The 271,561-nt window shown below is 48.1% G+C and overlaps 12 protein-coding genes, 1 long non-coding RNA gene and 5 pseudogenes across 18 annotated transcripts; 5 read left to right on the forward strand and 13 right to left on the reverse strand.

Moving 5' to 3' along the window:
* Positions 1–6,316: 6,316 nt before the first annotated feature.
* On the forward strand, positions 6,317–10,902 carry LOC136535792 (phospholipase D beta 1-like). 2 transcript variants are annotated; one of them, XM_066528198.1, is made up of 10 exons: positions 6,317–7,321; positions 7,542–7,658; positions 7,787–7,981; positions 8,162–8,419; positions 8,508–8,579; positions 8,667–8,814; positions 9,016–9,164; positions 9,397–9,567; positions 9,706–9,903; positions 10,336–10,902. In XM_066528198.1, exons 1-10 carry the CDS (start codon positions 6,434–6,436, stop codon positions 10,627–10,629), a joined length of 2,490 nt encoding a protein of 829 aa, XP_066384295.1. In that variant the 5' UTR covers positions 6,317–6,433; the 3' UTR covers positions 10,630–10,902. The 2 variants fall into 2 exon arrangements, with proteins under 2 accessions (XP_066384295.1, XP_066384296.1); XM_066528199.1 differs by having other exon boundaries at positions 8,511–8,579.
* Positions 10,479–18,357, reverse strand: LOC136535797 (uncharacterized). 2 transcript variants are annotated; one of them, XR_010779047.1, is made up of 3 exons: positions 18,232–18,357; positions 11,241–11,406; positions 10,479–10,599 (listed from the first exon to the last, which is right to left on the reverse strand). It is a non-coding gene; the product is annotated as an uncharacterized lncRNA (long non-coding RNA). The 2 variants fall into 2 exon arrangements; XR_010779046.1 differs by lacking the exon at positions 10,479–10,599 and adding an exon at positions 10,629–10,751.
* On the forward strand, positions 18,256–22,045 carry LOC136535796 (uncharacterized; annotated as a pseudogene).
* Positions 22,046–22,172: 127 nt separating this feature from the next.
* LOC136535795 (uncharacterized) lies at positions 22,173–24,970 on the reverse strand. Its single transcript, XM_066528203.1, has 3 exons — positions 24,220–24,970; positions 23,017–23,867; positions 22,173–22,500 (listed from the first exon to the last, which is right to left on the reverse strand). The coding sequence occupies exons 1-3, from the start codon at positions 24,743–24,745 to the stop codon at positions 22,495–22,497; spliced, it is 1,383 nt and encodes a 460-aa protein (XP_066384300.1). The 5' UTR covers positions 24,746–24,970; the 3' UTR covers positions 22,173–22,494.
* A 5,716-nt stretch (positions 24,971–30,686) lies between these two features.
* On the reverse strand, positions 30,687–46,750 carry LOC136535793 (hydroxymethylglutaryl-CoA synthase-like). Of its 3 annotated transcripts, none has more exons than XM_066528201.1 (13): positions 46,540–46,750; positions 46,276–46,381; positions 38,892–38,998; positions 33,192–33,324; positions 32,852–32,995; positions 32,550–32,708; positions 32,381–32,454; positions 32,224–32,299; positions 32,003–32,058; positions 31,813–31,900; positions 31,591–31,731; positions 31,333–31,482; positions 30,687–31,239 (listed from the first exon to the last, which is right to left on the reverse strand). In XM_066528201.1, exons 2-13 carry the CDS (start codon positions 46,345–46,347, stop codon positions 31,045–31,047), a joined length of 1,395 nt encoding a protein of 464 aa, XP_066384298.1. In that variant the 5' UTR covers positions 46,348–46,381; positions 46,540–46,750; the 3' UTR covers positions 30,687–31,044. The 3 variants fall into 3 exon arrangements, with proteins under 3 accessions (XP_066384298.1, XP_066384297.1, XP_066384299.1); XM_066528200.1 differs by having other exon boundaries at positions 46,502–46,749; XM_066528202.1 differs by lacking the exons at positions 46,276–46,381; positions 46,540–46,750 and adding an exon at positions 45,940–46,057.
* Positions 46,751–50,966: 4,216 nt separating this feature from the next.
* LOC136537492 (protein HOTHEAD-like) lies at positions 50,967–53,215 on the reverse strand. Its single transcript, XM_066529447.1, has 5 exons — positions 53,122–53,215; positions 52,383–53,030; positions 51,894–52,312; positions 51,219–51,796; positions 50,967–51,092 (listed from the first exon to the last, which is right to left on the reverse strand). Exons 1-5 carry the CDS (start codon positions 53,213–53,215, stop codon positions 51,029–51,031), a joined length of 1,803 nt encoding a protein of 600 aa, XP_066385544.1. The 3' UTR covers positions 50,967–51,028.
* Positions 53,216–55,014: 1,799 nt separating this feature from the next.
* Positions 55,015–55,678, reverse strand: LOC136540773 (uncharacterized). The gene has a single exon (XM_066532794.1). The coding sequence runs from the start codon at positions 55,566–55,568 to the stop codon at positions 55,221–55,223; it is 348 nt and encodes a 115-aa protein (XP_066388891.1). The 5' UTR covers positions 55,569–55,678; the 3' UTR covers positions 55,015–55,220.
* A 10,743-nt stretch (positions 55,679–66,421) lies between these two features.
* LOC136537493 (protein CHROMATIN REMODELING 35-like) lies at positions 66,422–80,270 on the reverse strand (annotated as a pseudogene).
* A 6,818-nt stretch (positions 80,271–87,088) lies between these two features.
* Positions 87,089–99,275, forward strand: LOC136535798 (uncharacterized; annotated as a pseudogene).
* Positions 99,276–99,402: 127 nt separating this feature from the next.
* Positions 99,403–169,344, reverse strand: LOC136535800 (cell division control protein 2 homolog). 2 transcript variants are annotated; one of them, XM_066528207.1, is made up of 8 exons: positions 169,023–169,344; positions 168,739–168,923; positions 168,287–168,407; positions 166,844–167,017; positions 166,500–166,663; positions 166,321–166,408; positions 99,834–99,887; positions 99,403–99,744 (listed from the first exon to the last, which is right to left on the reverse strand). In XM_066528207.1, the coding sequence occupies exons 1-8, from the start codon at positions 169,029–169,031 to the stop codon at positions 99,655–99,657; spliced, it is 885 nt and encodes a 294-aa protein (XP_066384304.1). In that variant the 5' UTR covers positions 169,032–169,344; the 3' UTR covers positions 99,403–99,654. The 2 variants fall into 2 exon arrangements, with proteins under 2 accessions (XP_066384304.1, XP_066384303.1); XM_066528206.1 differs by lacking the exons at positions 166,321–166,408; positions 166,500–166,663; positions 166,844–167,017; ... (1 more) ...; positions 168,739–168,923; positions 169,023–169,344 and adding exons at positions 100,677–100,764; positions 100,856–101,019; positions 101,200–101,373; ... (1 more) ...; positions 103,100–103,284; positions 103,384–103,702.
* LOC136513683 (uncharacterized) lies at positions 119,812–122,350 on the forward strand (annotated as a pseudogene).
* On the reverse strand, positions 122,628–126,209 carry LOC136540774 (UDP-galactose/UDP-glucose transporter 2-like). The gene is made up of 7 exons (XM_066532795.1): positions 125,868–126,209; positions 125,388–125,416; positions 125,048–125,249; positions 123,989–124,231; positions 123,803–123,904; positions 123,200–123,307; positions 122,628–123,100 (listed from the first exon to the last, which is right to left on the reverse strand). Exons 1-7 carry the CDS (start codon positions 125,997–125,999, stop codon positions 122,861–122,863), a joined length of 1,056 nt encoding a protein of 351 aa, XP_066388892.1. The 5' UTR covers positions 126,000–126,209; the 3' UTR covers positions 122,628–122,860.
* On the reverse strand, positions 156,530–161,499 carry LOC136540775 (T-complex protein 1 subunit delta-like). Its single transcript, XM_066532796.1, has 2 exons — positions 160,229–161,499; positions 156,530–157,254 (listed from the first exon to the last, which is right to left on the reverse strand). The coding sequence occupies exons 1-2, from the start codon at positions 161,452–161,454 to the stop codon at positions 156,873–156,875; spliced, it is 1,608 nt and encodes a 535-aa protein (XP_066388893.1). The 5' UTR covers positions 161,455–161,499; the 3' UTR covers positions 156,530–156,872.
* Positions 162,503–164,885, reverse strand: LOC136535799 (uncharacterized). The gene is made up of 2 exons (XM_066528205.1): positions 164,449–164,885; positions 162,503–163,391 (listed from the first exon to the last, which is right to left on the reverse strand). The coding sequence occupies exons 1-2, from the start codon at positions 164,612–164,614 to the stop codon at positions 162,649–162,651; spliced, it is 909 nt and encodes a 302-aa protein (XP_066384302.1). The 5' UTR covers positions 164,615–164,885; the 3' UTR covers positions 162,503–162,648.
* Positions 169,345–194,097: 24,753 nt separating the features above from the next.
* Positions 194,098–201,316, forward strand: LOC136537494 (uncharacterized; annotated as a pseudogene).
* Positions 201,317–201,701: 385 nt separating this feature from the next.
* On the reverse strand, positions 201,702–205,156 carry LOC136540776 (UDP-galactose/UDP-glucose transporter 2-like). The gene is made up of 7 exons (XM_066532797.1): positions 204,841–205,156; positions 204,360–204,388; positions 204,020–204,221; positions 202,961–203,203; positions 202,775–202,876; positions 202,172–202,279; positions 201,702–202,072 (listed from the first exon to the last, which is right to left on the reverse strand). Exons 1-7 carry the CDS (start codon positions 204,970–204,972, stop codon positions 201,833–201,835), a joined length of 1,056 nt encoding a protein of 351 aa, XP_066388894.1. The 5' UTR covers positions 204,973–205,156; the 3' UTR covers positions 201,702–201,832.
* A 36,512-nt stretch (positions 205,157–241,668) lies between these two features.
* LOC136535801 (T-complex protein 1 subunit delta-like) lies at positions 241,669–246,643 on the reverse strand. Its single transcript, XM_066528208.1, has 2 exons — positions 245,313–246,643; positions 241,669–242,371 (listed from the first exon to the last, which is right to left on the reverse strand). The coding sequence occupies exons 1-2, from the start codon at positions 246,536–246,538 to the stop codon at positions 241,990–241,992; spliced, it is 1,608 nt and encodes a 535-aa protein (XP_066384305.1). The 5' UTR covers positions 246,539–246,643; the 3' UTR covers positions 241,669–241,989.
* A 775-nt stretch (positions 246,644–247,418) lies between these two features.
* LOC136540777 (uncharacterized) lies at positions 247,419–253,153 on the reverse strand. Its single transcript, XM_066532799.1, has 3 exons — positions 252,244–253,153; positions 249,532–249,739; positions 247,419–248,474 (listed from the first exon to the last, which is right to left on the reverse strand). Exons 1-3 carry the CDS (start codon positions 252,832–252,834, stop codon positions 247,732–247,734), a joined length of 1,542 nt encoding a protein of 513 aa, XP_066388896.1. The 5' UTR covers positions 252,835–253,153; the 3' UTR covers positions 247,419–247,731.
* Between the last annotated feature and the right edge of the window lie 18,408 nt (positions 253,154–271,561).

The raw sequence follows: 271,561 nt of genomic DNA on the forward strand, positions 1-271,561 counted from the left end.
GCATTGCAAGAGATCAACATCTCAAGCAACCCACGCTGCTCCACGTAGAGACCTGGGACTAGCTCCATCTCTCGCCCTGCTTGTAAACCCCTACTACAAGCACCTCGGTGTAAGAAATACAAGATCGCTCTCTCAGACTGGACGTAGGACACCTATTGCCTGAACTAGTATAAATCTTGTGTCTCCTTGCATCACCATCCGGAATTAGGGGCACGCAGTATACTTTCATTAGCCGGTTGAGGGCCCGCCGGTCCAAAACACCGACAAATACAGAAATGCTATACAACTCTATTTTAGGAAGAAAAAACACATGATTTTTTTGCACAAAGAAACACACGGCGAGCGCACACGGTAGCGCAGCACCATCAGCGCGCTTTCGCTTTCTGCGCCTCGACTGTCGTGTTGGCAGGTGTCCTGAGCGACTTCTGCGCCTCGACTTGTCATGTGGGTAGGTGTCTTGAGCGGCAGCACCAAGTGGACTGTCCAGGGGCCCATGGCTCGACGACCCATTGGAACCAACCGCTGTGTAATTTGTCCTTTCGTAGAAAAAAAATTATTTTCTGTGATATATGATCTATAATTTGTGGATGTGTGATCATGTGATTGTCTACAGGTAGAAGATGGCTAAAGGTAGAAGAAGGGTAAAGATGGTTGGATCTTAATCTTATGGTAAAAAAAAATTCATATATTAAAATTACATAAAACATATAGTTATGCCGTAGACATACTCAAATAATAAATAGGGACGCTGTGGTGGGTGCTACACTGCTACTGCTACCGGGTGTAGTGGTAATGGTAGTAGTACTGAGATCTAGCTTTCTCTCCCTTCATCACCGCTTCACCGGCTTGACCGTAAAGTTGGTTAACGCCATCATAACATAACATGAGCTAGCTGCAATGCTGCATGCACATTAGCCCAACGCGTTCAGGCACGCATTAAGCTCCATCGGCCTTGCATTGCAGGAATATAAACAAGGTTCGCACACACACAAAAATGCTCAACTCTCTGCAGCAGCGCCAAAGACGCACACACTGATCGGTGATCACAAGTCTTCAGCTCGAAGGCAGGAAAGAGGATGAGATCAGTAAGAAAGCAACGGCGATTCAGCAGCAAGAGTTGTTCGGCCTATTCGGCTGGGCTGAAACGATCGTGGATTATTACTGCTAACTGATTCGGTGTGAAAGAAAAATATTATTCTGGCTAGAAATTTATGATCATTTACGACTAAACGAATAGGCTGATTATCTTATTCTTCTCATACATTACCCTAATAAAAACTAAAAGGGGCGCAGCATGCCCAGTGCCATGCCACTCCCTAGTGCCGCATTGCACTCGATCATCCGGCGTGGCCGTGACTGTGGGCTACATTGCTGTTCCATGATCACGAGCCAAAGCCAGAAGGGCGGCAAGGACAAGATGAACAGGAGAAGCAGATGAGGTTAGATACACAGTCGCGTTGTGCTCGTTGCGCTGATGAACTGGCCGATTTGCGCGCACGCATTGCGATTTATATATATTTATACTAGCATAGCATAGCAAACATGTTTGGTACCTCACACCGTCCCAAATTATAAATCGTTTTTATTATTTTTTACATAAATTTTGATATGTATATAAATATACCATATGTCTAGATACATAACCAAATCTATGTACAAAAAAATCAAAATGACTGGTAATTTGGAACGGAGGAAGTATGTTGCAACATAACATACAAATAGTTGTGTACAAATAGTTGTGTGATATTTGAATGACCTGGAGCTTGAAGGTTTATGCGATGATCGTGTCATCTGTTACAAACATAATCCAGTATTGAATTTGAGTTATTCTGGCTTTAGATTGAAAACACCTATAGATATTTCCTCTGTATCCAAAAAAATAAGAATAGAAATCTCGTCCTGAGAAATAAAATAATTTCAAATTTAATAAAGTTTATAGAAAATATATCAGTATTTATATCTATCTTATAAAGAAAAATATATTTCATGATAATTTAATGACATTTAGGTCTTATTTGGATCTAAAAAATGAAATTGAGGTTGAAAAATGAGGATGGGATACTAACACGTTGGATTCTAGAATGAGACTTTAGAATTCAACTATCTACCCCATAGCTACTATTTGAAAATTTTAAAATACAAAGACAATAATCACTATGAGAATAAGATCTAAACATTGCTTGTTTTTTACTATGAGAATAAGATCTAAACATTCCTTGTTTTTTTATCTGGGATCTAAATTTTACATTCATTATCTAAAATCTAAAATCTTACTATGAGAATAAGATACAAAAAGCTCGTATATCATAAATGTTAATACTTTCTATTATTTAATACTAAAATTTAAAATGACTTGACTCATCATAGCATTGGAAGGTAAGGGGGTGTTTAGTTACCCAAAATGCAAACTTTAGTACTATGCAAAAAGAAGATTTCCTGTCACATTAAATTTGCGGTACATGCATGGAGTAATAAATGTTGACGAAATCAAAAACTAATTGCACAGTTTGGTTGTACTTTACGAGACGAACGTTTTGAGCCTAATTAATCAACGATGGGACAATTATTACCAAATACAAACAAATACTACAGTGCGATACAGTGTTAGCACAATAAATTTGCCACACCGAATCCGGCGACTAAACGAGGGCTAAGTTTTGGGTTCTTTTTAGAACAGAGGTATTATATAGTATATACAAAAAAAGGCTCTGGATCTGGGAAAAAGGGCTCCGTAGCTTTCTTTCACGGAAAGGTCACATCCCGATCCTTTGCTGACGGCATCTACCACCACGCATGGAAACGGGGCGTGGAGCCCGTGAGTCACGCTGCTCGAATGTACATGCTTAACACGTTCTATCTTAGTAGTTGAATATTAATCCAAACAAGTCAAAATACTGTTTTAGTTGATTTTTGGTGTAAGAGAAAAATACTATTCTGGTCGAAAAAAATAAACTGAAAAATACGGATAAGAAGCGAACATGACCATTGCTTTGAGATTCATGCTGCTCACTCTTCTCAATGTTTCACACTACTCTCTCCAATGCTTCACACCGCTGGCTCAATGTGGTGTTTGGATGGTCAGGATAGCACGTGCTCAACGTGTATAAAACAATTGCTTTCCACGCTGCTCGGTGCTTGCGTCAACTGCCATTTCGTGCTCGGACATGTCGCTTTGAGCGTGCACGATCATGTCGGACACCTCACACCTCGCCACCCTATCATAGTCCCCGGAAGCACAAGCACTGCACTAGCCACTGGATACACAGGGCGTGCTTAGTGGCTTTTTGAACACCAGATGAGTGATGACAATGGGTGTTGTTTAGAGAGAGAGAGAGAAAAAAAAACAGCAAAGGCTGCTGGGCCTGGGCTTGCATGGTCGGCCTTCGGCCAGGTGCACAGCGAGGTCAACGAGTCAGCGAGATCGCGAGGTGTACACTGCACAGCTCACGCGCACCAGCAGGAGGGTGTGAGTGAGGCCTTGTTTACCTCAGTCCCTAAAGTTTACTTCATATCTTATTAAATAATTAGACATATATATAAAGTATTAAATATAGGTTAAAAATAATTAATTGCATAATTTACGACTAATTTACAAGACGAATCTTTTAAGTCTAATTAATCTATGATTTTACAATATGGTGCTACAATAACATCTATGCTAATGAGGGATTAATTAAGCTTAATAAATTCGTCTCATGGATTACTGATGAATTCTATAATTTATTTTTTTATTAGTATCCGAACACCCTTCGTATGACACCCAATGTGATTTAAACAAGCCCTGAATGAGCGATAGATGAACGAAACGGACCTCGAGCGCCTTTTGAGCAGACAGCAGAGGCCGCCGGGCACTGGATGCCATCAACAGCCGAACAGACTGAGGCAAAGGCAGTGCAATGCAATCAAGTAGCGAGTACTACACACGAGGACGTCCGACTGTTGTGTGTGTATGCATACTTCATGCTTGGCTTTGGCGGTTTGGCCTTGTCCTCCTCCCGCAGAATCTCCACACGCTTGGGACATGGGGGCTGGCCGGCTGGGGCGATGGCTGATCTGGCGAGGTTGAGAGGCGGGGGCGGCTCCCCGTCTCCGTCACCGTCTCCACAGGCTGCAGTGCAGGCGGCCTGGACTGGGGCTGGACCACGGAGGCACAGCAACAGCGACGCACGCTCCCGGACCGTACCCGGCCGCACAATCGCATATTCGCATTTGCGGGAGGAGCAGCGGCCTGCGAAAAGGCACCACGGCGTCAGCCGTCAGGGGAGAGGATCGAGGTTTCAAGGATCAAGGGCCAAGCCCTTGTTTAGGGCCAGTTTGGATGTTAAAATTTTTAGCAAAATGTTACGGTAGTATTTTCGTTGTTATTTGATAATTAGTGTCCAATTATAGTCTAATTAGGCTTAAAAGATTCGTCTCGTGGATTTCGTCTAAACTATGTAATTAGTTTTATTTTTTATTTATATTTAATGCTTCATGCATGCGTCCAAAGATTCGATGTAACAGAGAATCTTGAAAAATTTGGCATTTTTGGGTGCAACTAAACACGGCCTTAGTTGCCGAAGTTGGACAACCAAAATCACTGTAGCACACTGTAGCACAATGTCGCGTTTCGTTTGTGCTTGTTAATAATTGTCCAATCATTGACTAATTAGGCTTAAAACGTTCGTCTCGTAAAGTACGATCAAACTGTGCAATTAGTTATTGATTTTATCAACATTTAGTACTCCATGCATATACCGCAAATTTAATGTGACGAGAAATCTTCTCATTGTACAGTGCTAAAGTTTGATTCGGTGGGAGCTAAACGGCCCCCCCCCCCAGATCGAATGCACACGCAGGGTGTGTCTCGTACGGGCTCTCGTGCGCGCGTGTTCCTCCGTGGTGTCGCGCCAGGGCCAGGACACCACAGCTGTGGCGTGCACTGTATGTGTACCGGATTGTACCTGTCTGAGCTGTTTGAATTGAAAAATCATCGGTACACCAATGAATATTTTTTTCAGCTTACATATAGGTTTTTCTCTAACACACTGTAGTAAGGGTATGTTTGGATCGCTGAACTAAAATTTAGTTTGTTGTTGAATAGTAGGGTAAATGTACACTAATTAAAATTTCCTTTTTTGTGATAAGTTCTACCTAGCAATTAGCCTCTATTAGTTTTTGTTAGACCATGATTAGTTCATGTTTAGGCCTTTTATTTGACATCCAAAACATGGACTTTCATCTAAACACCCCCTAGGTAGTATGTTCTTGCCACAACTTGTATTTGAAGGTTGAGGCAATAAAAAAAGCATGACCCATTTCTTTCTCCTCCCTTAAGGGTTTATTTTCTTTGAAGAGGCTTACTACGACTTCGCTTTTGCAATGTGGTGCACTATAGTGGTATTATAGTGAAGCCTCTCTAACGTGGCTTCACTGGCTTATCTTTCTTGGTAGTTCATGTTGGAGGTGCAGAGAAAGAAAAAAAGACTCTTGCTACAGTACAACACAGTGTGCTACAGGATTTTGCAGCAGAAGGTGAAGCATGTGTGAGCCGCACCAAAGAGAGCCTTAGTGTGGCTCCCACTCTGTAGTCACCATCATCAGAGTCGGAGACACGAGCCCTAAATCGTAGCTCCATCTCTATATGCAAAAAAATGACTCTAGCTCCTCTGCCATAAGTCCAAAATAACTCATCTTCTAGATGTTCAGTGTGGCTCCATTCGCTTCGATGTCGATACTGCGACCGAAGCGATACCAAATAAGCTTTGAATACTCTACTCCCTCTCTCTCAGAATAAAAGCACGCCTAGATTTTTTGGGGGGGGGGGGGGGTACTGTAGATAGGAAATTACGTTGTTGCCTCTACAAAAGGGCCTAACACTTGTGGCAGGCGGGTAAACTTGTGGCGGGTACTCCGACTGCGATGGATAGTGTTGTATGTCTTTTTCTTGAGCATTTATTTTGGGATAATATTTGAACTCTAGAGGTGCAAATTATTTGGGATGTTGGGAGTAGGAGCTGGTGAAACCACTTTTATCTAATTTCACCAGCAGACCAGCTCCTTAGCAACGAGCCAGAGCTGTAGGAAACCCTGCCAAATGAGTCCTAGTTTGCAAAGCAGGTTGGGCCTTGAGAGCCCATATAGGATAGGCCCAGTCATGACGGAGGCCTTGAGGGCTTTGGAGCCCATGGATCGAACTGAACGGAGCGTCATTTGCCCAGTTCGCGGCCACTCTTCGGCTCAACCGCTCCCAGTCCCAGGCTCCCCTCCAATTCAGGGGAAGCGGCCGATCCGCGCGACGACGAACCGGGTAACCGGGAGCGGGACGAGAGGAGAGGAGGCATGCACATGCACGCCCGCTCGCGCGGGAGGGAAGGAGGGTGACGACTGACGAGGCCACCACCACACAGCAGGAGCGGAACCGTGCCATCGGATCGAGGCAGGCGCGCGGACGATGCCCCAGGACGACGACGAGAGCATCGCCTGGGTGCTGCATGGCGCCGCCGGGGACGACGCGCCGGCGGTGCTGCTGCACGGCAGCCTGGACATCTGGATCCACGAGGCGCGGAACCTGCCCAACAAGGACATCCTGTCCAAGAGGATGCGGGACCTGCTGTGCAAGCCGTCGGAGGGTATGACCAGCGACCCCTACGTGACGGTGCAGGTCGCCTCCGCCGTGGTGGCGCGCACCTTCGTCATCCCCGACGACGAGAACCCCGTGTGGGCGCAGCAGTTCCTGGTGCCCGTCGCGCACGAGGCCGCTGCCGTCAACTTCGTCGTCAAGGACAGCGACGTCGTGGGCGCGGAGCTCATCGGCGTCGTCGCCGTCCGCGCCGACCGGCTGCAGGCCGGGGACAGGGTCGAGGGCGCGTACCCGGTCCTCGAGAGCAACGGCAAGGAGTGCGCGCCGGGGGCCGTGCTCCGGCTGTCGGTGCAGTACGTGCCCGTGGCGAGGCTCACCATGTACCACCACGGCGTCACCCCGGGCCCGGACTTCGCCGGCGTGCCCAGGACCTACTTCCCGCTGCGCCGGGGCGGGAAGGTCACGCTGTACCAGGACGCGCACGTGCCCGACGGCACGCTGCCGGAGGTCAGGCTAGGGAACGGCGCCTGCTACCAGCACGGCCAGTGCTGGCGCGACGTCTACGACGCCATATCCCAGGCACGGAGGCTCATCTACATCACTGGATGGTCCGTGTTCCACACCATCCACCTGGTGCGCGACGGCCACGGGGACATGGCGCTCGGCGACCTGCTCAGGAGGAAGTCGCAGGAGGGGGTGCGGGTGCTGCTGCTCGTGTGGGACGATCCCACGTCCCGGAGCGTCCTCGGCATCAAGATGGTACGCCGTACGCGTGGTTCACCGGGCGGCTCCAAACGCTTGACAAGAATTTGTTTCTTCAAATTTGATCTCTGTCCCAGATTTCATTCGGGATCTCATAGAGGGAAAAAAAATTACGGACAAGACATACAGTCGATGTAAAATGTGGCAATATGCCATGCTGACATGCTGTTGTATAAAACGAACAGAGCCTGTTTGCTTATTGGATTCTTACCTGTAGGAAGGTTACATGGGCACGAGGGATGAGGAGACTCGGAGATTCTTCAAGCACTCTTCGGTTCAGATACTGCTTTGCCCACGATCTGCTGGGAAAAGGCACAGCTGGGTGAAGCAACAGGTCTTATACTAGAGCATAGCTATACTTTCTGATGACCACATAAAATTAAGGATATCTCCCTCTCCATCCTATGTTTACCTGCAGCCATATCATCTGGGGTGTGCACTGATGGTAACCATTGGTTCCAGGAAACAGGCACTATCTTTACTCATCATCAGAAAACAGTGATCTTGGATGCTGATGCTGGGAATCATAAAAGGAAGATTGTTGCTTTCGTAGGAGGCCTTGATTTATGCGGAGGGCGGTATGATACACCAAGACACACTCTATTTCGGACTCTTCAGACATTTCACAAGGAAGATTATTACAACCCGAATTTTGCGGTGGGTCTAATTTTGCACATGTATTGTATCAAACTGATTTAGTTGAGAACCTTATGCAGTGATCAGAAAAAGAATTCCTTCCTTGTTGTCTTGGAACTTTCCTCCATTTTTTTTCCTTTTAGGAGACAGGAAACCTGTCGCAATTTGTTAGATCCTCATGTGCCAACCATTTACTCGCAGGTTGAAGATGCTCGTGGCCCAAGAGAGCCATGGCATGACTTGCATTCCAAGATCGATGGTCCAGCAGCATATGATGTCCTGAAAAACTTTGAGGAGCGTTGGTTAAAGGCATCAAAGCGCAGTGGCGCTAAGAAACTGTCAAAATTGTCGAGATCGCATAATGATACGCTGCTCTGGATTGAAAAGATACCTGATATTATAGCTGTTGACGACGAAATGTATTCAAATGACAATGATCCAGAGAGATGGGATGTGCAGGTAAGTCCGGCAAAGTGCTCCATAAATCACTGCAAATAAAAAATTATGTCATTCATGGTGGAACCCTGAGAAAATTTTACTTGGAAAGCAGATTTTTCGATCAATTGATTCGAATTCTGTCAAGGGGTTTCCAAAAGATCCACGGGAGGCCACTAGTAAGGTAAATGTACTAGATTATTCCTATGTTGACCACATATGCAGTGCTTCACTGCTTGTACTTCATACAAACTTTTGCTTTGATTAACAGAATCTTGTTTGTGGGAAAAATGTACTGATTGATATGAGCGTGCATACAGCATATGTGAATGCCATCCGAGGTGCTCAACATTTCATCTACATTGAGAACCAGTACTTCCTTGGCTCTTCATTTAATTGGGATTCACATAAAGATGTTGGTGAGCATAAAAATCCACTTTTCCCTTCTGAATATCTGAAGTTTCAAGCATGTATTTGGATCCCTCACACCCCAATGGCACTCTCTTGCATTCAGTGGTCCAAATTGTGTTGATCCCCTCATTTTCCCAAATAACACCAGAAACAAAGTAATTAATTAAAGTACTACAAAATTCAGGACTCTGAAGTACAGTACATTGCAGGTGCTAATAATCTGATACCCATTGAGATAGCACTCAAAATTGCAAACAAGATTTATTCGAATGAGAGATTTTCAGCTTATATAGTAGTTCCAATGTGGCCTGAGGGTAATCCTACTGGTACTCCTACGCAAAGGATTCTCTATTGGCAGGTTAGGTCTTACAACCCTTCTATTGTCTGTGTTAGAATATGACTTGTATTAGGATTAGGATTGTTTCCTTGTTTAGGAGCAGTGAATTATCTATTGTGTAAACCTTTAGTCGTGCGCCTCCCTCTGCAGTGAGAAAATTGGAAAATTTACCATTTTCCATATATAAACTCCTTTTGAAACAGCATAGGAACTTATCTCATGTAACTCATTTTTCTTCCTTTTACAATTGTAGAAAAAGACAATGCAAATGATGTATGATATAATCTATAAGGCCTTGAAAGAAGTAGGACTAGATGGTACATATGAGCCGCAGGATTACCTGAATTTTTTCTGCCTTGGTAACCGCGAAGCTGAGGACACTACTTGCACTTCTGGTGGACCATTCTCAGCCAGTAACCCTCAGGTTAGACTCCAGACTGTTGTTCTGTTTTCTGCAGCTGATTGCGGCACACTTTAGAAAATGCCCAAAACTGAAGGATGTACTGATTTCCAAAAAAAAAAAAAAAAATACAATTATGCTGCAACTTGGATATCCAATCAGGACCAAGCTCGGAAGAATAGGAGATTCATGGTGTATGTGCACTCGAAAGGCATGATTGTGGATGATGAATATGTGATCATTGGGTCTGCTAACATCAACCAGAGATCCATGGAAGGAACTAGAGATACAGAGATTGCAATGGCTGCATACCAACCCCAGCACACATGGGCAAATACGCTTTCTGCTCCTCGTGGACAGGTAATATTCAGTTCTGATAAGTTGGTAACTTGGTATTGCAGTACTGCCGTAGTTATCTTGTGTACTATATTTTCTGTGGCAAAATGACAAAAAAAGAAGTTCATATCACAATTCGAGTTGTGTTATTTTCCTTTCAAGAACACTTAGGAGATTTTTTTTCGGTAATACATAGCAGAGCTACGTATGTTTTCATTAAGAAGAAAATGGAGTTTACAATGCGGGCCAAGCGAGTAGCACACACATTTCCCGCTTACAGAAATGGGACTATACATTAAACTAGCAATACCCAGAAAGAGATCCTAGCGCAAAATGCTAAACAAAACTAAATCACCAGCCAACACCGTACGTTCCTATGGAGGCAACGCAGGAGACTAGTGTATTTTCATATAGAGACAAATGGGTTTTGCTAATCTGGTGTGCTTTCACCTGCAGATTTTCGGTTACAGGATGTCTCTATGGGCAGAGCACATCGGATCCATCGAGGAGAGCTTCGCCAGGCCGGAGAGTCTAGAGTGCATGAGGCAGGTGCGGCACATCGGAGAGCAGAACTGGGAGAAATTCATCTCCAGTCATGTGACTGAGATGAAGGGCCACCTGCTCAAGTACCCCGTCAGCATCGATTCCAGGGGCAAGGTGAATCCTCTGTCTGGTTGTGCCACATTCCCAGATCTTGGTGGGAACATCTGCGGCTCATTCCTGAACATCCAAGAAAACCTCACAATATGAGCAGAGCTTATAGGTTACCCAAGTCACTGCGGGTGACATTGACCCACTCCTTCAGCATTGTGTCAGCAGAAAAGAAAATTACATGCCTCCTTCTAGATTGATTCAAGAGATCACCTAGCTTTCTGTAGGAAGGTCAACACCAGAGATTAATAGGTTAGTACTTTGTAACCAACAGCAGTGTCACCAAATGGTTCGTCAGTTCAGTTCCATAAATTGTACATGAACACATTATTGGACTTTTTTGAAAGGTAAACAATAGCGGATCTGGCTCTATACTTTTCTCTGTAACATAAAAAAGAATTGTAGCTCACCTCCAGGTGTGCTACTACTTACAATTGTCTTGACATATATATAATGGAAAGAAATATCCAGCTTCGTCCTCTGGAACGAGGAATCAGACCACCTTATCATAAAAATAACGCAACAATGACCCAATCGAGTTTGCCAAAGAAATTTGAGATTTTCAGAATTGCCTAAGCGCATTTCGAAGGAGTAGCTCAAATATGTTAGTGATCAGTTAAATAACCAATCTGCTGAATTTCGCAAGCACCGTAGTAGCAGCAGGAATTCAAAATAGGGGGAAGCGGTAGTCGATAGAGCGAGATAATCACCTGCAGACGCCCACCGGGCCAAGTTTTTCTTTAACCCGTCTTTGGCACCGCAATCGGCCATCTCCAGCCACGCTCACCGGGCGAACCTCTGACTTCCGCCACTACCAGGAACCGGGAACAAGCACCGATTTCCCCACTGATCCAGTCATCCGCTGCGGAGCAACGCCTCTTAGATTGATCTCTCAACCAATAAGCCCAACGGCCTATTGAGCCTTGGTTACACGTTCTGATAGGAGGCGCCCAACCCTATGATTGGTGGGCTCCCGTCGCACTGCGCTATATATAGAGGTGGGGGCCGGCGACTCGAGGTACGAGGTTCGCCGTGAGCCGCAAACCCCACCGACAAACCCTAGACCGATCTAAGAGGGCGCGCAGCCAGTGATGGGAAGCTCCGCTGACTTCGCCGTCGTCACTGCTACGCCATCCGTCTGCACTGCATCGACGTCCGTGCAACCTCTACTCCACCCGTCGCTGCCCGTGTGCTGCCTCCATCAACGAACCAGCGATTGCCAGCTCAACCGCGACTTTCTCCGAAGGATCAGGTTCATCACCAGCACCCCTCTCCTTTCTCCCAATCTCTCCATTGTTCTAGTTCATCATGTTCAACAGCAAACCGGCCTAGATCTACCCTAATCGATCCACAGAAACAAACATTGGTACCGGAGCCTTTTTTCTAGCGGTAGATCTGGATCGAGGAAAGAAAGAAATCGAACCCTAACCCTAGATCGGGTTCGGGAAAAGAAAGAAAAGTTACCCGAGAAGAAATCAAATCGGAGAAAAGCTATCCAAACCCTAACCCTAATCCAGGAAGGGGAAGAAAGGGAAAAGGGTAGCCTACCTCGCGTTTGCGTGGCACCGCAGTCACGCCGGCGCGTGGGGAAAAGATAGGTCGACCGGGGGCATAGCTCGCCGGGATCCGGCGCCCGCTCGGTGACTGACTGAGAAAGGAAAAGAACCGATTTCAAATCGGAAAAGCAAACCCTAACCCTAAAAAGGAAGCCTACCTGGGCTTTTACCCACTGCCGGCGGCATTGCCACCGCGCGGATAGGAGACCGCGACGTCGCTCCCGAACGACGCGCGGGACAGAGCCGGGATCCGGCCACAGGGGCGCCGCGGCCAGGCCGCTCGACGGCGGCGCGCTCACCCGCTGGGGAGCGCGCACGCCGACGAGGGGGCCGGCGACGGCGCCGGGACCTCGTTGCTTCGCCGTTGTCGCTCGCTCGGTGTTTGACTGAGGAGAGAAGGGGAGAGCAGTGAGGCGAAGAGAGAGAGTGTGCGAATGAAAAATGGAGCTAGGGTTAAGGGAGGCGCGGCCGGCCGGGGTTTTTGATGCCCCGAGCTATGCGCTCCACCGTTCGATCTGGATGGACGGACGGAGATGATCGGGCCAGCGCCGCAGCCTAGGCGGGAAAGGTCGCAAGGCTGAATTCCTGGCCCAGGCCCAGGTTGCGGCCTGGGCGCGGGGGAGCGCTGGCACGAGCGGCTAGGCCGCGGGCAGCTGGGCCGGGAGCGCTGGCGCGCGCGGCTGGGCCATGGCAGCTGGGCCGGGAGCGCTGGCGCGCGCGCGTCAACCAGGCCATGGGCCGCATTTCGCTGGGCCGCGCACACTGTTTGCTGGATCGGACCGAAATGGCCAAATAAATAGTAAAGTCACAGTTTTTTATTTTCTTATTTTTCAGAAAACAATTTGATCAATTTGAATTGAATTTTTGTGATAATTTTCTGTACAAAATTTATCCAATGATAATTTTTGTTCAGTAAATAGTAAAGTTGCTTCTGGAAAATAGGAAAATGATTATTGAATATTAATGTTTCCGCTGCGTATTTAAAGTAATTATGGACTTTTAATTAAATTCGAACCAACGGGGGAATTTGATTTTAAGAGCTAAGAGATAAATATGAGTTGATTATGATATTATTATTTTCTGACCAACGTTGTTAATAGCAATATTATAATTCTAATGATTATGCGTTATTTCTATTTCTGCCAAACGGTGATATAGATTTAATGTATAAAATAATTATATGTTTTAATTTTGACCAACGTTAAACTAAGGCATGCAATTATTATTGTTATTATTTGTGTTCTCACACTATTTAAATTGTATTTTCAGGAGGATATAACTTGATGAGTTGTATCAAAAAGATCCCCACTCTAAAAGGTGATAACTATATTGAGTGGAAGAAAAAGATAGACCTGGTTTTTATCCTCGCTGAGGTGGACTGGGTTGTCACCACACCGTGCCCCAAAGAACCTGTGGCACCGGTGAGGGAGACATAAGACTGATGCTGCATGGCAGAACAGAGAGCGGGATTTTACTCCCGTAAAGATGTCCTATGACCTTGAGCATAGAAAATGGGTCACTGTCAACAAGAAGTGTTTGGCAGTGATAAAGAACACGATTGAGCCTGCTATTGTGGGCTCAATTCCAGACTGTGACACGGTCACAGAGTACCTAGAAAGAATAAAGAGTTAAAGAATAAAGAGTTAGTTCACTGGCTCTTCAAAGATATATGCAACCCAGCTAATCAAGCAGCTGGTAACAGAAAGGTACTCTGGTGACGGTAGTAGCATTAGAGAGCACATGCTAAGAATGAGCAATCTGGCATCTAAGCTCAAACCAATAGATTTGGCACTTAAGGATGAGTTTCTTATTCATTTAATTTTTGCTTCTTTGCCCAAAGAATTTGACACCTTTGTTGTTAATTACAACATACAGCCTAAAAATGGAATTTAGAAAAGCTCATAGCCATGTGTGTGCAGGAGGAGGAAAGAATAAAAGTTTCATAAGGTGGTATTATCAACTACCTAAAAGATAAGAAAAAGAACTATAATAACAGTTCTTCCTCCAAGTCATCTAGAAAAAGTCCCATGCAATAGTCTCAGAACAAACAATTCCTAGTGGATAAAGATCAGTGTCTCTACTATAAGAAGACGGGACTTTATAAGAAGAATTGTCCTGATTTCCTAAAGATGATAATGAAAAATAAAGGTGAGAACATTATTACGTTCGTAAATGAATTCTTGTATGTAAAGTTTTTAAAATCTACTTGGTGGATTGATTCAGGTGCAACTATTCATGTTGCTAATTCATTACAGTGATTCCGTTCAATGAGAACTTTGCAAAGAAGCGAAAGTTTCATTAAAGTCGTAAATGGAGTACAAGCAGATGTTGAGGCTGTTGGCGATCTTCCACTAGAGCTTGATGATGGCTTCATACTTATTCTTAGAGATATTCTTTATGTACCTTCTTTACAAAGAAATTTGATTAGTGTATCAAAGTTGGACCATGATGGTTATGATTGTTATTTTGAAAATGGCAAATATCAGATATTATGTAATAATAAATGTGTTGGTCTTGCCTTCCGACAAGACAAGCTATATTTATTATCACTTCGTGAAAATGTGAATTCCGTATGTGATGTGAATGAAAATGTATCCTCATCGAATAATGAAAACAGAAAACGAAAGAGAGCTCACGATACGTTGTCGAAATTATGGCACTGTCGTTTAGGCCATATTTCGAGGGGGGGAATAGAAAGACTTGTTAAGAATGATATTCTTCCTCCATTAGAGCTCTCAGATTTAGAATAATGTAGAGATTGCATAAAAGAAAAGTATGTAAAGAAAATTAAGAAAGATGCCAAACGAAGCACAGGAATTCTACAAATTATTCACATAGACATATGTGGTCCTTTTCCTGTGAAAAGTGTGGATGATTATGATTCATTCATAACATTCACAGACGATTACTCTCGGTTTGGCTACATTTATCAATTAAAGAAAGAACAGAAGCATTGGATAAATTCAAAATATTTAAAGCAGAAATTGAAAATCAGCATGATTTAAAGATTAAGATAGTCAGGTCTGACCATGGGGGAGAGTACTACGGTCGGCATACCCCATATGGACAAGTTCCTGGACCTTTTGCAAGGTTCTTACATGAGAATGGTATAGTCGCCCAGTATTCAACACCGGGCGAACCTTAGTAGAATGGAGTAGCTGAAAGGCGTAACCGTACCCTGATGGATATGGTGCGTAGTATGATAAGTTACTCCACTTTACCGATGAGTCTGTGGATGGAGGCGTTAAAAACCGTCATTCATATTCTCAATAGAGTACCAAGTAAGTTGATGCCCAAAACACCCTATGAGTTGTGGACAGGAAGAGTACCCTCACTTAACCACTTGCGTGTGTGTGGGAGCCCTGCTGAGGCTAAAGTTTTTAACCTAAATATTGGGAAGCTAGATCCCAAAACAGTGAGTTACCATTTCATTGGCTATTCAAAAAAGTCAAAAGGTTTCCGTTTCTACTGTCCTAATAGACATATAAAGTTTATGGAAATAAGACACGCTGTCTTCCTAGAGGATGAAATGATTAGGGGGAGCATGGTAGCTCGAGAAATTGACCTTGAAGAGAAGCGGGTGTATGCACCCACTCCGATCATTCATGAGCCATTTTTCTCACTACTTGCTGTTGCTGCACCGACAGTGCAAGACATTATAGTGCCAGCACTTGTTGTTATCCTGTCTGTGGTAATAATGAATGAAGATAAAGAACCTGTGCCTTAGGATCCTATAGAACCTATTGCCACACATGAGGGGGAGCAACAATAACCTCAAACAGAAAATGTGCCAATTGAGGAGGCTCCTAGAAGGTCTCAAAGAGTTAGAAAATCAGCTATTCCTGCTGATTATGAAGTGTACAACACTAAAGAATTTCAAATGGAGGATGATCCCACCTCATTTGAAGAAGCGATGAAAAGTGATCATTCATCAAAGTGGCTTGAGGCCATGGAAGATGAGATAAGATCAATGAATGCAAATAAAGTTTAGAATTTGAAGATAATTCCTAAAGGAGCCAAAACAGTAGGCTGTAAATGGGTCTATAAAATAAAACTTGACTCTCAAGGGAATATAGAAAGATATAAAGCCTGACTTATGGCAAAAGGCTTTACACAAAGAGAAGGGATTGATTACAATGAGACCTTTTCTCCAGTCTTGTGTAAGGATTCCTTCAGAATCATAATGGCATTAGTGGCACATTACGATTTGGAATTACATCAGATGGATGTAAAGACGGCATTTCTCAACGGAGACTTAGAGAAAAATGCTTACATGGCACAACCGAAAGGTTTTGTCATAGAAGGAAAAGAACGTTTGGGATGCTGCCTAAAGAAATCCATTTATGGATTAAAATAAGCTTCAAGACAGTGGTACTTAAAGTTTGATCAAACAATAAAGAATTTTGGGTTTAAAGATAACGTTGAGGACAATTGTGTCTACGCAAAGTTTAAGAATGGGAAGTTTATCTCTCTTATCCTGTATGTGGATGATATCTTACTTGCTAGTAGTGATGTCAGTCTACTACTAAAAACAAAGAAGTTTTTGTCCTCAAAATTTGATATGAAAGATCTTGATGAAGATTCGTTCGTTCTAGAGATCGAGATTCACCGAGATAGAAGTAAAGAGGTATTAGAACTATCACAAAAGGCATACATAGAAAAAGTCTTAAAGAAATTCAGTATGCACAAATGTAGTCCCTCACCTGCTCCTATAGTCAAGGGCGACAGATATGGGGATTTTCAATGCCCCAGGAACAAATATGAGATCGATCAAATGAAAGTGGTTTCATATACTTCAGTTGTCGGAAGCTTACAATATGCTCAAGTGTGTACGCGCCCTAACTTGGCATTTGTTACCGGGTTACTTGGCAGATTCCAGAGCAATCCTAGAATAGAACACTGAAAATTGGTAAAGAAAGTCTTACGTTATTTGCAAGGAACGAAAGGCCTCATGATGACGTATAGAAGATCTGATTCACTCCATATAGTGGGATATTCAGATTCTGATTATGCGGAAGATAATAGAAAATCCACGTCTGGATATGTGTTCACTCTCGTAGGGAGAGCTACTTCATGGAAAAGCTCAAAACAAACCGTCACTACATCGTCCACAATGTATGCCGAGTTTGTAGCGTGTTATGAGACAACGGGGCAGGTGAACTGGCTAAAGAAGTTTATACCCGGTTTGAAGGTGGTTGACGACATCAATAGACCACTGAAGTTATACTGTGATAATAATCCAGCAGTACAGTATGCTCACAACAATAGGTCAAGTGGTGTTGCCAAACACATTGACATAAAGTATTATGTTGTGAAGGGTAAAGTCCGGGATCAAATGATAAGTCTTGAGCATATAGGTACCGAAAAGATGCTCGTGGATCCGCTTATAAAAGGCTTACCACCCAACATATTCAGAGAACATGTAGCCGGCATGGGTTTAAGAGAAAGCCTATGATTCCTGGACTATAAAGGGCCCAAAAGTTAAAGTAACTATTTCAGATCAGAGACGTGCATTGTAGCTGTTAAATCTATCGGCGATTGACCGTGACGATGAGACATGCTCTATGCATCATCTGTGAAGAAATGAGTAAGGATAAAAGGATTGAAGTTTAAAGTTTAAAGATAAAAGTAATAGTGAGATCAAGGGGGAGAATGTTAGATTGATCTCTCAACCAATAAGCCCAATGGTCTATTGGGCCTTGGTCACGCGCCCTGATCGGGGGCGCCCAACCCTACATGGTTGGTGGGCCCCCGTCGCACTGCGCTATATATAGAGGTGGGGGCCGGCGGCTCGAGGTACGAGGTTCGCCGTGAGCCGTAAACCCCACCGACAAACCCTAGACCGATCTAAGAGGGCGCGTAGCCAGCGACGGGAAGCTCCGCTGACTTCGCCGTCGTCACTGCTACGCCATCCGTCTGCACTTCATCGACGTCCGTGCAACCTCTACTCCACCCGTCGCTGCCCGTGTGCTGCCTTCATCAACGAACCAGCGATGGCTAGCTCAACCGCGACTTCCTCCGAAGGATCAGGTTCATCACCAGCACCCTTCTCCTTTCTCCTAATCTCTCCATTGTTCTAGTTCATCATGTTCAACAGCAAACCGACCTAGATCTACCCTAGTCGATCCATAGAAACAAACAACGCCACGTAGCCAACCCCAACCTCCGTTTCTTCACCATGAGTTGCGCACTGGTGCATCGAGATTGGGGAACGAAGCTGCCGCATTGGCGCAGCGCGTGAGGAGGACGGCGAGGAGGAGGGACACGGCGGCGGCGGAGCCCGGAGTAATAGGGCGTCGCGACAAGTGATATCCAATAGGGAAGGTGGGAGGCGAGGCCGCGAAAGGAGGAGAGGCCCATCGACGGCGGCGGGGCGGCGGACGACAGCCGCCACCCTCGCCGTCAAGCCTCGGGAGTTGGGAGCGCGAGCGCGAGGTGCTGTTCCTTATTTAATCGCGACCCGATTTATTCCGAGGGCTCTATTTGCAAAATCCATTGAACCCAGTGGCCCAGGCCCAGTCAGCCTTCTCCGTCTCTGATGCCACCGAACCGCAAGAGACGAGCAGCAGCCATGGATCCCGCGGCAGGAGGCGCCGGCCAACAGCGCCAGAGCAAAGCTTCGGCGGGCAAGAAGGCAAAGAAGGGCGGCGGCAGCGGCAGCGGCAGCGGTGGGAGATGGCCCGCGGTCAAGCCCAAGAAGGATCTCCAGATCAATCGCCTCAAGGGCACACACCTCCTCACCGTAAGCCCTCCCTCCCGGCTCCTGGGAATCCCTATCCACTTTCCATAATAAGCAGTTGCTAGGATTGAAGCCGCAAAGAAGCAGCCATGATTACACGGCCATCCTTGATTTTGGTGGCGTCTCTTTTATCTGGGATTAGAGAATCTTGATTTGAGCTAGCTAGACAAGCAGGTATGTTTTCTGCAAAGTTGTTCTCGGTATGGAAACGCCAATCATGGTAGACCACTATGGCCTCCTGAATTCCTGATAAGAATGACTTTTGGAAGTAGACGCCATCTCTGATGGCATGCTATTCGATTGAAAAGAATTTCTGCCAAAGAGTATCATAGGCTTTGTTAAAAAGAAGAGTTGTTAATTGTCACGGCAACTGATTAGGTTTAACTTAACCTGATCCAGTCTCTTCTGAGCAATTGTCAACTTGTTATAGATTCCGGACTTCACTTCCGCCGAGGCTAAGGCTTTCATTGATGTTGCTGAGTCCATGGGCTTCACGCACCAGGGCAGTTTGGGGCCACTAAAGCCTAAAGGGGGAGGCTTACAGAGACAACGATCGGATATCTGTAACAGATCCATTGCTTGCTCAAGCCATTTGGGAATCAGGAATAAACAGAACTTTTACAGACATCAGCATCTCTGGCTAAGTAGCAACAGGATTGAATCCAAATATCAGGTTCTACAGGTATGTACTGTTAGAAGTTGAGCAGTGATCTGCTGCTCGGCTACGCGACAACCATATTGTTACAAAGCTTGAGTCGTGAATGGTATCAAATACTGATTTTTGTTTCGTACAGGTACACTGAAGGTCAGCGCTTTGGTCGGCATATCGATGAGAGTGTTGACCTTGGGGATGGTTCTAAAACATATTATACAACAACAACAACAACAAATCCTTTTAAGTCCCAAATAAATTGGGGTAGGCTAGAGTTGAAACCCAGAAGAAGCAATCAAGGTTCAGGCATGTGGATAACTGTCTTCCAAGCACTACTATGTAAGGCTAAGTCTTTGGGTATATTCCATCCTTTCAAGTCTCTTTTTATTGCCTCTACCCAAGTCAACTTCGGTCTTCCTCTGCCTCTCTTCACGTTACTATCATGACTTAGGATTCCACTACGCACCGGTGCTTCTGGAGGTCTCCGTTGGACATGTCCGAACCATCTCAACCGGTGTTGGACAAACTTTTCTTCAATTGGTGCTACCCCTAATCTATCACATATATCATCGTTCCGAACTCGATCCCTTCTTGACCGCAAATCCAACGCAACATACGCATTTCTGCGACACTTATCTGTTGAACATGTCGTCTTTTCGTAGGCCAACATTCTGCACCATACAACATAGCAGGTCTAATCGCCGTCCTATAAAACTTGCCTTTTAGCTTCTGTGGTACCCTTTTATCACATAGGACACCAAATGCTTGCCGCCATTTCATCCACCCTGCTTTGATTCTATGGCTAATATCTTCATCAATATCCCCGTCTCTCTGTAACATTGATCATAAATATCGAAAGGTATCCTTCCTAGACACTACTTGACCTTCCAAACTAATATCTTCCTCCTCCCGAGTAGTAGTGCTGAAGTCACATCTCATATACTCAGTTTTAGTTCTACTAAGTCTAAAACATTTGGACTCCAAAGTCTCCCGCCATAACTCCAGTTTCTGATTCACTCTTATCCGGCTTTCATCAACTAGCACTACATCGTCCGCGAAAAGCATACACCCAGGGATGCCCCCTTGTACGTGCCTTATGATCTCATCCATCACTAAGGCAAACAAATAAGGGCTCAAAGCTGACCCTTGATGTAGTCCTATCCTAATCGGGAAGTCATCCGTGTCTCCATCACTTGTTCAAACTCTAGTCACAACATTGTTGTACATGTCCTTAATGAGCCCAACGTACTTCGTTGGGACTTTATGCTAAAACATATTATACGCTTTTAATATACCTTTCTGGCAAAGGAAGTGCAAAGGATTCATCTGGACAAGCTCTTGTTCGAGGGGAGACTGTCTTTTATGATCAAAGAGGTGGAGTTGTTGCTGAGGTACTTCCTGGTTCCGAAATCCTCATCTCTTTAGAATCATATCGAGTTTCTCTGATTGTTATATCCAAAGAAAATCTTTTGTGGAGAACTTGTACTAAAAAAGGGCGTACCCAGTGCAGAGAGCTCCCACTCTGTGCGGGGTCTGGGGAAGAGTGTCAGTGGCAAGCCTTACCCTCGCCTGTGCAATGTGAGGAGACCGCGACTCGAACCCGGCTGTTGGTAATTAAATGAATTTTATCTTGTGTCTGGTTTCTCACTCATGCCTTTGGAGGCAAAGTGGATTATATGCACTGCCATCCAGTTTGTGGTCTGGATTGGGGCAATTATGCCCTAGAGAAAGTATCAGCTAAGGAATCTGTCATGCACATGACAGCTATATGAGTCTTTCTTGCACTTCAGAACTTCATGTAGATTATAGACTAGTCACCAGTCATCCATAATCATGTGATTTCCCACTGTAAAAGTTTGGAAAGGTGCCTGGTGGTGAAACAACATTGCATGACCCTATCCTATATATATATATGACCGGTTGGTATAGTGCCACACGTTAGAATGATCCTAATCTGAGGCTACTGCGTGATAGGTTGCTCCGGTGCAAGGAATGGCACTCATCCACCTACATGGCGCCAAATGTATGCTGCATGAAGCCCGGGTTGTGAAAAAGAATGCCAAGTATGTACTCCGTTCAGATGTTGTATTTTCTTAGCTGAAGAAATGCCTCAACTTGTTTCAGATCAACCCGCCGTTAGGGCATAATGGATCTGGGGCTGGGAAGTACTTCTAGTTACTTTCCCATTTTGTAAGTTGTGATACAAGGGTCCTGTAACCTTTCCACTGTTGGAAGTGATTCTTTTGACATCAGAATCCTTTTCTATTATCTGTTGATGCATTTGTTGTTGCTCAAGTGCAAAAGAAGTCATTCTATTGTAGTCTTGGTAACTGCAAACGATGGCTACAGCTGGTACTGTTCGCTGCAGTTTCAGTCCCTCGTCGTGCTATCTGTGACGTCTTGAAGCCAAACAAATTGCTTGCAGTTTTGGTAGCCCGCACAATCAGAACAAATTATGAGCAAAACTTCAACCATTTTTCATGACGTCTCTAGTAATAATAAGCAAAGTACAATCTTATATTAACCAAAAAACTAAAAAGCTTTAGAACTTGCATCGTACAGGACAACAAATTCCAGGTTTCAACGTAACCAAATAAAAATTTGTGAAACGCTGCGTAGTGGTAGACTAGCGATGGCACCATGTTTGCCTAGACTAATTGATATATACATAATGGAAATTCTGGAAGCTGTAATCTATTGAAGGCATAAAACTAAATTTTCCACACAGGAAAGACCAAATGTTTACCGCCCATCCACGTTTTCTACAAATTTTAGTTTTACAAGACCACCAACCACATACTTTCCTATAACTGCTTTGCTTACAACGAATTACTTCTCTCAAAATTCAAATAACTCTTGTGGCGAAATTCTGGTTTCTCAATCATAACGACCATATGTACATATGACCTCTTCATCATTGGAGTACATTGCAGACTTTTTCAACCAAAAGGTAGCACATGTATTCTTAGCCACAGCATCAACATAACTTTGATTCTGGCAGTGCCTGTAGTCAGAGTTCAAATCTGCAAAACGAATTATGCACTCAGTCAATCAGTCAGATAACATTGCTGCTGTCACATTGCAATGCAGCAGTATAACCAATTTAATGACAAAATGCAGCAGGTTATACTCAAAATTACAAATACTGAGATTTGTTAACACAGTTATATGCAACCACAGTCCAAGACATCGGTATGTTTTTGGTCAAATTATCAATTTATGAGTCATAGGGAAGGCAGAAAGAAAAGCTCATCTACAACTCAACTATATGTCTATATTCGCGCGAAATGATGAGCAAAGAGCTTACAACTAGATAGTAGATAACAATTAAGAATAAACACAACTCGATGCAACTGCAGTGTAACCTAGATTTCAAATACTATAATACAATGCTCTTGATAAACAATTAAACAAATCGCACAATGAACCAGTTATTTAGTTTAACAAGCATTTAGGATAATAAGACGTGGATATTACAAATGCAGTTATTTATAAATATCCAATCCAAACTTATTTTATTTAGATCAGGTAATACTTACATCAGAAGTATTGACCAGTTTTGGACGACCTGTTTCCTTGTCTATCTCCACCTTTAGACCTATGTTAGCAATCTCTGGAGTTATAACAGGTTCCTGCATCTCAAGTTCAGAAACCTCCTTCTGATTTTCTTCATTTTCTTCAAGCAAGTTCTTAACAGCCAGCAGACCCCACTCCCTCAAGTATGGATTGTCTTCATCGATGACACACTGCTGCAGCAGCAACATGATCCCACCTAACTGCCTAATCTCATCCTGCACCTTCTTCCTTCCGTGTAAGCAATTAGCAATGACCGCAACCAAATCTCTCCTGTAACCAATGTATGGGCAGACCTTTGCATTTTCAAGAGCTGGATGGTTATCTCCTTGTCCTCCTGCCATCGATTTTCTGATTGTACTTGGTGGCTCAAGCTCACCTAGGTATCTCAGAAGGCGCTTTACAAAGCCAGTCTGCAATAGTGAGTCAACAGGGCGTTGAGTATCTGATGAGGTGGATTCCCAGGCACAGATGTCCCTCAGGAGCTGCAGTGTATATCCAAGGACATCGATTGCAGGATTGCCAGTTGGAAGAGGGGAGGTACCTCGGTGAACAAAATTCACAGTTTCGGCAGCATGCTTGTGTAGATTGAAAACATCATGTGCAAAACTGTCCGAGACAGTAACTTCTTTGGGATGGCTGTTCAAACACCTTGCCAGCATACCCAGAAGAAAAACATGCTTAGCATTATACTCGCCACTGTCTGTGCGCTCAACATCATTAGTGGAGCATAAGGCATAGAACAAGCTCTCAAACTTCTGCTCCTCAACAGAGACTTTGAACAGAAGCCACTCTAACCACTCTTCCTTGTGCCCCACTGCAATACATAATTCTGGTTAGGGTCATATACAGCTCTGAACTTGTACAGACAAAACAACAGAGGAACTTGTATAACAGCCTAATAAATCCCAGTGGTGAAGACTACTGCACATTGCAACAAAATAACCAGAAGATTTTTCTTGTCATTAGATATACATATAAGCAAAAAGTATGCATCCCAATTCCCAACTACGGTAGCAGGCTCACACATCTTGCCATGCAACAATCTGATACTAGTAGAATGCCAAATTACAGACTGACCTAATAACCTAGCACTTGAAAACAAATCATCAATGTCCATAGCACGTACAGGACACTTGAACAACACTGCGAGGGCGAACTCATCTCACCTTGCGAGGCCGTAGTGACAACTTGGACGAGGATGGGAAGGCCCAGCTCCTGGTGGCACAGCTCCTCGAGCCTCCCGCGACCGCCTTCCCCGCCGCAGCACGTGTCGAGGACCATGCACAGGGGATCCAGGACTCCCTGGTCCCTGAGCCCCGCGAACTCCCGCAGCGCCTCGGGGAAGAGCGCCTCCCAGACGGCGTCGCGGTGGAACTCCCCGGCGAGCGCGGCGTTCCCGAGCGCCTGGAGCGCGGCGCGCGCCACGTCGGGGGCGAGCGAGGGGATGGAGAGCACGGAGGCGGCGACGGCGGCGGGGCCGCAGCGCTCGATGAAGGCGTACTGGTTGAGCTCGTGGCCCGCGAGGAGGTTGCGGAGGAGGCGGAGGCGCAGGAGCAGGAGGCGCGACGGGGAGGCCGGGAGGAGGAAGAGGGTGTCGGCGAGCACGTCGGAGAGGCCCTCCCGGCCCTCAGGGGTCCTGGAGGCTTGTATCAACGCGGCGAGGGTCTCCTCGCCGTCGTCGGATGGACACATGCCTGTGGGGGTTTAGCGTGTCCTGCGCTCCACGATTCCTTTTGTTCACGGCCACCAGGAAGCAAATGGAGCACGGCGCGCTGCGGCATCTTATGGTCGTTTGATGAAGCATAGAGGGTTGTGATCAAGATCAAGTGACTATTGCTAGGCTTGGCCAAATTACACATTAGGCTGTGTTTAGTTTTTAAAAAGTGCTACCTCTCGTACGTGTCACAAAGTCCTATGATAACCACTTGTCCACGATCATGGCCCAGCACTCGGGATACGATCGACACTACCAGAGAATCACCTACAAGTCATCGAGTATTTGACATATAGGAAGATGAAATTGAATCTACTTAATATCAAAACGAATCATTATGAATGTTATTTGCCTACCTCAAGGTACTGGTCCCGGGTCAGCGTAATCAGTCTTGCTTGAGGCTTGGGGAGGGACTGCTTAAGTACCGACCTGTAGTAGTCTACGTGGGCTTGGACACGCCCATGGTGGTGCATCTCGGTGACGTACTTCCTACAAGCTACTACAGCCGCCCGATCCGCCTGGGCCTCAAGTCCTTCTTCGGCCTTGAAAATTTTCTGCATACAAAACCGATGTATCCATTCATTATTTTAATAAAATATTTAATCAATGAATGAGATGTATTAAGCAATGTTGTGCGAGAGAAACTTACCCAAAACTCCGCCAATACCCGCTCCTGCTTGTTGCGGTAAATGTCATCCGTGACCAGCGCGTACCTATCCCAGTTGGAGGCCGGCTCCCGCACCACCGGCTCTTCGGATAGTTGCACAATGCCGAGGTACCATTTCCTGCACAAAACACCAAGGATGTTCGCGGGGGTGCGTGTTGGAGTACCTGACAAAACCAACCAGGCCCTGCACAAGCGATTAAGAAAATTTATCAGTTTCTCTTATGATTTCCAACATATCTTATGAAGTAATTGTGATAACATCTATAGTTACTTACCTCTTTGCCATAGGCCGAATCACTGGGCGGTTGTGAGGAAGCGGGACCGTAGGGAGGCTCGCAGGACCTCGCTCGTAGGGAGTCTGGGTAGCGGTACCCCCTCCCTCGTCCTCGAGCCCCTCACCTCCCTCACCCTCGAGCGCCTCGCCTCCCTCGTCCTCGAGCGCCTTGCCTTCCTCGCCCATCTGCTGACCCCTCTCGTCCTTCGACGAGGACGTGGCCATGGCCGTCACGTGCTCCTCCTCCAGCACCTCGTCACGTGGCGAGGGAGGAGACCACTGCCTCCTACGGCTGCTGCCCCTGGTCCTCCTCTCGTCACCTCCTACAGACGCTGCCCCAGACGATGACCCCTCACCTCGAAGGAGAGGGCGGTCTCTCTCGTAAACCGAGGGCGTGTCACGGCGTGGACGTCTGCTCGCCATCTTTGTTCAATTACCTGCAATCACAAAGAATTAACAAGACTAATTAGTACATATATTAGAAATAGATTCAAAATATATAAACAAAACACAAATTAAAAAACATAGTATTACATGTATCAGGAATAATCTTCATGATTGGGATCATAGGTCTCGTCATTATTGTCAAAATTGTCCAAATGGGCAACACTATCCGAAGGTTCTATATTGTCATCGTAGTCATTGCCTAGAAGTAATCGCTCAAGCATTGCTATGTCCTTGACATTTACCACCACATCTCCATTGACCTCGCCATCAACCATTTCGTTGTCTACTTCCATTTCGATTGTTTCGGGTAAGACTATCTCAAACGTGCCCGGTAGCCCATCTTCTTGATAGAACTGTCCATCATATGTGTTTGCGTTGAAGTTGTAATCATCATCGTTTGGGGCAGATAGTTTACCATGTGGAGATACCTGGTGCACAATAGCCCAACCCTTAAGATCCTCTATCTTGGTTGGCGTATCGAGTATAATACACCGGCACGCCCTGTTGAGCCACAATGTAGACATCTTTTCTAGGATAGATGGAATCTTCTCGAATCTCGACTAGCCCAAGATGAGGGGTTCGTCTCGTTGATCAAGGATTAAACCAGTGGCATTTGAACATGATAGGTTTAAGAGGTTTGTCTCCATGAAATGAGAGTTCATAGATTTCCTCAACTCTACCATGATAGTCGAGGCCATCAGTGCCGGACGTACAAACTCCGCTATTTGTGGTTTTTCATTTGGGCCGAATCTGCTCGTAACTTGTTGTGTGGAAGTGATATCTATTCATGTCATAGCCGGTAAATGACTTCACCCTAACGTCACAGCCGTTTGCAACCTGTTTCAACTCGTCACTCATGGACGAACCGGTCTAGGCCTGCAAGGTGAAGCGTGATAGATCGTTATATTAATCAAACGTACGATCACCTTGGACAATCGAACGTACGAGCTAAATTGGACATTACCTTTTGTTTGAACCAAGAAATGAAATCAGGCCTCCCTGCTCTCGCACCCCACGAAACAAGGGTGTCTTGTTCATGCGAGGTAGGATCCCTTGATTGATGCCATAATTCACGAACAAATTCCCTACCTGAATGAGAATCAATGGCGTATTGAAACAAGTTCGTTGCGAACTTACTTGATGAACGGCTGCACCTCGGTAAGGTTATTCAACACATATAGCATAATACTGTGCCACTCTTCATTTCTTAATAGCTTCGGGGTTGATTCATTTACACTGCTGAGTTGGCCTTGGAAAAGGCTGAGGGTCGATTCATTTTCGCCAGCATTGTAACGAGGGAGTGGATTATGATTGCTAGAAAGGTTCGGCTTGTAGTATTGCATTGTGAAGTTTGCCACCTCCTCCCGAAGGCATGCCTCTGCAATGGAAGCCTCAATTCTGACTTTATTTGTACATTTTTTGCGAAGAGTCTTTAGACATCTCTCGATTGGATAGCACCAACAGGCCTGCACGCCCCCCCCCCCCAAACGTGCCTCGGACAGGAGGTGCACAATCAGATGCTGCATCGGCAAGAAGAAGCCAGGTGGAAAGATCTTCTCTAGCTTACAGAGCAACACAGGTGCCGCTTTTTCCAAGTCCTGAGCGACGGTCCGAGATATCTCCTTGGCACAAAGCTGGCGGAAGAAAAAGCTCAACTCCTTCTCACGTCGTTCAGCGAAGTGAGCTTGGTGGGTGTCATCTAGCATGTCTGCTACCCCAGCATCATCATCAAAAGCCTCGAGGCATGCTCTCACCACCTCTGCTCTTATACGATCTGCTTCACCATGGTAGATCCACTGCTGGTAGCCAGGCATATAACCATTGAACACAAGATGTCTACCCATGGTCTTCTCGTCTACCTTTCTTCTGTTGTCACATTTGCTGCAGGGACACCAAACTAGAGAATGTCCTCCTGCTCCTGGGCCAAATGCATGTTTCAAGAAACGATATGTCACCTTCACCCATTCATAGTCGTAGTCACTCCTGCTTCTTCAGTCCGTGTACATCCACTGACGGTCCTCCATCCTTTAACATTACATCACAGAGTATTGTGACCATCAATTGCATCTACGCGGCGTTCCTAATGTCTAATAGGTGAGGATAGGTCCTAATCCTACCCGCGGATGCGTAGATGAGGTCAGTTTCCAGGCTCCGCTCCTCTCCGAGATAGAATTTCGGCAGCACCTCCCCGCTGTTCTCCCGATACACGTCCTGCAAGGGAGAGTGTGTATCCAGAGAACAACAGGGAGGTGATGCTGAAACTCCGTCTCGGACCGAAGCGGACCATGGAAACTAACCTATCTACGCATCCGCGAGCTGTCCAAAGAACGTGGACAATCCAAAACAGATACGGTCGCAGATATGCAAAGATCCGCATACCTACGACCGTATCTCTTTCGGACGGGAGACGCATAATTGGGTTACGCGCGGGCTACGACAGACATGGGGAAAAAGAGGTTATTTATACCTAGGGTGTCGGTGAAGTCAGGCTAGCGGGGCTGTGGCGAGTCGACGCAGTGGCGAGGCAACGTAGTGCAGACAGAACCGCGACGCCGACGAAGACGATCGGGGTCCTCCGGGTCCCCTCCGACGTGCTCTTCTCCTGCATAAAAAGGCAATAGATTATTGTTTGTTCAAAATTTTGGCAGCACCTCCCCTGCACGGGGAGGTTTCTAAAACTTGCAAAAAAATGACAGGATGACCGACATTCACAACAGTACGAAGGCCGACAACCACAACGACACGAAGGCCCTCATATCAATTTACGGCACGAAGGCCCACACAACCACATACGGCACGAAGGCCGACAACAAGAGTTTTACCTAGGGTTGCGGTGGAGTCGGGCGTCACGGTGCGGGGGTCACTTTCTTCTCCAGCAAGGTCGAGCGGCGTCGGAGTACTCCTCTCCCCCTCTTCCCTTCTCTCTTCTCCGCTTCTCCTCTTCCCTTCTTCTCTTTCTCCTCCTCCTCCTCTCCTTCTTCCCCTTCTTCTTCTTCTTCTTCTTCTCTCCTTTTCCTCTTCTTCTCCTTCTCTTCCCCTTCCTCCTCCTCTTCTTCTCCTTCTCTTCCCCTTCCTCCTTCTCCACATATGTCTGGGTTTTAGGCATCCGACATCACAACTTGCTCGAAACCTTCTCAATTTTTACCACAGCCTACACATGCGATAACATGACACCTCGACAAGTTTCGTGATTTTCGGACTTCGTATGGATTTTATATAATTTAAAAACACTTTTTCGACAAGTTCCTTGTCATGTTACGTGAAGAAGATGCCCGAAATTTGATGCGAGTTCGTGGATAGGGACTCAACATACACCAAATACCATGAATAACATTTTTCGAATCACTAAATTGCATTATTCCATCCACCTGCAGTTCAAATTTGAAATATTCGAAAAAAATCAACGAAAAGAAATAAATTAGGGAAATATATAAAAATATCAAAATTGGCCCAAATTTTAAAATTGAGTTTTAAATAATGTATTATAGCACCACAAAAAAAACTGGGTTCAAAAAACAAAACAAAAAATCTTTACCGAGGGCCTGACCAATGGCCCTCGGCAAAGAAAATTAAAAAATCTTTGCCGAGGGCCTAGCCTGGCTCTCGGTAAAGGGGATCTTTGCCGAGGGCTTGGCCAATGGCCCTCGGCAAAGAAAATTTAAAAATAAAATAAAAATCTTTGTCGAGTGCCTGACGGCGGGCACTCGGCAAAGACTGACGCCAGTGGCCGCCGTGACCCATCCGGCCATATTTGTCGAGGGCCAATTTGCCGAGGGCCGTTTCTTTGTCGAGGGCCAGGCCCTCGGCAAAGGCCTCTTTGCCGAGAGCCTATCTTTGTCGAGGGCTCCTGGGGCTGGCCCTCGGCAAATAGAGCCTTTGCCAAGTGCCCGAGATCTAGCCCTCGGCAAACCCAGAAGCCCTCGGCAAAGGATGGGTTTCCAGTAGTGAGGCCTCCGTTTGCCCGGAAAGTCTGTATACGGATGAAATGGGGCGTGTTATTTGATTGAATTTGAATGCAGATTTGCGGGAATATAAAACCAAAAGTACGTACCCAGTGTAGAGAGCTCCCGATCTGTGGGGTCTGGGGAAGGGTGTCAGTGGCAGCCTTACCCTCGCCTAAGCAATGCGAGGAGACCCTGACTTGAATCCAGGACTTTTCGGTCACAGACGGTAACACTCTACCGCTTACACCAGGCCTGCCCTTCGGGAATATAAAACCAAATGCCACAAATAAATTGGCTGGTCACACGTACCGCTGGACATTGTTTGTCGAATTCAACTATGAACGGAAGACAATCCAGATGCCTAAATTCTATCCATACATCGATATTTCCTGGGTATTGAAACTAGCATACGAATACTAGAGAATTTTTTACTAGACCGACAAAATGTATAGTCTAAACTATATGCGTACCTCATAGGGCAAGAAACATTTCTATAGCACAAAAAGAAAAAAGAAAAAAGAAAAACATGCTATTCAGCTCCCTCCAGTCAGCTCATCCATCAAGACACGACACGACTGCTCCAACAATACAACTGAATCCAGATGCATTAATCGTGTTAAACATGAAATCGTGCATTCAACAGCATAACTTGGATGTAACCAGTGATTCTGCAGATTATTCAGAATTCTTATAACCCAGCAGCGTGCTTGATTTGAATTTTGCAAGCACTGCAATCCACACTAAAGAACTGAAGAGCACCAGAATTTTTACTAAGCAAGCATTACAACAACGGCGCAGCTCTAACTAACTTTACAACCTTACAACTGGGCAGATATTAATCTAAGCTCCAGCTTCCCCTCCTAATAGATGATCTAAGAACACTCAGAATGCTTAGGACACCTGCCTCTGTTATTTGACTTATTGCAGCTTCGGGCTGAAGACAGATCAGTGGCCGTTGGACATTGCAGTGGTGACAGCGTCACCTTTCACGTCGTAGAACCTTCGGTACATGGAGTCAACGTGCGTGAGATAATATGTGCCTGCAGATAGCAAACTTGTGTCTTGACTGGTCACGAAATCTTTCGCCCCATAGCGGTGCTCCATCAGTTTCAGTGCCTCGACAAAATTCTTTGGGGGAACCTGCATGGAACATACACTCACTTTATGTTAATCATAGTGGGCCTCAGTGATAATTGAAGATTTTTTTCTTGAAAGAATATCGCTAATACTCACCACATGTCTTGCCATCAATTTCTTGGAAACATCCATTATGTTTGCAATGTTTAATAGACTGAAAGGGTGCTGGCCTTCATTAATCTTGAAAGAGAACATTGTTGATGTCAACCCACTGCCATATGAAAACATAACAATCCTCTGGCCTGCCTGGACATATCAAAAGTACAGGAAGAAAAGAAATTACTTCAACATCGACCGGCCAGTCTTGTAAAAGCAGAGGGAAACACACATTGTAAATACTAAATAGTATTATACCAGAGTTTCATGTCTATTATGAATAATCGATGCAAGAGCGGCATAGAGTGATGCTGTATACATATTCCCAACTTGTTTTGGGATCAATGTTGTTGGCTGGACCTTGGACTCGTACAGGTTCTTTGCAACTTGCTGAGATGCCTGTGTAGCACAGCTTAAATGATCAGTGCCAGATAGTTTGACCATGTGGAGATACTTCTAGTAATCTAACCTTTTATATACCTTTTCAAGGTCGCGACTCTGGTAGCTTTCTTCAGATGACAAGCCTGCATAGGGTGCCAATTTTTCCCTTGACTCTTCATCAACCGTGCTGCTTGATATGGGCGGGAAATCTTTTAGTTGAGCCAGTTGTCAATTTTGTCAAGTGAATTGTTTGATGCACGCAAAGATGCTAATATAGCAAATGACGAACCTGCAGTTTCTCAAGAAATCATTGTAGTACAAACGAGCGAAGCTTTTCTGTACAAGCTGAACAAAGCAAAAACTTATAATTAGGAAGCAGATAATAAAAAATATTTTTCCGAGAGCAACAAATATTAAGTTGCCTTTGCAAGACCATCACTGAGATGCCACCTGTCATGTGCACTTTGCTACTGAAATCTTAAAATCATAGAGTATGTGTGTTTCAGGTACCTTGTTGTATGGAGAATGGAACACAACATAATCTGCATCGAAAGTTGAAAACTGCTTTCCCTCATGCTTTTCGTACCTGAAATATGGGATAGTGGATTCGGATTCAGTCAGCTCACTCAACTTGGCTAATGTTCTGAAATAAAGGGGTATAACTTACTTTTTGCAAAATACATTGTAGCATGAGTCCAATGCCATGAGGTAGCATGTCTGTGATAGCTTCCCATCAACCACCTACACACATTGCACGGCATAAATCCCTTTCCATTAAATTTCAAGTTTATTGCATCTGTTTTGGTGTTCAAGACACATGTAGACTAGAGACAGACCGGATATTCACTTGCGAGATCGGGCTTGTAAAAGTCGTATACATGGGCCATATGAGATCCCCTATATCTGCTCTCAAAAGAAATAGGAGCATTTGGTCCAATCAGCATTGCAATAGCAGCCGCACCACCAGTAGGACGAGCCGGACCTTCAGCATAAACCTGAAAGAAAGGGTATCAAAGTGGATCGAAAATGTCAGGACGAGAAACAGCAAGTGCTTCAAAAGATCAAGAAAAATAATTATGTTTTGGCTAATTAATATCATCTTTACTCGTCACAAATTGAATAATAACATGTCACCTACCGCACTGTCTGTGCAAACAACAAGTCCATAACGCCCATCCCATGAGTTGCTCTCAACCCAGTTAACACAATTAAACAATGCAGCTGTTCCACCATAGCATGCATTGGACGAGTCAACTCCTTCAATATCAGTATTGCCAGATTCCTGAATTCAAATGAAGCTGTCAGAAAACGTAACCAAAGCAAGCTCAATTTGAAAATTTCAAGACAGCTATTGAAAATAAAATGAATTATTTTCACTTTTTAGCTTATCAACAAGGATCACTGGATCATGCCTGAAAACTTCAACCAACCAAGTTTAAAAAAAATTGAAAAGATTTTTTGTAATGAAAGAAACAAACCTCAAATATTTGCATCAGCCATGTCTTTATAGACTTGCTCTTGTCTATTACTGTTTCACTGCCAACTTCCAAACGTCCAATGCACTTTGGGTCAATGTTATAATTTTTCAGGAGGGACTTCACCACTGTCAAGCTGAGCCAATATCTTAATAAGTTAGATTTATAACAATAGGACTAAATGAGAAACAAATATTGTCTGGGTATTGAAAATGAAATAACATTGTTTCAAATTGTGTTTCACAAATGACAGGATAAAGGTAAGGGACCAAGGACAATTATATCACAAATACAGGAACTAATATTCTGGTGTTGAAGGCAGAATCAATTTGTCATGTGCGGGCGGGTGTACGCCCGGCGCAAGCGCGCCCGCGACATACGCAGGGCGGCCGAGCGCGCGTCCCAGGCGCGGAACGCGCCCAGCGAGGCCGATCAGGCACGCCGTGGCTAGGAGGCCTCAGTTGGAAAGTTATCAGGATTAGTTCCCTTATTATTATTAGCATCTATTTGTTACCTTAAGATTAGGAGTTTGTTTTCCTTTTGTTGGCAGCCGCAAGGCTATATATATATTATTGTAACCGGACTTGAGGGGAATTAAGCAAGATTATTATCCTATCTCCCATCTAATCTCAAGCCTGCGGTAGAGGGGCATAACCTCACCGGAGAAGACGGCCGAAGGCTACGAGCTTCGCAGCCGAGGCCCTGCGCGTCGAGGGTTCGACGCCCTTGACAGCCTGGTATCAGTGGTCAGCCGCTCATCCTCTTCGCGTTCACAGTCCGCCGCGCCAGCACCCTCCCGCAACCAGCCGCCGCCCACCCACAACCCACCCACCGCGCCCAGTCAGTCGCCGCCCATGGCCGAGCCTACCCTGACCGATCTCTTCAACGAGATGAAGAAGGTGTCCGCCAAGATCTCCACCCTGGAGGCCGATGTCACCTCACTCAAGGAGAAGGCGCCCACGGCTGAGAGCTCCGACAACCGTCGCGCCAACAATCAGCGCGATCTCGAGTTCCATCCGAAGCACAAGAAGTGGGATTTTCCCCACTATGATGGCACGTCCGACCCCATGCCGTTCCTCCACAAGTGCGAGGCGTACTTCCGGCAACATCTCACCATGCCGGAGGAGCGCGTGCGCATGGCGGCCTACCACTTGGACGACGCCGCACAGCTGTGGTTCATCCAACTGCAGGAGGACGAAGGCACGCCGTCCTGGGGGAATTTCAAGGATCTCCTGGACCTGCGCTTCGGTCCCCCCCTGCGCTCGGCCCCCATGTTCGAGTTGGCGCAGTGCCGCCGCTCCGGCGCCGTGGAGGAGTATGCCAACCGGTTCCAGGCCCTGATCCCTCGCGCTGGCCGGCTCGACGAGGCGCAGCGAGTCCAACTCTTCACCGGCGGCCTCGGACCTCCGCTCAGCAACGCCGTCCGCATCCACCATCCGGACACCCTCGTCGCCGCTATCAGCCTCGCCCGCCAGGTCGAGTTGATGGAGCTGGACCGACCGGCGCTTCCTCCCCCGAGAGCAGGCACGTGCGGGCCACCACCGCCTCCACCGGCCGCGGCCAGAGCCGTCCTGCCGGGCCCGCCGCCCCTCCTGGCTCTCCCTGCACCGCCGGCGGCTGCGCAGCCGGGCCGACCCGAGGGCTCCCAGCGCCGTCTTACGCAGGAGGAGATGGCCGACCGCCGTCGCCTCGGTTTGTGCTTCAACTGCAATGAGAGGTACACCCGTGGCCATAACCGCTTCTGCAGGCGCATCTTCTTCGTCGAAGGGGTCGAACTGGAGGCCGAGGGCGAGGACGCCGCCGTCGTGGACAACGCCGAGGCGCCCTGTTTCTCCCTGCAGGCGCTGGCCGGGGTGCCGATGGCGGGCACCATGCAGATCACGGTGGGCCTGGGGCCCCTGAGGCTCGTGGCTCTCCTCGACTCGGGCAGCACGCACAACTACATCGCGGAAGACGTAGCAAGGCGCTCCGGCCTGCCCCTCCACCAGCGCCCCCGCCTTACGGCGCTGGTCGCCAACGGGGAGCGCGTCGCGTGCGCGGGCGTCCTCCGCGCCGCGCCCCTGCTCGTCGACGGCGAGTCATTCCCGGCCGACCTCTTCGTCATGCCGTTGGCAGGGTACGACATCGTCCTCGGCACACACTGGCTCGGCGCGCTCGGGGCCGTCGTCTGGGACCTCAGCCGCCAGCGCCTGACGTTTCAGCGCCGCGGCCGCACCTTCTCCTGGACCAGCGTCGCCCCACCGTCGTCTCCGGCACTGCGTGCGACACTCGACACCGACTCCCTCCTCGAGGCGCTGCTGCTCGCGTACGGGGGGGTCTTCGCCGACCCGACCGGTCTGCCCCCTGTGCGCGCGCACGACCATCGCATCATGCTCAAGCCGGACGCGCAGCCGGTGGCCGTCCGACCCTACCGGTACCCGGCGGCCCACAAGGATGAACTGGAACGCCAGTGCGCCGCCATGATGGAGCAGGGCATCGTCCGCCGGAGCGACTCCCCGTTCTCGTCGCCCGTCCTCCTCGTCAAGAAACCGGACGGGTCGTGGCGTTTCTACGTCGACTACAGGGCGCTGAACGCGCGGACAGTCAAGGATGCCTTTCCCATCCCGGTGGTCGACGAGCTCCTCGACGAGCTCCACGGGGCTCAGTTCTTCACCAAGCTGGACCTGCGCTCGGGCTATCACCAAGTCCGCATGCGCCCAGAGGACATCCACAAGACGGCGTTCCGCACCCATGACGGCTTGTACGAGTTCCTGGTCATGGCGTTCGGCCTGTGCAACGCCCCGGCGACCTTTCAAGCCCTGATGAATGATGTGCTCCGGCCGTTCCTCCGCCGCTTCGTTCTGGTATTTTTTGACGATATTTTGATCTACAGCACGACGTGGGCGGACCATCTGCGACACCTCCGGACCGTCCTCGATACACTCCGCCGCCACCAGTTGTTCGTCAAGCGGTCCAAGTGCTCCTTCGGGGCGCCCAGCGTTGCCTACCTAGGCCACATCATCTCGGCGGCTGGGGTGGCCATGGACCCGGCGAAGGTCCAGGCAATCGTCGACTGGCCCACGCCTCGCTCCCCCCGGGCGGTGCGCGGCTTCCTCGGCCTCGCCGGATACTACCGCAAGTTCGTCCACAATTATGGGACGATTGCGGCACCGCTGACGGGCCTGCTCAAGAAGGATGGCTTCTCGTGGGACGACTCCACCGCAGCGGTGTTCGCGGCTCTCAAGGCCGCTGTGACGACGGCGCCCGTGCTCGCCATGCCCGACTTCGACAAGCTCTTCATCGTCGAGTGTGACGCCTCTACGTCCGGGTTCGGCGCCGTGCTGGTCCAGGAGGGCCACCCCGTCGCGTTCTTCAGCCGGCCGGTGGCGCCCCGCCACTCCTCGCTCGCCGCGTACGAGCGCGAACTGATCGGGCTGGTCCAGGCGGTCCGGCACTGGCGGCCGTACCTTTGGGGGCGGCGCTTCATAGTCAAGACAGATCACTACAGCCTCAAGTACCTCCTCGACCAGCGCCTCGCTACGATCCCCCAGCATCATTGGGTCGGCAAGCTCCTCGGGTTCGATTTCTCGGTGGAGTACCGGTCGGGCGCCACCAACGTCGTCGCCGACGCTCTCTCGCGGCGCGATCAGGAGGACGGGTCGCTGCTGGCCATCTCCGCTCCTCGCTTTGACTTCGTCGACCGCCTCCGTCACGCCCAGGCCACGGATCCGGCCTTGGTCGCCATGCACGACGAGCTGCGGTCGGGCGCCCGTTCTGCGCCGTGAGCGCTGGTGGATGGCATGGTCGCCCACGCAGGGCGCCTGTACATCCCGCCGGCGTCGCCGCTGCTGCAGGAGATTGTGGCCGCCGTCCACAATGACGGTCACGAGGGGATCCACCGCACCCTCCATCGGCTCCGACGCGACTTTCATTTTCCCAACATGCGTGCTTTGGTGCAGGAATTCATCAAGGCCTGCGTCACCTGCCAGCAGTACAAGGCTGACCACCTGCAGCCGGCCGGCCTGCTGCAGCCGCTGCCGGTGCCATCGGCGGTCTGGGCCGACCTTGGCATCGACTTCATCGAGGCGCTTCCCAAGGTCCAGGGCAAGACGGTCATCCTCTTCGTGGTGGACCGCTTCAGCAAGTACTGCCATTTTATTCCTTTGGCACATCCCTACACTGCCGAGTCCGTCGCCAACGCCTTCTTCGCCGACATCGTCCGCCTCCACGGAGTGCCGCAGTCCATCACGTCGGACCGCGACCCAGTCTTCACATCGGCGTTCTGGCAGGAGCTCATGCGGCTCACCGGGACAAAGCTATACATGTCCTCCGCCTTCCACCCACAGACGGACGGCCAGACGGAGGCCGCCAATCGGGTCATCGTCATGTACCTGCGATGTTTCACCGGCGATCGCCCCCGCCAGTGGATCCGGTGGCTGCCGTGGGCGGAGTACACCTACAACACCGCCTTTCAGTCGTCCCTGCGTGAGACCCCATTCCGTGTGGTTTACGGCAGAGACCCGCCGACCATTCGGTCCTACGAGCAGGGCGAAGCTCGGGTCGTGGCCGTCGCTCAAGAGATGGAGGAGAGGGCCGCCTTCCTGGACGACATTCGTGTCCGTCTGGAGCAGGCCCAGGCGGTCCAGAAGCGCGTCTACGATCAGCATCATCGTCGCGTCGTCTTCACCGTTGGGGACTGGGCGCTGCTGCGTCTCCGGCAGCGTCCTGCCGCGTCCATGCCCCGTGCGGTGCGTGGCAAGCTGAAGCCGCGCTTCGTTGGCCCGTATAAGGTCACCGAGGTCATCAATGAGGCGGCCGTGCGCCTGGAGCTACCCCCGGATGCCCGTCTCCACGATGTGTTCCACGTGGGCGTCCTCAAGAAGTTTGTGGGGTCACCGCCAGCTGCTCCACCGGCGTTGCCGCCCATCTCCAACGGTGCCGTCGTGCCTGCGCCATCGCGGGTGACACAGGGCCGCCTGGCTCGTGGAGTTCGCCAAGTCCTCGTCGAATGGGAGGGTCACGACCCCGCTGCAGCCTCCTGGGAAGACCTCGACGATTTCCGCACTCGGTTTCCTTCGTTTCAGCTCGAGGACGAGCTGGACTTCGAGGCGGGGAGAGATGTCATGTGCGGGCGGGTGTACGCCCGGCGCAGGCGCGCCCGTGACATACGCAGGGCGGCCGAGCGCGCGTCCCAGGCGCGGAACGCGCCCAGCGAGGCCGATCAGGCACGCCGTGGCTAGGAGGCCTCAGTTGGAAAGTTATCAGGATTAGCTCCCTTATTATTATTAGCATCTATTTGTTACCTTAAGATTAGGAGTTTGTTTTCCTTTTGTTGGCAGCCGCAAGGCTATATATATATTATTGTAACCGGACTTGAGGGGAATTAAGCAAGATTATTATCCTATCTCCCATCTAATCTCAAGCCTGCGGTAGAGGGGCATAACCTCACCGGAGAAGACGGCCGAAGGCTACGAGCTTCGCAGCCGAGGCCCTGCGCGTCGAGGGTTCGACGCCCTTGACACAATTGCTTAAAATCAAGCATGGCAAAGTGCTATGTTTTGGTTTAGCAATGGCTCTCCCTTGCTTAATTTTGTGCATGATGACCATGCATATAACTCCGAAACAAAAGAACGATCAAGATAATAGAAAAGAAAGATATCAAGAAAAGAGAAAACAAAGAAAATTGGAGCATTAACCAGTATGTACTCCGAAAAAATAATATACCTCATCGAAATAACATCCTCAATTTCAGTGCAAAATGCCATACTTTCCTGCCCAAGCCCAATGGTATACTTTCCTTTGCTCACGCCATCATGTGTTTCCAACTCTTCCTGTAACAAATATCATGTAAATTTGCAGTATACCACAGCAACTACTGTTATGACCGGCACTCATTATACAAGGCGTAGACCCATGACTGGCTAGGGGCTGCCGGCCAGGGGGGTCTAGGGGCCTAAAAGCCCATAGTTATTTTTTATTCCAATTATTATTAGAGAGAAGTATAAATACTTGTAAAGACTTTGAGATTGGATTAAGCAGAAACAGAGTTGTTTCCGGCTTCCTGAAGGGAGCCGGGATCTCCTAACCCTAGCCGCCTCCTGCTATTGTCGTGCATGAACAGTACCACCGCTACTGTAGCACCACGAGAGTTCTAGGGTTGCAGCAGCAGTCGCCACGGCTCCTCGCCGGCATTGAGAGTACAGACCACGTCCTCCCCTCTTCCACCCTTATAACCTACGCGGTAACGCTGGTAGGGCATCAAGTCCTATCAACCTGGTATCAGAGACCTTGCCGATCATGGCCTTCCCCGCTGCCTCAACGTCCTCGCCTTCGCCGGCAATCTCCGCCGCGCCGCTCTCCACCACAGCGCCTCCCGCAACTTCAGGCGTGGTGGTGACCCCGTCGCTGCCGCTGGGATCGGTGGCTGTGCCGGCCCCGGTATTCTCACCGGACCAGACGACGGTGGCAATCGTGGACCTCAGCCACTGCATGCGGGAGGTCCAGGAAACACTGCGGGCGCTCCTCCAGGGACAGCTGACCATCACGCTGCCGCTGCCCACACAGCCACCACCACCCCCTTCGCCGCCGTCATCAGCCGCATCCTACCCGGCCATCTCGTACCCCTATGGGATGCCCAGCGCGGCACTGCCCTCGCCGCCGGCCTCCCTATCGCTGCCGTCGACATATGTTCCGATTCAACAGATCCGTTTTCCTCCGTCGCCGTCGCAGATTCTAGCATGGGCTCAGTTCAGACAATCTACTCCACGACGACACCGCGGGCGTCCATACCGCCGTCGCTGACGACGGCCGCTGGTCGTCGCTCACGGTGGGCCGTTCGCAGCAGGCACCCTCTATGGAGGTGTCGATGGCACGCTCCTCCATGGCAGCAGCCTCCTGCCGCACTCCATCGCCTCTCCAACCATCGACAGCTTCTCTGCGGGCTGCTAATCCAGGCAGCGAGCCGGGAGGTGATCATGGGCGCCACCCCCCGAAGTTCTACAAGCTGGAGTTCTCGACGTACGATGGCTCCGAGGACCCCCTGAACTGGTTCAATCACTGTGAGCAGTTTTTCAGGGGCCAGCGCACACCGGCCTCCGATCCGCACCTGGCTGGCTTCCTACCATCTCAAGGGGACGGCGCAGACATGGTACTACGCCCTCGAGCAAGACGAGGGCATGCCTCCTTGGGATCGCTTCGTGGAGTTGTGCCGTCTCCGCTTCGGGCCACCGGTCCGCGGTACCAGATTGGCCGAGCTGGGGCGCCTACCTTTCCACTCCACCGTCCAGGAGTTCTCTGACCGCTTCCAGGCGATGTTGTGCCATGCGCGCGACATCTCCACAAAGCAGAAGGCCGAACTCTACATGGGCGGCCTCCCGGAGCACATTCGGGTGGATGTGGAGATGCGGGATCCACCCGACCTTCAGACCGCCATGTATTTTGCTCGGGCATTCGAGCGTCGCGCGGCGGCCATGCCTCCAGCGCCTCTCCAGCGGGGCGCCCGACCTCCTCAGCGGCCTGCTTTTCCCCCGCGCGTGCTAGGAGAAAGTGCTCCTCCACCTAGAGCCCCTGTCCCCCCAGTGGGCGGACCAGCAGCGGCGAACGGGGCGCCCCCGGTGCGCCAGTTCCGCCGCCTCACGCCGGCCGAGCAACTGGAGCGGCGTCGACAAGGGCTTTGCTTCAACTGTGATGAGCCCTACGCCCGCGGCCACGTGTGCCCACGGCTCTTCTACCTCGAGTCGGACGACTACATCGACGATGGGCTGGGGGATGCCGCGGCGATGGATAATGTCGCCAACCATGAGGCTCCGGACGTCGAGGAGCCTGCGGCCGCTAATGCTCTCGTGGTCTCTCTACACGCACTTGCAGGGATCCGCACGGACAATACGATGCTACTTCCAGTGATGGTTAAAGGGGAGCGGCTGTTGGCGCTACTCGACACTGGCTTCACGCACAACTTCCTCCATGGCGCGACGATGCGCCGCCTAGGGCTCGCCCCGATGGACGGTGAGCAGCTCCGTGTCACCGTGGCCAACGACGACCAGCTACCTTGCGAGGGCATTGCTCGCCACATGCCCATCCGCATCGGCTCGGAGTCTTTTTCCATCACGTGCGTCGGATTGGACTTGGGTTGCTTCGACTTCATCCTCGGCATCGACTACCTACGGACCTTGGGTCCCATCTTGTGGGATTTCGAGGCCATGACATTGTCCTTCTGGCGCGAGGGCAGATGCGTCCTTTGGCAGGGCGTGCGCAGCCACGACGCGGCGGTCCCACAGCAGCACCCCGCTGCACTCTTCGCCGACGCCGAGCATCCGCTGATGGACTTGCTGCTGCAGCAACAGAGCGCCGTCTTCGACGAGCCCACAGGGCTCCCACCGGTGTGCCCGTACGACCACCGCATCCACCTGCTGCCCGGCACCGCCCCGGCCACGGTGCGCCCGTACCGCTACCCCAAGCTGCAGAAGGATGAGCTGGAACGACAGTGTGTGGCCATGCTCGCCCAGGGCATCATCCGCCCGAGCACCTCTCCGTTCTCCGCACCCGTCTTGCTGGTACGAAAGGCGGACAAGTCTTGGCGCTTCTGCATCGACTACCGCGCCCTCAACGCCAAGACTTCCAAGGACAAGTTCCTGATTCCGGTGGTGGATGAGCTGCTTGACGAGCTCCATGGCACTCACTTCTTCACCAAGCTCGATCTGCGCTCTGGGTATCATCAGGTGCGGATGCATTCCGACGACATCGACAAGACTGCCTTCCACACGCATCACGGCCACTATGAGTTCCTGGTGATGCCGTTTGGGTTCTCCAACGCCCCAGCACCTTTCCAGGCCTTGATAAACGATGTGCTCCGACCCTACCTACGGAGGTTCGTGCTGGTATTTTTCGACGATATTTTGACCTACAGCTCTTCGTGGGCTGAGCACCTGCAGCATGTCAACATCGTCCTCAATGCGCTGCGGGCACATCATCTTCACCTGAAGCGCTCCAAGTGCTCATTTGGGGCGACATCGGTGGCCTATCTAGGCCATGTGATCTCTGAGGGCGGCGTCGCCATGGACGCCGACAAGGTCGCCGCCGTTGCGGCATGGCCGACGCCACGCTCCGCCCGGGGCCTCCGCGGCTTCTTAGGCCTCGCGGGCTACTACCGGAAGTTCATCCGGGACTTCGGCCTCATCGCAGCACCGCTCACGCGTCTCTTACGACGAGACGCGTTTGCATGGGACGACGCAGCAGCAGCAGCATTCGAGGCGCTCAAGAGCGCCTTGACCATAGGGCCCGTTCTCCAGATGTCGGACTTCGCCACGACCTTTGTCGTCGACTGCGACGCGTCGGGTGCGGAGTTCGGCGCTGTCCTACATCAGGGCGCGGGACCCCTCGCCTACTTTAGCAGGCCCTTTGCTGCCCGGCACTTGAAGCTTGCAGCGTATGAGCGGGAGCTGATCGGCCTGGTGCAGGTAGTGCACCATTGGCTTCCATACTTGTGGGGGCGTCATTTTATGGTTCGTACTGACCACTACAGTCTTAAATTTTTGCTTGATCAGCGCATATCCACTGTTCCGCAGCACCAATGGATCAGCAAGCTCTTCGGCTTCGACTTCTCTGTGGAGTACCGCCTGGGGCGTCTGAACACCGTGGCGGACGCTCTGTCTCGCCGGGATGTAGAGGAGGGGGCCACGGCCACCATGGAGGGGGCGACTGTGGCTGTTCATGCCCTGTCCGGGCCGACCTTCGCCCTCCTAGATGACATCAGGCGGGCAACAGCGACCGCGCCCGATGGCCAGCAGCTCCTCCAGCAGCTCCGGGCCGGCGAGCTCTTGGAGTCGTGGCACCTCGACGACGGGCTCCTTCTCCATGGGTCCTGCATCTTTGTACCGGACCATGGGGACCTGCGCCACCAGGTGCTCCTCCTGGCACACTCTGCTGGCCACGAGGGAGTCCAGAAGACCCTCCATCGCCTCCGCGCCGATTTCTACATTCCACGGGATCGCGTGTTGGTTCAAGATTGGGTGCGTTCTTGCACCACCTGCCAGAAGAACAAGACGGAGACGTTGCAACCGGCGGGGCTGCTGCAGCCCCTCAAGGTGCCGTCCCAAGTGTGGGCCGACATCTCCATGGACTTCATCGAGGGGCTGCCCAAGGTCGGTGGCAAGTCCGTCATTCTCACCGTGGTGGATCGCTTCTCCAAGTACGGCCACTTCATCGCGCTCGGCCACCCCTACACCGCCACGACCATCGCCCGGGCCTTCTTCGACGGCATTGTCCACCTTCATGGGTTCCCGCTGTCCATTGTCAGTGACCGGGACCCCGTGTTTACCGGGCACGTGTGGCGGGATCTCTTCCGGATGGCCGGCGTTAAACTCCGCATGAGTACGACGTTCCACCCGCAGACGGATGGCTAATCTGAGGTGGTCAACAAGGTCATCGCCATGTACTTGCGCTGTGTGACGGGCGATCGCCCGCGTGCATGGGTGGACTAGCTCTCGTGGGCGGAGTATTGCTATAATACCTCCTTCCACACCGCCCTGCGCGCCACTCCATTCGAGGTCGTCTACGGTCGGCCTCCTCCGCCAATGTTGCCCTACACGCCAGGGACGGCGCGTACGGAGGCTGCAGATGCTCTTCTACGATTCCGGGATGAGGTCCTGGCAGAGGTTCGCCAACGTCTTTTGCAGGCCCAGCAGCTGTCCAAGAGGTATTATGATGCAGGGCATCGCGATGTGGAGTTCCAAGTGGGTGATTGGGTCTGGCTGCAGTTGCTGCACCGCACGGCGCAGTCCCTCGAGCCGGGTGCTAAAGGCAAGCTCGGTCCCCGCTACGCAGGGCCCTTCCGCGTCCTGGAACGCATCGGCGGGTGGCGTACCGTCTGCAGTTGCCGGAGGGTGCTCGTTTACATGATGTCTTCCACGTGGGCTTGCTCAAGCGCCACAAAGGGGACTCGCCAGCAGCGCTGGGCGTCCTTGAGCCGACCCTGGACGGTCGGTTGCTGCCAGCTCCTGCCAAGGCGCTCCGGGCTCAGCAACGGCGGGGTGCCTAGCACGTACTCATCCAGTGGCGTGGCTTCTCCGAGGAGGAGGCAACATGGGAGTCCATCGACGAGTTCCGCACCCTCTACCCCGACTTCCAGCTCGAGGACGAGCTGTTTGCGCAGGCGAGGAGAGATGTTATGACCGGCACCTATTATACAAGGCGTAGGCCCATGACTGGCTAGGGGCTGCCGGCCAGGGGGGCCTAGGGGCCTAAAAGCCCATAGTTATTTTATTTATTCCTATTATTATTAGAGAGAAGTATAAATACTTATAAAGACTTTGAGATTAGATTAAGTAGAAATAGATTTGTTTCCGGCTTCCTGAAGGGAGCCGAGATTTCCTAACCCTAGCCGCCTCCTGCTGTTGTCGCGTGTGAACAGTGCCGCCGCTCCTGTAGCACCACGAGAGTTCTAGGGTTGCAGCAACAGCAGCCGCACTCTCGCCGCCACGGCCCCTCGCCGGCGTCGAGAGTACAGACCACGTCCTCCCCTCTTCCACCCCTATAACCTACGCAGTAACGCCAGTAGGGCATCAAGTCCTATCAACTACCAAATAGAATGATACTATGCTAATAAGCTGAAGACAAACTGAGGCGTTACGAGTGATTCAACTATCTCACAATAGAAAACTGAATGTGTCCTAAAAAACACCAGTTGTTTTGAATGGGATGAAGCCCTCGTTTAATTTACAATCTTGTTTTCCCCTCCTGTCGTATTCAAGTTTACAGATATTTTCTAAGAGGTCTGACATGTTGACCTATTATTCTACTCAGACAAATTAATTGTAGAAATAGCAGCATGCACTTGAGGACTGAAATTACTATGCACACGACTGAGGTGAAAGCTTTACTGATTTTCTGTAAACATGGTGAAACAACAAAGCAATACGTGATGGATTCTCCATGACCGTATGTGCCTGTATACTGTACTTTGGCTGTGGTAGGTAGCATTGCTGGTGAGCCTGTTGTGAACTGTGTAGCGTGTGCTAAGAAGAGTTTTGACAGATATTTCGTCACTCATCAGCACAAGGTGCTTAAATGGCGCCACCAGCCCTGCACCTTGAACAGGCCACAGGGGGCCTAATACTACTAGAGAGTTCGTTTCAGTCGGCATCAACTAGCTATGCAGTGTTCGGCTGGCATTTTTTTTTTTTGGCTGGCTGGTTGGCTACAGTTTCCAGCCAGAGCAGTGTTTTTCTCTCACAACATTTCAATATAAACAGTATTTTCCTATATGAACAGTAAAAAACAAGTCCAGCTGGAGTTCGCATGTCAGCAACTACGTCTTGTTCCTTTTGTAAAATCTGGGAAGGACCAAATTTCTTTTCACGAAAAGAATAGAAAAGGACCGTTGCTCCTTAGCCGGCTCATCAATGGCCAACACAGCTAGTACTTCATCTACAGTTCCCTTCGGCTCAATCGACGCATGGTTTAAGTACAGCTGGAAGTACTGATCAGGAATTATTAAGGTTGATTGGTGTATTTAGTGTACAACAGTTAAAGGGATGAGTGTTAGAGGGACTTGAGTCAGGTGGGCGTAATTGTACTCAAGTCCCCCGATAATAGCCAGCTAAACACGGGACACGATATTTTGAAACGACCCAGCTCAACTTGCCAACGACACAACTCATACGAGGTATGGGATTGAAACAGCTGTCTCGGCAGCAGGGCAGCTCTCTGAGCAGGGAGCCCACCTCCCACCAGCTCTGCTCCGTGCCGCACACAACTGCCACGGCGAACGGCTAACCTCGTGTCGCCCAGGAGACGGACGGGGCCGGACCGCTGGGCTGCTGGAGGAGTGGAGGTCCTTCCTAGTTCCTCCCTCCCCCGCAAGGCGCAACCCGGCGCGAAGAACGGCGGGTGACTTCAAACTCCTACCGGAACCAAACAGCCTTGGACAGGCTAAAAGGCTAAACCCGCGGCAACCGTAAAGAGGTCGCGCAGGCGCAGGGGAACCACGCAAAGCGTGTGGTGGTGCTGTGTTGGTGTCCACGCCGCCTGCCCGCGCGCCTTGGAATCGAACAGCGGAGGGGAATGCGAATCTGGCGCGCGGGGAAACAGAGATGGCGACTGGCGATGGTACCTGGAGCACGCAGTTGGGCGGGAAGTAGATGTCCATGGCGAGGATGCCCACGTCCTTGGCCTCCGACGCCATCTCTCCTCCTTCGACGCCGCCGCTGCACGCAAAACTGCAGACAGCCCAGGGGCATGCATGCAAACCGTGTAAGAGAACAGAGCAAGTGAACTGCAATCTGGAAACTGCCAATCTCCGGCCACGGATTGGGAGATAGAGAGACAGAGGCCAGTACCAGTGGGAGGGGAGAAACGGATTGGGGAGGGAGCCTACAAGAGCGGATCGCAGTTGGCAGGAAGGGTGCGGGCGAGGCCTCCCCCTCCTCGGCGCCGTATATATAAGGATACACCCCGCCGGCAGCAGCGCGCAGCGCCGCTTTTTCGAAATCCTTTTCGTGTTTTCTTTTCACTCCACCTCCGGGCTCCGGTCCTCGTCCTCGCGTCAGGACTTCAGGACTTTGGGGCCTGGCAGTGGCAGTGGCAGTGGGAGCTGCCGCGGTTGGTGGTGGGAACCGGCCGCTAGGCGCGGGACGGCTGGAGGCTCCTGTCCGGGCTTGTCCTTCCCCTCGCCCTCGGGCCTCGGTCGTATCGCCTTACATATTTACTGTTATCTGAGTTATTGCCTTGGTATTTTTTATATCATTCACATAATAATGATGGTAAATATGTAAATAATCCGGTGTCTTTTGACAAACTTCTTGAGAGCCATTGGACGGATTAATTAGACCTAATAAATTCGTGTCGCTGATTATTAATAGATTCTATAATTTGCTTTTTATTAGTATCCGAATTATTTAGTGATACTCGATGTGACACCTGAGAACTTAGATATTAGATTTAAACAAGGCCGAGTATGTATTGTAACTTGTAAGTGCTAAATTTATTTCCTCACTTCTCGCCTCTTTTGTTAATTTATTTCAGAAGGTCGACCACGCCAAGTCCTATTCATCGCACGTCTCATTCTATTGCTCCTTTTCGGTTTTCATTCATTCGCATGGGAAACAAACCCAGCCCGGGTAAAGTGATTGCTCACCAATCACAGCCGGTGAACCCTCGCGTCGCAACAAGCTCCTGTAAAATGGTGTGGGTACAAGCGAAGCGAGCGAACACAACACAGTAGTCGATCCATCATTCCTTCCACTGCAACTTGTACCTGTGAATGAAATAAAAAAAAGAGTGTGTCTATCCAACAACTATGTGTTTTATGCAGTTTCAACACATGATTTTTTTTACATCATAAAATTAAGATCCAACAGCCTCCATCCTCCTTTTACCTTCAGTCTTCTTCTACCTCCAGCCTTCTTCTGGCCTTCTTCTACCTCCAGACAATCACAAATCATAAGTTCATAAATCCACATATCATAAGAAACATTTTTTTTTCTATGCAAGGACAAAAAGACAAATTGACCCTCATTAATCGAGCTCTGCCGCATTAATCAGGGAGGGGAGAAAAACTTGCGTTGGCTAGCTGCTGATGACCGGCACCTCTCACTGGACGGGACGGCCGGCTCGCCACGGTCCTTCCGTGGCCACGATCCGTGCGTACGTGCCGTCGATGACATCTATTAATTTGCAACCTTTGTTGCGACTCCGGTGTCACCATTGATCCGGCGCGCACCCGCTAATCGATGACGCCGCGAAAACAACCGCACGGCGTGCGTATGTGCCGTCAGATCACGAGATCGGACAGCAGCAGCAGGACAGCCCGGTGGAAAAAAACGAGAGAGAGGGAGAGAGACAGAAAAAATTCATGTATTTTTTTTTTTTTGCTAAAACACACGTGTGTTGTATAGCATTTCTAAAAAAAAAAAATCAAATATCATGTTAATCATCACTTGTACCGGAATACCTGATAACTTACCGGATGCTTCACCAGAGCATTTCTCACGGTCACACGGAGCATTCAATACAGACCGCACTAATCCGCGAATGCTCAGTGGATGTGAATCTAGGGTACGATATTCTCACAAGCAGTTTTCTTTTCTGGCAAAAAATAATTTCCACCCCTTTCCTATTAAACAGTACTGCGCTCAGCCGAGTAACCCGTGCTCACCCGTCATTTTCAACTGGTGTCTGACGTCACCGCTGAGGCAAGTAAAAAAAAGTAAAATATTTATTTAAAATTATTATAACTTCTGAACGGTGTATCTATTTTTAATTCTGTCTGTATTGGTGTGTTTTACGTGATGAGACGAACAAAACTAGACCCTACTTATATATGTTCTGAAGAATTTTATTTTTAGCGGTAATTTTTTGTACTAACTTATAACATACTTATAACTTATGCCAAAAACTTTGAGCAAAAAAGTTATGAAGCACAACTTATGTACAAAAATTATGAAAAACAACCTATATACAGAAGTTATTAAACACAACTTATGTACAAAAGTTATTAAACATAAATGAACAAAATACCTTAGAACTTATGCCAAAACTTAGAAATACAAAAGTTATTAAACACAAAGAATGAATTAACTTATAACTTATAGCAAAACTTAAAAATATAAAAGTTATGAAATACAACTTATGTATAAAAAGTTGTCAAACACAACTTGTGTATATACGTTATTCTATACAACTTATAGATAATTTATTCTATATAACTTGTGTACATAAGTTATTCTGTACAACTTAGATGTACAAATTAACATCATAACATATTAACAAATATGTTGGTAACGTACATAAAAACAAATTGATTGACTACTATAAAATGCAAAAAGAGAAAAAAAGGAAAATAAAATAAAATAACAATGTAGTACATTATTAATTAATTAATACAAGAAACGTTCACGTCTAATCTCTACTATAATAAAGTAATCAAAATTATACTAGGTTCTTTAAAGAAAACATCTCCACTAAAAACTTCAACTATTATATACTCAAAAAAATGTAAAAAAATTTATCTCTACTAAAATCATGAGCTAATAAAACACTCAGACAAATCCGATCGGAAGTTTTGATAAAAGTGGCTCCTAGTCCTGCCATCGTGCCCTAGAGCTCGTGTCGTGTCGTGCGAACGGAATGGACCCCGGCACGCACGGATGGGCACGAGTAGTACGAGAATTGGTTGGGCGTTGGGCCGCGCGGCGCAGGTTCAGTGCTCGTTTAGTTTCTCAAAAGTTTTCCAAAATGTGTTACAATAGTCATCACATCAAATCTTACGATACGTACATGGAGCATTAAATATAGACGAAAAAAACTAATTACACAGTTTGATTGAAAATCGAACTAATTAGTCCATAATTAAACACTAATTACCAAATAAAAACGAGAATACTACAGTAGCCAAATTCTTAAATTTCACGGACTAAAGACAGCATCAGTGGCCTGGTCTGCTCGGGATGTTAAACACGGTCGCCCAGTGTTGGTGGGGGAGACGCCGGCAGATACTCGTCAGTACACAGAAGGGCGGCGCTGGGTCCAAGCTGTGATGGATCCGGCGCGCGACCACGTCGCGTCAGCCGTCAGCTTCTTTGTCTTGTCCCTTTTGCCGTGTACCGCCATATCGACCGGTCGCCTTCACCTGTTCTGACGGAAATATAAGTGAGGTTCACCAGGACAGAAAACGAACACACTCGACAGCGAACGGGGTCCAAGTTTCGTAGCTGGGGCTGAAAACGTCGCATGTATTTTGTTTGTTTTGGACGCATCTGTAAGATTGTTTATTTTATTTTATTTTTTTAGGGAAATCTGTAAGATTGTTGATGTGCACGGCACGGCTGTAGCTGAGCCCGTTACTTGAGAATATGTTATGAACTGGCTATCCTAGATTGGTAGCTGGAATCTGAATTTAGACCGGAAACAGCAAGCACGGGAATGGGAGGGGAAGAACACGGTCGGAGTTCGTGGGATGTCCGGATTCTGTTTGAGGAACGGTTATAGTTCACGTATCTCCCCCAAGAAGACGCACGGCTCCAGCTTATATTCACGCTGGTCCTACAACACTGGGCTCGCGGCCTGCTATGCTCATACACACACCTACGGCCCAGCACTGGGAAGGCCCAACCGCTGGTCATAACAGAATCCAAGAATCGGTCCAGGTGAATATTCTCAGCTCCGATCGATCAATCAACTGCTGAAACGAATGAATGGTTTACTTTCCAAAAAAAAAAAGAGAGAATGGTCAGCTGCGTTCAAAATGGGCTAATGGGCCTGCTCTCCCTGTGTATCGCAACCACTGGGCCGTGCGCACACGGCTCCTCCAGCTAGAGAGGGAGAGAGGTGATCAGCTGGTTAGCTGAGCGTGACTGCGCGTCTGCGCTTGTGCTGAGCTTAGTACCGCCTCGGCAGTCTGCAAAGAGGAAACACAACAGGATCTCTATCGTGTCGTACCGCTGCTTCCTTACCAGTTACCACTTACGAGTCGGTCTCTGACCTCTGGGCCAGTCAGGGTGGCTCAGTGGTTGGTCTGAGAAACCCTTATTTTTTTCCAACATACAATGCTAGCTACTAATGGAACATCAACGGTACATGTAACAATGAATCTTCTATTACCGAACTATTGTTTCTCGCATTAGTACGTTGCATCACGCACGCGGCACGCATCGTATCAACAAAGGCAATTTTTGTAATAAAACCTAGTATATAAATTACACAAAACGCATCACGCATGCGGCACCTGAAGCTGAAATCCTTATGCTGAAATATTGTGAGGAAAAAATATTTTTTTTATAGCTAAAAAATAGTTCTAAATAAGCAGTTGTGAGGGCGAATATCCTCCTGAAGAACTAATGCTATCCACTATCCTGGATAAAGACGGACTAATGCTTGTCCTCAGCTCCCTTCCTGATCCACCTCTCCTTCAGAATTCGCAGTCCCATATACCTGTTCATCATTCAGTTCAAATTCAGCCAAACCAAAGCGATTTCAGTTCAGCTCAGCTCAGTATCAAAACACTAGTAGCGACGAGGAGGGACGGACGTGAGGTTTTATTCCATCATTATTACGTACCTGCCGAGCATCATGACGGTGGCCTGCGGGTTGGTGCCGGGCGAGTACCTGAACGTGGAGCTGTCGACGACGCGGAGCCCCTGGACGCCGACGACCCGGTAGTCCCTGTCGACGACGCCCCCGACGTGGCAGCCGCCGTGGTAGTGCCAGATGGTCATCACCGTGTCCCTGCAGTACTGCTGCAGCGTCCGCGTGTCCCTGGGGTGCCGCGGCAGCAGGTTCACCGGGAAGTAGGCCGTCCCGGCGGCGCGGCGGAAGGCGGCGTCCATGGCGGTGTGGTTGGCGTAGGTGAAGCGCGAGAAGGCCCGCGACCGCACCACCCGCTCGATGGCCTCGATGCCCCGCGCGCACCGCTCCACGTCCCGCGGGTCCCGGAAGTAGTTGAACGTCACCGCCGGGTTGGCGTGCGCGTCCGCCGACCGCAGCTCGATGTGCCCCGTCGACAGCGGGCCCAGCACCTTCTCCAGGATGAAGCCGCCCCGGAACGCGCGCCTGTCCAGCCGCCGCATCACCTCCGCCGCGCGCCGCATCGCCTCCGGCGTCCGCTCCTTGGGCGGCACCGTGCCCAGCTGCCCCGTCTGTTTGCATTCGATTGGATGCATGCCGAATGTTTCGTTATGATGAAGGTGGGGCTGCAGGTGAACTCGAACACTCGATCGCCCGCACCGCACGTACCATGGGGGAGAACATGCCGAAGTTGCGGGCGGCGTGGTGGGCGGCGCCGCGGCCGTGCAGCGGGATGCCGAACTGCGAGCCGCTGACGCCCTCGATGAAGCTGCCGAAGCGAGTGACGCCGACGACCTGGACGAGGGAGAGCGCGACGGGGACGGGGGACGGCACGAACACCGAGTTCATGGGGTTGTCCGCCACGCCTTGCCCGACGCCCGGCTGGTCGTGGACGGTGCGGATGCCGTGCTTCTCCAGGTGCGCGCGCGGGCCGACGCCGCTCAGCATCAGCAGCTGCGGGCTCCCCAGCGTGCCCGCCGCGAGGATCACCTCGTTCTTGGCGCCTCCTCGCCGCAGGTACACGTGGTGCTGCACGCCCAACGTGTCCGTGAACACCACCCCGTACGCCACGGGTTTTGCCGTCCCCTCTGCACACACCGACAATGCAGCAGATTGCAGATGCATGCATGGCGGCTTACGCACGCGAGGTCGTCGTACCGGCACGTCTGAAGAGGATCCGCGAGACGGTGGCGTGCAGGAACACGGTGAGCCGCCTGGGGTGGGCTCTCCGGAGAAAGTCGGCGGCGGTGTGGCGGCGGCCCCTGCGGTCAAAGATGGTGCCCCCGATCTTGGTGCCTTGGACGTGCTCCAGCGTGTAGCCATTGTCCGGCGTGACGCCGGCCTGCAGGAGGCCCTCGCGCAGCGCGCGCTGCCACTGCGGCACCGCCGGGCGGAACACCAGCGCGCGCTCCACCCAGCGGTAAGACGCATTGACGAGGCGGTGGTCCCAGCCGGCGGCGCGCACGTAGCCGCCGCTGGCGCGGGTGTAGAAGCCGGCGTTGAGGCAGCTGCCACCGCCGAGCACGCGCGCGCGGGCGTTGACGACGCCGTCCTCGGACACGAACCGCTGCGCGGGGGACAGCGGCGACGCGTCCGACAGCGCGTCCGCGAAGTGGTACTCGCTCGACACGTTGCGGCTGGCGTAGGGCAGCCCGCCGCGCTCCAGGAGGAGCACGCGCGAGCGCTCCGACAGCGTCGCCGCCAGCGGGCAGCCCGCCGTGCCGCCGCCCACCACGATGTAGTTGTAGTAGGACACCAGCGGCGCGTCCCGCGCGTGCCGCACGAACCTGAAATTGTACCTCTGCGCTGCAGCGAACAACATGCATTGCCCGTGTCGGTGCGAAGTGAATCGAATGGGCGACAAACCTATTGCTCACCACCGGCATTCGCAGCTTACCTTCCGGCGAGGCGGTGACGACGGTGATGCAGAAGGAGCCCAGAACGGTGGCCAACACAATGGCGACTCCGCACAGCATGTGACCAGCCGACATGGTCACGGATTCAGCTTGGGCTTTTGCTGACAAAACGTGGTGACTTTGTGTTATATATATGCAAGATGCCGTGGCTCGATTAGATAAGGAGTAGATGCCAGTTAGGTTATCATCATCAGGGCAAAGGGATAATGTCTCTGTAGTGCAAAGATGGTCTCCGAGTGATGCGGTCATCAGAAAGACAAGGCGCGGGCGTCATTAGAATCTTTGTGTGTCAGTGTATGGTAAGCTCCAGGACTCTTGGGGACAAATATTTCAATGGCGGGAACCATGCATATCAGTGTGTCATCCATGATGATGCAGCAGGTGAGCAGGAAGATGAGAAAAGAATCTAGAGACAAGTGATGATGGTGGGGCTGCTAGAAATGAAGGCCCAAAAGAGCCTACAGTATTAGCATTCTTTTGCTAATTGGGCTAGGCCTTTTTGTTTGGTCTGATAGTGGACTGGAGATGTGAAATTGTGTCACCGGATTGATGATCTCAGATTCTCAGTATCTCGTTCACTCTTGTCAGCAGAGAGGCCTCTTTACGTGTGATTGGTTTCCTTAGATGCCCCTAGACAGCCATGAGTCATCCCATGGAGGTGTTTGAGACTGCTCCGCTCCTGTTTTTTCAGCTCTGCTCTAGCTCTACGTTGTTAAACACCTATAGCTCCAAAAACTCCGCTTGAAGAAAAAGATGGAGTTGGGAGACCAACTCTACGTTTTTTCTAGAGCACCTCAAAGGGTGTGACTGGTATTATGCTTGTGTAGCAAAACGACGACGAGTGTTTCTTAACTGGCGTTGAACCTCAAGCTTTTTCTTCTCCTTCTTCTCTTTCATCTCTGGACGCTTGTTCTCAATTATAATTGCTCTGTCAACCAACGTCTAATAGTCGGCATACACCATGGTCATCAGCTGTAGTTGCAAACCATTGTTTAGTCCTTTCAAAAAACGTTTTTGCTTTTTTCAGCAGATCCAATGAATCTTATCCACCAATATCTCTCATTCATGCTATTTATCATCACATAAATGTTATATTCTAGGCTGTATAGTATTCTTAACAACAGGCCGTTTGAGCCTCCGCGCGTGTTTAGATTCATTGCTCAAGCTTGCCACGCCTCGTCTCACCGGATAGAGACTAGAACAGGTAGGGCCGTTTCTGTTCTTATGTTTGTCTGTCTTTGAGCCTTGGATAGCCAACTTTGGCTTGTTTACTGCTAACGGGGGCGAGGAAATAAGCTAAGAACCACCTCATGACCTAAACCATACCCAAGACTCCAACGGTCCGATGCTCACCACCACGGCACCACCGACGACTGTAGAATCTTCCCATGCCAGTGAGCACATGCTCAAATATCCTACAGCAAGTGGCAAGTGGCAAGTGGCAAGGGCCCCTCTGCTCCGAGTCCCTTCCCCACAGATCGCTTTGGGAGGAGCCCCGGAAGCAGACGAACGGCCGAGGCCGAGGACCGTTGGGCTTGCGTGGCATCAGTTCGTCGGCCGGCCCGTGCTACGTGTCGCCGCCCGGCGAGATGGGCGGTGCACCCGTCGATCAGCCTGTTTGCTCTGGTTTGTTTCGAGAGAAAAACAGTGTTGACTGACTATTAGTCATGTCCTAGCTATAATCAACGAAGGAACAAGGTGAACCAAAGCAGAGGAAGACGTACTTCCACATCGCAGCAGTACACCAACGGTACCGAACTAGCAAACCCACTCACCGTCCAACCAAGTGCATGTGCTAGCACACGAAGTTGAGCCATTGAAGTTTTTCCTTAAAAAAACAGAGCAAGCAACAATAAAAGGAAAGAAGACGACGATCGGCGAACAGCAGCAGCAGAAATTTGTTCATCTCATGAACTTCTCTGTTTACAAAGCTAGTGATGTCCCTTACAAGTTACACGCAGGCATTCAAGTTAGCCACAGACGCACGCCTCGTTCAGAGCAACGAGCTTGTTTGACTTGCTGGATCGGTCGAGTCGATCCAACACCAGCGCTTCCGACGGCCGATGGATGATCGCTGTTTCTACCTGGGCTTGGACGGCGTGATCCGGATGACGAGGCCGGGGAAGACGTCGTCGGGGTCGTGCACGTGCGGGTTCCGCTCCAGGATGAAGGGGTCGCCGCACTTGTCGCTGATGCTGTGCAGCGTCTCGCCCTCCGCCACCACGTAGATCTCCTCGCACGGCCGCGCCGACAGCGCCGCGCCCCGAACGACCACCACGCCGCCTTCCCCGGCACCGGCACCGCCATTGCCGGCGCCCAGCGTGCACACCACCAGCAGCATCGCCACCAGCGACAACGCCACGCACCACGACGTCGTGTCCGCCGCCGCCGACACCCACTCCTTCAGCTGCCGCCTCGCCATGGCCATGGCAAGATCACAGCACACAACTATACTGTATATATGCGAGTCAGCCGAGCTTTGGTGGCTTGCAAATTTGCAATGCGTTGCTTTGCCGGTAGTGTCAAGTGTGAGTTGGGGAGCTGTTCTTTTCTTGGGCAGTTGGTGGATGCTTTATATAGAGCCAGAGGTCAGAGTGGAGCGGTAGCACAGGGAGTCAGGGACAGGAAGGCTGCTGGGAGCATGGGGCCAGGGCGCCACGTAGTGGGATGCAGCTTTGGGCAAGTATCCGTTGGAAAAGCTCAGCAGCGGCAGGCGGGCAGCGCTCTCGGTGTCGGGGGGTGTCAGTGGCAAGTGATCTCGCAGGGATTGCCGGATTGGCATGTGCAAAAATAGCAAGATTAGCATCATGCTTCGTTTCCTGGAGGACTGGCTATTGGTTCATCCTTTTTCTTTTTCTGGTATACGTACTGTTCAATGCAGCTCAGTAGATAGATTAATGTGGCTCGTTATCTAAAGAAGATAGATTAATGTGGATTGCATTACGCTTTTATAGAAAAAGTGGCTTAAATTGGTATCATGCTGCAACAGGGACAAGGAACCAGAAATAAAGAAAAAATATGTTGATAAATTTCAAATCAAAGGCTAAAAAATTAATTAGATTTTAAGCATGTGTTCGGCTGCTTATTTTTCGCAGCGCTGCGGCTGCAGGTTCCCACAGCTGATACAGTATTTTGTGTGTATAAACTCAACAGCTGCAGCCGCTGCTGCTGTTGCAAATAATTTCAGCCGAACATTTGTAGCTTGATGAGCGTGATAACTACAGCTATTTTTCTATGTATGTCCGGCTTAGATCTAATGGTGCAGCACCGGTCCTACCTCCGGCCCTTAGGTATACGTTTTTTTTTCTAGAGATGCTGCAACCCGAGCGTCTGGCCCTCTCAACCGCTCATTCTCTACCTTAATTCTTGTACACTCATTTTCTCAGCCTTCCACCGACGTCACCTCTTGCTCTGCCTCTTCTTCAGACTCGCATCCGTTTGTGGCTCGCCCCACTCCATCCTGCCGCGCCCCCTTCTCCCACAGCGCCCGTCCCTCGCCACACCGTGCGCTTGCTCCCACCGCACCGCGTGCCCATCCCCTTCCGCACCCCACTCCAGCCTCGTCGATCGCGGTCATGGCGTCACCTGGCCACCACCAACCAAACGCCACCAGCAGGAGGTCATCGCCGGCCTTTACATCGTCTCATGCGGCTAGCCAAAGACACCACGACATGAAGGGAAGTTCGGCAGCGGAGGTTTATGCTGGGCCGTTGTTCTTGATGTCCTCCTGATCCGTGCTCGCTGACCACTACAACCCCCTACCAGGTAGGCCATGGCTACCGACGAGGCCGTGTTTAAGTGTTTCAGGCATTTTCAAATATGTTGCAAGTCTATATTTCAAATGTTTCAGATGTATATGTTTCAAGTGTTTCATATGGATATTGCAGGAGTTGATCGGAATGTTGCATATGTTGCTGTAGTTGCAAACGAATGTTGCAAGCGTGTTTATCTGGATGTTGCATCTATTTGTAATGATTTTCAAGTGTTTTTATGTGGCAGAACCGCCCCAAATAACACGTTTTCGAAGGCGCTCGTATTCCACTATACACTAAGCACCTCGAAAGTGAGCTACATCGGACAGTTCCGTCGAGCACACCCCAAGGGAGAACTCGAAATAATCCACGTTTTACATCCAGAATCCAATAATGAGTACGAACTTACAATACTTAGTCCATTTCATTCAACAAGAGTTCTTGAAAATTATTTATTACAATACCAGAGTTCAAAGTACAATAATTAAACAGCGGAATAAAAATAAACATCTAGCGAAAACGATACACGGATTTGTCTGTGCCTATCAGAAGAATCCTCCACACAAGAGCTACTCCTCGAGTTGCACCTGCAACAGGGGTAAATAAACCCTGAGTACACAATGTACTTGCAAGACTTACCCGACTAGTGGGAATAGTTTCCCGACTCTCAAGGATATGATAGGCAATATGGGTTTATTGTTTTCTTTTTGTTTGCGAAAAACATTACTAATAGTTCATCCTTGCAGTCAAGTTTTATTAGCAGTCATGATTACTTCATTAGCTAACCATTCTAGGTAAGCATCTGTTCTACTTTCAAGCAAGGGTTGAGCAATCAAAACCATTTCACCATCTTTCATCTTTTAGTTCTTATTACGGTGCTAGACCATAGCTAAGTCGTACTGTCTCATGAAAACAACGATTCACGAACCAATATATCCCAGCTGGGTACCCCGAAACGCATGCCCCGTTTGTACCCTAGGCACAAACAAGACCAACCCATTCCACTCCTGTCATGGGGTCTAGATCCCCGTCCAAACTTAGACTCCAAGCCTCCACACTTGAGACCCGGTCTCAATATGGTGCTTAGACCTCCACCTTTTCTCGCATCTAATCGGTCGGTCCGAAAAGAGCCAGAACCCACGATAAGAGCGTAACGCGCCTTCCCGCTCCCATAAGCAAGTATGTGCTCAGAATAATAAGTCTGTGACCTGACTACCATCCACAACAACGGGATGGTCCTTAATCGACACGAACAGGGAAAACAGTATAACCAAGCTAAGCCTCATTGGCCACGGGACACAACTTGTTACACCCACCAATATTCATACCATATCCCTGCCCTGTCTCTATTTTTCCTTTCATCATTTTATTATGAGAGTAATAATAATCACCTATTGTGAGTAACGACAGGTTACACACGCTACCAAAACCTAAGCATAGCAGCTACTCGAACATGCACTAGTAAGACTTTTGGGACAGGTACATCTATGCATGTGGTTTTCATAAAATTCTTGTAACGTAAATGCACATCACATATATATATATTCAGTGATTATCAAAAGTAAGGGTTATGCACCGGGGCTTGCCTTAGACAGGCGCGGTATCGGCTGAGTCAGTCAGTGGTGGATCCGGGACCTCCTCCTACACGAGAATCTTCTCCTCGTACTCCTCGACGATCTCCTCAAACTCGTGATCGCTGGTGGTCACGATCTCCGCCAACTCATTCTCTACACGCATGCGATGATGATGCAACACTTAGCATTTAAGCAATAGCAACTTCTAAACTAAGAATACGCATACTAAGCTACTAAGCTAGCTCTAATGACTAAGGTACTAAGCTAACTATCATCTTTACCAAGCAAAGTGTTGGGTTCAACTAACAAACACCTAGCTTTACAAATGAAGGATATATCTTTATTTCTACTAATGATTTAATGCATATTTGAAACAAAGAGCATTCAACTACCCTAATGCTTAGTCTATTTGTCGAAGACCAATACTAGGGTGCCCGAAGATGAGGAGTTAATACCTATCAACATTGATTCGTCCTAGCATTAGGAGCACGACTGCACCTCTTGTTGGGCATCGCCTCATCCAACCACCAAGGCCGCAGGCTCCGCCTCGTTCAGCCCCAAGGGTCAGCTTGACCTTGGCTGACTCCTGAGGGCTGGCTCCGCCTCATCTGACCCTCAAGGGCTGGCTCTGTCTCGCCCGACGTCTAAGAGTTGTTTCCACCTCGCCCGACGTCTGAGGGCTAACTCCGCCTCGCTCGACGTCTGAGGGCCGGCTCTGCCTCACCCGACGTCTAAGGGCTGGCTCTGCCTCGCCCGACGTCTGAGGGCTATTTCCACCTCGCTCGACGTCCGGGGGCTGGCTACGCCTCGCTCAACATCTAGGAGCTGGCTACGCCTCGCTCGACGTCTGCGCGCTGCTCCTTCATAACTATACGCGCAGATAAGGCAGGGCACTCAAGTCAACCGTAATACCGAGGACCATATCCTGCACGCCTATAGGAAAGTACCATCATGATATGACAAGACGGGCACTTTAAGCCCTTCCAAGCATGTCAGAGCCTGAACAGTGTTGTAGGCGCCGACATTTGTCTTATAGTGTTGTGGACGTCGCCATTTGCCCTCGGACGTGGATCCTGATGGAAGCATACAACAACCACTACGGTCCAAGAGAAAACTCGTATCATCTATAGTAACGGGCGAACGGTCACTGCACCGTCTACTCCCCGTAGGGTCATGGATCAGCACCCTGATCCGTCGCGCCGCCCGCTGGGGCGGGATGGGACGTGTCCACTTGCTGACAAAACAAGAACATGGCATCATCAGTGGATAGACGCCTAGCGTGGCCCTATCAGGATCAGTGGATATGCACCCAGCATGGAGCTATCTCTGGCACCGTCTACCATGTCAGCAGGGCTCGCTCAGAGGAAAAGGAAAACCCGACATCTTTGAATGACCTCCTTGGCCTCTAGTTTTTCTTCTCTCTCTTATCTGTAATCTCTGCTTCCCCTTGGTCTATTAAAGAAAAGGTAGGGCACCCCACTAAGGGGACGGATCAACTGAATACACCACGCATCACATCATATATAGTTGAGCATCGACCAAGCTCTCAGCACCTATTCGACCTTTTCATCACAGACTTATGATCTTTCCCTCTCTCATCCATTTATAACTCCTACTACGAACTTTTCAGTACAAATAACATGAGCAACAGCCATGAACTGAATGTAGGGACATTCTGCCCGAACCAGTATAAACCTTGTGTCTTTTTAGCACACCATTCGGGCCAGAGGTGCAATAACACAAATTTACTCGTTGGTGTTTACTCGAAACATCGACACTATTCTAAAGCTACAAAATTACAGTGAGCACATAATAATACAATGAAGCTACCATAAAAATTTTAGGACTAAAGCTATCACCAATTTACCATAAAAATTTCTACAATATTTAACCTAATAATATTAAGCACTCTCAAATGATTTAATAGCTCCTAGTATCCACATGTATATATATGAACTAAATACACTAACAGATAGAGCACAATTTTAGAAATCTAACAAAATTTATTTTATAGTTTTTGGACACCTACATGATTTTATATGATTTACTAAAGACCAGCTCAAAAATTAAATTAGAAAACTATTTCTAATTCCTTAGGAAAAGAAAAATAAAATCTAACGCGCGGCCCACGCGACACAGCGCACGCGCAGCGGCCCGCGCTGGGGAATCCCACGCGCATTGATGACTTTGCAAGAGAGACCTCGAACTCCTCCCAATTTACAATTAAGTACTAACACAATTTTCCCATATCTCAAACCTTTTCACTTAACCCCCTAGCCTTTCCCTAGTTCACCCGCGTGCACCCCTCGGTGGCTTAGTGCACGGTGGCGCGGCGGGCGATGACTTGGCGCGGTTGCGTCGGCCACCTAGGACCTACGATAGACCACCTAACGGGCCAGTCACCATCTTCGACCCAAGCGACTACGCTAAGCGGCGATGCGGGGTGACATGACTTGTTGGGGAAAGCTACAGCGGCGTGTGGCCGTCCGTGACGGCGGCACCACTGTTCCAACGAGCTGGGGTAGCTATAGGCCTAACTGGTTAGCGTGTGAGCATCAGGAGGCTACCCTGGACCTGGCCGAGGTGACTGTGAGACCCCGCTAAATGGGCCAAGTTGGGCTGGTCTGGTGGGCTGGGCTGAATGACTGAGTATTGTAGTTCCGGTACACTGTAGCTATGGGACTTTAGTCCCATACCGGAACCTAAGGGGAAATTGAACCAACTTAAAAGCCTGAGCTTGGGAGAGAATAAACTCCAGCTCGAGCCTTTTGCGCGAAGCGAGGATGAAAGTGCAAAAAAGTTAATTAGCAGGTATGGTTCATTCAATATGTAGAGTGGATCTTAGCCGTCTTCCCGGGCTAGGGTGTTACAATGACGGTTGGGGTGGAGGATGATAGAGAAAGGCTGGCCACGTGTGGCAGAGCCGTGCGACGGTGCACCGCGGCGACACGGTCGCGTCAGCAACGATGGAGAGGCGATAGCGGTTCTGCTGACCTATGCAAGGTGGAGAGGGAGGCAAGGCAAAGCTAGTGGTGTAAGTGAATTGGTTCAGGAGGGACGGTAGGAGGGCGGCCCTCGTCCACGGCCAAACGCGGCCTTATCGGCACGACGGTGGGGAAAACTCCAAATTGGAGCTTGGCCTTGCACGGTAAGGCTGGGTGGGGTCGGGCAACGAAAGCACCTGATGGAGAAGACGTGGATGCGCTGAATTGAATGGAAGTGATCGCTCGGTGGCCAATTGATGGCGCGGCTCGACGGCGGCAACAGAGGTAGAAAGAAAGAAAGAGAGAGACGAGGCACGGTAGGTGGGCTCGGCACGGCCTCGTCTTGGCGGGATACGGTCAGCATGATCATGGAGGCCCACACGCATGCGCTAGTAGACAGCGCGAGCACGTTCGTGACCGGCGTGGCCCACGCACCATAGTGCCATGAATGACAAGGCGACGGTGAGCCTGACCATGTGCGCGCAGCAGAGGCAGCATCGCACTGGGCTGGCAGCGGCGCAGAGACGTAGAGGGAGGCACGGACATCACGGCTAGGCGACGGCACCGGTAGCGGCTGCGTCGCGGCGTGGGGCGGTTCGACAGTGCGGCAGCGCGGCGGGGCCGGCGGTAGCACCGCGTGGCTACACAAGCAGTGCAGCAGCGGCTCCGCACGCCAGGAGCCAGCGACAGCCAGGCCAGAGCAGCCGTGGCCGGCCACGCGCGGCAGCGTGCGTGCGCACGGAACAGCCAATGTGGCGACGCCAAGCGTCCGAGAGTGGTGACCGCGGCCAACCAGCCCGAGACCATGTCGTGCACGAATTTTAAAACGCCTATAAAAACTAAACGGATGTTTCTGGACCTAAACCATCTTCACCATACTCAAAATGGCATATGAGACTACCAAATCGATCTATAACACTACACCATTCCTTAACCTAATTTCACAAAATAAATTGTCAAACATGACATTGTCTAGCTGTCTATATACTTAAAAATCTTCTAAGTCTATGAGCTGAATTTGATTCCAAGTTGCATTTCTAGGCTATTAGAATGTTGGCTAGCAATATTATTTTTCTACAGCAAGTATTTCATTATCATCTACAAAGTTCATATTCCAAACTTTATTTAAGCCCCAAATATATGTTCTATAGCATTTTTGTTTAATAAAAATTAGTTTTAAACCCTACTTGATATACATGAACTATTGGATCAACTTTCGTTTAACATTTTTATTAGTCATTTTAGGTTACAAGAAATTAATCTACACACTTTATCACATGCACTAACACATAAACCTGGTGCTCATGACATGTTTTAGTAAATGATTTAGGATGTAACACCGAGGGTGTTATATTTTACAAGTGTTTCAGACGTATGTTACAAATATTTTAGCTATTTCTGATGTATGTTGCTTGTGTTTCATCTAGATGTTGCAAAAGTAGATCGGGGATGTTGCACATGTTACGAGCAGCGCGAGGAAAGCGGACGCAGACGGAGCGGTCCCACAGTCGTAGCATGGTCCCCACGTGTTTGCGGGAAGCGAGGCGGGCGAGGACGGTCCCCACGGAGCGGCGCGAGTGAGCAGGCGGGCAGGCAGACGAGTGAGCAGGTGGGCTGGCAGTGGAGCAGGCCAGCAGCCTCGAGCGTCTAGACGTGGATGTCCATCCTAACGTCCGGGCATTAGCAATTCCTTTTTTTTTGCGTTGTCTTAAAAAGGGAACAATGTTGCTGTAGGATTCATGAGCAATAAGCTCCGTTTAGAAAGATAGAACAAAGGAAAATTGATAAATTCTAGAGGATTAGAATCATATATTAGAAAATTCTTTCAAATCCTGTGAAATCGTTACCAAAGCTATGGCTTTTACCATACTCATGGCTCGCCTGTCATAGACCCATTACTCTACCAAGCTATGTCTAAGGTAACAAATTGTTAGCCACACATTTGACAAAGCTTAGCTATACGATTATGGATTATGTGGATATGCAAATGCAAACTTCTATGGCAATCCAAGGTCTGCCATTCGACATGCCAGATTTTTACCAAGAATGGACGGGTTTGTGTACATAGCTACATGGATCAACAAATTTGCACTTAAAAATTCCAACGCAAACTCGTTTTTTTTTTTTTTTTTTTTTTTTTTTGTCTCGGTCATCCAAACACACCCAGATGGGTTTCTCTGAGCTCGTCAAAAACTTTCCTATATGTGTGGTTCCTAAAGGCCCGCCCAGTAGTGGTGGGGGAAGGAAAAACCTGCCACGTACTCTGAGCTAGTGGCTGGCCGGCTGGCCGGGCGCCTGAGATGGGGCGCACGCACAGGCGCAGCAGTGGAGCCAATCAATCACACACCAAGTGGCGTCCCGGTGGTGTCCACGAGAAAGGTTCCTTTCGGTGCGGTGCCGTCGGCAGCGCGGTCCAGCCAAGTCTCAAGTGCGGTGGCGCACTGCCACCCGCACGCACCGGCACCGCCCCAGCAGCGCCGGAACTGACGTAAAACGACCGCCACAACCGGCGGGGAACGCAGAGACGGACCGACTCCTCCTCCTCCTCTGACCACGCACGCACACAGGTAGCCCGCTGTTTCCGCCCGAGAAGACACGTGTGCTCGCTGCCGTCTAGACGCAAAAGGCGCGAGGAAATCCGTGGTAAGCGTGGTGCCGCAGGCACTCCGCGCTTGCATCGCGCAGGAAGGGAGTCCGCTAGTGCTCGTGGTGTGGTGGAATCCTTGGAATCTCACGCCGCACGCTTCGGCTTTGGAGGAGAACTAGAGCCTGCTATCGATGGCTGCAGCCTTTGGCCTTTTCGTTCGGGTAGTGGGATCCCCTGTGGGAGCTCACCATAGTCGGTGTCCAGACTCCGGAGCGAGACGGCAGGCAACAGGGGGTCGTTGCGAGTGCGTGCGCAGGCAGCTGGGACCTGGGATGGGATTTCGCAAACGCAGAGGGAGCATGGCGCCTGATGCATAGTTTCCCGTGGAGATAGCGAGTGTGCGAGTCCAACACCAGGGGTACAGCGACGGGTTTGGCCAGGCGCGCAGAATAAAAATAATGCCCTAGTTTATGTTATCTCGCTGCTGCACTCCGAGTGCTCCTGCACTGTACTGCCTGGTGTTTCCTCTCACTGCGTCAGACCACAGATCCACTTGCCGGGCTGGCACCACCAACGTGCCGCGCTTTTGTGCGGGCTGAAAGGAACAGAGCCCATGGCCCAGCGGTGAGGCCCGTATGCTATTCGCGAATCTTTCTCAGCCCATGGTTAATTCAGAGGTTGTTGGCCCGCGACTGAGCGTAGCGTAGCTACAACAATTTGGCCACAAAGAATGCATCCCGATTCTGAAGCTATTGTGTTGTGTGGAACGTGAGATTTTCTTTTCTATTCTTGTTTTTTTTTCTTTCGTATAAAATCGAGTCGATTCCTCCAAAATTGTTGAAGTTTCTATACGTTCTATAATCGACCTTTATCGATAAAGACGATAACCACACATGCATGGACATAGATTGCAACCGGTCACATCACATGCCTCTGTTTTTTTTCTCCCCCCTTTTATCTTCCTAGATATTTTATTTTTGATACATTGCGTACTTGTTTATATAATAATACTCCGAAAAGTATTCCTCCGCAATAAAATCGTGCTCAGAAAACAAAATGCTCCACCTAGTTAATAAAAGGACCTAAATATTCTTTTTATTTCTTTTGAGCGACGGATAACGCCACTCAAACCGTGTCTCCACTCTCTTCCGCTGAAAGAACACCACCACTAATGTAATCAGCCACGTCTCTATGGCTCCCAAAGCAACTGATTTCCTTCAGATGACGTTGTTTACGATATGTCCAGGCCATCGATGTTGACACCTGGATCATCTATTCTAGTTTATTTATCTTTTCCTAACATGACCCTAAACCAATCATCACTGGCTACGGCTGAAGTAGTAAAGCTATGTCAACGCCGTGCCAATCCGCGAACGCACCCTTTTTCCCAACCAGGCGCAGGAACAGTGGACGGCAGGGCCCACGGGTAAGATCGGACGCCGCCGCACAGACCATGTAGAATCTATAAGAGCAAGTATAATAGCAGGCTGTAAGCCGACTAAATGCTGAGGTGGAGGAGAGAGGGAAGGAGAGAGAGAAGAAGCGGGCTGTAAGCTTACAGCCGGCTTGGGCACAAGAACCAAGAAAGTCTGTGAGAGAGACAAGTGGGCCATGTATTAACTGTAAAGAGCTAACTACTATATGAGTGGGCTGAGAGAAGGCTGCAAGGAACCTTACAGCCAGTAAACCGGCTGTATTATTAATCTTGCTCTAAAGCGAGCCCCAGATCCAAAGGTTCGTTGGCAACAATGACAACTCAATAAACCTCGACTCGTTTATTGAGTTGTAATTGTTGCGAACAAAGTATTTAGTTAAGGCTAAACATCATAGCAGGTAATCCTCAGAAACTCTACCCCAAGAGTCAAGAAATGAGTCGAGGATCAGCTGACTGCTGTCCCAACTCCCAAGTTGCCACATACTACAAAGAAGCCATTCCACAAATTTAGTTTAGAGCAAACTTAGTTCTGTCACTGCAATGTAGGCACTGTAAACACCCTATAGTGAAAACAGTATCTGTTATAGAAAACACATAGCCTGTTCGCTTGCTCGTAAACGATCGTAAATTTCCAGCCGGGAACAGTGTTTTTCTCTCACACCAAACCAGCCAGCAGTAAATAATCCACGATACGATACGGCCTCCCGAACAGGCTGCATAAAATGGAATAGAACGGGGAGCATTGTTTTCATGATGTAATGTAAAGCACAGTTGTACAGGATAAACCCTCTTACTTCATGCCAAGGATCAGCTCAACGATCAGCACTGCGATATTATTTTATATATACATGGTGTCCAGTGGCCACACCGCTTTGTTACCTACCTACAAAGACAGTAGATTAGGCTATTAGCGTGTAAAACAATATTGAGATTGAGAGAGAGAGGGGGTTCACCTTCTATGCAGCACTTTGATATCATGGCGGATTGCTTTAGTATCCAATAGTTCGTCCCCAGAGTCATCAGTATCAACTTGACCAAGCTTGAAGCCTTCTGTAGTACAGTGCTCACTCCATTCAAACCACAGTTTCGGTATGACTTCTTTCTTGAATGCGGCCTCATGGACCTTTTCCTCCTCAGAATTGGCAGCTACAAGCCTGTATACAAGCACTTTCTTCTGCTGTCCGGGCCTGAATGCCACCCCCAATTGCCTGACGGGTGACAGATGGGTTCAGACGAACATCTAGAATGACAACTCTCGAAGCGCCCACCAGGGAGATGCCCTCTCCACATGCCTTGATAGAACCAAACAGAAGTTTTGCATCAGCAGAGCTGTTAAATTGTTCCACTGCCAACTCTCTGTCTTCTTGATTGGTATGGTATCACCAGAGATCGTAAAAAATTCTTTCCCCATATGCCAGCCCTTCTTCTTAACCAGCAGCTGTTCAAAAAATTCATGGGAAGTATATACTGACTAAAAGCAAGTACTTTCTCTCCTGCAGAATTAGCAAGTGACAGGATATTCATGAAAAAACTGGCCTTCGCACCGACTCTCACAGTGATAGAATCCAACAAACTATCAATTAAATCATCTCTCAAGGTATTAGCCCTGTTCTCAGCATTAACCTCTGAAAGTTCTGAAAGCTCTGAAAGACAAGGATGAATGTACAGTGCACTCCCTACTGCACTTCTTTTGAACCTAACATGTGTATCCAACTTGTGAAAAATGTCTTTCTGCTTGGGAGTGAGTTTCAAGAACACGCTGAAGTCTACTAAGCCAGGTAGTTCATCTAAGATATCACCCTTATAGTAGTGAAGCACGTGCCAAAGGGCGCCTAGTTCAATCGGTTAGGTGGCCCGACTGCACTCCTTAGGTCCTGAGTTTGACTTCCCGTGGGAGCGAATTTCAGGCTGAGGTTAAAAAAATCCCCTCGCCCGTCCCACGTGCCAAAGCACAGTAATGGTCCGGCCTGTGGTCCGTGTGTGTGCGCCTTGAGTGTCGCACGCCCAGGTCCAGCAAACACCATCTCACTGGCCAAGGATACCGTTGCGTCAGGATGTGGATGAGAATTCGGGATTTTCTCGATCTATGTGAGAAGATCTTCTTCTTAAAAGAAAAACCCGGGGGCCGTCATAACATACCCTCCGCGGGTGAGTTTTTTTTTTAGTAGTGAAGCACGTCCTTTGTTAGTTCTCCAAGACCTCTAATAACATGGGCCTTTCTCCTGAAGTTTTCATCATTTAACAAGGTTCCTTCAACTGCCTCAGTGAACGCGCCATCACCAAACCCTTTTGAACTTCTACCTAATATTGCAACTTGACTCATTATATGTCTGGCAGTAGGACGGGATGATTCTATCCTGAGAAACTTTGGGCGAACAAGATTCAAGATATTAAACACTTCCTCGACATGATTCTGGAAAAGTGTACCCAAAAGAACCACTTTGAGTGGTGTTTCCACTCTATTTAGCGATTGTAGTACATCAGTCTCCCGGTTTCTAGGTGTATGACCCTCATCAAGTATAAGAAGGTTGGGAACCTTAAGCAGCCTGTCCCGACATGCAGCTGTGACGTTGCTGCCCCCATCATCAGTGACGATTGTGGAGAACTGCTTGTATCCAAGAAACAATATACCCATCTTGTCTTCCCAAGATTTGAGGATTTGCAACTGTTCTGCTCTTTTGCCAGCCTTAACAGAGTAGAAATCGTACAATCGTATATCCTGCACTTGCCATCGTTGAATTTCTTTCTTCCAATGTACCTAATATCCTTTTGGGCAGCACAACAAGGGACCTTGCAGATGGATACCTCACCAAGAAGCTTTGAATGAAGCTTATAAGCATAAATGTTTTCCCTGAACCTGGGGCATGAGCAAGAATGCAACCTCCAGGCTTGTCTCCAATCAAATTTTTAACCAAAGAGTTGAAACCTTCCAACTGATGCGGTCTCATTGTCTTAGCATGTCTGGGATGAATAGCAATATCTGCAACCATGGAATCTTCAGACAATTTAACAGTACCACAGTCTATCTCATCAGCATCCTATGAATGTCCTCCATAGCAATTCGTTCTTCTCCTTGAAGCCTGAAAAAAAAGTCATGAAAATCACTCGCATTCTCCAATCCTATTCTCTTCTATTAAAATTTTACACGTTTGAACTACATGATTATAATATAAAATTGAAGTTACTTTATGAAGTTGCCAAACATTTGCTCCTGAGCCCATACTAGCATGTTGTATATGGCATAACTCATGTACATCTTGATAGTAAAGCCATAACATTGACGAAAGGACAGCCACTATATCACACACAACAACAGCAATTACCCAAAAAAGAGACATAGGGCAAAATATCCCCAATTGCTAAATAGTACACCGTAATAACCAAAACAAAGGGATAATAGCAAAACACATCCCCTCAAGTTAGCAAGTTATTCAGGGGAGCAAAATAAAAAACACAAGCCCTCTGTAATCTCAAGCTTTCAGCAAAATGCCCTAGTTTCAAGGTTAATCTTCAAGCAAACATTTATTTAAAAAAACAATGAAAAACATATCTGTGAGAGTTAAATCCCAATAATTTTCTATTGTTTGATATTAGTTGGCATTGTGGACAAGATAACGGTTTTGATATTCTCAATAGTTTATATTTCACAAGATTTCCATGTGCATACAAGGCGAGGATGACGAAATTATCGAGGCAGAGTATAGAACTTGTGTATACCAAGTAGAACAGGAAGATAAGCTAAAGTGTTCAAAAGTTAAAACTGTAAGGAGTATGTGGCAGGACTAATGTGAACGAGTATGGAACTAGTGCATATCACGTGAAATGAGCAGATAGGCTAACAGCACAAGGTGTTCAAAACTTGACACTATAAGGTACATGTAGAAGTGAAGAATTAAAATTGACAACCAGGCCTTCTGCCAAAAAAAGAACACCCAACTTGGTGCTTGTGCTTAGAATTTTCACATGACAAAACTACATGCATGCATAAAAAACTTCATTGCAAAATGAACTAGAGCTGCAAAAGCCTCATATATCTTAAACAAATTACGAACCTTTTTCCATTCACAATCAATTATTGAATCAGCTCTTCTCACAATCATACCAAACACACGGCATACATGGCCCAAATCTTCATGAATCCGAATGTCATGATTGCAGTCGATGTCCCCCATCATCCCATTACCCTCTTCCTTTTCATTTGCCGCCTCGTCGACTTCGTCAAGCTAGACCAATAAAAATAACTAAATCAAGAAACTGGTTACCAACAATTGAACTGAACAGTAATGAATGGATTTTTTTAACACTTTAGCTAATGAATCTCAGTGCATTATGTAAACACTTGGCTCCTGTAAAATGAGATACCCCTTTTCTTGATCATTTCACAATACAAGTATTCATTGTAATCAAGGTGTAGTTGGTGCTATGGTTGTGCATAGAAATAACCACAGTACCAAAAGACACAAAGTTCTTGGGATCTTTTGTTTACTTGCAGTTTCACATGGTTGACTGACCTTAAATTGCAAATTGAGTATTTCTTGCCAGAAAGCAGGCAAAATATAATATACTAGCATGAAAATGCTCCATAGAGTGTGTTCAATCTAAAAAAAAGGTGATACATGTACTCACAAGCTGAACTAGCAGTCAACTGGAAAAAAATAAAGATTTTCAAGTGGTTGCTGCAATATAAATTAAATTCTGTGGTTGACACTCATACCTTTGTGCTTTCAACAGCCAATGCAAAATCTTTCCAATAATCCTCAAGACCATCACTTTCACTTTTTTTATTCTCTTCTTTCTCTATAGCCATGTCAGGTTCTGATGATGTATCAGTTTGTTGTAAATCCAATGACAAATTAGCTGCTGCTAGATCTGTGGCACCTTTTCTACTTCTTTGTTTAGGGACAGTAGTAGTATCTTCACTGACATGCAAACTGAGGTCTGATCTCCTTCGTTTTTTCTCCATAGGAAGTGAAAGGAACACTTGTGTTTATGCTCTCTTCTCCGCTAAGCTAGCAGCCTAGAATGAGAAACAAGAATTAAGAGTTGGAATGCAGAGTCTTTCATCATGGTACACATATAGTGGAATAAGCACAAAAAAATGTCATGTGGGACCGACAGTACCAGCATCGGCCCATGGCTCGAGATGCAGCTGCAGTCCTGCCGTGAAGGCTTGGAAGCGCTGCGCCTCCGAGAGGGTGCCCGCGCGTGGGAGCAGAGCTTCGAACCGGTCCTGGTATTCAACGACAGAGCCGGTCCGCTTGCAGGCCATAAGCTCTCCGAGCGGGTTGGAGCAGATTGGCAGGCCCCAACCTGAGGTTCAAGAGCTCGGAGAAGCGGGGCCATGAAGGTGTGCCCTCGTCCTACTGGACTTGGATGAACCGCATCTGGGCGCCTGCTTCCAGATTGCAGGAGGCCATGCACACTTGCTCTTCCGCGGCAATGCGCTGCTAATGGAAGTAGGACTCGCAGCGGTTGAGGAAGGCCAGCGGATCCGATTTGCCATCGAACTTGGGAAAATCGAACTTCTGGAAATGGGGAGGGCGATCACCATGTTGGTCGCCGTGGCCCGATCCCCTGGAACTAGAGAAGGAGGCCGCCGCTAGGCACTCGTGCTGCAGAGCGGCAACCTGCCCTTGCAAGTCACTGATGGATGCCGAGAGGGTTTGGATGAGTTTGGTCAAATCGGCTGTGGTGGATTCTGCCATGGGCGATGATATGGAGGCGGCGGAGGGCGTTGGTGAGGCTGGGGTGGAAGGCGTGGTGGCTGCTGGTTTTGGTGATGGTGCAGAGGTGGAAGAGGAGCGCCTGGAAGCCGGTACTAGGTTGTCAAGGGCGTTGGTGCTCAAGGTAGCTGGCCCTCGACTACGAAGCTCATAGCTTGGGTTGATAATGGCGCGGGGTTGATCTCCTGGGCGCCCAATTGTGAAAGGGATGATATTAAGATGAAGGGTTGATCCCCATGGGCTGGTCTTCCAGTACAAGTCCCCCGCAAGGCTCAGGCCCTCTTCAATATTGCAGTAGATGCCATAGTAGGGAATGGTGAGAAAACTCGGTTCTGGATAGATAGATGGTTAAACGGTCACACCTTGGCTGAGTTGGCCCCCAACCTGTTTAATGTTGTCCCCAAACGTACAGCCAAGAGACGTACTCTTGCTCAGGCACTCCAGAACAGAAAATGGGTAGATGACATCAGGGGAGCTCGCACAGTACCAGTCCTCATCGAGTACTTGCAGCTCTAGGACTTGGTGGATGGAATGGTTCTGCAGCAACAGGTTCTAGATCAATTTACTTGGAAGCTAGCCTAATCTGGTTTATACACAAGTAAATCAGCTTATGCCGCCTTCTTTGTGGGAACCATCAGGTTTGGTCCTTGGAGAAGAATTTGGAAAAGTCAGGGCGCCTCCTTGTTGCAAATTTTTTATCTGGTTGGTTTTCCACAATCGGTGTTGGACGGCCGATCGCCTTGTGAGGAGAGGATTGCCCGATCCTAAGGCTTGTCCTTTGTGTGATCAAGCTGAGGAGACTATTCATCATATCCTGGTTGGTTGTGTATTCACTCGTTAAATATGGGCTCGAATCTTCCAATACTTGGGTCTCGGTTCTCTATAGCCAGAACCTACAACATCTCGTTTCTCTAAATGGTGGTGGAAGGCAATATTGTCAGTGCCCAAGGCTGAACGGAAGGGTCTCAACTCCCTAATAATTTTGGTAGCCTGGGAGATGTGGAAGCACCGTAACTCATGTGTGTTTGAAAATGCCACGCCAAGCACCCAGGAGGTTCTTAGGGCTGTCAGCGCTGAGGGCAATCTTTGGTGCAGTGCTGGAGCAAGAAAGCTCCAGGAACTCTTGGTCAGGGAGCCGGCCTTGGGGGTATAAGGCAGACTGCTTTGTCTGGTCAACATCAATATAGTTTGTGGCGTGCCTGTTTTAGTTAAGTGAGTGGGTGTGTGTTGGTGGTGTTTTTCTACTCGAGTAGGGTCTAACCAGACTCGTGTATTTCGCAGCTCTCCTGGGTAGTTCGAGAAAAAAAAATAAGATGAAGGGGATGAGATTAAGAGAGAACAGGGAGATTAGGAATATGTTTCTTCTCGCTTGATTCAATCTCAGCACGTTACATCATATAAATAGGAGTATGGCTCCTTGATAACTGCCCAGCCATAACTACTAATCCCCAACCAACTCCTTGTAAGTGCAATCAAGCCCTAATTGTAGGTTTTGGTGATAATGACCACACGATTAGAGGACTAATGAGTTTCATCGAGATGACAAGCAGGTAAAATAAGAATGATGCTAATACATGTGATGGTGGAGCCTCATATTACAAAAAGACGCGGTGATGAACTCAAAGGCATTTAAATTTTTTGATATTTGATCTTGAGTTTAGGATATGCCGCACTATAAAAAGGGATGCAAATCTAGGTGGTCTGAGGAAGATAGAGTGCTCAAGAATCTAACTAAAATAAACCAAAAAGGGGCACACAAGCACTACACTACTCACAATAGAACCCTGTGAAAATTAGAAGTTCTGGACCCTATCAGAAGTTCTGATGTTGGGCGCAACCCTGCGAAAATTAGAAGTTCTGGTCCCCTATCAGAAGTTCTGATGTTGGGCGCAACCCTGCGAAACTAAGTTCTGGTCCCCTATCAGAAGTTCTGATTTTTGTAGTAACGGTAAGATTTGTGCTGGACCTATATATACTCATCCCCTCTCAATCTAACCATTACCCACTCACTCCCTCACGCCCTAACTTCAGAAAACACCTCTCAAGCTCTCAAGGCCCTCTCCTCTTCTCCCCTCTTGCTCCTAGCTTCAAATCTTGGAAGAGATCAAGTTGAGAGAAGGGATTTGGTGAGAGAAACATCAATTTAAAGCTTGAGCACTTGATTTCTTCGTCAAGCCGGTTCAATTTGCGTTTGTAACTCTTGGGGCTTTGCTCCTAGTCGGCTAGGCGTCGCCCAAGAGCTCTCGATCTGTGGGAGAACCTTGGGAAGTTTGTATTACCCTTGATTTTCTAGTGAAGAACTCAAGTTTACCTTTGTGGTTGCTTGAGAGAGGCAAGAAGGTGAAAGAGACTCCGACCTTCGTGGTCACCTCAACAACGAAGAAGACGTAGGCAAGCCTTAGTGGGATCTAAACCTCGGGATAAATCCTTGTGTCCCGTATGATTGTTGTTGTGATTACTTGAGATTACTTGTTCTTCGTTATCTCTCTCTTCCTCAAGCTATTTCTTAGGTTTTGGTCCCGATCTACAAATTGGTGGCGCTCCAAGGTCAAGGGAGTACTTGGACAGCTTCATCTATCCATGAGGAAGTGGGGTAATTCGTAGGTCTGAATTTCATATTGTTTTAGGCACTAATTTCGTAGGTTCCCCGTTGGTCAGAAGTTCTGATAGTCTGCGTGTTCTGACCTCAGTCAGAACTTCTGACCCTGAGACTGGTCCGCTGTTTTAGTTTGTGTTAAGTTTTTAGATACGCCTATTCACCCCCCTCTAGGCTTAGCAGGGATCCTTACACTCCTAAATGCCATTGATCATAGCCGCCTGGCCTTCTCAGGCTCCTGCTTTGCAGCTGGCTGCGCATGCACCTCCTTGGGTTTTAACCCCTAACTTAACTGCCATCGTCTAAGCCTGCTCCTCCTTGGGTGCGTCCCTGGCAGCATCTCGAGCCCTAGGCCGATGCTGGTACGGTCGGTCCCACATGAAAAAATATTTATAGAAGTTAATATTAATTTAACAAACTGGAATTTGAAGGTCATACCACAACATCTTGCATTCTTTGCTCCTCATGCCTTTTTTGTAACACAACTCTCTCAAACTGAATAGATGGTTGCCAGCTGCTTTGCAAAGGTAACTGATTCACTAAAGCAGAACATTGACCATGTCGAACAATCTGTGTGTTCTTGTCTCCATCAGCATGCATGGTTCCAAATGCTTGGCTCCTATTAGATGTCACCCCCTCTGTGATATTACAAGCCAATTCAGATGTTGTGAGTTCTTTGCCAATCTCAAATGCCAACTTATTGTATCCTGACCTATTTCCATCCTCATCATCTGAATCAAGAATTATTATGTCAGCCTTTTCTTTTTGTTCTGTTGGCATAGAAAGGAAGTTGATCAATTGGACCTTGCGCAGACGAATTCCATCCCAATCCTTGCAAAAACTGCCAAATCCCAAACTGTGGATCCTATTTGCATCAGGAAGTGCATGACCACTGGAACACACTGCAGCACTGGGTGAAATACACTGCTATTGCGCTCAAAAGGTTTCCTCTGCCTGCTGTAATATATGCCTACAAACACAGAAAGTTGATTACATATCACAGGAGAGGAATTTGTATTTATATATAACACATACACACACAGTAGGGGATAGGCCCTCAGGTTTCCTCAGAGAAAAAAACACAGCACATCATAGGGGATAAAGCTCAAGAAAATTTATTGACTATGCAGGTAGTGATTGTGGTGATCATGTATATCTGACATAAGCGGATAATGCATAGCATCTGCTAATTTATTGACTATGCAGGTAGTGATTGTGGCGATTGTGTTTTCTAATCTTGTTGCGTTTTCTGGTCTGCTAATTTATTGACTATGCTAGAACGCAGAATTTTTTTTATTGTTGACTATGCATAGCATCTTGTTGATGTATGTGTATCAGGAAGTTCACACACGGCATATGAATTAACAGATTTCTTCAACCCAACAACATGGAATATGAAAGGCTAAGGAAAAAGAATTCAACCTTGCCCTACATTCAGAAAGCGATAAGATCATAAACTCTGCACCCACACTGGCATATTTGCATGGATGAACAACTTCTAGATGAAACAGATATGAGAAACGAATTTTCGATTGCGCGATTCAGTGGCAGAGCCAGGGTTTTTTCAACAGAAATACTAGGTATCCTCATGACAAAGACCTCTAATCAACATATTTATGCTTCTGCTTTTGTCAATGCTCTACGATCTAGACAAAAATCAAACACATATTGATACTGATCAACATCGTGCTAAACATACCGGTGGATTGAGACATCGTGAGTTCGAGACTTCAGAACTCCCACTCTCCCAGTGATGGGGGCGACAGTCGAGCCAGGTCCGGCGACGCCGTGACAAGGGCTGCTTCCGGGGGGGCTCAGAAGTCAAAAGTCGCGCAGGCGCACCGGCAGCGGGCATGCCGCCTAGGGTTTAATCGATTTGAGGATTGGGGTTTTGAAGGGAAATGACAAGGAAAAACAGGAGAAGTGAGTGCATAGAGGAATGGAGGAACGGCCGAACAAAGATAAGACCGAGCATACGCCGGGTGGGATATGCACCGACCACCAGGTGAAGGGAGCGGCGTTTCTTCCGAGCGGATGGAGTGGTTGGCGCCGCTTGCCGGACGGCGGATGGAGTCATCGCAGCGTCACTGCTGGAGTGCTGGTACGAGGGGGGCTGGCTGTTGGGGATGGGCCCACCCGTGAGGACACGTGGCTATTGGTTGTCGCTTCAACTTCAAAATTAGCCTTGAGGCAACGTGGCCGGGTCGGCCCGCTCACATTCCAGCAACCAGTGGCACTTCAGTTTGGTGGTGGCGCAGGGCCGCTGGCACTTCCCTTGCATCGCGCGACGCAGGCAGCATGCAAGGAAGGAACAATGGAGGGAGGCAGCGCGTCCGCGAGTGCGCATGCGCGAGTGGAATCCTTGGAATCTCATGCACCACTGATTTGGCAACAATATTTTTCTTTCACAATAAATCAGCATAAATAGCCATATAAGCCAAATTTCAGCGAAATAGGGCCGACGTCGCAGTGCCCTCAGCGAGACGCCTGCGCCGGAAAGCCGGTAGTAATATTGCATTACATGAAGGGTTATGCAGTGTATTTTTAGTTTGAGGAGTCTGTCTATCTAACAACTATTTGTTTTAGCACATTTCAACAACCAGATTTTTATACATGCACTTACACTGTCTTATAGTTATATTTACACCATCTTATTACTATATTTACACTGATTTCTTCAGTGTAATTTATTGAATAGAGTGATGTAATTTGAGAATAATTATAGATCTCGGATAAATATAAGCCAAATTTATAGATTATTTTTATGAATCGCATATATCAAATAAATACATGTCAAATTCTTCACAAATTTCAAAATAAAAAAAAACATGCTTGCGCGGTGCATGTAGTGCCGCTGCAGGATAAAGCCGATGCGGTGCTCGATCGTAACGGCGCGAGTCCGCGTTGCACCTACGACCACCGTCGTCGGTGCACCAAGGCCATCTGCCAAGCATGCCGTCTGACTTCTCAGTCCCTCGCACGCCCCACCCGAGGCATCATTGCTATCTAAAGTCTAAAGGCATCAAAAAGTCTAATTTATCTTCCTCAACTGCTGTAGTTATCTGTTTTTTTTCGTTGAACTACAAAACCAGATTTTTGACCTCCCGTAGCTCTTAAATCGTTTATTTTTGCACCTCAGGTGGTTTTACTGATGTGGCACCATGTCAGAGGGGGATAACCAAACTAAGCTGAAAATTCAGGGAGGTAACTCGGACAAGAATATTTTTAAAATATCCAAAAAAAACTTCAAATACATCTTCAAAAGTTACCAAATATTTTTTACATAAAAAAATAATGCAATTAAAACACTAAAATTTGGTTTGATCTTAGAAATTTCATAGAAAATTTGTTTTGCCTCAGAAAATTCTGAAATGTGTGATCAAACTAGTTACATAATTTTTGGAGATAAAATATTTTTTCTATGATTTTTTAAAGGCCAAACCAAATTCTAGTATTTTTATTCGCATTATTTTTCCATGTGATAGTATTTGGATATTTTCTTGAATTTTTTTTGTGATTTTTTGGATAATATTTTAATAATTCTAGTCCATTTTACACTTTTACCTCCCTGGACTTTTGGTTTAGTCTAATTTACCTCCTATGACGTTGCGCCACATCCAAAAGGATCCACCGAGCAAGAAGGACAAAATATTTTTAAAGGGAGAGACTAGCTACGGACGTTTGGATGTCCGCGCCTGTTGCCCGCCAGCACGCTGCTTGAATCAATCAGGGAGATCTGCTTGTGTGATCAGGGAGATCAAAGGACAAGACATCTTCTGCTCGGTCGCCCGCCCGCACGCTGGTTATACTTGGCCATCGGGCCGCCCCAGCTCGGCACGACCCGGGCACGGGCCAGGCACGGCCCAGAGGATGTCGGGCCGGCACGGCACGCCGTGTCTCTCGTGCTGTGCCGCTGCGGGCCTCATGCCTTGCCATCAGCCCGAGCACGGGCCTATGGGCCTAAATCCGTGTCGTGCCGGCCTGCTAGGCACGGCCAAATCATCAGGTCGTGCCAGCCCGAGTCCCATAGGGTTCAAAACACATCAAAAAATTCATCTCAACAAGAAGTATTCAAATTTGAAGTATTTTTTCCCAGAAGAGCTTCAAATCAAAACCAAAACCATACACACAGAGAACAAGAGGAAATTAAAAGGATAACTGAGTTGTGTGCAATGCTGTCTCATTAAAAATCTTTCTGGGTAAAACTCATCCTTGTGAGAAATCTTAAAAAGGGAAAAAGAGTACAGCACAGCTCTAGTTATAAGTCTTAAACATGTTCAGAGGTTGATATGATACATCACAGATACAGATTATAATCAAGTCTCAGGCTCTCGGCTCACCTCTCAAGTCTCACACTCTCACTGTCTCAGTCTTAACTCTCAACTCAAGAACCACCAGATGTAGAAGCCACAGATGCAGATGTGCTAGCAGAAGGAGCCCCAGAAGTAGATGCATCTTCATCAAGATAGAGATGCTCGAAGGAGTCTACCAGTTCTTGGTTGTCAATATCATGCTGTAGTCTTATTTCGCCTAGCTCCCAATCTTTTATGCAAGCAAGCATCTCTACATGTTCAGGCAATAGTCAACGGCGCCGCTCCTCGAGTATTCTTTCTGTCAAGCTGAAACAAGATTCTGAAGACACTGTTGAAACATGAACTAACATAATGTCTCTAGCCATGATAGAAAGCACTAGATATGATAGCTTATGGTCACGCCACCAGAGAAAGTAGATCAAAGTCATCTTCATATGCAATGACATTGTCATTGTCTAGATAAGCAGATAGCTCACAAGCAGCAGCAGAAGTAGATAAAGAAGGACTATGAGCAGAGGCAGGGGAAGGTCCAACAACATCAGATGCTTCAGGGCCTCCAAAAATTCACAATACCATAATAAGAACTGTAGTCAAAACCAGTTTTTTGTTGCATTATGGTAAAAACATTAAATAAACCTCTCATTTTACCTCTAGGATCAAGAATGAATGCAAATGAATACAACTGAGGTATGTCCTTCCAGTATTTTAGGTATTTAAGCTTCATAGGATAGACAATAGAAAATAGATTTTGATCCTTTGAACTTTTATGCAAATGAGTTATAATATCTAGCAAATGGTGCAGAATAAGTGGACTAGTTGGATAGTAAACACCAAAAAGAGTGACTGTGGAGTCATAAAAAACTTCCAGAAATACAAGTATTTTATCAGCAATATACCAATGACTTGCAGTTAACAACGTTGAGCCATAATTGGAATTAATGAACACAGAAAAAACATCCTTATATGGAAGCAGGTGTTTAAGCATAAGATATGTAGCATTCCATCTAACATCCATATCCAAACCAAACTTTCTAGGTCTAACACCCTTAACAATGCAAAAGTTCTTGAACAAAGCAATCCTTTGATTAGATGAATTCAAAAAGTTAATAGCAGTTCTAAAATCCTCAGTGTAAGGTTTGAACCTTTTAAACCAGATTAAACTATCAGATTAATAATATGGTAAGCACAACATTGATGCACAAGATGATACTTAACCTTATTAGGATCTGAAGGTGTAGGTGCAGGTTCAGAACCCAGATAACTAGCAAACATAGGTGTTAATATTTCCATAGCCTTAGCATTGGAAGAAGCATTGTCAAGAGTAACAGAGAACACCTTGTCAAGCAAACCAAATTCTTCAATCACATAAGCAACTTTTTCTATAATATTCTCACCAGTATGTTTTACCTCAATCAAGCGGAGACCAATTACCTTTTTCTGCAACTCCTAGTCAGCAGTCACATAATGAGCAACAACACTGATATAGTCTTCCTTTGCATTACCAGACAAAATGTCTGATGTCAGACCAACAGAAGAAGCACCAGACAACACACAGTTCTTAATTATATTACGTCCTTCATTAAAAAGTTTGCCAAGATCTCTAGTGGTGGTATGTCTAGAGACCTTAACAAACCTAGGATTATGAGCTCTAACAATGTATTCTTCCTAAGCATCAGTCTCACTAATTCCTAAAGGTAGATCAAGCTTAGCAATCAAATAACATAATTCAGATCTAGCAACTTTAGGTTTACAATCCCAGTTATAAACAGAACCATCAGGATTGTATGAAAGCCTAGATTGAACCCTAACACATTGATCAGTTTTAATCCTACATAATTTTTGGTGCCTTTTTAAGTGACTAGTGCCAGCAGCAGATCTAACAGACAAGGTAGATTTACACATCTTACAAACAGCCTTGGTGCAAATTCTAGAACCATTAATAACCTCATAGATCTCCTCAAAATTAGCCCACATGGGCGATTTGCGCTTACTAGTGTTACCTGTACCAGCAACCAAAGAAGCAGAGCCATTGGAGTTCGCAGTCGCCGTTGCCCCTTCGCCACCGTCCGCGTCCACATCGATCGGAGCAGCAGAGCCATCCCCAAGATCGATACCAAACAACGTAGTAGCGTCGGCTCGAGTGTCGTCGTCGTCCTCGTCGGCCATGGCCGCCTCTCCAGCCCCGTTCCTCGACGGTGCGGGTGGCCGCCTTGCTCGCTCTAAGCCATAGCTAGAAGACGATGCATCGGCTATCGACCTGTGAAACAATGAAAGAAGAAGAAATAAGAAGCATACATTGAAAGAAAAGAAGAAATTAGAACATGGTTAGGGTGTACCTGCGCAGCTAGAGCCCAGTGCCGGAGAAGACAACGAGCACCCATAGTCCAGAGAAGACGACACTCAGTCAGCAACGACGGCGGACGGCGGAGGAGGGACAAACAGAGACAACCAACTCACAGAATCAATGAGATCTAAAGGGGAGATAGGAGAGGGAGAAGGGAGAGGCAGGGACGGAGGGGAGGACGTCGGCGGGAGGTAGATCGTGGTCATCGGAGTCGGTGTCGGAGACGGCGAGGCGTCACTGGCCACTACGTTTGAGAGCGACGCGGCGGCTGGTGGTGGTGGGATATGAATGGGCGAATGGGGAATTGGGGATTAGGGTTAGGTTACGAGCAGGAGTACGGGATTGAGCTACTAAGGGGAGGCCCGGAGCGGGGCGCCGCATTGGCCGCCTTTTATAGGTGGGGTCTAGGGTGGCGGCGTGGGGGGAGCCATTGGCGAGCTAGGCCGCCTCCCTCACGGGCTGCTACCGAGCCTCCTCCAAAACCCTGTGTCGGGCCATGCCAGCCCGTGGGCTCAACTACCGGCCCAGGCACGGCCTGGCGCTGCGTGCCGGGCCAGCCTAAGCCCGGTGGCCTACGGGCCAGGGCGTGCTCGTGTCGGGCCAAAAGGCCGGGCTTCGGGCCGGGCTGCGGGGCCTCGGGCTGCATGGCCAGGTATAACGTTGGTACAACACCTGCCCATGTGTTGTTGCTGCTATTGTCGCCGTGTCGTGCTGCTGCTGTGCATGCTGGCCTGGCACCGCCTGCTGCTGCTCCAGCTGCGCATGCACGTGGGGGGCCACCACTCACGCGGGGACTGCTGCACCCGACGAGACCACCTTTGATACTTCCACTTCCCGCGCATGTTCATGGATCACTTGCAACATAAAAAGTATTTGTTCTAACATCGAAAATAGATGAAACATTTACAACATACTCTTGCAATATGTGTATGATCATCGCAACATATGCAACGTCCACATAAAACACTCGCAACATATGTTTGTAACAACTAAAACATTTGAAATATACACTTACAACATGCGTGTATAGCCAATGCAATATATGCAACATCCAGATAAAACACTTGCAATATACGCTTCAAACAGCCGAAACATTTGAAACATATACTTTGAACATACATGTATAGCCATTGAAACATATGTAACACAAGATCTACTTTTACAACATTCAGATGAAACATATACAACATACATATGAAACGTATGAAACATACGATTGCAACATGCGCTCGTATACTTGTTGCCCCTCAATGGAGGCTCGTTGACGCGTAGCTGGACGTCGACGCAAAGCTCGAGGCCACCCATGGTCGATAGGCGGATGAATCACGGCGGCGCCGCGAGGCGTGGGGGAGCACAGCGCGAGGGGAGAGGCGCGGGGCACGGGGCACGTGGCGCAAGGCGCGGGGCACAGGCGAGGGCGTGCGACGCGAGCCGTAGGGGTAGGTGGGTCGGTCGCGTCGAAAAGGACATATGCCCGTATCACTGTCGATTTTTTATTTGTTTCAGGTACGTATAATAACCATTCTAACAGTACCCATGTCTCCTCTCTCTTCCACTAAAAGATGAAGAATACTAATGTAACCAGCTGCGTCTCTATCGCTCTCAAAGTAACCGATTTTCTTCGGATGACGATGTTTACCATTTGTTTGGGCCATCGACGTTGACACCTGGATCTTCTATCCTAGTTTATTTATCTTTTTCATAACATGACCCTAATCCAATCATCAGTGGCTACTACGGCTAAAGTAGTAAAGCCTATGTCAACGCCTAACGTGCGTGTCCGTGATCGCGCCCTCTTTCCCTTCCCGTTTAGAAAAAACCGGGCGCCGGAATAGTGGCGGCGCAGGGCCCACGGGTACGATCGGACGGCGCTGCCCAGTTTGCCGGTGCCCAGGAACCCAATCAGGTCCGTCCGTGATTTTCTTTTGCCCAGCAGTCTCGATCACCTAGCACGGCTGCACATGCGACTGAGGGCAGTGAGAGACCCCGCGGAGTATGTGGGGCCCACCAGCCCAGCGACTGGTGCGGTGCGGTGCGGAGCAGCATAAATTATCGCTTTTGGTTTAGTTTCATCGACAGGAAATGTCGTTGTTGTGTCGTGGCCCAGCAGCTGCCGTAGACCTTTCGAAGGATTTAAAAAACTTGTCCTAGAAACCTAAGATTTTTTCATGGCCCCATATATCAGACGTTCGGCGCGAGCGCGTTCGGACCACCTCGGGGGGCGCTTAGCGTAACGATTGGATTCTTTAAAAAAAAATGCTACAGTAACCATCACATCGAGTCTACGATACGTGTATGGAGCATTAAATATAGACGGAAAAAAACTAATTGCACAGTTTGGTTGGAAATTACGAGACGAACGTTTTAAGCCTAATTAGTCCATGATTGAACAATAATTGCAAAAAAAAAAGTGCAACAACAGCCAAATTCCTAAAATTCGCGAACTAAACACAGCCTCAATTTGGACAGGATACGAGCGAACCAAATCTGGACAGGAGCGTCTGCCTCGCGACGGCCCATCCTAGGCCACTCGTGTGCGGCCCGTCCCCTGATACGCCGCCATCTGCGCTGCACCCTGTCCCGCACCACGTCCCGTTCCTCCACCGCGGCCCTGTCCCAAGAGCATGAAACACTTTCAAATGCAATATCGCAAATTATGTAAATTATGTAGTGTAACATCGAAACATAAAATATTGCAACAACGTAAAACTATGTAGTACAACATCGAAAATATGTATTGCAACATCGAAATTTATGTATTTCAACATTGAAAAATATGTATTGCAGCACCTCAAACATCAGTACTGCAACATCGCAACATCAACCATGAAACATGGAAAATGAAAACATCTCAAATCACCTTGCAGTGATGCAACATTTGAAAAAGGTAATTTCAACAATTAAAATCATCTGTTGCAACATTAGGGAAAAATACAAATCCTAACATTAGAACTCCCTTTCTTCAACACATGAATCACCCTATTACAACATTCAAAAAATCATCATGTTGCAACATAAAAAAATCCCCTTGCAACAAGGAGAAAAGGGCAAAGGACGTATAAAAACAACAAGGAGATGGGTTTGAGGTGCAGGCTGCTCCAGCCCCTAGCCCATGACCTTCGAGCTCGCCGAAGGGAGGAGGGTAAAGGACCCTAAAGTTCGTCAGAACCCTAGCCACCGCTGCGTCCCTTAGATCCAGTGGAGGAGAAGGAGGGCTCAGATCCAGAGGAGGACCGACCTACCTCGTCGGAGCTACCGTCGTCGTCCTCGTCTCCGGTTGAGGGGAGTGGGAGCCGGTCGCTAGGGGCGCGGGGTAGCAATGGAGGTCGCGGAGGGGGAGGGAGGGAGCGCCGTTGGGCGGGCGGGCGGGCGGGGCGGCAGCGAATTGGCGCGCGGCGTCCGTCCCGGCGGGTTGGCGGGGCCACTGTAAAAATGGGAGGGCGTGAGCGCTGCGGGAGTGAGCGGTCGAGGAATGGATAAGGAGGAGTGATGGTGGCGGTGTGCGGCACGGGTGGGTCGGGTTCAGCGCGGGTCAGGTGCGTCCGTCCTTGTCTAGACTGTCCCGCTGTATTATCATTATCGTACTTGTACATATATTTTTCTAAAAAAATACCTAAAAAAGGTTAGGACCCATTTGGTAGAGGTCCAATCCCTGATTTTTAACTGTGACTCCTTGACACTTTGATGATGTAATTCTTAATAGTTCATTATGCAAACAGGTGACTAGTCGAGTTGGTTAGATGACTCTAGTAGCAATCTTCTGGTCCTTGAGTTTTGATCCCCCCATGGAGCGAAGGCTACAATTGAAGTAAAAAATGAGAGGTTTAAAAATCCTCTAATATCTCATAGTAGAAATACTTTTTTTTAGATGTATTACTTTTGTTATGTATTTAGCTATACATTTAGACATAGTGTGTCTGTTATCCAAAATCAAGGAGCGAAGGCTACAAGGAGTGATGCTTGTAGAGAAGCTGCTTCAGAACGCTGTCAAACGGCTCCTTAATGAATTCTAGAAACGGGCGTGTTTGGTTTTGTCTACCCATGCGTGCCAAAGGATACCAAGCTAAATATTGGTTATTTTGACCAAAATTGAACGTAATTTTTTGTGGGTGCCATGTTTTTGGCTTGGCGACCGTCTTAGACATTCTAGTTCATTTGGCGGCCACAATTGGCCAAAACACATAACACACCAATTTTATGACCAAAATCAAGTACCAAAATTCGGTTTGGCTAGTGGTTGGCACGTTTGGGAAAAACACAAACAAACATGCCCATTGGACGAACTGTGGAACGAGAGCAGAAAACGAGTAGTACATCTGATCATGGCTTGCTGGGAAGAAGGAAAAAAAAGTTCTAGAACAAATCTCAAAGTAGCTGTCAGATAGATGCCAGGTCGAGCCCGACAGGAATCAAAATTCTGCACGAGGACCAAGGTGGACAATGGACCACGGGAGCCATGGCCGAAGAAGCCAGCAGGAACCGCGTGGTTCGAGTGCCCTCGGCAGAAGGAATGAGTTGCCATTGACCGGCGCCGCCCAATGCAACCAAGGCGGCAAACAAGACGCTGCAGAAAGAAAAGCTTTTGTTGGCAGCAAGATCCCGAGGAAGATCGAGGCCTTGGCGGACGCGTGTACTCCGTATCCGCCTAGCCATCCACTCGGCCTTCGCACCCCGCTCCGCCTCTCCGCAGCCATTTACTTTCGCGCGCCAAATCCACACTCACCCGTCGCGTCCACGATGTGCACCGCCACCCCCCGCGCCACCAGGAGAAGGTCGTCACGTCCAGAACATCGTCTCCCGTGGTTGGCCGAAGACACCACGGCAGGCGGGATCCCATATGTTATAAATGTATGTTTAAGTGTTTCAGACGTTTCAGAAGTATGTTGTAATTGTTTCATTTTGATGTTGCAAAAGTAGATCGGGAGATGTTGAACATGTTGCAAGTGTTTCAGAGGTATGTTAGAAGCATTTGTTCAAAATGTTTCACTTGTTTGTAGACGTATGTTGCAATCGTTTTTGATCTAGTATGTTTCATATGCTTCACACAAATATTGTAATAATATGTTCCAAATGTTTTCAACTATTTTAGCAAGTTGCAAGTGTTTTATTTGAATGTTTTACATTGTTCGGCCAGGGGGCGAGCCGGGGGCGCATAATGCGGTTTGTGTGTGTGTGTGTGGGGGGGGGGGGGGGGGCGTGCTCGTGGGGCGGTGCGAAGGCGGACACGGCGGGCTGCGGGGCGAGCTAGGGGCGCACGGTGCGCTGGAGAGCTAGCGGACTAGGGCGCTGGGGGCCGGCGGACGAGGTGCTGCGTTCGAGGGGGGGGGGGGGGGCGCTAGGGCGTGCTCGTTCGCGCGTGCGGCAGGGGCAAAGGCGGATGTGGGCGGGTTGAGCGAGCCGTCTGGACACGCGCGGCACGCTGGGCGTCTAAGGATGGCAACAGATCGGGTTTGGAGCGGATATCCACGGATTTCGGGTTCTGCGGGTTCGGGTTTGGGGATGGTTTTTCACCTACGGTTTTCGGGTTCGGGTCCCCGAAACCAATCGTGTTCGGTTTCAGGTTTGGTTTTCCACCCGTGGATATCCGAAATAAATCATTTGGAATTAAAACTCATGTTTTATAATATACTAATAATAATTTATTTACTTAGATTATTAAATTTATTTAAAGTTGACTCATGAAAATATTTATTATTTGTTGCCTCTTGTTTATACATGTGAATATGCGTATATATATCCGCGGGTTTCCGGTATCCATTCGGGTTTCGGGTATCCGTTCGGGTTTCGGGTATCCGCGGGTTTGGTTTTGGTGATGGATTTCCACCCGAATCGGTTTTCGGGGCGGATTCGGGTTTCGATTTCGGGTTTCGGTTTTGGATGCACGGAGACTCCACCCGATCCGAACCCGACCCGTTGCCATCCTTACGGGCGTCCAGGTCCGGGCTCTGGTCATTCCCATTTTCTTTTGCACGGAGGAAGTACTCTAGTACAATTATAGATTTAGTCTAAGTCAAATAATTTCAATTCCCTTTAGGAATCAAATCAAACTATTTTTAAGCTCATAGAAAATAATATCATTATTTACATTTCGGAAAAAATACTGTAAAAACATACTAGCGATAAATATCACTGTCGTTTTGTACAAATTTCATTTCAATTAAGAGACTTTGTCTAGACACTGTTTTAGGAGGGTATTTTTTATATGCCGTCGAGAAAACTCATAATATGCAATCATTATGTGCATGAAACGTGGGACCCCACAATTAATTAGTCGGTGACACAGAAGGAATAACAAAATCAAGATGCAAATTTTTTATGGCGCTCTTCAGAGAGCGGATCTGTTTGTTTTTTAGCAGATGCGCCGTGGTGCGCAGTTGTGCAGTTTATGCGCGCGCACCGGTCTCGTGGGGGCGTTGCCCTAAAAGCCCAAGCGGAAGCGGAGCAGAGCACACGCAAGGCAACACACATCGGGACCAACCAAGGGACGCCAGGCAAAAGAACACGCCGCGCACGCACACCCAGACGCGAGTCCCGTCCCTCCCAGGCTCCCAGGCTCCAGGCCTCCCCCGCCCCGCGTGTCGATCTGCTGCCCCCAAACAACACGGACGCACACGCACGCACGCAGGAATCAATCGTGCGCGCGCGCGCACACACACACAGGACGTGCACGCACCACCCCCTCCCGTCCTCCCCGTCCCTGCGTCCCGGAGAGAGAAAAATCTGCTCCCCTCCCCTCTCCGCCCCGGCCCCCTCTCAAACATCCCCCGCGCCGATGGATCTCCGCCTCGCCCACTAGGCCGCCAGCGCGAGCGCGTGTGGGTAGCGGGATGGGGCTCCTCGGGCGGAGGCCGTGGCTGCTGCTCCTCGCCCTCGTTTCTGCGGCCGTCGCCGTCGTCGTGGAAGCCTCCGAGGGCGACGCTGATCCGCTCTACAGGTTCGAGATCCTCCCTCCCTCCTCCGCTGTTTGTTTTTGCACGCTGCTTGGTCTCGCAGTCTAGCTCCCGCTCCCGCTCCCGCTCCCACGGGTGGCTGCTGCTGCGTTGCGTCGTCGTCCGGTCTGTCTGTGGTGGGGGCACTACGAGTATGACCCTGTACACGCCTTTCCCTTCTCTCCCTATATGCTCTCTAATCTGCCGCCGGCGCGAGTGACGCGAGGCGCGGAGCTGGTTGAGATTTAGCGCGCGTTTTCTGCTGCTGTTATCCGCGATCAGTTTTACTACGTTGCTCGCTACTGACGACTCACCTAAAGTCTGATGAAACTTAGCAGATTACGTTCGTCTATTTATGCGCAAGCCTTCGGAGTTTGCTCAGCTTTTTAGTTGCACGGTGCCAAGCAGAGCCTGGCTGGAGCAGGGTAAACCATGGCTCTTCCAGTGCTGTCTGTCTTGGTCCTTCTGGTGGTTTCTGCCGGTCAAGCCCTCTCTGGCTAAAGTGGTCAAGCCCTCTCTGGCTAAAGTTTCTTTTCTATTCTGTCTGTAATTTCACTTAAAAAATCTCTCTGTAATTTTACTTAAAAAATCTCTTGTATGGCCCTGTTTGTTTCCGCTTATAAGCGGCTTATCGGTGGAAATAAGCGAGAATCCTGCCAAACGCTTTGCTTATTTCCACCGATTCTCGCTTATGTGGTAAGCCGCTTCAGAGATTTGAACTACGAGAAGCGAAAAGCGAGAAGCGAGAAAATCTTCACTTAGATTATAATCCAAGCGTGTCTGGGAGAAGCGGAAACAAACAGGGCCTATGTCAATACATGCTGTGCAGAGTCCTGCCAGCGGTTTAGGAAAAAACAAAGGCGTGGTCTGTCTTCACCTCTCGGGTACACTATTGTAACGTCCCGGCCCGGGAATACGGCTAGGATCCACTCTACACGTTGAATAGACTACACCTGCTAATTAACTCTCTTGCGTTTTTATCCTCGCTTCGCGTAAAAAGTTCAAACCAGAGTTAACTCCCTCGCAGGCTCAACCTTTTAAGTTGGTTCGGCACCCCTTCGCTTCTGGTGTGCTACAGTGCCCGATGCTACAGTACTCGCATCACCTGTTGCTACAGTACTCGGCCGTTCGGCCCAGCCCATCAGACCTGTCCAGCTTGGCCCATTTAGTGGGGTTTCACATACACCTGTCCTTTAAGGACTCGACGTCCTCGTCGAGGGCCGAACCAACCTACCTTTTTACATTAGAACACACCCCAATCCTGACTTAGAGGCATAGAGTGACGGGAGCTCCTACATGCGCTAAGTATTGGAACGTATGCTCTGTGTAGCTTTAGAATTCTAAAGCAGTGAAGTTGTTCGAGTGCTCAGAATGTCTAAAGCCTAGCAGAGAGAGAGTCAGGAATGAACCGTCTTGGTTGGGTCGGTGGGGTCGATTCCCCACCGCCTTAGTTTCCTCGAGTGGGCGGAAGGCAGTCGAGGAAGGTTGGCTTGTTGCAGTCTGGGACTGCTGGCAGAGGGTCTCGCTCCCTTGCATCCGGGGGCGCAGGCGACGGAGCCACCCTCCTCCGTTGGCACCTCGGGCGCAGCGCAGATCCGCCCGCCCCGGCTGGCTCTTGGGGCACGGCGACGGAGCCACCCTCCTCCGCTGGCGCCTCGGGCGCAACGGCAGATCCACCCACCCCTGCTGGTTCTTGGGGCAGGCCGACGGTCCGGCTCGTCTCCGTCGGCCTCACGGACGTGATTTCCCCTCCATGAAACGGGAAGGGTCCCGACCCCTGCAAGGATGAGCGGGTACCTGTTAGCACATTCTCGCTATCTAGGCCATCACGCTCGGTGTCGTCGACTACCTCATCGTCATCACTGTCAGTCTCCTCTCCTCGCTCCCGCGCCAGCAGTTTTCGCTGCCTCTTCTTCCTCTCGTCCTCTTTCGCCTTCCACTGCCGCTTGGCCTCGGCGCAATTCGCCGCCCTCCCGGACGGATCCCTCGGCAACGGAGCCGGGTGATCCCTGAGGATGAGATCCCTCGGTTAGTCCCCCAATCTCAATGTCAGTATCAAGGGGTCGAGAGTTCAATTGAAGAGAAGGCGTGAGGAAGGGAAAACTTACAAGGACAATGTATCTTGGTTCCGGCCGCATCCGGGGATGCCCCGGCACCGGGTACACAAAATCAAGGCGGGCGCCCGCGCTGTCCTGAGAAGGCTCCATTGCCTCCTTGATGCGCTGTGCCACTTCAGGGGGGAGAGCGTCCCCTCGGCGAGCGCCGTCCCATCAAATCACGCCCTGGGCGCCATCGCGTACAGGGGAAGCGCGCACCTCATCAGTGGCGCCACCCTCCTCGCGTGGTAGGCGCCGATGATGCCCGACCCCTTCAGGCCCCTCTCCTTCAGGATTCGGATGGCGATGAGGTGGTCCCGGATCTTCGTCTTGTCCTTCTCCGGGACACCCCACTTCCTCCACGAGTCCGAGACCTCTTCGACTAGGCGCCCGGTGAACTCAGGCAGGAGGGCGGCTGCGTCGTTCTTGAGATAGAACCAATGCGAATGTCACCCCTTGTTGGAGGTTGACAAACGCATTGGCGGGTATTCGCCGACCCGGTTGTTCCGGAGTTGGATGCCGGCGCATCCCATTGGCGTGCTCAGCTCCTGCTGCTTCTCCCGCTTCTTCTGTAGGGTGACGGCGAAGAAGTACCGCCACAGATCAAAGTGGGGACTAAACCCCAGAAATCCCTCACACAGGGCAACGAACGTCGCTATGTGCTGGATTCCATTGGGATTGAGGTGCTGCAACTCGATTTGGTAGTAGTGCAGCAAACCCCGGAGAAATTTGTGAGCAAGGGTAGCAAACCCCCGCTCATGGAAGTGCACGAACGAGACGATGTAGCCATCGGGCGACGACGACACGTCCTCCTCGCCGGGCAGCCGCCACTCCTCGACGACGGTCCGCGCGCAGAGAAGACCGCGGCGGACAAGGCCCTCCATCCGCTGGGGGTGATATCAGAGCGGCACCACGGCTCCATTGGAAGATGGGGGTGGGCAGATGCGAACTCGACGGAAGCTGAGACGCGGATGGGGGGAGCTTAGACGATTGGTGACGGAGGTTGCAGATGTGAAGGCAAGGAGGCAAAGTATGAAACCCTGGGGTGAACCCTTTGGTTTTATGGGGGCGACGGATGCGAGGAAACCAACCATCCGCCTAGATCTCCGCGCCTGCCACGATCCGCCATAATGTCATGCCACGGGATATGCACACGCAATCCCTATCCTTTCCTTCGGGAAACTCGCCGGACGTTTCGCCTCCCCGGACGGACCGGGACTCGTTACGAGTAAAGAGAAATACGGATCAAAAAACGCATCTACGGTCCGTCTGGGCCTAGGGGTTCGACGGTTGGCCCATCAACGGGTCCAACAGACGCTCCAAACATCCCTATAATAAGGGATGAAAAGAGCTGGGCCCCGCAAGCGGCCAGTGCCCAGGCGCACGAGCGTCACGGGCATCTCGGCCCACGGTTGAGTCTCAGCCAGGCTTACCCTGACCGGATCCCCGCGAACGGGATACCGGACCCCAATCAAACTATCCAGCTAAACAACCACGGAATCTCACGACCATACCCGCAAAGGGTCCGACCTTGGCGAAAAGGAATCATCGTCTTTAGGACACGCTGTGGGCAACAATAGAGGGCCAGGGCCCTCAGAGTCCCCTCTTTCGAGAAAGCCTCCGAAGGAGTATCCTACTCCTCCGCAGGCTCGGGGGCTACACCCACCAGGTGCGCTCGTGCGCACCCGCTGGCAAGTCAGAAAATCCCCCAGGCGATTCTACTCGAATCGTCTAGGGGCTACTGTCGGGGACCAATACTAGGGTACCCGAAGAGGAGGAGCTAAATGACAATCAACGTTAATTCGGACGCATGATCAAGAGCGCGACTACACCGCTTGCCGGGCCCCGCATCGTCCGGCCACCGAGGCGGTGTGTCCTGCCTCGTCTGACCCCCGAGGGTTGGCTCCGGCTCAGTGGGCGCTGCGGCCGTGGGCCCCGTCTCGCCCGACCCCCGAGGGTTGGCTCTGCCTCGACGGACTCCTGAGGGATGGCTCCGTCTCGCCCGACCCCCGAGGGCTGGCTCTGCTTCGCCCGACGTCCTAGGGCTGGCTCCGCCTCGCTCGACGTCCAAGGGCTGCTCTTCGCCTCGTTCGACGTCCAAAGGGCTGGCTCCGCCTCGCCCGACATCTGAGGGCTGGGTCCGCCTCGCCCGACGACTAAGGGCTGCCTCCGCCTCGCCCGACGGTCGACGTCTGAGGGTTGGCTCCGCCACGCCCCTGCGCGACACCTTTATAACGACGCGCGCAGATAAGGCGGGGCATTCAAGTCAACCGCAATACTGAGGACCGTACCCTGCACGTCTGCAGGAAAGTACCGTCAGGCCATGCCAGAAGGGTGCTTTGCGACCTTCTAGGCATGTCAGAGCCCAAACAGTGTTGTAGGCGTCGACATTTGCCTTACACTGTTGTGGGCGCCGTCATTTGCCCTCAAACGCGGATCCTTACGGAAGCTCACGACAATCACTACGGTCCAGAAGGAGACTCGCATCATCCACAGTAACGGACGTACGGTCACTGTGCTGCCTGCTCCCTGTATGGCCATTGATCAGCACCTTGGTCCGCCGCGTCGCCCGCCGCGGCGGGATGGGACGTGACAACTTGCTGACAATGCCAGGGCATTGAATCGTCAGCGAGTTGACACCCATCGCGGCCCTGTCAGGGTCAGCGGACATGCGCTCGGCGTGGGGCTATCCCTGCCACCGCCTGCCATGTCAGCGGGGCCCGCACAGAGGAAAAGAAATACCCGACATCCTTGAAGGACTTCCTTTGCCTCTGGTTTTCTTCTTTTCTACCATCTATAATCACTGCTCTCTCTTGGTCTATAAAAGGGAAAGCAGGACACCCCACTAAGGTGATCGATTTCACCACATCACAACAGAACCACTAGCATTGAACCTCGAACATATAGCTGAGCAGCAACCAAGCTCTTAGCACCCATTCGACCTTTCCATCAGAGACTTGGGACCTGTCCCTCTCTCGTTCGTTTGTAACACCTACTATAAATTTTTCAGTGCTAATAACACGAGCAGCAGTCATGAACTGGACGTAGGGACATTCTGTCCAAACCAGTATAAACCTTCTGTTTTTTTAGCACACCATCCGGGCCAAACGCGCCATAACACAAATTTACTCATTGATGTTTACTCGAAACACCGGTAGTTGAGTAAACACCAACGAGTAAATTTGTGCTATTGCGCGTCTGGCCCGGATGGTGTCCTAAAAAGACACAATGTTTATACTGGTTCGGGCAGAATGTCCCTACGTCCAGTTCGTGGCTGCTGCTCGTGTTATTAACACTGAAATGTTCGTAGTAGGGGTTACAAACGGGCGAGAGAGGGATAGGTCCCAAGTCTCTGATGGAAAGGTCGAATGGGTGCTAAGAGCTTGGTTGCTGCTCAGCTATATGTTCGAGGTTCGATGATAGTGGTTCTGCTGTGATGTGATAAAGCCCCAGCCCAGGAAGACGGCTAAGATCCACTCTACACGTTGAATGGACCACACCTGCTAATTAACTCTCTTGCACTTTCGTCCTCGCTTCGCGCAAAAGGTTCAAACCAGAGTTAATTCCCTCCCAGGCTCAGGCTTTTTAAGCTGGTTCGGCACCTCTGGTTTCCGATGTAGGACTTTGATGTTGGACTAAAGTCTCGTAGCTATAGTACCTTTTGTTGCTACAGTAACCGGTAACCCGAGCTACAATAGCTCGGCCATTCGGCCCAGCCCACCAGACCGGCCCAACTTGGCCCATTTAGCGGGTCTCACATACACCCACCCTTGAGGACTCGACGTCCTCAGTCGAGGGCCGAACCAACCTACCAAAACCGGATAAATGTCCAGGATCGACTCTCTTGGCCTACGTCCATATTCCCAGCTTCCCGGCTCAAGTGCCATGCTCTTGCAGAGCCATGCGCAGCCTGTCCGAGCTCTCGAGCCATACGTCCGTGAAACCGCGAGAGTTGGCTCTGAATACCATTTTTAAAGCCCCAGCCCGGGAAGACGGCTAAGATCCACTTGACACGTTGAATGGACCACACCTGCTAATTAACTCTCTTACACTTTCGTCCTCGCTTCGCGCAAAAGGTTCGAACCGGAGTTAATTCCCTCCCAGGCTCAGGCTTTTTAAGCTGGTTCGGCACCTCCTCTGGTTCCGACGTGGGACTTTGATGTTGGACTAAAGTCCTGTAGCTATAGCACCTTTTCGTTGCTACAGTACGGTAACCTGAGCTACAGTAGCTCGGCCATTCGGCCCAGCCCACCAGACCGCCCCAACTTGGCCCATTTAGCGGGGTCTCACAACTATGCCATTGTGGGTGTAAGTCGTGGTTACGTTACATGATTCACAGTTCTATCAGGATTTCATGGTACGGTCCCAAAGGTTGAGCTAGCAAAACTGCGTGTTGTAGTCCTATTCTCAATCAAATCTGTTCCAAATCTCCCGCGGAGGGAGGAACATAGGTAACTTTGCTGCCATCTCAATTCTAATCCTGACTTTGAAATCAGATTCAGTACCGTTTTGCTGAATCCAGCAGACAATAGCAATGGTGGGCTTTAAAAGAGAACCAGGTCACCATCTCTCTGTACCAATGGTTAAGCCCTTCTTTTTTAGATCTAGTAACAGTTAAGCCCTATTATGACTCGCTAGTTATTGTTCCAGCACTTAATTTGGTCCTACTTGATGACAAAATGAGCACCACTGATTACTCATGTTCCCATTGTTTTACTAGAGCTTGTGTGGCAGGATGCCAAAAGACAGGCGCCCTGAAGGAAACTTCAATCAAACACTGTATGGTGCCAGCCGATGGCCAACCTGCTGACAAATCATGGTACACGCACGAGCCACTGTACTTGCAATGGAAGGACTGGAACTGCAAGAGTGAATGCAGATACCACTGTATGATGGAAAGGGAGAATGAAAGGGCAAAGCTTGGCCTTCAGCCTGTTAAGTATCATGGAAAGTGGCCTCTGAAGCGTGCCTCTGTGTTTCAGGTAGTCCATTACAGCTTTGAACTGGTATTCTCAATTTTTGTTTCCTTTTCACTTCCTAACTATATGCCTCTGCTTTCATTCCCAGGAACCTTTATCTGCATCTCTCTCTGCTCTCACTCTTGTTGTGCAATTTAATGGGTGGCTATCGTTTTTCCTCTTGCTTTATTATAAGCTTCCTCTACGGCCAGAAACTCACAAGACATACTATGAATACACTGGCTTGTGGCACATTTATGGGCTGCTTGCCATGAATTCATGGTTCTGGAGTGCCATATATCACAGTTGGTAGGCTCTATCACAATGGATACATCTTTTCAGATGAATTGTCTGTTGCTAACTCATTGACCAAGATGTGGTATCTATTGCAGTGACACAACTTGGACAGAAAAGCTATATTTTTCATCAGCTGCTGCCTTTCTGGGGTATTCTCTCATTTTGGCAATCCTGCGGACTTTAAATTTAAGAGACGAAGCTTCTAGAGTTATGGTTGCCGCTCCTATTCTGGCTTTTGTGACAACCCACATTCTATACCTCAACTTCTACGAACTTGACAAAGGTAATATTGAGCTTAACAGCTGACAACTACACTCCTGATATATTATGAAAATAGCGGTATTGTTTCTGTGCACTTTGTTTTTTCCCAGCACTAAGTATGTAGCTCAGATTATGATATCTACAATGCCATCAGTATGCTAGTTACAAGTTAATTCAGGGTATAGATTGGAATCTCAGTACCTGAATGTTTGGTTACTGAGTTTTATGAACAAAAAAAAATTAGAACCTCTTTGAAACACGGGATTCTAGAAACGCAGGAATAGGAAAAACATATATAGGAATATAATACCCCAACATCTTGAATCCTATGGATTGAAAATACTTAGGTCCTGTTTGGAACACATGAATTTTTTCCTGTTCATATGTTATAAAATTCATGCGTCCAAACAGGCCCTTAGGAAATTGCAAGATTGAACGTTTGGATGGAGCACAGAAAAAACACAGGAATTCAATGAGATTGACACAAAGGAACCTTTCTGTCGGTGTTTCGAGTAAACACCAACGAGTAAATTTGTATTATTACGCGTCTGGCTCGGATGGTGTGCTAAGAGGACATGAGGTTTATACTGGTTCGGGCAGAATATCCCTTTGTCTAGTTTGTTGCTGCTGCTCGTGTTACTAGCACTGAAAAGTTCGTAGTAGGGGTTACAAACGGGCGAGAGAAGGACAGGTCTCAAGTCTCTGATGGAAAGAATGAATGGATGCCTAGAGCTTTGTCGCTGCTCGGCTGTGTGTTAGGAAACTCGTTAGGCAGCTCGTTGCACTGCCGGAAGAAGCGTCGGATGTACCCACGGAGGGTCTCTCCAGCCTTCTGCCGACAGTTCTTGAGATCCCATGGGTTCCCAGAACGCTTGTACGTGCCCAGAAAGTTTCCCACGAAGATCTCTTTCAGGTCCGCCAAACTTTGGATTCTGTTGGGCGGAAGGTGTTCCAACCATGTCCGCGCCGAATCGGCTAGGAACAATGGAAGGTTGCGGATAATGAAAACGTCATTATCCGCCCCACCGGCTTGGCTAGCAGGCCGATAATCCTCGAGCCATAGTCCGGGGTTCGTTTCCCCAGAGTATTTCGGGATGTTAGTTGGTGGTCGGTACCTTGGCGGGAAGGTGGCGTTGAGGATGTGTCGCCCGAAGGCCTGAGGTCCTGGCAGGCCGGGGCTCGGGCTTCGGTCCTCGCCGCTGTCGTAGCATCCGCCACGTCGTGGGTGGTAGCCGCGGCTAGCCCCCTCCCCTGCATCGCCGCGGGTACGCCTACGGGCGTCAAGGGTGTCGCGCGCGTCACGGTTACAGCCGAGGCGCTCATGCACTGGAACCGTGATGCGTGGCCTATCGCTTTGTGGCGTCTGGTGGACTGATGCGTCCTTGTCTGGTCGCTCTGAGGGCGTGCGCTGTGCCGCCGCGTGCTTGAGCATCGTGCGAATCTCGTGATGGGCCCGACGCTCATTGGTCGTCGCGGCCCCCGGAAGCCCACGGAACAAGGCTGCCGCAGCAGCGATGTTCTGGCACGCCCAGACGAAGTGTGGGAGGGCTTCATCATCCTCGATGATCCTCCGGTTCACGTCGCGGGCCATGGCGTGTGCGCGCCCACCGTCCCCGTGGCGCTCGATCTCGCGATCGAGCTCCACGCGTTCCTGCTCGAGCTGGAGTCGCGCCTCCTCGCCCTCTTGGTGCCTGGGCCTTCAGCTGCTCCACCCGCAGGAGGGGTGGGGGCCCCTGCATCACCCTCGACCTCATCGTTAAGGTCGTTCGTCGGGGTAGCCTCCTCTTCGCGGATGCTTTCAACATGTCCTTCGGAGGTACCTGCCATGAAGCATTCACGAGAGGGTTGATGGCTACCCCTGCTGGAGTCAGAGCCGGAGGGCGACTCCGACTCCTCTGCGAGGAGGTTGTGGAAAGACTTCTCCCGGGGGCGTGGGCCTCCGATGCGTGCAGCCGTAGCTCCTCAAGCGCCTCGGAGATTGCGTCGAGGCCTGGGGAGTGTAGAGGCTGAATGACGACTGGTGCCCGCGCCAGCTCTCCCTCCGTTGTGATGATGAAGTCCATGGTCCCTGAAGCGCACGTGCTGTGTCCAGGACCCAGGTGATGTTGTGACTAGCCATCCGAGGCATGGTGTTGATGTGGAGACACGCAAAAGGCCCCTACCTAGCCCGCCAACTGTCGGTGTTTCGAGTAAACACCAACGAGTAAATTTGTATTATTGTGCGTCTGGCTCGGATGGTGTGCTAAGAGGACACGGGGTTTATACTGGTTCGGGCAGAATATTCCAACATCCAATTTGTTGCTGCTGCTTGTGTTACTAGCACTGAAAACTTCATAGTAGGGTTACAAACGGGCGAAAGAGGGACATGTCCCAAGTCTTTGATGGAAAGAACGAATGGATGTCCAGAGCCTCGTCGCTGCTTCGGCTGTGTGTTTCGAGGTTCGATGCTAGTGGTTCTGATCTGATGCGGTACGATCAGTTCTTGTGCGATGCGATCGATGCGATGTCCCTTAGTGGGGTGCCCTGCTTTCCCTTTTATAGGCCAATGGAAAGCACGGGTTACAATGGGAGAATAGAGAAGAACGAGAGGGAGAGTAAGTCCTTCAGGGTCGTCGGACCTTTCATTTCCTTTGTGCGGGCCTCGCTGACACGACCGGTGGTGACAGGGACAGCCCCACGTCGGGCGTTTGTCCGCCTGATGATGCCATGCCCTGGCGTTGTCAGCGGGTCGTGACGTCCCATCCCGCCATGGCGGGCGGCGCGGCGACCCAGCGTGCTGATCAGCGACCATGCAGGGAGTAGGCATCACAGTGACCACGCGTTCATCACTGTGGGCGATGTGAGTCCCCTGGAATGACATGTCGCGGGGACGGGTCATGTTGAGACGTGACCGCTCCCTGCACGATGCTAGAAGTTTGACCTTGGGTTGTACTTTCTGGCCCGTAGTGGTTGGCGACGACGTGAGCTTCCATCAGGAGCCGTGCCCGAGGGATCGGGCGAGGCGGAGCCAGCCTACAGACGTCGGGCGAGGCGAAGCCTGCCCTCATACGTCGGGCGAGGCGAAGCCTGCCCTCATACGTCGGGCGAGGCGGAGCAATCCCTCAGACGTCGGGCGAGGCGGAGCCCTCCCTCGGGGATTGGGCGAGGCGGAGCCTGCCCTCAGAGCGGCCTCGGTATCGGTTGGAGCTGTAGTCGCACCCTTTACTGCCTGGATGGATTAACGTATGACGACCATTAGCCCATCCTCTTAGGGTACCCTAGTATTGGTTCCCGACACTTTCCAATTTCCATGAGGTTCAGCCTCTTGGTAGAATTCCTCCAAAATTCCTATGAAACAAGCCATTCCATTGGAATTTTCGTAGGATTTGTAGGAACCCAATGCTAATGCTCAAAGGGCTTCATAGGAAATTTACCTTTAGGATTCCAATCCTCTAGAATTCTTCCATTTTTTTCCTTTGTTCCAAAGGGGGCCTTAAATCGAATTTTAGTTCCTTGAGAGATTAAGCTCGCCACTTGATGGGATCAAGAATTTGTTTGTTGTTCCATTGTGGGCAGGTAGTATGGTGCTTTATTTTGAACTTGTTAGTTGTTACCTTATGACTACGAATTTTATTTCCTATTTCATGGGATATGGAGATTCAGCAGCGAACAAATGTAGCACTATTGAATTTAACGTGCCAGTGGCTTACACGCTTGTAAACTCTGCAGGTCTGAACATGAAGGTTTGTACTGTGATAAGCATTGCTCAAGTGTCTCCTATGGGCACTGTGGGCTGTCATGACTCGGCATCCTTCACGGCTGAAGATCATATTTGTTGCCATGGGAGGTGCGGCTGCAGTACTTCTGGAAGCTTATGACATTCCTCCGCGATGGGGATATGTAGATGGCCGTGCTATCTGCCTTGCTGTGGCTATCCCCCTGTCGTTCCTTTGGTGGAGCTTTGCCAAGGAAGATGCTGAGATGCGAACATCAGCTATCCTGAAGAAGACACGATAACGAGGGACATGTCGCCTGTGTGATAATTTTATGTCTGCACCCAGCCATTGTAAAGATAAAAAGTTTCACTTGTAATCTTAGGTAACTTAGTATGTGAATTATCGCCTTATTTTTGTTCCACGATGTTTCTTGTCTCAGTTCAGAAGGCCATATTGTTTAAGGGGCCACTTCTATTCTTTAATTTATACAGCAACTGAACACTTGGTAGGCTCGAGCTCATCAACTATACTCTCAGAATATTGTTACCATGCGTTAGTGAATGGCTATCATAATAATGTCTTTTGTGTGTGCGTGCTACTGTTTGCTATTCCTTGTGAGATCCTGAGCAAAGTTGGTGTGCAGTTATTATATAACATGGGAAAAGATGAAATTTAAAACGCATCGCACGCTTATATCGACATTACATGACGCATAGAAAGAAAAGGAAACCATAGATGCTTGGGGGGAAAATAAACATATGAAGGATATTTACATTCAATAAATAGAGACAACGGCGGTAATCTACTTGACATTCCTTAATACATCTCAAAACACACCAGATTCAAAATATCCTGTAGAATGACAAAAATGCAGAGAGAGAACGAGAGTACAGGCGTTCATAAAAGGAACGAGCGACAGAGCGACTCAGCTCATACAAATGCCAATGCAACTTCAGGCACATTTAGCATTTCACTGTACCATCTCAAGGTCCCTGAAGTACTCATGCTCAAGTGCTTGCCTAGCTGTGATTCTTTTGCTTGGCTCGTATCGAAGCATTTTCTGTCGGCAAACAGAAATAGGTGAATTCAATACAGTGAGGATATATGATGCAGCATTCATGATCATCAACAGAACTCCATTTGACTTACCGAGAGAAGGTCCAAACCAGCAGGTTCAAGATTTGGGACAATTGTTGCCAGGTCCTGGAATGAATGCACAAACAGGGGATTTCAGTGGCATTGGATATATATATATATATATATATATATATATATATATAGAACTACTATCCTGTAGCTGGCTACAGAATAACTTATTCTGTAGCCACTTTAAGTTATGATAATTACTATGTTAATTTACGAGATTATAGTAACTCCTTACTAAGTGGTTTAATATAACGTTATGGTAAATATCCCCATGTGTTATAGTAACCCAACTATCGTAAATATGTATTGACATTATAGTAAATTAGTATATAAAATTATAGTAAATGGAGGTGGCTACAGAATAACTTATTTTGTAGCCGGCTACTGAATAGCCTCTCCCTATATATATATATATATATATATATATATATATATATATATATATAGAACTACTATCCTGTAGCTGGCTACAGAATAACTTATTCTGTAGCCACTTTGAGTTACGATAATTACTATGTTATTTTACGTGATTATAGTAACTCCTTACTAAGTGGTTTAATATAACGTTATGGTAAATATCCCCATGTGTTATAGTAACACAACTATCGTAAATATGTATTTATATTATGGTAAATTAGTATATAAAATTATAGTAAATGAAGGTGGCTACAGAATAACTTATTTTGTAGCCGGCTACTGAATAGCCTCTCCCTATATATATATATATATATATATATATATATATATATATATGACAAACACAAATAGTAAGCTATGGCCTAAGGATGAGGATACACAATGCACTTGCCACATGTGCCCAGCAAAATGCTTATGCTGTTGTCTTACCTGAGCCTGCCACCTGGGGAAAGCAGTCTTGAAGTCAGGCAAATAATTGACTCCCGGCCAACTTTGTCCATTTGGTGTACCTAATACCCTTCAACAGTGACCATGATACAAACAAAATCAGATAGTCTAAAATATGCTAATACAAAATAAGAAACTTAATGCCAGCACAATCATAGAACCTGAATATCTTAAACAGTTCGTCGATCTCAGAATCACCAGGGAATAGTGGCTTTTGGTTCACCATTTCCGCAAAGATACAGCCCACAGACCATACATCAACTGGTGTCGAATACTGTTTCGCTCCAAGCAGAATTTCTGGAGCTCTGTACCATAATGTCACTACCTGAAAAATACTTCCATAGATATGTATTGTGAGTTAATGTGACTAGAATAGACAACAAAAAGTTACGTTATATATGGGTATAAAATCACAGGGATCCATAATTTGGCATCCCTCACAATATTTTTTCCCTAACAGGACAATTCAAACTCCCTTTCTCGAGTTAGAGCATAACAAATGTACCTCATGAGTGAATGTACGGACAGGAATTCCAAATGCCCTGGATAAACCAAAGTCTGCAAGCTTCAGTGTATTAGTACGCCGATCTATCAATAAGTTCTGAGGTTTCAAATCTCGATGAAGAAATCTATGAGAATGGCAGTAAGCAACACCACGGAGTATCTGGTAGAGGTATGACTGCAGAAAGAAGACAATAGTCACATTTCAAAATGCATCCACAAGCATCTCATTCATTTTCTGCTTACGCGATAAAATGAAAATGAGGAAAGGGAAATAAATAAATAGGATGAAAAAACTTCTAGTTACGTTAGTCTTGTTCACTATATAACACACTCCAACCAAGTAAGTAGTAATCTGTTGTGCCACATTGAATACAGTGCAATGTATAATGGGATCAGCTAACTCCTAAAAACATGTTAGAGAACTAGTGGAAGCACATGCAGTACCAGTACTGAGTTAATAGTACACAAAAATAGCGGGCATTGGAGCAGAGGCACGGTGGCACCCACACGAGAATCCCACAGTTCTGGTATGGTCACGCTACATTACCAGTCACTTTACAGCAAAGAATCGACAATAGCAGTGAACACATCTGGCATTCACAGGAGTTACTGTGGAGAAAAAGTTGATCTAAAGTCACTAGGATAGTGTGTCTGTTTACTTGAGGAGATAAAACCATGTGCTATGTAGAGCCCAAGATAACCTTATAAGGAAATATGCAGTGCATGGGGTCACAAATAAACAGGTCCTACCATGTTACTGAGAGGCATTAGAGGCTATGTGAATGAAAACTCCAAACTCACTGCAATAATGTAAGTTGAAGGTATTTCCAAAGTTAGGAATATAAATACGTCCAAACAGCAGGTGCGAGTCTCTCCCCCCTCCCCAGGATAAAAACAATGTTTACAGTGCCACAAGTTCTATACCAAAGAGGTACATGAGGAAATGTAAACATGGATCCTTCTTCCTAAGTCAAACATCCTGGTTTACGTTACTACAAAGACAAGCCTAGTAAGTAGAAAAAGTCAAAATAAGCACTTTTCTCCTACCGTATCAAGACACAGTAACGCTCGACGAGAGAAGACAACAGGCAAATACGGCATATATCGAGCTCAACTGATGATGTGGGACCCATCTCTGTCTTCTATCTAAATTCTAGCGCATCAGACTGGGGACAGAAAAGGATTTTACATGCAACTAGGAAGACACTAGATCGGCCTCTACTCTACAACCTTGAGCTGTTCTTTAGTTAGATTACTTTTCAGTTCCACATTGCCATTGTTCCGTTGCAAGTTCAATTCCAAGAATAGCATAACAAGTTGTGCTAGCATATACCAAATCAGTAATCAATAAATGCATGAGCCAACTTCGAGTTTATCTATATGCTGGAACTGAACAGAATGCAAGGTGTAGACTCGCAATTAGAAACTATCATATTCTGCGCTTCTCACCTTAATCAAAGTGGGATTCTTAGCAAACTCCGGGCAATTGTCCATGAACTTCTTCAGGTCCAGATCCAGGAACTCGAAGACAAGATATATGCGCTTCTCGCTGTGGATAACATCATGTAACCTGCACGCAGAAGAGTAAAGCTTCTCAGCGTACCAACACTACAGGCCATCACACCATCAAATGCTACCGCTTTACTTCACTGGACACACACCAACACCATCATTTCCACCGATGAACGAACCCCATCCTAAAACGACACCTACCCACTGTTGCATAAAACCACCAAAGCTAAACTGGAGGCACTGCCCACTTGGACCGACCAACGAATCGATCGATCACGGATGCGTTGGTCGATCGATCGATCCTGAATCCGTCGTAGTAACAACTAGAACAGGGCAATGCAAAATGGGAAATTTAATGGAGGAGGGAGGACAGCGCAGGCGCAGCGGACCTGACGATGTTGTCGTGGTTCATCTCCTTGAGGAGAGAGATCTCGCGGATGGCGGTGGACGGGACGCCCTCGTCCTCCTGCTCGAGGCGGATCTTCTTGAGCGCGATCGTCTCGTTGGTGGCCTTGTCCAGCCCCTTGTACACCACCCCGTACGTGCCCTCCCCGATCTTCTCCTGCTTCTCGTACTGCAGCCAGCACGCACGCACGCGAACAGCCGAACACGCTCAATCAGAGAAACCAAATCAAAACCCTCGAGTCCGAATCGGGCCAGATCGCTCGCTTACCTGCTCCATTGCGTCCCCCAATGCGGCGACGGCGACGGCGACGGCTGCGGGTGCGGAACGAACCAACTGGCGAGGAAGCGGGAGGGGGTTGGGGGAGAAATGGAAGGGGATTAGGAGGAGAGGGAGAGGAGGTGGGGAAAGGCGGCGGCGGGCGAAGCTGCAGCTGCCATAGGGGACGCCTCTCCGCCGGGGCTGCTGGGTGCTGGCCTGGTCGTCGTCCTCGTCCTCCACCCCTCGCCCCCGCCGCTCGCTCGCTCGCTCGCTCGCTTCTATTGCTGCTGCCCTGGTGGCTTTGGCTTTTATGTGCTGTTTGACTGCGGCAGCTTTCCTCGCTGCTGCCCAAGCCTAGTGATGGTGATGACCTGGGTGGTTTAGGGTTGGCCTGTTTGGCAGGTTACGCCTAGCTGAGTCGAGTCTTTTGTTGAACCTCCCCAGCAGTAAAAGTTCGGTGGTGATGACCTGGGTGGTTTAGGGTTGGCCTGTTTGGCAGGTTACGCCTAGCTGAGTCGAGTCTTTTGTTGAACCTCCCCAGCAGTAAAAGTTCGGCGTTATATTAGTAGTTTGTTACGTGGTTTGTTGTTGTAGTATATGGTATGAAAATGTAGTCACTTCCAAAATTTACATGTACTGGCCGATATGGTAGTACGTTTTAACGAAAGTCGAAACCCACGTTTAGAAATCAAACTATGCATCATTCAGCCTGTTCGCTTGTTGGTTTCAGCCAGCCCAACTCAGCCAGATAATAGTGTTTTCCTCTCACAATAAACCAGCACCAGCCAACCCAAACCAGTCTAAAAACCAACCGACAAACAGGCCGATTGGTAGATGTACCAAGTTATTCTAATGAGCCTGAGCACGGATCATAAGTACATATCAAATACGAAATACATAAGCAAAGGTCATTAAATGTCATGATGAACGATGAATTTATTCGGGCAGGACTCACCGATAAATTGCGGAGTTACCATTGCTTTGATACTCCCTCCGTCCCTAAAATATCTGTCGCTTTCGTTTCCCGAGAAATAATTTTAACAAAATATATATTAAAAAATATTAATATTTATGATACATAATTGGTATCATCGAAAGATCTTTGAATCTAGTTTTTTAATAAATTTATTTGGAGATACAAATGTTGATAGCATTTTCTATAAATCGAGTCAAACATTGTAACACGAAAACCGAAAACGACAAATAAACTGGGACAGAGGGAGTAGCTAATAATTGGGTGGGTGTGGGGGTGGGGGGGGGGGGGGGGGGGGAGCATGAAATTTGACGTAAGTCGACATAGCAACCACCATGCTTTTGAGCTTTTCATCATAAGCGGTGAATTTTGCTGTTAAGGACGTGTTTGTTCTTTTCCTTCTCTTGGCACTGTGTCACCTTGAGAATTCAGAGCAGCATGTGTGATTTTCAGTTCTCGTGTGGGAGAGACAGAACAGATCTCCTGTAGCGCACAGGAGCTGGAGCCGGAGGAGAAAAAAAAAATGAGCTTCTCCGGCTCCGGCGTTGTCAGTGAGAGAGGAAAGAATGAGAGAGAAAAACGGCTCCGGTGAACAGTGTCGCTACAGGGGATGAACAGGGGAGGAGTCAGAGGAGCCGGAGCCGGAAGCCGGAGCCGTTCGAAGCCCGGCCAAACGGGCTCTTTTATTCACACGCCAACAAGTTCGGTAGGTAAGCCCTTGTTTTCGTAGCGTCTTGGAATTGGAAGCAGTGTTAGGGAGGGAGGGTCAACAATGCAAATTTTATTAAAAATTGGTTCAATTTTAAAATTTCATGAAAATTATACTAACATTGTGTGGGTGGGTGAGGTGGGCTACCTCGAAGTTGAAATCGACTTAGTTTTGAAATGACACTAACAAGAAGATGAGGTCTCGTGGCAATGACGCGAAGATTGTTGAGATTATATTCAGGCCCTCTTTGGAACATGCATTTGAAAAAAAAAACGAAATTAGAATATAACTGCATATGCAAGACAGAAGAGTGGCAAACATAAGAATTTTATGAGAATAGGAGTTTAGATGAATTGTATGAAAAAACAGAAAACAAGAAACAATGAGATTTGTGTATATGTTTTTTCTCGTAATTTTCCTATGAAATTGAATATAAAGAAAAGTTCTCTTTGTTTTTCCTAAAAAAGAATCCTACAAAATCAAATAATACTCCCTCCGTCCACGAAGGAATACAAATATAATATCATGACCCATCAAAGTAGTTCAAGTTTCGGTGAATAGAATTCATATTTATGTCTCCAAACCAATTTATTATGAAAATATACTTCATCATTAATCTAATAATATTTACTTTGTATCATAAATATTTTTTTATAATTTTGGTCAAATTTAAAAGTATTTGGTTTCTCAAGAAGCAAAAATTATATTTCTTTTGTGGGCGGAGGGTTCTTAAAGTAAGTCAATCCATACAAATAGAAATCCTAAATTTCTTCCTACGAGTCCAAAGAGAGGGTCATGGTTGCTGTGGGCTCAAATGGGGTTTCGAGCCAGCCCCTGTGAGCTTTACACGCGTGGAGCAGCAGCCAAGGCAACAAAAAAAAAGAGTGAGAGAGTGTGTGTGTGTGTGAGAGAGAGAGAGAGCCAGAGAGGCCGGGGTGACGGACGTGGAGACAGACAGAGAGAAAAGACGAGGCCCCGCTTTGCCGACGGCGACGGCACCAAGAACAGAATCGGGCACTGGAGCGCTGAGCCACCGCTTTCGATGCATGCCAACGCCATGCCACTCACGATGTCGCCTTGTCTGCCCGCTTGGTTCTCTTCTGCCTGCTGCGCGCGAGGGGCAGGGCCAGGCCAGGGCGCCGTGCCGGGCGACGAGGAGCCGGGGAAATGATCAAACGAATGCATCCGGCGTCCCGTCCCGGGCTCCCGCGTGCTTGCATGGTGGGCTGGTGGTGGCACAGCGGCTGCACGAACACGATGCTCGGCTGCTGCGCGCGGCACCACTGACACGGTTGCCCCTGTGTTGTTGGATGGATGGATTGCATCAAAAGCAGCGACTGCGGCGTGTGACGGCCATAAAAGCGGCACGGCGCAGCAGCAGAGGGCCGCGGCAGCGTAAAGCCTCCCCTTCCCTCTCGTTGTGCCGTGGATCCGTAGATCCGCGATGTGATGAGGCAACAACCAAGGCGCAGCGCATGCATGCAGATGGCAGCCTTGGAACCTGGCCTGGGCGCCTGGCATGAGTGCCGACTGCACGCACGTACTTGTACGTTGCGTACGCGGTGGACGTAGCACGTAGGACAAATCACAAATGCACGGGCCGGCCGTCAGGCCGCGTCGTCGTCGCGCCGTGTCGTTCCGGCTCCAGCTCCATCCATCGGCAGCGCCAGGTCACCCATCACACGTACTAGCTATTATAATATATTAATATGTAATAGTTACGTATCCCGATGCATTACCCAAGCAAGAATTGGTAAAATATCCTGTCTTCCGTTCCAATTGAAAGATCACATAAAAGTAGAATGACACTATAGACAAAGTATTTGTGGAACCAGTCTTCTCTTATTTTTCTCATCTCGAATAGTGAATACATAGGTTCCTTACATAGATAGAAGATGACCATTTAACTTCTTCAGTTATAACTCTTGAGCTCTTGAGCTTCAAGAGTTAATTTGATATAAGCCCACTAGCATAATTAGTTTCATAACACTCTCCTTTGGGCTAATACCACGACAAACTCATGCCTCCTCAAAAACTCTGTCTAAAAACCCTGTGGAAAAAAAAGAACAGAGACGAGGGTACATTCTTGCCGCACAAATGTATGCAACGTATATATCTTATGATCTTCAAGACCACGGGTTTCAATATCTTCCGGATGTTAAGAATATGAACTAATAATTAGGGATTTACTCCCTCCTAAGCTCTGCAAGTCACTCAAGAATTTATGTCAATCTCCTGGACATATCTTCTAAATGTTGTGTCCTGGAAGAGATTTTATAAATAAATCTGCGAGATTGTCATATGATCTGACTTGCAGTATATTCACTTCCACCCATGCTTCTAGAGTTCGGGAGGATAAAAGAATTTTGGTGAAATATGCTTAGTTAAGTTATTCTTTATATAGCCCGTTTGCATTTGTGCAACACATGCTGCATTATCTTCATATATAATTGTGGGGGTATCCATAGTATTAAGGCCACATGACTTCTGGATGTGGCTAATCATCCGTCTTAGCCAAACACATTCACAGTGAGCTTCATACAGTGCTATTATCTCTGAGTGGTTTGTAGATGTTGTTACTAAAGTTTGCTTATAAGACCTCCATGAAATGGCTAGTACCACCACAAAAGAAATACAAAACCAGTTTGTGACTTTGCATTATGAGGATCTGATCGGTATCCAGCATCTGCATAGCCGATCATAGTCAAATCATGATTCTTTGGAAAAAGTAGGCCAAAATCTATTGTGCCTTGGAGGTATCTAAAGTATTGTTTTAACTCCTACCCAGTGCCTTCTGGTTGGGGCCGCACTATATCGAGCTAGCAAATTTACCGCAAAAGCAATATCAGGTCTGCAAGATACATTAGTGCTCCTATGGCACTTAGATATGGAACTTCAGGTCCTAAGACTTTCTCATCTTCACTCCTGGGCTCTAAATGGATCTTTATCCTCATCAAGTGATCTCACCATCATAGGGGTTTTAGGGGATGAGCCTTAGACATATTAAATCTCTCGAGAACTTTCTTTGTGTAAGCCATCTGATGTACAAGAATTCCTTTAGGGAGATGCTCAATTTGTAGGTCTAAGCAAAATATAGTTTTACCAAGGTTTTTTCATTTCAAATTCCGCTTTAAGGTAGATACACGCCAACTCTATGTCCTCTGTGTATCCTATGATATTCAAATCATCAACATATACTGAAATGATGCAAAATTCATTATGGGACCTTTTAATAAATACACATGGGCAATCATCATTATTTACATAACATTTCTTCAGGAGGAAATCACTCAACCGATTATACCACATCCATCCAGATTGTTTAAGCCCATACAATGATCTCTGCAATTTGACACTGTATAATTTGCGATTGCCTTTAGAATCCAGAATTTTTAATCCATCAGGGACTTTTATGTATATATCTGTTTCTAGTGACCCGTAAAGATACACAATCACAACATCCATTAACTGCATTTTAAGATTCATACCAGCTGCCATTGATATTAAATATCGGAACGTTATGCCACTCATAATAGGAGAGTATGTTTCATCGTAATCAATTCCGGGTCTATACAAAAACCCTTGCGCAATAAGTCTCGCTTTATATCTCACCACCACATTATTCTCATTCCTTTTTCGAACAAATACCCATTTATATCCTATAGAAAATACTTTGGGGCGTATGGGCTACAGGCCCAAATACTTGCCTCTTATTAAGCGAGTGCAATTCAGTCTCTAGAGCTTCTTTCCATTGGACCCAATCTGAACGCTCCCTGGCACTCTGCCATGGACTTTGGTTCGGAGTCATCGTCAATGATTTCAGCAATTTTAAAGACAAAATTTATATCAACGACTATAGTCTTTCTATTGTATAACTCTCTTGACTTTGCATAGTCGGTGGATAATTTCTTCATTTAGCTCATCCAGCTCATCTTTATTTCCCATATTATGGCTGGTTGTTCCGACGCCCTTGTGCCATTACTTATAGTTGTGCGCGCTAGTGCACTAGGGCCTTATCTAATGCTTGTTCTCTATCATCTCAGCCTTGTGGACGTCTCCGTTGTGCCTGTATAGAGTCATCCAGTTCTCTCCCCCTTTTCCTAGGATTGGGGATTTGAGAAGAGTTTATCCCTTCCAAGGGTATCTGTACTCTCTTCGGTGCATTAGCCGCAAGAATATGTAATTTTGATACTCCTCTTATATTAGTGAAAGCATCTGGTAAGTTATTTGCCAACTGTTGTAGGCTAATTATTCTTTGAACTTCAAGTTCAATGTCTTTAGTGCGTGGATCAAGTGAATAAATACCACTAGCATTCCATTTCAATTTCTCGCATTCCTTTATTTTTAGATATAATCCTCCCCCTAATGCCGGGAACCAATCTTCATCAAATATACTATCGACGTATCTAGCCATGAACAAGTCACCAGTTTTGGGATCCAAATATTTGATTATTGATGGACTTTTCATAGCCAACATAAATCCCCATCTTCCGGATGAGGGACCTATAACGGTTCGTTGGGGCGGTGATATCGACACGTACACAGCGCAACCGAACTTTCGCAGATGGAAAATCTTAGGTTGTTGTCCATGCACTAATTCAAGAGGGAAAGTAGAATGATAGGCAGATGGTCAATATTGAATTAAAGCAGCAGCATACAGTACCTGCAGTGACCCCAACAACTGGTGAGGAGTTTGTTATCTTGCAAAAGAGGTCTAGCAATGACTTTAATTCTTTTTATTTTTTATTAAAGACTCGGCAAGTCCATTTTGAGTATGAACATGGGGAACATAATGTTGCACATCTATCCCCAATTGCTAGGACAGTAATCATTAAATGCCTTTGAGGTGAATTCACCTGCATTGTCCATTCGAATTGACTTAATGCTGTTCTCTGGGCAAGCCTAGCACGTAACGAATGATTGGGCAATTAATTTTGTAAAGGCACGGTTTCCATGTTGATAATAGGCACACATGGCTCCACCTCGTAGAAGCATCTATGAGCACATGAAGTATCGAAATGGTCCTAATAATGGGTGGATCGTGCCACAAATATCACCTTGGATTCTTTCTAAGAATCTTAAGAACTCGTCCTTTATCTTCTGGTAAGAGGGCCTAATTATTAACTTTCCTGTTGCACAAGAAGTGCATAAAAAGTCTTTTGGTTTAGGAAAGTGTGATGTGTTAATGGCATGTCCAGCAGAAGTAGTAATGATTTTTCACATCATTGTTAATCCAGGATGGACAAGTCTTTCATGCCAAATCTTAAAATATTTTGGATTTTTAAATATGGTTGGCATTGCAATATATTCTGAGGGGGCTCAATCTGTGTGTAGTACAGTCCAGATGAGGTTCCAAGCGTTTGTTCTACCACATACATTTGATCTCCTTTTGACTCCGTAATATAGAGGTATTCGGTACCACTATCAGTTGCAGTAGTGATATGATAACCACTACGACGGATGTCTTTAAAGGTAAGAAGGTTACGTTGAGCTTTTGATATAGGAAAGCTTCATCAATAGTGATTCTAGTATTGTTAGGGAGTACCACGATGGCTCAACCATAACCTATAATGCGGTCATTGCTTTCGGCAACTGTTAATATATTTTTAGTTCTTTTTCTGAAGTGTCTGAAGATATTTTGTCTCTCTAAGGATTGAGTTTGTGGCAGCGCTATCAACCAAGCAAGGTTCTTCCGCTCCAGCCTTCATCTGGCCGCATAGATATGATACATATCAAATATTTAATTAAAGCAAGTCATCGTATAGAAATAAAATAAAAAATAGAACAACCAAGAGCCAAAAAAAATAAATAACTCAAGTAATATATATTAGAACCAAGTTTTCAGCCAAGGCAAAGCTCGAGTAGTGCTCATGCAAGAGCATTTATTACATGACCATAGAATACCGACATGTATGATTTATTTAGAGGGAATATAGCTGATAGTGACAAGAGCTACTCCAGGACCCCATACATGTCCAGTTCATCGTCATCAAGTTATCCACGTCAAGATTGATATCATCATCACCACCATTGGCCGGGGTGCCAAACACAAAAGTAGGATCAACGTCCACGGCACGCGAACTTTAGAGTAGGATCAACGTCGCTTTGGGCAGTTCTAGTAGGGCACTCCCACATCGGTATCAACATGTACCTGAACGAAGTGAACCTCGGCGTCCTTGCGCTTCTTCCAGTCCTGATAAACTTGTATCAGATGGGGTTCAGCCCTACATGTGCGAGACCAGTGTGTCATGGAACCACAACACCTGCAACCTTGGTTTGGATGTTTGGGTTGTTCCGCATCATGCTTGGAGCCATTCTGGGCCTTCCCTTTTCCATGATACTTCGAGCCTTTGGGTGCATATTTCTTGAAGTTCTTCCCCCTTTATGCTGCCATGGGGCCTTCTGGCCTTGGCCCTTATCCTTACAAAAATTCTTACAAAAACTAGCACGGGCTTCAGGTCCAGCTTGTGCACCAACAGGGCGCATGTGATAGTTTTTCATAAGATTGTCTCCAACGGATCCAACCCAAAAACAAGACGCATTCCCCGGTTTAGATTGTGCACAGTGAAAATGTCTGTGACCCATAAACTCTCTTCTCCAACCGTCGGGAGCAACAGAGCGTCCTCTTCCCTTCCTCCTCCTCTCGCGAGCCCCGCCGCCTCTTCCCTTCCTCCTCTCGCAGGACCGCCGATGGGAGTGCCTCCCTCCCCGCCGAGCCGCCGAGCGTCGAGGTCGCCGGCAACTCCGTCCGCAGGCCCACCTGGCCAAGCACCCCCGTCCGCGGTGCCGCCTGGCCGAGCGCCCCCGTCCACGGGCCCACCGACGCCGCGGTCCCGCCTCGCCGTCGTCGTCCGTGGGCTGCTCTGAGCTCTGGCCCTGGCGTCGCTGTGCCCGACGAGATCTGGACCCGCCGCCACTGTGCGGGCGAGCTCCGGCCCTAGCCTCAACCGCGTCCGCGCCGGCGGCGCTGTTCTCCGCGGGCGGCGAGCGCCCCTTGCCGGCGGCGCTGCTCCACCGCAGGCGGACCTCACCGGCGGGATCCTCCCTCCCCTGCCCGACGCCGCCTGTCCCTGCTCCCACTGACCTCCATCGGCGACCACAGCCCCTCCCCTGCCCGATGCCGCCTACCCCTGCTCCCTCCGATGGCGGCCGGGCGGATCCAGACTCCACGACGGTAGCCGCGCCTCCACCGACCTCCATCGGCCCCCGCCCCTGTGCCGGGCCCGGCGGTCGCTCCTCCCTCTCTCTCTGTTTTGCGTCGTTGAGAACGACGACGCTTTTTTTGCCTTCCGACACCGCTGCTACGCAAAATGGTTGGCTTGAATGTGTCCTCCGTTGGATCGTAAGTTTGGGACGTACAAACACTGTACACGATGCATTTTGTGTTTGGGACACTTTTTGTGTGTGCCGTTGGAGACAGTCTAAGGAGCTCATTTTAAGTCTCTGCAACAAGCCAGACATTTATTAACTCAGAGTACTTCTTGTAGTTGTTGTTGCGGTACTGCTGCCGGAACACCATATTTGAGGGGTGAAAAGTTTCAAGTGTTTTTCAATCATTTCTAATTCAGTGACCCTCTGGCCACAAAACCTGAGCTGTCCCACGATGCGGTAGGCCGCCACAGATTTAAAGTCAAGAAGCCGGAGCTGAGCCCAATCGCGCCTAGCCTGAGGATGGATCACCGTCTTTTGTTTACCAAAATGTTCCTGGAGTGCAGTCCACAACGTGAGAGGATCTTTCACTTCAAGATATTCTTGCTTCAAGTCATTGTGTATGTGGTGCCTCAGGAATATTGCAGCCTGTGCTTGTTCATGCGGCGGCGGTGCCGCATCGTCATTCGGGTGTGCGGTGATAGTGTGCGATAATTGCATGCCCTGCAAGTGCAACTCACAGTCCAAAGCCCATGTTTGGTAGTTCTTGCCGTTCAGCGCAAGAACTGGCACCTGCCTCGTGATGAAGTCAGACATGACCTATTCATTTATGTAAAAAAGGCCCCATTCGCTGGCCTGAAACTTGGCTGAAACTAGCTGAAAAACGTTGTTCTGGTTGAATTGTTGTGAGAGAAAAATATTGTTCCGGGTAAAAAAAACAAGCCGAACAAACCGAATATGAGGTAAGCCGAACAAGGGCAAAATCTTTAGGTAAATAAGCATAAAAATGAATATGTATGTCGATTAATAAAGATGAACATTAAAGAAAACACATCTAAACTATAGCAATATGATAGGGAAAAAAATATATTGATGTGCCAACATAAAAGAATTCCACGGCCATTGGAATTTATTATCCACTTTCATTGAACTAGCAATAGAAATCATGCGGACATAGTACTTGCAATTAGCATTAGTTGTAATGAAGGAAAATATTTACACACCAACATAAAGGATGCCACTTCTACTCGAATTTAATATCCATGGAAGCAACGAGGATCCAGAAAAATAACAATTTAATCTAGTTGCAAGGTGACTCGTCAACAGGATGAAAATATTTACACACCAACATAAAGGATGTCACTTCTACTCGAATTTAATATCCATGGAAGCAACGAGGATCCAGAAAAATAACAATTTAATCTAGCTACAGGCTTACGATACTAGATTATAAAAAACTAATTATAATAGAATAGAAATCATGGAGAAAAATTTAGAGATCATGAAGATCGTACCTTAACTCAGAGGAGAGCTGCTGATAACATATTATAATATGTAATAGTTACGTATCCCCGATCCGTTACCTAAACAATAAGAAACGTGAGAATTAGTAGAATATCCCGTCTCCCATTCCAATTGCAAGATCACAGAAAGTAGAATGACACCATAGACAAAGTATTCGTGGAGTCAGTCTTCCCTTATTTTTTTCCATCTCAAATAGTGAATACATATGTGATAGAAGATGACCCTTTAACTTTTTCAGTTATAACTCTCGAGCTCTTGAGCTTCAAGAGTTAATTCGATATAAGCCCACTAGCATGATTAGTTTCATAACACTAGCAATACCAAGGAGCCAAGGAGTACGTTGCGTCCGGCCAGCGTGTACCACAACCGCAGGAGTTCCGGTCCAGCGAGCGGCCACAACCAGTGCATCGATCCTTACGAGTCTGGTGTGGTGGGCACTTGAGCGTATTTAGCACATGTTTCTTATCTCCGACAGAGGCCTAATTGAAGTGTGGGCTCAATGATGCAGACGGAACACCAGCACACCAGGTCTGAACCTAAACCAGGCGAGTAGGTATTTACAGAGGACTATATAATTTTGCGTCCGGACGCGCGCCTGACGAACATAGCTCCCTTTACCCCACGGCCATCCCACTCTGTTGGCAGCGTCCGTCCGTCCCGGAGCTCCCGCACCTGCGCCCCGACGGACGCAGCTCCCTCGTCAGCATCCCATCTAGCTCCCCATCCCACCTGATGCGTCACGCCCATCCCGCTCCCCATCCCAGCGAATCCGCCACGCCATCCCGTCCCCGCCGCTACTGTGTCCGCGGCCTTCTTCTTCGCCACACCAGGGAGCCATAGCAGCTGGACCACCGAGGGCTTAGGCTTCCTCTACACGTACATTCAGGTCTACTTTTGCAACACTTCATATGAAACAATTGCAACATACGCCTGAAACAGATGAAACATTCAGAACATACACTTTTAACATAGCTTTTTGCAACATATGCAACATTCAGATAAAACGCTTGCAACATATGTTCTGAAACAGATAAAACACTTGAAACATGTGTGTATAACCAAAACAACATATGCAACATTCAGATCTACTTTTACAGCATCTAGACAAAACACTTACAACATAAGTCTAAAAACATCTGAAACATGTATATAGCCATAGCAACATATGCAACATCAAAGATGAAACAACTGAAACACTTGAAACATAGACTTGCAATATGTCTGAAAACGTCTAAAACACTTGAAACACAACGTCGTCGGCGGCCACAACCTACCTGGTGGGGAACTACGGCGGCGTTGGCCTCCCCTTTCTGTCGACGGCGCGAGGTGGATGAGGGCGTAGGCGCAGGCCTCCCCTACCTCCCCTTCCGCGACGGTTGAGGTGGATGAGGGCGCCGCGCGAGACGGTGGCGCGGCGTTGGGCGCGGAGTATCACAGGATGGGGTCGGATACGGCGCCACTGCACTGGAGAAGGCCGCAGTGGGCGGGGGCACTGCCCGCGGCGAGTAGCCCCTGCGATGGAGAAGATGAGCGGCACTGGTTGTTTTTTTGTAGGAGCCATGAAGGACTGAAGCGAAAGGTGGAGCGGAGTGGGACGTTGTGAGCAGGAGCGAGCTGCAGCGAAAGACAGCAGTGAGGCGGATGTGTGGGCGTGTGACGTCCAGATAAGGACGAAAGCCCATGTCAAAGTATTATCGTATAATTTAGCGACCTTTTGCGGTACGAGTGTACAACCAATGTAGGACTCCCGAGAGATCCATTAATTTTCTTTTTTTTCGTGTAACTAATGGCCTACTTTTTTGGTTTATTACATGTTTTAGTTTTGAAATTCTTACGGCAAGCTTTATTCATTCGACAAAATGGTTACATCATTTATAAGCAGTTGAAGAATTGAGTTCATCTATCAAAACAGAAGAGTCTTTGCCTACCAAAGCTTGCCTAGCTAACTCATGAGCCACAGAATTACGTTCCCTGATACAATGACTAATAGAGATAAAATGAAAGTCCTTCAAATACTGGTAGCGTTCATCATAGATCGTCCCAGCCGTCGTAGCCGAAAAACCTCTCCGTTGCATTGTTATGACAACTTCCATGCAATATGATTGGAACTTCACACAACTGCAACCGATCTATAGTGCCAACAATAGTCATGTTTCTTACTGCATTATTAGTAAGAAGTAAGAACATAGACCACTGATAAAAAAAAGTATATCAACACAACTGCAACCGATCTATTGTGCCAACAATAGTCATGTTTCTTACTGCATTATTAATCGGAAGTAAGAACATAGACCACTGATCAAAAAGTATATCATGTGTAGCAGAAAACAAATAAATAACAACGCATGGTTCCATCTTGGGTAAAAATCTAATACTACCATGGAGTGCAAGGGAGCATGCCGCTCTGTCTCGATCAAGATAGAGGGAGAAGGATGCCACTGGTCTCGGTCAACATTGAGGGAGGATGATATAACTTGTTATGAACATGTATCCATGGGTTTTAAATTTATTTTAGAAATAATTCTTTGTTGATATATTTTTTGTTCTGAACCTATATATTTCTGGTTTCGGCCCACAACTTAAGTTTCTCTACATTAGTTCTTCTTATTTTATAGCCATCTGATATATCCAAATGGATGGCTCTAGTTTTTTTCTTCCAAGCACCATAAAATTTCTACTAATATTATATTGAGTTCCATACACCAACTGATGACTAGTTTATCCAAAAGCTTAAGATGACAGAAAAGGTGTACAGTTCACTTTATATTTCAACACTCCGCCTCAAGTGAAGGTTCCATTATGACTTAGACATGAAATAAAGCAATTAACGAATATTTTATTTAGAAAAAAAAATTGTACATACCATGCAACAACTCTGGCCTGTTTGGTTGGCTTCTTTACAGTGCTGCTACTGAATTCTACTGTTCCTACAGTGTTTTGCGTATTTAGGTGCTGTTTGGTTCCTACAGGAACTCCTAGAATTCATGTCACATCGAATGTTTGTAACACATGCATGGAGTATTAAATATAGACTAATTACGAAACTAATTGCATAACTTACGACTAATTTACGAGACGAATCTTTTAAGCCTAATTAGTCCATGATTTAACAACGTGGTGCTACAGTAAATATGTGCTAATAACAGATTAATTAGGCTTAAAAATTTGTCTCAGAAATTAGCCTCTATCTATGTAATTGGTTTTGTAATTAATCTATATTTAATGCTCCTTATTAGTATCTAAACATTCGATGTGACATGAATTTTAGGAGCGACTAAAGAACAAACACCCCCTAGATGGTAGCAGCAGCTGCCCAAACGGCGGGCTTTACTTTCAAACGAACAGGCTTAGTTGGTTGCACAACGATCCAACATCTTATAATCTATCCGATTTGATGCACGTATTTGGTTGTTTGGTGCCTATATAGTTCAAACATGTCACGAATGGTGTATCGTGAGGACGATACAGGGGCTCACATTCATAGTAGCCCCTAAAACAGGGCTCCTACTTTTTATTTGGGTGCTCCCTCTACTTTTGGGGTCTCTGTTTTCTATACTGAACTCCAACGGTGGCCCTCAAAATAGAGCCCCCAAATCTATTCTCTAAGGGAATGACATATGTGACCCACTCGTCATAGACTTACTCGGCCAATAGAAAGAAACCGACTTGCCGCCAGTGGGGAAGCGGACGATGCCTTGGCGGATGCGGAAAGAAAATCGACTGCTGGTGGAGAAGCGGACGACGTCGATGAGGGAAGGGAGAAGAGCGGGACAGACATGGCCACGAGCGCGCGAGAGGGTAGGAAACCGGCCGCGAGCGAAGGAGCACCTACGAGAGGAGTGGCTACCTGGCTGCCAGCGCGACACGAGAAGCGAGGACCCGACCGTGACCTCTACCTCGCCACCGGCCACAAGCGTGACCAGAGGAGCTGGACGCGACCTCTACCTCGTCGTGCCAGGCCAACCGATGAGGAGGAAGGTGACCGACGTGGGGGTAGGGGCTGCGGGTGGGCCAATCCGAGCGGTGGTCGCGTGCGCGGAGGGAGCCTGAGCAACTCCTCGCTCGTCTGAGCGGCGGCCACGGAGAAGAATAGCCTCGACCGCGGGCGAGGAAGGAGGAGCCATCCGTGGGGAGTTCGTCGCTCGTTTGAGCGACAGTCGGATATCGTCGGAGATCCACACCTCCGCGCCTCCGGTGGCCGCAAGGCCCTGCGCCCAGGTCCGTCGCATCCGCCACTGCTGGAGAGGGGCGCGCCGAGCACAACCATCTGGGAGGGGTTCCCCGGAGAGGAGCGCTCGTGCAGCTGAGGCCACTGTTTCGTGTGGGCGCGGGGAGGAAACGTCTGCAACAAGATGGGGTCGAGTGGTGAGCCCCATTCTCCTCCAGGAATGTGGTCTAGAGGGTGGATTTTGGTGCCCATCCTAAATTGGGGGCTCTAGTAGGGGCTCTGCTGGAGCTACGTTTTTTGTTTGGACACCTATTTAGCTATGGGGTTTAAATAGGGATCCTGCTGAAGTTGCTCTTAGCTTGAGGACGGCAAGTCACACTCAGCTTGGTCTCATTAGCTACAATGTCATAAAGCCCATGAGTTAATTGTGCTATGGCATATTTCCTACTGATAGTAATTCCTCCTAACCGAGTGATAGCCAATTATGCTATGGCACAACTCCTGGTGAGAATAATCCCTTAATAGGCCGTCACGCCGAATTGACAAATACACGGTGTGGTAGGCCCTGTTTGGCTTGTTGAATCTCGGCTGAAAACACTGTTCTGGCTGAATGGTTGTGAGAGAAAAATACTGTTCCGACTGAAAAAACAAGCCAAACAAGCTGAATATGGAGTAAGCCGAACGGGGCCGTAGTGTTTGGAATGTATTTGCAGTGTTTGGAATGTATTTGCACTTAGGGCCTATTTGGCTTATAGTCACACAATACACCACGCCTTAGCCACGACAGGAAGTGAGCCTAGCTTAACTAGTTGGGCGAGAGGTACATATAGCAGGAACCAAACAGATTCAAGTAAGCTAAGTTTTCACACCAAATTGAACATATTACACGATGTTGGACCACCGGCAGCGTTAAGGGTATGCCTGGGTATTCCTTGGAATACCCAAGATTTTGGTACAAAAAATAAATACATGTATACTTATATATATATATATATATATATATATATATATATATATATATATATATATATATATATATATATATAGGGAGAGGCTATTCAGTAGCCGGCTACAAAATAAGTTATTCTGTAGCCACCTCCATTTACTATAATTTATATACTAATTTACCATAATATAAATACATATTTACGATAGTTGGGTTACTATAACACATGGGGATATTTACCATAACGTTATATTAAACCACTTAGTAAGGAGTTACTATAATCTCGTAAAATAACATAGTAATTATCGTAACTCAAAGTGGCTACAGAATAAGTTATTCTGTAGCCAGCTACAGGATAGTAGTTCTATATATATATATATATATATATATATATATATATATTCTATTTTCTAATGGACCAAAAGCCCACAAACAAAGTAGCAGCGAGCAGGCCAATTTGGCCAAAGCCCAAGCGGCCAGAATCCCTCCCGTAGTCCCGTCGGCATCCCGTTCACAAGTTGCGACTCCCGTAGTCCCGTTCTTCACAACAACTCTCATCCCAAGCGGCGGCGGCGCATCTTGAATTCTCGATCTGCTCACTGCTGCGGCAGCGGGCGGCCGGCGGCATATCCACACATCTTGATCTGCTTCCTCTGCGCCTCTGCGGGCGGTCGGTGAGGCGGTGACCAGTAGCAACAGGCAGCAGCACAGCGTCACCGCAATTGCAGCGGGCGGCCGCACGGCACATCTCGATCCGCTTTCTCTGCGCCGCGGGTGGCCGGTGACTGGTGAGGCGGTGACAAGCAGCAACACATCATCAGACGTCAGTTCGTCACCACAATTGCAGCAGGCAGCTAGGTAAAGATTTCATTTTCTCCTCTAATTTATTTGTTCTTGCTAGTGCTATGCTGAGTGCTACTTTGTTTAGTAATTTTCTAACATTTAGTTCTTTGTGAATTGTAGTCAAGATGAAGAAGAAGGGTAGTAGCAGCATATTTGCATTATGGGAGAAAGCTGCCAAGGCAAAAAAAAACAGAACCCACATCTACACCAAATCCTTCTCTTGTTCAGACTGAGAACAATCTGCAGGTAGCACTTGTGCAAGCACAGGATGATGATGAAGCACTGGCAGTGGCACAGTCCACTGTTGAAGCAAATGATGAAGCTCCCCAATCGGACAGAGGCTCCCCAACTCCAATTGTACAAGATGATGCAGCAACTGATGAAGAGGGTGAAGTTGGAGCAGATTTGGAAGCACTTGAGCATGATCCTGGGAAGCGAATACCCATCTCAAGGTATGATGTCAATGACCAGGATAGAGTTAGAAGGAGATATATTGAGTTGGGTCCTTGTCAGCCAAAGAATCATGATTTTCAATATAGAAATATAAGTGGTCATCCACGTCGCTTTTGCCCAGCTTGGTTTAAGCAATATAAGTGGCTTGAGTACAGTGTAGAAAGAGATGCCGCTTTCTGTTTTGTTTGCTATTTGTTCAAGGATAAAACAAAATGCCCAGGTGGAGATACATTTGTGAAGGATGGGTGGCAAAATTGGCACCTGAAATCAAGATTGAAAAAACACATGGGTACTGTCAGTAGTGTTCATGCTGAAGCTCAAGAGAAATATGATAGGTTTACTACACCAACAACATCAATTCGGGAGTCTATTGCTTCAAACACCACACAATACAAAGCTTTATATAAGCTTCGTTTGACATGGACACTCAAGTGTTTAAGGTTTCTATTGCGCCAAGGCTTGGCATTTAGAGGGCATGATGAAAGTGAAGACTCGCTAAACAAAGGAAATTTCCTTGAGCTTTTAAATTGGCTAGCAGGAAATTTTGAAGAGGTTGACAAGGTGGTTCTAAAGAATGCTCCACAGAACTGTAAGATGACATGCCATGATATACAACATGAGCTCATCAAATGTTGTGCACAAGAGACTACTAAGCTACTAATTGAGGAACTTGGTGGTAAAAACTTTGCAACACTTGCTGATGAGTCTGCTGATGTGTAACAGAATGAACAGCTAGTTGTGTGCTTGCGTTACGTTGATAAGAAAGGAAGGGCAGTTGAAAGATTTCTTGGTATTGCACATGTTGAAGATACTAGTGCTATGACACTTAAGGCTGCAGTGGAGCACATGCTTATGAAGTATAATTTGACCTTTGCAATGGTTCGTGGACAAGGATATGATGGAGCTAGCAATATGAAAGATAATGCTAATGGGCTAAAGAAACTAATTATGGACGAGTCTCCATATGCTTATTATGTTCATTGCTTTGCTCATCAGCTACAATTAACTCTTGTTGCTGTTGCTAAGGAGAGTGGGGATTGCACATGGTTTTTTGGACAGCTTGCTATCTTGTTAAATGTTCTTGGCAATTCTTGTAAAAAGATGAGAATGCTTCGAATGGCTCAGGCTGAGGAACTAATTGATGCATTAGAGTTGGAGGAAGTAGAAACCGGAAGTGGTTTGAATCAAGAAATGGGTTTGGAAAGGCCATGTGATACTCGATGGGGCTCTCACTACAAAACTGTGATGCATGTTATCCTTATGTATCCTGCAATCAGGCGTGTTCTGGTGAAGATTGGAAAAGAGTACACCACAACGGAGGCCCAATCAGCTATGACTATGTTGACATCATTTCGATCATTCGAGTTTGTATTCATGGCACACTTGATGCAAGAAATATTTGGTTATACCGAGGACTTGAGTAGGGCTTTGCAAAAGAAAGATCAAGATATTGTGAATGCCATGGTTCTTGTTGATCTTACAAAGTTTCATTTGCAGTGCTTGCGGGAAGAGAAAGGATGGAACGATTTTCTTCAGAGGGTCACTTCTTTTTGTGTGAAGTACAAGATTAAAGTTATTGACATGGAGGGTCCTTATTATCCTGTTGGGAGACCTAAAAGAGGGTTCTATAATGGCGCAATGAACTATCATCGCTTCCATGTTGACATGTTTGTGAGCGTCATTGATAGGCAACTTTGAGAACTGAATGACAGATTTGATGAGGTAAACACAGAACTACTTTCTTGTATGGCAGCATTTAGCCCACTTGATTCGTTTGCTGCTTATAATCAAGCCAAGTTGGTTACACTTGCTACAAAGTTTTATCCTAAGGATTTCACAACTGAGGAATTAGGGAAACTTCCATGGCAGCTTAATATGTACATTTCTCATGTTCGTAGAGATGAAAGGTTTAAAATTTTGAAGAACCTATGTGAGATTTCAGTTAAGCTTGTGGACACACAAAAAGATGAACAATATTATGTTGTTTACAAGCTTCTTAAGTTGGTGCTAATTCTTTCCGTAGCCACTGCTAGTGTTGAAAGAGTGTTTTCCACAGTGAATTATGTGAAGAACAAGCAAAGGAATAAAATGGGTGATGATTATTTGAATAATTGCTTGGTTACATTTAATGAGAAGGAATTCTTCAGTCAAGTGAAAGATGAGGATATCATCAATCTCTTCCAACAAGGGGATCGTAGAGTTATATTGTAGTAGTCGTTACTGTTTTGTAATATTTCTTAATATTTATGTTTCGAACTTCTACTTTGGTTATTATTATGGATTTGCTAAATGTTATGACCATTATAAATTATCGTCCATTGTATTGCTTATTTGCTTCGAAATTTTATGCATTTGGCATACCCAGCCACCAATTCCTGGCTCCGCCACTGTTGGACAGTTGTTATATGGTAGGTGTAATTTACTCTCTTTGTTTACTTGCGCTAATTAGAATTCAGACCTCTGGCCTTTATATGAAAAGCTTAAGATGTTAGAGCAAAGTGCACAATTTACCTGTACTTCAACGGTTTAACATAATAACATTAACCACGGCACATGAGAAAAGCGAGGAGAGGAAGAAAGAGGGTTATTGATTCCTGTAGTGCTCTATCCTCTATGTGTATCCTATCCTCCTTTTGGGACTGTTGTTTTGGAGGACTAAATTTCATTTGGGACTGCTGATCGAGCTGGCGTCTGTTTTGCTTTGCTCGGTTCACTGTCACACTATACCAAACTTGCCTTTTCCTCCGCTTCTCTGCTCTCCCGGGGCTTGTCGTCATCGTCGCCAGAGCTCTCCGTCTTCTTCGGCAGCCGGCGCGGACGTCCCTCCTTGTTCTCCGGCAGGAGCTTGATGACGATGCCCATGGTTATCAGGAGGAGCCCCGTCGCGTGCTGCTCCGTCAGAGGCTTGGTGAATATCAGGTAGGACAGCAGCAGCGTCACCGCCTTCCTCGCCGTCGTCACCTGAAGAATAGTCCAACATGGTTACCAGCTGCAGATGCATGTATCGGTCGTCGAGGTGGAGTGGAGAGGAGTCCAATTGTCCAAACAACGATGGCTGACCATAGCTGTGGTTGCGGCACCGAAAAGCGCGATGAGGGAGAGAACGGAGACCTGGCCGACGAACGTGGCCATCGCCTCGAACACCAGCACCGCGTACACGTACAGATGCTGCAAGCAATGCATTCGTGCGTTTCAGTAAACAAGACGTCAGCTCAGCTTGGTCAATCTAATCCTTTTTCAGTAACAAGCTATGTAGCTAGCAAGTAGCAACAGTTTTTGAGTGGATCTGATCCTTTTCCTGACAATCAGGTCTGGTCATCTGGATGAGTGCAGTGTTCAGAACTTGAGATTGTTTCTCTATAAAAGATTTGAAAGAGGGATTCCTTGAAGGATATATACCAATAAAAGAGCATGGAGTATTTGATTCTTTTCCCACTGCTTGGGTTATGCACATTCTGAAACTACTATCAGTGATGTGCTAAAGTGAGCTACTAAGATTCTTATCACTGCTAGATAACTCTGACAAATTCATGTATATACTTCATTGTCCCCTTATAATGGCAAGGCAGAGAATCTGACTTTTTTACTCAAATAAGAACTTGTAGCATAATTAGTGAATACTACTGTAGAGAAAAATGAAAAAGGGAAGACTTGTTCATTCACCTGGGAGCATGAAGTCCATGCCGTCATGAGCTCTCCTGTTAACACCATCGGCACTGCTAGGAACGGAAGGCCAACAACAGTGGAGCAGAACAACATCTCCATCTAATTTCACAGAATGCTTGACTGTCAGCACTGTAAAAATTCTGTCAGGAACAAAAATTAATTACCAGACTGTAACTGGAGTACCTGAGTCGTGTCTGGGTTCATCTTGAAGATAGCCTCTTGCAGGTTGCCAAGAAAAGCATCCATGACAAGTGCCCCGGACACCATGGCCACGCCGATCATGCTGAAGTTAGGTGACGTTTGCGCATCCGCGAGCGTAAAGAGTATGAGGCCAATGACGAGCATCACGGCTGATACGTATTCTTGGAATGGGTACTTGCGCCTTAAACCAGGGATAAAGGCTCCCATTACCATCACCGGTAGAACCTGATGAGTGATGATGACAAAAGAGAAACAGATCAATGCCTCTCTACTTATTATGTAAAAACAGTAAGGTATGTACTAATCGCGGGAAAGAAGCATATACAGTTTGGTATATTAAATTTCTGCGCAGAATGTTTCTTTGCAATTATATATCATTATGAACATTAACATGAGTTTGTGTTTTATCGCATATGACTATAAATTAAAAGGTGCTATTATTACTATACTAATATACATCGTTTTTTCTTGAAATTCAGTCACTTAGATACAGAAATCAAATCAAACCGTAGCTGCCAAGAATATTTAAAATAGACACATGCCAAGTAAAGAAGAGTCCAAAACGTGCTAATCATATCTATCAACAATGTTATCCTGCCTGCCCAGTTATTTTGATTCTAGCCAGAGAAGTAGTATTCGTGCCTCTGAAGTAGAAAGATACATGACACAGCTGGCTAGTTTGGCACCTAACCAAAACATCAAATCTGATGCTGGACTCATATTTGGACATTTCTAGGTACACCAGTGCACCCTTTCTTTAAAAGTTGTGTGCATTGTAATATCACAAGAACTGTTTCTTTTTCTTTTCCTCGCAGAAAGGAACTTTATTTCTGCTAAAACAAAAACAAAAAGGCCCTGTATAAAAGGTACAGGTGAAAAAGAAACCATGAACCCAGGAACGTTTGGTGCTACAATGCTACCCAAATTGGCAGCTGAAGACATTGGCATTGTTCTTCCAACATTTTTTAGAGCAGTATACATTTTCCAGCGTATGGGGAACAATAAAAAAAGAACCAAAAAAGAAAGGGGTCAATTTTTTACCTTGGTTGACTTGAACATGATTTGCGCAGGGTAATTGAGGAAGGCGAGGGAGCCCTTGGTGAGGCCGTTGGAGCCCATGAGCACGGCCGAGAGCCGCACGTAGGTCCGCCACGGGTTCACCATCTGCTTCACCGTGAACCCCTGCAGCCGTATCAGCGCCAGGTACACGAACCCCTGCACGAACGTGAAGTACCAGCCGTAGCTGCAGGCACACGGCAAAAATAATTCAGATTTCAGAAACGCGTAGCAGCAAGTGACCAGTTGCACTTCTTTCAGGTGGTACGGATGGAGGCATCAGGCAGGCAGGCATGCATTGTAGCTAGTGCAGTCACAAGGTCACCTGAACTGAAGCCTGTTGTACACGTATTCCTGGAGCAAGACAAGAGCAGGAATTAGCTAGCCACCAAAGATGGTAACTGGGAGAACAATTGTGAGCTGAAGTTTCGCTGTCAAGAAAATTTGTGCAGGCAGTGAAACTAAAGCAAAGGTTCAGAAAACCATGCTGACCAAACAAGCGTATGGAAGTCCACGGCGAGGGAAACAAGGAGGGAAGAAACAAAATGCAGTTTTGTGTGTCACGAAATTGCACCTGTTTTCTGCCTATAAGCAACCGTATAATCCCAAGCAATTTCCATGGGAGTACTGGCATTATCAGCAGGAAAAAATGGCACTAATACGGGTATACCACGTCATGGCCACGAATTCGCGATTCTCGTTACAGAACCTCTCACCGTACCAGAGAATTGACTGCATTTCTTCATCGATACTGTACGCCGAAGGAGGATCGTAGGAGAAGGGAGAAGAGGAAGAGCTGACGTACCTCGCAGATGCCATTGACGAGGTAGCCGAAGAAGAAGCCCAAGGAGCAGATCAAGAATTGCTGCCACCTGGGCCGGTCCGTCAGAGACACGCCGAACAGCGACCTCCCCTGCTCCTCCCCTCCTCCGGTCATGGCGGCGCTTCCTCCTCCTCTCTTTGGGTCCTTCCCTTCCCAAAAACAAGAATGAAGGATCGAGTCGTCAATGGCCGCCCGGCCGCCGGGGCGAGAAGAAGTGTAATGGTGTAAGGGGACGACGAACGAAGCAGAGCGGCCGAAGAAGGAAGGAATAGATGTGGACGAGTCCTGGGCTCGCAAGTCTGCAACGACTCGCCAAGATACGGTAACCGCCTTATATATAATAATAAATAAAATAAAATTAAAAGATATGCCAACTGCATGCAGACCAAGGGATTCTAGGAGGGGAGGAGGCGAGGAGCGTCGTCGTCCTCACTCCGCAGTCAACACTCATGGAGAGCTGCAGCTGCCTGGTTTCTCAAAGATTCACAGCTACAGCTACAACTGCATCACCCATGCATCTTTTGCTCGTCGTCACGTCCAGTCAGCGACGGCAGGCGTGTTTCTGCAGGTGGCTGAAGCTGTTAGCTAATAAGCCGGCCGATAAGTTCAAGCCGACTGTTTTATTGTGAAAGAAAAATACTGTGCGCCATCTATGAATGCTGAGATCTCGTATTGTTCAGCAAAGGATATCACTTTAATCAATGTCCGTTTTCGACAGGTGTTAAACTTTGCTCGCAATTTTTTAGCAGAAGATCAGAGCAAAGGAAGTGGTTTAATAACAACGCACACACTAATCTGTCAGGGACCATCATGCATATGCACGCTCATGACCATGCAAACACATGTTCAACATCGCCATGGTGAATTAATTACTACTCATTTCGTTCCAAATGATAAATCGCACGGTGAATTAATTACTATTCCTTCCATTCCAAATTAATTTACTACTCCTTTCGTTCATGCAACTTATAAGTTACACCATATCTCGCACAAGAGCATGCATCCTCAACGACACAGACGACACATGCAATCACCCTGTTCGCTGATGCTGAAATTTGGCTTATGCTGAAATATTGTGAGAAGAAAACATCGTTCCATGGCTGAAAAGTAGTTATGAATAAACTCAAGCGAACAAGACGAATATCATCAACACTATCTTCACTAGGCTAGCTAGACTTGCTAAAACACAGCATCGACACCGCCATGGGCAACAACAATCGCATCTCATGTTGTGGAGCATCCTTCAAAGTTTTTGAGGTCAAGCTAGGGGGATCAAACGATCCCCACCTAATTTTCATTCCATTGATGCCGGTGAAACCAGGGGTGGATAGGGCATGGCCTTCCAAGTTCACAATTGTACAAGGTTTGGGATGGGGGAGAGATTCACATAGCAAAGGTGTTCCTCGAGTTACATGCAATTGAGTCATTCTCCTTCGGGAGTCTACAGCTCCACGACTTGACGAACTCCATGCAGGCTGATACCAACCAGTCGATGCTTGGCTCCAATTGTCTAAACACGACGTCGTTTCGGTGTCTCCAAATCCCCCAGCAGCAGAGAAGGATTAGGGGATGAGCCACGCTTTTGTGTACCTATGGCAGTACCTGTGTTCTCCAAAGCTCAGTGACCTTGGCGATCCCTATCGGTCTCCGTCTGATCCTTTCCCAGAAGCTACGCACAAAGGAGCAACTTGAGAATATGTGGTATGTGGTTTCGTCCTCTTCTCCGCAGACTTCACATCTAGCTTCCTGCAAGATGTTTTTGTGAACGAGTGACATTCGGCAGTGTATTATTTCTTGGGTGAGGAGCCATTCAAAGGATTTTACTCGAGGCGGGGCGAAGCTTATCCATACGAGCATGGTCACCGCGCGTCGAGGACTGATAGACGATCCCAGACATCAGTCGGTGTGAATCATCCTCGAAGAAGCCGGTGCGTAGATCGGAGCTCGCATTGAAGCTGACATCGAGAGAAAAAACAGTTGTGCCATGGCACTCATAGGAGTTCACAATAGGCCAACACTGTGATCTGTCTTAGCTTGGTCCTGCCAGCACCAGCACCCACTCTTCCTCAATAAAATTAGGCGCACCTAGTGCCCCCGCCACTTACATGCCACAAGACCCGCTTTGTATTTCATCACCAACACCATCAACAGAAGGAAGGCCGCATGAGTTTGGTGCAAGGATGACAGGGTCATCTTTGACAAGCACCGCTACCTTCGCATGTCGCAACCAACCTACAACTTCAATGACATCCTCTTCGGCAACCTCATCAACACCTCAATAACTCAAGCAAACACGGTAAACCAATACAACTCTAGTCAAACGGGTTACAATATCTCCGCCGACAAGAGGAACGACAAATAAAGTTGTCATAGCATCGCTTGCAAGCTGCTCTCAACATCAGCACGGTCTACAACGTCTATGCCACCACTGGAAATACCATTTATGATGTCGTTATTACCCCGCTACAACTAAACAACAGCCTTGCCAATAGCCTTCTTGACACCAGCAACACCGTCTTCTATGACGGTATCATCACAGCCCTACTACTACAAGCAAGATAAAGCATCCAACACTATCCCATTCATCATTAGGGGGCTACCTCATGCGACAACCATGGCCACCACCCCTATGTGGCAGAACCGCCTAATCTAATGCCTCCTAGGAGTGCTTATCTTCCATTAGACACTAAGCACTGAAGGGAGAACACCAAATTACGCGGTCCCATCGGGCACACCCCAGGGGAGAACCCGAAAATCCACATTTTTTCACCAGGATCACAAATGAGAGAATAAAGCTTACATCATTCTTAACCATTTCTTACATCACTTTTAATACAATATCAGAGTATAATATTTATTATTATAACAACAGAATATAATCATATTATCAGAGTTATGAACAAGTTAATGTAACAGCGGAGTATAAACATGTGATCAGAATTACAGCGAAAATAATTATCTATTCATGGCATAATGAAGCATTGATATGTAAACTCATTTACATTACAGCGAAAAACTATGATCGCAGCGTAAAGGAAATCCTCTCTGAGCCCACCAGGAGGAATCCACTCACAAGGGTCAGCTCTAGCATCCACCTGTCACCTGCAACAGGGGAAAATAAAATCCTGAGTACTCAATTATACTCAGCAAGACTTACCCGATAGGAGGAAAGACAAGACTCCAAGGATATGCAAGGCTATCTGGCTTGTGGGATTATTGCATCTGCAGGAAGCATTACTAAGCGTGCGTCCTTATATTTGATTTTTATTAGCAGTGCATTAGTTCATTAACTAATCATTCTATGTAAGAACATGTGCTACTTTCAAGCAGGTGGTAAGCAGTCAGATTTCTATTTCTTCACCTTTCATCTTTCAGTTCTTACTACGGTGCTAGAGTTTAGACAAGTCGTACCGGAACGTTGGCGATTCGCCAATCAATGCCCCCAGCTGGGTATCCTAAAAACACACGTCCCGCTTGTACCCCAGGCACAAGCAGGACCAACCCACTACCCTTCTGTCATGGGGTTCAGGTCCCCATCCAAACTGGGACTCTAAACCCTCGCCCCTGAGTCCCGGACTAAGTGCGGTGCAAGGACCTCATAACCCAAAAATCACCCTGACAGTCGGTCCGGAGAGAGCCAGAACCCATGACAAGAGAGTAACAAGTCTTCCAAACGCTCATACCCAAGTATGTGCTCGGGATAATAAGTCTGTGACTTGCCTAGCGTCCATTGCAATGGTCGGTCCTTAACCGACACAGACAAGGAAATAGTGTAACCAAGCTATGTCCCGTTAGCCGCGGGACACAACCTCTTACACCCACCAATACCCAAACCATATCCCTGTCTGGTCACCATTTTCCTTTCCACCATTTATATATTCCAAGTGATAATAATACAATAATATATTTCCTATCAGAGTTGTAACAACATTCTTAACCATTTCTTACATCACTTTTAATACAACATCATAGTATAATATTTATTAATATAACAGCGGAAAGAAATCATATTATCAGAGTTATAACAATTTAATTTAACAACGGAATATAAATATGTGATCAGAATTACAGTGGAAATAAATACCTATTCATTACATAATGAAGTATTGATATATATAAACTACGACAACAGATGATAAAACTTTCATTTATAAAAGCTTCTGGTGAGAGTTATAAATAACAACTACGATCGTAGCCTAAAGGAACCCTCGCTGAGCCCACCAGGAGGTATCCACACATAAAGGTCAGCTCTAGCATCCACCTGTCACCTACAATAGGGGGAATAAAACTCTGAGTACTCAATTGTACTCAGCAAGACTTACACGACAGGAGAAAAGAAAAGACTCCAAGCATATGCAAGGCTATCTGGCTTATGGGATTATTGCAGTTGCAGAAAACATTACTAAGCGTGCGTCCTTATATTTGATTTTTATTAATAGCCATATTGGTTTATTAACTAACCATTCTACGTAAGCACCTGTGCTACTTTTAAGCAGGTGGTTAGCAATCAGATTTCCTTTTTCCATCTTCTATCTTTCATCTTTAGTTCTTACTACGATGCTAAACCGTAGACAAGCCGTACCGGATTTCCTAGCGATTCGCGAATCAATGCCCCTAGCTGGGTACCTCAAAAACACACGCCCCGCTTGTACCCCCAGGCACAAGCAGAACCAACCCATCACTCTCCTGTCCTGGGTGTCTAGGTCCCCATCCAAACTGGGACTCCAAGCCCCCGCCCCTGAGTCACGGACTCAGTGCGGTGCAAGGACCTCCTCCACCAAAAAGAAACCCTGACAGTCGGTCCGGAAATAGTCAGATCCGCAACAAGAGAGCAACAAGTCTTCCAAACACCCATACACAAGTATATGCTCGGGATAATAAGTCTGTGACCCGCCTAGAGTCTTATGCAACGATCGGTCCTAAACTGACACAGACAGGGAAAGCAGTGTAACCAAGCCATGCCCCGTGTCCACGTCGACACAACCTCTTACACCCACTAATACCCAAACCATATCTCTGCCCGGTCACCATTTTTCCTTTTCACCATTTATATTTCCAAGTGATAATAATACAATAATATATTTCCTATCCCTCGTGAGTGACAAGCAATCACTCGACTTCTACCGGAGTCCTGTAGCATAGCAATCTACACGATCCTATCATACTAGTAAGACTCATAGGATAAAGATATATATGCAAGTGGGTTTCATTCAACTCCTTAAAACTTAATACACAAATATAATTTAAACTGCAGAAAAGTAGGGGTTATGTACCGGGGTTGCCTGGGTAAGATATATATTAAAAAGTTAGTATCTACATCGTCAGAGCATCCACCATCAACTGTATAGAAAGCCTATTGCATCATCTCCAGGAGAGAATACCATTACACCATCTTCGGATTCCCAACCATCCTTCAATCGATCCATTGATTCATCATCGCACCTATATGATATGCATGCGATGCAATGCAAAGATGTAATTAATCAACGGCAATCGTGACTCATAAAGTACGACGTACGCCTCTCAAGTTAACGGCTAGTTCTAACAACGACTATACTTAGGCTACATATACACGTTGTCGGATAAGACGTTATTTCCCAACAATTATTTTAGCTATATAAACCCATGTTATTTCTTTATTCCGTTCTATCAATTTAATCTTTATTTGAAATAGGGCATCATTATCTACCTAGCAAACTAATTATTATTGAGCTACAAAAATTACAGTGAGTACCTAATATTGATAGGAGCCTACTGTACAAATTTTAGATTCAACAATATTACCAATTTATCATGGAAACTCCTACAAGTTTATATTTTTATTATATTAAGTACCTTAAACTAATTATGTAGATTCCAAAAATATTATCAAACTATGCGAACAAAATATGCTAACAGAAGATCATGATTTTAGGAGACTAACAAAACTGGTTTCACCATTTTTGGACTCCTATACCATTTTATATTGATTTTACAATTTAAACTTAGAAACCGTTTTTTAGAAAAAGCATTTCAAAACTGGAAAGGCCGGCGGCCACTAACAGGCCCAGCAAGGCACGACGCGTGAGCGGCCCAATAAGCCAAACGAGGGCGCGCGGCCCAGAAGGCACCAGGCCGGCCCAGGCGCAGGCAATCGATCGGCCCAGCGCACGGTGAGCACGGCCCAACGCGGGGCGGGGCGCGAGCGGCCCAAGGCGGGCCCATGACCCAGCGCACAGCGCACGACCCAAGTGCTAGCAGCGGCCCAGCCAAGCGACATGAGGCCAGCCCAGGCGGGCATACATGGCCCAACGTGAAGTGGTGGCGGTTCATTTTGCGAGAAAACCCCTGTATTTTCCTTAAATTACTCTGCGGTACTAATGTACTATTCATGTGAGTCTAGTATTTTGCAATAGGGACCCTATATAAACTTTTGGCTTGGATCCTTACCCTTCATGTCATCCACAAAGGCAGAGCACCACCCCAACGCCGGGAAGGCACAACGGCGGCGGTCCACTCGCCGGAGAGCTGCACAGGGAGCCCGCATGACCACGCCTGGCTACGGCAAGGCCCGAGCCGTCCCCAGGCAGCCTGCCTACGAGAGCCGTAGAGGCAGGCACGCTGATAGTAGCAGCGGAGGAGGCGTGGGGCTATGGTGGTGCAGCACTTCGGCGGGAGACGTGCGCGGACCGAGAGCACGCGCACGCTATGGTGCTGTGGTCCCGAGCGGCCATGGGGCTCTAGCGTGCTCATGCAGAGAGGACCAACGACGGGTGGGTGAGGGCGCAGCAACGACGGCGAACGGAAGGCACAGCTCATGACAGCGCCGGCATGGGCGGCTGCAGGCACAACCATAGTGGGGCGCTGTGACTGCGGAGCTGCGGGGAAGGCGCGAGGAGGTGCGTAGATCCGTGGAGCTCTGGGTATGGGCGGCTGCGGGCGCCCGAGAGGAGCAGCGCCTAGGCTCTGGTCCAACGCGGCAAAGGGGCGCGGGTGCGCTCGCACGCGGGGATGGCCAGCACCAGCGGGGAAACGGAAGGAGGGCGGCGCTGTAGACACGGGGCAGCATAGTGGGGAAATGCAAGCAGGAGCTGATGACCCAGCGCGGGGAAGATGCAAGCCCAGCGCGGTCGAATAGCTCGCGCGCGGTGGCCGGACTGGAGCTGAGATGCCACCTTATGGTTGTAGAAAAAGGGAGGGAGGGAAAAACAGCGCGAGGTTTGGCCTCCATGAGTTGACACGATGCGGAATTGACAGCACAGCACAGGCACTGACACAGCATGGCCAGACGGTGCTTGACTCAGCTCTACGTGCGACACAGCGTACGAGGCAACAACAGTAGCAGGCCACGCCTTGGAAAATCAATCGGAGACAGAGGCAGACAGAGCAGAGAAGGACGGGGAGGATTTGGCCTGGCCCAAGGTGGTCGACAGAGCATGTTGGTTGGCACAGATAGCTCCAAAGAGGTGCGCCTACGCGTGGTCAACTGCAACAGCGACGCGGCCGGCAATGCGACGATGTCGAGAACAGGCGAGGTAGGCGGGTCGAGTAGCAAGGATGAGTTCCACGGTGGCCAAGGTGACAAGATGGCCAAGGCGTCGACCTCTGCCGATATGTAAAAGCAGCGCCACTTGGGTTTGTCACTCGAGCACCATTTCGCGAGGTCAGAACACGGGTTCTAGTACGTTACGAAGGGACTTTGGGATATTTTTGAGATAACCCCACCACGTCAAACCAATCTACGAACTACACCAAGCCAAGGTACTCACCGGGAATCATCAAGCTATACAAAAACATGGATAATTTGTTTTATCATTATATGTGAGTTTAAAACTTTAAAACACGAGAGCTTGGTTAATTAATTTCTTTTAGGCCTTAATCAAGGTGCTAAGCGGGATCGTAACACCAGGGGTGTTACAACCAACCCCCCCTTAAAAAGAATCTCATCCCAAGATTCGAAGCAAGAACCAGAAAAAGGGGGAAACAAGATTATATTTCATAGATCAGGGATTACATGTAAGGTTACACGACTTTGAATACTACACCACACAGGGCTTTAGAGATACATGGCTACGAGCAACCTAATACAACCGAGACTTACTCCAGAAGTCGAGATAGACGAGGGCAATGGAGACACAGCAGGAAGATGATTATCCAAAACATGGCGTAGCACCAACAGATCCAGAAACAGTCGATTGAGAAGTAAAACATCGTGAACCCTAAGATTGACTACCCAAAATGGGAACTTGAACTTCTTTGACAAACAAGATCCTTTCTTCTCCTTAGATTACACCATCACCTAAGACTGACGAACCTAGCTTCATAATGTCGACTGGATTTCGTAGCTCTATTCTGAATGCGAGGGGAATGGGGATGAAGATAAGAGCAAGGACCATGGGTATTTTATAGAGGCAAATGGAGATGGGGCACAGCACACTGGGAGCAGATGCGGCGGGGATGGGATACATAGGTGGTGCATGCTGTGGAGATAAGGTCAGAGACATGGTGCGCTTCCTGCGCGAGCGGCGGAGGGGAAAATAAAGGAGAGTAGAGGGGGTCCGCTCGATGAGACAAGCGTGCGGCGGTCGTGTCACCAAAATAAGAAAGAAAGGAGAGGGAAGGGGGACCGGCACAGGGACAAGGCACGAGAGTCAAGAGCTGACTGTATGCTGGGAAAAGGAGAAATGCACAGTGCACAAAGATGACGAGTGTGGCACGATGCCGTGGCCACGTGAAAATGGGGTGCTAAAGGCCCGATACAGACAACGTTCGTAGGGCACGCAGCGAAATGAACCAGCATGCATAGCGCAGTCAACTAAGCACAGGGCTTGGGACATGACATCCACTTAGACTTTTCTATTACTCCCGACTACCCGAGGCTAACTTTCCTTACTACTATTCTTTTTCTTTCTTTTACTCGACCACATCCGTCTTTCATGTAGACCGAGACCATGTCATACTTTCGTCCTCCAAAACCACCTCCTCTTGTTTACTTCGAAAGAACACTATGTCATCAACCTGTTGTGGAATTCCCATTTGAACACCTAAATTTTACCAAGGAGAATTTTTTTTAAAACAAACGGTATGGCGGTGTAACTTGGTAAAGGTACTTGGTTAACAACCTTGATACTAGCGCATGCCGAGCAGCGTCACATGTGGTAGCTGTTCCACAGAGAGCCCTCGGTTTCATCATGGCACCATATGCTATTAACCAGGCAACTACTACCAATTCACATGCCATGAAGGCGGTGGGGTCATAGACCACAGAATAAGAGTATTGCAAGGGAAAAATTCAAACAACAAGGGACAAGGAATTCAAATCCAACGGCGGATTTGTTTCAAAAAGAATCAAGTGTTCTGCTAGGACATCCACAATTAGTCGATACAGTATCCTATGTTCTCCAATCACAATTGGTTTACTGATATCTGCATGGCAACTTCTCTTGTAATCCACCTAACATCGCCCTCGAAAGCTTTAAGCATATCTAACGAAACTTAAGGTAGATGAATGCAATAAACACAACAAAATAAACAAAATGCATATTCCGAATGGTCTTATACGGGTATAATGTACCAGCATTCAGGCTCCCATTCATGACACAGCATTCACCTATGGTCAGATGAGCTCAACAACTATGGACGACAACAATGACAAGAATACAATACTAGAGGACAGCAATGAAAAACACTATTACTATGGGTATAGCATCTAAGGCAACTAATCTACATCCTATCATGGCAATGGCTGAGTGAGAGGAATCAAGGGCTCGACTTCTGACACTTCTGAGGGTGGAGGTGCTGGCGGTGCTGCAACACCGGTTCTTCTTCTTTCTGGTGGGTGGATAGGGATCCCTTCCAAGATCGGGGCATCCTACCTTTCAGCAGCCAACATCCTCCGCTCGGCCCTGGTGACAAGATAGGCCACCCATAGCTGATGGACATGCCGATCTTTAGCCTCCTTTAGGGCTTCCGACATGGCAGTCTCCCGGCTCTCAGCAGGTGCGGCACTGGCATGCGCTTCGGTGAGCTGCACCTAGAGCATCCGGTTGAAGATCTTGGCTTCCCCGGGGTGCTGAAGGCACGCCCCTAGCTCCAAGGCTTGCTGGTCATACTGCTCATCCAGAGCGAGCAGGTATATGGTCAAGTGCACCATGGTTGGACTATCCTCTTGTGCATCCCGCCCTTGTAAAGCCTCCATGCAAGCCCTCCATGCCCGCCGATTCTTATCCAAAGGAGGAAAGAACCGCATGGGGGATGGGCAATGGGCTCCTCAAAGATCTGACAAAGGTACCACAAGGCTTTGTGGGCCACAACCTGGTAGGTGTCGACAAAGCAAAACCCGGTTGTGGTCACACTCCAGGCTTCAGTGAGGTCAGGGAACTCTTCACTCTTCTCGATGTAGATGGTAACCTCACACCGCTCAGTGCCATGCTATGCTCCTCATACTCACAGCCCTCATACTTAGGGCGATCTTTGACTCTGAGCTTTTGTAGGGTGGCATACATGATTCTAGGAAAACCCTCAACGTTCAGGCAGTAGGTACTAACCCAGGCTCCTGCCATCTCTAGCGGTGGTTGCAAGGAAGGCTGAGCGAAAAGTTGGCTCAAGGAAAAGATAAGCGAGCTAAAGTGCACCGAGTGGTGATACCAATAGCTAAGTCAGGCTCTGCTTATAAAGGCGGAGCGCTCAGTGGTCCTGGCACGGTTCACCAGGGTTCCCACGCGAGATCACTATGACGAATCGACCAAATTTCGCGTGTTCGAGGCGAGCGACGTGCGATGCCATTACTGACTAGTACGACTGTAGGGCAAGGGTCCAACAAGAGCATAGAAAAGGGGTATGGGGAGACGTAGGTCACGACCGGCGTGAACCACGGGCGAACGCGGAGCAAGAAGCCATAATGCAGACCTAACTCCAGAACAGGAACGAGTCAGTCATGCATAATACGACACGCGTGACACCTATAGAGGATGTATCTACAAGCATCACGAATGCTACAATGCACAAACAGGATATGCATGAATGCATGTCCTATACGTTCTTCCACTGTTGCCAACGTATAGGGCAACCGTTCTCAGATTTTTAGCACATCGTTCTCTCCCTATAACTAGTCGATACTATCAGACTATGCTCGAGTCAGTATACCTATAGGAACTTGATTAACCCTGTCTAAGTCAGCAAAGTGCCATCTATCCTAGATACATAACCATAGTAATAGGGCTTACTTATATAACTTCGCATAAAAACGTCCTAACTTTTTGCAAAAAGAGGTTGTCAAATTTTAGTTTAGAAAAGGTTTTAGAAGCCTTATTTCCTCATTTGCGGCTCTGATACCACCTATGGCAGAACCACCTAATCTAATGCCTCACAAGAGTGTTTGTCTTCCATTAGACACTAAGCACTCGAGGGAGAATACTAAATTACTCGGTTCCGTCAGGCACACCCTAGGGGAGAACCCAAAAATCCACATTTTTGCCATCAGGATCACAAATGAGATAATAAAGCTTGCATCATTCTTAACCATTTCTTACATCACTTTTAATACAACATCAGAGTATAATATTTATTAATATAACAGCGGAAAGAAATTATATTATCAGAATTATAACAATTTAATTTAACAGCAGAATATAAACATGTGATCAGAATTATAGCGGAAATAAATATACCTATTCATTACATGATGAAGTATTGATATATATAAACTACGACAACAAATGATAAAACTTTCATTTATAAAAGCTTCTAGCGAGAGTTATAAATAACAACTACGATCGTAGCCTAAAGGAACCCTCGCTGAGCCCACCAGGAGGTATCCACACACAAGGGTCAGCTCTAGCATCCACCTGTCACCTGCAATAGGGGGAATAAAATCCTGAGTACTCAATTGTACTTAGCAAGACTTACCCAATAGGAGAAAAGAAAAGACTCCAAGGATATGCAAGGCTATCTGGCTTATGGGATTATTGCAGTTGCATGAAGCATTACAAAGCGTGCGTCCTTATATTTGATTTTTATTAATAGCCGCATTGGTTCATTAACTAACCATTCTACGTAAGCACATGTGCTACTTTCAAGCAGGTGGTAAGCAATCAGATTTCCTTTTTTCATCTTCCATCTTTCATCTTTAGTTCTTACTACGATGCTAAACCGTAGACAAGCCATACCGGATTTCCCAGCGATTCGCGAATCAATGCCCCAGCTGGGTACCCCAAAAACACACGCTCTGCTTGTACCCTAGGCACAAGCAGGACTAACCCATCACTCTCCTGTCCCGGGTGTCTAGGTCCCATCCAAACTGGGACTCCAAGCCCACGCCCCTGAGTCCCAGACTCAGTGCGGTGCAAGGACCTCCTTCACCAAAAAGAAACCCTGACAGTCAGTCCGGACAGAGCCGGATCCATGACAAGAGAGCAACAAGTCTTCCAAGCGCCCATACATAAGTATATACTCAGGATAATAAGTCTATGACCTACCTAGAGTCTTATGCAACGATCGATCCTTAACTGACATAGACAGGGAAAGCAGTGTAACCAAGCCATGCCCTGTGTCCATGGCGACACAACCTCTTACACCCACCAATACCCAAACCATATCCCTGCCCGGTCACCATTTTTTCCTTTCCACCATTTATATTTCCAAGTGATAATAATATAGTAATATATTTCCTGTCCCTCAAGAGTGACAGGCAATCACTCGACTTCTATCGAAGTCCTGTAGCATAGCAATCTACATGATCCTATCATACTAGTAAGACTCATAGGATAAAGATATATATGCAAGTGGGTTTCATTCAACTCCTTAAAACTTAATGCACAAATATAATTTAAACTGTAGAAAAGTAGGGGTTATGTACCAGGGCTTGGTATCTGCATCGTCAGAGCATCCACCATCAACTAAATAGAAAGCCCATTGCATCATCTCTAGGAGAGAATACCATTACACCATCTTTGGATTCCCAATCATCCTTCAATCGATCTATTGATTCATCATCGCACCTATATGATATGCATGCGATGCAATGCAAAGATGTAATTAATCAACGGCAATCGTGACTCATAAAGTACGACGTACGTCTCTCAAGTTAATGGCTAGTTCTAACGACGACCATACTTAGGCTACATATACACGTTGTCGGATATGACGTTATTTCCCAACAATTATTTTAACTATATAAACCTAAGTTATTTCTTTATTCCGTTCTATCAATTTAATCTTTATTTGAAATAGGGCATCATTATCTACCTAGCAAACTAATTATTATTGAGCTACAAAAATTATAGTGAATATCTAATATTGCTAGAAGCCTACTATACAAATTTTAGATTCAACAATATTACCAATTTATCATGGAAACTCCTACAAGTTTATATTTTTGTAATATTAAGTACCTTAAACTAATTATGTAGCTTCCAAGAATATTATCAAACTATACGAACAAAATATGCTAACAGGTAGATCATGATTTTAGGAGACTAACAAAACTGGTTTCACTATTTTTGGACTCCTATACCATTTTATATTGATTTTACAATTTAAACTTAGAAACCGTTTTTTAGAAAAAGCATTTCAAAACTAGAATGGCCGACGACCACTAATTGGCCTAGCAAGGCATGGCGCATGAGCGGCCCAATAAGCCAAACAAGGTCGCGCGGCCCAGAAGGCACCAGGCTGGCCCAGGCGTAGGCAATCGGTCGACGCAGCGCGCGGTGCGCATGGCCCAACGCAGGGCGGGGCACGAGCGGCCAAGCGCATAGCGCGCGGCCCAAGTGCCAGCAGCGGCCCAGCCAGGCGGCATGAGGCCGGCCTAGGCGGGCGTACATGGCCCAATGTGAAGTGGTGGCGGTTCATTTTGCGAGAAAACCCTATATTTTCCTTAAATTAATCCGCGGTACTAACATACTATTCATGTGAGTCTAGTATTTTGCAATAGGGACCCTGTATAAACTTTTGGCTTGGATCCTTACCCTTCACGTCATCCACAAAGGCAGAGCACCACCCCAAGATGCCGGTCGACGGCGGTGGCAACAACACGGTGGGGCCGGGAAGGCACGACAGCGGTGGTCCACTCATCGATGAGCTGCATAGGGAGCCCATGCGACCATGCCTGGCCGCGGCAAGGCTCGAGCCGTCCCCAGGCAGCCTACCCGTGAGAGCCGCAGAGGCGGGCACGCCGGCAGCAACAGCGGAGGAGGCGTGGGGCTACGGTGGTGCGACACTTAGGTGGGAGACGCGTGCGGATCGAGAGCATGCACGCGCTATGGTGTTGTGGTCCTGAGCGGCCATGGGGCTTCAGCGCGCTCACACGGAGAGGACCCGTCACGGGTGGGCGAGGGCGCAGCGATGACGGGGAACGAAAGGCATGGCTCACGACAGCGCCGGCACGGGCGGCTACAGGCACAGGCATGGCGGGGTGCTACGACTATGGAGTTGCGGGGAAGGCACAAGGAGGTGCGCGGACTAGCGGAGCTCTAGGTATGGGTGGCTGTGGGTGCCCGAGAGGAGCAGCGCCTAGGCTCTGGTCCAGCGCGACAAAGGGGCGCGGGTGCACTCGCTCGTGGGGACGGCTAGCACCGATGGGGAAACGGAAGGAGGGAGGCACTGTAGACATGCGCCAGCGCAGCGGGGAAATGCAAGCAGGAGCTGATGACCCAGCGCGGGGAAGATGCAAGTCCAGCGCGGTCGAACAGCTCATGCGCGGTGGCCGGACTGGAGCTGAGATGCCACCTTATGGTTGTAGAAAAAGGGAGGGAGGGAAAAATAGCGCGAGGTTCGGCCTCCATGAGTTGACGCGATGCGGAATCGATAGTGCAGCATAGGCACCAACACGGCATGGCCAGACGGTGCTTGGCTCGGCTCTACGCACGGCACAGCGTATGAGGCAACAACGGCAGGAGGCCATGGCTTGGAAAATCAATCGGAGACAGAGACAGATAGAGCAGAGAAGGACGAGGAGGATTTGGCCTAGCCCAAGGTGGCTAGCAGAGCATGTTGGTTGGCATGAATAGCTCCAAAGAGGTGCGCCTGTGCATGGTCAACTGCAACAGCGACGCGGCCGACAACGCGACGACGTCGAGAACAGGCGAGGTAGGCGGGTCAAGTAGAAAGGACAAGTTCCACAGCGGCCAAGGTGACAAGATGGCCAGGGCGCCGACCTCTGCCAATACGCAAAAGCAGCGCCACTTGGGTTCGTCACTCGAGCACCATTTTGCGAGGTCAGAACACGGGTTCTAGTACGTTACGAAGGGACTTTGGGATATTTTTGAGATAACCCCGCCATGTCAAACCAACCTATGAACTACACCAAGCCAAGGTACTCGCCGAGAATCATCAAGCTATACAAAAACATGGATAATTTGTTTTATCATTATATGTGAGTTTAAAACTTTAAAACACGAGAGTTTGGTTAATTAATTTCTTTTAGGCCTTAATCAAGGTGCTAAGCGGGATCGTAACACCAGGGGTGTTACAACCAACCCCCCCTTAAAAAGAATCTCATCCCAAGATTCGAAGCAAGAACCAGAAAAGGGGGGAAACACGATTATATTTCATAGATCAAGGATTACACGTAAGGTTACATGACTTTGAATACTACACCACACAGGGCTTTAGAGATACATCATGTTGGCTTCAACACATCGACAAAAATAAAAGACATTCTCTATGACATCAAATCCATCCATGACATTACAAGGAGAATGAGGACTCTACAAGGAGCATGCAACAAATTGTAGCACATGGACATGTTGTCTTGAAAAGGTGGGAATGATGTCATGGTTCTAAATGGGCCTTCAAGGTGTTGGTCCCAAGACGGGATAATAGGGCCCAATAGCACATACTATACTGCCGTGTGGAGCCCATCTAGCTCTAGAATTAAGAAGAGTCCAGAAGATAGGAAATCATGTCAGGTTGGGTCCTCTCTATTAATATAACGGGAGATATAACTATTGGACTATTAGAATTATGTAAGAATAGTCTAGGGAAAAAAGGCTCTCTGGCCTCTTCACAATCAAGCCCTCGGTGGTAGGCCACCCACCATTCAGTCGGATCGTTGCAACCTCCTGCTACCGCCCCACACCCTCTCTCCCTCTCTCTCTAAGTTGCACCTAATCCTAGGGCAATTGTTCCCCTCCTCTAATCACCCCTAATTTTCTACCCTCCAATCTCTCTCTCACGTACCTACCACAACACTCCTTTAATCGCTCCTAATTTCCACGATTCTACCCTCCAATCCCTCTCTCACGCGCCTGCCAATTAACAATTACATAAGCACTGTCCCAACATAGTCCAAAAGGCCAAAAAGGCACAAAATGTACCCTACATAGTCCAAAAGGCCAAAAAGACACAAAATGTAAAGATGAAGTCACTAGTTGTGGATGTTTTCTCTCTACCAAACCACAACCTAATCAATAGAATCCATAGAATAGGCAAAAGTCAACAAAATGAGATTTCCTCACCACCAAGTACTAATCCAACAAATACATTTGCACCGCCAAATACTAATCCAACAAACACATAGCAACATCTATTCATAGTACATTGCAAAATTAGAAATACGAACTAACCCAATTAGCAGCAAATGTTTTCCTAGAATCAAACAACATTTTAAAGTCTGGACACCTTACTCCGCCTTGCGTTAATGTGTCTCGCATCTCTCGAGCAAAAAAAATGTGTATATCAAAACAAAAATTAGAATCTTCTTTAAGTTTTGCATACAAGGATAATTAAACAATAAATTACCAAAATGTAAATAGAAGAGAACATATATCATAACTTCTGTTAATAGAGTAATTGATTAACTATGATGTGTGCAACTCCTAATTGTACCATTTACAAGTCAATATCTCATTTGTTATGCAAAATAGTACATATATGTGTTGTATATTAAAATTGGAGTTGTTTGGGAGAGAGAGGTAGGGTTATGGAGAATGGGAGATTGAGGATAGGTTATGATCTATCAAATCGACCGCAAAAGAGAGACTTCCATACTTGTTGACTCCCACGTTTTGTATTTGTTTTACATCAAAGTGGAATTGCCTCGTCGTCACTTGTGGTTTCCCCCACAAGGGGTTTCCACGTAAATGTTAGTGTCCTCTTTTGATTATGTATTTTCTTTACCATATCTGTTAGATTAAGTCATCATCTTGTTGTCGGTGTCTGATGACTGGCAACACGTTACGGGGCTACCCAAAACGATGATTGGCCATCGTATACGTCCGCCTATAGGTGGGCCACAGGTCGTAGCAACCGTACAAAATGGCATCAATCACGTTTCATAGGAATTATAATGGTAAGTTTACAATATCACAAATTGTAATGGTATATTTCCAAACTTGCATAATTGTAATGGTAGCATTTGAATTAACCCTAGAAAATCTCCATGGGAGCCTTATCCACCTCACAGCGCACACAAGCTTCTCGCAGTCATAGCAATGGCATGGGCGAGTACTTCTCGCCTTCCCCAGCAACTCCCATAGAACGGCCGCCCGCCCTCTCTGCCTAGGTACAACCATGCCTGCCCTCCTGCACTCTGACCCCTCGGAGCTCATCGTGCCGCCATTCTTAGAGCTCACATCTGCAAGCCACCGTCCTCAGACACTCAAATCAAATCAAGCAGGAGTTTGACCTCTGGCATTGTTGGTGTTTTCGGACCACCAATGAGTAAATTTGTATTTGCGCATCTGGCTCGGATGGTGTGCTCGAAGGACATAAGGGTTTATACTGGTTCATGCAGAATGTCCCTACGTCTAGTTTGCTGCTGCTCGTGTTACCGGCATTTGGTTTGCAGTAGGAGTTACAAATAGGTGAGAGAGGGAGAGGATCTCAAGTCTCTGGTAGAAGGAGTGAACGGGTGCTGAGAGCTCGCTTGCCGCTCAGCCATGTGCTCTTGTCATGCTCTTATCTCCTAATCTCAATCTCCTCTTTCATGAGGCATCCTGCTTCCCTCTTTATAGGTGAAGAGAAAGCGTGGGTTACAGAGGAGGAAAAGGAGAAGAACGAGGGAGAGAAGAAGGCTTCTAGGGTCGCCAGATCCTTCTTCTCCTTCATGTGGGTCCCACTGATCCTGTAGATGTCAACAGGGATGGCTCCATATCATGGCCCTATTCATCATTGGCGCCATGCGTAGGCATCATCTATCGGTCATGGCGTTCCACTCCGTCCCGACGGACGTCTTGCTGAATTGATGCGCCTGTCAACGTCCATACGAGGATTAGGCAGAACAGCACCGGCACACCCGACACTGTTCTTGATGTGAATCCTTAGGTATGTCCTGTCATGGCCATAGGTTACATCGAGGCATGCCAGCCTCTTCCCTGGTATCAGAGTTTTGACCCAGGCCCATACGCTTGGACCTAGGAGTGGTTGGTGGCGGTATGGGTCCCTGTCGAACGAGATAGAACCCGCGTCCTCAAGGTCGAACAAGACAGAGCCCGCAACCTTGAGCGAGACAAAAACCATGTCCTTGGGGTTGGGTGAGACAGAGCCCGCACCCAAGGGATCGGGCAAGACAGAGCCTGTGGCCTCGATGTCAGGCAAGACGGAGCCCGTGGCTTTGAGGTCGGGCGAGATGGACCCCGCAGCCTTAGGCGAGATGGAACCTGAGTCCTTGGGGTTGGGCGAGACGAAGCCCGTGGCTTTGAGGTCGGGTGAGGTGGACCCTGCGGCTTTGGGCGAGATGGAACCTCTGTCCTTGGGGTCGAGCAAGATAGAGCCCACAGCCTTGGGCGAGATAGAACCCGCATCCTTGGGGTCGGGCGAGATGGAGCCCGCACCCAAGGGGTCAGGCGAGATAGAGCCCGCGGCCTTGGAGTCGGGCGAGACCTTTTAATATGTCTCGAGTCATCCGGGAAAGTCAGTGCAGACACTAACTTCCTTGCTTTAGGTATCCCTAATATAGATACCGATAGTAGCCCCCGAGCCTGTGGAGGAGTAGAATACTCCTTTGGAGGCTTTTCTATATGGGAGGACTCTAAGGGCCTTGGCCTTCTTTTTGTAGCCCACGGCGTGTCCTGGTAGGATGGTGATTCCCTTTTGTTTCGATCGGTCTTCTTAGAGGCATGTAACCATAGGATTCGGGAGGTCAGAAAGATTTTTCTTGATTTCGGTCCCCTAGGATCCGATCGGTCCGCCATCGTACAGTGACCGTGCATTCAGTCTCCTTGCGAGTCCAACTTCCCTCAAGCCCCCACACATAGTAGGGGTTCGGTCGAGGGTCGGCTTGTCTTTGTGATCGTCATCCCTTAAGCGCTTTTTCGATAAAACGTAGGGGCTGAGCCATGCCATGTTTTCCTCGATGGACAAAACATGGTGCTCGGTGAGCTGTTAATGGGCTAGTCCAAGTGGGGCCTTAGCTTCTCATTCATGGGGGTCTAGCATGGGTCAGCTGGTGACCGACTCTAGGCTCTTGGTGGCCAATCCATATAGTTCTTTGGTCCATTCGGCCGGTCCCAAGGGCTTGTTGCCTTTCTTTGAGGAAAAACCATGGACTGGGAACCGACCAAGACTCGAACATGGGCTGGGATGCCAACGGCGCCCGTCCACCTAGGTACTAGCCACTAGTGGGCCCATCCCTTTCCACCCCTCGCTCTAAGGGTGCCCCGGAGCGGCTGTGAACCCATCGGTGGGCTAGCCTTTGAACTCCTGGTCCTGAATGGATTGTAATGGCATTTTCAACTCTGTATCCCTCCTTACCTACGATAGTTCTTGACCCATCAACCGGGCAAACCATCATCCAGCATGTCCTTTGAGGGTGCATCCAGAGATAGCGTGTGCATGATCTTTGGAGGAAGGTGACATGACGTGGTGTAGCAGGCGCATGAACCTAGGTGGATGGTTCACCTTCTCGCCCTGCTATGTCCTATAAATAGCGGCCTCCCCCTTCACATTTCTACACACCAAAACCATAGCCTTACCTTCTCTATTTTTCTACTACCGCCGTTTAGATCTGTCGTGCTTGATAATCCTCCGCCGGAGCCCTAGATCTATAGCTTCTGCTTCTCTGCCACCGCCTTTGCTTCTCTACAGCCGCCTCTGTCCTCCATGGATTCGTGGTAACGCTCCGATGTTACCCATGCGTGCATGGAGGGCCTTGTCAAGCGTGGTGTTCTCCATAGGAGGACTGATGAGGCGGAGTGTCCTATGCCTGGCCATGAGGATGTGCTAGCACCACCCGATGGCTACATTGTCTCCTTCACGCCCTTCCACAAGCGCAGAGTCGTGGTTCCTCCCCACCCATTCTTCTGGGGTCTACTGCACCACTATCCGATCAAGCTACAACCCTTGAACCCTAATGAGATCTAGCACATCGTGGCCTTCATCATGATGTACGAGGGGTACCTAGGGATCGAGCCCTACTTCGAGCTATGGAGATATTTATTCTCCATCTCCTTGATCAAGAAGAAGGAGAGAGGCCGAGAGACCCCAGTGCCGATGGGATGTGCGGGCATCCACCTTCGAGGGTAGCGGGTGGCCAAGTACATGCCCTGCCAGCTCTCCAGATCCAACAAAAGGTGGCACTCGCATTGGTTCTACCTAAAAAATGACCCTGTCGCTCCCTTGCCGGTCTTCTCTGGGCGCCTAGTAGAAGAGGTACCGCCATCATGGCTGTGGGGGCCACCTATCATGGAGAAGAAGAGGATGAGCGACCTCCTCGAGGCCATCGCATTCCTAAAGACCCAAGGCCTCTGCGGGGTTGGTGTCATGGGGGGTATCACGCGAGGAGGGTGGCACCACTGATGGCGCGCGTCCTCCCACTGTACGGGATGATGCCCGGTGCATAGCTCGTCAGGATGACGCTCGCCTAGGGGCTACTCTATGATAGGGAGGTCATGTAGTGCATCAAGGAGGCCATGGGGGAGGCCGACATCGTGTTCCCGATCCTAGGGCATCCCAAGATGCGACCGAACATGGGCTTCATTGAGGTGCCTGCAGGGTTAGTCTTTCAGGAATCTATCACGCTGCTGCTAGAGCCCACAGCCATGAGGGCAATGAACCATGCCGTGGATGAACAAAGGAAGAAGGAGAACGATGAGGAGAAGAAACGGTGGTCGAAGCATCGAACAAAGCTGCAGCGAGGGAAGAGGCATCAAGGTTCGTTGGGAGAAGACGAGGGAGAAGAAGAAGAGGAGGAGGAAGATGACGGCTCTAGGTCGCCTGTCCTGTGGGATGATCTGGCCGCCGGGGATGAGGACCCGCCTTCGCCATAGGCAGGGCCCTTCCTATGGCATGCCATGGGGCAGGAGGGGGAGGACGCGCCCTCAGACATGATGGAATTAAACTGCCCCGCCCCATCCGGACCTTCGACGGTGGCCTCGAAACCAACGGAATCATGCCACCTCATCTTGTCTGGGCCTTTGACGGCGGCCCTAGAGCCGGTAGAATCAGACCATCCTGCTCCATCCGGGCCATCTATGGTGGCCCCGAAGCTGGCCGAAATAGGTCACCCCGCTCCGTCCGAGCCCTCGGCAGCGCCTCTAGAGTCAGCGGGAGGTGGCCTTTCTGATTCGTTTGAGCCCTCTGAGCCGAGGGAGGGCTCGAAGCAGCAATGTGCCAACAAGGAGTAGCCAGGGTCGAGCAAGCTGGCCCCAAAACATCCTTGCACGATGGCGTTAGGGTGAGTCAAGAGTTTTTTCATCCTTTTGTCTTAATGAATTTTTGCCTCGAACTGACCGCCATGTCCCTTACAGCATCGGAGGATGTGGGACTCTCCTATGGCTCTCTCCAAAAAAAGATCTACCTTCGGCAAACTCGCCAAGAGCCGGCTAGCACCGCGCTAGTGGTGAGCGTGAATGGCGTTGGGGCGGCCACAGCATCGACTTGGGAGGCATAGCCAATGGCTGCATCCATGGGAGAGCAGGCGAAGGAGGGCGCGTCTGGGGCGCCCATGGTGGGCGTGGCGCGGCTAGTCATGTCCTCGACATCGTAGGCGGAGGTGGCACGGCTGGAGCCATCGTCCAAGCAAGTGGCCATGTCCATGGCAGGCAGACAGAAGGGGGCGCACCCGAGGAATCCTTCGTGGATGTGGCAATAGGGTAGGCCTTCATGTCCCTATCACCCACCCCCTCTATCGCTAGAGGAGCCACTCTAGAGGAGCTACCACCGCAAGAGAGGTCGGCGCTGCTTGAGGTTGGCGTAGGGATGTTCTGGTCTCTGGTCCGGGTGGCTGTCCTCAATGATGTAGCAAAGGAGAGGGAATGGGGGAGCATCCACATAGAGGTTGGGCCATGGTTCGCGCCCTAACCACCATGCTGAGCTCGATGCATGACATTTTCACCCTGTTTGGTCAGGTATGATATGACCATGCTTCCGACCCTCATGTTCTCTTTCCACGCCTCTAAGTCTTGTCTTCTTTGTAGATCCTTATGGTTCGTAGCCAGGAGAAGTCCTAGTTCCTTACCAAGGAGATGCGGCGGAGTGAGGGGCTGGCCGCATAGCTCGTTGTTGCCCATCAGGAGGTGGCTAAGCTTGCCCCTACCGCCCAGGAGGTGGCCGACCTCCGAGTCAGGGAGAAGGACACTCGCGACAACGCCTGCAAGGCCGAGGAGAAGCTCGTGGCCCTGATCGAGAGGGTGCACATGGACACCATGGAGGCCGAGCAGCTACGGAAGGAGCGGGATGAATTGCTCTAGGGCATAGAGGAGCTCCACATGAGGATTGACTTGGCTCGCCAGGAGCACACCGATGCTCAATAGTGGATCGACCACCTCGAGGATGAGCTTCAGGGGGAGAGAGACCTGAAGGTTGTAGCCAAGGGCATGTCCACCGTGCTCGCCATCAAGGTCGATTAGCGCCAAGAAGAGGTCCGGCGTGTGGAGGCCGAGGTGACCCAACAATGCGATGAGGTGCATAGACTTTAGGTAGATGTGAATGGTAAGTCTCTGGTTTCCCTTGTTGTCTTTCTCCCTAGAATCCATGGTAAGCCTTTTGATACAGTCGGTACATGACTTAGGCCGGTCTCGACGACAAGCTTGGGGCGGAGGTGGTGAAGAGCCATGGCCTAGAGAAGGAGCTCAGCGAGGTGAAGGACACCCTCCAGAAGGAGAGCGACGATCACAACAACCAACACGTCGCCATCTAGCTGGTTTGCGATGAGCTTGAGCTGGCCCTAGAGCAGGAGACAAGCTCGCTCACGGTTTGTGCCACCCGGATATGTGATGTGGCAAGGGGCGTGCTCTGCTTTGGTGTTCATCGATCGTTCGTGATCGCCCGTTCTCATTACAAGAACATCAATCTAGCGATGATGACCAAGGCTTTGCGCCCATCTATACCGACGCCGAACTAGATGACATCGAGAAGGAGGTGGCCCCCTGGTGCATGACCTTCCCTCCCTAGGATCTGAGTCATTGTCCTGTGACCGCACATTTGGCCTCCTTGCGAGTCTAACTTCCCTCGAGCCCCCGCGCATTGCAGGGGTCCTGTCGAGGGGTCAACTCATCTTTATGATCATCATCCCTCAAGCGTTTTTTTGATAAAACAGAGGGGCTGAGCCGTGCCACGTTTTTCTCGATGGATGAAACATTATGCTCGGTGAGCTATTAACGGGCTAGTCCGAGTGGGGCCCCGGCTTCCCGTTCATGGGGGTTCGGAATGGTTCAACTGGTGACTGACTCCAGATTCTCAATGACCAATCCATATAGTTCTTGGGTCCGTTCGACCGGTCCTAAGGGCTCATTGTCTTTCTTCGAGGAAAAACCATGGATTGGGAACCAAGACTCGAACATGGGCCGGGATGCCCGTGGCACTCGTGCACCCTGGTACTGGCTGCTAGTGGGCCCATCCCTTTCCATCCCTCACTTTAAGGGTGCCCTGGAGCGGCTGTGAACCCGTTGGAGGGCCAGCCTTCGAACTCCTAGGCTTGAATGGGCCGTAGGAGCGTTTTCAGCTCTATATCCCTCCTTACCCATGATGGTTCTCTCGCCTATCTACATCGATGCCGAGCTGGACGACATCGAGAAGGAGGTGTCCCCTTATGGCACAGGACTTACCTATCGAGATAGAGGATGAGATCATCCCCCCAAGAAATTAGTTAGGTAGATAAGCCACATGGCGAACTTATAATAAGTGGACAAGCTCTTAAATTTCTTTATGGCCAAATAGATTTTTATCTCTTCTCCCCTTTTTGTATAAAAAGGTTAATGCGTTCTGACCCTTTCCGTTGTTAAGGCTGTAAAGCTCAGGGTGTAGGTGAAAAATCTCTGATCACGTTAGTGAGCAAAAACGCCGTAGCCACTGGTGCGTAGGTTTCTTGCAGTCCGACCAGTTTTACTCGACGTTTGTTTCTGCAACCCTTGCTTTTAGATCTTAACTAGAGAAAGGGTCGGGGATAAAGAATGTCTACCGAATAGATATACTCTTTAATGTGTTCTGACTCTTTCCATAGTTAAGGCTAAAAAGCTTAAGGTGTGGGCAAAAAACTCTGATCACGCTAGTGAGCAAAAACACCGTAGCTGCTAGGGCGTAGGTTTCTTGCGGTCCGACCAGTTTTACTCAGCGTTCGTTTCCGCAACCCTTGGTTCTAGATCTTAACGTGAGAAAAGGTCAGACATAGAGAATGTCTATCGGATAGATATACTCTTTAATGTGTTCCGACTCTTTACGTAGTTAAGGCTAAAAAGATCGGGGTGCGGGCAAAAAACTCTGATCACGCTGGTGAGAAAAAATGTCGCAGCCGTTGGGGCGTAGGTTTCTTGTGGTCCGACTAGTTTTACTCAACGTTTGTTTTCGCAACCCTTGATTCTAGATCTTAACATGAGAAAGGGTCAGGCATAGAGAATGTCTACCAAATAGATATGCTCTTATTAGCCCCTGAGTGAGGCCCGACCCCTTGCCATTGCTGGAGTCAGGTGTCACTAAAGATCGAGGAGTCGATAGCGAAACCGATAAGAGAAAGCGTGCGTAGATTAAGGGTAAAAGCGACGTAGCTGTTCGATGTTCCATGCGTTGACGAAGACTTCGCCATTGATGGTCTTGACCTTATAGGTGCCTGGTCGGAGCACCTCCGTGATGATGTACGGTCCCTCCCATGGTGGAGAGAGCTTGTGGTAGTTCTTGTTGCTCTGGACGAGGCAGAGCACTAGGTCCCCGGTGTTGAAGGCCCGACCCCACACTCGACGGTTGTGGTACCAGCACAACGCTTGCTGGTACTTGGCCAAGCAGAGGAGGGCAACGTCACGTGCTTCATCTAGCTAGTCCATGGCATCCTCGAGGGACGCCTCGACTCCCTACTCATCGTACGCCCTGACCCTTGGTGCTCCATAATCGAGGTCGACCGAGAGGATAGCCTCGGAATCATAGACCATGAAGAATGGCATGTAGCTGGTGGCCCAGCTGGGGTCATCCTCAAGCTCTATAGCACCATGGGAAGCTCCACGACCCATCATCTACTAAACTTATTCAACCGGTTGAAGATCCTAGGCTTGAGGCCATGTAGGACCATGTCGTTCATGCGCTCGACCTGCCCATTCATGCGGGGGTGCACCACGGCGGCCCAATCAACATGGATGTGGTATTCATCACAGAATTGGAGGAACTTTTTCCTAGTGAACTACGTGCCGTTGTTCGTGATAATGGAGTTTAGGACTCCAAAGCGATGGATGATGTCAAGGAAGAATTGCATGGCTTGCTCGGACTTGATCGCGGAGATTGGTCGAGCCTCTATCCACTTTGTAAACTTGTCTACAGCGACAAGCAAGTGCGTATAGCCCCCGGACACCCTCTTGAGAGGTCCAAATAGATCGAGCCCCTAGACCGCGAACGGCCACATGATAGGGATCGTTTGGAGTGCTTGGGCTGACAGGTGGGTCTGCCGAGCATAGTATTGACACCTTCATAGGTGCGCACAATCTGTTCGACGTCGGCTACTATGGTTGACTAGTAGAAGCCTTATCGGAATGTGTTTCCAACTAGGGTCCTAGGTGCAGCATGGTGCCCATAGACCCCACCATGGATATCACTCAGGAACTGCTTCCCTTGTTCAATGGGGATGCAGTGTTGTAGGACTTGGTGCGATGCGCGAGCCGCAGAGCCTCTGTTTTGTCCGTCGGTAGCACCTCATGGAGAAGGTAGTCGAGGTAAGGCATCCTCTAGTTGGCTAGAGGGTTGAGCTCTATCGCTGGATCCTCGTCAAGCTCCATGATTTTAGGGTCAGATGGAGCCACCAGCTAGTTAGCCCCGAGCCTATGGCAGGCAGCCCATCACCGGTCTGTTCCGGCTCCTCGTAGCAGATCGAGGGCTTGTACTAATCGCTGGCAAAGACGCCTGTCGGCACTGGCTCTCAGCCGGATGCTGTTTTCGCTAGTGTGTCGTCCGCCTCATTGAGACGCCTCAGGATGTGATTGAGCTCGAGACCATCGAACTTGTCCTCCAGCTAGTGGACTTCTCGGCAATATGCAATGATCTTGGCATTATGGCAGCTTGATTCCTTCATGACTTGGTCGATGACCAGCTGGGAGTTGCCCCGGACATCAAGCTGTCGGATACCCAATTCGATGGCGATGCGCAGGACGTTGATGAGTGCCTTATACTCGGCCACATTGTTGGAGGAGGGGAAATGGATGCGAACCATGTACCTCATGTGTACCTCGAGGGGCGAAACAAAGACTAGCCCCACCCTGGCACCTTTCTTCATCAGCGATCCATCGAAGTACATCGTCCAGTACTCTTGGTCGACGACTGCTGGCAGCATTTGGATCTCGGTCCACTCTGTAATGAAATCAGCCAGCACTTGGGACTTGATGGCCGTCCAAGAAGCATAAAAAATGCCTTGACCCATCAGCTCGAGTGCCCACTTTGTGATTCTTCCTATGGCATCTTGGTTTGGATGACCTCACCGAGAGGAAAGGACGTCACGACCGTCACCGGATGCGACTCAAAGTAGTGATGCAACTTCCTCTTAGCGATAAGGATGGCGTACAGGAGTTTCTGGATTTAGGGGTAGCGAGTTTTGAAATCGGACAAGACCTCGCTAACGAAGTACACGGGACATTGTACTTTGAGGGCGTGTCCCTCTTCTTCCCGCTCTACCACTAGGGCGGCGCTGACCACTTGCGTGGTGGCCGCAATGTAGAGCAGGAGCGGTTCCCTATAGGTTGGGGGAACCAGGATCGGGGCCTTCGTCATGAGCTACTTGACCTTGTCAAGTGCCTCCTGGGTCTCGGGCGTCCATTCAAAATGGTCGGCTTTCTTTAGAAGCCGATAGAGGGGGAGACCTCGTTCACTGAGGTGCGAGATAAAGCGGCTGATTGTGGCGAGGCACCCTATAACTCGTTGTACCCCCTTTATGTTATGAAACGGGGCCATCCTCATGATGGTCGAGATGTTCTCTGGGTTGGCTTCGATGCCACGCTTGGAGATGATAAAACCCAGCAGCATACCCCTCAGGACCCCTAAAATGCATTTCTCGGGGTTGAGTTTGATGTTGTTTGCTTAGAGTTTCGCTAAGGTCTGCTCTAGGTCGGCTATGAGCTGGTCAGCCCGTTTGGATTTGACCATGATGTCATCTATGTAGGCCTCAATGGTTTGCCCAATGAGGTCCCCGAAACACTTGAACATACAATGCTAGTATGTAGCCCCCACGTTTTTCAGACCAAACGGCATTGTGATGTAGCAGAATGATCCGAACTGGGTGATGAAAGATGTCGCGAGCTGGTCGGACTCTTTCATCGTGATTTGATGGTACCCTGAGTACGCATCAAGGAAGCAAAGGGTTTCGCACCCTGAGGTCGAGTCGACTACTTGGTCTATGCGCGACAAAGGAAACGGATCCTTTGGACACGCTTTGTTGAGACCCATGTAGTCAACACACATTCTCTATTTCCCACTCTTTTTTCTTATACCTCCTTGATGAATCTAGCCACCAAAAGCTTCGCAATCTCCTCACCGATGGCCCTATGTTTCTCCTCGTCGAAACGATGTAGGCGTTGCTTCACTGGCTTGGAGCCTGGCCTGATCTTCAGCCTAATCTTCAAGGCGTGCTTGACAACTTCTCTCGGAATGCCTGGCATGTTCGAGGGTCTCCACGTAAAGATGTCTCTGTTGGCACAGAGGAAGTCGATGAGCGTGCTTTCCTATTTAGCGAAAAGTGTGGTGCCGATGCGCACCACTTTGCCCTCGGAGCACTTAGATTCTCTCCCAATCTTATAAAGATGTTCAATCAATGATGGAGATGAGTGGGAGGGCTTTGGCTAGGCTCATAAGGTTGTTATGTCAATGTAAATGGCCAAGAGGGTGAGCTTGAGCAGGCCATGGGTCTTAAATAGAAGCCCCCACGAAATAGAGTCGTTGTACCCCTTCACTGGGTACAGCGCGGGGTGACCGGACGCTCTGGTCGGATCGACTGGACGCTGGCCCTCAGTGTCTGGTCACGTGATACATGCCACGTGTCCCCTGCTTCAAATACTGTTCATCAGATTTCAACGGTCATCTGTTGACCAGACGCTGTGCACAAACTGATTGGACTCTGAGCCTCCAGTGTTCGGTCGTTTCTAGTAAGGTTCCAGAAATGATATTTCACGACCGGACGCGTCCGGTCGTGCTCGACCGGACACAGCCAGCGTCCTGTCACTTGTTGACTTCATTCTGCGTTGTTGGTCAACACGACCGGACACTGGACCTCAGCGTCCGGTCAGTCCAAGACCCAGCGTCCGGTCGATGACCGACGCTAGCGTCTACGCTGCCACACTTGACCAGACGCGCTGGTCCCTCTGAGACCAGCGTCCAGTCACTCAGTGATCAGCAAGACTAACTCCTCTTCACCTCTAACTTCTTTACCCTTGCTCAAATGTGCCAACCACCAAGTGTATCACCTTGTGCACATGTGTTAGCATATTTTCATAAATATTTTCAAGGGTGTTAGCAATCCACTAGATCCTAAATGCATATGCAATGAGTTAGAGCATCTAGTGGCACTTTGATAACCGCATTTCGATACGAGTTTCACCCCTCTTAATAGTACGGCTATCAAACCTAAATGTGATCACACTCTCTAAGTGTCTTGATCACCAAAACAAAATAGCTCCTACAGATTATATATTTGCCTTGAGCTTTTTATTTTTCTCTTTCTTCTTTCCAAGTTGAAGCACTTGATCATCATCATGCCATCATCATCATCATGCCATCATCATCATCATGCTATGATCTTCATTTGCTTCACCACTTGAAGTGTGCTACCTATCTCATGATCACTTGATAAACTAGGTTAACACTTAGGGTTTCATCAATTCACCAAAACCAAACTAGAGCTTTCATCTTCCCTACCTGGCCCGGCGCCCCAGCTCGGCTGCTCCTTGCGTTCCTAGAGCGGTGGTGCCCGACGCCCTTACTTCTTCCCCATCTGGCCATCTAGAGCGGCGGCAGTGCGGCACCGTGACCCAGTCCTAGCAAGCGACACGAAGGCAAGGCGGCGCGGAGGTGCGGAGGCGACGCGAGGTGGCCGACAGCACAGAGGCGAGGTGGCCGGCGGGCGGCGGCATGGAGGCGAGGCGGCGAGATGGGAAGACACCGCGGGGCCTCTGACTGGAGCCCTCCGCTGTGTTTTTTTTTTTCATTTTTCTCTCTTTCTTCTGTTTCGCTGCTGTGCAATGAGTTTAGAACCGAACTAACCGACACCGAAATTCATCGGGTCCGAGTTTTCTAACTAACCAAGCGGTTCTGAGTTTGCTACTAACCGAATTTTATAAAGAACAGAGAAACCGTACCGATCGGATTTGGTTAACCGAATGCCCAGGCTGAGCAAGCGTTCGGCCACCGGGACCTGCAGCGGCTGCAACAGGCCCGTCGTCTTTGACCCCGCAACAGGTTGGGTTCTGTGGCGTGGTACGCTAGGCCCGTGCAGCCTGTGGCCACCGCGAGCGGGCTCATGGTGAGAGGGGCAGGCGGGGATGGTAGGGTGGCCGCGGAGTTGGCAGCAGGGTCTGTGGCGGAACCTGGCAGACTGTGGTGGGCAAACCGTGGCAAGCCAAACATTAGGCGTCGCAGACCGTGGCGGGCAACCGTGGCGAACACCTATCAAAGCAACCGTGGCAAGCCTAACATTAGGTGTGGCAGACCGTGGCGGGCAACCTACACGTTTCAGAAACTAGTACAACTAATATTATTGTGATAACAGCAATTTCTACGGGACCAGGACTAGCTACTTCATAGATTGATTTGAATAAAGTGCATGAAGCAGCACATGTACTGGCAAGTACAGAAATACCTGGATAACAAATTGAGAACTGTGCAATTCAGGTGGCCTCAATTCATATGAGCAGATATTTTTCCGTTAAGCCTAAGAAAGTGTAATACTCTAGCAGGTACTACAATTTCATATGTAACACCTATAAAAAAAATCATATGTAACATCAATACATCAGCTAGCTGAAATGTGTGTGTGTGTGTGTGTGTGTGGTGGTGTGTGTGTGTGTGTGTGGGGGGGGGGGGGGGGGGGGGGGGGGGGGGCTAAAGCATCACAGGCAGTATTGACATGCAGCATAACGTGTCTCCATGATGCCCTGTGTCCTAAGGTACAATTTATCTCATCCAATGCTATATTCATAAATCATAATTGCTTCTGAATTCCGGACATTAGGCCTTGCAAAACTTCAATTTGGAGATTTTTCACCCAATCGTTGTACTTTGCTTATAATGAATGAAATCCTTTCCCAATTTCACAAAAAAAAACATATATAAGTTCATAAAGCCAAGAACAGGTTGAAACACAACATGCACAAAATTTCAAGAAAAAGTATGCCTTACATGTAAGGAAACAAAGGCATACACGGCCAATTAAAAGAAAATGGAGATCGCAGGCGCAACCCTCCCTGGTAGTTTCATGGAAGGATAGTACATTACTGTCCTCTCCGTACTAACATCACACCACGTGTATAAAACATCCAAGTGTACAAACACGCCCATGAATAAAGTTCTACATTAAGTAGAAACCTAACTACTATCAATCCAGACAGAACAGAGCAGGCTGACATGACCACCAACTTCATCAATCTTCAAGATCATTCTGACACTCGCAGGCTCTTACCTAACAGTGACAATGTCATCAATCTTCAAGATCATTCTGACACACTCGCAGGCTAGCGTAATGGCACTTGTGCTCACCAGCAAAGGCTGCACAACATTCTCCTCCAGGATGTTTGTGATCTGCCCTTTCCTCACATTGATGCCAGCGTTCTTCTCACCTCTGGCATGGCGATTCCTGAGTTCAGTGACGATGGAGATTGGGTTGAGCCCAGCATTCTCAGCCAGTGTGTAAGGGATGACCTCAAGTGCCTCAGCAAACTCCTTGATGCAGTAACTCTCCATCCCTCGAAGCTCCTTAGCCCAAGCAGCCAGCTGCATTGACATCTCTATTTCTGGAGCACCGCCACCAGCAATCAAAAACCTCTTGTTCACCAAGCACCTGAAGCATCAAAAGAGGTATAAAATAAAAACTCCTTTTTACTTGGTTTAAAATATAGACACCATACTAATGCAATGTTTAAGTCGGGTACCAGGGGGGGGGGGGGGGGGGGGGGGGGGGGAGTTTAAAAGGAATACAATGTGTGTTTAAGCACAGCTACATTGTTATGAAATTTATAACTAGCATTATAGCCACCATATCATGAAAATATCCTTACTAATGAGTTAGGTATGCCACCAATGATCTTAACAATTTTCTCAGCTTCGACATCTTCAACATATACTAAATCCAAGTCAAGAACTGAGCAGACAAACCCAAAGCATTCAAGCAAGGACAACAATCAAAACACTGTACAGACTCCAGAACGACAGTGTACAATGATCACACACTTCCAAGCCTACTTTGCCATGAACTAGGTAAAGGAGGTCCATAAATTGTTTGGTAGCATAAAAGGACAATGCAAAAAAAAAATGTAATCATTTTGCTAATGCAAATCAAGTCCTGGGAGCCCTCTAACAGCTGGTGTGAATTGAACAATAAACCTAAGTTGGGTTATAAACTACATAGGAGTCTCAACATATGTATAGAGCTAGGGCTCAATCAGGCCCAAAAATATACAGTGTTTAACCAAGGATCCAGCTTCGTAGACCATGGACTAGAAAGCACCAACCATTTTGTCATTAGATCAAATTGTGATCATGCTAGACCAATGAAAATTAATAATCAACACACCATGCACGATCTTGTGCTAACAAGCACTGCTGACCCCAGACAGGCATCACACAATTTATTCTCCAGAAACTGCCAGGAGCCCACCATTGATACATGGCTCTCTCACGTAAAATACAAAACATGAATTCCTCCAGAGCACACAATCTCTCTACTTAAAAAGAATGTAATTTTCCTCCATCCCGCTTTCTTCTGCCCCTGTTTCTTCCATGCATGCCCTACCATTTTTTTCCCTAACCTCACCCCACCACTAAAAGAAGGAAACAATTACAGCACCACTTCATTAAGGCTACAATCACAGCATCACTTTGATGACGCCAGATCTCACCTGTCGCACATGAGTGCTCACTGTCCTGCCACCATCCACCTTGTGGTGCCATCCAATGTGCACCATACCGTCATTGTGAATGGATGTCACACCAAGCCCTTACTACTCCCCCCCCCCCCCCCCCCCCCCCCCCCCTTCCACCCTACCCACCCATCGGAAGGTACACCTGACCTTTGTTCCATGGTTTCATACAGTCAGTACTTCAGACGAGCATCGCACAAGGTCTCGCACGGTCGCAACATCAACGCCAAGGACAGCATCCCTGCCATCTTCGTCGCGGCTTCACCAACGCCGATGAACCACCTCAAACAGACCTTCAAAACGTCAAGCAGACTGCCAGGCATCCACCCCATTCCCTCCACATGCCAGGTCTGTTTTTTCCACACATACCTATGATCTACCATATTGTCTGCACATTAGTCTGTTTGTCCAAAGACCACTTTTGCTTCAATTTAGAATATACTAGTTTTTTTCATACCCACATGGACATGTAACTGGAAACCAAACTTCGATACCTAACTGTTCAGATGAAAATATCCTTTGGTTTGTATATAAATCCATTGTCCTTATTCTTGGTGATGCAACCACGGTTCTCATTGCTGCCGAATTCAAATTCATTGTTGTAAAGTTGAATGATTTTTTTTTTGGTTGAGAAGATTGTTGATATCACCACCTAAAAATTATCCCTCCTCCGCACATCAGGTCTGTTCTTTCCATTCACCTATCATCTACCATATTGTCTGTACATTAGTCTGTTTGTGTAGAGACCTCTTTTGCTTCAATCTAGATACTTTTTTTCATAACCCACATGGACATGCAGCTAGAAACCAATCTTCAATACCTAACTGTTAATATGAAAATACCCTTTGGTTTGTACAAATAAATCCATTGTACTAATTGGTGCTGATATAGGCATGGTTCTGATGGCTGCTGAAATTCAAGTTCATTTGAATTAATTGTTTTTAGTTGACAAGATTCTTGATAACATCATCTAAATATTATCATCCACGTATGGATGAATGTTCCCCCATTGCAACACACAGTCACATTTGCTAGTTAATAATCAAAACATGCTAACTATTCATCAAGTTCTCCAGACATTCGCTAGTTAACAATTAAAAGATGCTGAATGTGCCTCTGGCAGAAAATAGAGGATGAAGGAAAATGGCTCACTATTACTAACAAGTTATTATGCCAGTATCTCCAGGTAAAATGGCAAGCCCAAAACAAGAACCAATGATGAGGTTTTCCAAATAATTTTGCTATAAAAAAGCTATTGCATTTAAAACCACCAACTTACTCTGTATAGAGAAGAGAAAGCTACAAGACTACGAAAATCTAACTTAATGAAATGCTTTTTTATAATAAATGTATACATATCCCTAACAAAAGATGATTATAATACAAGTGAAGAGAATGCCTTTATAAATTTCAAATGTTCTAAGGAAATAGCAGTAGCAATGGTGAGGCGAGGCGCCCTACCCCCCTCACAACACCTAGGCATTTATGGTGGACGCCTACGCGACACCATACGTATATTCCACCATTCCGGGCCGGCATGAAAGGCTGGGTAAGAATCAAATTGCCACTAACAATTGAGCACAAAGATTATACTAATCAGAAGTTCACGACAGCAACCATCCAAGACCATATACATTTAATACCCATCAGTCATTAATTTGTGCATTGTGTTATGCAAAAGTGTAAACAAAGAGCCAAGCGGACATTAGTCCATATGACAGGCCAGTCCATGAAGCAGAGAGCACCACACACCAGACTCTCAGAACATATACAATATACTACATAGCAGAGTGCCGTGGAACACAAAGCAACACAAACCACCTATATCAGACTAGAATTCAGAAGCAATTATGAATATAGCATTGGATTATTATCTCAACATAAGAAAAATTGTACCTTATGACACAGAGGGCATCATGGAGACTGCGTTCAGCTTCATCAATAACCAACTGGTTCGACCCCCTGACAAGTACAGTCGCGGTCCTACCCATGTCCCTGATACCAGTGATCTTCACAACCTTACCCTCCCCAACAGAGATTTCCTCAACAACATCTGCATACCCAAGCTTATCCGTGCGGAAGTGCTCAATGTTGGCAATGGGAAGGCAGTTTAGGGTCTTGGTGATGAACTCAATCTCATCCCTCTCCACATCCTTCACCACCAAAATCTTTGCCTTAGCAAGATAGTGCAGAGACAAGTCAGTGACAGCGTCGCGCAAGATGCTCTTCTGAATGAGCAAGACATTGCATCCAGCCACCTTGATCTTCTTGACCATCCCGAGGATGTAATTGCGCTCCTCGCGTAGGATGCGGTCCATCTGTGCATAGTCCGATACAATGACGCTCTGCTCAATGTCAGTCTTGGGTGGTGAGATTTGGAACTGTATGACGGCGATCTTGGCATTCTCAACCCGAGTTGGGCCCCCAGCAGCATGGCTAGCCTTCTTGTCAAAGATGAGGCCACGGACGAGCTCAGTATCGTCCACGGTGCCACCAAGCTTCTTGACGATGCGGATGCCGCGGAGGTCGAGAAGGTCAGGGTGAGCGGGATCCACCACGGAGAGGGCGGCGTCGACGGCGAGGGGCGAGAGAAGGGTGGAGTACTGGGAGACGACCTTAGAGTTGAGAGCAGTGGACGCGGACTTGACGAGGGACTCCCGGTCGGATAGCTCAATGGGGATGGCCATGGTGTGGAGGATCTCAACAGCGCGCGTGGCGAGGCGGTGGAGAGCGTCGGCGGCGGCGGTGGGGTGGGCCCCGGCGGAGAGGAGCGACGGGGCGCGGCGGAGGAGGGATCCAGCGAGGACGACGACAGTCGTGGTGCCGTCCCCAGCGGCGGCGTCCTGGGAGCGGGATAGCTCGGCGAGCATGCGCGCGGCGGGCTGGAGGAGCGCCATGCGGGAGAGGATGGTGGCACCGTCGTTGGTGATGATGACCTCCTGTGCCTGGTCGCCCGAGGAGATCATCTTGTCCATGCCACGGGGGCCCAGCGAGGTACGCACGGCGTCGGCGACGGCGCGCGCAGCGGCGATGTTGGCGCCGCGCACGTCGTCGCGGCGCTTGGTGTCAGTGTAGGTCTCCGTCTTGCGGGATGGGGCGGTGGCGGCGGCGGCGGCGGCCATGGATCGAGGGGAAAGGAGATGGTGTTTAGGGCTTGGTCAGATCAGGTTGGGGTGTAGGAAGGAAAATGAGTGCTAGGCGGCGGCGCGAGGGTTCGGAAAGGAAGAAGAGGTACTACGCCTACGCTCGCCCAGCAGCAGTGGCCTCTGAGTTAACGATGGGCCGAGGGATTCGCGAATAACGTATGGGCCTCACTGCTGCTGGGCCATGGTGCCAACCCAGCGAGTGGATATGTGGGCTGAGGCTCTAATGGGATAGGTGTTGAGAATGAAACAGAGATAATCAAGTAATTAAGATTGTATTTTCTTTCGCCTCTAATTTGATTTTGAATAGTAGATTCCAGTATCCGACCAGCTATTCTAAATGAATTAGATCTGTTCTCTTTCTGATGACGTTGTTGAACAAATTGTGGATCAGGTACTGCACATCCAGATGAAATGTTACTTTCTATTTATTTCCTTGACCTATTCACTTGCCAGATTCGTTTTCCTGTTCCTGATACCAAGAAATAGGAGTATAGAAGTTATAGATAGATCATGTTTCTCTTTTTCAATTCTCAAGAACAACATATAAGAACACACAAAAGATAAATATGTGAGGTCGAGATTTTGCAGATTTTGGTGGCCGAATGAGATGCAAGGTTCTAAAACAATCTAGCTAACAAGTATCCTGTCTTCTCAAGAAGCAGCCATAGGTGATGTCGCTGCCAGGGACGCCGGGCCATGAGAGAGCAATGGCCAATGGCCATGACGAAGACATCGAAAATCCTCATTCTCGCACTCTCATAGTATAGTTGATGCTCCCTAGACTGTCTGATCGGCCTGTGTCTTTGAGGATTAGAAAACTTAAACTGTAGATATAGAATGAGCTCCACCGGATTCAAGATACTGGTTTAACTCCTACCCACGTTAAATCTGAGGACCAACATCAACAATTGATGGAGGTCAACCCGAACGCTGATAGTCGATCATCAAAACACGTTGGCATATACCAAATTCATCATAGTGGAAAAGAAAGATCAACCTTGAGCTTGCCACACCCTAAAAAAACTCCAAAATTTGAGTACCTAGCTAGTAACTCGGAACCTCGGACATGTACACGCTCTATGGACTGCCTCCACCGAGTACTGGGCCGGGACCTCGCCGGCGAAATCCTTGTGACGTGACGTCAACACTCAGTTAACGAACGAGCACGTCCTAGCTCCGACGCATCGACGACCATATCACCGCGCGGCCACCAAGGCAGAGCACGGCCAGCTCCCTGACGAGCTCGTCCAGCAGCGCGTCGACCACGACGCCCTCCACGTCCGCGCCGACGTCGCGCTCCTCCTCGCTCACGCACATCCACCGCCGGCTCCGCTCCAAGTCGTCCAGCGCCGCCTTCCCCGAGAGCACCACGTCCCCGATGCCCCACCGCGGCCCCGCGCCACGCAGCCACTCCGCGGCCGCGCCCACCAGCGCCTCCGCCGCCGCTTCGCTTCGGTCGTCGTCCAGCGGCCTGCCGCCGGCCGCCGAACGGACGAGACGGTCGGCGCCCTCCGCGAAGAAGTCGAGGACGAGCACGCGGGAGACCTCGTCGTCCAGGCACGCCGCCGCCGCCGCGTCGTGCTCCAGCAGCCGCGCGAGCAAGCGGTACTCGTCGTCGGGCTCTTCTTGCTCCTGGTGGTGATCGGGCAAGGACGAGTGGTCGGCGCTCTGGTGCTCCACCTCGTCGTCGTCGTGCCGTGTCGCCGTCGCCGTCGCCTCCGCGCTGCTGCTGCTATTCGTGCTCGAGCCGCTGGTGGTGGTTGTGAGACGCGTGCTGGCGTCGGCGGAGTCCCCGGACTCCGAGGTGGCTGCCGTGAACCGTACGTCGAGGTCCACAGGGTCGATTCCCTGCACGACGCCGCCTCCGTCGTACCGTCCGATCTTGTGCAGCAACTGCACCTGCTGCTTCGTCCCTGCGTGCAGTACGTCCGATGATGACATCCAAGCTCGCTCATTAAAAAAAATGACATGCATGCAGATAATTAAATTAAAGTATGAATACTGTGCTCCTCAACCGTCACAACGATTATAAAAATATTTATTGAAAAATGATATATATATATTTTTTAAAAAAAAGTATATTTCAAGATAAATCTACTCATATGGTTTTCATATTTCCAAGCTCAATAATTTAAAAGTTATTCATGATTTACATTTCCAAAATATTTGATCTAAGCCTTGTCCAAAATGACATATTTTAGGAAACTAGAGGGGTAGCTGATACGGGGAGGAGTTTGTTTAACACGGACGACGATGCATCACAATTACTAACCTAGTTGACCTAGGTGCGTAGTGAATCGTGATGCGTTGCGATGACAATCGTCGCCATCGTCACGTGCCATTAATCACACGGTCAGCGATTATGGCCATTGAGCACCATATGTTAATGTGTGATCGAGGACAATTATAGTTATAGCATTGATTGACAGTTACTTCCTTTTTGTGCAACAACCAGAGAGAAAGAGACCGGCGCAGCTAGTAGCGTTGTTTTCCTCCGGTTGCCTGATCGAGGAGGCCTCCCGTACCTGTTCGGCTGATATTAAAGTCGGCTAATAAGCTGGCCTAATTGATTTATTATGAGAGAAAAATACTGTAGACTCTAGCTGATAAGCCGGCTGATAAGTTTAAACGAACGGGCTCTGCTCAAGAATCGGCGTAGCATTAATGGTGTTCGGACAGTGCACGATTCTTCTTCTTCGGTGGCATTGGCCATGGCACACTGACCAAGCAGGGTGTTACTCGAACACGGTGGCCATCCTGTCCTAGATCAGCGGGGCCGGACTAGAAACAATTTGCAAGCCTAGCATCCTCTAGAATCCTCTAGCCATCTAGTTGTAACAGTCATCGAATCAAACTGAAAGTGCTGGCTGTTATGTATGCATACAGTTTAGTAAATAAATCTGGTAAAAATGAGGAAGAAGATGGAATTTGGGATCGATGGGTGTGCAGGGATGGCAAGAAGCAGCTTACTCTGGAGGTCCGCCGGCGGCGTGCAGCGCTGGAACTGGAAAGCGGGGGAGGAGCAGGTGCCGGCATCGCTCCCTTCCTCGCCGTCGTCGTCATCGAAGTGGAAATCCAGAACCGACACGGGGCTCAGCTGTTGCTTGTCCTCCACCACCACCATGCTGGCCCCCATCAGCTTCTTGCGCCCCACCGCGGAGTCGCCGTCCGCTACCGCCTGCACCAGCCATCATCCACCATTAACAACCGTTAACACAATACCGCATATGGATCTCTGCGCGCATGCAGTAAGTACACGTCTACTGCTACAAATACAGCAAGTCAAGAACACAAGAGACTGTTGGTTGCAGAAGAAGGTGCGGATCCAGAGCATGCAGAGGACACGTCCAAGATGGTAAGTATGGCTCGTGGAGTGCAGAAAGTGCAGCACACATGACACCACACATGATAGAGCAGTGGCCAATTGCTTGTCTTTTTGGATGCAGTTTTTCTCAAAAAGACAAGAACAGATGAAACAAAAAGCCTCAAGTGGAGAAAAAAAAACATTGCAAGCCTCACGGGGAGGAAATAAATCGTTGCAGCCTGCAGGATAAAAGAATGGGGCCCGGCGTTTCCAGAAGAGCAGATCAGGAATCGGGATTCAGGATCAGGGTGGTAGTTGGTGAGTGGCGGCATACTGAGGCCTTGTTTATTTCTAAAAAAAAATTTCAAAAAGTGCTACAGTAGCTATTACATCGAATCTTGCGATATGTACATGGAGCATTAAATGTAGACAAAAAAAAATTAATTGCATAGTTTGGTTGAAAATTACGAGACGAATATTTTGAGTCTAATTAGTCTATGATTGAATACTAATTGTCAAATAAAAACGAAAGTACTACGGTAACCAAAATCCTAAACTTCACCCAGCCCTGACATGCACGGTGCTTGTGCAGTCCGTTTCTCTCTCTCTCTCTAGATAATCAGATCCAATCATGCATGTGATATGGTTGTGCCAGTAGATATGCCTTGTTTTATTCAGGCATTAATTACAATGATTAAATTGGAGAGGAGATACAGATACTGCCCGTAGCTTGAACAAATTGCTGCAGTGCATGTATCATTAAAACCCTAAGGAGTAAAGAGGAGTAATTAAGAGCAAGTATAATGGCCCCATTTGACAGGCAGAATTTTGGCTAAAACTGACTGAAAACGTTGTTCTGGTTGAATTGTTGCGAGAGAAAAACACTGTTCCGGCTGAAAAAAGAAGCCGAACAAACCGAATATGGGGTAAACCGAACGGGCCAATAAGAGGCTGCAAGCAGGCTAAATGCTGAGATGGAGGAGAGAGGGAATGAGAGAGAGGAGAAGCGGGTTGTAAGCTTATAACCGACTTAGACACAAGAATCAAGAAACTCTGTGAGACATAAAAAGTGAGCCATGTATTAATAGTGAAGACTATAACTACTGTATGAGTGGGCTGATATAGTAGGTCCTATTTGATGATAGCTAGCAACTAAAATTTTAGCAGGTTCAAATCAAAACAAGCCATCAACTAATAGATGTGCTACCCACTAGCCAAAATTAGCAAGGTTTCATTAGTGTACTAAACCTTAGTCATCTAACTAAAGTTTAGTTCTAAGTCACCCAAATACGTGGACTAATTTGTAGCCAAACTAGTTGTTAGCCCTTTTTATATATATATATATATATATATATATATATATATATATATGACAAACACAATTAGTAAGCTATGGCCTAAGGATGAGGATACACAATGCACTTGCCACATGTGCCCAGCAAAATGACAAACACAATTAGTAAGCTATGGCCTAAGGATGAGGATACACAATGCACTTGCCACATGTGCCCAGCAAAATGCTTATGCTGTTGTCTTACCTGAGCCTGCCACCTGGGGAAAGCAGTCTTGAAGTCAGGCAAATAATTGACTCCTGGCCAGCTTTGTCCATTTGGTGTACCTAATACCCTTCAACAGTGACCATGATACAAACAAAATCAGATAGTCTAAAATATGCTAATACAAAATAAGAAACTTAATGCCAGCACAATCATAGAACCTGAATATCTTAAACAGTTCGTCGATCTCAGAATCACCAGGGAATAGTGGCTTTTGGTTCACCATTTCCGCAAAGATACAGCCCACAGACCATACATCAACTGGTGTCGAATACTGTTTCGCTCCAAGCAGAATTTCTGGAGCTCTGTACCATAATGTCACTACCTGAAAAATACTTCCATAGATATGTATTGTGAGTTAATGTGACTAGAATAGACAACAAAAAGTTACGTTATATATGGGTATAAAATCACAGGGATCCATAATTTGGCATCCCTCACAATATTTTTTCCCTAACAGGACAATTCAAACTCCCTTTCTCGAGTTAGAGCATAACAAATGTACCTCATGAGTGAATGTACGGACAGGAATTCCAAATGCCCTGGATAAACCAAAGTCTGCAAGCTTCAGTGTATTAGTACGCCGATCTATCAATAAGTTCTGAGGTTTCAAATCTCGATGAAGAAATCTATGAGAATGGCAGTAAGCAACACCACGGAGTATCTGGTAGAGGTATGACTGCAGAAAGAAGACAATAGTCACATTTCAAAATGCATCCACAAGCATCTCATTCATTTTCTGCTTACGCGATAAAATGAAAATGAGGAAAGGGAAATAAATAAATAGGATGAAAAAACTTCTAGTTACGTTAGTCTTGTTCACTATATAACACACTCCAACCAAGTAAGTAGTAATCTGTTGTGCCACATTGAATACAGTGCAATGTATAATGGGATCAGCTAACTCCTAAAAACATGTTAGAGAACTAGTGGAAGCACATGCAGTACCAGTACTGAGTTAATAGTACACAAAAATAGCGGGCATTGGAGCAGAGGCACGGTGGCACCCACACGAGAATCCCACAGTTCTGGTATGGTCACGCTACATTACCAGTCACTTTACAGCAAAGAATCGACAATAGCAGTGAACACATCTGGCATTCACAGGAGTTACTGTGGAGAAAAAGTTGATCTAAAGTCACTAGGATAGTGTGTCTGTTTACTTGAGGAGATAAAACCATGTGCTATGTAGAGCCCAAGATAACCTTATAAGGAAATATGCAGTGCATGGGGTCACAAATAAACAGGTCCTACCATGTTACTGAGAGGCATTAGAGGCTATGTGAATGAAAACTCCAAACTCACTGCAATAATGTAAGTTGAAGGTATTTCCAAAGTTAGGAATATAAATACGTCCAAACAGCAGGTGCGAGTCTCTCCCCCCTCCCCAGGATAAAAACAATGTTTACAGTGCCACAAGTTCTATACCAAAGAGGTACATGAGGAAATGTAAACATGGATCCTTCTTCCTAAGTCAAACATCCTGGTTTACGTTACTACAAAGACAAGCCTAGTAAGTAGAAAAAGTCAAAATAAGCACTTTTCTCCTACCGTATCAAGACACAGTAACGCTCGACGAGAGAAGACAACAGGCAAATACGGCATATATCGAGCTCAACTGATGATGTGGGACCCATCTCTGTCTTCTATCTAAATTCTAGCGCATCAGACGGGGACAGAAAAGGTTTTACATGCAACAGGAAGACACTAGATCGGCCTCTACTCTACAACCTTGAGCTGTTCTTTAGTTAGATTACTTTTCAGTTCCACATTGCCATTGTTCCGTTGCAAGTTCAATTCCAAGAATAGCATAACAAGTTGTGCTAGCATATACCAAATCAGTAATCAATAAATGCATGAGCCAACTTCGAGTTTATCTATATGCGGAACTGAACAGAAGCAAGGTGTAGACTCGCAATTAGAAACTATCATATTCTGCGCTTCTCACCTTAATCAAAGTGGGATTCTTAGCAAACTCCGGGCAATTGTCCATGAACTTCTTCAGGTCCAGATCCAGGAACTCGAAGACAAGATATATGCGCTTCTCGCTGTGGATAACATCATGTAACCTGCACGCAGAAGAGTAAAGCTTCTCAGCGTACCAACACTACAGGCCATCACACCATCAAATGCTACCGCTTTACTTCACTGGACACACACCAACACCATCATTTCCACCGATGAACGAACCCCATCCTAAAACGACACCTACCCACTGTTGCATAAAACCACCAAAGCTAAACTGGAGGCACTGCCCACTTGGACCGACCAACGAATCGATCGATCACGGATGCGTTGGTCGATCGATCGATCCTGAATCCGTCGTAGTAACAACTAGAACAGGGCAATGCAAAATGGGAAATTTAATGGAGGAGGGAGGACAGCGCAGGCGCAGCGGACCTGACGATGTTGTCGTGGTTCATCTCCTTGAGGAGAGAGATCTCGCGGATGGCGGTGGACGGGACGCCCTCGTCCTCCTGCTCGAGGCGGATCTTCTTGAGCGCGATCGTCTCGTTGGTGGCCTTGTCCAGCCCCTTGTACACCACCCCGTACGTGCCCTCCCCGATCTTCTCCTGCTTCTCGTACTGCAGCCAGCACGCACGCACGCGAACAGCCGAACACGCTCAATCAGAGAAACCAAATCAAAACCCTCGAGTCCGAATCGGGCCAGATCGCTCGCTTACCTGCTCCATTGCGTCCCCCAATGCGGCGACGGCGACGGCGACGGCTGCGGGTGCGGAACGAACCAACTGGCGAGGAAGCGGGAGGGGGTTGGGGGAGAAATGGAAGGGGATTAGGAGGAGAGGGAGAGGAGGTGGGGAAAGGCGGCGGCGGGCGAAGCTGCAGCTGCCATAGGGGACGCCTCTCCGCCGGGGCTGCTGGGTGCTGGCCTGGTCGTCGTCCTCGTCCTCCACCCCTCGCCCCCGCCGCTCGCTCGCTCGCTCGCTCGCTTCTATTGCTGCTGCCCTGGTGGCTTTGGCTTTTATGTGCTGTTTGACTGCGGCAGCTTTCCTCGCTGCTGCCCAAGCCTAGTGATGGTGATGACCTGGGTGGTTTAGGGTTGGCCTGTTTGGCAGGTTACGCCTAGCTGAGTCGAGTCTTTTGTTGAACCTCCCCAGCAGTAAAAGTTCGGTGGTGATGACCTGGGTGGTTTAGGGTTGGCCTGTTTGGCAGGTTACGCCTAGCTGAGTCGAGTCTTTTGTTGAACCTCCCCAGCAGTAAAAGTTCGGCGTTATATTAGTAGTTTGTTACGTGGTTTGTTGTTGTAGTATATGGTATGAAAATGTAGTCACTTCCAAAATTTACATGTACTGGCCGATATGGTAGTACGTTTTAACGAAAGTCGAAACCCACGTTTAGAAATCAAACTATGCATCATTCAGCCTGTTCGCTTGTTGGTTTCAGCCAGCCCAACTCAGCCAGATAATAGTGTTTTCCTCTCACAATAAACCAGCACCAGCCAACCCAAACCAGTCTAAAAACCAACCGACAAACAGGCCGATTGGTAGATGTACCAAGTTATTCTAATGAGCCTGAGCACGGATCATAAGTACATATCAAATACGAAATACATAAGCAAAGGTCATTAAATGTCATGATGAACGATGAATTTATTCGGGCGGACTCACGATAAATTGCGGAGTTACCATTGCTTTGATACTCCCTCCGTCCCAAAATATCTGTCGCTTTCGTTTCCCGAGAAATAATTTTAACAAAATATATATTAAAAAATATTAATATTTATGATACATAATTGGTATCATCGAAAAGATCTTTGAATCTAGTTTTTTAATAAATTTATTTGGAGATACAAATGTTGATAGCATTTTCTATAAATCGAGTCAAACTTGTAACACGAAAACCGAAAACGACAAATAAACTGGGACAGAGGGAGTAGCTAATAATTGGGTGGGTGGGGGGGGGGGGGGGGGGGGGGGGGAGCATGAAATTTGACGTAAGTCGACATAGCAACCACCATGCTTTTGAGCTTTTCATCATAAGCGGTGAATTTTGCTGTTAAGGACGTGTTTGTTCTTTTCCTTCTCTTGGCACTGTGTCACCTTGAGAATTCAGAGCAGCATGTGTGATTTTCAGTTCTCGTGTGGGAGAGACAGAACAGATCTCCTGTAGCACACAGGAGCTGGAGCCGGAGGAGAAAAAAAAAATGAGCTTCTCCGGCTCCGGCGTTGTCAGTGAGAGAGAAAGAATGAGAGAGAAAAACGGCTCCGGTGAACAGTGTCGCTACAGGGGATGAACAGGGGAGGAGTCAGAGGAGCCGGAGCCGGAGCCGGAGCCGTTCGAAGCCCGGCCAAACGGGCTCTTTTATTCACACGCCAACAAGTTCGGTAGGTAAGCCCTTGTTTTCGTAGCGTCTTGGAATTGGAAGCAGTGTTAGGGAGGGAGGGTCAACAATGCAAATTTTATTAAAAATTGGTTCAATTTTAAAATTTCATGAAAATTATACTAACATTGTGTGGGTGGGTGAGGTGGGCTACCTCGAAGTTGAAATCGACTTAGTTTTGAAATGACACTAACAAGAAGATGAGGTCTCGTGGCAATGACGCGAAGATAGGCCCTCTTTGGAACATGCATTTGAAAAAAAAAACGAAATTAGAATATAACTGCATATGCAAGACAGAAGAGTGGCAAACATAAGAATTTTATGAGAATAGGAGTTTAGATGAATTGTATGAAAAAACAGAAAACAAGAAACAATGAGATTTGTGTATATGTTTTTTCTCGTAATTTTCCTGTGAAATTGAATATAAAGAAAAGTTCTCTTTGTTTTTCCTAAAAAAGAATCCTACAAAATCAAATAATACTCCCTCCGTCCACGAAGGAATACAAATATAATATCATGACCCATCAAAGTAGTTCAAGTTTCGGTGAATAGAATTCATATTTATGTCTCCAAACCAATTTATTATGAAAATATACTTCATCATTAACCTAATGATATTTACTTTGTATCATAAATAATTTTTTTTATAGTTTTGGTCAAATTTAAAAGTATTTGGTTTCTCAAGAAGCAAAAATTATATTTCTTTTGTGGACGGAGGGTTCTTAAAGTAAGTCAATCCATACAAATAGAAATCCTAAATTTCTTCCTACGAGTCCAAAGAGAGGGTCATGGTTGCTGTGGGCTCAAATGGGGTTTCGAGCCAGCCCCTGTGAGCTTTACACGCGTGGAGCAGCAGCCAAGGCAACAAAAAAAAAGAGTGAGAGAGTGTGTGTGTGTGTGTGTGAGAGAGAGAGAGCCAGAGAGGCCGGGGTGACGGACGTGGAGACAGACAGAGAGAAAAGACGAGGCCCCGCTTTGCCGACGGCGACGGCACCAAGAACAGAACGGGCACGGAGCGCTGAGCCACCGCTTTCGATGCATGCCAACGCCATGCCACTCACGATGTCGCCTTGTCTGCCCGCTTGGTTCTCTTCTGCCTGCTGCGCGCGAGGGGCAGGGCCAGGCCAGGGCGCCGTGCCGGGCGACGAGGAGCCGGGGAAATGATCAAACGAATGCATCCGGCGTCCCGTCCCGGGCTCCCGCGTGCTTGCATGGTGGGCTGGTGGTGGCACAGCGGCTGCACGAACACGATGCTCGGCTGCTGCGCGCGGCACCACTGACACGGTTGCCCCTGTGTTGTTGGATGGATGGATTGCATCAAAAGCAGCGACTGCGGCGTGTGACGGCCATAAAAGCGGCACGGCGCAGCAGCAGAGGGCCGCGGCAGCGTAAAGCCTCCCCTTCCCTCTCGTTGTGCCGTGGATCCGTAGATCCGCGATGTGATGAGGCAACAACCAAGGCGCAGCGCATGCATGCAGATGGCAGCCTTGGAACCTGGCCTGGGCGCCTGGCATGAGTGCCGACTGCACGCACGTACTTGTACGTTGCGTACGCGGTGGACGTAGCACGTAGGACAAATCACAAATGCACGGGCCGGCCGTCAGGCCGCGTCGTCGTCGCGCCGTGTCGTTCCGGCTCCAGCTCCATCCATCGGCAGCGCCAGGTCACCCATCACACGTACTAGCTATTATAATATGTAATAGCTACGTATCAGCAAGAATTAGTAGAATATCGTCTTCCGTTCCAGTTGAATGACATCATAGACAAAGTATTTATGAAACTAGTCTTCTCTTATTTTTTCCATCTCGAATAGTGAATACATAGGTTCCTTATATAGATAGAAGATGACCCTTTAACTTCTTCAGTTATAACTCTTGAGCTCTTGAGATTCAAGAGTTAATTCGATATAAGCCCACTAGCATAATTAGTTTCATAACACTCCCCTTTGGGCTAATACAACGACAAACTCATACCTCGTCAAAAACTCTGTCTAAAAACTCTGTGGAAACAAAAAGAACAGAGACGAGAGTACATTCTTGCCGCACATATGTATGCAACATATATATCTTATGATCTTCAAGACCACGGGTTTCAATATCTTCCGGATGTTAAGAATATGAACTAATAATTAGGGATTTACTCCCCCTGAGCTCTGCAAGTCACTCAAGAATTTCATGTCAATCTTCCGGACATATCTTTTAAATGTTGTGTCTGGAAGAGATTTTATAAACAAATCTGCGAGATTGTCATATGATCTGACTTGCAGTATATTCACTTCACCCAGCTTCTAGAGTTCGGGAGGATAAAAGAATTTTGGTGAAATATGCTTAGTTAAGTTATTCTTTATATAGCCCGTTTGCATTTGTGCAACACATGCTGCATTATCTTCATATATAATTGTGGGGGTATCCATAGTATTAAGGCCACATGACTTCTGGATGTGGCTAATCATCCGTCTTAGCCAAACACATTCACATGGAGCTTCATACAGTGCTATTATCTCTGAGTGGTTTGTAAATGTTGTTACTAAAGTTTGCTTATAAGACCTCCATGAAATGGCTGTACCACCACAAAAGAAATACAAAACCAGTTTGTGACTTTGCATTATGAGGATCTGATCGGTATCCAGCATCTGCATAGCCGATCATAGTCAAATCATGATTCTTTGGGAAAAGTAGGCCAAAATCTATTGTGCCTTGAAGGTATCTAAGTATTGTTTTAACTCCTACCCAGTGCCTTCTGGTTGGGGCCGCACTATATCGAGCTAGCAAATTTACCGCAAAAGCAATATCGAGTCTGCAAGATACATTAGTGCTCCTATGGCACTTAGATATGGAACTTCAGGTCCTAAGACTTTCTCATCTTCACTCCTGGGTCTAAATGGATCTTTATCCTCATCAAGTGAACTCACCATCATAGGGGTTTTAGGGGATGAGCCTTAGACATATTAAATCTCTCAAGAACTTTTTTTGTGTAAGCCATCTGATGTACAAGAATTCTTTTAGGGAGATGCTCAATTTGTAGGCCTAAGCAAAATATAGTTTTACCAAGGTTTTTTTATTTCAAATTCCGCTTTAAGGTAGATACACGCCACCTCTATGTCCTCCGTGTGTCCTATGATATTCAAATCATCAACATATACTGAAATGATGCAAAATCCATTCTGGGACCTTTTAATAAATACACATGGACAATCATCATTATTTACATAACCTTTCTTTAGGAGGAAATCACTCAACCGATTATACCACATCCATCCAGATTGTTTAAGCCCATACAATGATCTCTGTAATTTGACACTGTATAATTTGCGATTGTCTTTAGAATCCAGAATTTTTTATCCATCAAGGACTTTCATGTATATATCTGTATCTAGTGACCCGTAAAGATACACAGTCACAACATCCATTAACTGCATTTTAAGATTCATACCAGCTGCCATTGATATTAAATATCGAAACGTTATGCCACTCATAACAGGAGAGTATGTTTCATCGAAACCAATTCCGGGTCTATATGAAAACCCTTGCGCAATAAGTCTTGCTTTATATCTCACCACCACATTATTCTCATTCCTTTTTTGAACAAATACCCATTGTATCCTACCGAAAATACTTTGGGGGCGTATGGACTACAGGCCCAAATACTTTCCTCTTATTAAGCGAGCGCAATTCAGTTTCTAGAGCTTCTTTCCATTGGACCCAATCTGAGCGCTCCTGGCACTCTACCATGGACTTTGGTTCGGAGTCCTTGTCAATGATTTCAGCAATTTTAAAGACAAAATTTATATCAACGACTATAGTCTTTCTATTGTATAACTCTCTTGACTTTACATAGTCGGTGGCAATTTCTTCATTTAGCTCATCTAGCTCATCTTTATTTCCCATATTTGATATGGCTGGTTGTTCCGACGCCCTTGTGCCATTACTTATAGTTGTGCGCGCTAGTGCACTAGGGCCTTCATCTAATGCTTGTTCTCTATCATCTCAGCCTTGTGGACGTCTCCGCTGTGCCTGTATAGAGTCATCCGGTTCTCTCTCATTTTCCTAGGATTAGGGATTTGAGAAGAGTTTATCCCTTCCAAGGGTATCTGTACTCTCTTCGGTGCATTAGCCGCAAGAATATATAATTTTGATACTCCTCTTGTATTAGTGAAAGCATCTGGTAAGTTATTTGCCAACTGTTGTAGGCTAATTATTCTTTGAACTTCAAGTTCAATGTCTTTAGTGCGTGGATCAAGTGAATAAATACCACTAGCATTCCATTCAATTTTCCGATATTCCTTTATTTTTAGATATAATCCTCCCCCTAATGCCGGGAACCAATCTTCATCAAATATACTATTGACGTATCTAGCCATGAACAAGTCACCAGTTTTGGGATCCAAATATTTGATTATTGATGGACTTTTATAGCCAACATAAATCCCCATCTTCCGATGAGGGACCATAACGGTTCGTTGGGGCGGTGATATCGACACGTACACAGCGCAACCGAACTTTCGCAGATGGAAAATCTTAGGTTGTTGTCCATGCACTAATTCAAGAGGGAAAGTAGAATGATAGGCAGATGGTCAATATTGAATTAAAGCAGCAGCATACAGTACCGCATGACCCCAACAACTGGTGAGGAGTTTGTTATCTTGCAAAAGAGGTCTAGCAATGACTTTAATTCTTTTTATTTTTTATTAAAGACTCGGCAAGTCCATTTTGAGTATGAACATGGGGAACATAATGTTGCACATCTATCCCCAATGCTAGGCAGTAATCATTAAATGCCTTTGAGGTGAATTAACCTGCATTGTCCATTCGAATTGACTTAATGCTGTTCTCCGGGAAGCTAGCACGTAAACGAATGATTTGGGCAATTAATTTTGTAAAGGCACGGTTTTGTGTTGATAATAGGCACACATGGCTCCACCTCGTAGAAGCATCTATGAGCACCATGAAGTATCGAAATGGTCCTAATAATGGGTGGATCGTGCCACAAATATCACCTTGGATTCTTTCTAAGAATCTTAAGAACTCGTCCTTTATCTTCTGGAAAGAGGGCCTAATTATTAACTTTCCTGTTGCACAAGAAGTGCATAAAAAGTCTTTTGGTTTAGGAAAGTGTGATGTGTTAATGCCATGTCTAGCAGAAGTAGTAATTATTTTTCACATCATTGTTAATCCAGGATGGACAAGTCTTTCATGCCAAATCTTAAAAGATTCTAGATTTTTAAATATGGTTGGCATTGCAATATATTCTGAGGGGGCTCAATCTATGAGTAGTACAGTCCAGATGAGGTTCCAAGCGCTTTTTCTACCACACGCATTTGATCTCCTTTTGACTCCGTAATATAGAGGTATTCGGTACCACTATCAGTTGCAGTAGTGATACGATAACCACTACGACGGATGTCTTTAAAGGTAAGAAGGTTACGTTGAGCTTTTGATATAGGAAAGCTTCATCAATAGTGATTCTAGTATTGTTAGGGATACCACGATGGCTCGACCATAACCTATAATGCGGCCATTGCTTTCGGCAATTATTAATATATTTTCAGTTCTTTTTCTGAAGTGTCTGAAAATATTTTGTCTCTCTAAGGATTGAGTTTGTGGCAGTGCTATCAACCAAGCAAGGTTCTTCCCCTCCAGCCTTCATCTGGCCGCATAGATATGATACATATCAAATATTTAATTAAAGCAAGTCATCGTATAGAAATAAAATAAAAAATAGAACAACCAAGAGCCAAAAAAAAAATAACTCAAGTAATATATATTAGAACCAAGTTTTCTGCCAAGGCAAAGCTCGAGTAGTGCTCATTCAAGAGCATTTATTACACTAGTAGAGAAACGACCTTTGATCCACTTCAAAATTTGGCTATAGTCCCGATATTTTTCGCGCCCGGGACTAGAGAAACCTTTAGTCTCGGTTGGTAGCTCCAACCGGGACTGAACATCCTTGCCCAACGGCTACTGCGCCAGGCTTTTGCTAGAGGGGACCTTTAGTCCCGGTTGGAGCTACCAACCGGGACTAAAGGTTCACTTTTACTCCCGGTTTGTACCTCCAACCGGGAGTAAAAGTCTACTCCCAGCTGGAGGCTCCGTCCGAGACTAGAAAGGGACATTTAGTCCTGGTTTCTGTATACAACCGGGACTAAAGGCCCTCTCCTATATACCCCTTGTTCCTCCCTGAGCCCGAGCCACTTCGAGCTCAGTGTTCTTGCTTCATCGCCGATCTCTCTTCTTCCTCATCACCGGTGATCACAAGATTTCTTTCATTCCTCCATCGATTTTTCGATTCTAAAGGTTACTAACTTTATACTCTCATGTTTCATCAGTAGCTTATTTCATTTTGTGGACTAGATATATGTGATTTTTTTATGGTAGATTTTTTTTTATTTGTAAGCCATTTAAGCTCAAAATCATTTTAAAGTTTGCATATTTGGATGAAGGAAGGTTAAAGTAGTTATTCAAAACTAGTATTGAGCTTTAATTTCTAGCATGCATAGCCCACTTCATGCTTTAGAGATATAGAGAATTTTAGAGTTTTTTTAATTTTATTTGTTTATAAAATGAGAAATTTATATTATATTAAAAATGAGTATAGAGAGTAGATGGCAACTGCTTGCGGATCCTCGGCCTCTCATCAGGTTATAAAGCGACTGAGGCCAGACCTCCCTCTCATTGCATGCGGCAAGTGTGAGGAGAAGATTGTGATGGAGTACCGGGTGAGGAAGGAGTGTCCCAACAAGGGCCGTATCTTCTACAAGTGTCCAAATCGCAATGTGAGTTATTTTGTCGCATTTGATGATTATGGTTAATTTATACTTATTTTCATGATGATTGTGATTAAAGTTCTAATTTTTTGTTTTAATTTCAGTGGGATGGCACTGGATGTTTAGGCTGGTACTAGGAGGAAGAGTATGTTGAACACGTGCAAAACTCTCTTGCACAGGCAGTTACGGCGGCTGATGAGGCAGTGATCCTGCGGAAGAAGCCCATAGATGTTGAACAAACGCATAATCTGTCTGTTTTAGTTGGGATTGGTCGCGAAATCCTTATGCTGCTGAAGTGTATTTTAGCTTTAGTTTTTTAGTGATAGTTGGGATTGTCTACATTGTAGGGAGACTTTCATAAATTAATACCTTATGTGGTGGCATGCATGTCGTATAATTAACTAATTATGTTTTAGGTTTTAATATGGTATGTATGTCATGTAATGCAGATGAGACGGTATTGGATGTACAATGCTGATCGCCGCTCCCAAGAGTTCATTGAGGGCGTGCATTCTTTCTTACGTGTGGCCGAGGCAAACAAACGTGATGGTTTCATGTGCTGCCCATGTGCCATATGTAAGAATTTGAAGGAATATGCTAGCTCAAAGAGTCTTCATTCACACTTGTTGAAGTCGGGTTTAATGCCAAACTATATTTGTTGGACGAAGCATGGAGAAACTGGGGTTGTAATGGAAGAAGGTGAAGAAGAACAATGGGACGATGATGACATTATTGCTGAATATAGGGCCTTCAATGATACTGCAATGGGGGGAGCTGAAGAAGAGGTAGGGGCAGAAGATGAGCCCACTGATGATCTTGGTCAGGCCATTCGTGACGCACAAAGAGAATGTGAAAGTGAAAAGGAGAAGATCAAGTTCGAGCGCATGCTAGAGGATCACAAGAAATTGCTATACCCAACTTGTGATGTGGGGCAGAAAAAGTTGGGTACCACACTAGAATTGCTGTAATGGAAGGCAAAGAATGGTGTATTTGATAAGGGATTTGGGGAGTTACTAAAAATCCAAAAGAAGATGCTTTCGAAGGATAACGAATTACCCGCCACTACGTACGAAGCAAAATAGGTAGTCTGCCCTTTGAAATTAGAAATCCAGAAGATACATGCATGTCCTAATGACTGCATCCTCTACCATGGTGAGGAGTATGAGAAGTTAGATGCATGCCCGGTATGTCATGCATCGCGGTATAAGATCAGGCGAGATGACCCTGGTGATGTTGAAGGCGAACGTCCCACGAAGAAAATCCCTGCCAAGATTATGTGGTATGCTCCTATAATACCATGCTTGAAACGTCTATTCAGAAATAAAGACCATACAAAGTTGTTGTGATGGCACAAAGAAGACCGTAAGGTAGATAATATGTTGAGACACCCTGCGGATGGGTCCCAGTGGAGAGCAATCGATAGAGAATTCCCGGAGTTTGCAAATAATGCAAGAAACTTAAGATTTGCTTTAAGTACAGATGGTATGAATCCTTTCGGGGAGCAGAGCAGTAGTCATAGCACTTGGCCTATTACTCTATGTATCTACAACCTTCCTCTCTGGTTATGTATGAAGCGTAAGTTTATTTTGATGCCAGTGCTCATCCAAGGCCCAAGGCAACTTGGCAACGACATCGATATGTACCCGAGGCCACTAGTTGAAGAACTTCTACTTTTGTGGAACAGACCAGGTGTACATGTGTGGGATGAGCACAAACAGGAGCACTTTGACCTACGAGCATTGTTGTTTGTAACAATCAATGATTAGTCTGCTCTAAGTAATCTTTCAGGACAATCAAACAAGGGATATAATGTGTGCACGCACTGTTTCGATGACATTAAAGGTATATTCTTGAAAAAATGTTGAAAGGTCGTGTACCTTGGCCATTGTTGATTTCTTCCTGCGAATCATCCCCTAAGAAAGAAAGGCAAGCATTTTAAAGGTAAGGCAGACCACCAGACCAAGCTAGGCAACCAAACTGGTTAGGATGTACTCAATATGGTCAAGGATGTGAAAGTGGTATTTGGAAAGGCACATGGCAGTGAACCTATTCCAAATGACGCCGATGATCACGCACCCATATGGAAGAAGAAGTCCATATTTTGGGAGCTACCCTATTGGTAAGTCCTAGAGGTCCGTAGCGTGATCGACATGATGCACCTGACGAAGAATCTTTGTGTGAACCTACTAGGCTTCGTGGGTGTGTATGGGAATCCTAAGGACACACTTGAAGCACGATAGGATCAGCGGTGTTTGAAAGAACGAGACAACCTACATCTAGAGAAGACAGATGATGGACGCTATTACTTAAGTCCTGCCAGCTATAGTCTTAACAAAGAACAGAAGGAAAGCATGTTTGAATGCCTAGCAAGCATCAAGGTACCATCTGGATTCTCCTCGAATATAATGGGTATAATAAATGTGCTAGAGAAGAAATTCCTAAACTTAAAGTCCCATGACTGCCACGTGCTCATGACACAATTGCTTCTCGTTGCATTAAGAGGAATTCTACCTCCAAATGTACGTCTAGCCACCGTGAAGCTATGTGCATTCCTAAATGCAATTTCTTAGAAGGCAATCGATCCAATGAATCTAGCTAAACTACAGAATGATGTGGTTCAATGTCTTGTCAGCTTTGAGTTGGTGTTCCCTCATTCCTTCTTTAATATCATGACACACCTCCTAGTTCACCTGGTCAAGAAGATTAGCATTCTCAGTCCTGTGTTCCTACACAACATATTCCCTTTTGAGAGGTTCATGGGAGTCCTAAAGAAATATGTTCACAATCGTGCTCGACCAGAAGGAAGCATCGCCAAGGGCTATGGAACAAAGGAGGTCATTGAGTTTTGTGTTGACTTTATTCCCAACCTTGACCCGATTGGTGTTCCTAAATCACGACACGAGGGGAGACTAAGTGGAAAGAGGACACTAGGGAAGAAATCATATATTAGTATGCATGACAATTATTTTAATAAAGCACACTACACGGTTCTGCAAAACTCCTCTTTGGTGGATCCGTATATCAAGACACATAAAGAGTTGCTCTGATCCAAGTTTCAAGGGAAGTCTAAAGCTTGGATTACACGTCAGCACATGGAAACTTTCAGCGACTGGTTGCGAAAAGAATGTCAGGGTGATGAGAGTATTGATGAGCAACTTTATTTGTTGGCTAGGTAGCCATCGTGGCATATCCTCATATACAAAGGGTACGAGATAAATGGGAATACATTTTACACAGTAGCCCAAGATAAAAGGAGCACCAACCAAAACAATGGTGTCCGTATAGATGCCACCGACCCTAATGGAAATAAGCAAACATATTATGGCCGCATAGAGGAGATATGGGAACTAAACTATGCACCTACTTTTAAGGTACCTTTGTTCAAGTGCCAATGGGTAAAGGCGACTGGAGGCAGGGTAGCAGTCGACAACCAGTATGGAATGACAACCGTGGACCTCAACAATATTGGATACAAAGATGAACCGTTCATCCTTGCCAAGAATGTGAATCGGGTGTTCTATGTCAAGGACATGGCTACAAAACCAAAGAGAGGGAAAAATAACAATGACCCAATCAATGAGCCAAAGCGCCACATAGTTCTTTCAGGAAGAAGAAACATCGTCAGAATTGAACACAAGTCAGACATATCAAAAGATTATGAAAAGGATGACCGAATTCCACCCTTCACAGTGAACAAAGACCCAAGCATCCAGCTAAATGATGATGACACTCCATGGTTACGGCGCGATCATAACCAAGGGATATATGTTAAGAAGAAGTTCACTACTGTGCCCGCTTGATATATATAGTGATGTATTAGACCTATTATGTAATAATTGTGACTTCAGATTTTATTGTCGTGTTTTCATATTTTCTACGGTTTAAATGAATTTTCTGCTAGACGGTGGATTTCTCATGGAGAATGTGTGATGAAAAACCAAATGATGAACGTTAATAAGATGTGAAAACTAATTTCTTGTCAAAAAACAATAGTTTTAATGATTTTAATTAAGTAGTATATTTTTGAATGGTGTAAATTGTAATTATTATTTACACTATGTCAAATATTTATACAGTAAAACAAAAGAGTTTAGTTTATAAATTTTTGTTGCATATAATAATGCAAAACCAAGTCCAAAAATTTTTTATAATTTTTTTGGATAATATTTTATTTATTAGGCAATTAATAACTCTCTGCATATTTATATAAAAGAAATATATAAAAAGAAAAAACTTATAGTAATTGGAGAAAACCAACTGTAGCTCCCCTTTACTCCCGGGTGGATCAACCACCCGGGACTAAAGGTGGAGCTTTAGTCGTAGGTGTAGCCACTAGCCAGGACAGATCCCCCTTTACTCTCGGGTGGATCAACCACCTGGGACTAAAGGTAGAGCTGCAGTTTTTGCGGCTCGCCCAAATACCCTTTACTCTCGGGTCGTGGGTACACCCGGGACTAAAGCTTAGACCTTTAGTCCCGGTTCTAATAATAGCTCGGGACTAAAGATTCTTTAGTCCCGGTTGGTATCTTCAACCAGGACTAAAGGTATCCCTTTATAAACCACACCCTAGTTCTCTTCCTCTCTGTTTCCGCCATGCCGTCGCCTTATCTTCTCCACCAGATCGATCCAGCAGTGCCGCCGCTCCCAGGCGACCACCCTAGCCTTGCCTCGTCAACGCGCTTCTTCTCTGGCCAGCCAGCGCGCCTCACTCATCCTCGCTGGAGCGCGCGCCATCCTCGTCCCCGGCCCCCACCTCGCTCGTGCTCACCGGAGCACGCCGAGCCTTCACCGTGCTGCCTCACCAGAGCTCGCCCGAGCCTTCTCCGCGCGCGCTGCCTCACCGGAGGGCGGCGGAGCCTTCCCCACGCTGCCTCACCGGAGCTCGCCTGAGCCTTCCCCGCGCGCGCTGCCTCACCGGAGCGTGGCCGAGCCTTGTAATTAGTTTCTCTTGTATGTGCCTGTCAGTAGCATTGTATGTTTGAGCGTGTTTGAGTTTCTGTAAAACGTGACGTGCGGGACGGCGGAGAACTCGTGCTGCCGACTCCATGTGGCTGCGGTGCCCAGCGGGCAGCTCGTTTCTATCGGGAGCGCCAGGCATGCGTCAGTCGTCGTTTAGCTCTGCCGGTCATGGTTTTCCGGTTGCGTTGTTGTCTTGTGCATTTCGTTCGTTGAATCAGAGCCCGAACAGTTGCATTCTTAGTTCGTGTTGTTTTTTAAAGAACGATATAAATGCAAACAGCTATATGTATGTAACTACATACGTCCGATGAATAAGTACATAGAAACCATATCTTAGTACCTCCAGGGTGCTAAGCTAACATATCTTAAAATTAACGAAAGAACCAAAGTTATCTCGTTGTTGGGTATGTTGTTTACCATTAAAAAATAATTAACCACAAATACTAGCATTCATGCTGAGACTCAAACTATATGGACATGTCTCACCACAAAGATTCTGACCAATTGAACTATGACCTAGTATTTTTGAGCCTGCATGATAGGTTGTTCATTTTGTTAACAACCTAAACTCCTAAAGCCTAATATTTGGCTTGTATAACATCATACAGTTCTAATTTATAATATGTAGCAAATATAGAACACATATTTGAGCATGATTTCATAAATTCATAGAATTTATGCATAAATTGAAATTGTTTAACAATTAACATAAATAAGTGCCAATAATTCAACATATCAAAGTGGCAACATCCATATTAGTTGAATTTGCGGACCGTGTTTATCTCGGCAAGCATGTTCTCTGTCGAGCGGTAACGGATGTCAAGGAGGAGCTTTGATTGTATGAGGGAGAGCGACAACGGTCGTGGAAGACCGTGTTCCCTTCCTCATAGAATCGGAGCTCTTCCTTGGCCAAGTACGGTGCCGTTCGGTGGAGAAATGCTCACCGAGATGATCACATAAGCAAGGTCAACTAGTACGGATGGTTATTTATTGAAACATGTTTTATTTTTTATAGATATATCTAGTGGAGTAAAAGCTAGATGGCTGCCCCGAGAGACAACATGGATGAAGAAATGATGAATATTATCAACACCGGCACTCAATTTGCCGATAGTGACCAGCAGGATGTAGATGACGAGAGTCAATACCTATCTCTTGAAGAAAACCAAGAAAATATTGTGCAAGAAAATACTGGCGAGGTATATATGTTTTTATATATATATTTGAATATTGTAAATATATATTTGAATATCTATCATCTATTATGTGTACACATGATATTTATTTATTCTTTTTTTTATACGTAGCCCTCTGGATCGAAGACCACAACGGCGAAAAGTAAAAATATTTGAGGCCCAAAAAAGCCATTGGAGGGGTGCTACATAATATCAGAATTCAATATCGAGATAGGCAAACCACTTGGTCCACATGCAAGAAAATTCATACAACACTGTGGGTACCTTGTAAGGGATAGACTTCCGATCAGTGCCCGTGAATGGAAGCAAAAGATCAACGAGCCTCATGTTAGTTTTGTCTCAGATCTTGATAAGAATTTAATTTGGGATGATATCCTTCAACATTTCATGTTGCAAGCAGATGATTATGATGATATCCACGATAATGAATTAAAGGAGCTAGTTCAAATGTGGGCTATGAAGAAGATGGCCACATAATTCCAGACTTGGAAGAAATCCCTATACATGAAATACGTCAAGAAGAACCTAATGCCGAATTTCTAGTGGCCTGCTCACGAAGTTGAGGCCCTACTGGAATGATTTTGTATAATACAAGACATCAGAAGAGGGCGAGGAACGGGTGAGAAGGAACCAATAGAATGCCCGATAGAAGGTATACCACCATGGCATGGGATCAGGTGGCTACGTGACTGCCATTCCCAAGTGGGAAAAAATAGAAGCGGACATTCTTGCCAAGGGTATCACACCAGAATCACTCAATTGGCCCAAACACGCAAAGAATTAGTTTTTCGCTCATGGGGAAAGACTGGACCTAGAGATCGGGAAGCTGGTTTATGGCCCAAAACTTAAAAGAGCAACACACAGATTATCTTATGCTCTACAAGCTAAAGCTATTAGTGCATTCAAGTCCAATTGAGAGAAGGATGAACTGACGTATGCCATCAGGACTGCTGAACACAGTGGCCGAACAAGAGATTTAGGATGGAACATTTCTTGGAAGCATGGTTTCCCTAACGACTGAGATACCTACGGAAGCTGACAGAGAAGGAAGGATGAGAAAGCAGCACGGATCAGCAGGTTGGAGAAATATGTTCGTGAGTCACGGGAGGCGTTGCTTCATGCACAAGAGCGCGAAAAAACATGCAAGCTAGAATGCAAAACGAAATCATAAAGCAAGTGCAAATAGCAATGAGTGCCCAAAGGCAGATATCAGATGCAGGAATCAACATTAATATTAGCCCCCTGATTAGTTGAAAAGCAGCTACGCTTTCACGGAGTTGCCAAATCAAGATGACACAATGCTACGTTTCCCTGTGGATGACATCACTGCACCGTTTACATCATGTGAGCTACATATTCCAAAAGAGAATGCCATAATTATGGTGGCTCTCGGTGTTTTTTCTCCTCTAGATCCTACCAAGACACCAAGAATCCATGGAGCAATAATACCACCTGGATATGTTAGCGTCTCAGTGGATAGAGTTAACAAAGGTTTTAGTGATCTGGCTCTTGACATTCTAAGAGGTGATGGGGAGAAGACTCTAGGAAAAGCAGAGAAGATATTCATACTATGGCGTAAGCGCTACATCATTATTCCCGAGGTCTCTAGTGCACCGCCGCTTCCTCAATTGCCAGACAATAGGTGCAGACAAAAGTGAACAAAAAATTTTTCACTAATTTTCTATTGACATTCATGATTAAAAATAACAATTTCTTATACCTAATTATTCTTTTTTATACTCACACAGTAGGGTCTCTGCCAACCTAAATCCAATTATCCAATCTCCAGATCATCATAGTGCTCTGGGAAATCAGGTGGCAACGCCGCCACCTCCAAGGAGGTCTCCAACGTCTCCAAGGAGGTCTCCAATGCCTCCAAAGAGGTCTTCAATGCCTTCAAAGAGGTCTCCAACGCCTTCCCCGCCTCCCTTGATGACTAAGAAGAAGCCAGCCCTTAAGAGGTCTGCCCCACAAATGAAGCCGTTGGCCCACCATCCGGTAAAGAAGAAAGCCACATCTAATCCAGTTATTCCTCAAAAACTGTCTTATGAGAAAAGTGAAAAGGAATTAAATGCTGTAGTACAAAAAGATGTGGACAGTTTCTTTGAAAAAGTGAAAAAGCAACGAGAAGCGAGGGAGAACCCAGAGAAACCGTACTTCTACCTACCTCCAGATCTTCTAAGAAAGAAGGTGGACCAGAAAAAGCGGGAATCTCAAAAGACCCTGTCAAAATCAGACTACGACCGCTCTCACCAAGTCATTTGAGGCAGCGTAGAAAAAGACTAGACCAGGAAAAGGTGTTGCACAACTCGGACAACAATCGCAACAATCAGTCCCCCCTCTTGTCGTTCGTAATGAATATGGTTCAAACTTAGAGTTAGACGTCGATTTTGAGGAGCTGACTCGGTTTTATGAGGAAACTGGTTTGGACCTTGCCCAAGTGCTCGCTGAAGGACCATCTGCTCCGAAAGTGGATCCTTGAAAGAAATTTGAATATGGAAAGAGTCTATACAACCCTGAGGCCTTAGGTGAACTGGGTACACAAATGTACCTACTAAATAAGTGGTATATGGCGGCGTGTGAACGGGGAGAGGCCTTTGTTCCTATCAGAGTTAGAAACCAATATTACTTCCGTGACGATGACATTATATATGTCGAGTTTGTAGAATTATATCAACTATGCCACCTGGACTCTCTCGACAGAAGTCTCATTAGCTGCTATTGTCTGTAAGTGTGAGTATTTTCTACTATTAAAGTGCATATATATAAAACTACATGTATATATATAAATTATATATCCTCACACTATATTTTTATATATACAGATATGAGATGACAGAACTCAGAAAGAGAAATGATAATGATGTTGGTTTCATTTATCCAAATGTCGTATTCAAACACCCTACCCCCGCCTCAATAGAAAGCTGAACTCAAGAAAAATCTCATGAGGTTCTTAGTAAACCAACAAAACAAGAACATACTTTTCCCCTACAACTTCAAGTGAGTGTTAAATAATTAATATCGATCATATGGACATTTGTTCAATTATTTGCTTACTAGCTAAACTATCTCCCATATATATATATGTTGACTCTAGTTAATGTTGATCATATTTGTGTATAAAAACATATGCAGCAATCACTAGATATTGATGGTCATCGATATGGCCAATAGTCGGTTGAGCATCTTAGACTCGTTAAGAAAAGAGCAAACAGAGTACTAATACATGATATATATTATCCCAGGGTAATTTGGTCTCTCTAGCAACTATATATACTATGATCTCTTAACTGCAACAATTATTAAAGGCCAAATTAATTTTTTATTTTATTGGGCGCAGTGTTTGGAAAAGTTTCATTGAGAAACACCATATGAAACATTGCAAAGCACCACTAAATGTAATCACACACAAAGTAAGTACTATATATATATATATATATATATATATATATATATATATATATATATATATATATATATATACAGTAATACTTTTTCCTTTAACTTTTATTGAAGACTCTATGGTTGAAGGAAAAAGTCATACGACTTGACCAACTGAAAGCAATTCAAGAGACCATAGCAGGATTTCTTAATGACCAGGTCCTCAACCCCGCCGACGAGTTCTACAATGACGTCAACGAAATATGGAAGCCAAACCAGATGGAGTGAATTTGTTATCCCAAGAATATGATAGAATATACAATGCAAGCTTTATTTGTAATATATATATATATATATATATATATATATATATATATATATATATATATATATATATATATATATATATATATATATATATATATATTATAGGGAGAGACTATTCAGCAGCCGGCTACAAAATAAGTTATTCTGTAGCCACCTCTATTTACCATAATTTATATACTAATTTACCATAATGTCAATACATATTTACGATAGTTGGGTTACTATAACACATGGGAATATTTACCATAACGTTATAGTAAACCACTTAGTAAGGAGTTACTGTAAATCTCGTAAATTAACATAGTAATTATCGTAACTCAAAGTGGCTACAGAATAAGTTATTCTATGGCCAGCTACAGAATAGTAGTTCTATATATATTATGTACATAAAATAACGTACAATATATGTATATGCATGTAATATATACGTTAGTTTCATACTTTAGTTTGTACAAAATGTTCGAACATTATAAACGTGTAGAATACGTATATTACTAGCAGCGTAGAATGCGTATTCGAAAACCTGTTCGAAAACCAAAACGAATCATCAATTGAAAATAGAAACAAAAAAAAGAAAAAAAGGAAAACATTTAGTTCCGGTTGGTAATACCAACCGGGACTAAAGGGTCACCCCACGTGGCCAGGCCGGGAGCACCTTTAGTCCCGGGCGAGAAACCGGGACTAAAGGAGGGGCCCTTTAGTCCCGGATTCGTGCTCCCGGTTGAAAAACCGGGACTGAAGGGGTTTCCCAAACAGGAGTAAAGCCCATTTCTATACTAGTGTTACGTGACCATAGAATACCGACGTGTATGATTTATTTAGAGGGAATATAGCTGATAGTGACAAGAGCTACTCCAGGACCCCATACATGTCCAGTTCATCGTCATCTAGTTATCCACGTCAAGTTTGATATCATCATCACCACCATTGGCCGGGGTGCCAGACACAAAAGTAGGATCAACGTCCATGGCATGCGAACTTTCGAATGCTTCAGTCGCTTTGGGCAGTTCTAACAATCAGCAAAACTCACATGCCATGATAGAATCATGTTTCAAACTTTCAGTTAGCTAGAAAACTCACAAGTCACAGCATATGATGGACTAATGACCGGATGCCAATTATTGGTCTGTTGCGCGCTGTTGAATGAACTCATGAACTAGAATAAAAAAATCACTCATACATAAATAATTAAAACTATTTAAGTACACAACCAAGAAGGAGAATAGAAGATTAATCTAAAACCTGTCGACGCTGCTGTGCAGACGTGCAGTATCTCGCCGAGATGACAAGTTGTAGGCCCTCGGGCGTCGCCGCACCTCCAAGTCGACTCTCCGCTCCTGGCTTCCGGCGACCGGCGTCGGCGTGGGCGCGTGGCGGCGTTCTCCGTGACCCGCGCAGATGCAATTGCGACTTGCCGCTTGCGAGTTGCGAACTTGCGATGACCAGTCAATGTGTGGGACCGGTGGGGTATGGCGGACAGGTGGAGTTACTGCACCGTCTGCTCATGTTCGCGTGCGCAAAAAAGCCGAACGGCTGGGCTGGGCAGCGTCAGGCGTGTGTACCAGGAAAGTTTTTTCTTTTTTTCAAAAAAAAATTATACTATGGTTCACTTACACCGGGACCTCAGCCGCCCCTGTTTGTTTGGTTTTTAGCCCAAGCCAACCATCTAATTTTACCTAGGGTTCAGATGGCTGCCTGGTTGGAAGTTGCCTGGCAGGCTTCCAACCAAACAACCTATTTGGTTCCCTCTTAAGCAGAGCTGTCTGGCCCAGGCAACGCTCATAGGCGTCTGATTTCGGTCGCCTATGGCAGGATCACATGCCTTGCAGGCAGCTGCTTGGGAGGCCGCGAACCAAACAGGCCCCAAATCTTCCTTTCTTGGACGCATATTAAAATTTCACTGGTTATCGCCACTATATAACCTATTTTATGTGGCTAGCGTAACTGAGCCACTAGTATAGTAGTATGTATAAATGCATTTACATTGACAATTGATATAAGGATAGCACAGGTGAAGATGTGTTTGTACCGGCGTTTCTTCTAGTAGGGCACTCCCACATCGGTATCAACAGGTACCTGAACGAAGTGAGCCTCGGCGTCCTTGCGCTTCTTCCACTCCTGATATAGGCCCCCTTTGGTGTAGCTCTGGGCGGCTCCAGCTCCTCCTCACATTTCTTGTAGCATCACTGTTTACCATTGTAGCAAGGAACTATTTCACTTCCCGAGAAGAAAAATAAACTACAAAGAGGAGGAGCCGGAGAAGTCACGATTTACAGCTTCACCAGCTCCATGCTACAGTGTCACTACAATGTTGTACAGTGGAGGAGCCGGAGCTACAAGAAGCTGTGTCAAACAGGCCCATACTTTTATCAGATGGGGTTCAGCCCTACATGTGCGAGACCGGTGTGTCATGGAACCACAACGCCTGCAACGTTGGTTTGGATGTTTGGGTTGTTCCGCATCATGCTTGGAGCCATTCTGGGCCTTCCCTTTTTCGGGATACTTCGAGCCTTTGGGTGCATATTTCTTGAAGTTCTTCCCCCTTTAGGCCATGTTCGTTTGAAGGGGAACGACTGCAGGAATTATTCCCGGTGAACCATCGCTATATAAATCACTGAAGCAATCCTGGCCGGAATGATTCCAGGCCACCAAACCCCAGGAACCGAACAGGCCCTTATGCTGTCGTGGGGCCTTCTTGCCTTGGCCCTTATCCTTACAAAAATTCTTATAAAAACTAGTATGGGCTTCAGGTGAGAAAATTGCTATTATAGGACGCGAAACAATAGGCTTCGCTATTATAGGACTTCAATCGTCGACTTCGCTAAAACGACATTTGAAACGTTGGTACTTTGTTTTATATGACATTTGGTCCTTTTAATCACTTTTCTCATTTCAAATACATGTATTTTGCCATGGCAGGACCGTATTGCCCTTGTGCGTGGGCTGCCTGGCTGCCGCTGCCGCCGCCGCCTGGCCTGGGCGGGCTGGCTGGCTGCTGCCCAGTGCGCGAGAGCGCAACGAGCGCCTGTGGCGGCCTGCGCGCTAGCGGGGTGGCGCCGAGCGCGCCATGCCGAAGAGCGCAACGAGCACCCGCGGCGGTACGCGCTCGTTGCCGCTCTTCCTCCTCGCCGTGGCCACAAGCTCGTCTCGCTTGACTCCGACGACGATGCTTTCGATGGTGACTCCGACGAGGAGGAGGTGGCGGTGCAGCTCGCCGCACAGCGCCGGCAAGCTCTAGCTGAGAGCCTGAGCGCGGCTGAGCCGAAGCCACTGCGTGCTCCGTGCCCTGCCCTACTGTTAGCTTGATGACGGCATCATGACATCGTGCCTATGTCATATACTTCCTTTTTTCTCTTGAAATATAAAACCAAAAATACATAAATACCTTTACTCATCATCGTCACCACAGCGAATGCTCATCACCACGTTTCTTGAATGGCATATTATCATGACCTAGAACAGTTTGTGCACGCTAAAGGTATTTATGTATTTTTGGTTTTATATTTCAAGAGGAAAAAGGAAGTATATGACATAGGCACGATGTCATGATGCCGTCATCAAGCTAACAGCAGGACAGGGCACGGAGCACGCGGCGGCTTCAGCTCAGCCGCGCTCAGGCTCTCAGCCAGAGCTTGCCGGCGTTGTGCGGCGAGCTGCACCGCCACCTCCTCCTCGTCGGAGTCACACCACCACCTCCTCCTCGTCGGAGTCAACATCGAAAGCATCATTGTCGGAGTCAAGCGAGACGAGCTTGTGGCCACGGCGAGGAGGAAGAGCGGCAGCGAGCGCGTACCGTCGCGGGTGCTCGTCGCGCTCTCCGGCATGGCGCGCTCGGTGCCACCCCGCTAGCGCGCAGGCCGGCGCAGGTGCTCGTTGCGCTCTCGCACGCTGGGCAGCAGCCAGCCTGCCCAGGCCAGGCGGCTGCGGCAGCAGCAGCCAGCCAGCCCACGCACAAGGGCAGTACGGTCCTCCCATGGCAAAATACATGTATTTGAAATGAGAAAAGTGATTAAAATGACAAAATGTCATGTGAAACAAAGTGCCAACGTTTCAAATGTCGTTTTAGCGAAGTCGACGATTAAAGTCCTACAATAGCGAAGCCCATTATTTCGCGCCCTATAATAACAATTTTCTCGCTTCAGGTCCGGCTTGTGCACCAACAGGGCGCGTGTGATAGTTTTTCATAAGGAGCTCATTTTAAGTCTCTGCAACAAGCCAGGCATTTATTAACTCAGAGTACTTTGGTTGTTGCGGTACTGCTGCTGGAACACCATATTTGAGGGGTGAAAAGTTTCAAGTGTTTTTTCAATCATTTCAAATTCAGTGACCCTCTGGCCACAAAACCTGAACTGTCCCACGGTGCGGTAGGCCGCCACAGATTTAAAGTCAAGAAAGCCGGAGCTGAGCCCAATCGCGCCTAGCCTGAGGATGGATCACCGTCTTTTGTTTACCAAAATGTTCCTGGAGTGCAGTCCGCAACGCGAGAGGATCTTTCACTTCAAGATATTCTTGCTTCAAGTCATTGTGTATGTGGTGCCTCAGGAATATTGCAGCCTGTGCTTGTTCATGCGGCGGCGGTGCCGCATCGTCATTCGGGTGTGCGGTGATAGTGTGCGATAATTGCATGCGCTGCAAGTGCAACTCACAGTCCAAAGCCCATGTTTGGTAGTTCTTGCCGTTCAGCGCAAGAACCGGCACCTGCCTCTTGATGATGTCAGACATGACCTATTCATTTATGCAAAAAAGGTCCCGTTCGTTGGTCTGAAACTTGACTGAAATTAGCTGAAAAACACGGTTCTGGTTGAATCGTTGTGAGAGAAAAACACGGTTCCGGCTAAAAAAAAAACAAGCCGAACAAGTCGAATATGGGGTAAGCCGAACAAAGCCAAAATCTTTAGGTAAATAAGCATAAAAACGAATATGTATGTCGATTAATAAAGATGAACAGTAAAGAAAACACATCTAAACTATAGCAATATGATAGGGAAAAAATATATTGATGTGCCAACATAAAAGAATTCCACGGCCATTGGAATTTATTATCCACTTTCATTGAACTAGCAATAGAAATCATACGGACATAGTACTTGCAATTAGCATTACTTGTAATGAAGGAAAATATTTACACACCAACATAAAGGATGCCGCTTCTACTAGAATTTAATATCCATGGAAGCAACGAGGATCCAGAAAAATAACAATTTAATCTAGTTGCAAGGTGACTCGTCAACAGGATGAACCATGTAAGCTACAGGCTTACGATACTAGATTATAAAAAACTAATTATAATAGAATAGAAATCAGGGAGAAAAATTTAGAGATCATGAAGATCATACCTTAACTCAGAGGAGAGCTGCTGATAACATATTATAATATGTAATAGTTACGTATCCTCGATCCGTTACCTAAACAATAAGAGACTTGAGAATTAGTAGAATATCTCGTCTCTCGTTCCAATTGCAAGATCACAGAAAGTAGAATGACACCATAGACAAAGTATTCGTGGAATCAGTCTTCTCTTATTTTTCCCATCTCAAATAGTGAATACATATGTAATAGAAGATGACCCTTTAACCTTTTCTGTTATAACTATTGAGCTCTTGAGCTTCAAGAGTTAATTCGATATAAGCCCACTTTAACACTAGCAATAGCAAGGAGCCAAGGAGTACGTTGCGTCCGGCCACCGTGTACCACAACCGCAGGAGCTCCGGTCCAGCGAGCGGCCACAACCAGTGCATCGATCCTTACGAGTCTGGTGTGGTGGGCACTTGAGCGTATTTAGCACATGTTTCTTATCTCCGACAGAGGCCTAATTGAAGTGTGGGCTCAATGATGCAGACGGAACACCAGCACACCAGGTCTGAACCTAAACCAGGCGAGTAGGTATTTACAGAGGACTATATAATTTTGCGTCCGGACGCGCGCCTGACGAACATAGCTCCCTTTACCCCACGGCCATCCCACTCTGTTGGCAGCGTCCGTCCGTCCCGGAGCTCCCGCACCTGCGCCCCGACGGACGCAGCTCCCTCGTCAGCATCCCATCTAGCTCCCCATCCCACCTGATGCGTCACGCCCATCCCGCTCCCCATCCCAGCGAATCCGCCACGCCATCCCGTCCCCGCCGCTACTGTGTCCGCGGCCTTCTTCTTCGCCACACCAGGGAGCCATAGCAGCTGGACCACCGAGGGCTTAGGCTTCCTCTACACGTACATTCAGGTCTACTTTTGCAACACTTCATATGAAACAATTGCAACATACGCCTGAAACAGATGAAACATTCAGAACATACACTTTTAACATAGCTATTTGCAACATATGCAACATTCAGATAAAACACTTGCAACATACGTTCTGAAACAGATAAAACACTTGAAACATATGTGTATAACCAAAACAACATATGCAACATCCAGATCTACTTTTACAACATCCAGACAAAACACTCACAACATAAGTCTAAAAAACATCTGAAACATGTATATAGCCATAGCAACATATGCACCATCAAAGATGAAACACTTGAAACATATATCTGAAATAACTGAAACACTTGAAACATAGGCTTGCAATATGTCTGAAAACGTCTAAAACACTTGAAACACAACGTCGGTGGCGGCCACAACCTACCTAGTGAAGAACTACGGTGGCGTTGGCCTCCCCTTCCTGCCGACACCGCGAGGTGGATGAGGGCGTAGGCGCATGCCTCCCCTACCTCCCCTTCCACGACGGTTGAGGTGCATGAGGGCGCCGCGCGAGACGGTGGCGCGGCGCTGGGCGCGGAGTATCACGGGATGGGGCCGGATACGGCGCCACTGCACTGGGGAAGGCCGCTGTGGGCGGGGCGCTGCCCGCAGCGAGTAGCCCCTGCGATGGAGAAGATGAGCGACACTGGTTGTTTTTTTGTAGGAGCCATGAAGGACTGAAGCGAAACGTGGAGCGGAGTGGGACGTTGCGAGCAGGAGCGAGCTGCAGCGAAAGACAGCAGTGAGGCGGATGTGTGGGCGTGTGGCGTCCAGATAAGGACGAAAGCCTGTGTCAAAGTATTATCGTATAATTTAGCGACCTTTTGCGGTACGAGTGTACAACCAATGCAGGAGGACCCTGAGGGATCCATTAATTTTCTTTTTTTTTCGTGTAACTAATGGCCTACTTTTTTTGGTTTATTACATGTTTTAGTTTTGAAATTCTTACGGCAAGCTTTATTCATTCGACAAAATGGTTACATCATTTATAAGCAGTTGAAGAATTGAGTTCATCTATCAAAACAGAAGAGTCTTTGCCTACCAAAGTTTGCCTAGCTGACTCATGAGCCATAGAATTACATTCCCTGATACAATGACTAATAGAGATAAAATGAAAGTCCTTCAAATACTGGTAGCGTTCATCATAGATCGTCCCAGCCGTCGTAGCCGAAAAACCTCCCCGTTGCATTGTTACGACAACTTCCATGCAATATGATTGGAACTTCACACAACTGCAACCGATCTATAGTGCCAACAATAGTCATGTTTCTTACTGCATTATTAGTCAGAAGTAAGAACATAGACCACTGATAAAAAAAAGTATATCAACACAACTGCAACCGATCTATTGTGCCAACAATAGTCATGTTTCTTACTGCATTATTAATCGGAAGTAAGAACATAGACCACTGATCAAAAAGTATATCATGTGTAGCAGAAAACAAATAAATAACAACGCATGGTTCCATCTTGGGTAAAAATCTAATACTACCATGGAGTGCAAGGGAGCATGCCGCTCGTGTCTCGATCAAGATAGAGGGAGAAGGATGCCACTGGTCTCGGTCAACATTGAGGGAGGATGATATAACTTGTTATGAACATGTATCCATGGGTTTTAAATTTATTTTAGAAATAATTCTTTGTTGATATATTTTTTTGTTCCGGAACCTATATATTTCTGGTTCCGGCCCACAACTTAAGTTTCCTCTACATTAGTTCTTCTTATTTTATAGCCATCTGATCTATCCAAATGGATGGCTCTAGTTTTTTTCCAAGCACCAGTAAAATTTCTACTGATATTATATTGAGTTCCATACACCAGCTGATGACTAGTTTATCCAAAAGCTTAAGATGATAGAAAAGGTGTACAATTCACTTTATATTTCAACACTCCGCCTCGAGTGAAGGTTCCATTATGACTTAGACTTGAAATAAAGCAATCAACGAATATTTTATTTAGAAAAAAAATTGTACATACCATGTAACAACTATGGCCTGTTGGGTTGGCTTCTTTACAGTGCTGCTACTGAGTTCTACTGTTCCTACAGTGTTTTGCTGTATTTAGGTGCTGTTTGGTTCATGCAAGGAACTCCTAGAATTCCTATGTCACATCGAATAGTTTGTAACATATGCATGGAGTATTAAATATAGACTAATTACGAAACTAATTGCATAACTTACGACTAATTTACGAGACGAATCTTTTAAGCCTAATTAGTCCATGATTTAACAACGTGGTGCTACAGTAAATATGTGCTAATGAACAGATTAATTAGGCTTAAAAATTTGTCTCAGAAATTAGCCTCTATCTATGTAATTGGTTTTGTAATTAATCTATATTTAATGCTCCTTATTAGTATCTAAACATTCGAACGTGACTATGAATTTTAGGAGCGACTAAAGAACCAAACACCCCCTAGATGGTAGCTAGCAGCTGCCCAAACGGCTGGCTTTACTTTCAAACGAACAGGCTTAGTTGGTTGCACAACGATCCAACATCTTATAATCTATCCGATTTGATGCACGTATTTGGTTGTTTGGTGCCTATATAGTTCAAACATGTCACGAATGGTGTATCAGTGAGGACGATACAGGGGCTCACATTCATAGTAGCCCCTAAAATAGGGCTCCTAGTTTTTATTTGGATACTCCCTCTACTTTTGGGGTCTCTGTTTTTCTACACGGAACTCCAACGGTGGCCCTCAAAATAGAGCCACCAAATCTATTCTCTAAGGGAATGACATATGTGACCCACTCGTCATAGACTTACTCGGCCAATAGAAAGAAACCGACTATTGCCGGTGGGGAAGCGGACGACTGCCTTGGCGGATGCGGAAAGAAAATCGACTGCCGGTGGAGAAGCGGACAACGTCGACGAGGGAAGGGAGAAGAGCGGGGACGGACCTGGCCACGAGCGCATGAGAGGGCAAGGAAACCGGCCGCGAGCGAAGGAGCACCTACGAGAGGAGTGGCTACCTGGCTGCCAGCGCGACACGAGAAGCGAGGACCCGACCGTGACCGTCTACCTCGCTGCCAGCCACAAGCGCGACCAGAGGAGCCAGGACGCGACCTCTACCTCGTCGTGCCAGGCCAACCGATGAGGAGGAAGGTGACCGACGTGGGGGTAGGGGCTGCGGGTGGGCCAAGTCCGAGCGGTGGTCGCGTGCGCGGAGGGAGCCTGAGCAACTCCTCGCTCGTCCGAGCGGCGGCCACGGGAGAGAGAATAGCCTCGACCGCGGGCGAGGAAGGAGGAGCCATCCGTGGGGAGTTCGTCGCTCGTCTGAGCGGCAGTCGGATATCGTCGGAGATCCACACCTCCGCGCCTCCGGTGGCCGCAAGGTCCTACGCCCAGGTCCGTCGCATCCGTCAGCTGCTGGAGAGGGGCGCGCCGAGCACAACCATCTGGGAGGGGTTCCCCGGAGAGGAGCGCTCGTGCAGCTGAGGCCACTGTTTCGTAGTGGGCGCGGGGAGGAAACGTCTGCAACAACAAGATGGGGTTCGAGTTGTGAGCCCCATTCTCCTCCAGGAATGGGGTCTAGAGGGTGGATTTTGGTGCCCATCCTAAATTAGGGGGCTCTAGTAAGGGCTCTGCTGGAGCTACGTTTTTTGTTTGGACACCTATTTAGCTATGGGGTTTAAATAGGGATCCTGCTGAAGTTGCTCTTAGCTTGAGGACGGCAAGTCACACTCAGCTTGGTCTCATTAGCTACAATGTCATAAAGCCCATGAGTTAATTGTGCTATGGCATATTTCCTACTGATAGTAATTCCTCCTAACCGAGTGATAGCCAATTATGCTATGGCACAACTCCTGGTGAGAATAATCCCTTAATAGGCCGTCACGCCGAATTGACAAATACACGGTGTGGTAGGCCCTGTTTGGCTTGTTGAATCTCGGCTGAAAACACTGTTCTGGCTGAATGGTTGTGAGAGAAAAATACTGTTCCGACTGAAAAAACAAGCCAAACAAGCTGAATATGGAGTAAGCCGAACGGGGCCGTAGTGTTTGGAATGTATTTGCAGTGTTTGGAATGTATTTGCACTTAGGGCCTATTTGGCTTATAGTCACACAATACACCACGCCTTAGCCACGACAGGAAGTGAGCCTAGCTTAACTAGTTGGGCGAGAGGTACATATAGCAGGAACCAAACAGATTCAAGTAAGCTAAGTTTTCACACCAAATTGAACATATTACACGATGTTGGACCACCGGCAGCGTTAAGGGTATGCCTGGGTATTCCTTGGAATACCCAAGATTTTGGTACAAAAAATAAATACATGTATACTTATATATATATATATATATATATATATATATATATATATATATATATATATATATATATATATATATATATAGGGAGAGGCTATTCAGTAGCCGGCTACAAAATAAGTTATTCTGTAGCCACCTCCATTTACTATAATTTTATATACTAATTTACCATAATATAAATACATATTTACGATAGTTGGGTTACTATAACACATGGGGATATTTACCATAACGTTATATTAAACCACTTAGTAAGGAGTTACTATAATCTCGTAAAATAACATAGTAATTATCGTAACTCAAAGTGGCTACAGAATAAGTTATTCTGTAGCCAGCTACAGGATAGTAGTTCTATAATATATATATATATATATATATATATATATATATTCTATTTTCTAATGGACCAAAAGCCCACAAACAAAGTAGCAGCGAGCAGGCCAATTTGGCCAAAGCCCAAGCGGCCAGAATCCCTCCCGTAGTCCCGTCGGCATCCCGTTCACAAGTTGCGACTCCCGTAGTCCCGTTCTTCACAACAACTCTCATCCCAAGCGGCGGCGGCGCATCTTGAATTCTCGATCTGCTCACTGCTGCGGCAGCGGGCGGCCGGCGGCATATCCACACATCTTGATCTGCTTCCTCTGCGCCTCTGCGGGCGGTCGGTGAGGCGGTGACCAGTAGCAACAGGCAGCAGCACAGCGTCACCGCAATTGCAGCGGGCGGCCGCACGGCACATCTCGATCCGCTTTCTCTGCGCCGCGGGTGGCCGGTGACTGGTGAGGCGGTGACAAGCAGCAACACATCATCAGACGTCAGTTCGTCACCACAATTGCAGCAGGCAGCTAGGTAAAGATTTCATTTTCTCCTCTAATTTATTTGTTCTTGCTAGTGCTATGCTGAGTGCTACTTTGTTTAGTAATTTTCTAACATTTAGTTCTTTGTGAATTGTAGTCAAGATGAAGAAGAAGGGTAGTAGCAGCATATTTGCATTATGGGAGAAAGCTGCCAAGGCAAAAAAAAACAGAACCCACATCTACACCAAATCCTTCTCTTGTTCAGACTGAGAACAATCTGCAGGTAGCACTTGTGCAAGCACAGGATGATGATGAAGCACTGGCAGTGGCACAGTCCACTGTTGAAGCAAATGATGAAGCTCCCCAATCGGACAGAGGCTCCCCAACTCCAATTGTACAAGATGATGCAGCAACTGATGAAGAGGGTGAAGTTGGAGCAGATTTGGAAGCACTTGAGCATGATCCTGGGAAGCGAATACCCATCTCAAGGTATGATGTCAATGACCAGGATAGAGTTAGAAGGAGATATATTGAGTTGGGTCCTTGTCAGCCAAAGAATCATGATTTTCAATATAGAAATATAAGTGGTCATCCACGTCGCTTTTGCCCAGCTTGGTTTAAGCAATATAAGTGGCTTGAGTACAGTGTAGAAAGAGATGCCGCTTTCTGTTTTGTTTGCTATTTGTTCAAGGATAAAACAAAATGCCCAGGTGGAGATACATTTGTGAAGGATGGGTGGCAAAATTGGCACCTGAAATCAAGATTGAAAAAACACATGGGTACTGTCAGTAGTGTTCATGCTGAAGCTCAAGAGAAATATGATAGGTTTACTACACCAACAACATCAATTCGGGAGTCTATTGCTTCAAACACCACACAATACAAAGCTTTATATAAGCTTCGTTTGACATGGACACTCAAGTGTTTAAGGTTTCTATTGCGCCAAGGCTTGGCATTTAGAGGGCATGATGAAAGTGAAGACTCGCTAAACAAAGGAAATTTCCTTGAGCTTTTAAATTGGCTAGCAGGAAATTTTGAAGAGGTTGACAAGGTGGTTCTAAAGAATGCTCCACAGAACTGTAAGATGACATGCCATGATATACAACATGAGCTCATCAAATGTTGTGCACAAGAGACTACTAAGCTACTAATTGAGGAACTTGGTGGTAAAAACTTTGCAACACTTGCTGATGAGTCTGCTGATGTGTAACAGAATGAACAGCTAGTTGTGTGCTTGCGTTACGTTGATAAGAAAGGAAGGGCAGTTGAAAGATTTCTTGGTATTGCACATGTTGAAGATACTAGTGCTATGACACTTAAGGCTGCAGTGGAGCACATGCTTATGAAGTATAATTTGACCTTTGCAATGGTTCGTGGACAAGGATATGATGGAGCTAGCAATATGAAAGATAATGCTAATGGGCTAAAGAAACTAATTATGGACGAGTCTCCATATGCTTATTATGTTCATTGCTTTGCTCATCAGCTACAATTAACTCTTGTTGCTGTTGCTAAGGAGAGTGGGGATTGCACATGGTTTTTTGGACAGCTTGCTATCTTGTTAAATGTTCTTGGCAATTCTTGTAAAAAGATGAGAATGCTTCGAATGGCTCAGGCTGAGGAACTAATTGATGCATTAGAGTTGGAGGAAGTAGAAACCGGAAGTGGTTTGAATCAAGAAATGGGTTTGGAAAGGCCATGTGATACTCGATGGGGCTCTCACTACAAAACTGTGATGCATGTTATCCTTATGTATCCTGCAATCAGGCGTGTTCTGGTGAAGATTGGAAAAGAGTACACCACAACGGAGGCCCAATCAGCTATGACTATGTTGACATCATTTCGATCATTCGAGTTTGTATTCATGGCACACTTGATGCAAGAAATATTTGGTTATACCGAGGACTTGAGTAGGGCTTTGCAAAAGAAAGATCAAGATATTGTGAATGCCATGGTTCTTGTTGATCTTACAAAGTTTCATTTGCAGTGCTTGCGGGAAGAGAAAGGATGGAACGATTTTCTTCAGAGGGTCACTTCTTTTTGTGTGAAGTACAAGATTAAAGTTATTGACATGGAGGGTCCTTATTATCCTGTTGGGAGACCTAAAAGAGGGTTCTATAATGGCGCAATGAACTATCATCGCTTCCATGTTGACATGTTTGTGAGCGTCATTGATAGGCAACTTTGAGAACTGAATGACAGATTTGATGAGGTAAACACAGAACTACTTTCTTGTATGGCAGCATTTAGCCCACTTGATTCGTTTGCTGCTTATAATCAAGCCAAGTTGGTTACACTTGCTACAAAGTTTTATCCTAAGGATTTCACAACTGAGGAATTAGGGAAACTTCCATGGCAGCTTAATATGTACATTTCTCATGTTCGTAGAGATGAAAGGTTTAAAATTTTGAAGAACCTATGTGAGATTTCAGTTAAGCTTGTGGACACACAAAAAGATGAACAATATTATGTTGTTTACAAGCTTCTTAAGTTGGTGCTAATTCTTTCCGTAGCCACTGCTAGTGTTGAAAGAGTGTTTTCCACAGTGAATTATGTGAAGAACAAGCAAAGGAATAAAATGGGTGATGATTATTTGAATAATTGCTTGGTTACATTTAATGAGAAGGAATTCTTCAGTCAAGTGAAAGATGAGGATATCATCAATCTCTTCCAACAAGGGGATCGTAGAGTTATATTGTAGTAGTCGTTACTGTTTTGTAATATTTCTTAATATTTATGTTTCGAACTTCTACTTTGGTTATTATTATGGATTTGCTAAATGTTATGACCATTATAAATTATCGTCCATTGTATTGCTTATTTGCTTCGAAATTTTATGCATTTGGCATACCCAGCCACCAATTCCTGGCTCCGCCACTGTTGGACAGTTGTTATATGGTAGGTGTAATTTACTCTCTTTGTTTACTTGCGCTAATTAGAATTCAGACCTCTGGCCTTTATATGAAAAGCTTAAGATGTTAGAGCAAAGTGCACAATTTACCTGTACTTCAACGGTTTAACATAATAACATTAACCACGGCACATGAGAAAAGCGAGGAGAGGAAGAAAGAGGGTTATTGATTCCTGTAGTGCTCTATCCTCTATGTGTATCCTATCCTATCCTCCTTTTGGGACTGTTGTTTTGGAGGACTAAATTTCATTTGGGACTGCTGATCGAGCTGGCGTCTGTTTTGCTTTGCTCGGTTCACTTGTCACACTATACCAAACTTGCCTTTTCCTCCGCTTCTCTGCTCTCCCGGGGCTTGTCGTCATCGTCGCCAGAGCTCTCCGTCTTCTTCGGCAGCCGGCGCGGACGTCCCTCCTTGTTCTCCGGCAGGAGCTTGATGACGATGCCCATGGTTATCAGGAGGAGCCCCGTCGCGTGCTGCTCCGTCAGAGGCTTGGTGAATATCAGGTAGGACAGCAGCAGCGTCACCGCCTTCCTCGCCGTCGTCACCTGAAGAATAGTCCAACATGGTTACCAGCTGCAGATGCATGTATCGGTCGTCGAGGTGGAGTGGAGAGGAGTCCAATTGTCCAAACAACGATGGCTGACCATAGCTGTGGTTGCGGCACCGAAAAGCGCGATGAGGGAGAGAACGGAGACCTGGCCGACGAACGTGGCCATCGCCTCGAACACCAGCACCGCGTACACGTACAGATGCTGCAAGCAATGCATTCGTGCGTTTCAGTAAACAAGACGTCAGCTCAGCTTGGTCAATCTAATCCTTTTTCAGTAACAAGCTATGTAGCTAGCAAGTAGCAACAGTTTTTGAGTGGATCTGATCCTTTTCCTGACAATCAGGTCTGGTCATCTGGATGAGTGCAGTGTTCAGAACTTGAGATTGTTTCTCTATAAAAGATTTGAAAGAGGGATTCCTTGAAGGATATATACCAATAAAAGAGCATGGAGTATTTGATTCTTTTCCCACTGCTTGGGTTATGCACATTCTGAAACTACTATCAGTGATGTGCTAAAGTGAGCTACTAAGATTCTTATCACTGCTAGATAACTCTGACAAATTCATGTATATACTTCATTGTCCCCTTATAATGGCAAGGCAGAGAATCTGACTTTTTTACTCAAATAAGAACTTGTAGCATAATTAGTGAATACTACTGTAGAGAAAAATGAAAAAGGGAAGACTTGTTCATTCACCTGGGAGCATGAAGTCCATGCCGTCATGAGCTCTCCTGTTAACACCATCGGCACTGCTAGGAACGGAAGGCCAACAACAGTGGAGCAGAACAACATCTCCATCTAATTTCACAGAATGCTTGACTGTCAGCACTGTAAAAATTCTGTCAGGAACAAAAATTAATTACCAGACTGTAACTGGAGTACCTGAGTCGTGTCTGGGTTCATCTTGAAGATAGCCTCTTGCAGGTTGCCAAGAAAAGCATCCATGACAAGTGCCCCGGACACCATGGCCACGCCGATCATGCTGAAGTTAGGTGACGTTTGCGCATCCGCGAGCGTAAAGAGTATGAGGCCAATGACGAGCATCACGGCTGATACGTATTCTTGGAATGGGTACTTGCGCCTTAAACCAGGGATAAAGGCTCCCATTACCATCACCGGTAGAACCTGATGAGTGATGATGACAAAAGAGAAACAGATCAATGCCTCTCTACTTATTATGTAAAAACAGTAAGGTATGTACTAATCGCGGGAAAGAAGCATATACAGTTTGGTATATTAAATTTCTGCGCAGAATGTTTCTTTGCAATTATATATCATTATGAACATTAACATGAGTTTGTGTTTTATCGCATATGACTATAAATTAAAAGGTGCTATTATTACTATACTAATATACATCGTTTTTTCTTGAAATTCAGTCACTTAGATACAGAAATCAAATCAAACCGTAGCTGCCAAGAATATTTAAAATAGACACATGCCAAGTAAAGAAGAGTCCAAAACGTGCTAATCATATCTATCAACAATGTTATCCTGCCTGCCCAGTTATTTTGATTCTAGCCAGAGAAGTAGTATTCGTGCCTCTGAAGTAGAAAGATACATGACACAGCTGGCTAGTTTGGCACCTAACCAAAACATCAAATCTGATGCTGGACTCATATTTGGACATTTCTAGGTACACCAGTGCACCCTTTCTTTAAAAGTTGTGTGCATTGTAATATCACAAGAACTGTTTCTTTTTCTTTTCCTCGCAGAAAGGAACTTTATTTCTGCTAAAACAAAAACAAAAAGGCCCTGTATAAAAGGTACAGGTGAAAAAGAAACCATGAACCCAGGAACGTTTGGTGCTACAATGCTACCCAAATTGGCAGCTGAAGACATTGGCATTGTTCTTCCAACATTTTTTAGAGCAGTATACATTTTCCAGCGTATGGGGAACAATAAAAAAAGAACCAAAAAAGAAAGGGGTCAATTTTTTACCTTGGTTGACTTGAACATGATTTGCGCAGGGTAATTGAGGAAGGCGAGGGAGCCCTTGGTGAGGCCGTTGGAGCCCATGAGCACGGCCGAGAGCCGCACGTAGGTCCGCCACGGGTTCACCATCTGCTTCACCGTGAACCCCTGCAGCCGTATCAGCGCCAGGTACACGAACCCCTGCACGAACGTGAAGTACCAGCCGTAGCTGCAGGCACACGGCAAAAATAATTCAGATTTCAGAAACGCGTAGCAGCAAGTGACCAGTTGCACTTCTTTCAGGTGGTACGGATGGAGGCATCAGGCAGGCAGGCATGCATTGTAGCTAGTGCAGTCACAAGGTCACCTGAACTGAAGCCTGTTGTACACGTATTCCTGGAGCAAGACAAGAGCAGGAATTAGCTAGCCACCAAAGATGGTAACTGGGAGAACAATTGTGAGCTGAAGTTTCGCTGTCAAGAAAATTTGTGCAGGCAGTGAAACTAAAGCAAAGGTTCAGAAAACCATGCTGACCAAACAAGCGTATGGAAGTCCACGGCGACGGAAACAAGGAGGGAAGAAAAAAAATGCAGTTTTGTGTGTCACGAAATTGCACCTGTTTTTCTGCCTATAAGCAACCGTATAATCCCAAGCAATTTCCATGGGAGTACTGGCATTATCAGCAGGAAAAAATGGCACTAATACGGGTATACCACGTCACTGGCCACGAATTCGCGTTACAGTAACAGAACCTCTCACCGTACCAGAGAATTGACTGCATTTCTTCATCGATACTGTATGCCGAAGGAGGATCGTAGGAGAAGGGAGAAGACGAAGAACTGACGTACCTCGCAGATGCCATTGACGAGGTAGCCGAAGAAGAAGCCCAAGGAGCAGATCAAGAACTGCTGCCACCTGGGCCGGTCCGTCAGAGACACGCCGAACAGCGACCTCCCCTGCTCCTCCCCTCCTCCGGTCATGGCGGCGCTTCCTCCTCCTCCTCTTCTCTTGGGTCCTTCCTTCCCAAGAACTAGACTGAAGGATCCAGTCGTCAATGGCCGCCCAGGCCGCCGGGGCGAGAAGGAGAAGTGTAAGGGTGTAAGGGGACGACGAACGAAGCAGAGCGGCCGAACAAGGAAGGAATAGATGTGGACGAGTCCTGGGCTCGCAAGTCTGCAACGACTCGCCAAGATATGGTAGCCGCCTTATATATAATAATGAATAAATAAATAAAATAAAAAGATATGCCAACTGCATGCAGGCCAAGGGATTCTAGGAGAGGAGGAGGCGAGGAGCGCCGTCGTCCTCACTCCGCAGTCCACAGTCATGGAGAGCTGCAGCTGCCTGGTTTCTCAAAGATTCACAGCTACAGCTACAACTGCGTCACCCATGCATCTTTTGCTCGTCGTCACGTCCAGTCAGCGACGGCAGGCAGTGGAGACCTGGTGCTGGCCGATGCGCACCACGCGGCGGGCCAAGGCGTGCATGCGCATGCACAGATGGCTAGTCTATGGTGCTCGACAGGTGGGCCCATGAGTCTGTGGGACCGGTTGTCAGAGTGGACAGAGGCACACATTAGTGTTCGGCGTTCGCCTGCGCTGTCTATCGAACGGAAATGAATGCTGAGATCTCGTATTGTTCAGCAAAGGATGCCACTTTAACCAATGTCCGTTTTCGACAGGTGTTAAACTTTGCTCGTAATTTTAGCAGAAGATCAGAGCAAAGGAAGTGGTTTAATAACAACGCACAGACTAATCTGTCAGGGACCATCATGCATATGAACGCTCATGACCACGCAAACACATGTTCAACATCGCCATGGTGAATTAATTACTGCTCATTTCGTTCCAAATGATAAATCGCACGGTGAATTAATTACTATTCCTTCCATTCCAAATTAATTTACTACTCCTTTCGTTCATGCAACTTATAAGTTACACCATATCTAGCACAAGAGCCTGCATCCTCAACGACACATGCAATCACCATGTTCGCTGATGCGAAAATTTGGCTTATGCTGAAATATTGTGAGAGAAAAACATTATCGTTCCAAAGTAGTTATGAATAAGCTCAAGCGAACAGGACGAATATCATCAACACTATCTTCACTAGACTAGCTAGACTTGCTAAAACACAGCATCGACACCGCCATGGGCAACAGCAGTCGCATCTCATGTTGTGGAGCATCCTTCAAAGTTTTTGAGGTCAAGCTAGGGGGATCAAACGATCCCCACCTAATTTTCATTCCATTGATGCCGGTGAAACCAGGGGTGGATAGGGCATGGCCTTCCAAGTTTACAATTGTACAAGGTTAGGGATGGGGGAGAGATTCACATAGCAAAGGTGTTCCTCAAGTTACATGCAATTGAGTCGTTCTCCTTCGGGAGTCTACAGCTCCACGACTTGACGGGCTCCTTGCAGGCTGCTACCAACCAATCGACGCTTGGCTCCAATTGTCTAAACACGACGTCGTTTCGGTGTCTCCAAATCCCCCAGCAGCAGAGAAGGATTACGGGATGAGCCACGCTTTTGTGTACCTGTGGCAGTACCTGTGTTCTCCAGAGCTCAGTGACCTTGGCGATCCCTATCGGTCTCCGGCCGATCCTCTCCCAGAAGCTGCGCACGAAGGAGCAACTTGAGAATATGTGGTATGCGGTTTCGTCCTCTTCTCCGCAGACTTCACATCTAGCTTCCCGCAAGATGTTTTGTGAACGAGTGACATTCGGCAGTGTATTATTTCTTGGGTGAGGAACCATTCGAAGGATTTTACTCGAGGCGGGGCGAAGCTTATCCATACGAGCATGGTCACCGCGCGTCGAGGACCGGTAGATCATCCTTGAAGAAGATGGTGCGTAGATCGGAGCTCGCATCGAAGCTGACGTTGAGAGAAAACAGCCGCGCCATGGCACTCATATGAGTCGACAGTAGGCCAACACCGCGAACTGTCTTAGCTTGGTCCTACCAGCACTGGCACCCACTCTTCCTCAATGAAATTAGACGCACCTAGTACCCCTGCCACTTACATGCTACAAGGCCTGCTTCATCACCACAGCTACACACCCACAGACCAACACCTTCAACACACCAGGTTTGTGCTTCATTACCAACACCACCAACAGCAGGAAGGCCACATGAGCTTGGTGCATAGATGACAGGGTCATCTTTGACAGACACCGCTACCTTCCCATCTCACAGCCAACCTACAACTTCAACGTCATCCTCTTCGGTGACCTCATCAACAGATCAACAACTCAAGCAAACAAGGTAAACCAATACGCCTCTAGTCAAACGGGTTACAATATCACCGCCGTCAGGAGGAACGACAAATAAAGTTGTCACAGCATCGCTTGCAAGCTGCTCTCAACATCAGCATGGTCTACTACGTCTATGCTACCACTGGAAATACCATCTACAATGTTGTTATTACCCCGCTACAACTAAACAACAGCCTTGCTAATGGCCTTCTTGACACCAGCAACACCGTCTTCTATGACGGTATCATCACAGCCCTACTACTACAAGCAAGATAAAGCATCCAACACTATCCCATTCATCATTAGGGGGCTACCTCATGCGACAACCATGGCCACCACCCCTATGTGGCAGAACCGCCTAATCTAATGCCTCCTAGGAGTGCTTATCTTCCATTAGACACTAAGCACTGAAGGGAGAACACCAAATTACGCGGTCCCATCGGGCACACCCCAGGGGAGAACCCGAAAATCCACATTTTTTCACCAGGATCACAAATGAGAGAATAAAGCTTACATCATTCTTAACCATTTCTTACATCACTTTTAATACAATATCAGAGTATAATATTTATTATTATAACAACAGAATATAATCATATTATCAGAGTTATGAACAAGTTAATGTAACAGCGGAGTATAAACATGTGATCAGAATTACAGCGAAAATAATTATCTATTCATGGCATAATGAAGCATTGATATGTAAACTCATTTACATTACAGCGAAAAACTATGATCGCAGCGTAAAGGAAATCCTCTCTGAGCCCACCAGGAGGAATCCACTCACAAGGGTCAGCTCTAGCATCCACCTGTCACCTGCAACAGGGGAAAATAAAATCCTGAGTACTCAATTATACTCAGCAAGACTTACCCGATAGGAGGAAAGACAAGACTCCAAGGATATGCAAGGCTATCTGGCTTGTGGGATTATTGCATCTGCAGGAAGCATTACTAAGCGTGCGTCCTTATATTTGATTTTTATTAGCAGTGCATTAGTTCATTAACTAATCATTCTATGTAAGAACATGTGCTACTTTCAAGCAGGTGGTAAGCAGTCAGATTTCTATTTCTTCACCTTTCATCTTTCAGTTCTTACTACGGTGCTAGAGTTTAGACAAGTCGTACCGGAACGTTGGCGATTCGCCAATCAATGCCCCCAGCTGGGTATCCTAAAAACACACGTCCCGCTTGTACCCCAGGCACAAGCAGGACCAACCCACTACCCTTCTGTCATGGGGTTCAGGTCCCCATCCAAACTGGGACTCTAAACCCTCGCCCCTGAGTCCCGGACTAAGTGCGGTGCAAGGACCTCATAACCCAAAAATCACCCTGACAGTCGGTCCGGAGAGAGCCAGAACCCATGACAAGAGAGTAACAAGTCTTCCAAACGCTCATACCCAAGTATGTGCTCGGGATAATAAGTCTGTGACTTGCCTAGCGTCCATTGCAATGGTCGGTCCTTAACCGACACAGACAAGGAAATAGTGTAACCAAGCTATGTCCCGTTAGCCGCGGGACACAACCTCTTACACCCACCAATACCCAAACCATATCCCTGTCTGGTCACCATTTTCCTTTCCACCATTTATATATTCCAAGTGATAATAATACAATAATATATTTCCCTATCAGAGTTGTAACAACATTCTTAACCATTTCTTACATCCTTTTTAATACAACATTCATAGTATAATATTTATTAAATACCAGCGGAAAGAAATCATATTATCAGAGTTATAACAATTTAATTTAACAACGGAATATAAATATGTGATCAGAATTACAGTGGAAATAAATACCTATTCATTACATAATGAAGTATTGATATATAAACTACGACAACAGATGATAAAACTTTCATTTATAAAAGCTTCTGGTGAGAGTTATAAATAACACTACGATCGTAGCCTAAAGGAACCCTCGCTGAGCCCACCAGGAGGTATCCACACATAAAGGTCAGCTCTAGCATCCACCTGTCACCTACAATAGGGGGAATAAAACTCTGAGTACTCAATTGTACTCAGCAAGACTTACACGACAGGAGAAAAGAAAAGACTCCAAGCATATGCAAGGCTATCTGGCTTATGGGATTATTGCAGTTGCAGAAAACATTACTAAGCGTGCGTCCTTATATTTGATTTTTATTAATAGCCATATTGGTTTATTAACTAACCATTCTACGTAAGCACCTGTGCTACTTTTAAGCAGGTGGTTAGCAATCAGATTTCCTTTTTCCATCTTCTATCTTTCATCTTTAGTTCTTACTACGATGCTAAACCGTAGACAAGCCGTACCGGATTTCCTAGCGATTCGCGAATCAATGCCCCTAGCTGGGTACCTCAAAAACACACGCCCCGCTTGTACCCCCAGGCACAAGCAGAACCAACCCATCACTCTCCTGTCCTGGGTGCTAGGTCCCCATCCAAACTGGGACTCCAAGCCCCCGCCCCTGAGTCACGGACTCAGTGCGGTGCAAGGACCTCCTCCACCAAAAAGAAACCCTGACAGTCGGTCCGGAAATAGTCAGATCCGCAACAAAGAGCAACAAGTCTTCCAAACACCCATACACAAGTATATGCTCGGGATAATAAGTCTGTGACCCGCCTAGAGTCTTATGCAACGATCGGTCCTAAACTGACACAGACAGGGAAAGCAGTGTAACCAAGCCATGCCCCGTGTCCACGTCGACACAACCTCTTACACCCACTAATACCGTGTTTCTGCAGGTGGCTGAAGCTGTTAGCTAATAAGCCGGCCGATAAGTTCAAGCCGACTGTTTTATTGTGAAAGAAAAATACTGTGCGCCATCTATCGAACGGAAATGAATGCTGAGATCTCGTATTGTTCAGCAAAGGATATCACTTTAATCAATGTCCGTTTTCGACAGGTGTTAAACTTTGCTCGCAATTTTTTAGCAGAAGATCAGAGCAAAGGAAGTGGTTTAATAACAACGCACACACTAATCTGTCAGGGACCATCATGCATATGCACGCTCATGACCATGCAAACACATGTTCAACATCGCCATGGTGAATTAATTACTACTCATTTCGTTCCAAATGATAAATCGCACGGTGAATTAATTACTATTCCTTCCATTCCAAATTAATTTACTACTCCTTTCGTTCATGCAACTTATAAGTTACACCATATCTCGCACAAGAGCATGCATCCTCAACGACACAGACGACACATGCAATCACCCTGTTCGCTGATGCTGAAATTTGGCTTATGCTGAAATATTGTGAGAAGAAAACATCGTTCCATGGCTGAAAAGTAGTTATGAATAAACTCAAGCGAACAAGACGAATATCATCAACACTATCTTCACTAGGCTAGCTAGACTTGCTAAAACACAGCATCGACACCGCCATGGGCAACAACAATCGCATCTCATGTTGTGGAGCATCCTTCAAAGTTTTTGAGGTCAAGCTAGGGGGATCAAACGATCCCCACCTAATTTTCATTCCATTGATGCCGGTGAAACCAGGGGTGGATAGGGCATGGCCTTCCAAGTTCACAATTGTACAAGGTTTGGGATGGGGGAGAGATTCACATAGCAAAGGTGTTCCTCGAGTTACATGCAATTGAGTCATTCTCCTTCGGGAGTCTACAGCTCCACGACTTGACGAACTCCATGCAGGCTGATACCAACCAGTCGATGCTTGGCTCCAATTGTCTAAACACGACGTCGTTTCGGTGTCTCCAAATCCCCCAGCAGCAGAGAAGGATTAGGGGATGAGCCACGCTTTTGTGTACCTATGGCAGTACCTGTGTTCTCCAAAGCTCAGTGACCTTGGCGATCCCTATCGGTCTCCGTCTGATCCTTTCCCAGAAGCTACGCACAAAGGAGCAACTTGAGAATATGTGGTATGTGGTTTCGTCCTCTTCTCCGCAGACTTCACATCTAGCTTCCTGCAAGATGTTTTTGTGAACGAGTGACATTCGGCAGTGTATTATTTCTTGGGTGAGGAGCCATTCAAAGGATTTTACTCGAGGCGGGGCGAAGCTTATCCATACGAGCATGGTCACCGCGCGTCGAGGACTGATAGACGATCCCAGACATCAGTCGGTGTGAATCATCCTCGAAGAAGCCGGTGCGTAGATCGGAGCTCGCATTGAAGCTGACATCGAGAGAAAAAACAGTTGTGCCATGGCACTCATAGGAGTTCACAATAGGCCAACACTGTGATCTGTCTTAGCTTGGTCCTGCCAGCACCAGCACCCACTCTTCCTCAATAAAATTAGGCGCACCTAGTGCCCCCGCCACTTACATGCCACAAGACCCGCTTCATCACCACAGCTACAAACCCATAGACCAACACCTTCAACACACTAGGTTTGTGTTTCATCACCAACACCATCAACAGAAGGAAGGCCGCATGAGTTTGGTGCAAGGATGACAGGGTCATCTTTGACAAACACCGCTACCTTCGCATGTCGCAACCAACCTACAACTTCAATGACATCCTCTTCGGCAACCTCTTCAACACCTCAACAACTCAAGCAAACAAGGTAAACCAATACAACTCTAGTCAAACGGGTTACAATATCATCGCCGACAAGAGGAACGACAAATAAAGTTGTCATAGCATCGCTTGCAAGCTGCTCTCAACATCAGCACGGTCTACAACGTCTATGCCACCACTGGAAATACCATCTATGATGTCATTATTACCCCGCTACAACTAAACAACAGCCTTGCCAATAGCCTTCTCGACACTAGCAACACCGTCTTCTATGACGCTATCATCACAACCCTTCTACTACAAGCAAGATAAAGCATCCAACACTATCCCATTCATCATTAGGGGGCTACCTCATGCGACAACCATGACCACCACCCCTACTAGGCAAGCGGTGACATCATGTAGGCTTCAACACATCGACAAAAATAAAAGACATTCACTATGACATCAACTCCATCCACGACATTACAAGGAGAATGAGGACTCTACAAGGAGCATGCAACAAATTGTAGCACGTGGACGTGTTGTCTTGAAAAGGTGGGAGTGATGTCATGGTTCTAAATGGGCCTTCAAGGTGTTGGTCCCAAGACGGGCTAATAGGGCCCAATAGCACATGCTATACTGCCGCGCGGAGCCCATCTAGCTCTAGAATTAAGAAGAGTCTAGAAGATAGGAAATCATGTCAGGTTGGGTCCTCTCTATAAATATAAAGGGAGATGTAACTATTGGACTATTAGAATTAAGTAAGAATAGTCTAGGGAAAAACCAAGGCTCTCTGGCCTCTTCACACTCAAGCCCTCGGTGGTAGGCCACCCACCATTCAGCCAGATCATTGCAACCTCCTGCTATCGCCCCACGCCCTCTCTCCCTCTCTCTCTCTCTCTGAGTTGCGCCTAATCCTAGGGCAATTGTTCCCCTCCTCTAATCACCCCTAATTTTCTACACTCCAATCTCTCTCGCGTACCTACCACAACACTCCTCTAATCGCTCCTAATTTCCATGATTCTACCCTCCAATCCCTCTCTCACCCCTCCAATCCCTCTCTCACACGCCTGCCAATTAACAATTACATAAGCACTGTCCCGACATAGTCCAAAAGGCCAAAATGACACAAAATGTACCCGACATAGTCCAAAAGGCCAAAAAGACACAAAATGTAAAAATGAAGTCACTAGTTGTGGATGTTTTCTCTCTACCAAACCACAACCTAATCAATAGAATCCGTAGAACAGGCAAAACTCGACAAAATGAGATTTCCTCACCACCAAGTACCAATCCAACAAATACATTTTTCACCGCCAAATACTAATCCAACAAACACATAGCAACATCTGTTCATAGTACATTGCAAAATTAGAAATACGAACTAACCCGATTAGCAGCAAATGTTTTCAACATGTCACATACTTAGAGTATGGTCCTTGTTCAAACAACATTTTAAAGTCTGGACACCTTACTCCACCTTGCGTTAATGTGTCTCGCATTTCCCGAGCAAAAAAATGTGTATATCAAAACAAAAATTAGAATCTTCTTTAAGTTTTGCATACAAGGATAATTAAACAATAAATTACCAAAATGTAAATAGAAGAGAACATATATCGTAACTTCTGTTAATAGAGTAATTGATTAACTATGATGTGTGCAACTCCTAATTGTACCATTTAGAAGTGAATATCTCTCCTAATTGTACCATTTACAAGTCAATATCTCATTTGTTATGCAAAATATTACATATGCGTGTTGTATATTAAAATTAAAGCTGTTTGTGATAATCTCAAGTTTCAGGGGTATTCTAAAATTGCCATTATAAGGCTTCTTCCCCAACTCACTCGTAAACACAAAGAGAGTTCAATTCTTGTTCTTGGGAGAGAGAGAGAGGTAGGGTCAGGCTATCTCCAACAACAACACCTAAAATACAAGACCCATTCGTCCTTTGGGTAGCGCTACAAGCAAAAGGTTCAATACCTATTCGGCATCTTCTCCAACAACAAAACCCAAAAGAGAATCCTTTCTGCAAATGGGTTTCTAGGAGAGAGGATGTCCATATTTGGGTTGTGCCTCTTAGGCAAACCAAAATAGGTCTCCCGTATAGGTACTCTATTAGAGGCTGATTTTGGGTCTCTTGCTACCCATTTTGGGTTTGGGTGTCCATATGGGTTCCTTGTTGGAGACAATCTTATGGAGAATTGGAGATTGAGGATAGATTATGATCTATCAAATCGACCACAAAATAGAGACTTCCATACTTGTTGACTCCCACATCTTGTATTTGTTTTACATCAAAGTGGAATTGCCTCGTCGTCACTTGTGGTTTCCCCCAAAAGGGGTTTCCACATAAATGTCAGTGTCCTCTTTTGATTATGTATTTTCTTTACCATATGTGTTAGATTAAGTCAGCATCTTGTTGTCGGTGTGTGATGACCGACAACACGTTACAGGGCTACCCGAAACGATGATTGGCCGTCGTATACGTACACTTATAGGTGGGCCACAGGTCGTAGCAAGGGTAGAAAATGGCATGTTTCATAGGAATTATAATGGTAAGTTTACAATATCACAAATTGTAATGGTATATTTCCAAACTCGCATAATTGTAATGGCAGCGTTTGAATTAACCCTAGAAAATGTCCACAGGAGCCTTATCCACCGCACGGCACACACAAGCTTCTCGCAGTCATAGCAATGGCGTGGGCAAGTACTTCTCGCCTACCCCAGCAACTCCCATAGAACGGTCGCCCGCCCTCTTCGCCTAGGTACAACCACGATTGCCCTCCTACACTCTGAGCCCTCGGAGCTCATCGCGCCACCATTCTTAGAGCTCGCATCTGCATGCCGCCGTCCTCAGACACTCAAATCAAATCAAGCAAGAGTTTGACCTTCGGTATTATCGATGTTTTTGGACCACTGATGAGTAAATTTGTATTTGCATGTTTGGCTTGGATGGTATGCTTAGAGGACACAAAGGTTTATACTGGTTCAGACAGAATGTCCCTATGTCTAGTTCACTGCTGCTTGTGTTACTGGCACTTGGTTTGCAGTAGGGGTTACAAACAGGTGAGAGAAGAGATGATCCTAAGTCTTTGGTGGAAGGAGTGAACGGGTGCTGAGAGCTCACTTGCCGCTCAGCCGTGTGCTCATGTCATGCTCTTGTCTCCTAATCTTGATCTCCCCTTTCATGGGGCATCCTGCTTCCCCATTTATAGGTGAAGGGAAAGCGTGGGTTACAGAGAAGGAAAAGGAGAAGAACGAGAGAGAGAAGAAGGCTTCTAGGGTCGCCAGATCCTTCTTCTCCTTTATGTGGGTCCCACTGATCCTATAAATGTCAACAACGATGGCTCCATGTTGTGGCCTTGTTCATCACTGGTGCCATGTGTAGGCGTCATCTGCTGGTCATGGCGTTCCACTCTATCTCAGCGGACATTGTGGTGAACTAATGCGTCTGTCAATGTCCGTATGAGGATTAGGCAGAACAGCACCGGCACACCCGACACTATTCTTGATGTAAATCCTTAGATATGGCCTGTCATGGCCACGAGTTACATTAAGGCATGCCAGCCTCTTCCCTAGTGTTAGAGTTTTGACCCAGGCCCATACACTTGGACCTAGAGTGGTTGGCGGCGGTATGGGTCCCTATCGGACGAGACGAAATCTGCATCCTCGAGGTCAAACGAGATGGAGGCCACAACCTTGGGCAAGACAGAAATCATGTCCTTGGGGTTGGGTGAGACGGAGCCCATGACCTTGGGCGAGATGAAACCCATGTCCTTGGGGTTAGGCGAGCGGAGCTCGCACCAAAGGGTCGGTTGAGACGGAGCTCACGGCCTTAAGGTCGAGTGAGATGGAGCCCGTGGCCTTGGGCAAGATAGAACCCGTGCCCTTAGAGTCGAGCGAGATAGAGCCCACACCCAAGGGGTCGGGCAAGACAGAGCCCGTGGCCTCAAGGTTGGGAGAGACGGAGCCCACGGCCTTGAGGTTGGGCGAGACAGAGCCTGCAACCTTGAGGTCGGCCGAGACCTTTTAATATGTCTTGAGCCATCTGGGGAAGTCAGCGTGGGTGCTAACTTCCTTGCTTTGGGTATCCCTAATATAGATACCCGATAGTAGCCCCCAAGCATGCGGAGTAGTAGAATACTCCTTTGAAGGCTTTTCCAGATGGGAGGACTCTAAGGGCCTTGGCCTTCTTTTTGTAGCCTGCAGTGTGTCCTAGTAGGATGGCGATTCCCTTTTGTCGTGATTGGTCTTCTTGGGGGCATGTAACCATAGGATTCAGGAGGTCGGCAACATTTTTCTTGATTCTGGTCCCCTAGGATCTGATCGGTCCACCGTCGTACTACGACCGCGCGTTCAGTCTCCTTGCGAGTCCAACTTACCTCGAGCCCCTACGCGTAGTAGGGGTCCGGTCGAGGGTTGACTCATCTTTGTGATCATCATCCCTCAAACATTTTTTTATAAAATGGAGGGGCTGAGCCATGCCATGTTTTTCCTCGATGGATGAAACATGGTGCTCGATGAGCAGGTAACGGGCTAGTCCAAGTGGGGCCTCGGCTTCCTGTTCGTGGGGGTCTAGCATGGGTCAGCTGGTGACCGACTCCAGACTCTTGGCAGCCAATCCATATAGTTATTGGGTTCGTTCGACCGGTCCTAAGGGCTCATTGCCTTTCTTTGAGGAAAAACCATGGACTGGGAACCGACCAAGACTTGAACGTGGGCCGGGATGCCCACGGTGCCCGTGCACCCAAGTACTGGCAGCTAGTGGGCCCATCCCTTTCCACCCCTCGCTCTAAGGGTGCCCTGGAGCGACTGTGAACCTGTCGATGGGCTAGCCTTCGAACTCCTGGTCCTGAATGGGTTGAAGGAGCATTTTTAGCTCTATATCTCTCCTTACCTACGACGGTTCTTGGCCCATCAACTGAGCGAACCATCATCTAGCGTGTCCTTCGAGGGCATGGCTAGAGATAGCGTGCACACGATCTTTGGAGGGAGGTGACATGACACGGCGCAGCGGGCACGTGAACCTAGGCAAACGGTTTGCCTTCTTACCCCGCTATGTCCTATAAATAGCGGCCTCCCCCTTCATGTTTCTGCACACCAAAACCATAGCCTTACCTTCTCTATTTCTCCACCGCCGCCGTTCAGATCTACCGTGCTTGCTAATCCACTGCTAGAGCCCTAGATCTATAGCTTTCGCTTCTTCGCTGTCGCCTTTGCTTCTCTACAGCTGCCTCCATCCTCCATGGATTTGTTGTACCGCTCTAATTTTACCCATGCACGCACGGAGGGCCTCGTCAAGCATGGTCTTCTCCACGGGAAGACCGATGAGGCGGAATGGCTTGTGCCTAGCCATGAGGATGCGCCAGTGCCACCCAATGGCTATGTCGTCTCCTTTGCGCCCTTCGATGAACGCGGACTCACGGTTCCTCCCCACCCATTCTTCCAGGGTCTGCTGCACCACTATCAGTTTGAGCTGCAGTCCTTGAACCCTAATGGGTTCCAGCACATTGCGGCCTTCATCGCGATGTGCGAGGGGTACCTAGGGATCGAGCCCTACTTTGAGCTATGGAGATATTTATTCTCCATCTCCTTGATCAAGAAGGAGAGAGGCCGAGAGACCCCGGTGTCTATGGGATGCATGGGCATCCACCTCCGGGGAGCAGTTGGCGGCCGAGTACATGCCCTGCTAGCTCTCTAGATCCAACAAGAAGTGGCACTTGCATTGGTTCTATCTGAAGAACGACCCTGCCGCTCCCTTGCCGGTCTTCTCCGAGGCCTGGTTGAAGAGGTACCACCATCATGGCTATGGGGGCCACCCATCAAGGAGAAGAAGAGGATGCACGACCTCAAGGCCATCATGTTCCTAAAGACCCACGGCCTTTGTGGGGCCGGCGTCATCGGGGGGTATCATGCGAGGAGGGTGGCGCTGCTAATGGCGTGTGTCCTCCCGTTGTATGGGATGACGCCTAGCGCGTAGCTTGTTAGGACGACGCTTGCCCAAGGGATGCTCCACGATAGCAAGGTCACACAACACATCAAGGGGGCCACAGGGGAGGCCAATGTCGTGTTCCCAATCCTAGGGCATCCCAAGATGCGACTGGATGCGGGCCTCATTAAGGTGCCGGCGGGGTTAGTCTTTCGAGACTCTGTCACACCACTACCAGAGCACGTGACCATGAGGGTGGCAAACCATGCCATGGATGAAAAAAGAAAGAAGAAGAAGAAGGATGACAAGGAAAGAAATGGTGGTCGAAGCAATGAGCGAAGCAACAACGAAGGAAGCGGCATCAAGGTTTATTGGGAGGAGAGGAGGGAGAAGAAGAGGAGGAGGAGGATGACAGCTCTGGGTCTCCCATCCCGTGGGATGATCTGGCCACTGGGGATAAGGACCCACCTTTGCCGTAGGCGAGGCCCTTCCTATGGCATGCCATGGGGTAGGAGGGGGAGGACGTGCCCTCAGAGCCGGTGGAATCAAACCGCCCCGCCCCATCCGGACCTTCAACGGTGGCCTCATAACCGACAGAATCAGGCCACCTCGCCTTGTCTAGGCCTTTGATGGTGGCCTCAAAACTAGTGGAATCAGACCATCCTGCACCATCTAGGCCATCTGTGGTGGCCCCGAAGCTGGTGGAAATAGGTCACCCCGCTCTGTTCGAGCCCTCGGCAATGCCTCTAGAGTCAGCGGGAGGCGACCGTTTTGATTTTTTCGAGCCCTCCAAGCCTAGGGAGGGCTCGAAGCGGCACCGTGCCAACAAGGAGCAGCCAGGGTCGAGCAAGCCGGCCCCAAAATGTCCTCGCATGATGGTGTTAGGGTGAGTTAAGAGTTTTTTCATCCTTTTGTCTTAACAAATTTTTGCCATGAACTGACCGCCATGTCCCTTGCAGCATCGGAGGATGTGGGACTCTCCTGTGGCTCGCTCCGAAAAAGATCCTCCTTCGACAAATGTGCCAGGAGCTGGCTAGCGCTGCTCCGGTGGTGAGCGTGAATGGTGTTGGGGCGGCCACGACGTCGACCGAGAAGGCACAGCCGGTGGCTATGTCTATGGGAGAGCAGGTGGAGGAGGGCGTGTCTAGGGCACCCATGGCTGGCATAGCATGGTCGGTCATGTCCTCGACGTCACAGGTGGAGGCAGCATGGCTGGAGCTATCGTCTGTGCAGGTGGCCATATTCACGGCGGGGTGGATGGAAAGCAGTGCACCCAAGGCATCCTTCGTGGATGTGGCGATAGTGTAGGCCTTCATGTCTGCATCTCCTGCCCCCCTCTATCTCTAGAGGAGCCACCACTGCAAGAGAGGTCGATGCTGCTTGAGGTTGGCACGGGGACATCCTAGTCTCTGGTCTGGGTGGCTACCCTCGATGACGTAGTAGAGGAGAGGGAATGCGGGAGCGTCCACACGGAGGTTGGGGACGCAGTTCATGCCCTAACCACCATGCTAAGCTCGATGTGCGACATTGTCACCCTGGTTGGCTAGGTATGATATGACCGTGCTTTCGACCCTCATGTTCTCTTTCTGTGCCTCTAAGTCTTGTCTTCTTCACAGATCCTTATGGCCCATAGCCAGGAGAAGTACCAGTTCCTTGCCAAGGAGATGCAGCGGAGTGAGGGGCTAGCCACACAGCTCGCTGTCGCCCATTAGGAGGTGACTGAGCTTGCCCCTGCCACCCAGGAGGTGGCCGACCTCTGACTCAGGGAGAAGGACACTCACAATGATGCCCACAAGGCTGAGGAGAAGCTCGCGGCCCTGATCGAGAGGGTGCACACGGACACCATGGAGGTCGAGCGGCTATGGAAGGAGCAGGATGATTTGCTCTAGGCCATAGAGGAGCTCCACACAGGGATTGACCTGGCTCGCTAGGAGCGTACCAAAGCTCAGCAGCGGATCGACCACCTCGAGGATGAGCTTCAGGGGGAGAGAGACTTGAAGGTTGCAACCGAGGGCATGTCCACCGTGCTCACTACAAAGGTCGGTCAGTGCCAAGAAGAGGTCCAGTGCCTGGAGGCTGAGGTGACCTGGCAGCGCGATGAGGTGTGCAGACTTTGGGTGGATGTGAACGGTAAGTCTCTGGCTTCCCTAGTTGTCTTTCTCCCTAGAATCCATGGTAAGCCTTTTGACACGGTCGGTACATGACTTGGGTTGGTCTTGACGACAAGGTAGGGGTGGAGGTGGTGAAGAGCCATGGCCTAGAGAAGGAGCTCAGCAAGGTGAAGGACACCCTCTAGAAGGAGAGCGATGAACACAACAACCTACGTGTCATTGTCCAGCTGGTCTATGATGAGCTTGAGATGGCCCTAGAGTAGGAGACAAGCTCGCTCATGGTTCGCGCCACCCGGATATGTGATATGGCAAGGGGCATGCTTCTCTTTGGCATTCACCGATTGTTCACAATCGCCCGTTCTCATTATGAGAACATCGATCTGGCTGATGAGCCAAGGCTTCATACCCGTCTATACCGATGCTGAGCTGGACAACATCGAGAAGGAGGTGGCCCTCTTGGCGCATGACCTTCCCTCTCTAGGATTTGAGTCATCATCCTGCGACCACACATTCAGTGTCCTTATTAGTCCAACTTCCCTCGAGCCCCCACGCTTTGTAGGTGTCTGATCGAGGGGTCAGCTCGTCTTTGTGATCGTCATCCCTCAAGGGTTTTTTTGATAAAATGGAGGAGATGAGCCATGCCACGTTTTTCCTCGATGGATGAAACATGGTGCTCGGTGAGCTGTTAATGGGCTAGTATGAGTGGGGCCCCGACTTCCCATTCATGGGGGTCCAGCATGGATTAACTGGTGACCAACTCTAGATTCTCAGTGGCCAATCCATTTAGTTCTCAGGTTTGTTCAACCGGTCCCAAGGCCTCATTACCTTTCTTCAAGGAAAAACCATGGACTAGGAACCGACCAAAACTCGAACGTGGGCCAGGATGCCCACAGCGCTCATGCGCCTAGGTACTGGCTACTAGTGGGCCCATCGCTTTCCACCCCTCACTCTAAGGGTGCCTCGGAGTGGCTGTGAACCCATCGGAGGGCCAGCCTTCCAACTCCTGGGCCTGAATGGGCCGTAGGAGCGTTTTTAGCTCCGTATCCCTCCTTACCTGTGATGGTTCTCATGCCTATCTACACCGAGCTAGACAACATCGAGAAGGAGGTGGCCCCTTCTGGCACAGGACTTACCTACCGAGACAGAGGATGAGATCATCTCCTAAGAAATTAGTTACGTAGATAAGTCAGGCGGCAAACTTGTAATAAGTGGACAAGCTCTTAAATTTTGTTATGGCCAAATAAATTTTTAGCTCTTCTCCTCTTTTTGTATAAAAAGGTTAATGCATTCCGACCCTTTCCATCGTTAAGGCTATAAAGCTTGGGGTGCGGGTGAAAAATCTCTGATCACATTGGTGAGTAAAAACACCATAGCCGTTAGGGCATAGTTTTTTTGCAGTCCGATCAGTTTTACTCAATGTTCATTTCCACAACCCTTGCTTCTAGATCTTAACTTTAGAAAGGGTCGGCGATAGAGAATGTCTACCTGATAGATATACTCTTTAATGCGTTCTAACTCTTTCCATAGTTAAGGCTAAAAAACTCGAGGTGTGGGCAAAAAACTCGGATCACGCTGGTGAGCAAAAGCGCCATAGCCGCTGGGGCATAGGTTTCTTGCGGTCCGAGCAGTTTTACTTAGCATTTGTTTTCACAACCCTTGCTTCTAGATCATAACGTGAGAAAGGGTCAGGCATAGAGAATGTATACCAGATAGATATACTCTTTAATGTGTTCTGACTCTTTTTATAGTTAAGGCTAAAAAGCTCAGGGTACGGGCAAAAAACTCTGATCATGCTGGTGAGCAAAGATGTCATAGCCGCTGGCGCGTAGGTTTCTTGTGGTCTGACCAGTTTTACTCAGTGTTTATTTCTGTAACCCTTGCTTCTAGATCTTAATATGAGAAAGGATCGGGCATAGAGTGTAAGGGAAATGGACCCTTGGCCCATTTACTTTGGATTTTGGTGTTTGATGACCAACATAACCAAATTGGACAAATGAATTTGCAAGTGTTTATTTTGTAGTTCAGTAGGGTGCAAGACGTGACTTGGATGAAGGCGACGTGCTGATTTGATGATCAACACCTTAAGAAAGACCTTAGAAGCATAAGAGAAGACCCAAGATATCAAGCAAAGTCCAAGCACGAAGATTGAAACCAAGCCGTACACAAGGTCGCGAAGAAACAAGCTCACAGAGGCGACCGGACGCTGGACCGGACGCTGGTGGCTCAGCAGTCGGGATGACCGAACGCTGGACCGGTGGCTTGGCAGTTGGGACAACTGGATGCTAGACCGGTGGCTCTGTAGTTGGGACAACCGGACGCTGGACCGGTGGCTCTGCAGTCGGGACGACCGGACGTGAGCGGCAAAACCGACCGGATGCAGGGAAGCAGCGTCCGATCAAGTACAGAGAGGTTCCAGAGCGGCAAATCTATGACCGGACACGTCCAGTGGCAGGCAACTGGATGCTAGCCAGCGTCCGATTAGTATATTGCTGGCTCAATGGTCGGAACGACCGGACGAGTCCGGTCAGGATGATTCAGCGTTCGATCAGTAGCAGTTTCACAGGAATTTGACCCCAATGGCTACTTTCTCAGTGGGGCTTATAAATATAACCCCCAACCAGCCATTTGATCTATGTGGAGCTGAGGAAATATACCAAGGGTGTTGATACACCATTTTAGTGATCTCCACTTGCATAGTGCTTAGTGATTCATCAGGTGATTAGCGTAGGTGCTTTGTGAAGTGCTTAGGTTGATTAGACCACTGCTTATACGCTTGCTCTAGGTTTAGACCTAGTGTTTAGTGAGGTTTGCATACCTCTTACCACTCGGTGCTTGTGAGCACCATTGTTGTACATCGGAGGGCTTGAAGTCTTGCGAGATCACACCAACCGCGTTTGTGGTGTGGCCGCCACCGTGTACCGGAGGGAACAAGGCCCGCGGCGTTTTGGCTGGAAGCTTGATAGTGAAGACGGCGGGGAGCATCTGGGAGAGGCTTGCCGGAAGGCACGTCAGAGACCCACTTGCGCATAGGGAAGGCCCGAGGCTATCCATGGAGTTACCCGACCAGGAGCTTGGCCCTTACGAGGGATTCCTTGTGAGGGGCTCCAACGAGGACTAGGGGGAAGCTTGCGCGCTTCTCGATACCTTGGTAAAAATACCGGAGTCATCGATGGGAGTTTGCATATCTCTACCTTGCTCTTTAGCTTCCGCATTTACATTGATTACTTTACTACGTTTGCGGTAGAGATAGCAACACGCTAGCAAAATCATAGTTGCACATCTAGATAGTTTGTCAGTTGCATAGGTTTTGCTAGGTTTAGAAAAAAGGCCATAATTAAGAGTTAGATTAATTAAGTTACCTAATTCACCCCCCCTCTTAGGTGTCACAGTCCTTTCAACTGGTATCAGAGCCAGTTGGCTCATATTTGGACCATTGGCTTAACCGCCGTTGAGCCGACGCTATTATAGAGTGGTTGGAATGGATACCGCTAGGCCTCCACAATTTGATGGCACTAACTTCCTCTACTATAAAGCTAGAATGGCTTGTCACCTTGAGGCGGTTGATTTAGGTGTATGGAGAGTCACTCATGATGGGATGAAACCCATTAAGAATCCCGAAAAACCCACAAAGAGTGACGAAAAAGAAATATATTTTAATGCTAGAGCTAAGAATTGCTTGTTTGAATCATTTAGCATGGATGTGTTTAACCAAGTGTTTACCTTAAATACGGCACATGAAATTTGGTTAAAACTCCAAGAGCTCCATGACGGCACAAGTAATGTCCGTGAGCAAAAATATTATCTAGCTAAGCAAAATTATGATTCCTTTGGTATGAATGATGATGAGCTTGTTCGTGATATGTATTCTCGATTGAATCTAATTATCAATGAGCCCTATTCAATAGGATTATTAAAGCTAGATGATGTGGACATCGTGAGGAAGATCATCTCTGTTCTACCACAAAAGAAATATGCAAGCATCATCACCATCCTTCACAACATGGAGAACTTGAGCACTATGACCCCGAGCATTGTCATTAGCAAGCTAGTGGCATTTAAAATGTCATGTAAGATGGGTCAAGGAGAAGCATCTTCATCAAGCAAAGGCAAAGCTCTCGCTTGTAGCGAGAAGAAAAAGATGAAGGGCAAGAAAGTTGAGTCAAGCTTAAGCTCCTCAAGTGAAGAAGAAGATGAGGATGATGATGATGATGAACAAAAATCAAGTGATGATGATCAATCTTCCTCCTCCACCTCCGACCTTGATGAAGAATTAATCAAACTTATCAAAAAGGTGGAGAAGATAATCGTAAGGCTTAATGTCAAGGGTGCGCCCATCCAAATTCAAGACCTTATTTTCACTAATCAAAGAAACAAGCAAAGAAAGAGAGGATGCTATAGATGCGGCGAGTTGGGGCACTTTGTGGAAGTTTGTCCAAACAAGCCCACACCCAAGACAAAGAAGAAGGCATGCAAGAACTAAGCCCTCACATCAATAAGATCATGGGATGATTCTTCAAGTGAAGAAGAACCCCATCATAAGAGGCGAGGCCGCAAGCACTCATCATCAAGCTCTTCTCGTGTGTGCTTTATGGCACGAGGTAACAAAAGCTCTTCCTCTAGTGAGAGTGATAGTGATGATGATATGCCTTCTTATCATGATCTTGTGCAAGAAAATCTTAATTATGCTAAAGCTTGCACTAGTCAATACAAGAAGCTCAAAAGTTTTAAAGAAAAGCTAGATAGTTCACAAAAAACATACAAAACCTTACTTGAACAATATGAGAACTTTGCTAATCTCAATGTTGAACTATCTACTAAAATTGTGAAACTTGAGACTAGTGCAACAACAAATGCATGCACAATCAATGATGAGCAACTCTTAAAGAAAATGAAAAATTAAAAGAAAAGTTAGCTAGCTCACAAGAAGCATATAATAGTTTGCTTGCTAAAATGGAAACCATGTGCAAACATTGTGATGAGCTAACTAATAAAGTTGCTAATCTTGAAGCCGTTAGCACAACCCCCACCAAAGCATCTAAAAAGAAAAGTTCTATCTTTAACATGTCTAAAGAGGATGCCTCTACTTCTTGTGATGATTTATGTTTAGACTCACCTTTGTGCAACCAAGTTTATATTGAGAAAGTTGTTGTAGATACATGCACACAAGAGGTTGCAAAGGAGAATGAGCAACTCAAGCAAGAAGTAGCTCGCCTCACCAAGGACTTGACTCAAGTGAAAGGCAAGGCGAAGCAAACCCAACTTCATCAAGATAACACAGTCAAGGGAGTGAAGAAGCTTGATGAAGGACAAACCGTGGTTTGTTACGTATGCCACAAGAAAGGTCACAAGTCCTATGAGTGCAAGGTGAAGAATGGGGGAGGAGCAAAGAAGGAGAAAAAGCAAACAAGCAAGCTCTCCAACACCTACACCAACAAAGTGGACAAGAAGGCCTCCACACCTTATCTCTTGAAGAAAAAGAAAAATGACAAGGTGGTGGCCATCAAGGTGAACAAGCAAGCCAACAATGGGGTCAAATGCTTTTGGGTGCCAAAGGAAATCATTTCAAACATTAAGAGCACCAAGAAGGTTTGGATCCCAAAAGGGAAGTAAGAAGTCCGTCGGACTTCGGGGAATTTGGAGACTTGGCAAAGTTTGGGTGCATTTCATAGGGTGCATCATGATGGATAAAATCATTGCCAAGTAGGTTAGTGAACACTATGGACCCAAATTCCCCTTCTCATGTTAGGTAACTAGATGTCATTACTTTCAATTAGTATTCATTTCAATTGGTATTGTTTTTCAATTGATATACTCTTAAAGCATCTAGTTATCTTTCATGCCTATGTTTGCATTTACATGCGTAAATCTTTTGTCATGCATTCAATAGGTATAACATATGGTAGGCTTGCTCGGTTTCATTATCAATCCTTGGAGCAAACCTATATGGTTTAAAAGTGTTTAAGAGCACGGCACATAGCTTGTTTTACAATTATTTATCTAATATGTGCCAAAGTCCAAATTGTAGATAATCTCTCCCAAATACCATCTTTCAAGTGGTATTTTGATACTTAAATCAATGTGCACAAATTTTACAAGTATTCAACACTTGTGTGCATAAATTTAGGGGGAGCTTAATCTACAAGTTGGATGCTTTGAGACTAACACTTTTTCAAGCTTATCTTGTGTGTAGTAGTCTCATTGCAAGGAAAATGGAGTCCCCGGAGAAAAGCATTATACTTCAATTGGTAGAAATCAAATTGATTTTCACATGTGGTATTTCTAAACTGATATCACCATGTTGATCTCACTTTGATATTTATTTGCTTTCTCCATGCATTATATAGATTAACCTCTCTTGTGCAATAAATTGCTAATTATGCATATGCTTTGCTTTTTATCATATGTATGCATAAATTTAGGGGGAGCTTAGTCTATATAATGTGATAGTCAAGTTTTCTGACCTATTCCATGCTAATAAAATCCTTCATTTGGTTCACAAAGTTTGACCCTCCCTTGTGCTACTTATGTATTCCCTTTTGGGTGTTTGATGCCAAAGGGGAAGAATTTGAAGGACCAAAGACAAGCATTTAGTTACAAGTAGTAATGGTCCGAGAAAGGGAGAAAAGTGAATTATGGATTAGTCTAAGTAATGGGAGAATTTTTTTTAGAAAGCTAGGCTCACATGGGGACATTTGCAAGGGCAAGACAAGCTTTTAAGTAAAGTTTTAATTGGTAACTGTCAATTAGTATCATATAACCTTGCTCCTTGCATTGCATCCTAGCAAGTAGGTAGTTTTTAATCTCCAAATTCTTATCATTTGCTTGCTTTGGTCGTGTTGTCATCAATCACCAAAAAGGGGGAGATTGTAAGGAAAATGGACCCTTGGCCTATTTACTTTGGATTTTGGTGTTTGATGACCAACACAACCAAATTGGACTAATGAATTTGCAAGTGTTTATTTTGTAGTTCAGTAGGGTGCAAGACGTGACTTGGACGAAGGCGATGTGTTGATCCGATGATCAACACCTTAAGAAAGACCTTAGAAGCACAAGAGAAGACCCAAGATATCAAGCAAAGTCCAAGCACGAAGATTGGAACCAAGCCGTACGCAAGATCGCGAAGAAACGAGCTCACAGAGGCGACCGGACGCTGGACCGAACGCTGGTGGCTCGGTGGTTGGGATGACCGGACGCTGGACCGGTGGCTCGGCAGTCGGGACAACCGGATGTTGGACCAGTGGCTCTGCAGTCAGGACAACTGGACGTTGTATCGGTGGCTCTGCAGTCGGGACGACCGAACGCGGGCGGCAAAACCGACCGGACGCAGGGAAGCAGCGTCCGATCGAGTACAGAGAGGTTCCAAAGTGGCAAATCTGTGACCGAACATGTCTAGTGGCAGGCGACCGGATGCTGGCCAGCGTCTGATCAGTATATTACTAGCTCAACGGTCGGGACAACTGGACGAGTCCGGTCAGGATGATTCAGCGTTCGATCAGTAGCAGTTTCGCGGGAATTTGACCCCAATGGCTACTTTCTCAGTGGGGCTTATAAATATAACCCCCAACCAGCCATTTGATCTATGTGGAGCTAAGGAAATATACCAAGGGTGTTGATACACCATTTTAGTGATCTCCACTTGCATAGTGCTTAGTGATTCATCAGGTGATTAGCATAGGTGCTTTGCGAAGTGCTTAGGTTGATTAGACCACCGCTTATACGCTTGCTCTAGGTTTAGACCTAGTGTTTAGTGAGGTTTGCATACCTCTTACCACTCGGTGCTTGCGAGCACCATTGTTGTACATCGAAGGGGCTTGAAGTCTTACGAGATCACACCAACCGCGTTTGTGGTGTGGCCACCACCGTGTACCGGAGGGAACAAGGCCCGCGGCGTTTTGGCTGGAAGCTTGATAGTGAAGACAGCGGGGAGCATCCGGGAGAGGCTTGCCGGAAGGCACGTCAGAGACCCACTTGCGCATAGGGAAGGCCCGAGGCTATCCATGGAGTTACCCGACTAGGAGCTTGGCCCTTACGAGGGATTCCTTGTGAGGGGCTCCAACGAGGACTAGGGAGAAGCTTGCGCGCTTCTCAATACCTTGGTAAAAATACCGGAGTCATCAACGGGAGTTTGCATATCTCTACCTTGCTCTTTAGCTTCCGTATTTACATTGATTACTTTACTATGTTTGCGGTAGAGATAGCAACACGCTAGCAAAACCATAGTTGCACATCTAGATAGTTTATCAGTTGCATAGGTTTTGCTAGGTTTAGAAAAAAAGGCCATAATTAAGAGTTAGATTAATTAAGTTGCCTAATTCACCATCCTCTTAGGCATCACGGTCCTTTTATAGAGAATGTCTACCAGATAGATATGCTCTTATCAGCCCCCAAGTGAGGCCCAACCCCTTGTCATTGCTAGGGTCGGGTGTCACTAAAGATCGAGGAGTCGATAGCAAAACCGATAAGAGAAAGTGTGCGTAGATTAAGGGTAAAAGCGACATAGTTGTTTGATGTTCCAGGCATTGATAAAGACTTCACCATCAATGGTCTTGAGCTTATAGGTGCCTAGTCGGAGCACCTCCGCGATGACGGACGGTCCCTCCCACGGTGGAGAGAGCTTGTGGTAGTTCTTATTGCTCTAGATGAGGCAGAGCACCAGGTCCCCGACGTTGAAGGCTGTGGTAGAACTGCCTAATCCAATGCCTCCCAGGAGTGCTTGTCTTCCATTAGACGGTTCCGTCGAGCACACTAAATTACTCGGTTCCGTCGGGCACACCCCAAGAGAGAACCTGAAAATCCATATTTTTCCATCAGGATCACAAATGAGAGAATAAAGCTTACATCATTCTTAACCATTTCTTACATCACTTTTAATATAACATCAGAGTATAACAATTATTGTATAACAGTGAAATGTAATCATCTTATCAGAGTTTATGAACAATTTAAGTGAACAATGGAATATAAACATGTGATCAGAATTACAGCGGAAATGAATATCTAATCATGACATGATGAAGTATTGATATATAAACTATGACAACAGATTATGAAACTTTCATTTATAAAAGCATTTGGTGAGAGTTATAAATAACAACTACAATCGCAGTATAAAGGAATCCTCGTTGAGCCCACCAGGAGGTATCCACACACAAGGGTCAGCTCTAGCATCCACCTGTCACCTACAATAGGGGGGATAAAACCCTGAGTACTCAATTGTACTCAGCAAGACTTACCCAATAGGAGGAAAGAAATGACTCCAAGGATATGCAAGGCTATCTGACTTATGGGTTTATTACATTTGCAGGAAGCATTACTAAACGTGCGTCCTTATATTTGATTTTTATTAATAGCCGTGGTGGTTCATTAACTAACCATTCTATGTAAGCACCTGTGCTACTTTCAAGCATGTGGTAAGCAATCAGACTTCCTTTTCCATTCCATCTTTTATCTTTCAGTTCTTACTACGGTGCTAGACACGAAACAAGTCGTACCGGATTGCCTAGTGATTCGCGAATCAATGCCCCTAGCTGGGTACCCCAAAAACACACACCCCGCTTGTACCCAAGGCACAAGTAGGACCAACCCATCACCCTCCTATCCTAGGGTCCTAGGTTCTCATCCAAACTAGGACTTCAAGCCCCCGCCCCTAAGTCCTGGACTCAGTGCGGTGCAAGGACCTCCTCCACCAAAAAAAGCGCTGGCATTCAGTCCAGAAAGAGCCAGAACCCACGACAAGAGAGCAACAAGTCTTCCAAGCGCCCATACCCAAGTATGTGCTCGGGATAATAAGTCTGTGACTTGCCTCGATGGTGGGGCGTTGTAGATCGGGCGAGCCGAGGAACTATACGTCTGCGTGGGGGTCGTGGCACGTGTGTGGGGAAGGGCCGGCGCAGAGGTGGAGCGGTGCTTGAGAGGGAGGGCGAGTGGAGCAGCAGGCTCAAGCGCAGCAGTGGGGCATAGTAGCAAGCAGTGAGAGTGAGAAGCCTCCGACGGCCATGTTATTAAGCCAATAGCAACAACGGCGCTCTGCCCAACAGCCCAAAGGGAGCGCGCGCACGAGCAGCACAGCGTCGGCACTAGAGAGCACAAGGCTGGGCGTAGGCCAGCAGTGGCATGGATGAGATGACTCGACATGGTGGGACACAGAGGCAGACCATAGAGGCAGGCAAAGACAAGACAAGTAAGGCAGACAGAGATAGGAAAGGAAGGAAGAAAACAACAGGAGTGACTGACCAACTTCATTAACACTGGGACAGCGTGGCGTGCTTCGGTAGCTTTGCCGATCGGTGGATCGATGCGAGCAATGGCCGGCCATCTTTCTTAAAGGCAAAAGACAGTGGCAACGTAGCAGCAACAAGGGTGCTCGCACAAGGCACCGGGCGCAGACAAACAGACACACCGGGGTGCAAAGCCACGAAGGAAGATGGGATAGTGCATAATTGCAAAGTAAGGCGAATACGCAGAAGCTGCACCAGGAAAAGTAAATGAAGATTGCTAAGTTGCTGTGCTCTCTCACATCTGTAACGTGTTTCACACCAACCACGTAAATTTGTGAAGCGGCCAGACGGGCAGTTGTTGTGGGTACATTACCAACTTATTGTAGGGACTAAAACGAGTCTATACGTAACATGTCACTAGGCCAAGGCTATATATATATTGTTCTATTTATTAATGGATTTTATTTTATTTATAAAAGTTGCTTTTCCTGCTTAACCTAATAGAACAAATTGTTTGCCATTTACTTGCTAGAACCATTGTTGGACATTCATAAATATCTTTATGTACCGAGCAATTTAACTTGGCATTGATTTAAGTCCACAAAACTATGTCACACACGATTCCCTTATCACGACAAGTATGTTTTAAATCAAAAATCCAAGAAACTCGCTTTGAAAATTTTTCTTAGGCCTAAATCACAGTGCTAAACAAGCTCGTAACACCAGGGGTGTTACAAAGGCTTGACCCCGCACTCGATGGTTGTGGTACTAGCGCAACGCTTGCTAGTACTTAGCCGAGCAAAGGAGGGCAACATCGCATGGTTCATCTAGCTAGTCCATGGCATCCTTGAGGGATGCCTTAGCTCCCTGTTCGTCGTACGACCTGACCCTCGGTGCTCCATAATCAAGTTCGGTCGAGAGGATAGCCTTAGAACCATAGATCATGAAGAATGGCGTGTAGCTGGTAGCCTGGCTAGGGGTCATCCTCGAGCTCTAGAGCACCGTGGGAAGCTCCGCGACCCATTGTCTACCAAACTTATTCAACTGATTGAAGATCCTAGGCTTGAGGCCTTGTAGGACCATGTCGTTCGCATGCTTGACCTGCCCGTTCATGCAGGGGTGCGCCACAGTGGCCCAATCGACGCGGATGTGGTATTCATAGCAAAATTAGAGGAACTTTTTCCTAGTGAACTACGTGCCATTATTCGTGATAATGGAGTTCAGGACTCCAAAGCGATGGGGGATGTCAAGGAAGAACAACATGGCTTGCTCGGACTTTATCATGGAGATCGGTCGAGTCTCTATCCACTTTGTAAACTTGTCTACAGCGACAAGCAAGTGCGTATAGCCCCCGGGCACCCTCTTGAGAGATCCGACCAGATCGAGCCCCCAGACCATCAATGGCCACATGATGGGGATCGTTTGGAGTGCTCGGGTGAAAGGTCCTAATGGCTAGAGGGGGTGAATAGCCTAATAAAAATTTCTACAACAACACTTAACAAAATGATTAGACAACTATGAGGCGAAGCAAGTGTTGCACTAGTCTACTCAAAATGCAAGCCACCTACCACAATTCTAGTTGAGACAGTATCTATTCACACAATAGCTATGACACTGCTCTATGTTAGTGTGCTCTCAAAGGCTAACTAAAGAGCCACACCAACCAACCAAGCAAGCTCTCACAACTAGCTACACTAAAGAGCTTGACAACTAGTTTGTGGTAATGTAAAGAGAGTGATCAAGAAGGTTATACCGCCGTGTAGATGAAGGAAACAATCAATTACAAGAATGAATAACAAGGAAGACCAATCACCTCGTTATCAATGATGAACACAATGATTTTTACCGAGGTTCACTTGCTTGCCGACAAGCTAGTCCTCGTTGTGGCGATTCACTCACTTGGAGGTTCACGCGCTAATTGGCTTCACACGCTAAACCCTCAATAGGGTGCCACACAACCAACACAAGATGAGGATCACACAAGCCACGAGCAATCCACTAGAGTACCTTTTGGCTCTCCGCCGGGGAAAGGTCAAGAACCCCTCACAATCACCACGATTGGAGCCAGAGACAATCACCAACCTCCGCTCGACGATCCTCGCTGCTCCAAGCCATCTAGGTGGCAGCAACCACCAAGAGTAACAAGCAAAATCTACAGTGAAACACGAACATCAAGTGTCTCTAGATGCAATCACTCAAGCAATGCACTTGGATTCACTCCCAATCTCACAAAGATGATGAATCAATGATGGAGATGAGTGGGAGGGCTTTGGCTAAGCTCACAAGGTTGCTATGTCAATGAAAATTACCAAAGGTGTAAGCTTCAATCGGCCATGGGGTTTAAATAGAAGCCCCTATGAAATAGAGCCGTTGTACCCCTTCACTGGGCACAACACGGGCTAATCGGATGCTTCGGTCATGTTGACTAGACGCTGGACCTCAGCGTCTAGTCACCCAATGATAGCCACATGTCCTGACTTCAATGGTCACTTGAGTTGACTGGACACTGCGCTATAACTGACTGGACGCTGAGCCACCAGCGTCTGGTCATTTCCAATAAGGTTCTAGAAATGCCTTTCGCTCACCGGACGCGTCCGGTCGAGCACGACCGGACCCAGCCATCGTCCGGTTAGAGACCCTAGCCTCTGTGCACTACCTGACAACAGGACCGGACACACCTCGCCAGCATCTAGTCGCTGAGTGACCCAGCATCCGGTCGTTTGACCGATGCCAGCATCACTGCTGTTACAACTGACCGGACGTGCCGGTTTCACTGGGACCAGCGTCTGGTCACTTTGTGACCAGCAAGACTAACTTCTTTTCACCTCTAACTTCTTCACCCTTGTTCAAATGAGCCAACCACCAAGTTTATCACCTTGTGCACATGTGTTAGCATATTTTCACAAACATTTTCAAGGGTGTTAGCATTCCACTAGATCATAAATGCATATACAATGAGTTAGAGCATCTAGTGGCACTTTGATAACCATATTTTGATACAAGTTTCACCCCTCTTAATAGTACGGCAATCAAACCTAAATGTGATCACACTCTCTAAGTGTCTTGATCACCAAAAAAATAGCTCCTATGGTTTATACCTTTGCCTTGAGCTTTTTGTTTTTCTCTTTCTTCTTTCCAAGTCCAAGCACTTGATCATCACCATGGTATCATCGTCATCATGCTATGATCTTCATTTGCTTCACCACTTGGAATGTGCTACCTATCTCATGATCACTTGATAAACTAGGTTAGCACTTAGGATTTCATCAATTCACCAAAACCAAACTAGAGTTTTCATTGGGCTGGTAGGTGGGTCTACCGAGCATAGTATTGACACCCTTCATAGGTGCACACAATCTGTTTAGCGTCGGCTACTATAGTCGGCCAGTAGTAGCCTTGTCGGAACACATTTTTGACTAGGGTCCTAGGTGTGGCATGGTGCCCACAGACCCTACCATGGATATTACTCAACAATTGCTTCCCATGTTCGATGGGGATGCAGTGCTATAGTATCCTGGTGTGGCTTCGCCTGTCGAGCTCGCCCTCAATAATGACAAAGGACTTGGCATGACACGCAAGCCACCGAGCCTTTGTTTTGTCCATCAGTAGCGCCTCACAGAGGAGGTAGTCGAGGTAAGGCGTCCTCTAGTTGGCTAGAGGGTCAGGCTCTATCGTTGGATCCTCATCAAGCTCCATGACTTTGGGGTCATATGGAGCCACCAGCTGGTTAGCCCCTAAGCCTAGGGTTGGCGGCCCATCACTGGTCTATTTTAGCTCCTCGTAGCGGACCGAGGGCTTGTACTAATCACTCACGAAGACATCTGTCAGCACCGGCTGTCGCCCGAATGTCGTTTTCACCAGCGTGTCGGCCGCCTCATTGAGACGACTTGGGATGTGATTGAGCTCGAGATTGTCAAACTTGTCCTCCTACTGGCAGACGTCTTGGCAATACGCAACCATCTTGGCATTGTGGTAGCTTAATTCCTTCATAACTTGGTCGATAACTAGTTGGGAGTTGCCCCGGACGTCAAGCCCTCGGATACACAATTTGATAGCGATGCGCAGGCCATTGATGAGTGCCTTATACTCGGCCACAATGTTGGAGGAGGGGAAATGGATGTGAATGATGTACCTCATGTGTACCCCAAGGGGCAAAACAAAGACCAGCCCTACGCTAGCACCTTTCTTCATCAACGATACATCAAAGTACATCGTCCATTACTCTTGGTCGATGACTACTAGCGGCATTTGGATCTCAGTCCACTCTACAATGAAATCAGCCAGCACTTGGGACTTGAGCGCTGTCCGAGGGGCATATGAAATGCCTTGACCCATCAGCTCGAGTGCCCACTTCGTGATTCTTCCTGTGGCAACTCAGTTTTGGATGACCTTGCCGAGAAGGAAGGACGTCATGACCATCACTGGATGCGACTCAAAGTAGTGATGCAACTTCCTCTTGGCGATAAGGATGGTGTATAGGAGTTTCTAGATTTGGGGGTAGCGAGTCTTGAAATCAGACAAGACCTCGCTAACAAAGTACATGGGACATTGTACTTTGAGGTCGTGTCCTTCTTCTTCCTACTCTACCACTAGGGCAGCGCTGACCACTTGCGTAGTGGCCGTAATGTAGAGCAGGAGTGGTTCCTCATTGGTCAGGGGAACCAGGATTAGGGCCTTCATCAGGAGCTGCTTGACCTTGTCAAGTGCCTCCTAGGCCTTGGGCATCCATTCAAAATGGTTGGCTTTCTTCAGAAGCTGATAGAGGGGGAGACCTTGTTTGCCAAGATGTGAGATAAAGTGGGTCAGTATGGCGAGGCACCCTGTAACTTGTTGTATCTCCTTTATGTTCTGAATTGGGCCCATCCTCATGATGGTCGAGATGTTCTCTGGGTTGGCTTCAATGCCGTGCTCGGAGACGATAAAACCCAACAGCATACCCTTCGGGACCCCAAAAATACATTTCTCGGGGTTGAGTTTGATGCCGTTTGCTCGGAGTTTTGTGAAGATTTGCCCTAGGTCGGCTATGAGCTGGTCAACCCATTTGGATTTGACCATGATGTCATCTACGTAGGCCTCAACGGTTTGCCCGATGAGGTCCCCGAAACACTTGAGCATACAACATTGATGCATAGCCCCCATGTTTTTTAGACCGAACAACATTATGACATAGCAAAACGATAGGAACAGGGTGATGAAAGATGTCGTGAGCTGGTCGGACTCTTTCATCATGATTTGATGATACCCGGAGTACGCATCTAGGAAGCAAAGGGTTTCACACCCTAAGGTCGAGTCGACTACTTGGTCTATGCGTGGCCAAAAGGAAACGGATCCTTTGGATATGCTTTGTTGAGAACCATATAGTCAACACACATTCTCTATTTCCCACTCTTTTTTCTTACAAGAATGGGATTGGCTAACCGCTCGGGGTGGTACACCTCCTTGATGAATCTGGCCGCCAAAAGCTTCGTAATCTCCTCACCGATGGCCCCACGTTTCTCCTCGTCGAAACAACATAGGCGCTGCTTCACCGGCTTTCAAGCCTGGCCTGATCTTCAAGGCATGCTCGGTGACTTCTCTCAGAATGCCTAGCATGTCCGAGGATCTCCATGCAAAGATGTCTCTGTTGGCGCAGAAGAAGTCAATGAGTGCGCTTTCCTATTTGGAGAAAAGTGTGGTGCTGATGCGCACCACTTTGCCCTCAGAGCCGCTGGGGTCTATGAGGACCTCCTTGGTGCCCTCTACAGGCTCGAAAGACCTAGCCGACCACTTGGGGTTGGGCGCTTCTTCAATGACCTCCTCCCTGATGACCGTGAGCTCTTTGGAGGCGACAATTGCTGCGGTGTGTTCACCGCCCTCGACCTCACACTCGTAGGCACGCTGGAAGGAAGTGCCGATGGTGATGACCCCACATGGATCTGGCATCTTCAACTTTAGATAGGTATAGCTAGGGACGGCCATAAACTTCATGTAGTATGGACGTCCTAGGATGGTGTGGTAGGTCCCATGGAATCCGACCACCTTGAAGGTAAGGGTCTCCGTTCGATAATTGGTCAGATTCCTAAAGGTGACGGGCAAATTGATCTACCCAAGTGGCATAGCCTGCTTTCCAGGCACGATGCCGTGGAAAGGCGCCCCGGTCGACCGGATGCATGATCAGTCGATGCCCATGGCGTCAAGTGTTTCAGCATACATGATGTTGAGGTCGCTGCCTCCATCCATCAGCACCTTGGTGAGCCACTTTATGTCGATGATCAGGTCAACCATGAGCGGGTATCTTCCTGGCTATGGGATGCTTTCCGGGTAGTCGGTTTGATCAAAGGTTATGGTGGACTCTGACCATCAAAGGAAGGAAGACGCGGCTGGCTCGGCCTATAGACCTCACGGTGGGTAAGCTTCTAGCGGCGCTTGGAGTCATAGGCCGACGACCCTCCGAAGATCATGAGGTAGCCATCTAGCATCAGAAATCCATCATCCTTCCCCTCATCGTCGTCTGCGGCCGGCTTGGGCTCCTTCCTATGCTCCCCCTTGTTGGAGCCTCTAGACAAGAACCGCTTCACAAGGATGCAGTCCTTGAATAGGTGCAAGATGGGGAAAGCAAGGTTCGAGCATCGCCCTTCGAGCAGCTTCTCGAAGTGGTCCGAAGTACCCTCTGTGGGCTTCTGAACCCCCTTGCGGTCAGCAGTGGCCACGAGCGAGCCCTCGCGCCGCTACTTGTTCTTCTTCTTGTTGGGGTGGTTGGAGGTGCCTTCGCTAGCGTCCTTGTCCTGCTTTGCCTTGACCTTAGGGCGGTCGAAAATCGCCCCGACCACCTCCTCGCCCGAGGCATGGCTGGTGGAGATGTCAAGAAGCTCCTTGGTAGTTTGTGGGCCCTTATGTCCTAGCTTATGAACCAGGGACTCGCAGGTGGTCTGGATAGGAAAGCTCCTATGACTTCGGCATTGGTGATGTTGGGCAGCTCATTGCACTGCTGGGAGAAGTGCTGGATGTACCCACAAAGAGTTTTCCTAGACTTCTGTCGGTAGTTTTTGAGATCCCACGAGTTCCCAAGACACGCGCATGTGCCCTGGAAGTTTCCCACGAAGATCTCTTTTAGGTCCGCCCAACTTTGGATTCGGTTGGACGGAAGGTGTTCCAACAATGTTCGCGCCAAATCGGCAACAAACAATGGAAGGTTACGGATAATGAAATTGTCACTATCCGCTCCACTGACTTGGCAAGCAAGCTGATAATCCTCGAGCCATAGTCCAGTGTTTGTTTCCCTAGAGTATTTTGGTATGTTGGTCGGCGGTCGGAACCACGGTGGGAAAACGGTGTTGAGGATGTGTTGGCCAAGGGCCTGAGGTCTCGATAAGTTAGGGCTCGGGCTTCGGTCCTTGTCACTGTCGTAGTGTCTGCCATGATGAGGGTGGTAGCCACGGCTTGCCTCCTCCCTCTCATCGTTGCGGGGCACGCCTATGGGCATCAAGGGTGTTGTGCACATCATGGTAGAGGCTGAGACACTCATGTACTAGGGCCACGATGTGCGGCGTGCTGCCTCGCTACACCTGGTGGACTAACACGTCCATATTGGGTCGCTCTAAGGGCGCACGCTGGCTGGCGTTGAGCTCGAGTTGTCGAGATAGTGAGCTCTCGGCCTGCTGCGCCGCCACACGCTCGAGTAGCATGTGAATCTTGTGATGGGCACGATGATCCTCTGGTGTCGTGGGCTCTAGAAGCCCTTGGAGCAAGGCCATCATGGCAGCGATGTTTTGGCTTGCCCGGGTGAAGTATGGGAGGGCTTCATCGTCCTCGATGATCCTCCGGTTCATGTCGTGGGCCACGGCACGTGCGCCCACCGTCTCCAGGGTGCTCGATCTCTCGCTCAAGCTCCACGTGTTCCTGCTCGAGCTAGAGTCATGCTTCTTCGAGCTTTTGGTGCCACGCCCTTAGCTGCTCTACCCGTAGGTGAGGTGGGGCCCTTGCATCCCCCTCGACCTCGTCGTATGTTGGGGTAGCCCTCCCTCGTGGATGCTTTTGATGTATCCCTCGGGGGTACCTATCATGAAACATTCTCGCAAGGGGTGATGGCTCCCCTTGCAGGAGTCAGAGTCAGAGGGCGACTCTGATTCTTCCGCGAGAAGGTCATAGAAAAATTACGTGACATATTCGATCATCCCCACGAACTCATCATTCGTAGGGGATGGGGGTGTGCGCTGTGCCACAAGGTGGCCAACGGTCTCTGCGACGTTGCGCAGACCGAGCGGGAGTGTTGTTGGGGCGCTCCGAATGAGGTATTCTAGGGAGAGCGGCTCTCCTCTGACAACCTGCGTCATGATATTGGCGAACAAGAAGGTGAGGCGGCATAGGTCCTCCCAGGACGGTCGGGGTCCTAGGAAGGCACCGAGCTAGCGCTTTAGCCTCCCATAATCAAAGCTGAGGAGCTAGTCGCTCCCAGGGGTACGAACCTCTGGTGCGTGTAGCTACAGCTCCTCAAGCGTCTCGGCGATCGCGTCGAGGCCAGCGAAGTCCCACTGATCCTGTAAATGTCAATAGGGATGGCTCTATGTCATGGCCCTGTTCATCACTGGCGCCATGCGCAGACATTATCTGTCGGTCATGGCGTTCCACTCTATCTCGACAGACGTCGTGGTGAACTGACGCACCTGTTAGCGTCCGTACGAGAATTAGGCAGAACATCACCGACACACCTGACACTATTCTTAATGTGAATCCTCAAGTATGGCCTGTCATGGCTATGGGATACATCGAGGCATGCCAACCTCTTTCCTGGCGTCAGAGTTTTGACCTAGGCCCATACGCTTGGACCTGGAGTGGTTGGCGGCGGTATGGGTCCCCGTTGGATGAGACGGAACATATGTCCTCGAGGTCAGGCGAGACGGAGCCCGCAACCTTAGGCGAGATGAAAACCATGTCCTTGAGGTCGGGTGAGATGGAGCCCGTGGCCTCGATGTCGGGCAAGACAGAGCCCCCGGCCTCGAGGTCGGGCAAGACGGAGCCCACGGCCTTGGGTGAGATGGAGCCCATGGCCTTGAGGTCGGGCGAGATAGAGCCCGTGGCCTTGGGCGAGACGGAACCCGCGTCCTTGGGGTCGGGCGTGACAGAGCCCGCACCCAAGGGGTCGGGCGAGATGGAGCCCGCGGCCTCAAGGTCGAGCGAGACAGAGCCCGCGGCCTTAGGGTCGGGCGAGACCTTTTAATACATCTTGAGCCATCCGGGGAAGTCAACGTGGGCGCTAACTTCCTTGCTTTGGGTATCCCTAATACAGATACCTGACAGGCATGGACGACCACCACGCTCGTTAGCCTCGTGCTCGACCGCCTACCAGCGTTAAGGCTGGGCAAAAATAACCGAGAATCGAGAACCGAACCGAAATAACCGGAACCAAAACTGAATGAACCGAAACCGAAAAAATTGGTTCCTAATTCGGTTCTAGCTTTTAAGTAGGTCAATTCGGTTTCGACCCTCGGTTGCCTGAAATAACTGAAATATTCAAAGATGCCCATCAACAAATATGCAACCCAATAGCCCATATAGAAACCCTACGTATATAAGCGAGCCATCTCATCCCACCAAGCAGGCATTCAGCCTCGACCCCCACCGTGGTCACGCTCGGTTAAGGATGGCAACGGGGATGTACCCGTCGGGTATCGTCGGAACGTTCTCTTCCTCGCTACGGAGAATTCATCCCGTCTCCATCCCCATTAACTGTCTCGGGTATAGATTCTTGCTCATCCCCATACCCGTCGGGCATCGGTCGGGTAACAGATACCCGACGGGTACTGCATACCTGATAAACAAGAACACTTGGGGTCGCAGCTTTGCAATCGGAGACGTTTCTTCTTCACCCGGGTATAAGTGTCGGAGTCTCGGAGATGCCGAGGAGAAGGAGCGAGGTTGCGAGGAGGACGAGCAAAGGTGGCAGAGAGACCGAACTGAGGAAGTGAGGGGCACGAGCGCTCGTGAGGCAGACGTGCTTGTGCTGCTAGCGGAGATGGTGAGAAAAAATTGAACTGGGGTTCCTATATATATATGATTGTTCATATTTGGGCCAAAATACCTATGTTGAGCTTCTTTGGGCCTAATACTCGCATGACAGCTTAAATAGTCGGGTTCCCCAATGGGTAACGAGGACGGATAAATAGGGAACGTTCCCGTATCCGCTATACCCGTCGAGGATGGATTCTTGCCCATTTAGATGCCCGCGGGTAAATATATGATCCCATCCCCGTCCCCTAATGGATCAAATACCCGTCGGGTATCGGGGCCCGTTGCCATCTTTACGCTCGGTACAGGCAAAGAGCGGCGGCTCCTCCTCTCCTCCCACACGTGACACCTCCCAGCTTCTTGGCTTCTTCCCTACCTGGCCGGCGCCCCAGCTCGGCTGCTCCTTGCGTTCCTAGAGCGGTGGTGCCTGACGCCCTTACTTTACTTCTTCACCATGTGGCCATCTGGAGCGGTGGCAGTGCGGCACCGTGACCCAGTCCTAGCCAGCGACGCGAAGGCAAGGCGACGCGGAGGTGCGAAGGCGACGCGAAATGGCCGACAGCATAGAGGCGAGGTGGCCGGCGGGCGGCGGCATGGAGGCGAGGCGGCGAGATGGGAAGACACCGCGGGTCCTCTAACTAGAGCCCTCCGCCGTGTTTTTTTCATTTTTCTCTCTTTCTTCTGTTTCGCTGCTGTGTAATGAGTTTAGAACCAAACTAACGGACACCGAAATTCCTTGGGTCCGAGTTTTCTAACTGGTCCGAGTTTTCTAACTAACCGATCGGTTCTGAGTTTGCTACTAACCGAATTTCATAAAAAACCGAGGAATTAAACCGATCGGATTGGGTTAACCGAGTAACCAGGCTGACCAAGCGTTCGGCCACCGGGACCTGCAGCGGCCGCAACAGGCCCGTCGTCTTTGACCCTGCAATAGGTTGGGTTCTGTGGCGTGGTACGCTAGGCCCGTGCAGCCTGTGGCCACCGCGAGCGGGCTCATGGTGAGAGGGGCAGGCGGGCATGGTAGGGTTGCCGCGGAGTTGGCAGCAGGGTCTGTGGCGGGACCTGGCAGACTGTGGTGGGCAAACCGTGGCAAACCAAACATTAGGCGTCGCAGACCGTGGCCGTGGCAAGCCTAACATTAGGTGTGGCAGACCGTGGCGGGCAACCTACACGTTTCAGAAACTAGTACAACTAATATATTGTTATAAACAGCAGTTTCTACGGGACCAGGACTAGCCACTTCATAGATTGATTTGAATAAAGTGCATGAAGCAGCAGATGTACTGACAAGTACAGAAATACCTGGATAACAAATTGAGAACTGTGCAATTCAGGTGGCCTCAATTCGTATGAGCAGATATTTTTCTGTTAAGCCTAAGAAAGTGTAATACTCTAGCAGGTACTACAATTTCATATGTAACACCTATCAAAAAAAAATCATATGTAACATCAATACATCAGCTAGCTGAAATGTGAGGGGGGCTAAAGCATCACAGGCAGTATTGACATGCAGCATAACGCAGTCTCCATGATGCCCTGTGTCCTAAGGTACAATTTATCTCAGCCAATGCTATATTCATAAATCATAATTGCTTCTGAATTCCGGACATAAACTTCAATTTGGAGATTTTTCACCCAATCGTTGTACTTTGCTTATAATGAATGAAATCCTTTCCCAATTTCACAAAAAAAAACATATATAAGTTCATAAAGCCAAGAACAGGTTGAAACACAACATGCGCAAAATTTCAAGAAAAAGTATGCCTTACATGTAAGGAAACAAAGGCATACACGGCCAATTAAAAGAAAATGGAGATCGCAGGCGCAACCCTCCCTGGTAGTTTCATGGAAGGATAGTACATTACTGTCCTCTCCGTACTAACATCACACCACGTGTATAAAACATCCAAGTGTACAAACACGCACATGAATAAAGTTCTACATTAAGTAGAAACCTAACTAATAACAATCCAGACAGAACAGAGCAGGCTGACATGACCACCAACTTCATCAATCTTCAAGATCATTCTGACACTCGCAGGCTCTTACCTAACAGTGACAATGTCATCAATCTTCAAGATCATTCTGACACACTCGCAGGCTAGCGTAATGGCACTTGTGCTCACCAGCAAAGGCTGCACGACATTCTCCTCCAGGATGTTTGTGATCTGCCCTTTCCTCACATTGATGCCAGCGTTCTTCTCACCTCTGGCATGGCGATTCCTGAGTTCAGTGACGATGGAGATTGGGTTGAGCCCAGCATTCTCAGCCAGTGTGTAAGGGATGACCTCAAGTGCCTCAGCAAACTCCTTGATGCAGTAACTCTCCATCCCTCGAAGCTCCTTAGCCCAAGCAGCCAGCTGCATTGACATCTCTATTTCTGGAGCACCGCCACCAGCAATCAAAAACCTCTTGTTGACCAAGCACCTGAAGCATCAAAAGAGGTATAAAATAAAAACTCCTTTTTACTTGGTTTAAAATATAGACACCATACTAATGCAATGTTTAAGTCGGGTAACAGGGGGGGGGGGGAGTTAAAAGGAATACAATGTGTATTTAAGCCCAGCTACATTGTTATGAAATTTATAACTACCATTATAGCCACCATATCATGAAAATATCCTTACTAATGAGGAAGGTATGCCACCAATGATCTTAACAATTTTCTCAGCTTCGACATCTTCAACATATACTAAATCCAAGTCAAGAAATGAGCAGACAAACCCAAAGCATTCAAGCAAGGACAACAATCAAAACACTGTACAGACTCCAGAACGACAGTATACAATGATCACACACTTCCAAGCCTACTTTGCCATGAACTAGGTAAAGGAGGTCCATAAATTGTTTGGTAGCATAAAAGGACAATGCAAAAAAAAATGTAATCATTTTGCTAATGCAAATCAAGTCCTGGGAGCCCTCTAACAGCTGGTGTGAATTGAACAATAAACCTAAGTTGGGTTATAAAGCTACATAGGAGTCTCAACATATGTATCGAGCTAGGGCTCAATCAGGCCCAAAAATATACAGTGTTTAACCAAGGATCCAGCTTCGTAGACCATGGACTAGAAAGCACCAACCATTTTGTCATTAGATCAAATTGTGATCATGCTAGACCAATGAAAATCAATAATCAACACAACATGCACAATCTTGTGCTAACAAGCACTGCTGACCCCAGACAGGCATCACACAATTTATTCTCCAGAAACTGCCAGGAGCCCACCATTGATACATGGCTCTCTCACGTAAAATACAAAACATGAATTCCTCCAGAGCACACAATCTCTCTCTACTTAAAAAGAATGTAATTTTCCTCCATCCCGCTTTCTTCTGCCCCTGTTTCTTCCATGCATGCCCTACCATTTTTTTCCCTAACCTCACCCCACCACTAAAAGAAGGAAACAATTACAGCACCACTTCATTAATGCTACAATCACAGCATCACTTTGATGACGCCAGATCTCACCTGTGTCACATGAGTGCTCACTGTCCTGCCACCATCCACCTTGTGGTGCCGTCCAATGTGCACCATACCGTCATTGTGAATGGATGTCACACCAAGCCCTTACTACTCCCCCCCTTCCACCCTACCCACCCATCGGAAGGTACACCTGACCTTTGTTCCATGGTTTCAAACAGTCAGGACTTCAGACGAGCATCGCACAAGGTCTCGCACGGTCGCAACATCAATGCCAAGGACAGCATCCCTGCCATCTTCGTCGCGTCTTCACCAACGCCGATGAACCACCTCAAACAGACCTTCAAAACGTCAAGCAGACTGCCAGGCGTCCACCCCATTCCCTCCACATGCCAGGTCTGTTTTTTCCACACATACCTATGATCTACCATATTGTCTGCACATTAGTCTGTTTGTCCAAAGACCACTTTTGCTTCAATTTAGAATATACTAGTTTTTTTCATACCCACATGGACATGTAACTGGAAACCAAACTTCGATACCTAACTGTTCAGATGAAAATATCCTTTGGTTTGTAAATAAATCCATTGTCCTTATTCTTGGTGATGCAACCACGGTTCTCATTGCTGCCGAATTCAAATTCATTGTTGTAAAGTTGAATGAATTTTTTTTTTGGTTGAGAAGATTGTTGATATCACCACCTAAAAATTATCCCTCCTCCGCACATCAGGTCTGTTCTTTCCATTCACCTATCATCTACCATATTGTCTGTACATTAGTCTGTTTGTGTAGAGACCTCTTTTGCTTCAATCTAGATACTCTTTTTTTCATAACCCACATGGACATGCAGCTATAAACCAATCTTCAATACCTAACTGTTAATATGAAAATACCCTTTGGTTTGTAAAAATAAAGCCATTGTACTAATTCGTGCTGATATAGGCATGGTTCTGATGGCTGCTGCAATTCAAGTTCATTTGAATTAATTGTTTTTAGTTGACAAGATTCTTGATAACATCATCTAAATATTATCATTCACGTATGGATGAATGTTCCCCCATTGCAACACACAGTCACATTTGCTAGTTAATAATCAAAACATGCTAACTATTCATCAAGTTCTCCAAACATTCACTAGTTAACAATTAAAACATGCTGAATGTGCCTCTGGCAGAAAATAGAGGATGAAGGAAAATGGCTCACTATTACTAACAAGTTATTATGCCAGTATATCCAGGTAAAATGGCAAGCCCAAAACAAGAACCAATGATGAGGTTTTCCAAATAATTTTGCTATAAAAAAGCTATTGCATTTAAAACCACCAACTTACTCTGTATAGAGAAGAGAAAGCTACAAGACTACGAAAATCTAACTTAATGAAATGCTTTTTGATAATAAATGTATACATATCCCTAACTAAAGATGATTATAATACAAGTGAAGAGAATGCCTTTATAAATTTCAAATGTTCTAAGGAAATAGCAGTAGCAATGGTGAGGCGAGGCGCCCTACCCCCCTCACAACACCTAGGCATTTATGGTGGACGCCTACGCGACACCATACGTATATTCCACCATTCCGGACCGGCATGAAAGGCTGGGTAAGAATCAAATTGCCACTAACAATTGAGCACAAAGATTATACTAATCAGAAGTTCACGACAGCAACCATCCAAGACCATATACATTTAATACCCATCAGTCATTAATTTGTGCATTGTGTTATGCAAAAGTGTAAACAAAGAGCCAAGCGGACATTAGTCCATATGACAGGCCAGTCCATGAAGCAGAGAGCACCACACACCAGACTCTCAGAACATATACAATATACTACATAGCAGAGTGCCGTGGAACACAAAGCAACACAAACCACCTATATCAGACTAGAATTCAGAAGCAATTATGAATATAGCATTGGATTATTATCTCAACATAAGAAAAATTGTACCTTATGACACAGAGGGCATCATGGAGACTGCGTTCAGCTTCATCAATAACCAACTGGTTCGACCCCCTGACAAGTACAGTCGCGGTCCTACCCATGTCCCTGATACCAGTGATCTTCACAACCTTACCCTCCCCAACAGAGATTTCCTCAACAACATCTGCATACCCAAGCTTATCCGTGCGGAAGTGCTCAATGTTGGCAATGGGAAGGCAGTTTAGGGTCTTGGTGATGAACTCAATCTCATCCCTCTCCACATCCTTCACCACCAAAATCTTTGCCTTAGCAAGATAGTGCAGAGACAAGTCAGTGACGGCGTCGCGCAAGATGCTCTTCTGAATGAGCAAGACATTGCATCCAGCCACCTTGATCTTCTTGACCATCCCGAGGATGTAATTGCGCTCCTCGCGTAGGATGCGGTCCATCTGTGCATAGTCCGATACAATGACGCTCTGCTCAATGTCAGTCTTGGGTGGTGAGATTTGGAACTGTATGACGGCGATCTTGGCATTCTCAACCCGAGTTGGGCCCCCAGCAGCATGGCTAGCCTTCTTGTCAAAGATGAGGCCACGGACGAGCTCAGTATCGTCCACGGTGCCACCAAGCTTCTTGACGATGCGGATGCCGCGGAGGTCGAGAAGGTCAGGGTGAGCGGGATCCACCACGGAGAGGGCGGCGTCGACGGCGAGGGGCGAGAGAAGGGTGGAGTACTGGGAGACGACCTTAGAGTTGAGAGCAGTGGACGCGGACTTGACGAGGGACTCCCGGTCGGATAGCTCAATGGGGATGGCCATGGTGTGGAGGATCTCAACAGCGCGCGTGGCGAGGCGGTGGAGAGCGTCGGCGGCGGCGGTGGGGTGGGCCCCGGCGGAGAGGAGCGACGGGGCGCGGCGGAGGAGGGATCCAGCGAGGACGACGACAGTCGTGGTGCCGTCCCCAGCGGCGGCGTCCTGGGAGCGGGATAGCTCGGCGAGCATGCGCGCGGCGGGCTGGAGGAGCGCCATGCGGGAGAGGATGGTGGCACCGTCGTTGGTGATGATGACCTCCTGTGCCTGGTCGCCCGAGGAGATCATCTTGTCCATGCCACGGGGGCCCAGCGAGGTACGCACGGCGTCGGCGACGGCGCGCGCAGCGGCGATGTTGGCGCCGCGCACGTCGTCGCGGCGCTTGGTGTCAGTGTAGGTCTCCGTCTTGCGGGATGGGGCGGTGGCGGCGGCGGCGGCGGCCATGGATCGAGGGGAAAGGAGATGGTGTTTAGGGCTTGGTCAGATCAGGTTGGGTGTAGGAAGGAAAATGAGTGCTAGGCGGCGGCGCGAGGGTTCGGAAAGGAAGAAGAGGTACTACGCCTACGCTCGCCCAGCAGCAGTGGCCTCTGAGTTAACGATGGGCCGAGGGATTCGCGAATAACGTATGGGCCTCACTGCTGCTGGGCCATGGTGCCAACCCAGCGAGTGGATATGTGGGCTGAGGCTCTAATGGGATAGGTGTTGAGAATGAAACAGAGATAATCAAGTAATTAAGATTGTATTTTCTTTCGCCTCTAATTTGATTTTGAATAGTAGATTCCAGTATCCGACCAGCTATTCTAAATGAATTAGATCTGTTCTCTTTCTGATGACGTTGTTGAACAAATTGTGGATCAGGTACTGCACATCCAGATGAAATGTTACTTTCTATTTATTTCCTTGACCTATTCACTTGCCAGATTCGTTTTCCTGTTCCTGATACCAAGAAATAGGAGTATAGAAGTTATAGATAGATCATGTTTCTCTTTTTCAATTCTCAAGAACAACATATAAGAACACACAAAAGATAAATATGTGAGGTCGAGATTTTGCAGATTTTGGTGGCCGAATGAGATGCAAGGTTCTAAAACAATCTAGCTAACAAGTATCCTGTCTTCTCAAGAAGCAGCCATAGGTGATGTCGCTGCCAGGGACGCCGGGCCATGAGAGAGCAATGGCCAATGGCCATGACGAAGACATCGAAAATCCTCATTCTCGCACTCTCATAGTATAGTTGATGCTCCCTAGACTGTCTGATCGGCCTGTGTCTTTGAGGATTAGAAAACTTAAACTGTAGATATAGAATGAGCTCCACCGGATTCAAGATACTGGTTTAACTCCTACCCACGTTAAATCTGAGGACCAACATCAACAATTGATGGAGGTCAACCCGAACGCTGATAGTCGATCATCAAAACACGTTGGCATATACCAAATTCATCATAGTGGAAAAAGAAAGATCAACCTTGAGCTTGCCACACCTAAAAAAACTCCAAAATTTGAGTACCTAGCTAGTAACTCGGAACCTCGGACATGTACACGCTCTATGGACTGCCTCCACCGAGTACTGGGCCGGGACCTCGCCGGCGAAATCCTTGTGACGTGACGTCAACACTCAGTTAACGAACGAGCACGTCCTAGCTCCGACGCATCGACGACCATATCACCGCGCGGCCACCAAGGCAGAGCACGGCCAGCTCCCTGACGAGCTCGTCCAGCAGCGCGTCGACCACGACGCCCTCCACGTCCGCGCCGACGTCGCGCTCCTCCTCGCTCACGCACATCCACCGCCGGCTCCGCTCCAAGTCGTCCAGCGCCGCCTTCCCCGAGAGCACCACGTCCCCGATGCCCCACCGCGGCCCCGCGCCACGCAGCCACTCCGCGGCCGCGCCCACCAGCGCCTCCGCCGCCGCTTCGCTTCGGTCGTCGTCCAGCGGCCTGCCGCCGGCCGCCGAACGGACGAGACGGTCGGCGCCCTCCGCGAAGAAGTCGAGGACGAGCACGCGGGAGACCTCGTCGTCCAGGCACGCCGCCGCCGCCGCGTCGTGCTCCAGCAGCCGCGCGAGCAAGCGGTACTCGTCGTCGGGCTCTTCTTGCTCCTGGTGGTGATCGGGCAAGGACGAGTGGTCGGCGCTCTGGTGCTCCACCTCGTCGTCGTCGTGCCGTGTCGCCGTCGCCGTCGCCTCCGCGCTGCTGCTGCTATTCGTGCTCGAGCCGCTGGTGGTGGTTGTGAGACGCGTGCTGGCGTCGGCGGAGTCCCCGGACTCCGAGGTGGCTGCCGTGAACCGTACGTCGAGGTCCACAGGGTCGATTCCCTGCACGACGCCGCCTCCGTCGTACCGTCCGATCTTGTGCAGCAACTGCACCTGCTGCTTCGTCCCTGCGTGCAGTACGTCCGATGATGACATCCAAGCTCGCTCATTAAAAAAAATGACATGCATGCAGATAATTAAATTAAAGTATGAATACTGTGCTCCTCAACCGTCACAACGATTATAAAAATATTTATTGAAAAATGATATATATATATTTTTTAAAAAAAAGTATATTTCAAGATAAATCTACTCATATGGTTTTCATATTTCCAAGCTCAATAATTTAAAAGTTATTCATGATTTACATTTCCAAAATATTTGATCTAAGCCTTGTCCAAAATGACATATTTTAGGAAACTAGAGGGGTAGCTGATACGGGGAGGAGTTTGTTTAACACGGACGACGATGCATCACAATTACTAACCTAGTTGACCTAGGTGCGTAGTGAATCGTGATGCGTTGCGATGACAATCGTCGCCATCGTCACGTGCCATTAATCACACGGTCAGCGATTATGGCCATTGAGCACCATATGTTAATGTGTGATCGAGGACAATTATAGTTATAGCATTGATTGACAGTTACTTCCTTTTTGTGCAACAACCAGAGAGAAAGAGACCGGCGCAGCTAGTAGCGTTGTTTTCCTCCGGTTGCCTGATCGAGGAGGCTCCCGTACCTGTTCGGCTGATATTAAAGTCGGCTAATAAGCTGGCCTTAATTGATTTATTATGAGAGAAAAATACTGTAGACTCTAGCTGATAAGCCGGCTGATAAGTTTAAACGAACGGGCTCTGCTCAAGAATCGGCGTAGCATTAATGGTGTTCGGACAGTGCACGATTCTTCTTCTTCGGTGGCATTGGCCATGGCACACTGACCAAGCAGGTGTTACTCGAACACGGTGGCCATCCTGTCCTAGATCAGCGGGGCCGGACTAGAAACAATTTGCAAGCCTAGCCATCCTCTAGAATCCTCTAGCCATCTAGTTGTAACAGTCATCGAATCAAACTGAAAGTGCTGGCTGTTATGTATGCATACAGTTTAGTAAATAAATCTGGTAAAAATGAGGAAGAAGATGGAATTTGGGATCGATGGGTGTGCAGGGATGGCAAGAAGCAGCTTACTCTGGAGGTCCGCCGGCGGCGTGCAGCGCTGGAACTGGAAAGCGGGGGAGGAGCAGGTGCCGGCATCGCTCCCTTCCTCGCCGTCGTCGTCATCGAAGTGGAAATCCAGAACCGACACGGGGCTCAGCTGTTGCTTGTCCTCCACCACCACCATGCTGGCCCCCATCAGCTTCTTGCGCCCCACCGCGGAGTCGCCGTCCGCTACCGCCTGCACCAGCCATCATCCACCATTAACAACCGTTAACACAATACCGCATATGGATCTCTGCGCGCATGCAGTAAGTACACGTCTACTGCTACAAATACAGCAAGTCAAGAACACAAGAGACTGTTGGTTGCAGAAGAAGGTGCGGATCCAGAGCATGCAGAGGACACGTCCAAGATGGTAAGTATGGCTCGTGCAGTGCAGAAAGTGCAGCACACATGACACCACACATGATAGAGCAGTGGCCAATTGCTTGTCTTTTTGGATGCAGTTTTTCTCAAAAAGACAAGAACAGATGAAACAAAAAGCCTCAAGTGGAGAAAAAAAAACATTGCAAGCCTCACGGGGAGGAAATAAATCGTTGCAGCCTGCAGGATAAAAGAATGGGGCCCGGCGTTTCCAGAAGAGCAGATCAGGAATCGGGATTCAGGATCAGGGTGGTAGTTGGTGAGTGGCGGCATACTGAGGCCTTGTTTATTTCTAAAAAAAAATTTCAAAAAGTGCTACAGTAGCTATTACATCGAATCTTGCGATATGTACATGGAGCATTAAATGTAGACAAAAAAAAATTAATTGCATAGTTTGGTTGAAAATTACGAGACGAATATTTTGAGTCTAATTAGTCTATGATTGAATACTAATTGTCAAATAAAAACGAAAGTACTACGGTAACCAAAATCCTAAACTTCACCCAGCCCTGACATGCACGGTGCTTGTGCAGTCCGTTTCTCTCTCTCTCTCTAGATAATCAGATCCAATCATGCATGTGATATGGTTGTGCCAGTAGATATGCCTTGTTTTATTCAGGCATTAATTACAATGATTAAATTGGAGAGGAGATACAGATACTGCCCGTAGCTTGAACAAATTGCTGCAGTGCATGTATCATTAAAACCCTAAGGAGTAAAGAGGAGTAATTAAGAGCAAGTATAATGGCCCCATTTGACAGGCAGAATTTTGGCTAAAACTGACTGAAAACGTTGTTCTGGTTGAATTGTTGCGAGAGAAAAACACTGTTCCGGCTGAAAAAAGAAGCCGAACAAACCGAATATGGGGTAAACCGAACGGGCCAATAAGAGGCTGCAAGCAGGCTAAATGCTGAGATGGAGGAGAGAGGGAATGAGAGAGAGGAGAAGCGGGTTGTAAGCTTATAACCGACTTAGACACAAGAATCAAGAAACTCTGTGAGACATAAAAAGTGAGCCATGTATTAATAGTGAAGACTATAACTACTGTATGAGTGGGCTGATATAGTAGGTCCTATTTGATGATAGCTAGCAACTAAAATTTTAGCAGGTTCAAATCAAAACAAGCCATCAACTAATAGATGTGCTACCCACTAGCCAAAATTAGCAAGGTTTCATTAGTGTACTAAACCTTAGTCATCTAACTAAAGTTTAGTTCTAAGTCACCCAAATACGTGGACTAATTTGTAGCCAAACTAGTTGTTAGCCCTTTTTTTTCTATAATCGATATGCTAAAATTTAGCCGTCTAAAGTTTAATCTGCTAAATTTTATAAGTGCTAACTCTAGCATGCTTATATTAGTTAGATCTAAACTACCGGATTGGAGTACTCCTATATCAATATGAGTTTACTCCGGTGATGAGAAGATAAAAAAAAGGGGTATTTAACCGTGGATGCCCTACATGTCAGGGAGGTAATGAGGTGTCCGGTTTCACGCACGCCGACGCTGCGATGCAGTTGACGCGCGGCCTGTCAACACATACTCCCACAGTATGGCTTGCCTGTCTGGCTGTTCAGTGAACACTGATCACCTGAGCTGACGACGAGGCACGCGCGTGCTCCCCAGGCCACAGACCCCAGGGTACAATCTGCAATCGCATCATTTTCTATCACATCGATGTGGGGAATATTTGGGGCGTCACCGACGAACAGAAACCCATCCTTTCCTTTTCCTTGCCCTCGGTGATTTTTGTAATTCATTCAAAAAGTTTTACTAGTAATTTTATATACACTGACACACTGCGGCATGCGCGCCACTTGTAAAAACTCCTACGCCGGTTGTATTTACTCTATACTCAGATGAATATGCTGGCAATTTCTATACGCTGGCAAATTTGCAACACATGAAGAAATTTGAAAGAGGTGTGTGTAAGTCACCATTGCAAGGAATCCCAAAAAAAAAACTCATGATTGCAAGTCTCATAACACACCTACGTATATGGTTAGAATTTTTCTTGTAAAATTTTGGAACGGTTGAAGCGCAGACCCGTACTACCCAACCGAGAATTACCACTACCGGGAAAATGGAGGATGATGGGCACGATTGACCTGGGAAGCAAATACTACTGTGCTACCATGGGTAAATAGAAATTGGCCCACAGTGCGGTGTGCATGGCCGCATGGGCAGGATCACCAGCGGACGCTCTGGAATTTATGCTAGCCCAACCAACAAGACGCAGGATGATTGAAGCAGCATTAACGCGCCAGGACGCAGCACACACACTGGGCGGAACAGAGGCAGAGGCAGAGGCAGGCACTCACCTTCTTCCCGTCAGCAGCGGCGGCGTCCGTGCGGTCGTGGTCCGCCGAGCTTGAGGAGGAGGAGGTGGAGGCGGTGGCCTTGTCGCGCTCGGACGCCGGCGTCGTCTCCTCGGTCGTCGTCGTCACAACGTCCTCCTCGGACTCGTCGGAGTCGAAGGAGGACCAGCTGCTGACGAGCGGCGAAGGGAACCCGCACGAGTCCCGGTCGTCGAAGTTGGCCGCCTCGTCGTCGTCGCCCTCGTCGCGGCGCCTCCAGAAGCCTTCCTTGATCCGGCGCGAGAAGCTCCTGGAGAGGCTGGAGATCCTGGCGAGCGCGCCGGGGACAGAGCTGGGGACGGAGGAGAAGAGCGAGAGCGAGAGCGAGGACGGCGACCGCGAGGGGCTCCGCCGGAGGAGCTGCTGGGCCGCCGCGGCCTCGGCCCGCGGGGCCGGGGCCGCCTGCTGCTTCTGCAGCACGGCGTCGGCGTCGGGAACGAGGGGCAGGCGGCGCGGGTAGGAGCGGAAGCCGTCGCTGCTGGAGTCGCAGCCTAGCTCCAGGAAGTCCCGCAGCGTCACCGGCCGCCACGGCGCCTGCACACCTCTCGCCGCCATCGGTACGGGCACGGTCGCCCAGGCGTCGTGGATGGCGCGTCTGCGAGCGACGACTGGACGCTGGTGCTATATATGCTGCCGCCTATGGATGCCAAGGGGCCCAGGGTACAATCTGGGGGCTGTGTGCTGGCGCGCGCCGCAGGGCAGTGAGGCTGGGTGTTCGTGGCGTGGGCGCGCGTTTAAACGAGGAAGGAGATGTGGATAGGATGGATCGATCAACGCGGAGCGGAGGACGGAGGGAGAGGAGTGGGAGTGAGCAAGCGACGCGAGCGCGACCGGTAAGCACGCAGAGGGGGAGCCGGTGGCGGTGCTTGGCTGCCTGCCCGGGGCCTGGGGACCGGGGGGCTCGGGCAGCTATGATATTTAGACGGTCGGAGTGGATGCGAGGTCGTTTTTCGTCTGCCAAGTGCCAACGCATCGGGGCGTGACCACTCCAGACACTCATGTACTACATGTACACTGTGGAATGTAGTAGTTCAATCAGTAGTAGGCACCGGCCACCGGTCGAGGAGCAGCAATCAGTTCAGGGTGAACCAGAACCAACTGCACCAGGGTGGAGCAAACGGGACGCCCGGCACCGCACTGGCACTGGCACGGATACGACCAGGCACGGCACTACACGGCGCGGCATGTTAGCTGTGCCGTGCCAGAGAGTGCCACCGTATCGACTTAACGGCCCAGGCACGGCACTATCATGACTTAGGCGTGCCGTGCCGTGCCACCGGATATGGCAGCCCGTAGTGCCCGTGCCGACGTTGGCACTATAAGTGTCTAACACCTCGAAATGACCAGAATGTTAAGATCATAGGATGTTATCAAAGATTCAACCTTATAAGTTCGCATAAACTTATCACAGGATGTTAAGATCACAGAAACTCACAAAATCACACAAACACAGGAAGAGATAACAAAATAACAATTTATCTGGAGATTTAGTGCAATGGCTGCCTCATTAAAAACCTGTCTAGGTAAAACTCACCCTTGAGAGAAACCCTAGACAGGGAAAAAGAGTACAGCACAACTCCATAGAAGTTCATTGTCCTTACATCAAAGTTCACAGGTCCACAATATTACTGTCGGGTACCTTAGAACGGGGTACCCCGAGCGAACATCAAAGGGGTCGCTAATGTCCCATCAAAAAATAAAGCTAGAAGGTAAGCCGTGGACCCCTCACCCGCCACGTCCGAGCCCACCAGGCCCTCCGCCTCGCCTCGAGCCTCACACAGGAGGTCTCAGCGTCCTGACGCAATCTCCGTCTCGCGCGAGGCTCTCCACGGAAGGCCTCGGCAGGGGGTGCATTCTCCGTATCGCGCGAGGCCTCTCGCGGAAGGCCCCGGCAAGGAGTCCGATCTCCGTCTCGCGCGAGGCCTCACTCTCCGTGTCGCTCGAGGCCGGTTCGTCCGCAGCCCATCACCCCCGCCTCGACCGACCCTCCCGACAGCGCGTCATGTCTCATTAATACTTCAACCACTCCTGCAATCTCAGCCAGACGATGGCTCGACGCCACGGAATGGCCGACGGGACCTGAGGTCGCATCAGCGCCATACCGGCTGGGACAGGGCACGACGGGGATTACCGGCCACTGTGTTATGACGCTGTGCCCATAATCAGCGCCCACACTACACTGTGTCCCGCGATCCCCGCCTCGAAAACAATATCGCACGGACAACTTGGCCCGGATCATCACCGCCTCCAAGCCGGCGCACCAGATCAGCCACCCACTCGGGCCTCGGCACTGTGCACCAAGGTCTCAGCTATCTCGGGGTTTGTGCCCACCGAGACCCCCCACTGCGGTGCAGCCTCGGCACCGACCAAGCCTCGGCCTCGTGCATAGTCCGTCCACAGCGGCTTGCACGTCCACCGCCGTACCAGCTCCAAGGCAGTCCCGGGGCCCCCACGACACACAGGATCGGATGGGACTGGCACGCCGCCCCAGTACTCCAAGGATGGACCACTCCGACGACCACGCCGCCACAGGAACAGGCCACAGGGCTCGGACATGCCGCCCATGTTGGCGCGACGCCGTATAGTTAGCACATGTACTGCCCTTGCCCTCCCTTCGACTATAAAAGGAGAGGACTTGGGCCACTTAGGGAGGGGAGGAGAAGAACACCTGGTCACACACACACACACGCACATATCCTAGCCGTCTGAGAGCAACGTCTCAAACGGCCCACACGACACCTTGCCGAGACCTAGGACTAGCTCCCTCTCTCCCCAAGCTTGTAACCCCCTACTACAAGCACTTCGGTGCAAGGAATACGAGATCGATCTCTCAGACTGGACGTAGGACATTGATTGTCTAAACCAGTATAAACCTTGTGTCTCTTTGCATCACCATCCGGGATTAGGGGCACGCAGTTCAAATTCACTGGTTGATTGAGGACCCCCCCGGTCCGAAACACCAACAGTTGACGCGCCAGGTAGGGGCCTCTGCGTGTCAGTTTTGTCATCCCAACAAGTTCCAGATGGCAGACCCCGTACGACCATTGCGTCTCGGCAAGGTGGTTTGGTTTGGGAGCCTAGAGATCATGTCTCTAGGGCATGAGTACGACATGGTACTCCTCACTCCTCGAGCCTCACCAACCGACGATGAAGTCACGCACCGGCAGCCCAGGCGCAGGCGGCGCCCAGGCGGTCGCTCTCATCGCGCTCGCCAGGCACGACGCGAGCAAGACCACCCTGACGCTACGCGAATCCGGGGCGGCACGCCGCTCCCCGCCGATATCCTACGCCCGGCTGTTGGCACAGGGTCCCTGGCTGGGGACCTATCTAGCCTGAGCTTGGACAAAGGAAAATCGCCGGTGGCACGCGGCGATGCCCAGTCGTCAAGCTCCGCTCCACCACTCCCTGAGCAGCCGATCCTGGTGGAGCAGAGTCTGGCGACGGCACCATCCCCATACCCTTTTGGGTTGAGAAATGCCGCCGCCTCTTATGCCTACGCTTACGCTACCGCTCACAAGGATCCCTCAGAATGCCGCCAGTGCTTCACTCTCGACCTCAGCACCCACGCCGACTCCTCGGAGGAGGACAAGGCATGGCCCGGAGTGGATTTCTCCGGACTCCACGACCCTGGGGCCATGTGCCAGTTCTTGGCTGCAAGCGACTACTGCTTAGGCTACTCCGACTCTGACGGTGAAGGCACCTACGACCCCACTCGCGAGTGTTTTCACGTCGGGCTCGGGATGCCGAGAGCGGGCGAGGAGGACGAGGGGGTGGGCAGCCATTCCCCGCTTCGCCTAGGTATAGGCGCCACCACACCTCCACGCATTGTCCTGCCGGCCACATGAAACGAGAACGTCGCTCTTGCGCGACCTCAGCGCCCAGACCTAGAATAGCTCCGTGAGCTCTAGGCCAAGGTCGAACAAGACTAACTTCTTCTGCAGCAGCTTCGAGACTCTCTCAAACAGGAACAACGAGGTCACGGCAAAGGCGGAGGAGCCCGACGGAGGGCCCGCGATGTGCATCACCGCATCCATGACGACGAAGGGAGTGAGCAACCCCCAGTCTTCAACCGCGCTAGCTAGAACGTCGTGGCTGCGGCAATGCTGGTCCGCGCGATGCCCGATCCTTCTACCACGGAGGGGCGGCGGGTCCGCGGCGAGCTCCGAGATCTCCTAGAGACAGCCGTGGTTCAGCAGGCCGAGAGTTCTGCCTCTCGACGGCACGGGGGCATCTCGAACCTACCCGCGGCTCTGCCTTGACAGGACAGGGAAGCCTCAGCTCATCCCGAGCCCGCTCGAGCACCAATAGTCCACAGGGTCCCCGTGCTTCTAGACCACCTCGGCAATCGACATGAGGTGCAGGGAGACCATGAGGTGGTCAGCAGGCGACGATGCCACGACAACGAAGGGCCCGCTCAGGGTTACCACCTACACGGAGGCGGCCGCTATGACAGCGAGGAGGACCGCAGTCCTTCTCCTGAACCGCCAGGCCCTCGGGTCTTCAGCAGGGCCATCCGCGCTGCCCTTTTCCCGACCCAGTTTCTGCAACCAGCCAATCTCGCGAAATATAGCGGTGAGACCAACCTCGAACTCTGGCTTGCCAATTACCGCCTGGCCTGCCAGCTAGGTGGCATGGACGATGACCTGCTCATCATCCGCAACCTCCCCTTGCTCTTGTCAGACTCAGCGCGAGCCTGGCTCGAGCACCTTCCTCCCTCACAAATCCACGACTGGCGTGACTTGGTTAGGATCTTCGTCGGGAACTTTCAAGGCACATACGTGCGCCCTAGGAACTTCTGGGACCTTAAAAGCTGTCGCCAAAAGCCGGACGAGTCTCTCCGAGACTTCATCCGGTGCTTCTCCAAACAGTGCACCGAGTTGCCCAGCGTTGGCGACTCAGAGATCGTCCAAGCTTTCCTCTCTGGCACCACCTGCCGAGACCTGGTTCAAGAGTTAGGTCGGAACATACCACGCTCCGCTGCTGCGCTCCTCGACATTGCCACCAACTTCGCCTTGGGCGAGGAGGCTATTAGAGCCATCTTCCTCGACAGCGACACCAAGGGAAAGCGGAGGGACGAGGCCCCCGAGGCCTCGGCCTCCCACCTCCCCAAGAGAAAGAAAAAGGGGTGCCTAGGGAAGCAGGAGGTCCTAGAGGCCGATCTGGTCGGGGCCGCAGAACGCAAGAATCCCCGAGGCCCCAAAGGCCCTAGACCTTTCGACGACATGCTCAAGAAACCCTACCCTTACCACCAAGGCCTGGTCAAGCACGCCCTCGAGGATTGCTCCATGCTGCGACGTTACTACGCCAGGCTTGGGCTCCCCGACGACGACGCCAAGCAGAAGGGCACCGGTGACTGGGACGAGGACAAGGACGATGGGTTCCCCGTGGTACGCAACACCTTTATGATCTTCGGTGGACGCTCGACGTGCCTTATGGCGCAGCAGCGCAAGAGGGAATGCTGATAAGTCTTCTCGATCAAGGTGGCCACCCCCTAGTACCTCGACTGATCTCGGGAGGTGATCACCTTTGATCGAGATGACCACCCTGACCATGTTCTGAATCCCGGGCAGTACCCACTGGTTGTTGACCTGATCATCGGCAACACCCGACTCTCCAAGGTGTTGATGGACGGAGGCAGCGGCCTCAACATCCTCTACGTTAATACCCTGGAGCTCTTGGAGATCGACCAGTCGAGGCTCCAAGGCGACATCGCCCCCTTCCACGGCATCGTGCCAGGGAAGCGCACGTGACCCATCGGGCGCATCGACCTTCCCGTCTGCTTCGGCACCCCCTCCAACTACCGCAAGGAAGTCCTTACCTTCAAGGTAGTCGGGTTCGGGGGAGCCTACCACGCCATCCTAGGGTGGCCGTGCTACGCCAAGTTCATGGCAGTCCCCAACTATACCTACCTCAAGCTCAAGATGCTAGGCCCCAGCGGCATCATCACGATTGAGTCCACGTACAAATATGTATACGACTACGACATTGAGTGCATCGAGTACGCCGAGGCTCTTGCGGAGGCCGAGACCCTCATCGCCCACCTCGACCAACTCAGTGGCGAGGCGCCTGACTCCAAGCATCGCGCGGGGGCGTTCGAGCCCATGGAAGCCATCAAACTCATCCCGGTCGACCCCGCCTGCCCCGATGACCGAGCGCTGAGGATCAGCGCCACCCTCGACATCAAATAGGAAGCCGTGCTCATCGACTTTCTCTGTGCAAACGCCGACATGTTCGCATGGAGTCCCTCGGACATGTCGGGCATACCAAGGAAGGTCGCCGAGCATGCCCTGGACATCCAGGCCGGATCTAGACCGGCGAGGCAACGCCTACGCCGCTTCGACGAGGAAAAGCGTAGGGCCATCGGTGAGGAGATACAGAAACTCTTGGTGGCCGAATTCATCAAAGAAGTGTCCCACCCAGAGTGGTTGGCTAACCCTGTGTTAGTCAAGAAGAAAAATGGGAAATAGAGGATGTGCGTAGACTACACCGGTTTGAACAAAGCCTGTCCAAAAGTCCCCTTTCCATTACCCTGAATCGATCAAATCGTTGATTCCACTGCAGGGTGCGAGACCTTATCTTTCCTTGATGCATATTCTGGTTACCATCAAATTAAGATGAAAGAGTCAGACCAGCTCGCAACTTCTTTCATCACACCATTTGGCATGTGCTGCTACGTGACTATGCCTTTCGGCCTCAGAAATGCAGGTGCCACGTACCAGCGGTGCATGACCCAGGTCTTTGGCGACAACATTGGGCAGACCATCGAGGCCTACGTAGACGACATCGTGGTCAAAACTAGAAAAGTCGAGGATCTCATCGACGACTTGAGGATAACCTTCAAATGCCTTAGAGAGAAGGGCATCAAGCTCAATCCCGAGAAGTGTGTGTTTAGGGTCCCCCGAGGCATGCTCTTGGGGTTCATAGTCTCAGAACGCGGCATCGAAGCCAACCCAGAGAAGGTCTCAGCCATAACTAGCATGGGACCAATCAGAGACCTCAAGGGAGTACAAAGGGTCATGGGATGCCTTGCGGCCCTGAGCCGCTTCATCTCACGCCTCAGCGAAAAAGGTTTGCCTCTGTACCGACTCTTGAGAAAATCCGAGCATTTTTCTTGGACCCCTAAGGCCAAAGAAGCCCTCGACAGACTCAAGACGCTACTCACAAATCCTCCCGTCCTGGTACCCCCGACTAGGGACGAGGCCCTCTTACTCTACGTCGCCGCAACGACCCAAGTGGTTAGCGCTGCCGTAGTGGTAGAGAGGCAGGAAGAGGGGCATGCTCTACCCACCCAACGTCCTATTTATTTCATCAGCGAGGTGCTCTCCGAGACCAAAGCACGCTACCCTCACATCCAGAAGCTGGTCTACGCCGTGGTCCTGGCCCGGCGCAAATTGTGTCACTACTTCGAGTCACACCCAGTGACTATGGTATCATCTTTCCCCCTGGGCGAGATAGTTCATAACCGGGAGGCCTTGGGCAGGATAGCCAAGTGGGCCATCGAGCTTATGGGGGAAACCTTGACTTTTGTGCCTCGAAAAGCGATCAAGTCTCAGGTCTTGGCCGATTTTGTAGCTGAGTGGACAGACACCCAACTGCCACCTGCTCAAATTTAGACAGAGTGCTGGACCCTGTACTTCGACGAATCCCTGATGAAGACCGGGGCAGACGCAGGTCTGCTCTTCATTTCCCCCCTCGGAGTACACATGTGCTACATGGTGCGGCTCCACTTCGCCGTCTCCAACAACGTGGCCGAGTACGAGGCCCTCATCAACGGCTTGCAAGTCACCATCGAACTTGGGGCATGGCGCCTCAACGTCTGAGGCGACTCGCGGCTCATCATAGATCAAGTTATGAAGGAGTCAAATTGCCTTGACCCCAAAATGGAGGCTTACTGCAAGTTGGTACGATGCCTAGAAGACAAGTTCGATAGTCTTGAACTAAATCACGTTGCGCGGAAGTACAACGAGGCCACCGACGAGCTGGCAAAAATGGCCTCGGCATGGGCACCGCCCCCCCCAAACGTCTTTGCCAGAGACCTCCACAAGCCTTCCATTAACTACACCTTGGAAACAGAGGAGGGCCCACCGGTGGAAACCACAGCAAAACTCGACGCCCCCTCCACTGTCGAGACCCCCTCGACCGAGCCCGAGGTCATGGAAGTTAACACTGAGCCTCCATAGATTGATCAGGACGCGGATTGGTGAATCATGTTCCTCGATTGGCTTGATCGGGGGGAGCTTCTTGACGACAGAATCGATGCACGATGGCTTGCGCGCCGAGCCAAGACCTACGCCCTCTACAATGACGAATTGTACAGGCAAAGTCCCTCAGGTGTCCTCCAATGATGCATCACTGCCGAGGCGGGCCGAGCCCTGCTTTGGGACTTGCACGCAGGCGCCTACGGGCACCATGCGATGCCTTGGACGCTCGTGGGAATGCTTTCCGCCAAGGGTTCTACTGGCCGACGGTGGTCGCTGACGCTACTAAGCTAGTACCATCCCCATCACGTGGTCGTTCGCCGTGTGGGGGCTCAACATGGTCAGGCCTCTGCAGAAGGCCCCCCAGGGCTACACCCATCTACTGGTATCAATCGACAAGTTCTCCAAATGGATCGAGGCTCATTCGATCAATCGAATCAAATCCGAGCAGGCGGTGCTGTTCTTCACTGACATTATCCACAGATTTGGGGTCCCCAACACCATCATCACCGACAATAGGATGCAGTTCACCGGCAAAAAGTTCCTGACGTTTTGCAATGACCACCACATCCGTGTGGCCTGGTCGGCCGTAGGACACCCAAGGACCAATGGCCAAGTAGAGTGTGCCAACGGTATGATCCTACAAGGCCTCAAGCCAAGGATTCACAATCGGTTGAAAAAGTTTGGCAAGAAATGGCTCGCCGAACTCCCATCGGTCATCTGGAGCCTAAGGAACACCCCGAGCCGAGCCATGGGGTTCACGCCTTTCTTCCTGGTCTATGGGACCGAGGCCACCCTCCCCACTGACTTGGAATATGGTTCCTCGAGGCTACAAGCCTATAACGAACAAAGTAACCGCACCACCCGAGAGGACGCCCTTGATCAACTGGAGGAAGCCTAAGACGTCGCGCTACTACACTCGGCTAAATACCAGTAGAGCCTACGGCGCTATCAGGCCCGACGCGTCCGAGGCCGAGACTTGAAGGTAGGCGACCTGGTGTTGAGGCTAGCACAGAGCAACAAGGGCCGCCATAAGCTAACCTCGCCATGGGAAGGACTGTACATCATCGCCCAAGTACTGAAGCCTGGGACCTATAAGCTGGCCAACGAGAAGGGTGAAGTCTTCACCAACGCTTGGAACATAGAATAGCTATGTCGCTTTTATCTCTAAATTTCCAAGCATTGTATATGTCGTTTCTCAAAATACAATTAAAAAGCATTCTTTAGTTGGTCTAATTTTTTGAGAAATCCCCCCGAGCCCATCGTAGGTCTCGGCAATACAGTAACACGGCAAGGGAGACTCGGCTCTGCCTCGGCAGAACCAAGCCTCCCTCGGGGGGCTAGATGGGGGACTCCCCCATAGGTCCCATGCACTATTCTTCTGTTGTTTTTGCAAAAATTCCTACGCCAAGACTCTGGCAGGCTCTAACGAATCAGTTGTAAAAACCCCTCAGACCAAGGTCTGTTTCCTAAGCAAGAGGCCGGTAGAGCCGCGAGACGGCCTACGCCTCCGAGCTACGGCACTCCCTTACTACCTCTCGCCCAAGGGACGGCTTAGGCCCCAAGGGGGTGTTTTGCAAATGAAATATGATCAGGAGCAACAGAGGGCAGAGGCTTGGAAACATAAGAAAAACAACTAAGAAATACAAATACTTCAAAAATAAAGGCCTCGGCGGCCACAAGCGTTACGATACAAAAATAACTTCTACTCTATTTTTACATAGCCCTCGGGGCCTAGATCAAGGCTCAGGGCCTTCAGCACCGGCAGATGGTAGGGGATGAACCACCTCCTCTTCGAAGAGCATCGCCAGCGCCGTGCCAGGGCCTTCCACCGCCTCCATCAGCTTCATGACCGCCGCGTCAGCCTCCTCCTCATCAGGCAGGACATACCCATCACTAATGGCTGGGAGGTCGACGCCAACGTAGTGAGAAGAGATGACGGCCAGCGCGCGCTTGACACCCGTGTGCAGCGCTCCTCAGAGCCGCTCGCACATCTGGTTACTCAGCGCGATCAAATGGCTCCCCAGGGAGCTACCTGACTGAACCCCTTCAACCTCCAAGGCCTCGCAGGCAGAAAGGGCAGCACGTTTCAGCGCCTCGTGCTCCCCGATCTCAGTCTCGAGCACCGTCTGCACCACGCTAGAAGCCTCGACGGCCCAAGTAACCTCCGCCTCTGACTCTGCACCGTAGAAAATGGAATGAGGTCAAGCGAGGGAAAAAACAACCTAAGTTAGGGGTAGAAGCCCACGGAACTCACCCTTGGCCTTCTGCTCCCAGCGTCGGGTCTCGACCTGACAGGCCTCGGCTTTCTCCTTCTAGCGCAGGGCCTCGGCCCGGGAAGCCTCGGCCTCCTCCTTTAAGCGCTAGGCCCCAACCCGAGAAGTCTCGGCCACCCTAGAAGCTTCACTCCCTAGCTCTGCGTCACACAAGGGAGTTAGGGAGCGAACATAAGGGAAAGAAAACAAAATGAGGGGACTAAAACTCACCCTCAACCGTCCCCCTCCAAACCACAGCCTCAGTTCATGAGGCCTCAGCTGCAGCAAGGGCCTCATCCAAGGCACCTTTCGTCAGCTGGTGCGACCCTTGTTCCGCCCCCAGCTGCCCCGCGAGAGCCGCGGCCAAGGCCATAGCTACAATGGCTCGGCCCCTGAAGGCATCCTGATTGCTGACTGCGCGGGTGAGCTCTTCCTCCAACTCCTTCACCCACGCCGCCAGAGGGGCGAGCTGCGTCTGGGCCATGGCCGCCTCGACCTTCATGTCGGCACAACAAAGGCGGAGGTCCTCTACCTCCGCGCTCCGTGCCGACAGGAGCTCGTTGGCGCCGACAAGAAGGCCCTTCTGCCACTGAAGCTAGTCCCAGACGCCCCTCTCCCGCCGGAGAAAGACCGACTTCCTAAGGGACTGGGTCTCGAGCTCCTGGGGAAGCAGAACAGGGGTCATTGATTGCAACAAAACCAGAAAAGGACAACATCGTGCGAGAAAGGAAAACGCGAACCTAGGCGACCCCGGGCAGTTCGTCGGCCACCACGGATAGGGCCGTCCATAGCGACCGCTCCACCAGCTGGCGGTATTGCTCAAAGGTGCCCCAGCGCTCGCCCTCGGCCGCGTCCTCAAGGGCGAACAGAGGCTCCCCCTCAGGGTCATCCCGGCTCCACCATAGTACCCGCGGGTGATCCCACCCACGAGGCTCGGGTCGCGCCCGCACGAGGGCCAAACTTCCCTCGTCTAAGACCAGCACCGGCTGTTCCACGGCACCGGCATCCTCGGCGTCGACCACCTCCCGCGCCCGGGAAGTATCGTCGGAGGAGATCGGATAGACCTCCGCCTCCCGGGAGCTCTCTCGCAACAACAGCGACCCCTGAACCAAGGGCGCCACCGAGGCCTCCGCCGCCTTCATCTCTGCCTCCTGGACAGACAGACTCACCTCCATTACGATAGCCTTGGTGATCTCGGGGGCTCCGGCCTCCGCAATTATGGCCTCGACAGCCTCGGGGGCTCCAGCCTCCGCCATCGTGGCCTCGGAGGACGCAGAAACACCGACCGTGGCCACTACGGTCTCGACGGTCTTGGGCGCCCTGTCCTCCATCGCCTCAGCCTCGGAGACCCCAGGGGCCTTGGTAACCAAGGGCACGCCGGCCCCATCCGACTCGTGAGCCATGCCCCCATGGGGCGAAAGCGCTCCCTCCTTCGTCTATATAGGGGCCGCCTCGGTAGCCCCTCCTTGGGCGGCCGGCTCCTTTGGGTTGGCCCTCGCCGATGCCGCACCGTGTTGGATAGTGGCTTGTGCCTCCGCCACCTAGTGGGCGAAGGAGCCGGGGCTTGCCTTAAGCGCCTTAAGGGGCGCCAAGGGGAGCTCATCCGCAGGCCGCTTCCGACTAAGGAAAAATAACCTACAGGGTCAGCGCGAGACCAAAAAAGCGAATGGAAGGTACTACGACCCTGCCAAAAATACACTTACCTTGAATGGGGCGGCAACCGCTTCACCACGGCAAACCTCGTCCGCAACGGTGGCGGTGGCGGTAGAGGCGTCGCCTCCATATCCATCGGTGCCGGTCGGTCCTCAATGGACCCCAGCGCCCCTTCGGTCCTCTACGGGGGCGGTGGCGACGTCTCCACCGCCACTTGCTCCACCACGGCCACCGAGCCCACTAGGCTGATGGCGCGTTTGCTCAACACCCGCGCCTCGAGCGTGTTGGCCTTGGCCCCAGAGCGAGCAACCGCCGGCCCCGGGTTCGCTTCTCCTCCTCCTCCCGGGAGTGCCGGGCTGCTTACCGACGCCCCAGGTGCCACCACTATGTCCAGAAGGTGGTCCAGGGGACCTCGCCCCACCTCACCCCCATCATCCCCGTCCGAGGCCTCCGTCGACAGCGACGTCGATGGGGATTCCTCCAACGGGAGACCATCCTTCCGTTGTTGGCAGCGGTGCTTATCCAGCTCCTCGCACGTGAGGATTTGCTTCATGCACTTCACCGCCTTAGCGTCTTTTTGCTTTTTCTACGCATTGGCATGCGCGCGGTTGATCGCCCGCCGCCTCGCGTCCTCGGGAACGGGCGGCAGAGAGGAGCGCATGCCCCTCATCCCCTATAGGAATGATGGACGCGCATAAGGAAACAAAGGGAAAGGGGAGATTGAGGAGGCTCAGAGGCTACAGCACGACTTACCAGCAAGAGGAACCCCCATGACGGCCGCATCGCGATAGGGGTCAAGTTGCTGCCCCTCAGCTTCGCCTCTACCGTCTCCCCCACCTAACGAAGAATTTCCTCGTCGGAAAGGGCAGAGGAGGACATCCGGGTGCCCTCAATGGGCTCACCTGGCTTCATTTCAAATAGCCGCCGCCACCGAGCCATCAGCAGCAGCACCCTCCGGTGATGGAAGGTGGCCACGACCACAGCTACGGTGAGACCATGGCCCCGCAGCCTCACCAGCCCCTCCAGAAGCGGCTGCAGCTTGGGCTAGTCATCCTTTGGGACGCCGTACTTCCATCGCTCTGGGCGACTCCCCACAATTCGCCCAGTGTAGGGGGGAAGTCCTCCATCATCATTGCAAAGGTAGAACCAACTCGTGTACCACCAGCGATTGGAGGACGCGAGTTGGGCTGGGATATAGAGGTGCAGGCGGTCCTAGCGCACTTGGAGAGTGCAGCCGCCGGCCCTCGTCGCCTTCCTCTTACCCGACATGCCCGTCGGCTTAGTAGTGTGCTCCGCCCAGAATAGGTGGAGCCACAACTCCCAATGGGGAGCAATCCCCAAATACCCCTCGCAGACGGCAACAAAGATAGCCGCCTAAGCGATGGAGTTGGGATTGAAGTTATGGAACTCCACGCCGTAGTAGTGCGGGAGCGCCCGCATGAACCGGTCCGCCGGGACACCTAGGCCGCGCTCATGGAAGGAGACGAAGCTCACGACGTAGCCGTCACGAGGCCTCGGCTCCAGCTCGCCGTACGGAGCAATCCACTCCGGCCTGGTGGGGTCTGTCATCGGGCGGAGGAGTCCACCATCGACAAGCGACTGAAGCATCTCCTCGGTGACGTCCGAAGGATCCTAGGGGTCCACCTCGACAACGACGATGTCGTCGGCCATGGGTGCGATGGAGGAATCAGGTGCGGCGGTGAGTTTTTCTCTCTTTCCCATGCTCTCGCTTTTTTCTCGCTTTCTCCCTAGGCTCGCTCTTCTCTCCTCTTCTTCCCGGCACCTGCTGCTCTAGCGATGGCTCGACGGAGGCAGTGCTAATGCAGGCAAGGTAAGACGAGGAGGGGCAAGACTCTGCAGGTATTTATGCAGGAAGGAGGCAAAATGAACGAGCGATGAAATCGGGGAAGTTTCCCCCCCCCCCCGATCCGGCGCAGTTAACCACGAGCCGATTTCACCGACCCACGCGCCCACGTCTCCCTCATTAAATGCGGGAGCAGTTACGTCCCATCCACCACGTCACGCTCGGCCACTATGGCAGCAGGCGTCGTTTCGCCTCCCCAGGAAACCGCCTCAAAAGGCGTGCCACCTGTTGCCAAGCCAATAGGGAGGATATTCCCCATGGCCTATTCCTTTCATATGAAGGAACCAGGCTCCAAGCCTATTACGGTCCAGGGGTTCGAAGGCTGGGCCCCAAGGGGTTTCGACAGCCGCCCTAGGATAACAGGGTCAGGGACGACCACGGGTGAGCCTATACGAGGCTGAGACCCAAGCAAGCGAAACACTTGGGACGCCCAAAGTTGTGTCCGAGACCGGTAGGAAGGTCTCTGAATGGGATCCCACCATAGGGAGGCACCGAGCCAGCGAGGCCTAGCGAACGGCCTCGGCACCCACTAGAGAAATCCTCTGGTACTCTTGGAGTGTGTCTCTAGACCACTAGCCGTCCCCTAGCGAACGGGGTTCGGGCCTCCACTCGGACTACCTGATAACAGCTCACCGGAAGTGCCACCGCTCGTGCCCACCGAGGGTAGCGAGGCACATTCCACCTCTCCTTCTGAGCGAAAAGGAAGCATGAGGGTCGCATAAAAAGTTAGGGAAACCCCCGACGGCCTTCTTGCTCTATGCAGAGGCTAAGGGGCTCTTCCTGCAACCTTGCCAAGACCCAGTGACCCCGGCTCGCACTCGAAGGGGCTCAGCAAAACAAACCCTCCTTCCGAGCGAAAAGGAAGCGCGAGGGGCGTATAAAAAGCCAGGGGAACTCCCGACGGCCCTCTCGCCCTGCGCAGAGGCTAGGGGCTCTTCCTGCAAATACACCGAGACCCCACAACCCGAGCTCGCGCCCAAAGGGGCCTCGGCAAACAAACCCTCATGTGCGAGGGGCGTATAAAAAGCCAGGGGAACTCCCGACGGCCCTCTCACTCCATGTAGAGGCTAGGGGCTCTTCCTGCAACCTTGCCGAGACCAGAATGGGCTCGGCAAATAAACCCTCCATCCAAACGAAAAGGATATGTGAGGGTCGGATGAAAAGGTCAAGGGACCCTCAACCGCCCTCTTGCTCCAGGTGAAGGCTCGAGGGCTCCTCTTGCACCCAAGACAAAGACAAACGGTCCAAGTCCACGCTAGAGGTTTCATTACAAACACGATAAAGGGCACCGAGCCCGTTACGGTCTAGGGGTTCGAAGGCTAGGCCTCCAAGAGGTTTCGACAGCCGCCCTAGGGTAACAGAGTCAGGGATGACTTCGGGGCGAGCCTACGAATGGCCAAGGCCCGAGCGAGCAATCACTCGGGGCGTCCTAAGTCATGTCCGAGACCGACAAGGAAGTCTCCAAATGGGATCCCACCATAGGGAGGCACTGAGCCACCAAGGCCTAGCGAACGGCCTCGGCACCCACTAGAGAAACCCTCTGGTACTCTTGGAGTGCGTCTCTGGACCACTAGCCATCCCCTAGCGAACAGGGTATGGGCCTCCACTTGGACTCACCCGATAATAGCTCACCGAAAGTGTCCATGCTCGTGCCCATCGAGGGTAGCCTAGCACATTCCACCCCTCCTTTTGAGCGAAAAGGAAGCGTGAGGGTCGTACCCAAAGTTAGGGGGACCCCTGACGAACCTCTCGCTCCGTGCGGAGGCTAGAGGGCTTTTCCTACAGCCTCGCCGAGACCCCCGCAACCCGAACTTGAGCTTATGGGCTCGGCAAATGCGATAAGAACTACTTGCTCAAACGTGAAAATGAAAAAAGCCCCTAGAGGAGTAACTCCACTCCTCCAGGGCCTCAGGGGCTACACTCGGCAGGTACGCTCGCGCGCACCCACCGAAACCTCAAGAAACAAAACCCAATTCCTATGGAGCGGGTATAAACCAAGCCTCGGCAAACCCTCAGGGAGAGTGCACGCACTCCCCCAGAGGCTCGGGGGCTACTGTCGGGTACCTTAGAACGGGGTACCCCGAGCGAACATCAAAGGGGTCGCTAATGTCCCATCAAAAAATAAAGCTAGAAGGTAAGCTGTGGGCCCCTCACCCGCCACATCCGAGCCCACCAGGCCCTCCGCCTCGCCTCGAGCCCCACGCAGGAGGTCTCAGCGTCATGACGCAATCTCTGTCTCGCGCGAGGCTCTCCACAGAAGGCTTCGGCAGGGGGTGCATTCTCCGTATCACGCGAGGCCTCTTGCGGAAGGCCCTGGCAAGGAGTCCGATCTCTGTCTCGCGTAAGGCCTCACTCTCCGTGTCACTCGAGGCTGGTTCGTCCATAGCCCATCGCCCCCTGCCTCGACCGACCCTCCCGATAGCGCGTCATGTCTCATTAATACTTCAACCACTCCTGCAATCTCAGCCAGACGATGGCTCGACGCCACGGAATGGCCGACGGGACCTGAGGTCGCATCAGCGCCATACCGGCTGGGACAGGGCACGGCAGGGATTACCGGCCATTGTGTTCTGACGCTGTGCCCACGATCAGCGCCCACACTACACTGTGTCCCGCGATCCCCGCCTCAAAAACAACATCGCACGGACAACTTGGCCCGGGTCATCACCGCCTCCAAGCCGGCGCACCAGATCAGCCGCCCACTTGGGCCTTGGCACTGTGCACCAAGGTCTCAGCTATCTTGTGGTTTGTGCCCACCGAGACCCCCCACTACGGTGCAGCCTCGGCACCAACCAAGCCTCGGCCTCGCGCACAGTCCGTCCACAGCGGCTTGCACGTCTGCCACCACACCAGCTCCAAGGCAGTCCCAGGGCCCTCACGACGCATAGGATCAGATGGGACTAGCACACCGCCCTAGTACTCCAAGGACAGACCACTCCGATGACCATGCCGCCACAGGAACAGGCCATAGGGCTCAGACATGCCGCCCCTATTGGCGCGATGCCGTATAGTTAGCACATGTACTGCCCTTGCCCTCCCTTCGACTATAAAAGGAGAGGACTTGGGCCACTTAGGGAGGGGGGGAGAAGAACACCTGGTCACACACACACACACACACACGCACATATCCCAGCCGCCTGAGAGCAACGTCTCAAACGGCCCACATGACACCTTGTCGAGACCTGGGACTAGCTCCCTCTCTCCCCAAGCTTGTAACCCCCTACTACAAGCACTTTTGTGCAAGGAATACGAGATCGATCTCTCAGACTGGACGTAGGGCATCGATTGCCTGAACCAGTATAAACTTTGTGTCTCTTTGCATCACCATCCGGGATTAGGGGCACGCAGTTCAAATTCACTGGTTGGTTGAGGACCCCCCGGTCCGAAACACCGACAATTATAGTCCCATTACATAAATGATTACTAAGACACTAATCAAGATAAAGTTCTTCAAATGCTTCTTCAAGTTCCTTGTCCTCCATCATGTGTTGCAGTCTTGCTTCAGCAGCCTCCCAATCTTTGGTGCAGGTTAGCATCTCCACCATCTCAGGCTTCAGACTCCTCCACCACTCCTCGATGATCCTGCAAGTCATACTAAAAGTAGATTCTGAAGATATGGTAGACACAAGAACAATTAAAATGTCTTTAGCCATGATTGACAGCCCTGGATATGTGAATTTGTGCTGATGCCACCAGTTCAAGATGTTAACATCATCATTTAACTGGTTCACAGTGTCACGGTCCAAGTAAGAAACAAGTTCATAAGCATTAAAAGCTGAAGTGGTTGCAGCCTGCAGCAGGGTAGTTGCAGAGGTATCTCTAGCCATGCTTAGAGTAGCATCTAGATGATGCATACCACCAGCAGAACCACCAACATCATCATCATCATAAATTTCATTCCAAGCAGACATTTTCTTACCAGACAGGTTAGGAGGCACAATCCTCCTCAATCTAATAGCTCCATATTTCTCCTCATACCTATTATAAACACCAGTAAGTCGAGCTCTAGTGCCAAGTTGGTAAGTAGTATAATCTATACCAGTAAGGTTACCCAACCTCCTAAGCACTCTATTGAAACCTTTCATTTTAGCTCTAGGGTCTAGGATGAATGCAAAAGAATATAGCAAGGGTATGTCCCTCCAGTATTTATTATATTTATCTATCATAGGTTGAACCACATGTCTAATATGACTATCATTAGCATAATTCTTTAGGTGTATAGCAATCTTAACAAGATAATGAACCATAAGTGAAGATGTAGGATAGTACACATCAGACAATGCAACTGTAGAATCATAAAATAATTCAAGAAATTTAAGCATTTTTTCTGCCATAGCCCAATGTTCATCAGTTAAAAGCAATGGACCACCTTCAATCCTAGGATAATGAGCATGCATAAAAGTAGTGAATGGGACCTTATGAGGAAACAAATGTTTAAGCATAAGATATGTAGAATTCCATCTTACCTCCATGTCTAGCTGAAATTTTCTAGGCCTAACACCAGTGGCAATGCAGTAACTTTTATATGCAACAATTCCTTGGTTAGATGAGTTTAAAAATGATATTATCATTCTAAATGTTTCAATCAAAGGCTTAAGGGCCTCAAGGGTCTCCTTAACAATCAGATTGATAATATGACATGCACAACGCTGATGCAAGAACATTGAATTAACTGTAGTAAGGGATGATACATTGTCTGATTGTGATTCAACAGGATCATCTACAACCTCAATACCAAGATATTTAGACAGCACATGTCAAAGTTTACGCATGGCAGGAACATTAGATGATGCATTGTCTAAAGTAACAGCAAACACATTTTCAGTCAAACCATAATCAGTAAGCATAGATACAACACGGTCAGCAATGTTTTGTCCATTGTGGGACACATCAACAAGCACAAGACCAAGCACCATCTTCTCTAGTTGCCAATCAGAGTTTATGTAATGAGCAACAACACTAATGTAGTCCTCTTTAGCATTACAAGACCAAATATCAGAGGTCAAACACACACAATTAACAGTAGAAGAACTAAGATTCTCAACAAGCTTAGCCTTGCGATCAGTGAAAATTTTAACCATGTCTCTAGTGGTAGTTTGCTTAGAGACTGGAACATATTTAGGATTATGAGCAGTTCTAATGTACTCTTCAAATGCATCAGTTTCACCCATACTGATAGGAACATCTAGCCTAGCAAGCAATCGAACAAGTTCAATACGTGCAACCACATGACAGTACTCCCAATTACGCATACTACCATCAGAATTAAAAGAGATCTGAGACTGAGACATGTGATTTTTTCACGCCTCCTG

Source organism: Miscanthus floridulus, chromosome 2, assembly GCF_019320115.1.
Source record: "Miscanthus floridulus cultivar M001 chromosome 2, ASM1932011v1, whole genome shotgun sequence".
Taxonomy (NCBI): domain Eukaryota; kingdom Viridiplantae; phylum Streptophyta; class Magnoliopsida; order Poales; family Poaceae; genus Miscanthus; species Miscanthus floridulus.

Coding starts and splice junctions, on each gene's coding strand:
- LOC136535792 (XM_066528198.1), top strand. CDS start 6,434: ATGCCCCAGGACGACGACGAGAGCATCGCCTGGGTGCTGCATGGCGCC. Junction 7,982..8,161: donor ATTACAACCCGAATTTTGCG/GTGGGTCTAATT, acceptor ATTTACTCGCAG/GTTGAAGATGCTCGTGGCCC. Junction 8,580..8,666: donor CACGGGAGGCCACTAGTAAG/GTAAATGTACTA, acceptor TTTGATTAACAG/AATCTTGTTTGTGGGAAAAA.
- LOC136535795 (XM_066528203.1), bottom strand. CDS start 24,745: ATGTGTCCATCCGACGACGGCGAGGAGACCCTCGCCGCGTTGATACAA. Junction 23,868..24,219: donor TGTCACTACGGCCTCGCAAG/GTGAGATGAGTT, acceptor TATGTATTGCAG/TGGGGCACAAGGAAGAGTGG.
- LOC136535793 (XM_066528201.1), bottom strand. CDS start 46,347: ATGGCGTCGGAGGCCAAGGACGTGGGCATCCTCGCCATGGACATCTAC. Junction 32,709..32,851: donor TTGTTTGCACAGACAGTGCG/GTAGGTGACATG, acceptor CCTTTCTTTCAG/GTTTATGCTGAAGGTCCGGC. Junction 31,732..31,812: donor AGAGTCGCGACCTTGAAAAG/GTATATAAAAGG, acceptor TGTGCTACACAG/GCATCTCAGCAAGTTGCAAA.
- LOC136537492 (XM_066529447.1), bottom strand. CDS start 53,215: ATGTCGGCTGGTCACATGCTGTGCGGAGTCGCCATTGTGTTGGCCACC. Junction 52,313..52,382: donor GATCCTCTTCAGACGTGCCG/GTACGACGACCT, acceptor CGGTGTGTGCAG/AGGGGACGGCAAAACCCGTG. Junction 51,797..51,893: donor TCGGCATGTTCTCCCCCATG/GTACGTGCGGTG, acceptor GAATGCAAACAG/ACGGGGCAGCTGGGCACGGT.
- LOC136540773 (XM_066532794.1), bottom strand. CDS start 55,568: ATGGCCATGGCGAGGCGGCAGCTGAAGGAGTGGGTGTCGGCGGCGGCG.
- LOC136540774 (XM_066532795.1), bottom strand. CDS start 125,999: ATGACCGGAGGAGGGGAGGAGCAGGGGAGGTCGCTGTTCGGCGTGTCT. Junction 125,417..125,867: donor TCGTCAATGGCATCTGCGAG/GTACGTCAGCTC, acceptor GTCTTGCTCCAG/GAATACGTGTACAACAGGCT. Junction 124,232..125,047: donor TCATGTTCAAGTCAACCAAG/GTAAAAAATTGA, acceptor ATCACTCATCAG/GTTCTACCGGTGATGGTAAT.
- LOC136540775 (XM_066532796.1), bottom strand. CDS start 161,454: ATGGCCGCCGCCGCCGCCGCCACCGCCCCATCCCGCAAGACGGAGACC. Junction 157,255..160,228: donor GATGCCCTCTGTGTCATAAG/GTACAATTTTTC, acceptor TTGATGCTTCAG/GTGCTTGGTGAACAAGAGGT.
- LOC136535799 (XM_066528205.1), bottom strand. CDS start 164,614: ATGGGGGCCAGCATGGTGGTGGTGGAGGACAAGCAACAGCTGAGCCCC. Junction 163,392..164,448: donor GCCGCCGGCGGACCTCCAGA/GTAAGCTGCTTC, acceptor TACTGCACGCAG/GGACGAAGCAGCAGGTGCAG.
- LOC136535800 (XM_066528207.1), bottom strand. Junction 167,018..168,286: donor AGAATCCCACTTTGATTAAG/GTGAGAAGCGCA, acceptor TTCTTTCTGCAG/TCATACCTCTACCAGATACT. Junction 166,664..166,843: donor TCCGTACATTCACTCATGAG/GTACATTTGTTA, acceptor AGTATTTTTCAG/GTAGTGACATTATGGTACAG.
- LOC136540776 (XM_066532797.1), bottom strand. CDS start 204,972: ATGACCGGAGGAGGGGAGGAGCAGGGGAGGTCGCTGTTCGGCGTGTCT. Junction 204,222..204,359: donor TACAACAGGCTTCAGTTCAG/GTGACCTTGTGA, acceptor GTGTGCCTGCAG/CTACGGCTGGTACTTCACGT. Junction 202,073..202,171: donor GTGCCGCAACCACAGCTATG/GTCAGCCATCGT, acceptor ACTATTCTTCAG/GTGACGACGGCGAGGAAGGC.
- LOC136535801 (XM_066528208.1), bottom strand. CDS start 246,538: ATGGCCGCCGCCGCCGCCGCCACCGCCCCATCCCGCAAGACGGAGACC. Junction 242,372..245,312: donor GATGCCCTCTGTGTCATAAG/GTACAATTTTTC, acceptor TTGATGCTTCAG/GTGCTTGGTCAACAAGAGGT.
- LOC136540777 (XM_066532799.1), bottom strand. CDS start 252,834: ATGGCGGCGAGAGGTGTGCAGGCGCCGTGGCGGCCGGTGACGCTGCGG. Junction 249,740..252,243: donor CCGCTGCTGACGGGAAGAAG/GTGAGTGCCTGC, acceptor TGGCTGGTGCAG/GCGGTAGCGGACGGCGACTC. Junction 248,475..249,531: donor GCCGCCGGCGGACCTCCAGA/GTAAGCTGCTTC, acceptor TACTGCACGCAG/GGACGAAGCAGCAGGTGCAG.